The sequence below is a fragment of the Equus asinus genome, chromosome 1, assembly GCF_041296235.1.
Source record: "Equus asinus isolate D_3611 breed Donkey chromosome 1, EquAss-T2T_v2, whole genome shotgun sequence".
Classification (NCBI taxonomy): domain Eukaryota; kingdom Metazoa; phylum Chordata; class Mammalia; order Perissodactyla; family Equidae; genus Equus; species Equus asinus.
Window position 1 is genome coordinate 37,454,152 of NC_091790.1, and position 208,183 is coordinate 37,662,334.

At 43.7% G+C, this 208,183-nt stretch overlaps 1 protein-coding gene, 1 long non-coding RNA gene and 1 pseudogene across 5 annotated transcripts; 1 reads left to right on the forward strand and 2 right to left on the reverse strand.

Annotated features, from left to right (window-relative positions):
• Window positions 1-17,074: 17,074 nt before the first annotated feature.
• On the reverse strand, window positions 17,075-207,793 carry MTHFD1L (methylenetetrahydrofolate dehydrogenase (NADP+ dependent) 1 like). Of its 4 annotated transcripts, none has more exons than XM_044761002.2 (28): window positions 207,379-207,793; window positions 198,172-198,256; window positions 196,729-196,779; window positions 196,586-196,639; window positions 193,362-193,486; window positions 191,691-191,791; window positions 190,234-190,370; window positions 176,308-176,419; window positions 169,385-169,476; window positions 167,817-167,914; window positions 164,939-165,112; window positions 156,459-156,595; window positions 154,698-154,744; window positions 150,280-150,387; window positions 149,331-149,405; window positions 148,026-148,128; window positions 142,053-142,129; window positions 136,204-136,344; window positions 132,847-132,915; window positions 126,182-126,293; window positions 92,816-92,955; window positions 86,257-86,298; window positions 85,352-85,452; window positions 84,644-84,821; window positions 67,365-67,472; window positions 65,159-65,311; window positions 23,223-23,342; window positions 17,075-17,441 (listed from the first exon to the last, which is right to left on the reverse strand). In XM_044761002.2, the coding sequence occupies exons 1-27, from the start codon at window positions 207,600-207,602 to the stop codon at window positions 23,253-23,255; spliced, it is 2,934 nt and encodes a 977-aa protein (XP_044616937.2). In that variant the 5' UTR covers window positions 207,603-207,793; the 3' UTR covers window positions 17,075-17,441; window positions 23,223-23,252. The 4 variants fall into 4 exon arrangements, with proteins under 4 accessions (XP_044616937.2, XP_070346557.1, XP_070346600.1 ...); XM_070490456.1 differs by lacking the exon at window positions 207,379-207,793 and adding an exon at window positions 206,842-207,029; XM_070490499.1 differs by lacking the exon at window positions 196,729-196,779 and having other exon boundaries at window positions 196,586-196,668; window positions 207,379-207,509.
• LOC139041128 (uncharacterized) lies at window positions 32,178-39,976 on the forward strand. The gene is made up of 3 exons (XR_011495815.1): window positions 32,178-32,314; window positions 33,127-33,188; window positions 39,838-39,976. It is a non-coding gene; the product is annotated as an uncharacterized lncRNA (long non-coding RNA).
• On the reverse strand, window positions 86,723-88,234 carry LOC106837200 (proteasome subunit beta type-2 pseudogene; annotated as a pseudogene).
• Window positions 207,794-208,183: the final 390 nt, after the last annotated feature.

The following is a 208,183-nucleotide window of genomic DNA, read 5'->3' on the forward strand; positions in this document are numbered from 1 at the left end:
ATCATTCTGATCTTGAGAAAATGAAGTTCAAAGAGATGAGCAGCTGCCTCAAGTCAGACAGAGCCCTCATTTCAGAGGCCAGGAATACCTGTGACCACGCTGACCTAATCCAGGTGACAATTTACAGCTGATTCATATGACCCTGTTGACTTGGGCCAGGACCCTAAAGCTACTTCCCATCTCAGGAGACACAAGCTCACCTGGGGGGCCCATGTGTGCTGTGAATTTCCATCAGATTCTTAGAGATGTCTGTGACATGCTCCCTCTCCCCCCTTACTCTACGAATATCCAGAACTCCTGAATCATAGCCCAACCATCAGTTAAGATTTCTAGAGAAGCAGGAACATAATTTGCTCAGTAATTTTGGCTTATGTTAAGGATTAAGCAAAGTCAGAAAAGGAAGACAGAGGGACGAACTTAATATATGCAAGTAATACACTAAAAACCGGTCCAACAAGAAGCTATATGAGGAGGTTGTGGAGTTTATGAGAAAATCAATGCTTGATAAAATTTCCTAGCCATTTGTTAAGTAAATGTAATTTTAAAGCAAACTGCCTTATGCAGTATGTGTATGATTACAAATACAAAACTATATCAAGTGTATATCTTTAAGACCTAAAATCTATTAATATTAGATGCTAGAACTATTTGGGGTCCTTGCTGAATTTAAATCAGACAGGAGCAAAAATGGACAGATGGCATAGACTGGTGGCTCAGAGACGTAGATAAATGTCATTGTCCAGACTCCTGACGTATCTCACCCGGACCACTTTAATTAGCTCGCAGTTGGTCTCCTTGCCTCTTGCCTCTCCTCTCTCTAATCCATCCTCTCCAGGGCCATGAGGGCAATCTTTGCTGAAAATACTTCAATGGCTCCTCAGTGTCCCTGGAATAAAGTTCACACTTTTCTTTTTTTTTTTTTTTTAAATTTTTAGTATTTTTTTTTTTTAAGATTTTATTTTTTCCTTTTTCTCCCCAAAGCCCCCCGGTACATAGTTGTGTATTCTTTGTTGTGGGTTCTTCTAGTTGTGGCATGTGGGACGCTGCCTCAGCGTGGTCTGATGAGCAGTGCCATGTCCGCGCCCAGGATTCGAACTAACGAAACACTGGGCCGCCTGCAGCGGAGCGCGCGAACTTAACCACTCGGCCACGGGGCCAGCCCCAAAAGTTCACACTTTTCATATGTCGTTTAGGACTCTCTGAAATCTGGCCTTAACATCTTTCTAATCCTATCTCCCACCATGTCACCAGACACCAAATAGTCCCCCTTTATCTGTGAGCACCCACCTAAGACTCTCTTCGTACCATGGAGCACATCCCTGCAGAAATCAGCTTTAAAGCAGAATTTTCTAAGGGCAAGTTGTATTTTCCAAAGGTGGGCACACCTACCGATGGACCTCACTCTATAAGCTCTTTGATAGCGCAACTGACATTCATCCTTTGAGATGTGAGTCTATGTTCTTTCCCCTTGAATCTGGTTCCTGCCCACGCCCTTCGGCCCTCCATCCCTGATGAGGCTAGAGCATCGTCACTGAGTGGAATGAGATTGCATAGAAGAAATAGCTCCTGGCGGGACATAGGTCTTATTTTCCAGGCTTATAGTTTTTCCATAGAAAAAACTCCTTGAATCTGGGTGGAGTCTTGTGATCGCCTTGATGGATGGAGTATGGTGGAAGCTAAGCTGTGTGAGTTCCAGGCTAAGTCATAACAAGCACACAGCTTCTGTCTGGCGCTCTCTCTTTTGGAATGCTTTCCTTTGGATCCTAGCCACCATATTGCGAGGAAGCCCAGGCCACGTGGAGAGGCCATGTGTGGGATTTCCAACCAACAGTCCTACTTAGGCCACCAGCTGACAGTCGTCAGATGATTCCAGCTCCTATGTTGCAAGCCTTCCTACTGAGACCCCAGTCCTTGTAGAACAGAGACAAAACTGTGCTCCCGCTGTGACCCACATTTCTACCCACAGAAACCCTGAGAGATAATAAATGATAATCGTAGCTTTAAGTCACTAAGGTTTGGGGTAATTTGTTATGCAGCAATAGCTAACTAATACATTGCTACCTACCTGGTTTTACTCACACCAGGTAACAGATCTTGGTTATTTGTAGTTAGTATGCAATGCAGAAATCTCTACATAAAGGTATCACCAAAGACCTTTTAATTGATGGACTTTATAAGAAAAAAAAAGAATATTTGGATACTGACTAAGAAATGAAGGGTGTGTATATATGTTTAGTATCTTAAGCATAAACAAATATAACAGAGTCCCAATGCTAGTAAGTGGAGCTCTGATTACAGCATCAGCTCCTCTTCACTCAGTCCTGGTGAGGAGCTTTAGTCATTGTATTGGGAGCCTAAGGTCAATACCAGTTCAAACGCTTGAATTTAGATTCCCGTTATTCGCCTTTGAGCTGCTCCTCCATTGCATCCCACGCGATTCTTCTTCCAGGCTGTTTGTTGTGGCATTGGTTGCTTCTTGTTGAAGGATCTCGGCACTGTTTTTAGCTCTGTCTCCATGTCTGCAAGGATGATTGCTCAACTTGGCTTCAAGCTCTAAAGCTTTGTCCATTAATTTGGATGTTGATTTGCTCCCTTAGAGATCTGATATCCTTAATGCTGACACAGGATCATTGTATAGATGTTCCAATGATTTTTTTTCTGTTATCTAATTCCCAGGTTGATTGTCAAATGATTTTAATCAACAAATGTCGATACTCCATGGTTTTGCCATAACCCTGGGCAGCCAAGGCTCAGTTGTAGTGTTGCTGCTTTTTCTTGCTTTTCTTCCTGCTTCTCTGGCTGAGGGTCACTGGCCAACACATGAACATGCCATTGTGCTTCTTGCTAAGAGCTCTAATTATTGCTGTGATTAAGGGTGACAGAAAACATCATGGTTAAAACAGACTTAGAGGATATCTGAAGGTCAGTGAATCTTGATTGCATAGCTGAGAGGTAGCTGATGTCTCCTTCAGAGCCTGCATGCCCAGGAAACCAACTCTTGATTATATTAATGGTGGGGAATAGGAGTAAACACAATGTAAAAATAATGCCTGCTTTCTCATACATATTTTAATTACACTGAAATAAGGATGTATCTAATTTGGGGGGATTTCAATTAGCTTAGGGTGAAATAATGAAACCTACTATGAAGATCTGACTTTGTAAGAGCCAGCAGGCTGACCAGTTTGCCTGTCTTGCTTCCTGCCCATGCCCTTCAGCCCTCCATACTTGATAAGGCTGCAGCATTGTCACCGAGCAGAATAAGAAAGCAGAGCAGACACGGCTCCTGGCTGGACATGGGTCTTATTTTCCAGGCTAATAGATTTTCCAGGAAGAAAGCTCCTTGGGGGTTTGGCTCTGACATTCTTCCTACTGCAGGACTCAGCAGCAGCCGAGAGCTGGGCTCAGGGGTCCCGTGGACCTCAGTCCAAATCCCGCCCCTCCCACACGCTCGCTGTACAAAGACGTCACCGAACCTTCTAAGCTTCAGTTTCCTCTCTTTCCGATGAGGATAGTCATACCAGCCTCCTGGGATCCTTGTGAGGTTTAAATGAGGTCATGCTGATGAAACGTATAGCAGGCAGCATGGTACATGCCACACTTCAATAAATGGAAGCTGTTATTAAATCCTCAACTACAGAGCTATAAGACACTGTAACAGACAATCCTTTTCAAACTTCTCATTTTACAAGTCAGGCAACTGAAGACCAGAAAGGTGAGGTGACTTTTATTTAAAGTCACACAACTCGTTAGAGTCAGAATCAGAGCGTACTTAAACCCCAGAGATAAAATGGATAAGAATGAGGAGACAAAATTTGTATTGAATGAGTCAAAAGGTCGTAGATTTCTGATACTTAGTATACTTAAAAAATTTTTTTTCAATGTGGCAAAATATACATATCATGAAATTTACCATTTTAACCATTTTTAAGTACACAGTTCTGCGGCATTAAGTACGTTCACTATGCAACCACCACCACTGCTCATCTCCAGAATTATTTCCTTCTTCCCAAACTGAAACTCTGTACCCGGTAAACAATCATTAACGTACTTTTGAATCAGAAAAAAATTTTATATTGAAAATAAATTTCCAGGGTATCCTAGCATACAATCATGACCTAAAATCCTACAAATTCTCCCCTTCACCTTCAACCATGAGTGGAGCATCGCGTTACTCTCGGTCACTTTTACTTAGGAACATTTTGTGCATTCTCAGGCTGTGGGCGCTCTCTGTTTTCAGCTCTCCATCCGTGGGTGTGCACTTTCTCTGCCCTCAGCTGACTTGAATCTTCACAGTATGTATTCTTGCTTCCAGCCACAGCTCTCCCATCTTTCCAGGATTCTTCAGTCACTGGGGTCCCTCCTACAGAGTGTTGGGCACTGATGCCCAAGTACTCAATGACAGCCAAACTTTGTAAAGCTAAATCTTTACATCTCAAAACCTGAAAACTCCTGCCACTGGCTGAGCTCCCGTGAAACTGAAGCTGCGGAGGCTGAGAGGTCTGTGGATGATGGAGATCCTGTCCCTCCACCCGTGCACTCGCTTCTCTCCCTGGAATGATTTCCCATCGGGCCTGACACCTTCAAAGCCGGATGCTAGTCCAGATCGAGCCAGTGGCCATTTCACACACTTCCCTGTATGTGACCCGGGTCTGGAGTGGTTGTTAACAGGTCGGAGAGCTAAGGGAAACAGAAGGTTAAGGTGATGCATCCCAGGAGTGTTAACAGATAAAGTGCCAATAATAAAAGCAAACTGAATTATAATAATGAAAGGGACTCTGAGGTCCATTTGCCCACAGCTGTGATTCGCAGCTGTTGGGGACCAGAGGCTCCCGTGTGGTCAGGCTGAGGGACCCCCGAGAATGACTCAGCCTGGGCTTGTCCTGCTTCCCCAAGGAGACACCAGCAGGCTCAGCCTCACCATTGGGGAATGTTCTGGAGAGCTTCATGTCCTTTCTCAACTCTTAGGACTGAGTTTCATCATAAGCCTTTGAGTCATTCTCTGTGGCTCCTCTCTTTGAATTTGTTAGTACTTCTTCATCATTTTTCCCCTTAAATCTCAATCACTCATTACAAAAACCTGAATTCAGGGGCCGGCCCCGTGGCGGAGGGGTTAGGTTCGCGCTCTCCGCTTCGGCAGCCCAGGGTTTCGCGGGTTCGGATCCTGGGCGCGGACATGGCACCGCTCATCAGGCCATGCTGAGATGGCGTCCCCCATGCTACAACTAGAAAGACCCACAACTAAAATACACAACTAGGTACAGGGGGGATGTGGGGGGAAAAAGCAGGAAAAAAACCAATTCTGCATTCTGTCATGATAGTAGTAATAGGAATAATAGCTTAACTGAGAGCACGCACTGTGTGTTAGCAGTGTATTAAGCACATTACACTTACAACACATTTTATCTTGAGACATTTATTGTGATTGTCATACCATGTGGAAACTGAGGCATTTTGAGCACAGGTGACTTGCTGGAGTGACGCGGGCTCTGGCTCTGCCTCTGGTTCTGGGCCCGTCTGGCCATTTCCAGGCAGTCTGTGGTTACACTGTCATGTCAGCTGAGTTCTAAAGACTTTCGAAATTGGAGCTGTATGTTGGAAATAAATGTCATTACAATGACTTTAAATACAAGCCAATAAAAATAATGACTCTAGTAGTCAAAGATTGTCACACTAATAAAGATCTTGATTTTTTCATTTTTTTGTGCTAAAATACATATAACTTAAGATTTACTATTCTAACCATTTTAAGCTCAGTTCAATGGCATTAACTACATTGACAATGTTGTGTAAACATCAGCACTAATTTCAAGCTTTTTCTTCACCCCAAAACAGAAACTCTGTACCCGTTAAGCAACAACCCCCAGCCCCTGTTAACTTGCAATCTATTTTTTATCTCTATGAATTTGCCTATTCTAGATATTTCATACAAGTGCAATCATACAATGTTTGTCCTGTTGTGTCTGGCTTATTTCACTCAGCATAATGTTTTCAACGTCCATCTATGTCGGAGCATTTGTCAGAATTTCATCCATTGTATGTATATACCACAATTTGTTTATCCATCCTTCTGTTGATGGACACGAGTTGTTTCCACCTTGTGGCTTTTGTGAACAATGCTTCTACAAACACAGTGTGCATATGTGTTTGAGTCCCTGTTTTCAATTCTTCGGGCGTACACCTAGGAGTGGAACTGCTGAGTCATATGGTAATTCTATATTTAACTTTAAGAGGAATTCTTTTTTGCTATGGAAATAAACAGGTTTAAAAAAGGAGATACAGAGCAATTTCATGGAGTAAATTTCATTGCTTTGCTTAAAAACCAAATCAAACAATCCCATTTGTGGTTTAGAATGGCAAGGCTATTCTTGATGACGTATTTTTAGTTTGATCACACAAAGATAAGAAGTAACTGGATTGTTATGAAAACTGTGTTAAAAATTCAGACAGTCCCGCGCAGGTGGAGCCGGAAGGAAGGGGGGCATTTCTAAGGCAGTGACTAGGGTGGAGGGTGGGGAGCAGGAAAAGTGGTTTCTGTCTGAAGTTACTCTTTGGCCACCAAAAGGTCACAAGTGAATCAGAGGAGACACAGTTTGGAGCTGCAGGTGATCTGCAGTTTGTGAAAGCAGAGTTGTTACGAAAACTCTGGGTTCCACCGCTGAAGGCATCGAAGAGGTGTCTCGGCGAAACCAGGATGGCGGACGGCTCCTCAAATCCCTCTGCTTCCTCGGGAACATCAGATGGCAGCTTTGTTGCTGTTGCTCAGTTCAAAGCACTTTTTCTGCCTGTGAGGACTCCATGTGTGGGTGGCGGGTCCAGTCTCTGGGGAGGCAGGCCGGGGGTGGGCCAGTGGACACAGCTGTAACTTTGGAGATACCCTCCTGGCCGTTCTGAGGCCTTAATCTGTCCTGAATCGCTGCAACCAGGTCACGTTAAAACGGAAACACCTTAGCAAGCGGGTAAGAAAGTGACGCTGGATTAAATTCACTCAAAAAGCACCCGAGTAAGTGCGTTTTCTCTCCAGTCCTTTACTAGGGCTGCCCTGAGAGGAGAAGGAGGAAGAGATTGTTCGAGAGTGGCTCTTTAAGGGGAAGGGCGCCGTGTCATCAATTCTCCAGGCCTGGCCCTCACCTTGGTCCTCCATGGTGGGCATCACATCTAAACGGTGAGGCCTCTGTGGGGGCAGCTGGAACTTTCCTCAGGGGTCTGCTCCAGGTGTGGGCGGTTCCCTGCCCACTGAGGCCTTGGCCAGCATCTGCACTCACAGCTCCTGGCAACCTCAGTGGGGGGACCCCAGCGCAGGCAGGTACTTTCCAGGGCTTTCTGGGCCCTGGCTACTCTAACTCCCTTTTCTCATCACTCAGACACCAACATGTTACAGCATTCTGCCCCTCAGGTTTGCAAGTCTCAACCTGGTTACAGTATTTAAGCAGATGAAAGAAGCCTTTAAGGAAAAAGTCCTATTCCTTAACTTTATAAATTATTTGCTCTGCATTCCTGTTGACCCCTGGACATGCGTCAGTCAAGGTGAGGTGGGCGTGTCCATCCTTCACTGTCATTTTCTACCCACCTCCAGGGAAAGTCTACGCTCTTCCCAACGGCACCTGACCCAGGGGTTCTCTCTCTGTTTTATTTCCTGCTGTCATCTTGGGCCATTGTAATGTCCACGTTGATAATGAGTTGGTTAATTCATTCATTCAATGAAAAAATTATCAAGCAGCTATTAACATTGGCTACACAGCAGAGTTAGAATAAAATACAAAATGGAGGCCAGCCTTGAACATTCTCTGAATAGACAAAACCACTTGAGCCATGTAAGCGAGACTTAATTTAGTTAATCCTACAACTCTGGTGACATGAACTTGGGTTGCTTCTTATAAATGCCTCTGAAAATCATAAATGAAACTTAAACCATTTCCCAAAATTGGCATAAAATAACCACGTTTAACCAATCCCATGTAATTAGGAAAAACATCTATCCTATAATCAATTATTGTAAAGAAGAAACAGCCTCCACATTTTCACTGTATAAGCTGCCCCATAACACACAGCTCTGAGCTTCATTCCACTGCTTGTTTGAAAGCTCCCAGTTCGTGAACTATTATTATGGGCACAATAAACTCCTACTAATTAGTATTTTATTGACTGGATGGTCTTAATTTTGCTATTCCTGGATTTTTTATGGTATGAATAGAAATAATACTGTTATTAGTAATAATAATAATTAGTAGTAATAGTAAGGAATCACCTGTTTGTTGTGCTTCACATTACAGTTGGGTACTTGCCTGCCTGCACTGAGTCCTTGCTCATCCTGGCTATGTCTGCCTCCAGCTGAGGCTCAGTACCATGCATAGGATAAGTACTTAACACTGAAACATGTTTCTAAATTTGGATCAAATACCCCATAAAAGTTGCTGTTTATCCCTCAGACACAAGGATTCAGAGATGATTCCGTAAGACCACAGAATTTTAAGCAAGATTATCCTAGAAATATCTGGGTGGAAATCTTACCAATTTTAACGTTAATTTCTCCATTTTGATCCCACAATTCAGGTCTAGGACCTGTGGCAGGGCCCGTGATGTCTATGTGGAGTCGGTGTGGAACTGGCAGATTTGCACAGCGACGGCAAACCGCACTTCCATCCTTGATGTGGGAATGTAGGCCACTTGGTGGGGAGAAAGCTTTGCCTCCCGGGACACTTGCCCCAGTGAGCAGAGATTGGTGGCCACGTAAGAGAGGGCACAAGCTCCATGTTAAAGGTCCTTTCTTCTTACACAGTCTCTCTGGCAGTTAAATAAATAGATCTCACTTTACTCGCTCATTTCCTGTTCCTGTTATCTGGGTGGCTGTGAGCCTTCAGACTGTTCCTTATCTTCCCTGCAGGGCTGGTCTCCTCCTCTCCCCATCCTCACGGGCAGTTGACCGGGCTTAGTCTGCGAACTGCCAGCCACAGTCGGGTGTCTGCACGGATGAGGGACATCTGTTCAAATCTCTGCTTCCACTTCCAAATCTGCTAAGAACTGAACTTTCCATGCTTAATTTCTCCTTTAGCAATGACCAATGTTGCCAGCTAATTTGGGGCCTTAATTCTCAGGTTACCTGCCAGTTTCATTAAAGTTTGAACGGAGTTTCTTTTTTTCCATTACCTTCTTGTGTTTGACCCGGAACACCTGTGGTGGCGAATGGGGGCCGTTTTGGGGGACAACATCAATATTCTTTTACCTTAAAACCTGCTGTGTTCTAACTAGCTGCTTTGAACCCTCCAAATTTTTTAAAATAGAGGAATCCCAAACCACTTACCAGTTAGCATATTCTTGCTCCCAAATTGCCACTCACTATAGGAAAGTGGTGCTTTTAAGAAAATTTTTGCCCCAGCTCCCTGTGCAGAGAGGCGGGGCCGTCCTGGGGTGGAACGCTGCAGATGGAGTGTTATTTCCTTGCTGTGTCTCTTGGTTCCAGGAGGACCTCGAACATCTCATATATTGCGTATTTTCTTTTTTTCATGTTGGCCAGAGATCCATCTGTCACTTTCGCCTCACTGAGCTCAGATTTGTCAGTAACCAGAGCCCACCACATATTTGTCTTTTTCTGCACAAGCTCAGCTCCTCACCACTCCCCCTTTCTCTCGGCCGAATCCCAGCCCTCCTCCTCTTCCAGCCGGCTTCCGTCTCGCTGGCTGCTTCCACTTTAGTCCCAGCTAGCCCATCACTCGAGAACGACAGCCTCCCACCTTCCTTGGCTTCTCTCCTCCCCAATTATTTAGCACTTCAGTGGATTTTTCTGTTCGTCTGTAGTTTGTTGTGGATGTTTCTGTTTCTGTCACTTTTGTTTATACATATTTACAGTTAGTTCAATTGCCTGTTTTAATTGCGATCTAGGTGGCATCCATAACTTAAAAATAATTTACATTTGGCTTTGGAAAGCATTTCGGTACTCACAGTTGAGTTTAAGGGTGTCTCATATTCTGGGAATTCATATTTCAAACTCAATGGTGAAGCCACAGGATAAAATGCCTTGGGAGGAGCGGGGGAGTTATTCAGCAATTTTTCCCCTGGCCCCTGAAACATCCTTTGGCTCCCAACTCCATGATGAAGTTGGAAAACATCACTCCTCATGTAGTTGGCTTGTTCTGAACCCAGGAGAGCCTCCCCAGTTCCCTTCAGGGTGTCTGTCTCAGCTGTTTGTCTGGTACACATTGTCTCATGAAACGGGGGGCTGACCTGGAGAAAAATGATCAGGGCTCATGTAATTATCTGAGGAAGAATTCCTTAATTGTAAGACTTTGCCAAACGAACGTGTATTAAGTTGGTCTTCTCGTCAGCGCACACACAAATGGACGGGTCTGATTGTTTTGAAAAATTGCCTTCTCAATCCTTATTGTAAAATATGTAAGCAACATGATGTATGACGGAGAGTATTAACTGGGTTTAAACTAGCAGGGTCCTTTCACATAAATAGAGATGCCCACACAGGGTTGGGTAAACAGATGACATTCACAGTGCTGCGCTGGGCAAAGGTTTGCGGCTTTGGCCACACCACGAGAAATATTTAAGTTTAGCTGATTTGTTACAGAAACACCAACCTCAGACTCAGTCTGAGCAATGACATGGCTGTCCTCTGAGCTCTGCCCTCCCGAAATGGACAGGGCGCGGGCTGTTTTCAGAACAAATCTGCCTTTAGTCTCATCCTAACTGTGGGATGAGATATGATTGACAGCGCATCTGAAAATTGGCATTTTTAAAGCATTTCTGGTGACTAAACTACAAACCCAGGATGCCAAAGAGACAGGAAGGCTTGCTGCTGAGTGTGATTTTATAAAAATGAACTCAAAGCACGGCTATAACCCGTCTGGGCGGGCCTCATGCTATTTGCAGGCCCCCTGCCAGCCCCAGCCCCACCCTCCAGGATGCTCGCAATGGCTTCTGGGATCATTTCACCGGCGCTGCCCTAGTCTTCCTCACCTTCTTTAATCCACCCAGCCTAGCGTGAGGTCTTGCCTGGCTCGGCAGTCAACCCATCCTGGATGGTTAGACAAGATTGTGGGGTGGGAGATCCTGAACTTGATTGACCCCATACATTCATTGTCCCTTGCGCTTTCCTAAGAGGTCTGTGGTTGCTGAGATGCATAGGACTAAACTCAGGGGGCCTGGGGCCCTAGAGAAGCCATAGTGGAGGAAGGCAGGGGAGATACCCATGAGAAAACATGTAATTCCTTTGGCTCTGAAGAGGTATCAGGTATTGACAGGGCTGTACTGGTGATGTATAACTTGCAGGTGGAGCCACAATGGGCCAGAGATTGACTTCCACAAATGTTTACTCATTCTTCTTCTTTTAGAGTTATGCTTTTTTGGTGAGGAAGATTGGCCCTGAGCTAACATCTGTGGCTGATTTTCCTTTTTTGCCCCAAAGCCCCAGTACATAGCTGTATATCCTAGTTGTAACTCCTTCTAGTTCTTCTGTGTGGGATGCCACCATAGCACGGTTTGGTGAGCAGTGTGTAGGTCCACATCCAGGACCCGAACTGGTGAACCTCGGGCCGCCAAAGCAGAGCTCGAGAACTTAACCACTATGCCACCAGGCCAGCCCCTACTCATTCTTTTAAGAGGTATTTATTTAGCATCTTCTATGTATTAAGCATTTTGCTAGGCACAATGGTGATACAAAAATGGAGTTTCCATTAATTCTTACATATTAATTTTAACTAACAAAACTTTAGTATGCAGGAGAATTATTTATTTATTTATTTAATTTTTTAAATTGTTATTTATTTATTCTTTTGAGTAAGATTAGCCCTGAGCTAACTGTTGCCAATCCTCCTCTTTTGTTTCCGAGGAAGCCTGGCCCTGAGCTAACATCTGTGCCCATCCTCCTCCACTTTATACGTGGGATGCCTACCACAGCCTGGTGTGCCAAGCGGTGCCATGTCCGCACCCAGGATCCGGGCCTGCGAACCCCGGGCCGCCGAGAAGTGGAACATGCGCACTTAACTGCTGCGCCACCGGGCCAGCCCTGCAGGAGAATAATTTAGTGAACTTGTTAAAATGCTGATGCCCAGGGTCGACTGCACAGAGTCCGTTTTATTAGGTCTAAATGGAGACGGAAACTGCATTTCTAACAAGCATCTCAGGTAATTCTAGTGCAGATGGTCCTAGGATCAGTTAAAAACAAAAAGCTTGTGAGTAAAACTAGCTTAAATGCTTGGGAGTCTGCTATTAATTGCCCAGAGACGACTGCTGTGTTCACCCAGCTCATGTGGATTTAGCTTACCTTGAATACAGTGACGCGGCCAGTCATGAAAAGCGTCCATTGTAGCTGAAACAGCACACCCAGGGCCTCGGACTCAGGAAAGAAATGCTGGGTTAGGTGGCCACACTTTGGGGCCGGGGAGAATCCCCAAGCCCAGAGCTTAAGCGGCACAAAGGCATGAGCACTAGATGACGCAGGAAGGTGACTCACACTGATGAGGCTGAGATCAAGGAGGGTGGACAGTGAGGAATTCCACTCTTTTTTGTCTCATGTTGAAGCTTCAACTACATGGCCCTCCTCCATTTTTGTGAAGTACTTTCCCCATCCTTTTTGCTTCATGACATCCACCTTCTGTCCTAGAATCAACCCTCTCACCGAGACCTGAAGGCAGGTCAGTCGTCATCTGTAAGAACGGCTCTTTGTCCAATCCCCTGCATCTACGGTTATTTTAATGCACGTTCAGAACATGAGGCATCGGCAGGTAACATCCCACAAACAGCTGCCAAGTAGGGGGACTCTGGCCTTTCATGAAGGGTTGCTGGCTATTCAGCTCTGTCCCACCTCCAATGACCAATGGTGTCTGCCCAGAGTGTGGACACTGGCTTGCTCGTAGGAAATGTATGGGCTGTAGCAGACATGTTGCCTATCTCTTGAATGGATAAAGGCTTGAAAGCAAACCAAATCTCCTAATTGACCAACAGCTAAATCTGAAAATGATGGCTTTCCTTGAAGAGTGGTTCTCAAAGTGTGACCTGGGGTCTGCGGGGCATCCACCGGGACATGACGTAGGCCATGAAATCTGCCCCATGAATTTGAAACTTTTGGTACTTCTGTATCTCAATATTTTCTCATGACATGAAATAAAACGTTTTGCTTATGAAATTCTCTGTTGGTTTACGCTCTGATACTAATTCTCTGACACCAACTGGGTGACCTACAGCTGTTCAATTCAGTTCTGACATCACTACGTGGAGTTAGTGCAGACTCCACCCCTTAAAGGGCCAGGTCCCCAGTTAGACTGCCCCCACTTCTAACGCCAGCTGCAAGCGGGCTGCCACGTGCTGGATGAATGGATGAATGCATTCACTCAGAAAATACCTAGGGATCAACTCCCTTCCAGTCCACTAGTCTGTGGGTTGGGGATACAGTGAACACCCCAACATGTTCCCTTAGGTCATGGAACTTGACCGTTTCTTCTTAAAACATTCTGCTTTACACCTGGTAGTGGCCCAATACATTTGTAGAATGAATGAATGAACAAATTAATGAATTAAAAAATAACGTTATTCAACAGTGGTAAGATCCCTTGCCAGGAAAATCATATAGTAACACCCGAAATTTTGCAGAAATGGCATTACTGGTTACCCTGAGCCTATAGGCCCAGAACTAGGATGCAAGCTGAGGCCCTCGTTGGGGGACAAGGTCAGGTGGGGACTTGGTTGCCAGAGGCAACATCTAGAGCTACGTGGGAAAGTCTGGCCCCAGACTAGGGCACGAGTGGGGAGCTCAGGAGCTGGCTTAGCGGGTGGGGCTGCTCACCAAGCTGTACATTGACACAGCACTCTACAGTTTCCAGAGCTTCTATATTGTCTGAGTTGGGCTCGGAAGGGCTCCAGTGACAGGAGCTGCCTGTGCTGGTCCCAGAACGTCTCAGATACAGACCAGGACCCTGGGGCAGGGACCCTCTGGGATGGCCTGGAGCAGAGATGTGGATGGCGTTGGCATCCCAGAGCAGCAGGGTGCTGCCACAGACCTGGGACGTAGGTCGTTAGAATTTTATCTGGTCCAGGGGTCAGAAGGTTTTGGTATAATCTTTAACAGTCTGGTAAAGTCTGTGCACTCCTTCTCAGAATAATGTTTTTAAATGCGTAAGCTAAACCATGTATGATTATAAAGCAGCCAATGACATGGAATGCAATTAAAATATTGAAAAGGTAATCATATTTGGTTACAGCAATTTATGTGCCTCTCTATTTACTCATGAAATAACAAGGATAGTGGCAGATCTAATAACTATCATAATTTTGAGGTAGTGATAAGCATAAATGCCACTGCAAATATCTGCAGAAACTGTAATGTAATATTAAAATATCAGTGACTTCTCTTGGCGGCAGACACAGGTTCTGTTAATACTGCTGTGGTTTGTTGCCGATGTTCATAGTTGAAGGAAATGCTACATCACAGTTAGAGGTTAGTGAAAACAAAGAAGTAATTTTTTCCCATCCAAGCTCATGGACTCCTGAATTCTAGTCCATTCGTCCTTGTTTACAGTGGAGCTGTAAAGAGCATTTTTGAGGTCTCTGTCTGCAGCTGCATTAGCGTTTGAGAAACCATGAAGATCTGTTTACTAACCAACTGCTCTGCCACCGTGCCCAACACTTCCAGTGGGTGTGGACTGCAGGTGTGCACCGCATGCCGTAAAATGAACTTATTCTTACTCCCTTGTACACATACGTCTATACAAAAGCGATGGACAAATATGTAGATTTTTCTGGAATAAATAAGCTTCATACACCATCTTATTTATGGGCACATGTAAATTATGATAAAAAGCAAACCCCGGCTAATGTCAGAGCAGAGGACTCTCTTAAATGTCTATTTGGAAGAAGACTCATGTATTGCTTTAATGGAGTCCACACATTCTAGTTAAACAAACTAACCATGAAATAGAGGAGGAAAAGGGACAGTCATGAACGGATTGGCTAGCTGCTCTGCTGCAACGTTCCTGGGACCCCATACATCGCTCCCCTGTTATCAGTCAGTCCCTAGAGTGTGTTCCTGTGGGAGCTTTCAGAGACTCTTCTGGTCCGGGTCCTAACCTTTGCAGGTGTTGCGACCACAGGACTGCGAGCAGAGAGGGAACAAGATGGCGTCTGTGTGCTGCAATGGGTCACTGGGGCCCTCACCAAGTCTGGTCTGTTAGTGGTTTCTTACCCTTCAATTACAGAGGCAGAGAGAAATCAGAATCCATGCTTCTCGGGAAGATTCTGACTTATACCCCCCATGCCAAAGGTTATGTGAATTTTTTTCTCATGCCTTGGCCTCAGAAGGGACAGTAGCTAACTAGCTCCTCCCTAAAATTACACCTTCTCCTCTCTCTGAATGCCTTGAGTGTCATGAGTTGATAAGTCCATTAATTCACGTGCCAAAGACCCCTCCTGTCAGCGGAGACCGCTGTCACTCAGCAGGAGTGTGTTCTGGCAGGGTTAGGAATCCATCAGAGCACGAGTCACGACCTCAGAGGAGTTAAGATGAGCCCACACGATGGGAAAGTTTAGAGCTCCCAGCAACACCTGGATTACAGGTCCTTCAGCGTGAGCGTTGGAAAGCTCTCCCACATCTGTGTTTAGGATGCTTTTTTTTTTTCTTTTTGCTGAATTGTTGAGTTGCCTGATGAAAGCAGGTAAGGAAGGAAATTCCTGGCCTAAAGCCCTTGGAATACAGGTTTCTAAAATATTTTTTTTTCTAAGACCTTTTCAAAAATAGACAATGAAACATTTGGAGCCAGCCTGGTGGTGCAGTGGTTAGGTTCACATGCTCTGCTTTGGCGGCCTGGGGTTCTCAGGTTCGGATCCCGGATGCAGACCTACACATGGCTCATCAAGCCATGCTGTGGTGGCGTCCCACATACAAAATAGAGGAAGACTGGCACGGGTGTTAGCTCAGCGACAATCTTCTCCACCAAATAAATAAATACATACAGACAACAAAACTTTAAATGGCAGAGGAAAAGAAAACTCAAATAGCAAAAGGCAACTGCTTAAAAATCAATTCACCAGAAAGACGCTGACTGAGTGCATTACAGAGAGAACAGATTTACTGTGAACCCTTATAATCTTCAACTAGATTTATGTATCGAAGATACTAGGCTCATTGTGTATTTGGAGAGGTTTACTCCCAAATGAAGGGCAGGCACGGGGGAGGACGGGGACTTCAGAAACACCAAGTGAGATTATTCTTGGGACTGGCAGTCTTTGCGTGGGGAGGTCTTTAGTTATTAAACAGTGTTTTGGAACAAATTAAACTGTGCATAAAGATACATTATGGGCAGAGCAACTAATGAGCAGGCTTACTGAAGGATGCAGGACAGGGCAGGAAAGATCCGATGGCCAGGACTCCTGCAGGATGTGCCTGGGGGCCATTTCAGACATTTATGGTGACTATTTTACTTACACTGCTTAAAGGACAATCCCTTCTTGTTTGTTCCTGAATCCTTGGTTTTGTCTTAACTTTTATATAATTTTATATTATTGTAGGAAAAAAAATGGAGACAGAAAAGGGTCAGGAACTCCCAGGAGGCAGGAACAGGCCTTAGAACATTCTTTACTACACATTAAGGGTTGGACAAATGGAAAAACATGTGCCAAACACCTGACCTTTAAGAGTCACTTTTCTTTGCCTCTGGGTCTTCGAAAGCTTAATGGCCACTGAGATTCATTCTTCCGTGGAAGAACCTAACAAAAACCCATTAGTTTTTAGGTAAGTGATGTCAACTTTGCTGGCACTGAAAGATAGTTCTGGATATAAAATGCACTTTGTTCCAAAGGATATTACAAATCTTCGACAATCAGAAGATGGTTCCGGTGTGTCCAACACGTGGTTCTGGCATATCTGAGCCACAAAACAACCCTGTGAGGTAGGTATAATGATTACCCTGATTTCACAATTGACCAGATATTTCTCTGTGTGTGTGATTCTTTTCGTGCTATGTTTATAAAGCTCTGGTCACATTCACAATTTTCCAGGAAATCGGTGTTGGGTAACAGCCCCGACATGAACGGTTAGCTCCAGAGAGCAGAGTTTTATCTGGCGCTGAAAACTTGCCGGTTGGTTTTCTAGATACATGTTTATTTTCAGTTCAAAGTCAAAATAGAAAACTCCAGAGTGGAAAATGTTACCTTTTCGTTCACACTCTTTAAATCCCGCAGCCCCCATAAAATAAACATTCTAAAGTGTAAGCAGGGGGAAATAATGTAAACTCTGCAGAAACAGAAAATAAATTAGTCTCCTCCAAACTTGGTGGAGGTCCTTTTACTGAACACTAGACTCTGCTGTGAACAGGATTCGTCTTGAAGGAAGAATAAATCTTTGGCCTGTTTCACCATTTCTCCAGCATTGCGTAACAAGCATATTTCAAATTCACTTTCTTCTCCAGCTGCAGCCAAAGGGAAGGAGCAGTTTGCCTTTCAGGAGCCTGAAAACAGAAAAAAAGGATTCAGTGGTTTAAGGATAGCTTTTGCCTGTGGTGTTAAACTGTCAATTTATTATAGCTCTAAAGTTGGAGACTAAAAGAAAATCCAAGAGCAGATGAAGATGCTCTTCACAGGGCTGGGGTCACTGTCTGGGAGCTTTTTACGCAGAAGCGGCGGACAATCCACCTCTGCCGCACTCCGTGACCAGGTCGGCACGGACACGGCAGGCAGCGCTCTGAACCTCCTAAAAGATCAAGCAGAAATTCCATGACTTCCCAATCTGGGATCGACAGTCTCCAGGATCCCGTCGACTGAGAGCGCTCAGGACTTTAGGTTAGGAATCCTATCGCCTTGAATTTCAGTTTCTCTTTTAAGGTGGGCACAGAAAATGAGGTCTGAAAAACGCATTTAGAACAAATGAGTCAGTAGGCCTGGAACTTTGCATTATTGTTAAAGCTTTGTTGCCATCGCTCAAAGAAAGTTGACTCTGCCGCTGTTGAATCTTGCAATCTTTTAGAAAGAAAAGTGATCAAACTACATTTTAAGAAGGAGAAATGAGCCAGCCCAGCGGCGTAGTGGTTAAATTTGCATGCTCCCCTCTGACAGCCCAGGGTTTGCTGGTTTGGATCCCAGGCACAGACCAACACACCGCTCATCAGGTCATGCTGTGGTAGCATCCCATGCACAAAATAGAGGAAGACTGGCACAGATGTTAGCACAGTGACAAGCTTCCTCAAGCAAAAAGAGGGAGATTGGCAACAGATGTTAGCTCAGGGCCAATCTTCCTCACCAAATAAAAATAAAAATAAAAATAAAATAAAAAGAAGACACAAACAACGTGTCTTTCAGAACCTCCAGAAAAAATGTGTTCACTGCTCCAGAAGAAATGTAAATGCAAGTATTTGGCCTCTAATATGAATTTATACACGGAAGAATTTATCTACTGGGCCAAGAGTTCACACCTGGCTGCAATACAGCGAGTCGGCCTCCCACAGATGGGTTAGGGGTCTGGAGCCAGAAAGGATGCTTGATTAGCTTCAGAACAGAAGACAGGGCTGAAGACAGGGGCCCAGGAGACTATGACTTCCTCCCTGGAGTCTGATTCAAGTCAGGGAAGTAAACAGAAAACAGAAGCATGGCAAGCAAAATAAACATCAACACAAAGGAAATATTTTAGATGTTAGGAAGGAAGGTTTGCCTGGTGCCCCTGCACTCAGAGACACGGCCAGCCTCACTTCAGTGGCTCTGGTGACCCTAGACATGAGGCTCGGTGAGTCCTGGGGAGGGATGGGGGGCTGGGGGGGAAGAGGGTGGAGGCAACCTGAGGCACAGCTGGAACAAGGCCTTCGAAGCTCCAGCGGTGGGTGGGGGAAGACCAGCTGATTCACCATGTTACCTTTTATCTAATGTTTTGTGTTTAAAGGGGTTTAGAATCTTGTGGTTCCATATTTTAAGAAAATTCGCTGGGTTGGCAAAAGTGTACAAAGTCTGATTATAGATTACAAAAGTCAGAAAAGCAATAGCTAAGGTGAAACATAAAAATAAATCAGTTGTTTATTGTTTATTCAGTGGAAAGAAGTCTATGAAGATAGACCATATAAAACATTCTATCTCGGTTTGGGAATAATAATAAGTCAGAGTGCCCAGAAAAAGTTTCTTTAAGAGAGAATTAAACATTTGCCAACTGTTAAGCTTCAAAACATTCCATTTTAGAGAGAGGAGATTTAATTATCACCATCTTTTAGATGTCAACAAGATGCTAAATATGTCATCTTTAGATTTAACAATCACAGAGCCAGCCCTGGTGGCCTAGTGGTTAAGTTTGGCATGCTGTGCTGTGGCGGCCGGGGTTTGGTTCCTGGGTGCAGACCTACACCACTCAGCTGTCAGTGGCCATGCTGTGGTGGTGGCTCACAGACAAAATAGAGGAAGATTGGCAGTGGATGTTAGCTCAGGGCCAATCTTCCTCAGCCAAAAAAAAAAAAAGAAAAGAAGAAGAAGATTTAATGATCACAATCTTTTATTTAAGTGGCTTGGGCTTACAGCTTATTTTGGCTCTTGCCTGGAGGAGGGAAAAGAAGAGGGGCTTGTTTTACTCCAAGGATGGCTCAGGGTGATGAACAGAGGAGCTATTCTTGAAGCACAATGTTGCTGAGCAATTTTTGAGCTGCTCCTTGAAAAGATCGAGTTTCAAGACTTTGGTCCCAAGGGAACCACAAAACCCTGTGGTTTGCAACTTGGGATGACAGCCCTGACAACAGAAGGGCTGCAGGCGGCAGTGATACCCAAGAGCAACTTGGGATTATTACATATCACTGAAAATTTCTGCTCAGAAGGCAGTTTTGAGAAGAAAGGAGCTGGTATTATACCCCTTTCTGTGTGTGCAATTCAAGAAAAACAAGTCTTTGGGAAGTAACTAACATTTACAGCAGGACCAGAGTCAGTCTGATTCTGTACTGAACATAACTTGCACACCAGCACGAAGCAGGGAGTCTCTGCGTCCTTCAGGAAACCTGCCAGAATTGACCGCGCTCATTCGAATCCTGCCAAGGCTCCAAAATATGACAAAGGTTCAGAACGAGAAACCAAAAGTGGGGTGAGGGTGGAGATCAAACCCCCAAATCGAACCGTCTTCAAACAAGAGACTGGACGGTGATGTCGCAGGATCCGTTTCCCGGGGACAAACAACTTATTTTAATTAGTTCTCTTTGGTGACTTCCAAAAGAATGAATCACGCCCCATTCTAACAATAGCGAGAGCACACAGCAACATCTTGGAAAGGAGGAGCAGGAGCTCAAATTCTAGTGCTTTCGTGGCATCTCACACTCATATGAAGTCTCCCACAATTTCCTCGAGGGTGAGGGAAGCAGGAAAGGAGAGGAAGCAGAAGGAAAGAAAACCATTGGCCCAGCACAGGCTTCTTCCACGTGGTGCGCGTCTGCAACACGCTCTGCAAGGAATAATGCGTGTGCTGCGCGGCCGCTGAGTGCACAGAACGATCTGACCACGATGTGAGCAAAGCAACCAACCAGACGTTTCCTCTTCTGATGCCCAAAGTGGTCCAAGTTGGCTGTCATCCAAGTTTTCAACATTTTTCTTTTATGCATTTTTAATAGCCACAGACCTCTGACTGTGAGGGGAGGTGCCTGCCTGCTGTGTGTGAGAGGACAGGAAACAGAAAGAATGTTTGTGGGATCGTTATAGTAAGGGGTCCCTGCGAAGGAATGTGTGCCACGTACAGTGGTTTTCTCTTATGACACCAGATCCACTTTTAATTCAAGCGGGGTCAAGCGATGGGCTCTGAGCCACTGCCCACCAAGCCTAGAATGGGATCTGGCAGTTCACAAAGAAGAAAGAAGCCTTGGATAAGTGAGAGGGAAAATGCCATTCGGTGGGGGCGTGAACTAAGAGATAGCCCTGTTATACTTTGACGAAAAAGAATTTTGACAGTCATAGCTTTTAATATTCAAATAATTAGCTGTTGCTATTTTTAAAAGATCACCCGGTTATCCCCAAATTACAGGTCTATTCAAATAGCTGGTTATGGTCTTCCAGAAGGGGCCACAGTTCATTTATCCCGTGACTGAAATGAAAGAGCATCCTTTGGTTGGAGGCATAAAGGATGGGGGAGACTGACAGCAAGCAGATCTGGGCTGAATCTTGGCTTTTGTACCTATTAGCTGTGCAACTCGAGCAAGTTGTTGACCTCTCTAGGCCAGAGTTCTTGCAGCTTCAAAACAAGGGAGAGCAAATGAAAATGGACCCAAAGGCTGGAAAAATACTGTCCAAGAGACTAAAAGGATTGCACAGACTTGTTCTGGAGAAAAAGGAAAAATGGCAGAAATGTAGCATACTGGGTTCTTGACATGAAAAGGGAGATTAGGCAAGATAGGGGTCAATTTTCAGTTTAAGAGGAATGATATTGTGATTTTCCCAAGGCCCAGCTGGGAAACCCAAGACATTCGCACACACACAGTCACACTAAGACCAAAATAACCCTGTTATCCAAGCTCAAGTTTATGGGCTTCTTTGTGAAATTCGTCTCCCTTAGTTCATTTTCTAGAGTTTTCTCTTTGAGAAATGACAAAGATCTGAAAAGTGGGGGTGGTTAAAACTAAATAGAGCTCCTACTCCCCCGCAAAAAAACACATACAAACACCACCAAACACCACACACACAACGAAAACCAAAAATTCCATGCCGGGTATCAGTATAATCTGATAGGTGTGATCCCTCAGCTTCCTCAGCACAGCCTAGGTCTGTAGTGTTTTCGTAACAAAGACATATATATATATATCTATATAAAAATCTCCCCATGTTGACTGCTAGCAGCGAAACAGACGAAAGCAAGGATTCTGTCTGCCTGGCTTGGGGCCATAACTCAGGGACAATTGGAAAGAAAGGTCTTTAGGTCAAGAAAGCTCATCTGGAAGGCCCAGAGTATGTTGGCAAGAGGGAGGGGTGCTGGGCTAAGGGACAGGAGCAGGAGTGAGCAGGGAGAATGAATTGGGGGTGTTTTGGGGGAAGGAATGTGCCTGGAGAATACGGTGAGGACACGTTTGATAGATGGGTTGGGGAAAGGCAGCTCGATGGCTTTAAAACTTCTGATTGGGCGTTTTCCAGGGCGGGTGGTCATTTTTCTTCATGATGGGAAGCTAGGACAGAAGCCAGTGGGTGTGGCTGTAGTTCTGAGGGGTAGACAGGAATAAGACAAGGGGCCCCAGCTGGGGGCTGCCTCAGCCAGCTCCAAGTCAAGATCAAGTCCCTCAAACTGGGCGGGCCGTGAGACATTCAGGGCTCTTTCTGTTGCCCTGTCCTTCCTGTGACACACAGGGCCCCCCGAGTTAGAAGATCTGTCCCATCTTTATGTGTCTTTCCGGTGGCATGAGAGCCTAACCCACCTCTTGTGCCACAGTCGAGTGTTACGGGTTGAATGGTGTCCCCCAAAAGACATGCTGAAGTCCTGACCCCCAGGACCTATAAGAGAGACCTCATTTGGAAATAGGGTCTTTGCAGATGTCATCAGGTTAAGATGAGGTCAGCAAGGTGGGCTCTAATTCAGTATGACTGGTGTCCTTATAAGAGAACACCATGTGAAGGCAGAGACACGCAGGGAGAATGCTACAGGACCCTGGAGGCCCAGCCTGGAGCGATGCGGCTGCAAGCTGAGGAATGTCACGGACTGATGACAACCACCAGCAGTTGGGAAGAGGCCCAGAAGGATTGTGCCAGAGGGTCCATGGCCTGGCTGACACCTTGACTTTGGACTTGCAGCCTCTGAAACTGGGGAGAATAAATTTCTGCTGTAAGCTACCCAGCCATGATATTCTGTGATGGCAGCCCTAGGAAACACGTACCCCGAGTTCCTTTATCACATGACTCTAAGTCTGCAGCAAGAGAGAAGTGGCAGGAAGGTATCGTTATTCTTTTAAAATGATGGTAGATAGTAGTTTTAATTCTAGAAAAGGAATAATGAGTTTACAGGGTTCCCTTGTTATGGCACGAGATGCCTTAGATAAATCTATATTTGGAGAAAACACGATTTCACTGGACTTGAGTCCAGGGACGTCAAGAGCTTGTGTCCTGACCATCGAACTGCATATCCACGGCCAGGAGTGATCCAAGCCACGCACTGGCATTAGGTAGAAATTTCTAGTAACCACGTCAGGAAATTAACTTATCAGACCACTTTCGTAATAAATATCAGAAAAACAAAACAAAACAAAACTAAAAAAGACAGGGGAAAAGAAAAAGAAAAAAAAAGTAAAAGCACAACAGCCTACCTGAACCGGGTCCTGTGAAAGTCTGTTCGTTTAGAACAAGCCTTTAACTTGCTCTGTTTCCGTATCAAGATCGATGTCGTAAAAGCAGGGCCGCGTGGGCAGCCCTGGCATGGTGCTCATCTAGGGGAGAAAAAAGTCCGGTGTTAGCAGATGCCAGGGCGTGATCACGCCAAATACTGTACCTCTAATGGCATAAATTAATTAGATGATTCCATTCAGCCTCGTAGAACTTTAGGTCAGATATCCACGTCTCTCTTTAAATCCACTGTCTGCTGTTTCCACTTTTGTTTAGGAAATGAAATAGAAAAGGCAAATGTCAACTTCCTGAAAATCCAGACCATTTACTCTCCCCACGGTCCCACAGCACACCATAGCTGCAAAAGAGTGATTTTTAAATCTTTTTTTCCCTAAGTCAAATCTTAACGCTGAACCCCAACAAAGATGAGGCCCTCTGGTTGAAGGGACAGTGGCCGTGAGTGGAGTGAGCGATGGCCTCCACCTCACCCCCAATTACGGCGCCCAAGGCACATTTTTGTAAAATCTACCACTCTTGGAGCAGTTTACAAATGCCTATTCTCCAGACAGAGATTTCTCCAGCTCCTGAATAACAGTAACTGACGTTTATTGAGAACTCGCTGGGCACGAGGCTGAGCATGTCACTTATCCTTTCGACTATGCTATGAGCTGGGTACTTTTATTATTTCCATGTGACGAGGAAGGAAACTCAGGTTTAGAGAGGTTAAACCACTTGCCCAAGGTCACCCAGCTAATAAGCAGTAAATGGGAAATGTTGCATCATGTCTGTCATCTCAAATTACTCCTTCAACCACCACCACTGCCACGGCCACCACCGCTGGGGCACTCTGTGAGTCTCACGTGGGTAACTTGAGTTCCCTACCTGCCTCAGAGGTAGGTACCAATTTTAGTCCTACTTCACTGATGAGGAGAGAGGCTATTTAGGGACAAAGGCATGTGCTTAAGGACATACAGCCAGTTAGTGGTGGAGGCAGGACTGAACCAGGCCCACGCTCCTCACTGCTTCGCTGCACTGCGTCCAGATCAGTTTCCCAAAGTGCGCTGTCTGCCCACGTGCATCAGCAACCCTGGGAGACCTGGGGAAGACTGCCAATTCCCACTGGTGATTCTCAGCCAGCCCTGGGGGTCTTGTGGTTAAGATTTAGCGCTCTCTCTGCCTCCACCTGGGTCTGTTTCCCAGTCAGGGACCCACCTGTCTGTTGGTTGTCATACTGTGGCAGCTGAGTGTTGCTGTGATGCTGAAAGCTGTGCCAATGGGATTTCAAATACCAGGAGGGTCACTCATGACGGACAGGTTTCAGCGGAGCTTCCAGACTAAAACAGACTAGGACGCAGGTCCCGCCCACCCACTTCTGAAATATTGGCCATGAAAATCTTATGAATAGTGGTGGAGCATTGTCTGATACAGCGCTGGACGGTGAGAGGATGGCATAGAAAGACCGGGCAGGGGTCCGCTCTGCTGTCCACAGGGTCCCTAGGAGTCAGAATCGACTCCATGGCATGAACAACAAATTGGTGATTCTCACCCACTAAAACAGAGTCTAGGATCTAGATTGTGAGGCTCCTGGATGATCCACTCCTTACCGACTCTCAGATCTCCTCCTGTGCTTCCATAGTGCACCTTTCATACAAAGGATGCCTGTAAAGCAATGCTGCATCCATCATTCAGAGGAAGGACACCTGGGATTCTGCTTAGCCTGGCTCACCTGAGGGCTAAGTGCTGTGTCTCGCAAAACTCCTGCCTGCCCTGGCCAAGAACGCTCTAATGAGATGACGCCGTGACACAGCTGGCCCTCAAGGTCATCCAGGGTTTGCCCGCTTCTTCCCACCTGGCAGAGAGTTCTTGGCAAAAAAAGACCCTAGATAAGCCCTGTATAATGGAGCTCGGCTCTCTCACTCTCTACTTCCTTTCTGTAATGACTCAGGATTTCCCTCTCTGCCACCCCCTCCTCCCTCTATGATGCTGACAGACTCTGGCTACTCATACTGGGCTTTGTGGACCAATAGCGTTGGCATCACTGGGAGCTCACTGGAAATTCAGGATCTCAGAGCCCACCCCAGGCCTGCTGAGTCAGAGTCTGCAATTCCAGCAGGTCCCCAGGTTAATCGTGTGCACATTACAGTACGAGAAGGGGCTGGCTCAGGGGCCTGCCCAGTGGCGCAGCAGTTAAGTTCGCACATTGCACTTTGGCGGTCGGGGGTTCACTGGTCCAGATCCCGGGTGCGGACATGGCACCGTTTGGCAAGCCATGCTGTGGTGGGCGTCCCACATATAAAACAGAGGAAGATGGGCACGGATGTTAGCTCAGGGCCAGTCTTCCTCAGCAAAAAGAGGAGGATTTGTGGCAGAGGTTAGCTCAGGGCTAATCTTCCTCAGAAAAAACAAGAGAAGGGCTGGCTTAGACAGTGTGGCCTAGGATGCCTCTTGCCACTACTCCTGCCTCACCCCCCTTGCTTTAGCACCAGGCAGGGGAGCTCCGTGGCGGAGGGGGAGAGGCGATGAGGAGGAAGGGGAGAGGAAAGCCCGTTTCATTGCTGATGCTGCTACTTCTCCTTCCCGGCCCGAGCAGCAAGTCGGGGAAGAAGTCTGTGCACCTGCAGGCCTCATTAACCACCTGGCCCGGGAGACTGTGAGTGAAGGGGCAATGGGATGTGGTCTCCATGTGGCTGAATGTATAAAACACTCTGCTCTGTGGTGGCTAGCTCCTGCTTTGCTGATTGCAGAGAACTGTCCTTTAGGTATATTATGGGCTAAAAAGGCTTCTGAGGCCTGCCCGGAATACAGGTCCATTTATAACACAACATTGGGAAAATGTGCTCTGGATTTCAAACAATTAACTACAAATAACCTGCTTGTAGGTGGTGGGGACTTCTTGTGTCTTAACACTGTAGGTCTGTGGATGGCTACTTATCTTCCTGAAGTTTCTGTTCCTAGACGAGAGATAACATTTTTCTCTGGTTACTACAGTGGCTGCACACATCCGGGGAGACCCCAGAAAGAAACCCATGCTTACTGGTTTAGCACTGGGACATCAAAAACAAGGGACGTCAGTGGGAATGGCTCATTTTTTCCCAGTTGCCTGGGTACCACTCACACCAGTACTCCACATTCAATTTTCCTGCCTAGCTGCATTCTGACATGAGCATTTTAAGATGCCTCGATAATCCGTGTGGTCTATGGATTTGGATAAAGCAACCAGAATTTTATAGTGTAAGAGAAAAAAAGGAATGATCTATTCAGCCACAATGATGCTGCCCCATCGCTTAAGTTAACTCTCTAGGTCGAAGGCACATTTCCGAGCAAGGATGTTACCCAGACTTTATGGCTGCTGCTTCTGAGGCTGCAACACTGTTCATTCAAGGTCAGAAGCCAGTATGAGGCAGGTCCACATCCAGGTGAGGTGAGAACATCCAGGAAGAACCCCGAAGGCTGGGTATTTGGGCCCATCAGACCAACGATACGATGGATGCTTCCATTGTGGATAACACACAGTTGCACTCTCTGCTTGTTTACATGCTATTTTCACAGACATGAAAATTCAACTCTCCATCATTCACTTTTAGCTGCTCCAAGACTAAGGCTGACAAAAGTAGAGTGTGATTCGTGCGGTTCCTGGAGTTGATGCATTGGCCAGTGAATCAGAGTATGCATCTCTGGTCATTCTGATTGTCACAAAACGGGGAGCTAAAACTGGCCAAAATATTAAATGCCAGGAAGTGTGAAATGTCTTGCCTCTATTTTCAACTTATTTCTCTCAAATGAGGGAAAAATGAGTTCAATCAGAAGACTCCCACGCTCCTTTCCAGTGATGCAATCGTCACTTCCGAGAATCAGGACGACTTATTTAGCATAAGCAATAACAGATAAGAAAGCACATGGAGCCTGCAGAGCCGAGACTCCCTGCCTGGTGGACAAAGAGCCATGTCCAATAAATCTGCTTTTAAAATAAAACTCCCGCTGGGCAGCCATAATATGGAATTATGTTAACAAGACCTTATACATTCGCATCAAATTCTCTCCCAATAAAAAACTCGGTCATCAAAGGACCGCAGCCCCCTGACAAGTCAGCGCAGCACCACAGGAAAGAAGAATTCGGACAGCCCTCGGGAGGTGACCTCTGACCCCACGCCTGGGGTCAGTGGTGATCTATGTTGACTTTATTTCTGTGGCCTTGAAGGAGGCCTCCTGCTTAAAATAACGAAGGAGCCACTAAATTGTACTTACTTGTCATGCTGCATTAATAAATTCTTTTACAAAGGCTGAAAAATACGGCTTTTGCCCTTCATGACCCTAATTCTAACTACAATGAATCTTCCAAATCTATCCTGATTTCAGGTTAAGCTCATTTTGGAGAAATGATGAGTTCTATGAATAGCCTTTATAAACATACATTAAATTTAGGAAAGAGAAAATAGTCATATAGTTAATTAGTCATTAAAAAATAAAATTAGTCATTAAAAAATAAAAGAATAGTCTTGGCATGAGTAGAAAAATTATTACTAATTCTGTTTCATAAAGTGATGGAATCATAATTTCTACTTTAAGCAAAATATCCTTGTAGTTAATTCTGTTGTGTTTGTGAAATAATTTATATTCTGACTTCTCCTCCAATCTACTATGTTTTCCTACTGAATAAATCACCCCGTTTTATTTTGGTTCAGGAAAGAAAGCAGCATTTTTGCTCACATCTTTTTTGTTCCCACCATTCGGGATCTGAAGTGAAATTCCTTCTACCCACTTCGTTCCTCCTCTAATAGGCAACTGAACACAGCTGATACATAGCATCTCATTTCAAAAATTTGACAACAACCCAAAAGACTATAATGGTTAAGTTCATTATGGTGTAATTTAAATAAAAAGGGTTTTTTTGATGAAATAATAACTTAAAAATTTAAAGTCTTCATTAAGCAAAAGTATTTTCTGACTAGTAAACACAGTGCCCATCACTTCTTGGCCTTTTGGCTAAGATCAAGTGTGCATATAGTGCCTGATAATATTAGGCGCTTCATAAACTTTTTAAAATAGATGCGTAAAACTGGAAGAATGCGTAAAAATGGAGAATTAGGAAACAAACTAAGAAAAGGCAAACTTCTCGGGGATTGGACTTTCTCTCCCCATTTCTTCCCTTCTCCTTCTTTGCATGTGAGGACAGAACCATTTATATCTATTGGTCATTCAGATAATTAAACGAGCTACTCTAAGATGATGCATGAGGAAACATGGCCCATATAAATGTCCAGGGACTGAAAGGAAAGAAGAGAGATTAAAAATCTTTATAATGAAAACAGATGGTGCTGCTCCCACTGGGACTTCCATTTTCTTGACTTAGTGGAGATGGATGTTCTGGAACATTTTTCAGGGCAGTTAGGTAACATCTACAGTCGTGTGCTGTGTAACACATGTTGGTCGACAACGGGCCGCACATACGACAGTGGTCCCAAAAGATCAGTACCATACAGCCTAGGTGTGTGGTAGGCTGTACCATCCAGGTTTGTGTAAGTGCACTCTATGATGTTCACATAACGATGCAATAGCTTAATGACATTTCTCAGAACGTATCCCGGTCGTTAAGCGACTCACGACTGTATTTGTATGACCACATTCCAAAGGTGGCCTCTGTTTAGAAGCCAGGGAAATTCTGGGAGCCGGGGGGGTGTGTGCTGTCAGAGTGCACTTATCTTTCCTGGTGGCCAATGGGTGCCTGTCACCATGTGAAAGGACATGGCGATGTTTCATTCAACCCACCAACCTTTGCTGAATGCTCCCTATGAGGACACCCAGGTGACCAGGACCTGGTCTGCTTCCAGAAGGACAGATCAATAAAGCAGATCACTGGGACATTTGGGTCAAGTCACTCTACTTTTTATTAAAAAAAAAACACCTCTTTTCATTCTTTGCTTTTTATATAAAAAGGAATGAACATAAATTCTTAACTTATGGTTTTCTAAGATGGAAGTCCTGTTCAATTACATAAAAACTACCACATTGTGCCCGTATCACACGGCTCAGGTTATTCCAATTTACTTCAACAGCCTTGAATGAAAGGCTGAGCAAGTACAGTTCTTTTTCTCTTCTTTTGTAAAGGAAACTATAATTTTCTTTCAGTGGTAGAAAGCCTCTCCCTCACTAACTTTTCTATCAGTTTTTAAAAATTTACTTGAAAAATATTTTCAACATAAAAGTAAAAAACAGTAGAAGCAAAAGGTCAAGCCCCCCTCCCCTCATACCGCTTCCCAGAGGTAACCCCTGTCAACAGTTTCTTGTGCAAACGCCCAGGTCTTTTTCTATTCCTATATAAGCAATGTGCCTATATAACGTATATTTGTATAGTTACGTACAGAAATTGGGTGATTCCACATGTATGATTCTGAAGTTTGATTATCAGGGAGATTAAAACTTAAAATAGGTAATTGGGATAATTTCTAAACCAAGGAATGCCGCTGGAGTGGGCAGAGTCAACAAGAGTTGTCACTGATACGTTCTATGCGTAAAGTCAATGGGCCTGGCTTTGGGAAAATGAGAGATCAGAGGGAATTCTTTTAGATGGAAAGAAAAATAAATGTGAGGCAGAAGGGTCAGACAGACCAGAAAGGAAACGACGATGTTCTCCTCCTTTCTTGCGTGCCTGAAGCACAAGCCAAAGAATCAGATATTACAAAGGACTAACGAAAAGACCACTACGCATTTGACAAGACTTCCCCCACACCCCAAATAATTATTTCCCCTTTATTTGTTCTGATTGTAAGGACGGTACCCCTTACTCTGATTTCATCTGTGGCTACCAGGAACGCCTCCATGCTGGTTTGCTCAGTAGATAATGTCCTTCCAGTCCCCATGCCCAGAAGACCAGAGGTGGCACACTGCAGGCTTGGCTGTGTCCTGCAGCCCCCTGGTTTCTCTCTCTTGTCCTCTGGGTGCTGGTTTCATGTTCAGGCCTCCTGCTCTATGTGGGCAGCTCCAGGCCAAAGAGCCACCCCGTCATATCCAGTGCAAGAAAGAATGTCCTTTTTAGTGGCTCCTTTTCTTGATTCCTTTCTTTTATTTATCAATTTCCAAAGCAATAATTTGGTGCCCTGGCAACTCCAATGGTATTAACACCTCTGGTACTATGCTAAGCACTTTACGTGCACTCTATCTCATTTAATTCCTACAACCCCACAAGGTCAGTGTTACTATATTTGCATTATCCTCATTTTGTAGATAGGAAAATGAGGCATGGAGAAGTGCAATCATGGGCCCCAAATCACAAGGCTTATACCTGATGGAGCCGCAATTCAAACACAGACAGTATGACTCCAAGGTCCCGACCCTAACCACTGAGCCCTGATGCCTCCCTTGCATCATGGCATTGAGTGTCACTGCCCCTTGGTGGCAGCGTGTGTGCTTAAACTGAAGAGGGGAAGGACGAACTCACCAGGGCTGGAACTGCACACCGAAATGTTCTGAGCTGTCTCTGCGATGGGAGCCCACACATCCTGTCAAGCTGCTGCTATTTCAGCTACAATATCATGTAAATAATTGTACACGAATTGGTAAAGTAAATTCACTTTCTTTACAATTTTAGTCTTGATTCCTTTTAAACTGTAACACTTAAGAATATGTTACACAGCTTACACTCGAGGTAGTATCTTTCCTAATGACATCTTAAAAAACTAGTCATGGCAGTTAGCCATGAGTAAATCACACCTTACAACTGTCAAAAAAAAAAATCTCCAAAATGATACACATCCAGTAACAGCAAGAGTTTTTCCTTAAAAACAACAGGCTTGCTACTCTTTAGGGACCAGCTGTGGGACACGGATTATTTACTCCATCTGAAAAGTGTAAATACCATTATCTGCTGAAATAACCTAACAGCCGTATCAATTTTTACTTAAAAATTTCAGGGAAAATGTTGCATAACTATGTTTGGAATTTGCTCCGGTAACTGACTTTAGTGGGTTGGCAAAATCCAAGAGAGTTTTAAAACAATGCTACTGTTGATCACCCAGTTGGGCTGTCAATCACTTACATGCCTTGTTTGTATTCATTAGCAAAAAGATACATCAAAGCCCCCTTACACAGGTATTAAATTGCTTACATTCCATTCTCCATATTTCCACAGGAGAGCTGTGGCAATGTGGCCCTGCCCTTCCTCACTTCGCCATCATGGCCATGGCTGAGCCTGTCAACAGCTCCCCGAGATAGAGCAGGGAGGAGAGGTTTCAGATTGCCACTTACAGGTTGTGTGGCCTCCTCTAGGCCAATTAGGAACGAGACGTGGAAGAGCAAAGGTTCCAAGGGGTAGTCAAAGTCGGGGGGGTAGCAATAACCCAATCAGGACTCTGAATGGGTGGTGGGAAGAGAGCCACTCCTGCACGCTTGCAGGTTCTTGGGGAGTTATTTCACTGAGCCTCGGCTCTTTATCTAGAAAGATGGTCGGAGTATAAAAATATCTACATGACCCAGTCTATTTCAAAACTGAAACCAGATAAAGAAAAGATCCTAATTTAGTGTTTAATACATAATAGATACTATTGTCATTTTATTAAAGAATCGACAACATAATTGTCTAGTTGAAGTGAATGTGTTGTAAGTTATGAAAGAAACAGAAAAAGAAAATTTGAAAACAAATCTGATCAATGACTAATTACATGTTTTTTTTAATGAGAAAGAAGTTTTATGAGATTTTCCCCTAATTTTTCTGGCTCTACAATTTCTTTTTTTTTCCCCAAAGCCCCACTGCATGGTTGTATATCCTAATTGTAAGTCCTTCTAGTTTTTCCATGTGGCCACAGCATGGCAACTGACAGATGGGTAGTGAGGTTCCATGACCGGGAAATGAACCTGGGCTGCCAAAGCGGTCAGCGCTGAACTTTAACCACTAGGCCATCAGGGCTGGCTGTACAATTTTAAAAGCCACACTTGCTGTTATTCATAATTACGGCAATCACATCTGAACCTAAACCCAATAGCCAGGAACCTAAAGTCTTCAAGCAAACAGGGACCGCTCTGATCGAGGACAAGGATTGTTTTAAAAGAGAAACCTTCAGAAGTGTGACGAAACTAAAAACAGGTATGATTCTAAACTGAGCTTTTTCAGGAAATGAAAAGAAGACTACTCTCTTTGTGCAGGCCGAGCAGGAATTCGATTGCCACAGGCTGCTGCTTTCTCCTAGAATTTCTGCAGCGTGTTCATTCAGCAGCCATTTGACTGACAGGTGGCATGCCATGAGCATCTCCACTAGCTTTGGCAAAACAAACCAATTTAATAACGTTTCACTGTCTGGAAACTCAATATTAAGTAATCAAATTCTAGTTTCTGAGAAGCTCATTTTCTGCAAATGAACTGTGATGTTCTGGGCATGGGTTTTCAAGGTCCTACTGGCAATTAAATCACTATTCTGTAAGCCCTTTAAGCAGAGAGAAGATGGAGGGGAAGGGAAGAGAAGGCAGGCACGAGGGATGACTAAAATGGCTTTTACTTAGCCGATCTGGTCTTTTTCTGCAAGGAGCTTGTTATCAAAGACAGCTGTCCATGTAATTTAGCATTTCCCTTTTGTTTTCACCGTGCCCCCACCCCCAGCTCCTCCCCAGAGATAATGAGCTGGTAAGCAGGAAAACAAGACAGAGGGAAACTATATCCACTATTTAAACGTCCCCTTTATGCTTCTCCTGGGACAGGGGCAAAGGAGTGGTCTGGGGGAAGGTGGGAGGGGGGCGGATGGGGAGGGGTGGGAGTTGCCTCCTCGAATGTTCGCTAACCGGGCTCTTGGCCAAGGCTGGATGAGGAAACTGAATCAGGAAAGAATTTGTGACTGCCCTGCCACCTAATGTAACTACTTTAACTACTAGAGGCCTAGGTTGTTCTGCAACTTTTTCTTACAGGTGGTTCAGATCAGATGCCGGTTGAATGCTCAGCTGCAGACTGGGTCTAGACGTGATCTGCGGTATGTAAGGGACTGAATTGTGTCCCCCTCAAGCTCCTATGGTGAAGCCCTAGCCTTCCACATGACTGTATTGGAAGACAGGGCCTCACAGAGGAAATTTACATTAAATAGGGTCGTAAAGGCGGGGCCCTAATCTAACAGGACTGGTGTCCTCATAAGAAGAGGAGACGTCAGGGACGCATGCACATACAAGATGGGCCGTATGAGGACAAGGCCACCTGCAAGCCAAGGAGAGAGGCCTCGGGAGAAACCAACCGGCTGACACATTGGTCTTGGACTTCTGGCCTCCAGAATGGGGAGAAAATAAGCTTCTGTGTTTAACCCCCCAGTCCGTGGTAATTTGCTATAGCAGCTCCAGCAAACTAATACAGTCACGCGCCACGTAACATTTCAGTCGACAGACTGCGTGTGTGACGGGGGTCCCGTAAGATCAGTACCCTACAGCCTAAGTGTGTAGTAGGCTCCACCATCTAGTTTTGTGTAAACACACTCTGTGATGTTCGCACAACGACAAAATTGCCTGACGATGCACTTCTCAGAACATATCCCCATTGTTAACAGACACATGACCGTACATCAAACTTATATGAGTACTTCCTTCCCTCTATACACTTTATCAATGAACATCAACAAAATACGTTTTCCCCCTACTTTAACTTTCCCCAGTTCCTGGACTGAAAGTCCTAATTATGGTACTTGCAGAGGCTTCTCTAAGTAGAACGCTCTTTCTCATGGCAAGGAGACAATAATTAAAGACAATAATTAAAGTACTACGTGGGTGCAGCTACTAACGGGGAAGTGCGCACCCAGCTGCCCCTCCTGGGGCCTCCAACACCGCGGGGGCACAGCAGCCGCCCAGACCTGCTTCCTCTGGGTTAATGCAGTGGAAGAGAAAGAAAACTGTGGACCAAATATCTTTAGATCATTCGCAAATCATGCACCTCTCCCTCTGTTTCTTACAAATACAGAGAAGATATTAAAAATAAGGAGAAACACTAAGACAGCAAAGATGACAGATTCTCTTTTTTTAAATTTATTTTTTATCAAAGTAAATCATGCACCTGGCTTGAAAGGTCACGCTGTTCCTTAAGGCATACTGTAAAAAACGACAGTTCCCTGTCCACTGCTGTCCCAGCTGCATTCCTTCTCCTCGGAGGCAACCACCATCATCTCTCAGCTTCTTCTTTTAACCTTTCACTGCTCCTTCTTGATGTGCAACTTCAGATACTATCTCTTGGCTTTCTAATACAGAAGATGAGGATTTAGCTCTCTTACAGCCTACTACCCATGATCCCCCATCCTCTTTCCATCTCTCAAATACAGAACTATCATTCCTTTTGGTTCTATCAAGATTTATGAGGACTATGTAAATATCATTCACAGTGAGACCCCCATACATATTCATACATACATCACGCATCTACATAGCTGTCTGATCCCTGTTTCTCCTAGAGTTAATAACTGTCTTGTATCTTTGTTAGCTTAGGTTTCTACATCCCCGTCATTCATGCACCAATACACCCTGACAGCTTAGGTCATCCCTTTGTACGTCCGAGCATGAGATTAGTTTCCCTTGCATCATCCTGTAGACCTACTGGGATCTCTCCCTTTGCCATGAGCCTAAGGATTCTCCTCTAGTCCTTTCTATTGTCTCATTTTCCATTTGCTGTACCCAGATTGGGGTGACTCCCAATAACTCCCTCTCCTCGAGTGCAGGTGAGACTGCGACTTGCTTCTAACCAAGAGAACACGGCACATTGATAGGATGTCCCTCGGTCTCCGCAGATTCAAGGGCAAAACTTCCCCCCACGTTGGCTCTCAACCAGCTACTATGGTATGAGAGAGCCTAAGAAGGCCACGTGGCAAAAACCACACGTGGCCTGCCAGACTTGAGTGTGGCCTCCCACGGAAGCCAGCAAAAGGCTGGGCCCTCAGTCCCACAACCGTGAGGACCCGGAAACTGCCAACAACCCGTGAGCTTGGAAGAGGACTCCATCCTCAGATGAGACCACAGCCCCAGCTGATGCCGTTACTGCAGCCAGAAGCAGAGAACTTCAGTAGGCTGCGCTTGGACTCCTGATCCACAGCAACTGTGAGACAACAAGCACGTATCGTTTTAGGCTGCTAATCTGCGGCAATTTGTTATACAGCATAGAAAATTAACACACTTATCTTTCTCTTTTAAATTTTTTTCTCTTAGTTTCCTACTTTCTGGAACTTTATTTTAAAAACATCGCATTATTTAGTACACAATAAGCTGCCCATATTTAAGTGCAAAGTTTATTGTCTGCTAACACAAAACAAGCTGCTACGAACATGTGTGTACGGATCTTTATATGGACGTATGTTTTGTTTCTCTTGAGTAAATACTTAGGGATGGAGTGGCTCGATCATATGGTAGGTGCATGTGTAACTTTTAAAGAAATTATCAAACTGTTTTCTAAAGGGGTTGTACTATTATATATTCCTACCAGCTGTCTATGTCAGTTCCAGTTGTTCACATCCTCACCATCATTTCGTATGATCAGTCTTTTTAACTTCAGATATTCTAATGGCTATGTAGTAGTATCTTGTTGTGGCTTTAATTTGAGTTTCCCTAATATTTTCATGTGCTTATTACCCGTATTATTTTCCTGGGTGAAGTGTCCATTCAAATCTTTTACTCCTTTTTTAAAAGAGTTGTTTGATGATTTGCAAATGTATTCTCCCTCTCTGTGGCCTATTTAGTTTCCAGATATTTGGGGTTTTTCCAGATGTCTTTCAGCGTTGATTCCTAATTTAATTCCATTGTGGTTAGAGAACATATTTTGTATGATATGAATCCTTTAAAATTTATTGAGACTTAATTTGTGGCCCAGAATATGGTCTGTCTTGGCAAATACTCTGTGTACATTTGAAAAGAATGTGTATTCTGCTGTTGTTAGGTGGAGCGTTCAATTAATGCCATTAGGTCAAGTGGGGTCGTAGTATTGTTCTAGTCTTCTATCTCCTCATTCACTTTCTGTTTACTTGTTCTGAGAGGGGTTTTAAAATATGACTACATTTGTGGTTTTGTCTGTTTTCTCTCACAGCTTTGCTTCATATATGTTGAAGCTTTGTTACTAGATACATAAACACGTAGGATTATTATTCCTGTTGATGAAACGGCCCATTTACAATTATGAAACAAGCCCCTTTTCCTTGATAATATTCCTGCCTCTACTTCTATTTTGATAACCACTCTAGCTTTGTTTTTTATTAGTACGAGCATTTTCCCAGCCTTTTTCCTTTAACTTACCAATATCTTTAAAACGGCTTTCTTGTTGGCAGCATATAGTTGGGTCTTGCATTTTAAGCCAATCTGACAACCTCCGTCTTTTAATTAGGGCATTTAGATCATTTATGTTTAATGTAATTATTGATAGAGTTGGGTTTAAATCTACTGTCTTGCTAGTCTTTTTTCTCTTTGTCAGATTTGTTCTTTGTTCCTTTTCTGCCTTCTTTGGATTATTTTTAATGATTTCATTTTATTTCTTTGCTGGTTTATTAACTATAACTCTTTGTTGTGTTATTTCGGTGGTTTCCTTAGTGTTTATGACATACACAACTTTTCACAGTCTACCTTCAAGTGATATTAAATCACTTCATATATAGTATGAGTCTAACAAAGTATATTTCCATTTCTTTCTTCCTGGACTTTGTGCTATTTGTCCTATATTTTTCTTCACATATTTTATAAACCCCACACTACCTTTCTATTATTTTTGCTTCATAGAATCATTTATCTTTCAAAGAGACTTAAATAAGAACAAAAGTCTTGATGTTTACCCATGTGGTTACTATTTCTGGGGTTCTTCATTTCTTTGAGTAAACCCAGGTTTCTGTCTGGTGTAATTTCCATTCTGCCTGAAGGACTTCTTTTAATATTTCTTGTACTTCAGGTTGGCTAGTGATGGCTCTTTTCAGGTTTTGCTTGTCTAAAAAAGTCTTTATTTCACCTTAGTTTTTGAAAGATATTTTAACCAGGTAGAGAATTCTAATTTGAGAATTTTCATTTTGAGAAAGATGTTGCCCTACCGTCTTCCAGTCTGCATTGTTTCTGATAAGAAATCAGCTGTCAAATTTTTTTTTTTTTGAGGAAGATTAGCCCTGAGCTAACATCTGCTGCCAATCCTCCTCTTTTTGCTGAGGAAGACTGGCCCTGAGCCAACATCCGTGCCCATCTTCCCCTGCTTTATATGTGGGATGCCTATCACAGCATGGCTTGCCAAGCAGTGCCATGTCAGCACCGGGGATCCGAACCGGCAAACCCCAGGTCACCGAAGTGGAACGTGTGAACTTAACCGCTGCATCACCGGCCCAGGCCTCCAGCTGTCAATTTATCTTTGTTCTTCTGTACATAAAGTGCCTTTTATCCTCTGCTTATTTTTAAGATTCTCTCTTTCTTGTCAGTTTTAAGCAATTAAAAAATTTTTTTTAACAAGTTATAATTGACATATAACATTATATTAGTTTCAGACATACAACATAATGGTTTGATATTTGTATATATTGCAAAATGATCACCACACTAACTCTAGTTAACATCTGTCACCATACATAATTACAAGAATCTTTTTCTCATAATGAGAAATTTTAAGATCTATTCTCTCAGCAACTTTCAAATACACAATACAATATTATTAACTATAGTCACCATGTTGTACTTACATCCCCAGGACTTATTTATTTTTATAACTAGGAATTTGTACCTTTTGACCCTTTCACCCATTTAAGCAATTTAAGATGTGCCTTGCTGTAATTTTCTTCACATTTCTTGTACTTTGGGTTTGTTGAGCTTCTTGAATCTGTAGGTTTATAGTTTCTGTCAAGTTAGAAACAATTTTGGCCATTATTTCTCAAAATATTTTCAGTCTTCTCGTTTCTCTCCTGTGGGACTCTAATTATATGTATTTTTCAAGACCTGAAATTGTCCCAAGGCTTATTGATGCTCTCTTCATTTTTTTCAGCCCTTTTCTGTTTCATTTTGGATAGCTTCTATTGCTATGTCTTCAAGTGACTAACCTTTTCTCTGTAACACCTAATCTGCCATTAATCAGAGTATTTTTTCATCTCAGTCATTGTAGTCTTCATCTCTAAAAGTTTGATTTGTCTTTTTTATATCTTTTTTGTCTCTACGTAACGTGAAAGCTTTCCTCTAGTTTCTTGAACATACAGCTTACTTTCATCATAATTGTTTTAATGTCTCTGTCAACGAAGTCTATCATCTGTGTCATTTAAAGGTTAATTTTGATTGATTTTTCTCATTATAGGTGGTATTTTCCCACTTGTTTGCATGCCTGATGATTCTGGGTTGGATGTCAGACATTTCATCTTCTTGGGCACTGGATAGTTTTGTATTTTTATAAATATTTTTATACTTTGTTCTGGGACACAGTTGAGTTACTTGGACCCAATTTGATCTTTTTGGGTTTTGCTTTTAAAGGTTTGTTGGGTGGGACCAGAGCTGTGCTTGGTCTAGGATTAATTTGTTCCCTACTACTGAGGCAAGACCATTCTCAGTATTCTAACCCGTGTGCTCAGATCATGAGGCTAAAGCCTAAGAAGCAGGCCCCCCTTCCTGGTCCTCTGCAGGAGCCATGGACGATTCCTTGGAATTCTTTTGGGTGATTATTTCCCTGGCTTTGGGGAGTTTCTTCACATGCATACACTGATCAGGACTCACACGGATACTCAAGGAGGACCCTCTGTAGAGCTTGAGAATCTCTCCCTGTGCAGCTCTTTCCTCTCAGGTACTCTGCAAACTCTAGCTGCCTTGGTTTTCCTGGACCCCCAGCTCCATGTCTCCAACTCAGGAAGTTCGTGGAGCTCTGCCTGGGTTCCTTCTCCCAACACAGCAGCCTAGAACATTTCCAGGCAGTAGGCTGGGGCAACTGGAGGGCTCAGCTTGTTTGTTTCCAGTTTCTCAGGAATCAGTGTCCTTTGCTGCCTGATGTCCCACATCTTATGTGATGTTTTTTCATATACTTTGTCCAGGAGTTTAGTTGCTTCAAACAGGAGGGTAAATCTGGTCCCTCTTACCCTACCTTCACTAGAATGCACTTGACTTTTAAGAATATTATATCTCAAGGGGTGAGATATCATTGGCTTATAAATCTGAGTATGAATTTTATAGGCTGATGGAGGTTTTAAAGCTTATTATGCCACTCATTCCATCTAATTAAAGAATAAGGTTAGTGGAAAAAATGTACTATTATATATAATGACAGAATTTGATTTTAAGATAAGCAGTCCAAGAATAGAATTATATTAATAATAGAAGTCCAATGGCACACAATTCAATGAGCTAAAAACTAAATCACTTTCTTAAATCCAGAGCCAAAATTCCATTCATTTATTAACACATGAAATAAACACAGAAATCTTTTTGTTTGTTTGCGATCTTTAAAAGGAGGCATGAGAAATTCTGTACTTAATGAGATTAATATAGTGTACAATTTTTAAAAAGAAAATTGTAGAAATGACCAGGAATTAGGCAACACACATTTTAGCTTTAAATTTATAAATTGAAAAACAAAAATAAAAAAGACGATTCTTTAGTTACTGCTCAGTTATCTCTTCTCTCTATCAAAACAAGTCGGTTTTCTCTGAACTTGTCTTTTTTTGGCAGGCCAGCTCCTTACTTCACTGCTCCGCCTCCGACATGAGCAGCAAGAACCGTTTGAAGCTCAGTGTGCCTCCCTCTGCTGCCCTCTCCGTGACCTTGGTGAATGAAAGCTTCCTATGATGGCACATTCTCAAATAAGTATGTGGCTCCAGCATCTGACAAGCGTCTGAGTAATTCTCCAGCATGCTGAAGGACAGCCACACCATCAGCCCACTAGCTATTTTCCCACAGAAACCCAGCCAATAAAGCCTGAAGTTTTCATACACGCATATGTAAATAACACAAAGCATTAATGTCGATGTACTTTACCACAGCACACAGTTCCATCAGCGTCACCTGTCTCCTAGCTTAGGATGCTGTTCCATTTTGACCAAAATCTCCCTTTCACTTTCTCCTCCTTCTATCTCCATGTCCCACAACCATTCTACCTATTGCAATGGAATCCTCTATAAGCCAAAGGAAACTGACTGCTTATGTGAAAATTTAATTTCGAGCACATATATCCGCTAGATGTGGCAAGACTAGAGATAACACTTATTTCGTATGCTGTTATATTTCAGAGTTGAGGCAGAGTGACCTGCAGCAGGGCTTTGAATTCCCTAAACAAACGGGAAATGGCTGGGGGCTTCCAGCCCAGCTGCTTCCCCTCCCTGCAGTCAATGGGGATTTCCGCGAGGGTAAGGAACAGGGCTGGCGATCTGCCTCAGGGAGTGGCATCTCCGCCCTTTTCACTTCATTCCTACCAGTACTTGGGGACACTGGGAAAGCAAAACCAGTTCCTAAAGGGAAAGAAGTTATCAGGAGTCTTGAGACAGTTTTGCATGCTTATTATCCAAACATAAAATTGTATGACCTCTCTTTTCTTCTAAATCACAGATTAGAAAACTATGGCCCACCAGCCAAATTGGGCCAGCCGCCTGGTTTTATAAATAAAGATTTATTGGAGCACAGCAGCACTCATTCGTTTGTACATTGTCTGTGGCTGCTTTTGCACTATAATAGCATTTGTGCCAAGACAGCAGAGTTGAGTAGTGAGGACAGAGACCTTACGGCCTGCAAAGCCAAAAATATTTACTATCTGGGCCTTCACAGAAAGTATCTGCTGCCCTCTGTTCTAACAGACAATGTTACAGACAAAAGGGTTTAATAAAAGCCAAGAGAGATGAATTTCAGAGGAATGTGGGTCTTCTGTAACTTAAAGATACCAAAACCATTTTATAACCAGTAAAGTGCAGATGTCAACCTGGTGACGGTGTTTCGAATCTAGATTACTGGTTCGACAATACACACATTTTCCAAAAATGAAAGGTCAAGGGCATTAGTCCGGTATATTCTCAATTCTATAGGAGAGTCATTCTCAGTTTACAAGATATGAGTGGTGGTACGTTAATCATAGTGTTGTTTGCTTAGAGTCCACTTCATAGATTTTAATTCATGGAGTTCTAATTTGCAGCTTGCAATTCATTGATTCTAATTCATAAAACCTACTTTGTAGATTCTAGCTACAACTTTTACTTGGAATCTAATTTTCTTCCATTGGGAAAACACCTGAGTTCCTGGAGATGTGACATCTTCTTGCACCAAAAAGCAAAACCTTCTGTCCCACTTGGGCTAGAGGTGGAAGCCTATGTGTGTGTCATCTGAAGGCTGAAAGAATGACACTCACTCTTGCTCACTCAGAGTAGGACAGAACCAGGTCCTCTGTGTCAGTGTAAGAGCGGCACCCACTCGTCGATGTTTAAGAGGCGGTGTTTTGTGCACTGAAGTAGAAAACACAGCTTCTGTGGCGTGTTCGGTGTATCAATGGGACTCGTCGTGGGATCTATGAGAGCTCTGAAATGGCACTGGGGTGATCCAGTACTTGCTAATTTCCTTTTAGACCTGGCCCGTTGTCACGTGGGATTGTCTGGCAAATGGCCCCAAAGGCCCCAACTGGCTCTGAGATGAGAGGGTCACCAGAGGGCCCTTAACAGGAAGGTGATCCTTGGATAGGCAGTTAACTAGAACCAAGGACACACGATGCTCACTGAAGAAACACAGGCCTATCGAAGAAGAAAAGTCGCCAAAGCAAAGGGGTTTAGCTAATAATGGGAGGGGGCGCTTTCCGAAGATGAAAAACCAAAGTTATAGATCCAGGGGAGATGAATGCAATAGGAAAACAGCATCATAGGGAATTTGGCCAAGGTGAGGAGTAGGAAAGGGAAAAGGCACAGAGTAGGCTAGAATCTACTGTATGGATTCTGTATTTAGCTTTTGTCATGACGAGCCAGCATCTGAAAGTCTTCTGCCCTACTGAGCCAGCAAGGGAACAACTTGTTTGTTCTTGACCATGCCTTACCCTTCCTGGCTGTACAACCTGGAGGGCCAGAGGTCCCTATCAAGAAAAAGAAAAGCACCTAATTGAACATTGTGTAATTGTGTGGTCTCATGTACCTGGGTTCGGGCCTTACGACTGCAGTCACTTTGGAACCAAGCCACAGCTGAAAAACCATTGGGTAGAGGCGGCTGCACTGAAAACATGAAATCAGGACTTGCTGCACCCCACCCCCCTTGCCACTGGCCCCGCCTTCCCCAGCCTCCCAGGCTGAATTCCTCATCTTTCGCCAAGACTGTCCCCAAATTATGATTGATGTAAGGATTGCAATAAAACCATACCATAGTTTTAGTCCTTTCCAAAAATTTAATGAAATCAGGCACACTGGCACAAGTCCACAGGGAAGGGATCAAAGCTGAATACCAAGATCAGTGCTTCAAAGAAACCAAGCTGAGTTCAAAAGAAGGAAGACTGTGGACAAGCATTGATACCACTCTTAAGGATATTGATGACCCCTTCCACAAATGGGTCATTGTCGACAATGCCAAGTGTGGAGAGAATGGTAACGTTCTCGCCTACTTAAGAAAGTTCTTAAGTCCTTAGCTTTTATATACTGTCAAGTATAACTCTCTTAGGTTGTAAGGGAATGATTTTTAAGTTAAAAAATTTATGCAATTCATATTAAGCTTAAGAAATTTCTATTTAACCTTTGAAAAAAATAATCGGGCTGTGTACTCAGAATACTGAGAGAGTCTCCTGGGATCAGTGGATGGAAACATTCAAAGTCTGAAAAAATGCTGAAAGAGTGAAGGGCAGGGAGCGGGCTGGAAAGCATATGGATGTTGTAACGGAACCTTCAGTTCAAGAAGAACCCGACCCGCAGCAGCTACTTGGAGCCACGGGGAAATGCCTCAGGATTTGAAAGATCTGGCAGCGTTATTAACCATGTCCAAGAACAAAAAGTGAAAAACGATACTGGAAAGTCCTGAGGTGTCTCCATCTCCATCATCCATAAGATCTTGGCTCAAGTTCCTCTTAACGGCTCACTGGGCAAAAGGCAACAGCCCCCCACAAAATCACAATGTGGCGTTTCTACTTCAATGTGGTCAGGCAAGCACGCCTCTGTTGCTACAGACAGGAGGACTAGCACAAACTTTCCTCTGTCATCTTTTGATTTAATCAAAGCACAGTGCCATTATCAGATCTGTATTCTAGCTGTCATTGGGCTTTGTTTACCCAGAAGTCTCCTCTGTTGCCAACGGAATTAATCAGAATTTTGTTATCTGTTTAGCATCACTCACCTCTTTTATGTAGCCATGCCTGAGAACAAACTTTTTATTCAAACGCTACTTTCAAGTCCTCCTGGATATCTCTTAGGGCCTGACTAAAAGTTACTAACATGCAACCAAGAATAGCCATCCACTGTTTCCATGCACCAGAGGTCCACATGCAATACACGGGACACGTCGGAGGTCGTCTGGCTGGTGTCCGCACGATGTCAGCAGAAAGGAAAGGAATGAATGGTGATGTCAAGCTGGCAGGTGGCCACCACGTTCCAATTCCCGGAGAAGAAGCGACCACATGGTAAGCCTGGGTCAGTGGGTTTGAAAGATTTCACTGCACGAGTACATGGAGATATGTGTTTATATATACATAGTTATCTACCTGTATTTAAGTTAACACAATCTTATTTCCAGGGTTATCAGGCAATAAGCTGGTATTGGATTACTTATGAACGTAACAAAAACTGCGATTTAAAAAAAATGATTAAATAATTTGTGATACTTGTAAGTGGTTAAACTAACATAATTTGATTTTACAATAATTAAATTGATATGTTTTTAACACTAATATGGACTACAAAGATCTACATACGCTGCTTTGATGTTGACTATGAATAAGGAATAAGATAAGTAACCGTAGGAATTTTGTGAGAATGAGATGAGAAACCTCAAGTCTGGGAGGACACAGGTAGGGGCTGGAGGGAGGTTCATGCATTGCAGAAAGGATGCCCTCTGGCCACTGACTCTTCGGAAGGGCCAGAAATAGACTAAGGAGCAACCCACTTTTCCTGTGGTTCTTTTTAAGCCAAAACATTATCTTATTTGATTGATTTATTTATTTTTTAAAAAGTGTTTCCCATTATCTGGTTTCCCTTTTACTTGTCATTTTCCCTAAGGCACAGGAAGTACAATGGAGAGCACATGAATTTGGGATTAGAGAGATCTAGATTTAAAACTTTATTTTTTTCTCCCCAAAGCCTCAGTACACAGTTGTATATCCTAGTGTATGTCCTTCTAGTTCTTCTATGTGGGAAACTGCCACAGCATGGCCTGATGAGCAGTGTGTGTGTTGTGCCCAGGATCCGAACTGGCCAACCCCAAGTCGCCAAAGCGAGTGCGCGAACTTAACCACTATGCCACCGGGAGGGCCCCAAAACATTATTTAAAAAAACTGAATGCTATCCAACCTTTATGAGTATGGTGACCTCTTTTTGAAGAAAATTAATTCCTATGCAGTAAAACCCATTCCACGTGAAAATGTGTAATGAGAAGGAGCTCCTAGAAATTGAGTGTTATGCTTTTAAACGACTTTGTATTTCATATACGCAAACATCTACGTATAACTAATAGTAGTTTTTGCTTATGGGAGACACCGGACTTATTCACATTCATTCACTCTACAGACCAGGTGCAGTCTGAGCAGCAGCCTTTGGGGTCCTGCCTCACCAGCGCTCTCGTCCTGGTCTTCTCGTAAGTGTGGAGGCCACTGCAAGCAGTGCGTGGGGTCTGTCCCTCCTTCCCTCACAGGATGAACATGACAGTCACCCCCTGGCTGGCCACACGGATGGGTCAAGACTGGGACAGGAAGCTAACAGGGCTTGTCAGGGGACTCCTGAATGCTGACATGCAGGTGGTGAGAGAGAAGTTTCCTCTTCCTCTGGGAGAGTGAGCTTGAAGTTTGAAGTAGGCCACTCAAGGAGTGGAGGGCATCGCTCTGAGGGAGGCAGGGCTGAGAAATGCAGAGCAAGAGCCAGAATCCTGACCCCGGCCGTGGCTAAAGCCAGACCCCTGGAACTTTTTGGTTATCTGGGTCATTTCATTCCCTCCTTTTACAGAAGTTTGAGTTGAGTTTCTCTTACTTGCAACCAAAAGACAGCTCTGACAAACACAATGAGTGTCAGGCCTCACTGGCTAGGAAGGACTCCGCCACAGCCCCCTGCCCAGGGCCCTCAGAGGGGGAAGTGATGGAGGGAGTGGGGACAGCAGCAAGGACGGCCAGGGGAGGTGGAGCCACCACGGCCTGACGCCCCACCAGGCCTTCCCTCCCACAGAAAAGGAGGTCATCCGCTTGCCTAAAGAGCTCCTTCTGTGCCAACGTGTCCTCGGCTGTTAGACTGCAGCGGCATTTCAGATACTCCTAAATTAAATCACACCACATCGGCACAAAACTGTGAGGAAATGTGCAGGAGGTCATCTAAGAACATTGACACATTTGTCAAGATTAGCAAACATCTGCCACCTTGAAAAGTTATAAGCTATGAGTGGGTTTAATATTTTAAGAGATTTTTTTTTTGAACAATGGTGAGTATTAAACCAATCTTCACTAAATTGGAAAGAAACACCCTATTTCCAACAAGCTAAAAAAAAAAAATTAACACTTCAAGGAATTTACCAGGAATTTAAGAAATGGCATGAAGAGAAAAATTTTAGACTTATGACATACAAAGTGAATTTCTTTGGAAACAAACTCTGTAAGGGAAATCAGAGTTTTTTAAGAGACCACTCCTCGAATTGATTACTTTTGCCAAATATTAACCTTATTTTCATTCTTTGATTCTTTTAGGACTTTAAAATAGTTTATTTTTAAGACAAACAATTTGATTATGTATTTTGAGAAACTCGCAATCTGTGAGTTCATCCAGGAGTGGCCTGGTCCCAGTGGAAAGATTCATGACAAAAATACACTGAGTATCTTTTAAAATTCTAAGCAGCATGTGCTGAAAGTGAACACTCCCAGAAATACTCCTAATGCCCTGGGGCAACTATATAATATGACCCTGTACTTTATTCGAGTTATCGCCCTGTTGAAAAAAAAATGGAACACGATTCAGATCGTTAGTTTTAAAGGTATATTTTCCAACACTCGTTAACTTCCAACTTGAGGCCAGATAATGTAACATGACAGCTGGTGTTACTTTCTTCTTCCCATTGTTGACATTTGGATGTTTAATTATTCTATTCAGTTAACTGTCTAAATACATTTGCATAAGTTTGCAACAGTATCAGATGGAAGGCTTCATGGATTTGTCAATATTATTTTTGGCTAGCTTAATGGAAAGGAAACACGCTCTGCAAAAGCACAAAATTTTGAACAGAGAAATATGCAAACTGCCCTTCCATCTGCATAAGACATATTTGTTGGTAAAGTATAAAAGAAAAGAAAGATGGGCGTTTAACTAGATTACTCATCTTACAAAATATTCAGCCTTGTTCCTATGCTAAGCTGCACAGTTTCAATTAATCATGTTTGAAAGCTGGAAGAACAAAGACTGTTTGGATGACAAATGAGGCAGTAAATGAAGCTGAGATAGGAATAAAGATTCAAGAGGGAAATATTCTGTTTCTTTTTTAATATGCATTTTGAGATCATGCAAATGACCTGCAACTTGTTTGAAAATCTACACTCTACTACTAAGTTCGACTCTGCACGTCTTTCATGATATCCCGAGACAATTCAGAATAATGCAAAATTCTCTATTTATACTCACCAAAAAGTAGCAAACACATATAAATGCATGCAAGCTAGCCATAAAAAGGGCTAGAGTGGACATCAGAGGTTATTTCTTTAGGGGCCAAAGTTAGCTCCTAAAACCAAGGCTGAATTACAAGTGTTGAGCTAAATGGATGTCTTACAGAACAACAGTCAAACTACTTTCTAGTACTTTTCTATCCGAGTGTCAGGCCACCCAAGAATGAAATCCAAAACTGAATAAATAGGCAGCGACCTCATCTTACGGTTTTCAAGTTCCACTTTATCCTTTATCAGAGCTTCAGGCAAATAATTAACATGTTTTGAGTTTGGCTTATTTTCATTTCCCATATCCAAGGGCTCACCCTGCCTACTCTCGCCCCCAACACACTCCTGGTATAAAAGCTGTTTCTTTCCTGGCCCTAGAAAATAAGCAACTTGAGGGCAAAGACTTTGCCACATTTATCTCTTTATTCTTAGCAGTGAACTGACTGCCCAGAAACATAAACATTTGTTGAACAGACAAAAGAATAAAGAGGAGAGAAAGGCCTTAACTTACTGCCCTTTGATAATCCATGTTGACTGACTTAGAGGCTGCTTAGAAATCCCTTCCAGGTGGAGCCTTGATAGCATCAATCCCACTTTTCAGGGTCCAAGGATCAAACGCATTGTGAAATAAGTTGTATTAAGCAAACTCACAAGAGTTTGTTTCATAATCTAAATACCATTTTATTCACTATGGACATCAGACGACTTCGCCGTTCTGAGAAGGCAGTGTGGAATGATGGAAGCATCAACAGACTTGGAACAGAACATTGTGCCGCCGAGCCACAGCATGGTGCCCTTAGTTTTCTCATTTACATAATGAGAAAGTTGACCTAGATGATTACTAGCATGGTGGTTTGGAGAAATACAGGGTTGGGTTTTCTCTCTCTGAGACCTTGCTTTTCATACCCATGTGAAGCGTTAATGACTCCAGAATCTTTAATTTATAGTACACATCTCTACACCAAACTCTAGATCCACTAAGCAGTTGTCCAGTGGACACCTTCACTTGAACTTAGAACAAATGCTTCCGACTCAACATGTTCAAAACTGAATTCACTGTGGTGCAGAAAAGAGCTTACACAGCAGGCCTGAGAATGCTATCCTTAGACCTGCTTGCAAGATTGGTGTCTGGGAACCTGGATTTTGGAGGGTTCCCACCATCCTCTAACTCGTAAGGATGGCTAACAACATGGTGTATACTGAACACCTGCGTTCCTTCTGGGAGCCTGGAATTTGGTATGTGCCAGGTAGAGGGTGCCCATGTGACCAGGCCCCGACAAAACCCTAGGCACCGAGTCTCTAGGGAGCTTCTCTAGTAGACAACGTTTCACATGTGCTGTCACAATTTGATGCCCGAGGAACTAAGCGAGTCCTGTGTGACCCCACTAGAAGAGGACTCTTGGGAGCTTGCGCCTGGCTGCCTCTGGACTTCACTGCATGGCCTTTTCCCTTGGCCGACTCTGTTCTGTATCCCTCGCGGCAATAACTCCCAGCTGTGAGTATGACTATCTGCTGAGTCTTGAGTCCCTCCGGTGAATCACGGAAGTTGGGGGTGGTCTTGGGTACCCCGAACACAATTATTTTCCTCTGAAAATTGGGTTTTCCTCTTTTATTGCTTCTCTAAGTTAATGACAACCCAACCCATCAGGGGAACAAGCCAGAAATTTGAGCCATTCTGGAATTCTCTCCTCCTCTCCTGTTCATCGAGTCCAGTTCATTCTCCCCCATGATATCTCTTGTACCCGCCTCCTCTCATCTCCCTGCCTCCACCTCAGTCTAGGCCTGTGTACTTCTTGCCTTCATAACCCCCACCACCTCCTAACTAGGTCTTCAGGCCTCTAATCTCCTCTCTCTGTCCACCCTCCAGGTGCTGCCTGATGGGCTTTCCAAAATGTGAACACAAGGATGATACCGCTCTGCTTAAAATCCCAGGCCCTGCAGAATAAAGCTGGACTCCCAAGCTTGACCCTCAAGGCCTCCCATGACCCGGGCCTTGCCTTCCTGTCCAGTGTCACCGCTGACACTCATTCCAAATCTCCTGTTGCCTACACACATGGCCACATGTTACAGGATTTTAGCAACGCTCCCTCTTGCCTTGATGCTTTATATTTGCTGCTTTCCTCTCCCACATCACCTGGCCAACCTGTTCTCATCCATCACAATTGGGCTTAGGCAACCTGATGCCCAATTTGACCTCCCCAAGCTTGCCACTCCTCCAGCCCATCTGCTCGTTATGGGCTCTGGAGCACCTTGGCATCCCTCTGGTCCCTCAGGTGCCTACATATTTACCTGGTGTCCCTCTAGCCTGTGAACTCCTCAAGGGCAAGGTCCAGGCCTTTGGTGTTATTTTGTTTGTCTGTTTTTTCTCATGGCCTAATGGACAGCACTATTCAATAAGTACTGAATGAATGAATCAGAAATAAGGCATTTGGGTGGTCCCACAGTGATGCATTCATTAAGCTAGAAAGGCCTAATGAATCACCACCACTTGCCTGCGTATCTGAAGAACATCTAAGGCAAGAGGATTGGTCATTCCAATGAGAACTCTCATCTGGACTCTTCTTGGTGAGACAATAAAACCCTATTCTCCAGGCTCCCTTTTCTAAACCCCATGTGGTCCTCTACCTTCTGCTGTCCTTCCCCACCCCAGGGCAATGCACTTGATTGTTTATTATGCAAATATTAACTGAGTTGTCTTCAGCAGATTTTTCTGAATTGCTTCCCACAAATTCAGTGCTGTTTGTCTTAGAGATGTCTGCTTGCTGACCTTGGCCTGCTTTGCCTTTCCCTTAAATCCTAATGTCCTTCTCCAAGTCTCTACTGTTCCCACCCTACATTACATGAAGGATTTGCATCTGGAACCAAGCAAAGCCAAAATCCACTGGAAGCATTGACTTACTCGTAAATAAAATTAATGACTCCCGGGTGCATTATGTCATACACTGAGGAGGAGCCCTTCCTTTCTCTCTCGTGGCGCTCATCTATACATGCCCACGGACAGAGAGCACGGCCAACCCCAGGCTGAGGGGTTTAAACGCATTGCTGGGTACTGAGTACTTGAGAAACTGCTCTGGAAAATGCCAATGTCCGTGTAGTCTGATTAGCAAGAATATTTAATCTCTCTAACAGTTTTCAAAAGTAACAATTAGTTAACAAACTGGTACAAGAATAGCCTTAATCCTTGGGAAGTATCTGATAGCTCTGACAGCATGTGAATCCTTTGGGAGTTGTCATTTCTTATAAACAAGAAGATTCTCAAATTTTATATTCTGATTTTATAAAAACCAATCAGCATCCAGTTTAGAACTGTAGATGCTTGGCGTTAAATGGGACCAGAGGACATCATCCCACAAAGAGCTCAAGGGACCTTCTCTGTGTCAGAGACAGAGTCCATATGCCCCAAGTCCTTGTTCAGTGTGCCCACTCCTGTGCCACCCTGCCCTTCACTGAGATGCTGTCTCACTTTTGGTAAAAAAAAAGAAAGAAAAATTTCCTTTAGAAGCTTTGTGAAATGCTTAATTTTGGTGAAGTCCTATCAAATAAATTAAGACAGTAAAAAATAACCCTTGGTCCACACCTGCAGACGCCTTCCCACACAATTGCTTGGCCTGGCTACACCCAGCCATGCAGGAGGGGCAGGAGCCCCAGGAAAGGAGGAGACCAGCGTTTTGCTGCAGGCACGGGGTCGGCTGTGTGCATGAACCACGGCTCTCCCTTCTCACTTGGGCAAGTTACATGGACTCCCATAAACGATAATTTTCATGATACAGCTCTATCTTAGGGGTTAAATGGGCTTCTGTAGGCCAATTACCATCTATCATACTAAAAATTTTGCAAAGGTATGACGGAATTAATGATTCTGGCTGGCCGTCAGCCTATAGGGCATCGTTAAAAGCAGGCAAACAAAACACATTTCTGCAAAGTGTACTGACAAGCTTTCCCTAAGATCAGAAGTGCAGCCTCCACCCCCAGGACAAAGGCCAAAAATGGATGTGACTGACCCTGAAAGTCAGTGTCCTCACACTTCCTGCTCCTCCACGAACCCCACCACGGCCCTGAGCCTCCCAGAGTGTCAAGCTGCAACAGATACACATCCTTCTTATCTCTCTTCGTGAAGGTATTTATATTTCATTAAAACAACATCAATGTGGTAAATCAGCTTAAGCCCTTACTAGGTACAGAAATGAAACAAGAAAAGAAGTTAAAACCAACCCTTCAATAAATAAGCCATAGGTTGTCCCTGGATGGCAACGAAAATAAGGATTTTGTGTACAGCTTTCCTCAAAGGTAAGATTATTCCCTGGAGGGTTTTAATTGACAAAGATAAGGTAGGAATACCATCTTATTGCGTATGTATATGTGTATTTTTCTTCTTAGAAAGTTTAGATCTCCTTGGTCTTGCTGGGGTGGCGTCATTATTTATATTTTGCCCCCTAATCTTCCGTAGTCTGTTCCAGAAGGTGGTAGTTTTCAGCAAAGAACTTGAGGAGACTTACCTTATAATAAAACTTAAGAATTAGATTGATAGAAATCAGGAGCATGGGAAATACATACTGAATAAAAGCCAAGATCTGGTAGGAAAGTAGGCACGTGCTCTGGGCTTCCTACAATTATTAGAGTCAAGCTGTCGATTAGTTTTAGAGCTTCTTGGCAACCAAAGCAAGAAGGGGAAAATATTCAGCCCTAGAATGCGCCTTATTCATATAAAAAAGGCATTTTCCTTCCCAGGGGAAAGAAGCAAAGAAAAAGTTAAAAAAAAACCCAAAACATTACTGTTACTGAGGACTGGAGGAAATTCATTCAATTGCTGGAACCTACCATGTGCCAAGGGCTGGGCCTGGCATTTGGGACTCAGAGACAAATCGGACGTGGTCCCCGCCCTCCAGGACCGAACACTTTATGGGGAAGCAGACACGCACAGAGGCCTCATAACTCGGAGCTGCAGATGCTCCAACAGGAGTCCCGGAGCACAAGGAGTGCACAGAAGCTGAACCCAGAGCACCCTTTTCCGTGAGGCTTCCAGCAGGGACCCCAGGTAAGAGGGCAGTGTCCTGCAGTAGCACATCCGTAAAGTTGTTCCTTACAGCACCAGTGTCCCTCAAAAGAGGACACTGCTCCAGAGGAAAAGACTGTGGAGTCTTCAGATAATCCTCCAAAAATACCATTTCTCAAGCAGGCTTCTGACAACCAGTCAGGCAGCCGGCAGTTCCAGGTTATAATCTCTGCAACGGCCTGGCCTGATTCTATTCGATCATGCTGTCTATGTTTCTAAGCCTAGCCGATCCAACACTTGGCAGGCGCGTACGGTGGACAATATTTTGGTGAAATCGAGGAACCAAATCAAGCCTCACTAAAGAGATGACCAAATCATCCCAAATGGAGAGAGAGGCCGGGATTTCTCTTAGATCACAGTTCTGGAACAGATTCAAGTACATCAACTGTGGGTGACACAAACGCCAAAGTCCATGCCAGAAATAGTGGCTGACGTGATTCTGGCTTAGAAGATACTCAAAGCAAGAGTTTCAACCACAGAAGAATCTCAACACATCACAATTAAAAATTTACCTTGTACAACCAGAAGGACCTACAACTATAATATACAACTATGTACTGGGGGGATTTGGCGGGGAGGGGGAGGCAGAGAGAAAGGGGGGGGAAGGGAAAGAGGAGGAGGGGAGTCAGGGGGGAGGAGGGAGAGGAGGAGTGCGGAGGGGGAAAGAGAGGAAGAGGAGGGGGAGGAGGGGGAGGAGAAAAGAAGTCTGGCAACAGATGTTTGCTCAGGTGCCAATCTTTAAAAAAAAACACTTACCTTTTGAGCAACATAGCTTTCTGCTAACCAACCAGAAAAAATAGTTAGAAAGTTTATCTTAAGTTACCAAAATTTTAAAGGCTATACGGAATTAATGGGTATTAGGCAATAAGGTTTCAGACACCATCTGCTCACATAATGATACTAGTTTTAGACTAGATCACTTGAAGCCACTCTTTCTAACTGGATGGTTACCAGAATCAAGGGTCCCTTTCAGCACAAAGATGGCGTAATACTTCCGTGGAGGCAGTGCTGGCGTGGAATCCTGCTTCTGCCACTTACCAGCTCTATGATCACGGCGAGTTAACCTCTCTGTGCCTTGGTTTCCGCGTGTATATAAACGAGGACACGATATTTCCTACCTAGAACGGGTGCCGTGAGCACCAAATGAGGTAACACGTACGAACTGCTCAGAACACTGCCGGGCACCTAGCGCGTGCTTGATAAATGTTAGCTCTGATTACGGTTTTAATTACTATCATTACAATTTATGTAAACATTCCTTTATTTCTACTTGCTTTTCTCTGCACTTGTACATTGTTGACACTATGCATGAGGAATCTCATTTATTTTCCCACTAAACAAATCAGTTATTTCTCCAAGTCATTACCCATTATAAACAGAGAATCACTTATCTATTTACAGACATCATTCGGTTCTGAAACTATCCAGACATCAGTATATTTAACCCGCCTTTCAATGAATCTTTTTTGGACTACACAGTACATGTAGGGGAAAGGAACTGATTATTTTGGGGCTGGAAAGATGTGAGCTCACGTGCTCAGTAGAGAAGATACAGAAAAACATAAAGAGGAAATTATAATTGAAGATCTGCGAAAATGTACTGAACTACCGCAGGCAGCGTTTTTGTTTTGAAAGTAATAATACATAGAAAGCAGTGTCTGCATGTTGATAACATAGGAGGGAGGAAGATGTCAAGGTAAGATGCAAAGGAGACGGGTGCACTTGAGATGAACTGGAACACTCCATCACTGTCCTCAGCTTGAATCTGTGATCACAAAGACGTGCTAGAGAAGGATTTACGGGCAGATGTTTCTCAGAGCTGCAGAGACTCTGCATCATGGTATCCATGTACCATTAACTGTTTACTGTCCAAATCAAACAAGAATCTGTCTGAAGTTCTAATCCGTGAACTTAATATTATTGTTCTTCCTGAAAACTTCTGTTCTTTTTCCAACAACGCGGTTGCACCAATCTCTTTTTATTTTCTGTCTGAAACACTTCCTACGCCAAAGAAAGATATAAGGTTCCAATTTATGCCTCGAATGAAAACTGAAAGCACTTCAAAGGCGCCGAATACATCTCCTATTGGAGTCCCATTGTTAGGGGGTGTCTCTCTTCTCTCTCCATGCCAAAACCCTTCCATCTCCAAAAAGGAGCGCATTCCATTCTTTATGACCAACTTATCAAAATTAAAATAACGGCCTCCAGCTGTCAAAATAGGTTCAAGAGAAGAAGTCAGTTATGGTCATCATAAATACTAAAGAACTTACAGCTACCAATGCAATGATTGTGACCCACAGAAAAAGTATTTTTAAGTCAATTGTTTTTAAAGGGCATAAAAGACTACATGGAGTCATCTGTCAAATTCATCAGGTAGAAACCTGGGAGGGAACGCCAACAACATCATGGACCCAGGAGCTGAACTCACCACCCTCAGCTTGGAGAACTGACCTTTTGCAGACAAGGCCTTATAAGTATTTTTGGGACCAAACTAAAAGCTGTGTCAATCTGAGCAATAGTCCCCAACGAGAACTTTTCACATGTCACTGTGATTTTACAGCTTTGATGACAAGCTAACTCTTTGCCACTTGGAAGTAGCTTCAATCGTGCCATAAAAAAGAAAGAGCAAAGATAATGGAAACCCAGGCTTCTGGTCCCAGCGGACTTCTAATAATTGTGATAGACAGCAAGTAAGTTGAAAGTAGAGGATTCTAATGGATCGGAAATATTTGTGCAAGTCAGACAAATAATGCATGGTGCCTCAAACAGAGAAGAGATTACTCCCTTCATTTGTAAGACAATTCTCTGTTTTTGTGTAATGTAGTTTGAAACAACTTTAAAAGCTTTTGATGTGTAGCAAATAACAGCCCTTTCGGAAATCAACTTATTGAGGCCTAATGACTAAACGGATATAGAAACAGTATTTCATCATCCTCTCCACAGGCGATCCTGGAGTAGAGAAACAACTCATTGGTCCCCTGACTCAGCGTGGAGCGCCCATTTTGAGACTTCGGGCCTTCCTGGTTACCTCGCACAAGATCCATCCTGTAACAGGGCTCATACAGCCTGGGCGAGGGAAACTGCTGGAAGTTTTGCTTTTCTGCATTAAAGGCAGTAAAGAATGACCCTGAGACTTTGCATTGTGGGCAGGCAGAAGGTGGCCCTGCACACCCCCAGGGACCACCATTCACAGAGACTGCCACGAAGGGGGCCCTGGAGCTGTGTAAGGCAGAGGTCTTGGAATGGCCCATCATTCCATTGGTTAAGGGCTTCCAAGGGCTCCCTCCCACTGTCCTCAAGGTCAAGCTCAACTCCCAACTGTAGTGTCTAAGGCTCTCTGTGGTCAAGCTCCTGCCCACTGCTCCATCTGGAATGCTTCACCCCTGTCTCCACCCCAATGAACACTGCCCTTTTTTAGGACACTCAAGGGCACTTCCGGGAAGTTCTCTGCACTACCGCCCTTTCCCACGGGAGAAGTGAGCACCCCTTCCTTAGTGTCCCTTTGCATCCGGGTGCCTTCAGCACATTGCTTGCATGTATTGTTTTGTCTGCCTCCTCCCAGCACTAAGCATCCAGGGCAGGGACTGCGTGTTTCCTGTCTTAGTAACCTCAGTGGACAGTGCATATTAGACATGCAAGAGTGTTCTCAACTTGAAGGGCATTTAGAGATTGTATATCACCCCAGTGTAAAAAACTCCCCAAGTTTTAACCCTGGCCTCTCTCCTGAACTCTGGAAACTAATTCCTAACTCTCTGAAGAACGACTTGACAGGAAGTCCAACAGGCACCTCAAACAACATGGCGCTCACCAGTCCATCACACCCTTTGCAACACCAGTTTGCTACCTTTGCTCTTTCCGGGTCTATCCTTCTAGGTCTTCCAGAGTCACCTTGTACTCCTTCCACAGAAGGCCACAGTTCCTGGGACTTCTACTAGTCTCCTCTCTGCTTCTGCTACTACCCCTGTCCTGGTCCCATGACGTTCACCCAGGCTTTGGCACAGGCCCCTCTAGGTCCCCTGATTTCAGTTCTCCCTCCTTCAGGAGACTGCTGCCAGGTGGTCCTCTGCCCCCAAAATCTCAAAAGCCCTAGTAAGCCCCAGTATGTCATTCAAAGCCCCGATCTCTTTAAAGAGTCTTCTTAGCCTACCCAAAGACTCAATGTGGTCCAAACTAAATGTGGGAGAAAACAAGTAGGATGTAGATGGAAGTGGAAGAGGGATGCAGCGATATTTCACCAATCTCTAGAGAAGACAAAGATCAATATGCTGAGCATAGGGCTGGACATTAGGCATTACGAGCACCCTTTTCCAGGTTCGTAGAAAGTAAGAAAGACAGAGTCAACATGTGGGTATTAATAGCAGTGGGTTAAAAATTTAACTCAATTAAAAAATATTTAACTCAATAATAGAAATATCTGATGATGTTATTATCTAGCATGTTCCCCCAGTGGAGGCTGATTTCATTTACAGTAATTTTATATTTATGTTACAAACAAATGAGCATCAAACCAGAGGAGAAAAGAACCTTGAAATCCACAGACTGGACCGAGATAACCTTATGTGACAGAGGCAAACATTTTCATGAGTCATAGAGTTCCTCTGTCTCATCAATGATAAAAGTTTCTGGAAATTGACACTGCTGCTGGTCACCTTCCTTTCCCCTAAGCATGCCATACTGAAAAGACAGGACGACTTCTCTCCCACTGGACGGACACGCACGGGGCTTTCCTCTGGACAGTGGGGAAAAAGGCATGGTCACAAAGCAATTGGGCAACCTGCTGCAAGGACGTCAGGATAAGAGGAAGTGAGTGGATGCCTGGCCAGGGAAACGGCGTGTTTGGAAGAAAGCAGGAAATTCTGAGGTGGCGATAAGGAAGAGAGTGGGAAAGAGAGCCGAGCTGGGTGGGGAGGAGGAAACTGACCAGATCCTCGGGAATGGAGCAAAAGGACACAGGGACACACACAAGAAAGTGATGCCAGAAGGGGAGGGGCAGCTCGTGGGCAGGTACAGAGTCCACTCTGGTTTATTTCAGGTGTCAGGTTAACTGGCGCCAAGCTCTGGAAACAGGAAGGCCGTTTGCAGAAACTTTAAACAAATAACCTAAGAGTTTCCTTATTTATTTGTGGCGGCAGAGGGGAGAAGGTACGGGAAGCAGAGAGTGAGGGAAGGGAGAAAGGAGGAGTGGGTGATTTTGTAGGAAACAGGTCCGATGCTGAGCTTGTGAGGGATGCTCTGGGCTAACAGTTCCGCATGGTCTGACACCAAGGTGAACTCTTTACTCCACGACCGCTCATCCATTTCATTTCAAGTGCAGCTTCGGGAGCGAATGTTTAATTTTTTTCACTATGTAACTGGCCATAAATCTCTGGCAAATGTGAGGAGTAATGCATTTGATTTAAACCTACAAGGTCTGAAATAATTCACCTTCATGCCTGATTGAGTGAATCCAGTTTATACCCACGCATCCCTAAGCAGGGCCGGTCCACAGAGGAGAAAACATATCCCCACCAGGCTTGGGAATAACTCCATCACTGACCTGAATCGGATCCAGCGGAAACTAAACATTCAGGACATACTTTTACAGGAGAGGGAGTAGAATGGAAAACAAAGTGAGCTTAACTGAAACGTGAGAAAGAACAAAGCGGCAGGGACTCTGCTGGGTGGGGCCGCAGCTCCCTTTCATCAGCCCTCGCCCCCCCCCCCCCAGTCCGGTGAGGCTCCACCCAGCATTGGTTGTGGATGACATCACCAATTTCCCAAAGACGCAGGCAGTTTCCTGCTTTCCAGAGTCAAGCCAGCGATGCCGTCAGGGGTGCACCTGGTCAGAGATGTGGCCCGGTCAGGTCACGCAGAGTGGAAACGGAGGCCACACCAGGGTTCGTTCGTTAAATAAACTGCTTGCTAATTTGACTGATCTTTTAGTCCTTTTTCCTTGGACAGACTTCCACGCTGTGATGGGTCCAGCCCTGACCAATCAAGGCAGGGAAAAATAGCCCATGTACCCATCTGTACTGCCCACAATTGCATCCTTTGCTCAAGAAAGACCGCAGGGACCAAGTGAAGGGTGTAGGAAGGGAGGCGGGAACAGCCCAGCGAGAACCACCGAGGCCGACAGGCTGGGAGCTCTGAGCCGCTGCCTCCTCCAGTCCCCTAGCCAAGACGCCTTTCTCTCCTCATCCCTGTGAGACAAAGGCACTCTGAGTCTGTTTCTCTACAGTTTCAAGCAGCCACTCCGTCCCCCTGAAATGCTCCGACTGGCATCGACCACCCTGTAAACACTGTAAGATGTCTTAATTCCTGCTGGGTGACCTGAGACACAGCTTAACCCTAGGATGCTAGTCCAGATTCTTGTCCTTGATAGCCATCATGTCCTAATTTTATGGCCTATGTTTGTCAATAAAGAAGACTTCATATTCCAGAAGATTTCATGTCCACAAGAAGACTGCTAAATTCTTCAGGAGCCTCTCACTGCCTCAAGGTGATACCAAAGGAAAACAGTTGGACACTCCAAAAGCTCAGTCCAAACGGACTTCTGCTGGAATTCACACTGTCGGACACCTTGCCATCCCGACTGCTTTGACAATGCCTCATTGTGGAAGAAAACCCTGTGAGCAAGAAGGAGGTCCTCATTCTCTTTCCACCTGATGACAGGAAACAAGAAGAGCCCTGCGGCAAATTAACACAGAAAAGACGATCTTGCACTTCCTCAGCAGTCTGGGGCCAGCGAACATCAGACAGAACTAGACAAATCATACTCTGGAGCGCATTTCTTGTCGGAATGTTCTAGATCTTGTGTCCTTTCTTTGGTGGCCCAGCTTTTCAGGCGTTAAAACACTGCCAGCCAGCCAGGATGGGCAAGGAGAGTCCATCTGCCTAATTCCACCTGCCGTACAACTGTTCTGACTCCCTTGCAACTGACTGGCCCTAGTGAAACATTTCTTTCCAACTACTCTTAGTTCATCATCTCCCTGTTTATTGCATTTTCACGTTATAAAAGTGACATGTGCTCAACACAGTAATTTGAAGTAAGCAGAAAAGTAAAGGAAAAAAACTATTCATAATATCACAGCCTGATGTTAACATTTTGGCGTCTTTTTCTATATGGAATGTAATTTACTTCTCAGTAATATCATTTCATATACTTTGCTTACATATTAATATTTTCATGTCACGAAATTTATGCCAAATGATTCAATGGCCCTTGTAAATTACAGAAACTTAAAGATAATATCAACACAACGTGACCATAAGACAAGACCACCTACTAAATTTTGTTTTTGGCACGAGACTGTTTGGGAGACGTTTTAGAAGCTATTGGGTTTATTGAACACTATAAACCATAAGCTTTGAAAGAATTTTGGAAACATAACATAAAAGGGTGATCCGTAGAATACAGGGCTGGAAAATCTTAAAAACAACTTGCTCTTTTCTCCCCACATCAAAGATCTGTATTTGCTAAACTGTTTCTTACAAGGAGATGTACTAAGTGGTGAGGTGCTGGTCAAGGATCTTGGGCTATTTTGTAGCTTTCAGCAGTAATTTGGGGCCGGCCTAGTGGTGCTGTGGTTAAGTTTGCATGTTCCGCTTTGGCAGCCCTGGGTTCACCAGTTTGGATCCCAGGCGCAGACATGGCACCGCTTGGCAAGCCATGCTGTGGCAGGCGTCCCACATATAAAGTAGAGGAAGATGGGCACGGATGTTAGCTCAGGGCCAGTCTTCCTCAGCAAAAAAGAGAGGGATTGGCAGCAGATGTTAGCTCAGGGCTAATCTTCCTCCAAAAAAAAAAAAAAAGGAAAGAAACAGTAATTTGTACACATGTATCATTTGCCATTGCCCCAAAACCTATGAGGCACCACGAGAGACTTCTGCCCCTTGGTTGACGTCTATTCCATCACTGGGCACTTGGTTCAGCAGCTGTTCATCCAACAGTAAATCCACTAATGCATTACACCTATGTATTTTCTACCCACAGTACAATTATAAACGATTTTGTCAAATGCTTTGCTTACAGTAAGAATCACTTTATCTATGGCATAGTCCTTTCCCAAGGAACCATTCTTGTTTCTTAAGATCACTCTTAGTATTTTACCAGCGATGCGCATTCAGGTTTTCCATCTAGCATTATGGAAGATTTTTCATCTCCCCGCACACACTTGTTTGCCCGTCTCTAGTCTTCCTGGATTTCCCCCATTCTCCATGATTCCGCAGAATCTGCTAAAGTGACACCAGATTCAACCTCTGATTTTCTAATAAAGTGATTGATCACATCAGCATTTATATTAAAATCTCAACCCATTCCTGCTCACAGAAAGTATACCTGTTCTTTAGCATTGTTACGTTCTCTGTTGTACAACCTAGTTGAGACTCATTGAAAAATCAGCACTAAGTATTTAGTTAGTATTTAGTTAATATGCCGGAAAGATATACTATAATGTCATATAAAGTAATATGGAGCTTGGTAGGAAGGAAGACAGGCATTTTAGGAAGAAAAAATTAGCTACAGCAAGATGGAAAACACTGCCAGTGAATGTAAAAATAGCAGCAGAGGTCTTGATGTGCGTAAACTGAGTAATCCCTATCCTGGGAGCTTCTATAAAAACAGCATGGGGAACTGCAATGTACGAGTGAAGGGTCTACACCAGTTAATGGTATTTATTATCATTATCATTTTATCGTGGTGATCAATGCCAATTAAAAGCAGTGACTAAACAGAACATGATGAAATAATGAAAAGAAAGAAAACCTCGGCCTATAAGGAAAGATGGAGGATAAAAGTAAATATTTAGAAAGCAAATCTGGAGGGGAAAAAGCCTGAACTCCCCAGCATTTCACCACGTGCTCAGTGCTGGGGGAGCCCCCAAAGAAAGCAGCTTTCTCCACTTTAGGCAGCTGATGGCTAGTAGAAGTGGATAGAAGTGAACGAACAAAGGAAATGGTTTCCCCACAGCTAGCAAGGCTGCAGATGTCTATGGTTCGAGGAGGGACTTTGTGCTGAGATTCTCCACTCTTAGACCTACGAGGGAACTGGAGGGGTGGGCCTCCCTTGAGGACACAGCAAGACGGGATTTCTCCTTGTGAGAAAGCCCACAGCATTCGGACTTGCACGGTTTTATTTACTAGAGTCTATCATGAAAGCTGTGAGAGAAGGACTGGATGTTGCTCATGGCCATGTGGTTTACAACACCTCACGCACGCTGTGGTATGAACGAACGAACGAATGAATGAATGAATGAACACTGCAGACAAACAGCTTTCTGATTTTGGGGCTCAGTTTGGGCTTTCTTTCTGGAGTGGTTACACGAATATGAAGTTCAAAGGCACTCAAATAAGCACACGACGAGTGACTATGAGTAAGAGTGACTCACTACCCCAGAATTTTCCCGCCTGCAGGAGCTCGTGCCTCCAGCGGCCCCATTCCCTCTTCCCTCGGCATCTGAGCAGGAAATTGCTACACTCTGTCTCCCACTCGGGTGACGAATGTTAGAAGCATTTTAGCAGACTGTGGCAGGGCCCAGAATGGGGTCAAGTAAAAGTAAATACCAACCCTTATTAGGCGATCCCAGCCTCCAGCCGTGTGTTTGCCGGACACGCGCAGCTTCCTGCTCTGTCATAGAAAGCAGAGCTCGGAGGCCACCGCCTCCACGAGGACGGTTTCCTGACCTCCAGGAACCTCTTTAGTCAGGCACCACTTCCTTCCTCGCTCCTTACACCTGACTGTTCCAGGAGGATTTCACCACCGTGTACTGTCGCCCACTGCTGTGCCACGGTGTGGAGACACCGTAACTGCCACAGAGGGCTCTCTTCAGGAAACCCAGAAAGCCTGTGGCCCCCCATGCAGGACTGGTCCACACCTTCATCTCCTAACTAGTCACACGTCAAAGAGGCGCAGAGGCAAGGATGGATGGACTAGTGTTCACACTCCAGCCGCGGCTGATAGAATTCTGATTTTCCAGAGCTGGATTACTTGGCTGTGGATATGGTGGTGTTCATTGGGAAGCAGGAAGATTCATCATAGCCTATATTTGCTTAGTGACCCCCTTCAAAGATTTTAAATTATGTTTTTAATTTAATGACTATTAAATGCTCAGCGACTAGTTAAGGCATCACTTATTGATCCATAATTTTTACACCCAACCATTTCCTTTGTTAATTCACTTCTATCTACTTCTACTAGCTGTCAGCTGCCTAAAGTGGAGAAAGCTTCTTTCTTTTGGGGTTCCCCTAGCACTGGGTACAGTGCCTTATGCACACAGGCTGCATGAATGAATGAATGAATGAATTCGTTGGGTGAACTACTGCAGGATTTAGAATCTGTCCATCACAAGACAGGAGAGATTATGAGGCAGGCTAGTTTTCTCCTCAGTTACACCCACCGTTGCCTGCTCATTTGGGAACCCTTATGGCCCTCACCCCTTTCGGTGGTCCAGGCTCTCTGGGTCTGCACTACCTGACCATGCTCTTACTCCTAAGCAGAGGCCTTCATCCACTAAAGCCCAGGAGACCTTAGTACTACGGGGCTGCCATCGCTGAGGCCATTCTAAGGAACAGAAAGCAAGCTCTTCTCAGCACACGTTTTTGTTAACAGAGGTATAATCAAATCACACTCAATAAAACTCACCCTCCCTTTAGGGGTGCACGTCTATAAGTTGTGACAAATGTATACAGACATGGAACCACCACCACAATAAAAATATAGAGTATTTCCATCACCCCAAAAGTTCTCTTGTGCCCCCTTGGCAGTCAGTCCCCCTACTGATCTGAATTTTTGACCTTCAGCTGTGCCTTTTTCAAAATGTCATTCGTCACCTGTTTTACTTGAACCCCTCTCCTTATACCAACATTGCTGCCACCCCTCCCCAAAGCGGGAACTCGCCCGGCTCCTGTGGAACCCCCAGGTCTCCTGTCATGCCTCTGATGGCTCCTTCCAGACCCTAGGAGGGCTCCTGGTGCTCGGTTGGTACTCGTAAATGTCGATGTTATGAGAGTATCGTTCTTTACTGTCTTCTCATTCCCCTTGTGCTTACCCCGGTTTCTTCCCTTGTCCAAAGTCTGCCTTCAACTGTATTCTTCAAACTCTCAAAGTCTTCTCCCTTCCTGTTCCTTGCTTCTGAGTGCTGTGTCTGTATTTCTAACAGAGCCACAGGCTATCCTATATATCCTGTTAACCCTTCTGGTTGTCTATGCCCAAGCCAGACTCATTCTGGCTCTGCCAGTCTGCCTCCTGTGTTTCTTCCACGACCGAGAGCATCACCACGCAGAGGCATCAAGCTAGATGCCTCTCTCCCCACCAACTCCACATGTAGACGGCTACCTTTAAAACAGCGTAAATTCGTCTCTCTCTCTATATTTACTGCTACAGCCACAGAGCCGACCTTTACTACCTCTGGCCTCAGCTGCTGGCTCCCTGGCTCTGCTTCCCTTCCCTCTAAACATTCTCCACATTGCTGCAGAGCCATTTTTTAAAAATACAAATCACATCACATTCTTATTATTATAAAAACTTAAAAAATCCAAACGAACACAAAAAGCACCCTAGAGTGACTCCCCAGTGCCTATGGGATAAAATCCAAGATCCTTAGGATGGCAGCCGAGATTCTCTAAGCTTGGCCTTGTCTTGCTTTCCCAATCCCACTTCTCACCCCTGTCCCACTCCGGGCACACTGCACCACCCTGGGCAGGGTTCGTCATGTACTTCTGTGCCTTCGAGTCATAACTCACTCTACTTCCCCAGTCAAAAGCTGACCCCTTTATGAAGCATTCTTTTTTTTTTTAGGAAGATTAGCCCTGAGCTAACATCTGCCAATCCTTCTCTTTTCGCTGAGGAAGACTGGCCCTGAGCTAACATCTGTGCCCATCTTCCTCTACTTTGTATGTGGGATGCCTACCACAGCGTGGCGTGACAAGCAGTACCATGTCTGAACCGGCAAACCCAGGGCTGCTGAAGTGGAACGCGTGAACTTAACTGCTGTGCCACCAGGCCAGTCCCTGTGAAACATTCTTGATTCTCCTCTTCTACACAGACCTCCTGCTCCTCCCACCCTGGGCAGAACCAGCTGTTGCCTCCCCTGTGCTCTGAGGGCATTCCGAATGCCAACACCTCATGTCCTAGATGCTTCTGTGCTATTCAAACCTATGCTCCTCACACTTTCTCCTCTTCGTATCCCTGGGCCTCACTTGCAGCAAGAATTCAAAAAATGCTTATTGAAAATGTTTTGCCCAATATTACGTGTAAATATCAAGGCAAGAATTCTGTACTTGTTATGACTTTTGGCCTATTCATCGCTTGCTTACATAACAATAGAGCCCAGATGGTTTATTAAAAATTGTCGTAATGTTTCCTGTTTGGGTTTGGATCGATTTGAAATCAAACAATGATGACGGAGAACGTCTTTGCTCTAAATCTAATCCACGGAGCATTCCCATGATGAGAAGTCCAATTTCGGCCCCTGATGGTTACCAAGGAAAAGCTACCCCAGCATCGCGTGGCTGTGATGAAGCACTTTATGTACGAAGCCCATCACCGTGGATTTTAAGTGCTTTGATCAATTTCATTTCTTTGCTATCTCCCCTCCACCCATAGAGAACCTGAAATAAGATCATAATCATCCCATAGCAATGGAGTCCCACTGCCATGTCGTCAAAAACGAGAACTCATGGGATTCACTCATTTTCTAAGGCAGAGCTTCCCACTTGATGTGCTGAGAGAGAGGGCAGAGAGTGAGACACTGATTTCTCCAGCCCTTGAGGGGCTGGGCTTGTCCTGTCTGATCTGAGTAGTCCCCTCCATTTATCCCGCTGCCATAAAATCTCATCGTTTTGTGTGCACTGATGAGAAAAAGGTCCAGAAGCACCATACTAAGCCATCCAACCACTGAAATAGCAGCCTGACTTCTCCCAAGTTATTCTCTTCTGTGTTCTACAAGGGGAATCAGTTTTATGACTCGACGGATCCTGAACACACGATCTAAAAAAAGAGAAAAATCCAAACCACAATGGCAGATATGCCTTTCACAGAGGAAGAGAGTGTTTAGAAAAATAGCAAATATCGTCCATTACCTTCCCAATATCTGATTTGCAAAGCGTTGGCAGAGCGTAAGGATTTTAGGCATCATGACAACACAGACCGGGGGAGGACCTGGAGAATGTTACTCACTCACCGTTCCAACCAAAGGGTAAATGAACCCAGCGCCGATGCTGGCCCGGACGTCACTAATGGGTAGAATGAAATCCTTAGGTACACCTTTCTTGTCAGGCTGGTGAGACAGAGAAAGGTGGGTCTTTGCCATGCAGATGGGCAAATTTCCAAACCCCTGTAAGAAAGCAAAGGAAACGTGTTCGTTGAGCATAAATGCGCGTCTCCTGGATTTGTTTAACTTGCACATCATACAATCCCCGAGGCGCAGACCCAGGCACACAGTAGGTGCTTGTTACAACCTGTTCACCAAGCAAGAAGATGGGACAAAACCTCATCTCCATGTGATCACCACTTGGCAGGTCGAGCGGGTCTATTATTTATTTTGGAGAAGTCTCTTTAAGGGAAGGCATGTTTGGGGGGAAAGTGAGCTATTTTCAGGCAAAGCAGCAGCAGCAGCAGCTGTAGAAACCACTTTCCAAGGATATTAATATCCGGGACTCAGAAAGGTAATCTGGAGAAAGGCTCCGGAATGAGGCTTTTAGTCACGTTGTTGGCTCATTCGGGAAGGCCGGCAGGAAGCAAAGGGTCCCTTTGTGTTGGTTTATGAATCATGGCTATTTGATCTGTGATTACATTCTATGAACTAAGATGAGGTCACTATTTAAGCCTCTTATTTTTGAGGACCAAAGGCGATGCCTGACCCAGAGTTCCAAAGGTGAAAGGGCAGGAAGTCACATGCAGTGTCCCACAAAAAGGACAGTGTCCTCACAGCCTGGTTCCGATTAAAGGCTCCACAGTACCCCTTTAGAAACTTTGCTAATTAATGGCGACTACATACTTGACATGTAACTTTAAAGGAACATTCTCTTCGCAGACAGAGAAGAGGAGTTCGATCTTCAGAGGTAACCCATGCAGAATTTCTTATGACTCAACTTACAACTATCTGGAAGATTTTAGAGTCTTATCAGCTGGGGGGTGGGGCTCTTTTCTGTTTGAAATGCTTATATATACTGATCAGAACTCTGCTGGGGGACAATCACAATTGCTCTGCAGAAGCGGTGCCCCAAATTCTGGGTTTCGGAGATCTGTCAAATATCAAAATAATACCTATGAACTGATGTCAGTTTGCCGATTTAATATTTTGTCAGATATTTAAAAAAATAACCCAATATGCCATATACCATCACTATATTCCTTCACAAAAGAAAGAACTTTTCCTGGGGAAAAAAAACCCATGACAGTGACCTTACTTTACTCATTTCATTGCACATGAGTGAAAATTTCACTGCAGACAAGTGCCAGTGTACACAGCAATGTTTGGGAAGCATTTATGTTTTTTTTAAAGCACAAGCCAAGAGCATACCTGGAAAATTCGAAGAAAAAATGAGTTGCTATCTTACTAAGCCTGGGAGAATACACTGGTTGACACTGGCTATATTTAAAAAGTATATGTTAACTATGATTTATAAACAGGATTTAGGAGTTGGGGAATTAAAAAAGATATAGATCAATGATACTCATCATGAAGCGCTTCTGCCAGCAAGCTCTTGAAGTGCTTTGATCTATCTACCGATCCCTCTATCTTATCACAGCAAAGTGGATGCGTCACTGGAGACGTACGGGTGGCTGAACAGGCTGCCATGGAGTCCACTACACGACCATTATAGGACTAGACTCAAGGTGCTGACTCACAGCTGGTGCCAACTTGCCTTTGTCACGCTCTAGAGGCAGAAGATGATGGAGCCTTCGGCCTTAGTGGTCAACCTCAGCACCAGGCCGAAGAAAAAGAACACCAAACGTCCCCACCTTTGTGTGCCACACCCCTATTTGCGGCACCCCTAACCTGGCACCATCCTGACATTTTTAAGGCAGTAAGAGCCTGCAATGAAGGGGAAACACTACAGATCATCCAAATCTGACCCCACAGCCACACATCCAACGACATTTCAATGTTTCTGGCTGAGCAGGAGGAACTGAAGATCGCACACCACAGAAAACACGGATACTACCCCCGTTAGACACATTTATAACCACAGAAGTCAATGACGTATATATCAGAGGGTATCCACCCTCACCATAACGCTCCACCCAAGGATATTAATTCCATCTCTGTAGACTGTAACGTGGATTAAGCCAAGTTCAGTGGGTGAGACATATGCCCGTCCTCAAGCCAAGGTGAGCACTGCAAGAGTCTAAGGTGGATTTTTTCATAAAAGTAGAACTTTTACCTGTTGCGTGTAACGCTCTATTTTGGCTTGTGCCTCAGGAGAGAGTTCAATATCTTTGGCTCCGTACACAGCCTGGGCGATGGTTCTTATCTTTTCTACAATTGGAAGCTGGAGAAACACAAATGACAACAGAATCGTTAACTTTATTCTGGTGAAAGAATTAAGAAAAAGCTCAGTGGGACTTTCTGTAAATGCTTAAAATTCTCTACCAGATTCCTTCCACAGCAACCGTGGCATTTGAAGCCAACAGTCTTTTCTCCTTCTGTCACCCTTTGAGTATGAAATGTTCAGATCAGAGATGAACTGGCATGTAAGAAGCCTTACATGTTCAGCCATTTCAGCGTCAGCTTATTTAGTTAATCATTTTTATCCACTGCATTGTTTTAAAGGATGTAGTATGTACTATGCTTTTTAATGGTCTGATAAGTCAGAACAAGAGTCGCCTAACTAAATACTTAGAGCTGATTTTAAAGTGAGTCTCAATTCAGGTGACACGACAGAGAACGCAACAATACTAAAGAACAGGTATACTTTCTGTGAGCAGGAATGGGTTGAGATTTTAATATCAATGCTGATGTGATCAATCGCTTTATTAGAAAATCAGAGGTTGAATCTAGTGTCACTTTAGCAGATTCTGCGGAATCATGGAGAATGGGAAAAATCCAAGAAGATTAGATACGGGCAAATAAGCGTGTGCGGGGAGATGAAAAATCTTCCATAATGCTAGATGGAAAACCTGAATGCACATCACTGGTAAAATACTAAGAATGATCTTTTTTTTTTTTTTAAAGATTTAATTTTTTTTCTTTTTCTCCCCAAAGTTGTATATTCTTGGTTGTGGGTCCTTCTAGTTGTGGCATGTGGGACGCTGCCTCAGCGTGGTCTGATGAGCAGTGCCATGCCCGCGCCCAGGATTCAAACCAACAAAACACTGGGCCGCCTGCAGCGGAGCGCGTGAACTTAATCACTCGGCCACGGGGCCAGCCCCAAGAGTGATCTTAAAAAACAAGAATGGTTCATTGGGAAAGGACTATGCCATAGATAAAGTGATTCTTAATGTAAGCAAAGCATTTGACAAAATTGTTTATAATTGTACTGTGGGTAGAAAATACATAGGTGTAATGCATTAGTGGATTTACTGTCGGGTGAACAGCTGCTGGACCAAGTGCCCAGTGACGGAATGGACGTCGACCAAGGGGCAGAAGTCTCTCGTGGTGCCTCACAGACTTTGGGGGCAATGGCAGATGGTACATTTGTATGAATGACTGTTGATACATACAGGAAAGAGCGTTATCCAACAGGAGAAAATAAAAACTAGCCCCATCCTCCCAATCTGACAGAATCCCAAACTGCTTTAAAATGTGTTTTTCATTACTGGTTTTTACTACTGTAGAGTTGTTCTGTGGTCTGGAATTTAAATATTGGACGTTTCAACAAATAAAAAAGAAATGAAGGTGCAAGTCATTATACCCTTTCATTGAAGGACATAAAAGAGGGTCTGACTCCGTGGAGAGAGATACTTTGTTCACGGATGAGGAGAATCAATATCGTACAGATGTCAATTCCCTCTGTTAGTCCAACGCTATTCCAATAAAAATCCCAAGAGCACTTTCGTTACTTGGCTAACCAATTCCAAAATTCCTAACGAAGAGGAATGGCATAAATAGGTGTGATAACTTTAAAAATAAGCGAGACCAAAAGAACAAAGACACAGGACTTGCCTTACCAGGTATCAATCACTCTACAAAACTATGCTAATTAATTCCATGTGGTATTGGCCCAGGACTAGGCAAATGAATCAATAACAGATAAGAAAGAAGCCAGGAGGATATCTCAGCAGGTGTGGGACAGCACATAGTAAAAAGGGCACAAAATGAGGAAAGGCAGACTATCCAGTGACTTTCGGCTGGAGAGAAGTAAAATGAGATTCCTCCCTCACACCAGGCCCCCAGTAAAGCCAACACGGGACAAAGGCACAACCTTCAAAGTTAACTCTCCAAATATTGGGAGAAGACATTGGGAAGTCTCTTTATGCTCTTGAGGTACAGAAGGATTTCTTGAACAAGGTAACAACAGAATACACCCGGAAGGAAATGACTTATAGATTCAACGACATCAAAATTTAAAGCTTCTTGTACAAAGAGGTCAAACATTAGAACAATCTGGGAGAAGATACATACAAATATTTAAAAGTCAAAAGATTCGTTACTAGAAGGAGTAAAAAACCTCCTGCAAATCAAGAAAAAGACAAACCGATATTTAATACTGGGCAAAAGGAGTGACTACTAACCATATCAAAAAAGGCCCCATCTCAGCCCAGTGGCGTAGTGGTTAAGTTTGTACGCTGCCCTTTGGCAGCCTGGGGTTCATAGGTTCAGATCCCGGGCATAGACTTACACACTGCTCATCAAGCCATGCTGTGGTGGCGTCCCATATACAAAATAGAGGAAGACTGGCATGGATGTTAGCTCAGGGCCAATCTTCCACTTTTTGCTTGCGGACAAAAAGTGGAATCTTCCTCAAGCAAAAAGTGGAAGATTGGCAACAGATGTTAGCTCAGGGACAATCTTCCTCACCAAAAGAAAAAAAAAAGAAAGAAAGAAAGAGAAAGGTTCCATCTCATTAGTAATCAAGGAAAGGCAAATTAAAATGATGCAAAACCAATCCACATCCATTAGATTGCAAAACTGAAAAGTATGAGAATATCAAGTGTAGGTGAGGATGTAGGGAAAAACATGCTTCTAAGTCCTTCTAAGTGCTCTTGGTTGAGATGCTAATGGTCTGGCCTGCTGTGAGAGCTTCCTAACTGGTCTCTTCAGTTTGAATACACCCTCCACTCTACTGCAGGTCTAACCTTCCTAAAACGGACCCAAGTAAGACAAACTCAAAAACCTTCAGCTTCCCAGGGCCTACTGAGAACAAAATCTGGTTCTGACACCGAAGCAACTGCACAGCATGTGCTCTGAAGCATCACTGGATGAGTCCTGCATCTCAATGTTTTCTTCTGTCTTCTTTCTTCTGGGCCCTGCACACAGAGCCTCTCTCCCTGTAATCTTCAAAGATCAACGTCTGCTAACGCTCCCCGAGCTCTCTACAATGGAGGCCATCTTCACAGGCCAGCTTCCCCAGGAAGCCTTCGCCCATCCTCCTCGAGCACGTGGAGGCATCCCTCCCTTCTTTGCTGTCCAGATGCTCCTGTGATGCTCTTACCCAGGTGTGACAGAGGAGCAGAGGTTCAACCGGGCCTGCAGTGGGTGGCGGCCGGCAAAGCTCATGCTATCTTGGGGCGCACGGATGGCCCTCAAATGGTAACAGTCCAGGGTCAAACTCTGACACTGAAACCTACAGAACGGCAAGAGGCCTTTTGTAAACTGTGCCATAGGAGAAATTGGAGAAGAACCTCCATCTCTGGAAGGAACAGCTCTAGAAAGAGATGATCGTTGCTTTCCCGGGAGGTGGAATGTGAAGCGAGGACAGAATGAGAAGGAAGTAATTTTCAGCCTAATAGTCAAGGAAAAGCTATAATAACCAGAGCTGCCCCACTAAATAGTGCCTTGTCCATTCCAGTAGAGTTCAGTATACGCCAAGGATGATGCTGGGAACACCGTAGAAAGAATTGCTGCCTGAGTGCAGTGCCTGAGTGCCGGGCCAGCGAGACAACCTCGAGGGGAACTTCCAACGTAAAAGATCCCACAGTGCTATCAGCCGAAGAACAAAGACCGGCCTGTAAACCCTCAGAGGTCAAGGCCCTCCTCTCGTTCACCCAGAGGTGGGATATAACACGACCCCTGGGGGTACAGAGTAGACCCCCCAACATACAGTTCAACAAATGAACGAGCATTTCTGAATTTCCTGTTGACTAAACAAGGATTCCACGTGGTGCAACAGTGACAAAAGAGTGTAAGAGAGTTCAGGAAGTGACGTGCTGAAGACAACAGCGAGAGGGGCCTTCCTACGGGAATCTTAGATGTCACTCGTCAGCATAATACGGTGATGGGCACCGAAGTGCTTGCTGTCGACACTGCACTTAAGTAATGTGATCTCCTCCATTGGTCAATAAATGTCTTGCAAACAGCAACCCTTTTTAAGAAATAAAAGTTAATAGGACGCTGGAAGATATTTCTAGCACCCACACAGCAAGCCCAATGACCACACTCTGTCAGGGGAACTGTGCTTTGTCTCAGGGTACTATGTTCCCCAGGAAGTGTAACAGCAGGTCCTGGGAAAGAGGCAGCGTCCCCATTGCATCCAGTCTCCGCCTGTGCCTCCCCCACTGTGGCCATTCCAGCCCTCCACGGGCACTACAGCAAGCTGGGTGGCTGCTGTGGGGCAGGAGGGCCAGGAAAGACCACGGCCCCTTCTAAGAGCTGGTTAAGTCATGTATCCTCTCTCAATTTGTTTCCTCATCCCTAAGACGGGGATGCGAATATTCTACTGCACGTCATTTTACTGCAAGCACTGCGGAGATGCAGAGAAAGCGTGTTGTAAAGGTCACGCTACACAAAACTAAAGTGATGTTATTATTACGGAGCGAGGGCAATGGGGTTGACTAAAAGAATTATGCTTTCTCTGGAAGGGAAACAAAACGACAACAAAACAGATATTACTATTCATAACATATTTAATGAACAAAACGCACTATTCACTGAACTCTAGATTATGATTTGGAAATAAAGTCAGTGAGTGTGACTCTTGTCTTAAGATAATAATTAGGGGCCGGCCCCATGGCCTAGTGGTTAAGTTCATGTGCTCCACTTTGGCGGCTGGGGTTTCACGGGTTCGGATCCTGGGAGCGAACCCACCGTTCGTCAAGCCATCTTGCGGCAGCATCCTACATGGAAGAACTAGAATGATTTACAACTAGGACATAGAACTGTGTACTGGGGCTCTGGGGAGGAAAAAAAAATAAAGAGGGACATTGGCAAGAGAGGTTAGCTCAGGGCCAATCCTCCTCACCAAAAAAAGGGGGAAAAAAGCATTAAAAAAGATAATAATTGACGAAAAACTCACATGTGAACAAGCTAATAGTAAATGGATGACTAGTGAAGGAATTAGTGTGAGTGGGTATTTACCTGATTTATTATTAGTTTTTAAACATGAAAATATTTCATTTCAAGAAATATATATATTTAATTTTTAATTGTGATAAAACACACATCCCCCAAAATTTACCATCTTAACCATTTTGAAGTCGACAGTTCTGTATTGTTAACTACCTTCACGTTGTTGTGAAACTAATCTCCAGAATTCTCTTCATTTTGCAAAACTGAAACTGTGTCCCCATTAAACACTAACGCCCCCGCCCGCCTCCTCTCAGCCCTGGCACCCACCCTTCCACTTTCTGTCTCTGAATTTGACTACTCCAGCTACCTCAGGTAAGTGGAATCATACGGTATTTGTCCTTCTGCATTTGGTTTATTTCATTCAGCACAAACCTCAAGGTTCCTCCGTGTTGTAGCAGGTGTCTGAATTTCCTTCCTTTTTAAGGCTGTATAATATCTCATTTTTTATCAACAACTTTGTTATCCATTCCTCCGTCAATGGACACTTGGGTTGTTTCCCCCTTTTGGCTGTTGTGAATAATGCTGCTGTGTGCAGAGGGGGACAAACAGCTCTTCGAGACCCAGCTTTCAATTCTTTTAGGCCTAAGGAAATACATATTTTTTGTCAACAGCTAAACTGCCTTCCTTTCGAAGGTTTATTTGAAAGTGTTTGGGGAATGTCAAGCATATGCCAGGCTGACTTTGTAAGCTGTGTAGTTGTGGTTTTATTTCCTGTAGGAAAACTACAACCACTCGCATGGCAGATGACCCAAACTGACGGCAGGAGAGGAAAGCAGGAAGGGGCCAGCAGTGTGAGCGAGTCCCAGCTGGGACGCCTTGCTTCTCCTCCTCATCCTCAGTGCCTGAGCTGCGTGCTTCCCCAGAATTCTGCACTGTGATGCCCCAGGCCCAGCCTCGCCATGCCTGGAGAAGATGAAGGCGTTCCCCAACGGCTCCGATGTGCATGATGCCATCCGATGTGTCTAAGAGAATGCACCATCGACACCTTGGGTGTGACGGTCCTGGAGTCCACGCTGAATAAAGTGATTCAGCTCACATAGCAAAAAATCCCAAGACCAGAGTTCTCTCGAGACTCCTAGTACAACTTTTTTTTTCACTCATACGTACAAGCAAATAAAGAAAAAGAATATCTCAGTAAACATATCTCTTGGGTTTAATATAAACTACAACTGCCCTGATAAGGTAGCTGCCACGGCAGATGATCTATTTATGCTGTGTCAGCAGGCAAGAAACGCCCTGCCGTTTCTCTGCTTGATTTCAGGGAGAAGTATAATCTTTAAAGCAAAAAGAAAAGCCGGTCTTAGCCCAGTGATCTTGACCTGAACTTGATATTATTCACTTGCACTGCTCTGTGGTAGACGATAGTTTTTAGAAAACAAATAAAATGGTAAAATAAATGATGAGTGTTTAAACATTAATCATCCCTGGCTTTCCCCGGGCTCTGTAAATATTTACTCATTCATTTCTTCATCACATCTTTCATCCTTGTAGCCCCTCCGTCTAGGAGAGTGGCTTGTACACAGTAGGCATTCCCAACACATCTGCTGAATGAATAAATAACTATCCACGGCAAGTGCTTTCAAGTCGTCATGGCGTGCAAAGAACTTGAGGGGCTTTGTGTACCAAGAACTCCTGATGGAGTGGGGACAATGACACAAGAGCCAAGTGCGACAGAACAGTCTGTGTGATAAAGGCTCCGCGTAGATGTTGCTATTAACGTCAGGAGATTAGAGATCGGGGGAGGCAAAGAAGCCAGCAAAAGCTGGCAAGGTGTACAAAGGACCTTGAAGGTGCTTGAAGGACGCAAAAGATTTTAACAAGCAATGAAGGGAAAGATTATTCCACAGAAAGAGACAGGCACAAGTCGAGGTGTGAATGGCGGCGAAGGCAAGGCTTATTCTGGGAATAGTGGCTCTTCTTTTTGTATCGGTCACAACCACCTAACATATTCATAAAGCTCCTTTTCAAAGCCTGGCGTCTACAATAGGACCTTTGATCATTTTTGAATGACTACGGAACATATTCTACATCAATTCTCTCCCAGATCTCTTAAATGCACACTTAGGAGACGGAAATATTCTAGAACAGAGCAGTCCAACAGAAACTTTCTGTGATGACGGAAATGTTCTCTATCTGTGCTTTCTAGTCCAGTAGCCGCTAGCCTCACTTGGCTGCTAGCATTTGAAACGCGACCAGTACAACAGAGGAAATGAATTCTTAATTTTAGTTAATTTAAATTTACATAGCCACCTGTGACTATTGGCTACCCTACTGGGCCGCACAGGTCTAGAAAATAACCATGACCAATTTGTTACACTTTTGTACGGTCTTACATGGAGCACACACCATAAACTCTTGCTGGGTGACATCAGAAAGGTAAGCTGGAGGATGTGGTGGCCTTCATGCTTCATTATATTCATTTTGTAGATGTGCCAATCCAGGCTCACAGAAGCTGAGTTACTCAAAGTTAGATGGCCTATCTTTTTTGAAAAGGTCTGAAAAGCTCACTGGAATTATTAAAATAAATTACTTATGTCTTGCTTGCATTTTGTTTTCCCCTTGCTGAGGAAGATTAGCCCTGAGCTAACATCTGTGCCAATCTTCCTCCACTTTGTATGTGATATGCCTCCATAGCATGGTTGATGAGTGGAGCAGGTCCGCACCTGCAATCTGAACCCGAGAACCTGGGCCACGGAAGCAGAGTGTGCTGAACTCAACCACTATGCCACGGGGCCTGCCCCAAGATTTGCTTTTTAGTGGAATAAAATTGATCTACAAATTCCAGAAAAGCGGCTACTTAAATTTTCAAATTACTTTTTGTGAAGAAAATGGACACAAATAACGGGAAATAGAACAGAAGTTAAAAATGAAGCTGTTCCAACTGAAGAAGCTAAGGAAGTATGAAGACGAGAACACAGTGGGATCTCATCTCACACGGAGGGCAGGTTCTAGGTCAGCCCCGTGAGGGTCTCTTGGAAGCCGCGTGAACACACTACACGGTGCTCTACCGTCAACACTCTGCTGTCTCTTGAGCCCACGGCTGCTGAAGTGCTGAACTCGCTGCTGTTTCTTCAGCGGCCACCTGAGTGAAAACTACACTGTCCTCCGTTTCACCAAGACCAGAGAGTGGAATTCACACAAGTCAAACGTTCCTATGTTGGGATATCGGCGAAATGTATTCCAATGCCCATAAAACATTTAAAGAGAAGGATCAATTCAGAAACTTTAAGTTAAATAGCAGTCTCTGGCCACCCAGGAATGATCACAATTTGTACTTTGTATTTTAAATGAAGCATGAATTTTAGGAGATCGAGTGCAATTTGGTAAATAGCCTTTCCTGCACTTCAGATAAAAACATAACATGAAACCGTTGATGTTCGTTTACACCGAGCACACGAAAGGTGCAAGCAGTCACTACAGCACACCCTGGGGTCGCGGGAGTGGCTCTGTGTCGTCACTGAGAACACAGACCCTTGCATCTCTGACACAAAGCATGTTCTTGGCTGAAACCAGCACATCGGAGCCACCAAAGGTGTCCGTGCCGGCTTCCCTGAGCCGGCTCACCGAGCGGCTCTCCCCGTGGGCTCGCTGGCCCACAGCACAGCTTAACCAGGAGAATCAGAGGACTCTCACCCTCCCAAGGCGACCAGGACGCGCGGTGGAGATAGCTGGGCCCTGGGAAAGGAAACAACGTTCACTGCCAGAAAACGTGCCTTTGTCCATGTGAAGTGATGGCGATAAGGAATTCACAAGGATGACCTCATTTACACTCCCAAACAGAACACCCCAGCGACGTCAAAGGAAAGAGACATCCAGGAGCAGGTGACTGTAATGGTCTCTTCTCACCCAGCTGAGGGGGAAGGGCTGATGGTGTCCTGAGCACTCCACTGGGCCTACTACCTGATAATAGCTATTAGTTGATAGGTAACAATTAGCCCAATAACATGTATTTTTATAACATATCTGTTCCTCTTCCCACAAACCTTACTTATAAAAGTCCAATATGAATGAACACAGGCACAGTCTGGGCTCTATTTTCACATGCAAGGAGTTTCCCTCCTCCCACTTCTTTTATAAGTGGCTCTTTTTCTCTTTTTTTTTTTTTGAGGAAGATTAGCCCTGAGGTAACATCTGCCAATCCTCCTCTTTTTGCTGAGGAAGACTGGCCCTGAGCTAACATCTGTGCCCATCTTCCTCTACTTTATAAGTGGGACACCTACCACAGCATGGCTTTTGCCAAGCGGTGCCATGTCAACACCTGGGATCCTAACTGGTGAGCATCGGGCCGCCAAGAAGCAGAACGTGTGAACTTGACCCCTGCACCACTGGGCCGGCCCCTGGCTCTTTTTCTTGATTGTACAACATGAGTCACAGCCCCCTCACCGATCTACTCAAGATGAGCTTCCAAAAAAATCCAGGGCTAAGACTAAAAGTCTCACTCAAGAGAGGAGTCAACTACCTACAAGAAAGGATAAAGAAATCATTTTCTCATAAAAATTATTACTAAAACAAATCTCCAACCTCTCAGATCCTGGGGTGACTGGAAGCTGTGCTGTTGTGAGTGTTTTTTTCTCCCAAATCCTAAGGTTATAGTTTTATCTTTTCAAGGGTCTATTATATGCGGTACCTTTAATGAGAGCATCTGTGATAATATTTAAATAATGTTCCTTAAGTGCTTGCTTTTTAGGTTGAGAAAATGGATACCGTCCCTACACAATGGTCTCATGTCACCAGAATTTAGGCCAGAAAGGCGAGGGGATGGATGGAGTGGTGCTAGAAGGTGAGTGGACAACAGTGGTAGGACTCAGACAGTTCATTTTACATCCTTCAGTCTTTCTCGATTGGTCCATATTCTAGACAAAATAATGCCTGTTTAGAAACTTCCATCATAGTGACATTTCATTTTTCATGCTTGAAGAATGCATTTAAATGAAATGATAGGAATCCTTGTGAGATGCACAAGTGCCACAGATATAGACCACGGCATCTTTCTCATCAGGAGCTATTTCTAGCATCAAGCTAACAAAGCTGGGACATGCTGTGCCAGCGTCACACAGGGCTGAGAAGGATGCGTTGAGAAAGTTGGGCTGCTTCTAACAACAGGTTCAGATCTGATGAGACCTTAGAAACACTGATGAGTGAGGGAGCCCATAGGCTGAGGAGGTAAGTGTTATTCTGCAGGCCAAAGGAGACTTGACAGAAAACCCAGAAGCCAGTGTTGGAGAAGAATCTAGTTTCCATAGAGACCTGAGGTGTGTCTGTAGAAGGATGTGGCATGGTCAAGGGAGGCAATGTGGGAATCTGGAGCTGAATCACGGAAAGAAGGCCAGGGGTGAAGAGGCTGATGAAGGGCTGGAGGCAGTTCAGGTTGGAGGACCAGAGCTCAATCATAAATAAGAAAGCAGAAGAGGAAAGAGCGTAGGGAAGAGAAACGAATTTCTGAATGGATGCTTAACTTACTGGAAAATGCAAAGAGCATCTTTCTATGGAACACTCCAAAGATTCCACTGCAGGGAAAGGGGAAACGAGAGAGCTGAAGAAAGGGTCAGTGGGAACAGGCAGACCAAGGGCAAGTCTGAAGACAGGAAGGAAAGAGCTGGAAGGGGCCAAAGGCCCCGAGTAGGAGACAGCAGTACAGACACAAGGGCAACAAGGATAAGACACAAGGATAAGAAAGGATGCCCCTTCTCCCTGGAGCACTTTTTCACAATCGCTGTGGAATATAAAAGACATACAGAGATGTGCATAAATATCATTGTAAGTTTTTAAATTCTACAGTGAAAACTATATACACAGTGTGAATGTACTTAGCGCCATGGAACCGTACACTTAAAAATGGCTAAAATGGGAAATTTCATATTACGTAGTTTTTTTACCACAATTTAAAAAACACTATTTTTATATATACAAGTATTTATATGTATGCATCTTTGCATCTTTATTGATTTATTTAAAATTTGAGGCTGTGGTTGCAGATGCTCAGAGTCCAGTTAAGGGATAACTCAAAAACTCCACCACCAACCGGCATATGTTCACGTTTGAATCCGAGGGAAATATAACACAATTTCTTGATGACCAACCAAAACACAAAACAAAAGCCCCTAGACCAGCCCTGCCTTAAACAGACCAGCAGTGCTAACCATCTGGGCAGGGAAAGTGCGCCGTGCAGAAATCGGCCATGCCGGCTGTGGCCGGGCTGAGTCTTCCTGCTCTGTTTTGATCTCTCTCCATCCAGCCCCGCTGTGATCAAGAGAAGGGCTTCCCACAAAGAACAGGAAAGACTCTTAATAAAAACAAACACTCTCCTGTCTTGCTATCAAAATTACACCTCGAAATGACTGCAGGGTTAGAGGAAGGATACAGACAGACACGCAGATGATTTTCAACCTTAACTCTTAATTTAACAAACAATATTCAGACTCCGATTTGCAAGGTGACTCTCAGTGCCACACATCCTTCACAAAAGCGACAGATTTTTTCTTTTCTTTTTGTTTTTTTTTTTGAGGAAGATTAGCCTTGAGCTAACATCTGCTGCCAATGTTCCTCTTTTTGCTGAGGAAGACTGGCCCTGAGCTAACATCTGTGCCCATCTTCCTCTACTTTACATGTGGGAGGCCTACCACAGCATGGCTTGCCAAGTGGTGCCATGTCCGCACCTGGGATCTGAACCGGCAAACCCCAGGCCACCGAAGCAGAACATGCACACTTAATCACTGTGCCACTGGGCCGGCCCCATGACAAACTTTTTCTTATATCACAAATGGCTCCTACTTCTAACTGAGAAGGAATGCTAGACGTCTTGGTTTAATCTGCTGGTGCCCTTCTTTCTTGGTGCACTGGGAGCCTTGGCTTCTCATTCCTGGTTTTAATCTACTTGAACAGGAAACCAACCCCAGAGCCTGACACAGCGACCATGAGCTTTAACACAATTCTCGAAGGTTGACTCAGGAAGCCCTTTCTCCTCCTGGAGTGAACGTGACAGGAGGAAGAGCTGACATTGATCGCCAGCTTCCTATGTTCCAGCATTTTACTCCGAGATGTTTCACTGGGTCCTCACAGCAACCAAGTGGAGTTGGTGTTAATATCAGACACTATTCTATAGATAAAGAAGCTGAGACTTTGAGAAATTAGCTAACTTGCCCAAATTTATATCCGTAGTAGGAGGCCTGGTCGAGATTTGAACTCAATCCCACATGACCCCAAAGCTTTACCCATTTCACTACAGTATATTACTTCTTCCATCGAGTGTCCATTTGTTTGGGGGCAGGACCCTCACCTTCTCTGAGCTTCTGTTTCTGCATCTATCATGCATACCCATGGGACAGGGCGAGGTAGGCCTGAAAGAATGCATGGGCGAGGGATTTATTAGCTAATCAAGTGTAAACAGTCTAGTTTTTCTTTCAGCTGTACATTTTCCTGCATGCTTGCAAATGTGGAGATATACTAGTTAACCGTCAAGATATAATTGTCAAAAGTAAAATTAGACGGGTAAGCCCAGTGGCCTAGTGGTTAAGTTCAGCACCCTCCACTTCGGCGGCCTAGGTTTGTGGGTTTGGATCCCCGGTGCGGACCTACACCACTCATCAGCCACGCCATGGTGGCCTCCCACATACAAAGCAGAGCAAGACTAGCACAGATGATAGTTCAGGGCAAATCTTCCTCAAGCAAAAATCGGAAGACTGGCAATAGATATTAGCTCAGGGCAAATCTTCCTCAGCAAAAAAAAAAAAAAAAAAAGGAAAAAATTTAGAAAAGAAAAAGTCAAAGAGAAGATGATTTTGTGGGGCACTTTTAACAACTTCTTAAAGGGACTGTGATCATCCTAAAGGGCTGAGGGGAATTGATGCACTATTTCAAGTTTAAATACATTAATTCTCACATGATAAACCACCTTTGAGCAATTAGGCCACTGTATTTTATTCCATAATTTTCGAATTATTATTCTAGGTTAATCAGAGCTGCCTCCAGTACCATCATCAAAAGTTGCCTACTCTTCAATTAGAAGCTGTTCTGGTAAGAGAAGTGCAGAACTGTTCTCTAGAGAACATGGGCCGCTTACCTCAATCTTCTATAAAGTTCAGCACAGGCTGCCAAGACAGCAGCTTGCTTCTCACTTTAACTACGAGCTCATCTTCATGAAGCCTCGCACCCTCGCCTCATAGCATCTTCTCTAGCTGTCCCTCTTCCCTTTTGTGGTTTGGAGACAATTTCAACTCCCCATACAAAAGCAATCAGGCCCTGTGCTCCTATTCAAATTCCCCCAGATGAGCTCAGGTGTCTTTCTTCTGCAACACAAGACTGGGGCGGTGGTGGGGCAGGGAATAAGACGCCATCGATCCTGGAGTGAACACACTCTTGGTGGAACAGAGTTGAGGAGTCAGCAAAAGGCACAGAGAAGCCCAGTTTGCAGTGAGGAGCAAAAGCGGCCGGGCGATTTATCCAAAAGCATTTTATCACTCCTTTTTTCCTAGAGGGCAACCCCACATCCATCCAGCTGCAAAGCACCAAAGGGTTGGTTGTGGGGGAAAAAAAGAAAGGGAATAAAAAGGGTTTCAAGAAAACCATTACTTACTTTGTAAAGGTTCACCTACACTGAATATGCAAGAAATCAGGGAAAAAACGTTTGAGCTTGGTTATGACTACACCAGTGAATTCAGATTTCTATACCGTTAACAACTGTAAACGGTCCTATATTATCTAACATCGTCTTGCCAGCGTGAGGAACACAGCCATTACGGAGGCAGCACTAGCGAGCAAGAAGCAACAAGAGCTCTTTGCATAAACCGTCATGCACCAAAAGGCCGACACGCTGATTATCTAATAAACAATTACGCAGCTCCAACCTAATTTCTGTGTTTTGAAAAAAGGGAGAGGGGAATGTTGGCAAAGGAGGCAAGAATCCTGGCCTTGAGGCCAGCTATCAGATGTAGGATGTTAGACCACATTATTATAACATTTTCCCCTTTCACAAGAGAGCAAACGTTTTAACAGCATTATCTGCATGAAGAATGGGAATTCTGAAAAAAAAAAAAAAATTTAAAATATCGGTGGAAAGGAAAAGGGTTCATCTTAGGGTTAGTGCGTGTCTGAGACAGCGTAACTCAGAAACGTTTCTTCTGTTTACTGACCTTCTCTTCACCTGGGATGGTTTCCTTGAAGACAGCCGCACTTTGTGAATCATTCATTAAAAAGACTGCCTTTGCCACTCAGAGTGGGAGGTCCGCGATCAGATGGCGGTGGTCGGAGGCACTCAGAGCAGGCGGGAGAGAGGGAGTCTCCTGACAGTGGCTTGTGTAAATCGGCCATGGGCCATGCTAGGCGCTGGAGACACCCCTGCAAGGCTCTCCCGGGCAGCCAGGCCCAGCAAAGAATCCAGGATCGCCTGGGCCAACTGCCACTGGAGTTGGCTTCACTTGCCCTGATGTGCCCACTGCAGGCGACATCGATCCTATGCTTAACATCTCCAGGATCAGAGAACTCACAGCTCTGATTAGAACGTTTTTCTTTAAGTTGAAACCAAGTCGCCTCTCCCATGGATCTCCACCACCTCTGTAACCCAGAACATTCTAGACTCTCATTCATAAAATGGCCTTTCAATAAGACCAGCCTGTTCTGGGCAAACCATCCCAATTCATTCCTGAAGTCCTTCCTTCCACAACCATTTGGCATGCATTCATGCCACTGTCATCCTTCCTCTTCAAGCAGGTCAGCAGTTACTGCCCCTTTAAGGGGTATCCCCACCCCCACCCCTGCTTTTGAACACAGTACTGAATTCTGAAGAACAGAGCAGGACGGTGACCTCCATCATTCTAGATACTCTCCCAGCTCTGACTTTCTGGCTACGGGACACTGTGTGGGCAGCTTACTTAATCTCTTTGTGCTTTACTTTTCTTATCTGTAAAATGGGTAGATACCACCAGTTCCTGCAGGCATGTTAGGAAGAAGTTAACGTGTGCAAAGTGCCCATGTGGCTGGCGCAAAAAGCCCTCCTTAAGCGGGAGTCCTAGCAATAAGTGAGCATCATCACGCTCCTGTGGATGCAACTGTCGACTTAGAGATGCTGTTGCTAAGCCCCTCTCTTCACTGATGCGGCTGGGTTTTGCATCGGGACAGAAAAGAGGAGCGATGTTGCTGTCTGCGACATCTGAGACACAGACCAAGAGAATCTGGGAGGGATGAGGAATGGGAGACCAGCTATTGGCTTGAAGGCTGAGCATGCTCCCTATGAGGACGATCCGACAGCCAGAGCTGGACCACAAAATTCAGAACAGAGATGGTCAGGCGGCTGCCAGGATAAACGGCAAGGAAGAGTGAGGTCCTGGGAAGTTCAGATTTTCTGACTGAAGACTCATTATCCAGATACGCGTAAAAATATACTAGACAACCCAGCAACTCCATCTCTGGGTATATACCCCAAATAACTGAAAGCAGGGTCTCAAAGAGGTATTTTTACACACGTGTTCACAGCAGCATTATTTACAATAGCTAAAAGGTGGAAGTAACCCAAGTGGACATCCACAGGTGAATGGATAAACAAAATGTGGTCTATACATACAATGCACTATGATTCAGCCTTAAAAAGGAAGGGAGTTCTGACATATGCAATAACACGGATGAATCTTGAGGACATCATGCTAAGTGAACGCTACAGACTGAACGTTTGTGTCCCCCCAAATTCCTATGTCGAGCCTGATCCCCAAGGGACGGTACTAGGAGGTGGGGCCTCTGGGGGCGGGAAGAAGGTCATGAGGGCAGAGCCCTCAGGAATGCTATTAGTGTTCGCATAAAAGACCCTACAGAGACCCCTTCCCCTTCCACCTTGTGAGGACACAGTGAGAAGATGGCTGTCTACGAACCAGGAAGTGGTTCCTCACCCGACACCGAATCTGCCGGTGCCTTGATCTTGGACTTCCCAGCCACCAAAACTGTGAGAAATAAATTTCTGTCATTTATAAGCCACCTGGCCTATGGTATTGTTACGGCAGCCTGAAAAGACTGAGACAGTGAATCAGCCGGTCACAAAAAAGACACATAGGGTATGGTTTCACGTATATGAGATATTTCAAGTAGACTGACAGAGACAGAAAGTAGAATGGGGTGGCCAGGGGCTGAGAAGAGGAGAATGGGGAGCCGTTGTTTAATGGGTACAGAGTTTTAATTTTGCACGGTGAAAAGCGCTACGGAGATTGCACAACAACGTGAATGCGGTTAGCACCACTGAACCGCGCACTTAAAATGGTTAGGACGGTACATTTTCTGTTATGTGTCTTGTATCACAATTAAAAATTAAAGCACAATGAGAGAAAAAAGCTATAGCAGCGGCTCGCCCGGTGGCACAGTGGTTAAGTTCCCACATTCTGCTTCAGCGGCCCGGGGTTTGCCAGTTTGGATCCCGGGTGTGGACATGGCACCTCTTGGCAAGCCATGCTGTGGTAGGCGTCTCACATATAAAGTAGAGGAAGATGGGCACGGATGTTAGCTCAGGGCCAGTCTTCCTCAGCAAAAAGAGGAGGATTGGCAGCAGATGTTAGCTCAGGGCTGATCTTCCTCAACAACAACAACAACAACAAAAAGAGCTCTAGCAGAAATGGACAAGGAAAATACTGCCCATGATTTCACAAGCCTTATGAAATTGCTCAAAAGTCTTGTTCTTGTGCAGATCCTGCATGTTAGCTGTTGAATCCTGTTTTCTAAAACCTCTCTCCCTGAGGCCTGTTATCTGGAAGTAGAGCATATAGCCTTCAAGAGCACAGGCTTTGGGACAAGGATTTGGGGGGTCTGCCCTTGGCAGGGCGACCCTGTCAGATGACTGATAACCTCTTTCACCTTTAGTTTTCTTTCTTTTTTTGAGGAAGATTAACCCTGAGCTAACATCTGCTGCCAATCCTCCTCTTTTTGCTGAGGAAGACTGGCCCTGAGCTAACATCCGTGCCCATCTTCCTCTACTTTATATGTGGGACGCCTACCACAGCATGGCTTGCCAACCGGTGCCATGTCTGCACCTGGGATCCGAACCGACAAACCCTGGGCCACTCAATCGGAACATGCAAACTTAACCGCTGCCCCACTGGGCTGGCCCTACCTGTAGGTTTCTTATCTGCATGGTTGCTGTGATGACAAAATGGAATAGTCTATGCAAAGCTCTCAGCACTGGCCTGACGCACAGTTAAGGTGTAAGACATATTAGCCACCATTATCCTTGTTGTTGGATCTTACCTGAACGTCATAAAGGAACTGGAAACGACTTCCTTCACTTGCGGCTTCTCTCACAGCCCGAGCCAGGTCCACCGACCCTTTTCCGCCAACCGACCAGTGATAGCAGGGGACCGCATCAAAGGCACCAGCCCGCTTCGCGAGCTCACACACCAAGTCTATCTCAGCACGGGTGTCGGTCCTAGTGATGAAAACGTTTGTGGTTTTGCATCTGTATTCATTTAGTGATGTTTTTCAAGAAAGACTAGCTGCTTCTCCAGATCTTTGCTCCTTAACACTGAATATATTCTAAACATCAAAAGTGGTTACATTGTGTTTAAATAAATCAGACTTAAAGAAAAGCATGGGAAAAAAATCCTCTCACAGGACGCAAATATTTCAAGTTGTTAAGGGTTTTATCGAGAAAATTCCATAAGGTTTCTCTTTGATCATCCAGTCTTTCAGACAGAAATGCTGGGTGGGATTAAAAAAAAAAAAAGCCAAAGAAATGGTAACTGACTATATAGATTTCATCTCCCTAATAACATTTGAGAACACTTTAGCTACAATGAAACCAATCTAAATCAAACCAACCAAACAAACAGAAAGAGCTGAGTATTTCTGTATACTTTGAGATGAAGCAGAGAAAGACCAAACAGCCACGAGACACAAATACAGTTCACAGGGTGGCCCAGTGAAATGGCCGCATTTAAAGCAGGGGGCTTAACTTACTTAAAGACATTGAGGGCCACGACAACTGGAACCCCAAAGAGCTGAGTGATCTGAATCTGCTTCTGAAGGTTACAGCAGCCGTCTGCCACCAGCGGGATGTTCTGCAAGAAAACCAGACCCCATGGATCTCCTCCCACCAAACCGGCCAAAGGAAACTGGCAGGCCCACTTGGGCAGGTATTGCTTCCGTCTTTGCTCACTTTACTGTCCTAGGAGCTATGAAAGAAGACTATAAATCACTTTCTCCTCCAAGAAAGATGGCTGCAGAGGGAGGAGGCTCATTTTCGAAATCATTTCTAAGATTATTCTGGGTCCCTTGGCATATTTGGGTTTTGAGCCAGGCAGCTATTTCTACTGCTGACTGTCGGCCAGCACATAAGCGAGGTGCCCACGCTCTGAAGGCTGGTGGACAGGAAGGCACAAGGCCCAGGGAGGGCGAGCAGCGCTGTCCAGCTACGCTCTGCTCCAGTCCCTGGTGCCACCTGTAGGAGGCAAGAGGTACTGCTGCCAGTAAATCGAAGTCTGTTTACAGAAAGCAGTCGGGTAGCCTCAGCAAGTCATAAAGCCAGTTGTGTATCCTCCAAGGTCAGCTTTTTCCATATCAAAAGAACACGTGGGAATAAGCCTCATGTTTGTTTCTGTGCTGGGGACTGTGAGCTCCCGCTCTGATGGCTGCCCAGGGCGTGGGGACCGCACAGAAAGCCTGCATCCACCATTTCTCAAGATCGAAGAGTTAACGGAATGGATCTCATCTCTTCCCCCGACCCGTTCCCTCTTGGGTTTTTGGAAAAGCACTAAGAGGCCACGGGTCTAGGACGCATTCACTGATTGAGAATCAACTGCAAGCCAGTGGTTAACCGGAACGGAACGATTCTTCACATTAGCCTTTTAAACAGCCACTCTTACCTCCTCTGTATATTCTCTCTTCAGAGGGATACCAGCAGTTACCTGAGACAAGAGACAAAATTAAGAATAATCTGATTAAAATGCTTACTCTAATTGATACAGATCTGAAGGAAAAACAAATCATGGTCGCTTTGGGGGAAGGTACATTTAAAAGCACACTTTGTTTCCTCTAAACGGAACTGGCAGCCCCGGCCGAACATAAAGTCTTGTGGGAAGATTTCACCAAACACTGGGGCCTGGGCCCTACCCAGACCAATTACACCAGGGCTTCTGGGAGGGGGACCCAGGACCAGTAAGATTTAAAAACTCCTCAGGTGACTCTAATTTGACCCAATATTATGACCTTTCATACTGTTGCCCATTATCTCAGCATAAAGTGTAATCTGTAAATGATTAAATACCCAATTTACACAAAGTGCATCATCATTCTAAATAAATTCTAAACCACTGTGAAGTGATTGCCATTACTTTTTTTTTTTTCAATTTGTCCATATGCAGCTTTATTCTGAATTAACCACCTATCAAGAGTGCAGGTCCAAAGAGTAGAAAAAAATAAAGGAGCCCATCCAAAAAAGTTCCCTGGCAAGTGTGAAGGAGGGCATGACGTTAGGAGCCATGTCTAGGAAAAGAAATGTTGTCCAGCTTGTGAATGCCATTTTTTTCAATGATTCGAACACTGAAGGCTGGCAGATTCAGGATGAAGTGTTTCTGGAGCTCCTCTAGACATTTCCTAAGAAGCTCCACTGCCCTCTCACGTGAGAGAGTTGGTGTGTAGTATCGGTCCAGGATACTGAGAGTCAGAAAGGCACCATAGCCGTGGGCTGCGAAAGGGGCCTTGGCCAAGGCGGCCAGGTAGTCCATGTAGTAGAGAGCTGGAGCCTCATGCTCATTGTAGCCAGCCAGGAGGAGGTTGACATGATATGGAGTCCGACTCCGGAGACAGTCAGTCAGGTTTCGGCGTGTGAAATTAGCTGCTGCTGTGGGAGACAATTCATAACCATTTCGCATCTTGTAAAGTTGCACATTTTTCTGAATATATTCTGCAAACTGTGCAGTGTCTCCAGCCTCTCCAACACATAGGAGTAAGATTTTTTCACTCATCTTAAACATCTTGTCATGATCGTCCTTCATCTGGACAATATTGCAAGCGGCCACCGGGACGGAGGCAACAAGGACATAGTCGGGGCCCTGGATGCCGATGAGGTACTCCATGCTGGTGGGTGGCAGGAGGCTGGGGGCTGCAGCTTCAACAGAGTGCCTGATTGCCGTTACTTTTGCTTTTATTTGGCCTAGTTACTCACAATAACCTGTGGGGTTGGCAGTTTAAAGATGGGGAAATTGAAAAAGCTGGGAGAAGGCAGGAGTCTTGCCCAAGGTTACACAGCAAATGAGAGGCAGACGGGGACCTGAACATCATGGGGTTCTGAAAACCCAATCTAGTACCTTTCCACAATCCCACGCTGTTATTGTGTGGAGCCCGCTGCTGGTTTTGGTGGGAAACACGACGGGGCATTTGGATTCTCTGAGCACGTGGTGACTTACTCTCCTCTCAGTAGGAGAGACCTTGAGAATATCAGAAAGCCTTTGGAAAGAAGTTGCCTCTGTGACAAATTGTTTTTCGATAACTTGTGGGAACATAATGAAGTATTTTCAGAAGGGTTTTCCAGCAGTGGCGTAGACAAAATTGGAACAACTAAAATGCTAGATTAAAAAAAGAACGTAAAGCATTGCTGAGCTTGCACACATGCAAAGTTCCACAGAATCAAAAATTAAGCAAAAGCAGTAAGAATGGATTGTATACAAATGCCAAAAAGTAGAGAGGATCAATAAAACTGAAAATTGGTTCCTAAAAAGACTAACAAAATCGACAACACTCTGGTAAGATTTTTAAAAAAAAGAATGAAAAAATGTTATAACTGAATGTGCTGTAGACAGAATTAATAGGATACTATCATCCACTTTCTACCAATACATTTAAAAACACAGAGAAATGCATAGGGGTATACCTTTTATTAAAACTCATTTAAGAAGAAACAGAAAACCTAAACAGTTCTATATTCATTAAAAAAATTAATTTATCCATCATCCCTAAGCAACAGACCCAGACAGTGTTAAAGGTGCATTCTTCCCATTTTTGAATAAACCGATTATTCTAATGTTACACAATCCTTATAGAGTATATAAAAAAGAAGGAATCCTTCCCAATTTATGTGGCTAACTGATAAATATAGATACAAAGATCCTACTTAAAACATTAGGAAAGCAATATGCAAAATGTAATTATTCATCAAAAAAGATAATATATCCTCAAGTTGGATTTATTCTAGGAACCTAAGGTTCATTTAATACTTGAAAGCTAAGTAATATAATTTGTAACAATAGTAGGTTAAAGAGAAAAACCATATCATCTAATAGATGAAGACAATTATTCAATATCTATTTAGTATAAAGACTTGGCAAACTAAGACCAGAAGGCAATTTCCCTAACCTGATAAAAAACGTATACTAAAAATCTATAGAAAACATCATACTAGTGATGACCTATTAAAAGCATTCCCTTTGCGATAGGGAATGAGAAAAGGATGGCACCTGTCACCACTATTTAATACAGCATTGCAACTACGAAGACTGGTCAGTAACAAGAAGAAAAAGGATAAAGATGGGAAAAGAAGAAACAGCTGTCATTATTTTTAGGGATGATCGCCACATAGAACTCCCTAAAGTATCTCTAGCTAAATTAGAACAATTAATAAGAGAATTTAGAGAGGTCATGGGATATAAAAGCAATATACAGCACGTGTCACTTAACGACAGGGATATGGTCTGATAAAGGCGTTGGTAGGTGATTTTTGTCGTTGTGCAAACATCATAGAGTGGACTTACACAAAGCTACATGGTCTAGCCTACTACACGCCCAGGCTGTATGGTACTAATCTTATGGGACCACCATCGTATATGCGTTGTATATACATTTTAAAAGATCTAAATCAAGGAAGAAATATCCCATGCTCTTAGATGGAAAGCTGTCTAACCTCCCCAACTTTATCTATGGATTTAATGCCATTCGATCAAAATCCTAAGATTCTTTGTGAAACTTCCTGAGCCAATCCTAAGATACACAGGGAAATGAAAAAAGCCAGTCACAGGCCAGGCACACGTGAAGGACCTGATGAGCTTGCCCTACAGGGTGTCAGCGTGGCATAGACACAATTCTGTTTAGATAGACTAGAGCAAGGGAGATCCCAGAAAAAGACCTACAAGCATGTGGAGAATTGATTTATCACAAAGTAGCCTTGAAGACAAGGAAGGAGGAGGGACTGTGTAAGTAAACAGTGCCAGGCCTATTGGATATTAACACAGTCATGGGTCACTTAACGACAGAGACACCTTCTGAGAAATGCATCGTTAGGCGACTTCATCATCGTGTGAACATCACAGAGTGAACTTACACAAACCTAGGTGGTACAGCCTACCACAAACCTAGGCTGTATGGTACTAATCTTATGGGACCATCTTTGTCTATGTGGTCTGTCCTTGACCGATATGTCATTATGCAGCACATGACTATATAGAAAAAATGAAATTAGATCTGGTCTCTGCACCACACACAAAAATCAGCAATAATGGGTGTAATGGTTAAATTTGTGTCAACTTGGGCCATGGGGTGCCCAGATATTTGGTCAAATATTATTTTGAGTGTTTCTGTGAGGGTATTTTCAAATGAGAATAACATTTAAGTCAGTGGACTCTGAGTAAAGCAAACTGCCCCCCAGGATGTGTGTGGGCCGCATGCAATCAGTTGGAGGCCCAAATAGAACAAAAAGACTGCAAGAGAAAATTCAGACTGGGACTGAACTGGAACTTAGGCTTTCCGGAGTCTCCAGCCTGCTGGCCACTCTGTAGATTTCGGACTTGCCAGCCTCCACGATTAGATGAGCCAATTCCTTATAATACATCTCTTTTTATATAAATATACATCCTTGGGGCTGGCCCAGTGGCACAGCGGTTAAGTGCGCATGTTCCACTTTGGTGGCCCAGGGTTCACCAGTCCGGATCCCGGGTGCAGACACGGCACTGCTTGGCACGCCATGCTGTGGTAGGTGTCCCACGTATAAAGTAGAGGAAGATGGGCACAAATGTTAGCTCAGGGCCAGTCTTCCTCAGCAAAAAGAGGAGGGTTGGCAGCAGATGTTAGCTCAGGGCTAATCTTCCTCAAAAAAAAAAATATATATATACACACACACACACACACATCCTATTGCTTCTGGAGAATCCTCCGTAATACATTGGGTTTAAAAAACTAATTGAAAAGGAATATCTGGATCCAAAATTATGAGATTATTATATATATTTCATATTATAACAGTATTAGTTCTTATACTGCACCAGGAATAGTCGGTACTTTGGAAGACAGAATATGAATTTAAAATGATTGGGGCTAAAATGGGCAAGTTCAAGGGTCCCAGGACTTTCCACTGCACACACTATGGAAAGAAACAAGCTGAATAAACATAAAAGGCAGCCATGGTTATTTGTGTAATGATATCAAAAGGAAATAGAAATTATAACGGATCAAAAACATTACCACAGAGTTGTTTCAAGTATGAAGGAATGACACTGCGATGGGTAACATGACATATAGGATTAAGAGAAAGTTCATTTATTATTCAATCACTGAAAACATTTCCTTGATACCGACTCTGCCAGGCACTAGGGATACACAATTAATAAGACACAGTCCTTAATCTCAAGGGGTTCAGAGTTGAGTTGGAGACACACATACATTCACAAAACAACAGGATGCAGAAGGATGCTAAGCTTCGTCTAGCTTCCTGATTCCTCTTCCATATCTGTGCCTGCAAAGCTTGAGCCCTGTCACCATCATCGCTGGCGTGGAACCATGACTTTAAGTGGAAGTGGAAGAGGCACAAAGAATTAAGGAGGAAAAAATGCAATCACTGTGAAACAGCACATACATTAAGATGAACGGAAATAGGATTATAAATCGCGTCGAGGATTTTTACAGGACAGAGACCAGCGCATGGAAAAAATCTGGACTAGAAGTCAAGAGACCTTGATTTCACATCTGATTAGTCCCCTAAATGGACGTGTGACACTAACCAAGCGTCTGAATCATTCTGCACCTCAGCCATTTCATCTGTATAAAGACGGAACCAGACTAGACAATTTCAAAGCCCTTTCCAGTGTTGAAGCTCTTTGATTTTACAATTTTCAGGGTGCAAAACAGAGAGGGAGAATTTCAAATGCATCTTATATCGGCAGAAATAGTTTTCTGAAACTGGAAGCTGGTATACAGATTCAAAGTCTGAAGTCAAAGAGTGATTGTAGCAACAAGTGGTGTTTTGGGCAAAATCAAAATTCTTTAGGATTCACTATCTTATAATATGTGTTGTGTCAACCTTCCATTTGAAATAACGATGAAACTTTAGGCTAAAACGAAGTGCTTAAGTGTCTCGTATTATGAATGGATTGGGATTCAGAAAATGTTTACCCATCATTAACATTCAGGTCTTCACAGTGGATAGAGAAGGGGGTTTGGGCCCAAGTCCCAGTTAGGCTCTCTGCTGGCCTGGTGACACTGCCCACATCCTTAAACCCATCCAACCTCAGCTTCCTCATCTGTAAAATGGTATAAAATAATGCCTGCTTCTCCAGGACGAAGAATTGCTTAGATGATTAAATGATGCACAATATGGTGTTTCATGATGGCAAATCTGTTATTTATTTTTGCTATGTAGTTAGTCATTGATGATATGACTTTCGTGTACAAAGTATACCAACGAAGAAATCAGATGTGCCAGTTTGTCTAATACCTTAATAATATAAGTGACAAAGAAACTTCTAATTATTTTATTTCCAAAATGATTAACCGGTATAACATTTTTTTCTTCTCCCTCTGGAAATACCTAAAAATGAAAGAGAAAAAGACTACACCTTCTGTGGAAGGAATTTCTTTTCAGATGTGTGTAAATTCTCTATATAAGATAGGTTAATATCAAAAGTCTTTAAAAATATTAAAATTTGTGTTTTCCAAGCAAAGCTGTCTCAGAACTAAGCAATCCAGTGCTATCTCAGAGTTATGAAGTGAAACCATAATAAACAGAAACAGAAAGAAAATAGTTTTAGATGAAATCTGATGCAATGTAGCATCAGTGAACCAAAAAACTCTGTACAAACAGTGAAAAACCTCACCCACAAAAGCCATCACTCTAACCCTTACGCTCTCTGCTCAGGAACCAGAGCCTCACTCCTCTCATTAACGCGGGGTTATCAAAGGTTGACACGAGTTTCAGATATAAATCTTAGGACTAAAAAGCGGTTCCATGATGCTCCTTTCCAAAACACTGCTTAGAAACAACTTGGGGGGTGCTGCTATTTGCTTCAACTTGCTAAACTGTAGGGGCCCCATAATGATGATTTGTTAGAAAGGAGCTGCTTTAGGAAACTGGAGTGATCAAGCAGGCCTGAACGTTTCAAACGCTGAATTCTGCTTTATCTTAATTTTAAAATCTGTTTTATTAGGAAGGGTGGGACTTACGCTTGGCCCGCCTCCGTGCATCTTCAGAGCTCGAACCGTTGCCACCAGCACGACAACGTTGGGCACCAAGCCAGAGGCCCGGCACTTGATATTGAAGAACTTCTCCATTCCAATATCGGCGCCAAAGCCAGCTTCGGTTACTGTGGAGAATCAGATCGGACACTTGCTGTTACCTTTTAAAAACGAGAGTAGGTTTCGGCGATCATGGGTCTGATTCACGTTGCAAGGACAGCTGAAACTCCCCTCTACTTCCGGGTTACATCTTGTTCATATGCAAAGGGAAGGCGATTTTCAAAAATGTTCTACTTGCTCACATTCCCTAAAAAGATAGCTCTCCGCTCTGCTTCACACGACCGTGTGTAACGACTCATCGCCAAGGCCAAGATTTTCCCGCTGGTAAATAACTCAAAACAAAGCTTTTCTCAACACAGATGGGATTTTCAAGTTTTTAATCAGTTTCCAAATTGTATCAAAGGACATTGCTAGCATGATTACTATGGAAGATCCTTTCTCAGTCTTTATAACATGCATAGAGGACTAGTTATTTTAGGGCCACCTGGTCATTTCTGTTGATTGACAAAATTCAAGGTAGTTCAGCGGTTTAAGGAGGTGGATCATCAAGTTTGGCATAAGATAGCATCTTTATTCCACAACCACAGAAGACGAGCATCTTTAGCCATCCCCTCCCCCACCCCTATAGTGCTGGAAATGTTACTGTGGCAAACACGGACACAGCAGACAGAACATCTAACATTGTCTTCCAAGAGAATACTAGTGACACTGGGTCAGCAACAGCATCTTCACACATAAACAAGAGCTCTAGGACCAGCAGTACCAGCAGCCTCTGGGGGCTTATTAGAAATGCAGAATCTACGTACCCCAGACCTACTGAATGAGAATCAGCATTTTAACAAGATCCCCAGGTGAGATGAATGCCCGTTAAAAAAAGCACATTGCTCTAGAAAGGAATACTATTAATGTAATAGAAAGTAAATATTTATGAAATATGAACTATCTATTGACAGTACTACTAAGGCCATAATTTAAGCCAGAGATAGGAATTGGCAGTAAAAAAACCTACTAAGATAAAATAAAAAACACTTAAAATGTGAATGAAGGAAGATATTTGTCTCCAGCATTCACTGAATACACACATTTTAACAAGAAGTAAGGAAAGAGGGGGCCGGCCGGGTGGCGCAGTGGTTAAGTGCACATGTTCTGCTTTGGCGGCCTGCGGTTCGCCGGTTCGGATCCTGGGTGCAGACATGGCAATGCTTGGCAAAAGCCGTGCTGTGGCAGGCGTCCCACATATAAAGTAGAGGAAGATGGGCACGGATGTTAGCTCAGGGCCAGTCTTCCTCAGCAAAAAGAGGAGGATTGGCAGCAGATGTTAGCTCAGGGCTAATCTTCCTCAAAAGAAAAGAATTAAGGAAATAAATGATTAAATGTCACACATAATTTCAAACTCTAAATACATCAACAGTTGTTCTAATTCTTTACAGTTTCCTTTAAGTTCTTCATATGCCTATATAACTTTCACAGAATAGGTAGAATTTCATAGTCTGCCCCTTTACTTTAAAATTATCACAGAGTTTTCTTGCTGTACTACAAACATTCAAAATTTATGATTATATGTGGCAGCTTATAATTTTGTTGAGTTGATGTACCAAGATTTACAAAATTGTTCCCCTTGTTAGTAGATGTTTGGGTTGTTTCCAACATAAACAATGCTGCAAAATATCTGTGCATATGAGCTCGAACCTTTTTCAAATTATATTTTGGAATAAATTCCCACGGGTGAGAGTATGGTGCCAGAGGATATAAAAAATTTTTATGACTGTTGATATGCTTTTGACAAATTGAAAAATATTCCTTTAAAAATATTCAATTTGGAATGGAGATAGCTACAAAGTCATTTTTTCCTTCATTATGTTTTCTTTGAACAAGCGATTTAGCAGAGTAATTTAAAGACGTAAAAGACACTCCTTTTTATATAGTATTTGGGGCAAGTCTAGTGATTTTATTAGCCGTGGTCAAAACTGGAGAAAACCATTGACAATAACAATGTCTACCTCAGTGGTACTCCTGTAAAACCAATGCTCACTTTAGCCTGATGGTGGACCCCAGAAAAGGAATATTCAGATGACTTTGTCAAAAGTCCTTATAGAGTGGCCTCCTGGTGGGGGAAAAGATGGAGAGCAAGGCCATGAGTACTGGACTACAGTTGACCACCCTGCTGGTTAGTATCACAGAGAGATAAGCAGACAGACAGGATCCAGAATCCCCCCCAGCTGTGCATATGAGCTGACAATTGAACAGTGATAATTATCAATTGAACCCTGATGAGTTACTTGATCTATTTCAGACTCAACATCCTCATTTGACTTGCCGGGAGGATGAAGTTAGAGAACACACATAAAATACTGAACTGGGTTTTTGGTGCCTAGTGGGAGCTCACAAAAATGGTTGGCATCATTACTGCCAAAAGAACAATTCTCCCACTTGGTAGAAATCATATTCAATTCTTCAGCATTTGTTGAATTCCTTCTATGTCTTGGCATTTTTCTCAGTGGCAGAAGCCCAGTCTTAGGGTCCCTAACCTTAAGCACTCCAGGGACGTAGCAAGAGAGACCGTCTGCTACTGGACTCCAGAGAATTGGAGCTCAGCACGCCACCAGGGATGGATTTTGCCCAGGAGGTTTGGGGAAGGTGACGACAGAGTCAGGCCCTAAGGGACAAAGAGGTTTCCTCCAGAGTTTCAGAGAGTTGGGGGAGGAGAGGGGAAAAGGAACAAAGGGATTCACAGATAAAGGACAGAGCAAGAGTAGAAGCCAATTTGTCAAGAAGAGAAATGATCTGTGATGACTGGAGAAGTCATTATTTCAACTACCAAGACCCATTCTCTGGTCTGATCAGTTCTGAGGAGGAGAGACTCAAGGAACCAAAGTTTCACACATTTTTTTACAAAGCTGTGCTATTTGAAAAACTGTTCAATGTTGCCCGATGGCCAGAAGTAGAGCATTGCGTACATTTTACATAACGGGGTTTGATTACGTGATCTCTAAGGTCTTTCCAACCGGAAGCACGTTTCCACTTGAAGCTCCCCTGGTAGACTGTAGGCTCCGTGAGGACAGAGACCATGTCTGTTAGAGATCAACCCTGCAACGCATGGAGTAGGCACTGAACAAACAAATCACAACCTAGTTACCGCGTTCGCCTTCCTTCATCAGCTCACTTTGCTTAAAGGAAAAAATCCAAGTTCCTTAACATCAAACCTGAGGCCACCCTAATGTAACCTCAAGCACACACCTCAGCCTTCATCTTCCTCACGCTCTGCCTCAAATTTCACGCTTTGGGAATATCCAGCTTTCTGCAGAGCTCACACACACTATGTTACTTGTCGTCTCCACCCCTCTTCTCCCACCTGGAACATTCCGCTCTGCCCTCTCCCTTCTTTAACTCGTTGTCCAAGCCTCAGTTCAGAGGTCGCATTTCCTGGAAGCTTGCCCTGATCCCCTCAGGCAGAGAGAGCTACTGCCCCTCGCCCATCCCGGGTGCTCCCTCGTGGGGCCCACATCTACCTCTGCACCTAGCATCCTAATTTAGACTCAGGTGTCATCTTGCACGTAGAGCTCAGGGACCCTATCTCACTCATCTTTGCATCTCCAGTACCTAACACAGTACCTGGCGCGTATAAATGAATGAACTGACAAAGATATGAAGAAACTGTCAGAATTGGAGCCAATGACGATATAAAGTCAAGTCTACCATTCAATGGAGATAGGTAGATAGACACAAAAAATAGAATTAAACAGAATTAAAAATATGTTCTTATTCCTCCCTATCAGACCTTTTTCCTAACAACACCAAAACACTTTTAATACAAGGTATAAATATCATATCTGATAAAGATACGGCCATCTCAAGTGTCTACATAGGCTAGCTAAGCTTCATTTCATATTTTGAGAGATAAATTGGAAAAAAAATAGTAGTAACAGAAAACTTCAGTTAGGGAAGAAAACAGGATGCAGTTATAAAGGTCCACAAGCTGTGGCTTCCAAAGGCAAAGGAAATATGGAGGCAAATGATGTGAGGAAAACAGAAGAAAGTGCCAAATTCTCACGCTTTGAAAACTGTTCTGAAATACTGCATGGAATCACTTTTATGTTATTTGTTTTCAAATATCAGCTGCTAGGGAAAACAGAGAGCATGGAAAAGGTATGCTGAGGTACATTAGTAATACAAAAGTAAGGACCACGTGATGTGTCATCAAGGAGCATTATCTTGGAAATGGACCCTTCAAGGGCTGTGTATCTGTGTCTTAGTACCTCAGAGGCTTTGATATGAGAAGGGGACAAGCCACCCTTACTGGCAAGTTCCATTTCTCAGGCACTCCCTGGGAACTGTCAACATAGAAAGCCTGTAAGTTAAGTTTTCCTAGTGATCTGAAGTAAGCAATTTATTCCCTTCTCATATTTGCTGCTCTTAATAAATTTTAAAAGAGATAGGAGCTAAAGAACTACTTAATGGCGACTTTAATAGAGACGTGTTCTTGAAGCAAGTGCACTTACTCTGATTTAACATTCCTGAAAAGCAGGTAATGCAGACTTCTGAAAGCTGCATATTTAAAAAGGCTTGCAAGAAAATGCTTGCACATGCCACGACAATTATTTGTCTTGGCAATCTCTTTGCAGGGGTGGGGGTGGGGACAGTTATTCAACTTAGAACATGAATGAAAACAGGAAACGCTGGCTGATGTTTATTGTGGAGGCACGGGGGCTATTCGATAGCAATTTTTCACATGGCTTGATTCAAACCTCAAAACCCACAATCTGTTCAGAAAGGAAGTGTCCGGGTTGGGAAGGGACTGACCATTTGGACAAATCCTGTTAGGAACCTGCACAGGAAGCAGAGCTCTGGCTTCAGGTGGAGAATAAAAACCAATACTGGACAGCCAGGCAGCTGGCTTTCCATGCTGATCGGCTAGGGCACCCTGAGTCATGCTGCACAAACTGAACAGCATCCACAATGACAATGACAAAACAGTACTGGCAGGCACACATGACATCTATGAAATTCCTCAATGAGGCAGAGAGATGATTTTTATATCTCAAATTATTCTATCATATAACTTGCAGAAGAAAGTTTCGATGTCAGTTAGGACTTGGATAAGTAATCACCCAGCTGCTAACTTACAAAAAAGCATTAACGTCATCACTACACAGGCGGGCCCTATAAATTATGGGTTCATAAAATTCTGCAGCTGTGAGGGAACTAACCGCCCCGGGGTTCCTATGTGCCGGGGAAGTTACCTTCTTGAGATAAGAGCCCACTGCAGTGTCCCGGGTCCCTCTGATGCCCAGCCCAGAGCTCTCCTTTCTGTATGACACATTTTCTGCCACTTGGCATCTTATTCAAAAGCATTTTCTTTTTTTAGAGCTAACATCTGCTGCCAATCTTTTCTTCTTCTTCTTCTTCTCCCCCCCCCCCCCCAGTACATAGTTGTATATTCTAGTTGTGGGTCCTTCTGGTTGTGCTACGTGGGATGCCACCTCAGCATGGCCTGATGAGCCATGCCATGTCCACGTCCAGGATCTGAACTGGTGAGACCCTGGGCCCGCGAAGCAGAGCGCGCAAACTTAACCACTCGGCCACGGGGCTGGCCCCTCAAAAGCAGTTTCAATTAAACACATGCGTCCCAAAATTTAAGAAAAACTTTCACTTCTTCTCATTCAACAATTACCGAACTTCTGTTATTTTCCCTGGCATTTAAGCAATTACCTACGTACTCATGATTTCAGTTAGTGAGGAAACAGTACATTTTTAACACGACAAAGATGAGAGATTAATTAATTACCTGATGAAAAGGCATATCTTTCTGAGCTTGCCTTTTTCAGTTTTTTTTTTTTTTGCTTGAATTCCCTTTGATATTTTAACATGTTTATTTATTTGCCAGTAGGCAGGTGAGTTTGAATTCGGTTTTGTTTCACGTCTACTTCTCAACGGTCTCATGCTGTAGTACATTTACGGAACCCATTTCTATGGGATCACAAACCATAAGTGTAATCAGTGGTTCTCAGCTGGCAATGATCTGCTCCCCAGCGGGCATCTGGCAATGTCGAGTCACTGTTGGTTGACATAACTGGCACCAAGCAGGCTGAGGCCAGGGATGCTGCTAAACAACCTCTATTGCACTGGACAGTCACCACCCCACAAAAAAACCCACCAAAACCAGAATTATCTACCCAAAATGCCAACAGAGGTTGAGACTCTCTGCTGTAGCTTCGCACTTTCTAGATACTCTTCCTAAGAATGTTATAAATGCATCAGATGCTAGAATAAAAAATTGTGCAAGATTATGATGTGAATGATAACCTTTTACCCCATAAGATCTGAAATAGGAATAATCCCAGTAAAAATTCTGCCCAGCACAGCTGATGTGCTGCATTCATGGTGCCTTCACTACGACATGGCAGCTCCTGGTGATGAAAAGCAGTGTCTCACTGGGTGACTGTGGCACTAACTTCATGAGGAAGGAGGGAGGGATGGACAGAGAAAATCAATATGAGACAGCACAGGGGAGAGCAACAGTCAGTCTTACTGCCAAGAACAAACAGCTATGATGGGGAAAAGCTATTGTAATTAGTGACAAAGCTATTCTGATTAGTATAGGGAAAGGCAGAGAACTCACATTTCCTAACACTGTCTATGTGCCAGGTACTGTACTAGCCTCCTCAAGCTCATTTCCCTCTTCATCACCTGGGAGGTATCTCAGTCCTCTGCTTACAGCTTATGGAGCTAAAGATTAGAAAGTTTAAGTAATTTTTCCCAAGGTCACACAGCTACAAGGCGATAGAGCTTGGGTTGACACCATAGCCCCTGTGATGGCAGTCTATGCCAGAGTCCCTACCCGACACGGCCTTGTCAATAAACAACCCATCACACAGCATTTCTCTAGCTCAACCGCTGGTCAGCTGTGCTCACCACGATGAAAATCTTAACACCTAGTGCTTCTAGAATATTTTGTTACGTAACCTGGAGCTCTAAATTCTTTTCCTGAACTCTGATAGGTAAGTGTGTCCAGACTCATTTTCTAATTGCAATATGGCCCTGCTGTGATAACAGAAAGTACATAATCTGGACTTTTCTCTGTTACGATGTGCCTTTCTTTCTTTTTTTGTTTACTCAATTCAGAAACTTACTTTCACTCTTAGAGCAACTCATTTAGGGATAACAAATCACGTCCTCGCCTAGATCTTGGACTACGTGTCAACAGTGCTGAGCCCTCGCAGTGACAGGGCGTATTCTGGTGAACAAAGAAAGATGTCCCTGAGAGGAAGCTCCGAGGATCAGTACATCTGGGCTTGGTACCCAACGCCAGAGGAAGAGGCCACAGGCAGAGAACACTCACTCTGCAATCTGCCTCTTGACAACCAAATGATCTCCTGGGGGCTAGAAGGTATTTCATCACCTTTCACTGGTCCCAAGATCCCAAGATTTGACTTCCCAGCCTCCTCCAGCCAGGCATCCGCCCGCCCATCACTGGTTGGGAAATGAGCCACTCCAACTCTCCAGCTTGGGTTTTCTTTCCCAAACCGCACGTCCTATAATTATCACCACGAGCACACTGTGGGAAAAAAGGCGGCAGAGACCTTAGATCTGAAATTCTCATTTTTGTTTTTACCTTGGGGAAAACCCTTCTTGGACCCTGAGACAGAGTTCAATTGAGGCACCAAGAGAATATTCCCTTGAGTTTCTGGCTACTTGATACGCCTGAATGTTGTCACCAGAACTGCAAATTGAATTTCCACCTTTCGATGTCACGAAGGAGTCCTTTATTCCATGGATACTCAGAGGATTAGAACTTTTTTTTTTTTTTTTAAAGATTTTATTTTTTCCTTTTTCTCCCCAAAGCCCCCCGGTACATAGTTGTGTATTCTTTGTTGTGGGTTCTTCTAGTTGTGGCATGTGGGACGCTGCCTCAGCGTGGTCTGATGAGCAGTGCCATGTCCGCGCCCAGGATTCGAACCAACGAAACACTGGGCCGCCTGCAGTGGAGCGCGCGAACTTAACCACTCGGCCACGGGGCCAGCCCCGGATTAGAACTTTTAGGTTTCATAGCTTTATAATGGTAATAATTTTCCTCTCCATGATACATGCAACAAACATACATATCAAATACACAACATATTGAGTTTCCCCTTACTTTGGACATGAACTTGATTTTATGGCCCATTAGAGGTCTCACAGAAGAACGAGTCCTTACAATCAGCTTGGCTCAAAAGGGGTTGAGATAAAAAATATGTCTTCCCAGGGCAGATTTTGCTAACTTAATTCTTAAGAGAATTTCTGGTAAACAGAGGGAGAAATAAAACTGTGGCTTTCACTGTCAGCACTTTACTTTCTCATGACAAATCAGAAATAAAAATATAACCTTTGCACAGGAAGAACCAAGGTATATGCTGGACGAGACTTCGTTCTGAAGCACAGTGAGCTATAATTCCTGAACAATACTAAGGGAAATGGAAACTAGACTCTTCAAACTGCCCTTTTCTGCCTTATGTAAACACGTCTATTCAGCTGCAGCTATCTGCAGATGAACTCAGGAAAGCTGAGTTCAAAGTCACAGAAGCATGCGAATTCTGCACTTGAGCTCAAGGTGAGCAGGCCTTGGGGAATTTTAATTATTTTTTTCAGTGACTAGAAGGAGAATTAAGTAAACCAGGATGAATCACTAAATTAACTACAAGGCATTCTTAGAACAGCTGAAAAAGAAATGAATCTTGATTCAGAACATATTAATTTTGAGGATCCAACTCATCTTAACTCTATGAAATTTTACAAAAAATGAAATCCTTTCTGCTGTTTTGGATTTGTCTATTTAATCTATGACCCTCTTACCTTTTGTGGTGAAGGCATTGTATACACACATAGGGGAAATTTGGTAGTAGTACAGAACGCATGAGAAAGTTATTGGGGATTTATTTGGGGAAAGGGAAAGAGAAGATAAAGTGTAAAAAGGACATAGGTCCATCTGAACCACATGTTTTTGGTAGTAATAAAATCTTTGAAAATCCAGAAATGCCACTTAGATGCGGTCTGGTATCAAGACCCAGAATTTCCTTCCTCTAGAGAATTAATTAGTTACAGACACTGGTTCTCATTATTTGGAACCACCGTTAATCATCTTGTTTTGTAAAATGATTTTGACCCAAGCGAAATTTAATTTTGGAAAAACAATGTTTAGATGAAAATTAAATGATACATGTTATTTTTTTACCTCCCTTATAAAAATCCAAATGAATTAAATTCACAAATCCATTACGCAAACAGCTCCCATCTTCTTGTAGGGATCATGAGCATTTGCACAATGTCATTGCTACGACCAGGGTTTAACCCTGCCGTTTTTAGCCAACAGTGGTATCCCCAACTTCTGGCTGGAGGCCTGGAATTTTGGACGATTGCATGAGGGCAGAACTGTTCTCCTGCAGCTCTTGAGAACTAGACAGTGAAAACGTAAATAAATTCTGAAATGATTTGCTATGAACATGCCTTAACTTAAAATGATGGAAAGATGAAACAGAACATTTTCCATTGAGCAGTTTATGAAAACAAACCCAAGGAGGAAAAAATTATAAACATCAAAAGGTAAAATATATCTTATTTATTTTTTATTTTTATTTTTTTGCTGAGGAAGATTCATCCTGAGCTAACATCTGTGCCCATCTTCCTCCGTTTTGTGCATGGGTTGCTGCCAGAGCATGGCCACCAACAAGTGGTGTAGGTCCGTGCCCGGGACCCCAACCCAGGCTGCTGAAGAGGAGCATGCTGAACTTAGCCACTAGATCACAGGACTGGGCCCCAAATATTTTATCTTAAAGGTTCCCAGGAAAAAACAACATCAAGAAACCTGTGATAGTTTTTTTCTGCAAGTGCAAGAAACCCAGCAAGTGAAACTGTGATTAGCTGAGTTTGAAAACAATTAAATACACTAACATCTCTACTATGGCAACTTTTTTATAGAAAAAGAAATTAGAAGGAAACCATTTTAAACTTGATTCTACTAATCTTCCCAATATTCACTAAATACAAGCAGGCAGAGCAGGGATCTTTGAACTGAAGGTAGAGACCTGCTAGCATGTCACAAAAATCAATTTACTGGGTTGAGACTGGAATTTAAAAAAGAAAAGGAAACAGGATAGGAAATATTAGGACACATCGCCCACAATAAGAGACAGTAGAATTGCTTCCTAAGACGTTTGACTCAGCTTTTGCACACACGCACACAGGTGTGCACAGGCATTTGTGACACAAAATGTACTTCACGCTCTGGGTTCCAGTCAAAACATCCAAGAGCCACTGGCCCAGACTCTGCCTTTGTAGATTTCTTATCTAGGAGGAAAGAGACGGACCTGCTGCTTTTACGGGTCATGTCTAGCCCTCCTGGTTTCTCGGAAGGAGATCAATTTAATGATTATTCAGGCCTGGCTCCATTCCGCTCAGCGCTAATTCATATTTAAATCCATAAAAAAACTCAAACTAAAGATAACAACCTGAAAAGGAGGAGTGAGCTTACTTTTTTCCTTTGGTATATTTTCAAAATAACCTTTTTCCTGTTTATAAAATGAACGTATTTTTAGAAATATATAAATCTGATGTGCAGAAGAAAACAAACAGGCATCTTGAACCATTTTCACAGTAATCTGTTTCTGGCTCTCTCTCTACTGTTGACAGAAGAACAAGGCCCCTGAGATGCCCAGGTAGACATTTTTTATAGGGAAAAGGTAACAAAAGGTCAGGAATAATTCTCAGTCCCCAACTCCCCGCTTCTACCCCCATCCCTGAGCCTGGGAGGAGCTGAAACTAAAGTTTAGAATAATTCTCGTTTTGTATAAAAAAAGGGCAAACCCTCAGTTTACCGCCTCTCTCTCCTTGCCTCCTCACGGCATGTCCCCAGGTTGGCCTTATATCAAGAAGCGGGTCTGACTTGGGTAAAGCAGCTGATAAAAATATGGTTATTTGTATTTTACAGGAAAATGCTAAATGTGTATAAATATCTTATTATTATGTTTATTACACTGGCAAAGGATATGCATTCAAACAAGGTTTCATTAGGCCCATCTGGCTTGCAAGTTTCTGAGATGGGTTCCTGAAGGACAAGCGGGGACTGTCCCACAGTGACCTCTACCTACGTGTTTTTATCGTCAACGGCATGGGTGTCACGCTCTCCACACACTTTAACACCCTGATCTTCTCAATTAACCCAACGGGGAGCATTCCTCCCAAACGGTAACATTTTCCAAAATCATATTTTATTGCATAACATTCTGCTCTAAGAAGGAGCCCTACTTTTGGACACGTGTGAAGCTCTTCTTCGGAAATCATCTTTGACCTACTTAGGAACGAAAGTGGGCCAGTCACTTGGGCTGACTTAGAAGACCATCCCGGGCACGTTTGTGCAGAGAAGTCAAAGGTTTGCTCCCCTAAACCCTGCCTGGCCACCTGGCAGATGCTGTCAAAAAGGAAACGGGGATGACGACGTGGATGACTTGGCATTAGCTCAAGTCTGTCCCTGGGAACACTTTTTGAACTACGTCACGATGACAGCAGATTAGCAACTCACCTTTCTATTTGGGAGAGCGTGTAGAATCAGAAAACGTCTTCGTTTCTCCCGTAGCTGGGTGCGGTTGTGGGACCAAGGTTGTTAGTGAGATGTAAACAGAGGCGTTGTATGCAACTTCCAGAATGGCTCCTGAAAAGGGGGTAATGCCTTTTTTTCTTCCTGCTGCCTGGGATAGAGGTGTGATGGCTGGGACTTGTGCAACCATCCTGGACTACTAGGTAGCACAGAACCTATGATGATCAAGGAGTTGCCCTACCAGCCCAGACTGCCTATCCTGGATTTCTTTTATGTGACAGAGAAATAAACTTCTCTTTGCTTTGGGCCACTCGTTTTCACTGTTGCTACTATTCATGGGTGACCCTAATCCTAACGGATTCGTTCATGAAAATAGAGCCTGCTTAGAAACATTATAGCATTTTTCATTTCTATCATTTCAGTTTGCACACTATTTGAACATCATGCAGGGTTTTCTTTCTCTGCACAATAGCAACTCTGCAACTGAAGTCAGGGTGCATTCCTAATTTAGAAAAGATGTGAGATTTGCTCAAAGTTTTGCTCATGAAAGAAAGAGCTGAATTTTCGGAGGCTGAGATGTGGCCCTAACTCTTTGATAGATGCCCCAAAGCTACATCACTGAAAGGAACTGAGAGAGGGCCTGCTCCCAAGCTCCAGACACAGAATAAACTGAGACAGCAGAAGCCAATATGCATGTCGGTCTGCAGTAGCCAAGGATACACATGTAGGACTCCAGAGGGCTTCCTGTTCATCGACCTCAAGAGCTGTTTTCACTCTAAAGTCTATCTCCTTTGTACGTGTATGCGCTAAGCAAAGAAATGCTTTTTGGAGGCAAAAAACTATTTTTATAGTTGTTTTAAATATTTTTAGAAGTTCCATCATTAAACTATTGCCTGAGCCTAAAAAGTCCAAATGATCCACGGTCAAACAAAACATTCACGCAACTTTATAAAACAAACAAAAGGACTAAACAAGACGGGGGGCAAAACTCAAAAGAAGGGCCTCAGATGGCTGGTGTGTGACATTCAGAATGTGTGTGTGCATGGACACCTGAACCCATGAAAAATTAAAAAGAAAAGCCCTCATTTAGTAGAACATGACTGAACATCTCAGTACGGAACACGGAGTGTTTAGTGAATGAATAAGCGATCTCATTGCCCGTGGACAGCAGGCTACACAGGAAGCCACAGAGAAATGCACAGCCTTGTCCGTTTCTCCCAGCTCAGTTTGCAGCAAGTCTTGCCCTGGGCTCAGTCGGCCTGACTCCCCCGGTCAGCTGTGGTCCACATCTCTACCACTCATCCCCGCAAAATGGAAGAGTGTGGGCAGCTCTATGCAAACCATCACTCTTTCTAGAAAGTAACCAACTTACAGCCTCTGACCCACTAAACACGAATATTAACATCCAGATTTAGCTCTAAAAAAGTAAAGACTGGACCACATACTAATGACAACTGCCAAGCTACGACTCTAGCCTCAGCTGCTCTCCTAAATGATAGATCATATTTCCTTCTTTTTTCCCCCAGCATAACTCACAAACATTAACATTTGACCGCAATTGTTTATTTTCCTTTTACAAAGAAGTCAAACGGCACAGAGAGCATGGAAGTCGCCCACGCACAGGCCCCACCCAGTTCAGCTCCCTCTCTCCGTCCCACAGCCAGCAACTCGGATGAACTTGGAGCGTGTCCAGGTCATGTTTTCACACTTCTACATATGGACAAAGGCATAACCAAAATACAGTATTGTTTCTGTTTGAAAAATGTGTTAGACTGTATTTGTAATTCCACAACCTGCTTTTTCACGCAGTGAGGTTTCCCTGAGATCTCGTCTTGTGGAAATACCCAGAAGTGGTCGCTGGTTGCACAGCGCCTCCATCTTTGACTACTGATGGCGTCCCTTCCCAGGGAGGGAGCCCCAAGAGGTAAGACTTTGGCCTCTCACCTATTGTCCTTCAGGAAGGCGGAATGACTTAGCTGGTGGGGAAGGGAGCTTGGAAAAAACACCGTCTTCAATTGGAGGCCTGGTAACATGACCTCCAGAATGACCTCATCTGATCGTGCGCATTTCTCCCTCACTGCATGTCAAATTACTTACATCTTTTCAAGTTAGTTTTTCCTTTAAAAAAAATTACAAAAGTACCACATACTAATTGTAAAAATTTCAAGAATACCAAAAAGGCATAAAGTATAACGTGAAGGTCACCATGACTTCATTTCCCACAGATAAGTAAAAGTAATCATCTGATGCACTTCTCTGATACCCTTTCATTGCATGGACAGATATTTATTTCATAATGTTTTAAAATGAGAAATATATGATAAATATTGTTTTGCAACTTGATTTCTTTTACTTTATATATATCATGAACATCTTTCCACATTCCATATAATCTATTCTTTGTAATAGCCTTGCTCTTATGCCAATAATACTAAACTTTTTTGCTTTTTTCTTGAAGCTTTAAGTTTTAATTTTCACGTTAAAAATTTAATCTATCTTTCTCCTGAATATATTGTGATACAGGATTCTAAAGTTTATACTTTAAAATTAATGGCCAAATGTCCTCACATCATTTAATCATTAATCCATCCATTTGCCAGTGATTTGAAACATCATTTTATCAAATTATTAATTTCTACATATAATGGAATAAGTCTATTAGGTACACACTAAGTGTTCTTTTGAAACGAGTTCTCTTTGTCTAGCCCTCTTTATGATTGTGGCAGGATTACCTTGTTTTCATGTCTAGAGTCAGGTAGATCATCCATCCTTATTCTTTTAAATTTTTCTGGTCAATCCTCATGAATTTTATTCTTCTAGACTCTAGATACATGTTATTAATTTAATGATGAAGTTCATCTTCGCCCACAGCTTTTATGGTAACTATACAAAATAGTGTAATATTGAATAGTAAAGTCTATATAGTATATTATGGCACGGTATAGCATAGTAATTTTATGGTAATTTATACATTAGCTGGACAGAGGAAGGGTGATTGTTTATTACAGATCATTCCCATCCAAGAACACGCCGTATGTCTCATTATTGATTCTTGCTCTGTGTCTTTCAATAAAATTTTATAGCTTTTTCTTCTATGTGCTCATTTCTTGTTATATTTATTCCTAGCAATTTTATAGTTTTGGGGACACATACAAATAGGATATTTTCCCCATTACAGTATCTAACTTTTTATTGTTGACATAAAGGAAAACTATTGACTTTCACATATTTACATTGCATCTGACTAGTCAACCAAAACTTTCATTATCTAAAATACATTTCTTGGACTGATTATCTAGTTATATAGTCATACTGTATATAAATAACAGATTTGTCTCTTCCTTTCCAATAGTTGTACTCTGTTATTGTTCATGTTTTATTACATTGGCTGGGACATCTGGAATAATGATGAGAAGGGTGGTGATCATAAGCATTCTTGTCACGTTCCTGAATACATTAGCTGTGCCTTTCAGTCTGCACTATTTAATATGAGGCTCATTGTCAGCATCTGTTTTACAATTCTATTTACATTTTTCTATTGCATGAGGTTGTTCTTTATTTTTCCATTGAGATACCTCTTTCATCCCTAAAGTTACCTTTTTTTTTTTTTTGCTGGGAAAGATTGGCCCTGAGCTAACATCTGTTGTCAATCTTCCTCTTTTTTTTTCTCCCCAAAGCCCCAGCACATAGTTGTATGTCCTAGCTGTACATCCTTCTAGTTCTTCTATGTGGGATGCTGGCACAGCATGGCTACTGACAGACAAGTGCTGTGGTTCCATGCCCAGGAACCTAACCCGGGCCTCGGAAGTGGAGGGCGCAGAACTTTAACCACTAGGCCATCAGGGCTGGCTCTGAAGTTACTTCCTCACTCTCCTTCATTTAGAATTGGACACACAAGCACTTTGTAATTTACAGAATTCTTTTAAACCTTAGATAGCCTTTTGGATTGATGTTACTTATCAAAGCATTAATGCTGAAAACGATATTTATGGCTGAAGCTGGTAAGAGGTTGACACTTTTAGAAGGCACCAATAATCAATGTGTTTTTCCCTGTCCCAAAAAAGATGCAAAGAGGTCCACAAAAGGATCCATTACTCCTTTAGCAATGGCCAGTTTCTTAATATTCCCTGCTCAAAATTCTATTATATTTTCTTTGTATAAGAACAGCACAATACTCTAATTATACCAAACACTGCTAAAAGCTTAAAAACAACCTCAAATAATTTAAATTTTCCAAACTACAGTTAATATATTAGGTAAGAGTAATTTGAATCTTTTCAGGCTGAAAGTTCTCAGCTAAGACGGGGTAAGAGAGCAGTCATACAGTGTAAAATTAAAACTCATTGCACAGTTGATATTTTTAAAAAACTCCTCACACATCTACAGACAGCTAATTTTTGACAAAGGAGCCAAGAACATAAAATGAGAAAAGAAAGTCTCTTCAGTAAATCATGTTGGGAAAACTGGACAGTCACATGCAAAAAAATGAAAGTAGATCATTATCTTACATCATACATAAAAATTAACTCAAAATGGACTAAAGACTTGAAGGTAAGACCTGAAACCATTAAACTCCTAGAAGAAAACATAGGCAAGTACGCTGTTTGACATCGGTCTTAGCAGCATCTTTCTGAATACCATGTCTCCTCAGGCAAGGGAAACAAGGGAAAAAATAAACAAGTGGGACTACATCAAACTAAAGAGCTTCTGCACAGCAGACGAAACCATCAACAAAATGAAAAGACAACCCACCAACTGGGAGAGGGGATTTGCAAATCATATATCTAATAAGGGGCTAATATCCAACATATATATAAAGAACTCATACAACTCAACAAAAAAAAACAAATAACCCAATTTAAAAATAGGGAGAGGTCTGAACAGACATATTCCCAGGGCTACGTGATGATAAGGGATGAAAGTGAGCAGTAAGGAAGCTGTGAGGCAGCGTGGGAAGCACAGGCTCTGGGCTTCAGGCTCTGCTCTCCCCTGCACCAGCTGCTGGCCGTTGGGCAGCTGCTGACTCACAACGAGGCTCGGTTTCCTCAGCTGTAAAATGGGGGTCGTTCCAGTAACTACGTCCCAGGGGTGTTATAACACATACAAAGCGCCCAGCAGGGTGTCCAGCACCCAGCAAGTCCACAAGGAAGGTAAAGCCGGTTACCACTAGCAAAGACTCATCCATGCCAGGATGTGCCCCAGGTGCTTCACATGCATCGTTTCTGTAAAGTTGCTGTATGTCTTCGATAGTGTTATTTTCCCTCGCTTTACAGACGACAGAACTGGGGCGCAGAAGGGCTGTCAGCTCCCAGTGGAGGGGGTACCGCCCCAGGGTTATAGCCGGTCATCTCAGTGACGGGGAGGAACTGACGGCGTTTGGCGGGTGGGGCCGGGAAGCTGGCCACCTCGCAACATGCAGGAAGCCCCACAGGGACTTGCCTTTGCCACACACGAATTTCCCTGCAGATGCGTTCGTAGCTGAAAAGCCTGTTTATGATTCTAAGAATCTAGAACCCGCCCTCTATTCTGTTTTACGTAAAAACGCACACTAGTTCTTCAAGCTATCACGATGTACTGAATTTTTAAGGAATGCCAGCAAGGGTGAACGTTGGGGGAACGCTGACACTGTTTCCTTTGGAACTTTGCCACGAGCTGCTCACTTTTTCAGAAAATCACTTCAATGATGCCAATAACCACTTGGGACGTCCGAGCCGCCACCCACACACCTCATCCTTCCGCATCTGTGGCCGTCCCGTGTCCTTGTTCCTGCATGTGTGCAAGCACTTGGCCACTCAGAATGTCTTCTACTGAAGTTGAAACACTTCTTCTAATTAATACATATTGAAATACATATTGTATCACAGAATACTTTTATATCACAACTAACACATTATGTTGTGTTTTGAAATAATGTGAAGAAACTTACAATACCCGAGTTTTACTTCAGGCCAGTCAGGTGTTTGTTATAAAAAGAGGGAGTGGGCATGTTAAGTTTGAGACCACTCTGGGCTGTATAACTCGCTCCAAGTCACAGAGCTGATAAGCAAAAGAGCCAGGATTTGAACCTGGCTGTCCCTGGAAGCCATGTTTATAATTTTTATACTTATGAGATGAAAAGTGTGGGTGCTGGGGAGAAGGTGGGTGCTCTTTGCCAGAATGCACACAGAAGGCCTCTCAACACTCCAGCGGAGACTTGAATGAAGCCAAGGAACAAACCCATGTAGTTATGAGAGAGCTTTGAGAGTGAAAACAGCATGTGCAAAGGCCCTGGGGTGGAAGGAGGCCTGGTGTATCCAAACCAGGTGCTAGGCAGGAGGAGGGAAAGGCAGGGCAGGAGGAGATGAGATTCGAGGGGTAGGTGGGGGAAAGACTAGGACTGGGCTTATTCTGAGAGATACAAAACACTGGAGGGTATGAGCAGAGGTGGGGTGGGATCTGACTCAGGCTTCCAAAGGACCACGCTGGTGGCGTTGTGGAAACAGACACTGTGGTCGGGGTGGTGCTGGGGGCGGACGGCTGTTACAATGCCCTGGTGAGAGAGGGTGGTGACCTGGGCCAGGTGGGGCAGCCATGTGACAGGTGTGGTTGGGTCACCGCATTCTGATGGACTGGGTGCGGGGTGTGGAGGAGAAAAAGGAGGCAAGGATGATTTCAAGGCTTTTGGCAAAAGCATCGAGAAGAGTGAAATTGTCATTAACTGAGATGGGGAGGTAGGCTTGAGACCTTAGGAAAGGGAATCAAAAAACGGTTTAGGGATTTTAAGTCTGAGGAGGCATCTGGACCCACGAGCCTGGGAAAGTCCTGGTCAGAGGTCCAGAAGTGCACAGATGGGTGCTCATGTTACGGGGCGAGCGTGTGGACAGGCTAGAGAAGGGACCAAGGATGAGCCTGTGCACCCCAAGGTTCAGAGCCCGGGGAGATGATGCTCCAATAAGAGAGGCTGCACGGGGAGGAGCAGCCAGAGGCCAGCCAGGGAGGCAGATGTTTAGGAGGGGGCTTCAAGGAGAGGGACAAAGAAGTCCTGTCAGATGGAAGAGTCAGAACTGACCGTCAGAGCATCAGAGACAACAGATCCTCAAACAAAAACGTGGAAGGAGGAGAGGTCTGTATGAAGCGCTCTGGACAGGGCCACAGGTGGAAGACAGCTAAGCCCTAAATCAGCCACGGTGAACGGCACTGCAAGGACAGGGTGGGGGTGATGGTGGGGATGCGGAGGGCAGATGGGGAGACACAGTTTTGAAGACCGATTCTTCAGATAACCGAGGTTCAGTACACTGTTCTACACACAAAAGGGCTAAAGGATCAAACTGAGTAACTCATTTCAATAGGATGATAACAGTCCTTTAAAAAGAAACCCACATAGCAGCATAGGGCCCAGCCCCATGGCCCCGTGGTTAAAGTTCTGCACGCTCCGCTTCAGTGGCCTGGGTTTTCAGGTTCAGATCCTGGGCACAGATCTATTCCACTCACCAGCCACACTGTGGAGGTGTCTCACATACAAAAAAATAGGAGGATTGGTACAGATGTTAGCTCAGGGCTAACCCTGCTCAAGCAAAAAAAAGAGGAGGATTAGCAATGGATGTTAGCTCAGGACAATCTTCTTCAGCAAAAAAGAAAAAAGAAAAAAAAAAGAAAAAGATGAAACCCACACAGCAGTATGGAAGTATTAGAACAAAATTTGAATTATCTTTGAATGGAGATATTAGAGATGATTTGAACTCTCTTCTTTACTTATGAAGATTTTCTGATTCTTCTAGAATGATTAGAGTATTACTTTAACAAAGGAAAGTTATTTTTGAGATTGTTTTGTATTACGCATATGTAGGATGTTATCAACATATTTAAATTTCTCGTAGATAAAATTCTTGCACAAGTGCACCAGGAGATAAGAGCAAGATGCTCACTCATCGCAGCAATATAATAACACAACGACTTTATAATAACACAACGACTGGAAACAACCTAAATATCTGTTGACAAGAGAATGGATCAATAGATGGTGGTGTATTCATAGGTATCAGATGCAACGACTTGGATGAGTCTTAGAAACCTGATATTAAATGAAAAGAGCAAGTTAGAGAAGACACAATACAATACCACGTTGTTTTTGTAAATTCTAAACTTTTTTCCTGTTATTTCAGTAGTGAGAAAATAAGACTTTTAAATTAAAAGCTTTGTTTCTGTTAGTTTACCCACATATGCATTTGGCATGGTAACTGTATCAGAACACAGCATACACAGGTCAGCTTTAGGTCTTGGGATTCTTGTGACAATTGGTTGGAATTTAAGGGTTACATGATAACGGCAGGTTAATTTACCTTAATTGCTGTTTTTAACAAAAGTCCTGGATTTGAGCCCTTAGAAGATACTCTGACTTAAGAAGCCAGGTTGTAAATTTAACCAAAGCAAATACATTTATAAAAGCTGCCCAATGAAGTTTTGCATCATTTACTAGCACTTTCATTAAAGTAAATAAATTTAGAGTATAATCAGACGTCACACTATATGGACCCATAGACTCTGCAAGGTCGGCGGAAAGTAACATATGCTCAATGCCTTGGCTCCTCCATTTTTTCAAATCATAAAAAGGTTTGTCTCCCGTCTCTCTCCCCTCGGCAGTGATGCTCTTTCCCACATAAGGAGCTGAATTCCCAATGTTTTGATTCGCATCCTTTTTGGCACCAAGAGTATATTTGAGATGTTCAATACGCCAGTTGAATTTAAGAACATATGTTCTTAATTTCAATGTTTCATGCCACTGCAAAGATTCTCTGCATTGTTTCTCAAAAATTTCCACGTTTAAGTTTCTCCTACTTTTTTGCATTCCAGAGGAGAGCGAGGCTTAGGGGAGAGAGGGAAATATATTGGAATAATATCATGCGCCTGTGAATCTGCTGGGCTCCAGCTCATCTTGCTTTTTCCCCTGGTAACTACGAAGCATTTTAAACAAGGCTTTATAGAAGGCTTCCCCTAACCCAAAGAAGGGTTTTGAAGTAATCAGATCCCCTCCGATCCCCTCTAGGACAATGGTCCTAAATGCCTTTGGATGAGAAAGGATACAAGCAGCAGTGTTTTCCATCGTCCAAACTCTAATTCCTCTGAGTTTCACTTTAACAAATGGACTCACGCAGGTATTCTTCACGGGAAAGAATGAATTAGTATTTGTGAAGGCTTATCTCGAAAGGAAAGATCCTTAGCATCTTACGGGAGTAATAGCAGCCGGCATCCACTGTTTGTGGCAGAATCTGTGCTTTTTGCACCAGTACTGCACTTCGTCCCCAGAACAAGCCTTGAGGGAGGAAGGGGAACCCAAGATCTGGGGAGGTTAAGCGACCTACCCAAGGTCACAGCCAGCACAGGGCAGAGGGCAACTCAAGCACAGGCGGCTGGAGCCTGCTACTCAATACACTTGGCTGCTCTGAAGACCTTGATTTTCAGTGCATTACGGCAGAAAATGACCAACACTCTATACGGATATCCAGATGAACCAAAAAATATTAGTCTAACTTAATATTACCCTAAGTTCATTCCACTGAACCTTTGAAAGACCAGGTTGTAAACTCTGGTGCCTTTAAATTAAGAAATCCTGTCCCTAAGTTTTTAAAATTTTTAATGAAATATTTGATATATACAAAAGAATATGTGTAAGTTAGTAGCAATAACTAAAAAACCTGAACACCATCAATACACAAAATTCAGGATGGTGGGCCTTCTAGTGGGGAGGCAGAGAAATGGGGTCAACGAGGGACCATGACATCTAACGATTTCCTACCCCAAATACACCACAGAGAAAAACAAATAGAGACGAGGCTTCTGATTACAAAGTCTGCAGTTGCTTTACTACAATAAAAGGGAAAAGGTTTATAATCACTTCATATTCATTTGTTGTGTATTTTTCTTCTGAAAATAAATTCTGGAGGACTGCGCTCATGGTGTACCCCTATTCCCGCTGAACCAGATCATAAAGGCCTTCAATTTCTGTTATCTTGACTAGTGAAGGTTCTTTCTTCCTTATCTCAAAGTGCTTCTGGATTAATTCATATTTAATGAGCATTTTAGCAAAAAAAAAATCAAATAGATAAACTGAAAGTGTTCCAGGTGAAGGCAAAGGAATTTTATCCAAAGCATCTTCTAAAAATAGAAATGTAAATAGACAATGTAGAATTTGACCATAAAATTAAACCCTTTCTTTTCAAAGTTCTAAAGGGACCTTTTATGATAAATGTCCAGAGCTGGACAACATAGGATCAACACAGGCGTAAGAACGGAGATTTTCTCTTTTCCAGAAAGACCAGGTACCACTGCCAGGTGACGTTCAGCATCAACACTGAAGAGTCACGAAGAGAAGATGCCGGGAACCCCTTCTAGAAGAAAGCCCTAGTCTCCACGGCTGACAAGCAGGCTGGAGAAGCATCCCCCAGGCTCCTCCTCCTTGGGCGGGCAGAGTAGAAGGCGGCCCTGGCATTTCCTGGGTGAGTGGATCTAAAAGGAGCTCCAGAGGCAGGTCCCAACAGCCAACAGCTGCACTGGCCTTGAACACCTTGGGGCACAGGATGAGGGGAGCAGAAATCCCCACCAATTTACAGCGATTGAGCCTTCTTGGCCCTGTTTTTTAGGGCTGGGGCTGAAAGCTACCTGTGAAAGAATCACTGAGCAAGAAAAGTTTGACAAATTGTATGACTTAAGGAAAAGGGATACCATAAACTGACATAAATTCTGAGACGAGTAAAGGCACATGTAAGAGGCAACATTTTATAAGCCAATGTCAATTATCTTTATGACTCCAAAAGCAAGAAACCAGGAAGAAAAAGGACGAAAAAGAAAAGGTACAATGAATACATTTAAAAGATAAGCCACACATGGGAGAAAATATTTGCAACACATAATGGCAAAGGATTCATATTCAGAATATAAAAAGGATGTTATAAATTAATACAAAAAAGATAACCCAAAAGAAAATAGGCAATTCACAAATGTTCTGAAATGTCCATAAATATGCTTATATTCACAACTATAATGAAATAGCATTTTACTACCACCAGATTGGCAAGACTTAAAAACTTAACAACACAGAGGATGGCCCAGTGGTGGAGGGGTTGGGTTCGTGCGCTCTGCTTCAGCGGCCCAGGGTTCGTGGGTTCAGCTCCTGGGCGCAGACCTAGACACCGCTCATCAAGCCATGCTGTGGCGGCGTCCCACATACAAAACAGAGGAAGATTGGCACAGACGTTAGCTCAGGGCCAATCTTCCTCACCAAACAAACAAACAATACAAACACTGGGAAGAACGTGGAGAAATCAGAAATCTCATAAATGACTGGTGGTAATATAAATGGGTATGACTTGGAGGAACAATTTGGCTTCATCTATTGGTTGATGCTGAGCATACCTGTAACACCCCAAGTCTCACTCCTAGGTATAGACCCCACAAAACCTTTCACACACATTCTTAGAGACATAAACAAGAATGTTCCTAGTAGCATTATTTGTAACAGTACACTGAACGGAATCTAAATGCCCCTCCATGAAGAATGCACAAATACATGTGCTGGATTCATGCCCCAGAAGACCACACTGCAAGTAAAATGAGGCTGCTTTGATCACAGCCACTTGGATAAATGCAGAAATGTAACATTGAACAAAAATAGCAAGTTATAGAGCAGAATTGGCAAACTATGGCCTGCATCCTTCCTGGTTCTGTGTGGCCTGTAATTTGTTTTGACTTTTTAAACTGATTTTGCATTTTTTAATGTTTGAAAAAAAATCAGAAGAGGAATAATATTTCATCACACATGAAAATTATATGAAATTCGAATGTCAGTCTATGAATAAAATCTACTGGAACACAGCCTCTCTCACTCATTTATGTTTTATTTATGGCTGCTTTGCAGTGGAGTATTGGCACCAAGATGCTACAACTCACAAAGCCTAAAATATTTACTACCTAGCCTTTTACGGAAGGAGTCTGCTGATCCCTGTTATAGCACAATGCAGACGGTAACATTTATTAACATACAAAATTTTAAAGCAAGGGCTGGCCGGGTGGCATAGTGGTTAAGTTTGCGTGCTCTGCTTCGGTGGCCTGGGGTTCGCTGCTGCGGATCCTGGGCACGGACCTAGCACCGCTCATCAAGCCATGCTGTGGTGGCGTCCCACACAGAGGAACTGGAAGGACTTATAACTAGGCTATACACCTATGTACTGGGGCTTTGCAGAGAAAAGAGAAGGGGGAAACAAAAGAGGAAGATTGGCAACAGATGTTAGCTCTGGGCCAATCTTAGGAAAAAAAGATTTAAAACATATAAAAATACTATAAAAACATATCTGTGGTTCCCAAATTGATGAGCTCAGGAGCCCCAGGGCACTGCAGTGAGCTCAGAGGAGCCATGGGATATTTTACATTTTGGAGGGAAACTCGGCAATACGCGACATCCGTTGGACACTGCAAGTTCCACTGGTTTGAAGTAGTTCACTGTTTCAACATTATCGCTGTGCATTCCTTTCAGTGACATGACATATTTGCAAAGCTAAATTTTTGGCGGTTGCTGCAGGAAAATGCAAGAACTGTGTGAAAACCAAGGTGGATCAGGAAATGAGGTTTGAATTGTTGACTGATTCCAAGGATTGAAAAGTTGTTGAGTGCCCAAGAAGGACACACATCTCATTAATAAGTTATCTTGGCTATTTAAGAATGCAATAATATTATTGTTTCTTTCCGTTCATGTGTATTCTTTTTTCAGACAGCTACTAAGTTATTAGAACACAAATACCCACTAAGTTCTCTGGACCTAAGTACCTAATAAATGGAAGTCTTAGGTATTTCTTTTGGCCTGGGCTGCCATGAAAAAAATTGCTGAGACACTAGGTGTGTCCTGAATAGGGAAGGTTGGAGAATCTCTGTTGTAAATCCTTTGTAGATAAATATGTATGTGATAAAAGCATAAAAGCATGTCAGGAAATGATAACCCCCCCAAACCAGGATAGCAGCTTCCTCTGGAGAAGCAGAAAAGGAAATGGGATCAGGGTGGGATTCACGCGGAACTCTCAAATATTTCAGTAAAAAAACCTAAATGGAAAACAGTATAGTGGTTCCTCAAAAAATTAAAAATATAATTACCATATGATCCAGCAATTCCACTTCTGAAAAGAACAGAAAGAACCGCCTTGAAGAGACACCCATACCCATGGCAGTCATTGCTCACAACACCCACACACTGTACACCCACGTCCACAGCGGCCATTGCTCACAACACCCACACACTGTACACCCACGTCCACAGCGGCCATTGCTCACAACACCCACACACTGTACACCCACGTCCACAGCGGCCATTGCTCACAACACCCACACACTGTACACCCACGTCCACAGCGGCCATTGCTCACAACACCCACACACTGTACACCCACGTCCATAGCGGTCATTGCTCACAACACCCACACACTGTACACCCACGTCCACAGCGGCCATTGCTCACAACACCCACACACTGTACACCCACGTCCACAGCGGCCATTGCTCACAACACCCACACACTGTACACCCACGTCCACAGCGGCCATTGCTCACAACACCCACACACTGTACACCCATGTCCACAGCGGCCATTGCTCACAACACCCACACACTGTACACCCACGTCCACAGCGGCCATTGCTCACAACACCCACACATTGTACACCCACGTCCATAGCGGTCATTGCTCACAACACCCACACACTGTACACCCACGTCCATAGCGGCCATTGCTCACAACACCCACACACTGTACACCCATGTCCACAGCGGTCATTGCTCACAACACCCACACACTGTACACCCACGTCCACAGCGGCCATTGCTCACAACACCCACACATTGTACACCCACGTCCACAGCGGCCATTGCTCACAACACCCACACACTGTACACCCATGTTCATAGCAGTATTACTCGCAACACCTGCACATCGTACACCCATGTGCACAGCAGCCATTATTCACAATAGTCAAAAGGTGGAAACAACCTAAGTGTCCACAGATGGATGAATGAATAGATAAAATGTGGTCTATCCATACAACGGAATATTACTCAGCCTTAAAAAGTAAGGAAATTCTGACACACGTTACAACATGGATGAACCTTGAGGACATTACACTAAATGAAAAGGCCAGTCACAAAAAGACAAACACCGTATGATTCCACTTTCATGAGGTGTCAAGAGTAGCCAAATTCACAGAGACAGAAAGCAGAACCATGGTTACCAGGGTCCAGAATCAAAACAAACAGACAACTAAAGCACACGCAGCAATACGTTACCATTTTGACACAGCTGAGTGGTGGGAACCCAGGCGTTTATTACATTAATCTGCGTACTTTCCTGAATGATGTCTACTCAGAATATTTCACTTACTGTTTTTTAACGGCAGAAGACTAGAGATGAAAGAAGAGAGAGCGCCTTTAAACAGAAGCATGAGAAGAGACAGGCAAGGTAGAATAAAGGCCAGTCCAGAGAGTCAGGGGAGAAAAGAGCTCAGGCCCCAAGCTCCACAAAAGGTCAGAACTCCTGGAATAATAAAAAACATCCTTCTCTTCTAGGCTTTCCTGAATATAGGGGTTCAAAAACACTGCTGGTGATTAGCAGTTTCTGGAAGGTTAGCACATAAGACTCAGCCACGGTCTCCAATAATCCAGCACTTCCCAGCCTTGATTTCATTATGAGTACGATCACTACAGGAAAAAACTGGAAGGATCATAACACAACCGGAGCATAGGCTGACATCAGTGTTTCTCAATAATGTCAACAGAGCGAGGTATGGGAGAATGAAAGTTTAGAAAGCTGGAAGGTCACCTGACGTCAGCATGTTTTTAAGGGTGGATGAAATTATAGGAACGTTTGGTTTAGTCTGCTTCTCTTCCACCAAAACGAAGGAATATTTAAAATTTCACGGCAATAAACACGGAAACAGAGAACAAGCCAGTAAGTGGGTGTGGCTGCCAGCAGAGTCTCCTGGAGCCCTACTGTGTGGCGAGATTTAAGCTGTTTGCCAAAGGACAGGTGAGGGGAGACGTAGGGAGAAGACTCAGTAAGAAAACCTTTAATTAGCAATATATTAGGGAGAAAGATCTTTTAAAGCAGTAAGGAGAAAAGAAACAGAAAAAAAAGGAACCAAAAGCATTCCACTACTGTTGGCAGACATTCCTAAAAATCGGCACAGTATAATTATAGTGGTACTATTTTTAAATATGACCCTCTGTTATAGACAGGTCATATGAAACTAATTATTTATTAATGGGAGTGGATGGGAATCACTGTAGGCAGAAGAGCCGACTGACCACCTGCGCAGGTGTTGGAGCGAGGAGCCCTGGGGGCGCCTCGTCCGCCCCTTGCTGGCTGAGCGATGGCGGACGTGTACCATAATCTCGCTAAACTTCAGTTGCATCATCCGTAAGATGGGGACAATCACACCCAGCCCGCAGAACCGTTTCAGGATCAAGTGAGAATGTATGTGATGGCTTTAGCACAGGTCTGGAGCTCACCAACTGCTCAGAGAATGAAGCATTTATAACGAAAATATTAACAAGGCCGTTTCCCCATCCTACTCAGTTAGTCTCGGAAAGGCTATGGCTATTCTGATCCCGAAATCCTAATCCTGAAATGTTCCAGGCACGCTCAGTGCACAGTTTCATGGGGCCTTGTCTAATCTTTCTCTTCTGCCGCACGGTCTGTTTGTGCTCACGTACCCAGGCAGCACGCAGAGAAGACAGCCTGGGGCTGCGTGATTTTGTACAGCCAGCAAGGAGAAGACTCGCAATCAGTTAGGTAACCTCTAGACGAGTGCTTAGGACAAGGGTGTACGTGTCAAATGCGGATGGAACATCAAATTCACCAAAGCTTCAGAGATCCCTGGAAGGTAAGGTTAATCAGCTCACAACAGCCCTTAGGCTGTGAGACGCAGACCATGGCTCTGTATCATTTTTGAGTCGTGGTTCCCTTTGAGAATCTAATGAGAACTGTGGAGCCCTTCTCTGGTTGAAAAAAGAAAAAGCACATATATTCACATACATAAGTCTGTATTTAATGATGGAGGGGTGGCTGGTGACGATCAGCTGAGAACGCCTGGCTATAAAGACGACCGAGCGCACGCTGCATTCTGGAGTAAAGGAAAGGTGTTCATTCGAAACTGGAATCAAAAGCAAATTAAGAGAGCCGAAAGCAAATTAAAAAAACCAAGCTTCAGGGGAGCGGGCCTGGCGGCACAGTGGTTAAGTATGCATGATCTGCTTCGGCAGCCGGGGATTCGAGGCCGGATCCCAGGTGCCGACCCACCCACTGCCTGTCAAGCCATGCTGTAGCAGGCGTCCCACACATAAAGTAGAGGAAGATGGGCACGGATGTTAGCTCAGGGCCAGTCTTCCTCAGCAAAAAAGAGGAGGATTGGCGGCAGATAGCTCAGGGCTAGTCCCTCAAAAAAAAAAAAATTAAATAAAAATTTAAAAAACCCCAAGGTTCATGTGTAAATTTGAAATCCCTACAAATGGTTGAAATATGAGATAATTTTTAAAAACCTAAGAACTCACTGTTGTTTTCCTTTTCTTTCTTTCCCTTTTTTTTTGCTTTTGAAAAAATAACACGTGATTAGGGTTTGATGTCAAAGAAACGTGGGCCTTTACAGCACTAAATGGAAGTTAAGTGGACACTCGTGAGGACTGTTGACTAAGAGACAGAGAAATTGAAATCACGTGACCACAGCATTTTTTTCCCAAATCCTCATGAAGAGTTTTGCTCTAGCCTGACAAGTTGATGCAATTAATTAAACTTCACTGTGTTTTAAGTCTAAATGGAATATTGATTCCAGTATCCTGGAATAATTATTGCAGAGCAGCCAAAATAATTCCTTCCTTGTGTGTGTTGGGATAGAACAAAAAATTAGACTGAACGTACCTCAGCAAAATCAGTAGTATGGAGAAAATTCTAAGAAATATCCCTCATGTCTTAAGGTTCCTTGTTAATTAATATGATACTTAATCTCATAAGTGCATTGTACTCATTACTGATGTTCTGTTTCTGGGCTTGTCTCCCACACCATATTATAAATTACTGGAGGGTAAGAAACCTGTCTTAGTCATCTTTGATTCCCAGATCCCACCATATATTACTTGACATATAGCAGAAGCAATAAATGTGTACCAAAGTAAACTATTTCCAAGGACTTAAATACATTTTTAGTTACTTTTTTTCTAAGGCATAGCTAGAACCGAAATTGCTAGAACATTGGCTTATTTTCAGTTTGACCCAGAAATTCTGTCAGATTGCTCTTTTTCGATGAATTACCTTTTCAAGTCCTTTGCCCATTTTTCTATTGGATTAGTCATATATATTTTTTTATCAATCTGTAGCATGGCTACCGACAGACAAGTGGTGTGCTTCCATGCCTGGGAACCGAACCTGGGCTGCCGAAGTGGAGCGTGCCAAAATTTAACCACTAGGCCATCAGGACTGGCTCACAACTGATTTTTAAATGTTACCCAAATTATTAATCTTTTTCTTTTGGGTTTGAGCTTTTTTATATCTTAACAGAGACCATGTCCGATAAACAATGCTTTTCTAAGGACATAAATTCCTCCTCAGGAATCAGATAAACCTACGCCTACTGCATTTAACTTCTGTAGAAGGATGTTAAAATGGGGCTGTTTTGGTTTCACTTTTGTTTGAGGCCCCAACATGGTGTCAACTGCTCACATGCAAAAAAGGATGATGCTAGACCAAGCAGCATTTGCAGAAAAATTGTTTCAACATGGATTTTGCATCACTTAGCCCAACCTCGAGGTGTCGAAAGGGTTGGCAAGGTTAGAAGCCAGGAAAGGATTTCCTCAAAGAAAGTCATCATTGTGCTGAACCCCACTCCCCACCTCCCATCAGGAAGGATGAGGAGCTGCTCCCCTTTTCTCAAGCTAGTGAGCGAGGCTTTAGAAGAGTGACAGGAAATGCTCACTACCTGTGCCTGCCTTAGGGGGACAGTGTGGGGGGTTGGGGTATGAAACAAGTCTACAGGCTGAAAAGAAATCACCCATGGCAGTGGACCAGAGGATAGTGTGAGAGATGGAATTGCACCCCCACCAACAGCAGGTCAGAGGTCAAAAGTCTAGGATACCCGGAGACCAGATGTGGAACCCACAGCAGGATTTTCTAAAAGGAATGCTGCCCCCAGAGGGCTTCTGCCACGCGTGTGGGACCTCAGCTGGAAGAGGTGGGTGCAGACCACTGAACGCAAAAGCTTCAACCCCAGGAGGCCAGAGGAAGCCTAAATGCAGGAAGTCGGGAGACAGGGAAGCAGCCACCTTCCCTCCCACAGTCGGCCAGGGGCCGGCCCAAACGTGGGGGAGAAGCTCGACTCTGAATGAAATCTGGAGATTTTGATTTTTATATAAGACTGGACACACTTTTTTTTTTTAACTAAAATGAGACTCTTTTTATGACTGAAAGTGACCAGAGGAATTTTTAAAAAAATACTTTAGAGGCACCTGATACTAATCGAGAGAGAGGAATCTACCTAAATTTCATCCAAGTGCATGGAATGAAGCAGCCCACCATGGAATGAAGCAGAGCAGGTTTGACCAAGCAATGAAGGAAAAAGTACTGTTTCCAGGGCCCACCTGGTGGCGTAGTGGTTAAGTTCGTACGTTCCGCTTTGGTGGCTTGGGTTTCGCCAGTTCAGATCTCAGGCACAGACCTACTCACCAATTATCAAGCCATGCTGTGGCAGCATCCCACATATAAAGTAGAGGAAGATGGGCACAGCTGTTAGCTCAGGGCCAGTCTTCCTCAGCAAAAAGAGGATTGGTGGCAGATGTCAGCTGAGGGCTAATCTTCCTCAAAAAAAAAAAATGCTGTTTCTTGATCACACCCTGTTCCTGCTATTCAACACACTGGCTTTGCTTCCAACATTCCTCTGGAGCTGCAGCATCTACCACCTTCGTGAGAGTTCAACACTACAGGTCTTGAGTTTTGCAGTCTCTATATATTTACATAAGTCACTGCTGTCACATAGTTATACATAATGGGAGCATGACACATTAATAGTAACATAAAAGAGTTTGCACACCATGTTCATAGCAGCGTTATTCACAACAGCCAAAAGGTGGAAGCAACCTACACGTCCATAGACTGATGAATGGATAAACAAAATGTGGCACACATCCACTGGAATATTATTCAGCCTTGAAAAGTAAGGAAATTTGAACACATGCTACAACATGGGTAGACCTTGAGGACATTATGCTAAGTGAAATAAGCCAGTCACAACAGAGCATATACTGATATGAGGTATCTAGAATAGTCAAACTCAGAGACGGAAAGGAGAAGGGTGGCTGTCAGGGGCTGGGGGGCTAGGAAACGGGAAATTGTTGTCTAATGGGTACAATTTCAGTTTTGCAGGATGAAGAGTCCTGGAGATGGATGGGTGATGGATGCATAACATTGTGAAAGTATTTGACAACTGAGTGGTACATTTAAAAATGATTAAGATGATAAATTTTATGTTATATATATTTTACCACAGTTAAAATCATTATCCAAAAAAAAAAATAAACCAATAAAAAAAGGAAATTTGACTTTCATTAGCCATGTATCAATAATAGGGAGAATAATAATGAGGAGTGGCCAAGAATTATCCAGTCTTACGATGGGTCAGGCACTCTGCCAGGACTTAACATGCATGGTCTCATTTGATCGTCATTTCGAACCTATGAAGCAAGATCTATTACGAGCCCTATTTTACAGATACAGAAACTGAGGCGCAGAAAGGCTAACTTGCCTAAAGTGCCACAACTTGAAAAGAGTTGAGCCAGATAGTTTTGACTCTAGAGCTAGCCCTGTAATCCATTTGGCAACGGACAGATTTCGCTGAATTCTCCTCCACTTCCAGCCTCTTAGACTACAGAGATCATTAGCATAATCGCTGACATTTGCACAGTTTTCTATGACTCACAAAGTAATCTCCCATTCGATACTACTCTTTAAAATACTGCAACATGGGTGTTCTCCTTTTATCAGAAGAAGAAATTGAGCCCCAGAGAAGTTAAGTAACTTGCCTCAGGTCAGACTACCAGTTAGGATTCTGATCCCACAATTTCTAACAGTCCACGGCTACCCATCTATATTGAATTCCTCGTCTGGTCCAAACTCTCATTTCTCACATGAGAATGTCTACAAGGGACATGCCAAGAGAGGCTAATGGCTTGTCCAAGGTCACATGGAGAGCTGGTATGTTTTGCAAACATCATCAGCATATACCTTTAAAGATGCTTTGCTACAATACCCCATATTCTATAAATACATGTTGACAAAGTAAGGATTGGAACAGAGGCAAGTGCTCTGTCAGCATAAAACAGAGTGCTTTCTTCTGGAAGCTCTTTGATTTGCGGAATTGATGCATTAGAACCATTTCACACAAGCACCCAACTTTTCAGTGCCTGCCTCCTTTTCCATTAGCTCTATAATTATGCTGTGATCAATCGAGCAAATCCGTTTAGATGGCCCGTCTAGCCACTCTCATAGTGAAGTTGGTATCGAAGCAGCAAAGTACACAAGAGCTGTACAATTCAGACCTTTGAGGAACGAAGTACATAAATCCTTGTTTGACCCTGACTGCGTGTCTAGAAGGAATTCTTAAAACCATCTCAATAACCCTGAATGAACACTATGATGGCTAAGTTCAAGCTCAGAGCCAAGTTCTTTTGTCCAGCAGAATCTTCTGAGTTTGATACAAGGCTGATGATTAATGTGAAAGAAGCAACTGCTAGATTTCATGATTATAGGTACTAACGTGGTAAACAGAAATTACCTGTTGGCATGTGAAAATCTGCCACTGTAGTCCCTCAGATGTCAAATTAAGGTGTTACTCCAAGAATCCTTTTCTGTTTGTCTTTTGTTTTCTCATAGCCTTAATACCAAGGGTGAGACTGGCGCTGGCAATGACTGAACAAACTCTGTGGCAGAGTTGTCCCCTCTTTCTGGCTGGAATATCCAACAAAAGCCAAAGAGAAGTCCACACCACAAAGGAGAGCTTGACAACAGCAAAAAGTCTCAAGTCTACCAATTAAAATTTCCAAGTTTAATGGTCGGGAATCTCCCTTCCATCCAGCCACAAAAGCACACTCCGATTCGAGGAAGAGCACCCCGACTTCAAGTTATTGTAGTACAATTACTGCTCCTAAAGGCTAACATTTAATGGGCACGCTCTCCTATTAAATTATATACACCATGAGACAGTATGCTCCGTGAAGCCGGCGGCTAAGTCTGTTTTGCTCACCACGTATCCCCAGCACTGAGTAACATGCCTTGTATATGGTACGTTCTCAATAAATATTTGCTGAATGAATAAACAATCTCATTTAGTTTTCACAATAACCCCATAAGGTTTCATAAAATATTGTAATCACCATTTTGCAGATGAGAAATTGAGGCTGAGAGGTCATTAAAATGTGTCCAAGGTCATTCAGCCAGCAAGTGTCAGAGCTTATATTCAAACTCCTAAGTAGCTGACATCAGAATCTATGGGTCAACCGCAACATCATTTCACGCCTGTGGACCAGACCTTAGGGCTTTGCCAATATTAAGACCTTCTAGGGAAGGTGGGCCTAAAAGAATATATTTCAACCCAGTATGGATATCACTCTATTCCAGTCATCATCTTTTTGATATCTTGCCTATTCCACAATGACTTAATTTAAAGGAAATGACTTACCTACAAATCCTTCTTCACCAACCAGTTTCAGGGCAATTTTATCAGCCAACACTGAAGAGTTGCCATGCGCGATGTTAGCAAAGGGGCCCGCGTGCACAAATACAGGTGTCCCCTGTGGAAGTTGAAAAAAGATTAAAACCCTAAAAGACAAATGAAAGAATGTAAACCAAGATCAGGTGGGGCAAGCGAGGTGGGACACACTGTTGGGAAGTGAAACACTCATCTAAACCATTCTGCTTTTATTAATGTAGCATATTTAATGCACAAATTCTCTCAAAGAAAGTTAAACACCATAACTCTCTCAAAGGACCAAAATCCCTGTGTATTCTAGAACAGTGTTCCTCTACACTTAATGTTGAACCAGGGAGAAAAAGCTCTAAGAATCAGTTATTTCCTACTGTAATTTCGATAAGCTACTGTGTTAGCTGCCTCAGCAACTATGAAATTAACTATTGACCTTATTTCAGATTATTCTGTATTCTATTTTTAAAAAGAATGGAATTAGAAACTGATAGTCTAAGAGAGTTATTTCAATGTTTTCTTTTCCATCAAGAAGTTAATAACCTCAAGAAAAACCTAAAGTAAGCAAAAAAAAAATCAATACAATTAATGAACTGTGAAAGTCAAGGCAGGGCAACTACATATAAGTTTATTACAGGCCGTTTTTATATTTACAATAACAAACTTGTTATTCTGATTTTTAAAAATTCTGTTTCAGGGCTAGCCCTGGTTGCCTAGTGGTTAGTTCAGTGTGTTCCACTTTGGTAGCCCGGGTTGGGTTCTGGGGTGTGGACCTACACTGCTCTGTTAGCAGCCATGCTGTGCTAGTGGCCCACATACTAAAAAATAGAGGAAGACCAGCATGCATTTTAGCTCTGGGTGAATCTTCCTTAGCAACAAAACAAAACAAAACAAAACTTTTTAAGTCTTTCTCATTGTTTAATTGTCTTATGTGCTAAAAATCTGGTAACTATTAAGACAACAAAAGCAAAGAAAAACATCACTCATAGTAAAATGTTAGATTAATTCTTACTAAAAAGGCAAAAGAAACCAATATAAGGAATTATTAAAAACTTTAGATTTAATGTCTTTAAACAAAATCTGTGTATATATATTTATTTTTAGTGCCATTTCTATACTTTTCCTTTCCTTTATCAATGAAAACAGACTGTAGCTCTATGTAAAAGAATTTATCCACATGCACTAAAATGTTGAGGCTTTATTCAGAGCCCAGCCAGGGCCACTGGGGTCTGCGTATGGGAACGTTGGCTCCACCTGTGAAAATACAGGCTGCCCTTTCAGTGACATGACACCGAGTGAGGCAGGGGGTGGGGGCCGGGAGCCATGGAAAATTCCCAGGAACCATGATGGGCTGTTAGCTGAACATGTTTCAAAGATGAGAAAGCTGCACAAAAGCAGGAAGGGAAGGGAAAGAAAAATCATCTCCGAGAATGAAAAAGACAGAGTTTATCAAAGCCACTCTGTGAGTCCTCTGTTTACTTCTCCTCCCCAGGTCCTCAGGAGGGACAATGACAGGGTTCTGAAGAGGTCACACAAATGTACGTGGAAATAAAGTTGGTACTCTGAAACTCAAATATACGTGTTTATGGATATGTAGCTATGTATGTTTAGTGTCTAGATCTCTGTCCACCCATCTATAATTTCTCACTCGTATCCAGATAAACCTTTTAAGTGCTCTAAAGAAAATATCGTTTAAAAAAAATAAAGTCTTCATCACCTCCTAACCTTGCCAATCCTAGGACGTGGCTGCCTGTAGTAAGCTACCGGAATTGGGAAGAGAGTAGTGAGGACAAGGTCACAGGCTCCGTCCCTGGGTGGCAGCCGGCTTCACATCTCTACACACTGCAACCCTCACTGTGGCCAAGTGTCTGAGATGCACTGGGCGCTGGTCTCCAGTGGGGGCAGGTGACAGGGTGTGGCTGGATCAGCCTAAACACATCGCTGTTCCTGAGAGAAGTTCTCTAAGGGCTAGATCAACGGCATTTTAATTTTAATTTAAAATGAAAGGCCGCACAGGGGGTTAATCACTAATGCAGTATTAGAACCTTGGTTTTGCACCCAGTGTGGAGTCTGAATGGAAAAATTTGCAGATCATTGTTAGACACTCAAACACAGAGACACATGCGCACACACACTCAACTGGTGTTTGTAGCTATATGATACCGTACACTGAGCGAAATACTTTGTCTGAAAAACTCTATGACTGATCCAAAGATATAAAAATATCTATCAAGAGTTCAGTATTTTATTTTATATGCAGAACATTTAGGAAAGTAATGCAAGGACTCACAAATCCATAGCTTTGGTTTCTCACAAAGCTATGGATATTCTCCATAATGGACTTTTCAAACATTTCATAAGATTAAAACTTCAAAGACGTGTCTGCTTGCCAGAGCTCTAAAAGAGCTTTGTCCAAAGAACTTTCTGCGATGCCAGAAATATTCTTTATCTGTACCATCCAATGTAACAGCCACTGTTACTGGCTACTGAGCACTTAAAATGTAGCTAGTAAAGAAAAGATCTTTTTCATAAATAAATATATAATAGAAATACAGCGAGTCTGACTGCAGAACTGAATTTTAGATTTTATTTAATTTAAACTAATTTAGATTGAAACAACCACGGGTGGCCAGTGGCTACCATATTGGACAGCGCCATCTCGCAACTGGGTGTCCCCTCAAAGCCACATACGGCTAACCCAGGGTAAAATGTTAAGACCTGTCCATTTCTTTCTCTTCTTGATGGCATCTTCCACAGGGAAGTTCTCATCGAGAATCACTGGGGTACCCAGGCCTTACCCCCTCACATTCTGGTTCACTTGGTCTCGGGTGAAGCATGGCATTAGGATCTTTAAATCCTTCCAGTAGATTCTAAGGTGCAGCCAGTGTTGGGAACTACTGACCTCCTGGAAACCTGCAGCGATACATCCTTTCTAAAGCTACTATGGGATTAACCATCACCTGTGCTCACACACAAGCACGTAAGCACCATCTGTACATTAACCAACGATTTTACATCATATTTGCTGATTTAGATTCCTAGTGCCACTGATCAGCCAGATTAATGTGGAACGACTATTTGGGACTCAGGTGGTAGAGTTAAAACACGCAGATATTTTAGCTGAATGCTGTGTTCATTTTTCCAACAACGCCCATTGTCGGTTAGAGTAATGTCGAAATGGCCTGTGTCTTAAATAGAAATATAGACACAAACGTGAGTACAATAAGGACTGCTTAGGGGCAGTCCAACCCACTAACTCATTCGCTAAATGGAAACTAGGCTTTTAGAGTGGGAAAGATCTTAAAGGTAGAAGTAATTTCTAATTTAAGAAAGATAATTGTTTAAAACAATACCCCCAATAATAATAATGTGCTCATTTTTTGAGCAGTAAATGGTATGAGGAAGTAGTATGACCTCTTTATATATATTTTTCTCACTCATTCAGTTATTTATTTAACAAATATATATTTTTAGGAGCAATGTAGTAAAAATAAGTATCTATTTAACTATTCAACAAATGTTTACAGAATACCTAATATGTGGAGGTACTTTCTAGGAGCTGGGGATACGGTGGCGGGAAAGATGGAAAAAGTCCTCCTCTCATCCTGGTGGGAGGAGAAAAACAGTAAGCAAGGAAATAGGAACACTCAGATAATATTCTGCACCAGGCAGAGAATGACAACACAGTGACAGGACAGTGACTGGGGCTGCGTTGGACTGAGTTGCTCCCGAAGGCCTCTCTCAGGAGCTGATATTTAAAGGACATGAGACCCGAGGGATGGGAAGGAGCCAGATACTTGAGGATGAGGAGCACCCCAGGCAGTGTCTGCATGGAGCAGGCCTGGGCAGGGCCAGAGACGAGAAGGAGGGATGAGAGGCGGAAGTGGGGGGCCAGATCCTGCGGGATTTCCAGGCCAGAGTGGGGACCAGGGTAAACTGCCCAAGACTCTAAGCAGGAAGGCAACAGGACCTGATCTGGGTTTTAGAGCTCTCTGGCTGCTGAGCAGAGAAAGGATCATGGAAGAAAGGGTGGAACAGAGAGCCCAGTTGTGAGGCTGCTGCAGTGGACACACTGGTGGCTGAGTGAGGAGGAGCCAAGGAGAGAAGTGGACAGATCCGAGACACACCATGGAGGAAGTCTCTGCAGGGATGAAACAGGAAGGGGAACTCAGACGATTCTTGGGTTTTTGGCTTGAATCACTGACCAGGTTTGGGGAAAGAATGAGTTGGAAGGAAGTGGAGATGGAATCAAAGACCCTTTTTTTATGCATAAATTTGAAATGCCTTTTACCCACCCAAGTGGCTCTTGGTAACTACACCCACAGGTCTGAAATTCTGAGGTCAGGAGATTCAGAACTGGAGTTTGGGGCCATCACCTGGCTGATAATGGGGGAACGTGTGGCTGAATGAGCGAGGGCTCAGGCCTTCAACATTTAGGGGCTGAGGAAGAAGCCAGCAAAGAAGATGAAGGTGAGGCCACCGAGAAGGCGCAGGAGTGTGAGGTGTCACCAAGGGCAGAGGAAGCCAGTGCTCCAGAAGGAGCATCAGCTGTGTCAGACACCGCTGAGAGGTCACGGAGACAAGGACAGAGAAACGAAGATTTGGTCACACACAGAGACCGGTGACCTTGACAAGAGCAGTTAGCAGAGATGGAACCTGAGGTCAGGCTGAAGTTACGGAGGAGAGAGTGAGGTTGCAAACAATATGGTCCAACTGTGAAGAGGAGCAGAGAAATAGAGCACTAGGTGGATGGGGACATGGGGTCATAGGTTTTTGGAACTGGTTTTTTTTTAGGGGGGTGAGGAAGATTGTCCCTGAGCTAACATCTGTGCCAATCTTCCTCTATTTTGTATGTGGGACCCCGCCACAGCGTGACTTGATAAGCGGTGTGTAGGTCCACGCCCAGGATCCGAACCTGTGAATCCCAGGCCGCCAGGGCAGAGCACGCAAATTCAACCTCTACGCCACCTGGAACTTTTTTGTTTTAAGGTAGCTTATATCAGAGCATGTTTACAGGCTGATGGGACGATCTAGAGAGAGGAAGGAACTCAAGCTGCAGGAGGGCAAGGCCAGCTCAGGGGACGTCTTCCCACCCCACTCTCTTTGGACCTTCTAGCTCTGACTGGTTCCACCATTCCTGTCATGTTGTCTTGCATCTGGACTCTCACTTCTGCCAGAGGCCTTCCAGGTGAGAAGCACATTCCTACCCAGGGGGCTTTGCCCAAATGTTCCCCTCTGCCTGGAAAGCTCTTCCTTAAGACACATCTATGGCTCTCTCTCCTGGTTTGTTCACATCTGTGTTCACATATCACCTCATCAGACACCCACATCACTCTCTGTGCCCTCGTGCCCTCTTCTTTTTCTTCTTCAGTGCTTGCCACCAGCTGACACGCTATGCATTGGTTTATTTCTCCATTGCCTGTCTTCCCCAGTAAAATGCAAGCTCCAAGAGGACAGGGGCTGTCTTGTTCCTGGCTGTGTCCTAAGCAGCTACTACAAGGCCAGCCCGTGTTACGTGTTCACCAAACATTAAATCTTCACAATAACCTGTTAGGTTTGTCGTTGTTAATCTCACCATTTTACATGGGAGAAAATGGAGGCTGAGACATATTAAAAAACTTGCCCAAGGTCAGAGTTAGTAAGTGGAGGGGCATACACTCAAACTAAACTTTGTATCAGCTGAATGAACGGATAAATGGATGGATATTCTGCTTGTCTTTCTGCTGTGTCTTCCCCCAATGTACTTGCCCTCTGGTCACTTCCACCTTCCTATTTCTCATACAGTTTGAGGACAAATAGCCCATCTGTACCACTGAGGGTGTGCATTTCCTCCCAACTCCACTGTTCGGTGACATCTGGAAGGGAGCAAGAAACTGGCCACAGTGGGAATATTTACACCACGGAAACTGACAAATGCTACAAACCAGGGAGTTCCCCCCCAAAGACAGCTGGCTGTTAAAACACTTACCAGGACCTCGCTGTCTCTCGAACCTTCCCACTCCCAACCCTCCCACTTGTCTCCCTGTCAACCTGACCCAGATGCTGCCTCCTTGTTTGTCGATGCTCCCCAAATCTCGAGGTCTCATTAGCTAGGAGCAAGGAACTGGACAATGACCACATCAAAGGAGCAAGACAAGTGACTAGGAAACTGAATTAAAATAAAGATATTTTGATGAGAATATTTAAGTTCAATGAAGATAAGAGCAGGGCATGTCATATATAAAAACAAAATCCTTGTAAAAGTGGAGCACAGCACACTTTGCTGGAAAACATTTCTCAGCATTTACTAGGTGTTTGGGAAAACAAACCAAAAAACCCAAAACCTAAGGATTATGAGAAGTTAAGTCAAAAAAAAGGGCAAAATAGAAAACATCACACAACCGTAGCTACACAACTTACTGAGATATTAGACACTGACTTCCTAAGTTTCTACTCTGGTCAATTAGTACTTCATGAACTGAGATAGGAATCATAGCAAAGAATCAGTAAGTACACTTTTAAGTTTTTTTAGATGTCCACAGAGTTACTCTGATGTTCCTTGCAGACTCACATTGACTGGAAACGCTCACATTGCGTGGAGACACACAAGCAACCCAATTAAGGCAAACTCTGTCAACAATTTCCATGAAAAGTAAACCACTTACTTCCAGGGTCTGCATCAGATTTGGTTTTATTGCATCTTTCATCAAAACCGTCAAAGCACCTGTCACCCCCTAAAGGAGAGGAAAACAAAACAAAACACTGATTTAGATTATTGACAAAAGACGATCCGTGCAAGGGTGAATCCCTTGGCTGTTTCTCGCCAGCCTGCCTCCTAGGTGGACGTTCCCACAGGCTGCTGTCACCTCTGGGCTACAGGTGACACAGCACTGTTGCCTCCATCCATCTCTCCCCACTTGAATGGATGTCAACCATTCTTAGACGTGAGAAGGAAGGAATTAGACAATTTCTTCTTGGGGAAGTAGCAGTCATTGCATTTTTTTCAAAACCTTCCTTGATGGTGTTTAAGAGACTTGCCATAAAGCAGATATTTCAGTCCACCTAAAAGTGTTTTTTGGCAATTATGCACGATTTTTTTATTACCAGAGATTATATTATTGCATGAAGAAATTAGACAAAGAATGAAAACAAGAGTATTTACAGAGCAGGAATGAAGAGAGATGAAGGGAAATGTTTAAAGCATCCATTCTGCTGTCCCACCTCTCACAGAGAGAAGGCGCTCCAAAAACGGCTGCATTGGACGGGCTTCTCATTTTCTGTCTCTCATGCTATCTGCCTAGAATAAAGCTGATGCTACTTGTACATAAAATGTGGCTGCCTCCTTCCAGCCCTATGACTCTCTGGGTCGGGCTCCCTCTAAGTCCCCTTTCCTCGTTCAAGGAAAAGAAGAAAGAAGGAAGAGGCAACAGGGATGAAGTCTAAGAACCATTGGAAAAAGTGTGCCAGAGAAGGCCGCCAAGTTAAGTTTTTACCAAAATCCTTTCCAATTTTTCTAAAGACACTGGGCAAGTGTCTTTCAACAAACTGGTCAGGTATTGGAAGGCTATAAAGTGAGCAATAAAGTGAAAAAATAAAAGTGGCATGCAACAGATCTTAACAGATCAGGTGGCACAGTGTAGAGCATCGTCATCTCTCCAAAGCACATTCGTTTATTACTTTCTCCCTCGAATTCTATTACCAACGATATTAACTGTGCCTCTTATGTGATCAATTTCTATTTTTCTAATATTTAATCATGTAAGATTTACAAGAAACTCCAATTTATTTTCTACTTTATTGCACAAAATATACATTGCAAGAAATGTAATCTATCTATTATAAATATATTAACATGTTTTATTGTGAAAGGTGCTGGCCAGGAAGAGCTCAAAGAAATGAGTTCTTTTTTCCTAACACAGAGCAGGTGGAAGAGAAAGCAGTGGTTGGCCTACTTTTCTGCACACCATCCTTGCTTACATTTCCCAGTCAAATAAATCCAGCTCAAGAAACTAAAGGAGGAGGGAAGGTGGACATTTCTGTTGGAGTGTCTCAGGCAGGTTGCCTACCACTGGCTTATTTTTCCGTGACACATTTCGTCTTTTGTTGCTCCTTACACATTGACTGTTATCAAACCCAGGCAAAGAGATCTCCACCGATGTGAGAAGCTCGGTGACTGTAACGTTCACTATGCCACCTGTTCCATAGCCCAAGTCCACAGTGGGGAGAGCTTGGACACATTCTTCTGGGGGATATCAGAATCAATCACCTTATACGAAATTTTCAGAGACCATCCATTTCAATTCTTACGCAACACATAAATTCTTTTGACTAAATCAAAAACAAGCTATAAAGCAGTAAAATGAAAGGACAGAAGATCCTAAGCTCCTCCCTCAATTTTCTACAGAGGACCAACCAACCAGTGACAGCTCCAGCTGGATAAAATGCATCTGAAGAAATTAGGTATTTTTTTGCAAACAAGAAACATAAAAGATAACTAAAAAGAGTAAACTTTGGGTTTCTTCCAGACTTGAGATTTTTATCACATACACAAACAAATTTAGGGAAAAAATATTTGAGGATTAAGTTTCAAACTTCTTCTGACACAAATCTATGGCTACAGAGAAATATATTTAAACAGAAGCTGTAATATGTTAGTTTAGATAGAATTGTTGAGATGTCGATAATTTCTAAAAAGCAGTACTTTCACAGCAAGCTGAATTGGGGTTTTCTCTCCAAGCTTTATACTAAGCATTCCGTAGGGCTGCTGATAGAGACATATCTATTCAATTTACTTGACAAGACCTATGAGATGAGTCAGGTAGAATTCTGTCTTCAAAAGTAGCCAAAAAGTAATCAAGACATGTTGGCCAAGGATTCAAATTACGTCCTAAGCCCTTGGAAATAATAAAATATTAATCTGCCTTTCTCCTCTCACAGCTGCTTTTCAATTGTCAGCGTGCATTTTAGATTCCATTATGTATGTGACTCCATGTGTGGGAAAGTAAGCTTAAAATAGAGTAATGGCAGTCCAAGAGGTCTATGTCCTATCTAAGCACTTATAAGCACGTACAAGTACATGAAATAGCTATACCATCGATGGGGTTGACAGTAAAGGTGGTTATTAAAAAGGAGGAAAAAAATTAGTGTGCCAAATTAGAATAAAAACGGAAAAAGGTGGTAGTGTGCCAGGATATCACAAAAGCTTTACAGAAAGCATCATTCTACTCAAAAGGGAGCTAGGAGGGGCTGGCCCGGTAGTGCAGTGGTTAAGTTCATATGTTCTGCTTTGGTGGCCTGGGGTTCACCGGTTCGGATCCCAGGCGCAGACATGGCACTGCTTGGCAAGCCATGCTGTGGCAGGTGTCCCACATATAAAGTAGAAGAAGATGGGCATGGATGTTAGCTCAGGGCCAGTCTTCCTCAGCAAAGAAGAGGAGGATTGGCGGCAGATGTTAGCTCAGGGCTAACTTTCCTCAAAAAAAAAAAAAACAGAAAGAAAGAAAAGAAAAAAAAGGGAGCTAGGTGAGTAAGACTGATGATGGTGGAGATCTGCTCTTGTAACGTGAAACCTCAACCTAAGTCACAACATTAAACCAGCCAGGGTGCCCAGGGAGCGGGCCGGTGCCCTAACTGTGCCAATTTTCACTTTATCTTCTCTTTCATGAAGGTGGAGCCACTTTAATATTTATTCCTTGGAAAGGCGATTGGCCCTCAATTTAAAGCAGTCACAGATGGCACCCCGCCCCAGGCAGAGCAGAAATCAGGACTGGCAAGAACCAGGAAAAGCTTATGAAATAAATTTCACGTGCTTGGGTTGCAGCCAGGTGCAAACACATTACAAATGTCCGTGAGAACATTCTGAAGCTACAAGACCAACAGGCTTGTGAGGGAAAAATGTGCGTGCAGAAATTCTCTGAATTCCCATGATACGCAGTGATAAGAGGAAGAAAACTTCCATTCTCCTGATTACACAAGAACAGGGACAGCGAGCTCTCTGGAGCTTCTGAGATGAACATGCTCACCAAATCTTCTGCTGTCACGGGCTGCCCACTTTTGTCACTGGCCACCACCATTCTTCCCAGCCGCTCCTTCATGTCCGTGAGGCTGTCGGTCAGGGCCAGCACCGCCATAATCTCACTGGCCACGGCAATATCAAACTGCGCCTGCAATGGCAAAAGCACAGGGATTGGTCAATGATGTCACCATCTGGATGGCCATTTCCACAAGGAGCTGTATTGCAGCATTTATGTTCTCACAGGCCTAAGGGTCTATCCTCCGTGGGCCATTCTTGAATGGACAGGTTTTCTGAGTGTCTAGAGCATGCGCGGTCCTGGGCTTGGGGCTCTTGATGGTGGCCTCCCTAGGTGGCCACACTCTTCTTTGATTTGCTCTGCCGAGCAGGACTTGGCCTGACTAGGCCTCCATTACACCCACTCATGGCACTATGTGGTCTGCTTTGGTATCTCAGTCTTGCAGTTAATGATTAATGTGATTATCTGTGTCACACATGTCTCCACCACTAAATGGCATGAAGCCAGGGACCATTTTGGGGAGGGTTCACTCTTGAATCCCCAACTTAGAGGACTGAGTGTAAAACCCAGTAGGCACTCAATACGTATCGAATGGATAAATGAATGGCCTACTGACCACCTCCACTGTTACTCATCAGTGTGTCAGGGGGGTGCATATGTCTGTCCAGCAAAGAGATGGGGAGCAGACAGTGAAAGAAGACAGTCTGAGGCCAGTTTCCCAAGAGTTAGAGCTCAACACAGTAGGGAGGACACGCTGACTTATGTAATCCACCAAAAGGTGACACGGAATCAATTTTCAGCTATCCCTGAGGGCTTGGCCACATCCGATCTTGAAGTGCCCAGCAATGAATGCTGGAGAGCAGCTACTTTCTGTGGAACGTTCCTGGTCTTCCTAGTCCCTCTGCTGGCTCTGACTCCAAGCTGTACACAGTCTAAGAGGAACTCAAAGAGATGCAAGAAACGTGTGCCTCCCCCTCCTTGTAATTCAGCCACTGGACAAAACCACTTCATTATGCTCTGGCTGAATTCTCTTCTCCCCAAGGGGTGTGTGCGCCAGACAAGTTCAAGCTTACACGGAGAGAAAGTGGCTGTGCCCTGGTGGGATCACCTTATGAGACATTTTATTGTCCATTTCCGTCACTGACAAGAAAGGAAATGAAGGAAATAAGGAGCTTTCTGGCTACTTCCTGGTTGAGATTTCATTAGTCATTGATTTAGTGAAAAAATATTACCTGAAAGTCAAATACAACTCAATTCAATTATTATATTCTTAACATAACCCTTTCCAAACATAAGTGATTTTTTCATTGTATGACATTTAGGATTCTCTGGATCATCATCCCATTATAAACAGTGCATATAAAAAAATGACTAAAAATATTGAGACTTTCTATACAAAACATGAGACTAGAAACACTCTTAAACTGTGTAACTAGTAAGTGGAATTTATAATACACAGACAAGTTCTTCATTTGTAATTGTTACGATTTCAAAATTGTGCATCTTAACATAAAAAATGATACCAACTGGGTCAATTTAAATATCATTCTTACTCATTTTATTGACTCAGTGATGTACCTACTAGAGGGCTGCTCATTTTTGTTTTGAAAATAAAATATTTCAAGTCATCTACAGGTGTAAATGAGATTAGTGTTGTTATTTATCACAAACTTAACACAGGACAATATGCAATGTTGGCAAGGACGTGAATCGACGTGGCTTTTCTGCAAGGTAATATGGAAATAAACATCCACATTTGAAATCTGTAACCTCTTTGACTCTGCAATTGCAGATCTGGGGCCTTGTCCTAAGGATATCAGGCAAGAACACACACAAATCTGTGTGTATGTTTCCTATAGCTTATATGATCACTCAACACTGCAAACATCCCGAATTTCCATTAACGGAACTGGTTCAATAGATTACGGTACCTCTACAAAATGAGTATTACATAGCATTAAGCAATGATGATACGGATCTACCTTTATTGACATAAAAAGATGTCCTTAATAGAGTCTTCTGGTTTCAAAAAGCTGTGAAAGCTCTCACGTATAACATAATCCTTTTTTATTTAAAAGTATGTATGCATAAAGCAATACAAGATATAACCTTGGGCAAGCTACTTCATAACATGCCCACTTTTCTCATCTGTAAACCGGATTTACAAAGTAAATGTGCTAATGTATGTAATGGGCCTGCCAATACACAGCATGGAGTGGGTGTTCAAACCACAGCCATCATTAGTCTTCCATCTCTCTGGTGCCTAGTTACAGCACAAAAACATGCAGAGGAAATGTGAAAGGCCTTCCTGACCACTCTCTTTCTTTCCCAATCCTTTCCAGCGGTAACTAATGTCGGAAGCTGGCATACATCTTTCTAGCTTCCATTGTATGTGTTTATATACATATACGAATACATATGCTGGCATTTTCCTTAACATAAACTGAATTATACTATATGTATTTTACTTCAATTTTTTTTAATGTGTAGGAGTTTTTTTTAACCTTTCCATTTCACTATTGGTATAAGAGCACTATTTGTCATCACTCCTTCTATATAAACTTTATTATTTTCAACTGCCACATACATAGAGATTTTTTTTTCCCATATAAGCAAATATTCCTCCTCTTCCTTCTTTTTTTAACATCTTTAGTCCTGAGGTTGGAAGTGTTGGGTCATTTTAATTTTTTTATTTTTTTTTAGGAAGATTAGCCCTGAGCTAACATCCATGCCCATCTTCCTCCACTTTATATGAGGGACGCCGACCACACCATGGTGTGCCAAGCGGCGCCATGTCTGCACCCGGGATCCGAACCAGTGAACCCCAGGCTGCCAAAGCAGAACGTGCAAACTTAACCGCTGCGCCACCGGGCCAGCCCCTCATTTCAAATTTTAATTCTAACAATCCGTCATCCAAAAGGATTTACTAACTTATATGCCCACTAACACTGTAAAAACTCTCTATTTCCTTGGACCCTGACTAACATTTAACATTAATTTATTCATGTTCTGATAAGCTCACAGGTAAATAAGACTTCACTGTGGTTTTAATTTGCACTTTTATGATTACTTGTTGGCATTCTATTTTTGCTTTTTTAAATTGTCTTTTACTTATTCTCTTTATTTATTTAGCAAATATTTCTTGAACACCTACTACTTAGCATGTAACAAAGTTCTTGGGACTGAAAATCCAGCAGTGAACAAAACAAAAACCTCTGCCCCCATAAAACACATTTTAGCGTGGGAGGCAGAGAATAAACGAGAAGAGCAAGGACAGCAGGGAAAAAAGGAGTCTGGGGACAGACAGTTGCAGTTTTAAAGAAGGTGACCAGTGAAGGCGTATTGAGAGCAATATCTGAGTATTAATTTGTGGAAGTTCCTTTTGTGTTTGGCACCTTAAGCGTTTGTTATATAGATAGCAAATATCCCCTCTCAGTCTGTTACCAGTCTTTTCACATTTTTGTATGTGTCAATTTTTCATACTGAAGATTTAAATTTTTACTATCTGATCTTTACAGTTTCTGTATTTTATGTCAGTGCCAGCTCATATCTACAGCAACTACTACCGAGTTTGACTTATTCCTGCTTATTTTTTTCTATTCAGCATGTTTTACTGTTGCCGCTGCCATTTTACGCTTTCTGCTTAAGGATTCCGTGTTGACAATCCTTTTCTTTCAGAACTCCAAACCAATTGTCCCTGCGTCACCTCGCATTTGGTGCCATCAGTGAGAAACCCGACGCCAACCTGCGTCTTCCTCCTTTGTCACTAATCAGGACTGTTCTCTCTCTGGCAGCTTTTTGGAATTTTTTTCTTTTTTCCCTTAGTTTTCCAAACTTTCAACATGATGTGTCTGGGTCTATGTCTTTCTTCATTCATCCTGCTCACCACTTATTAAGAGTCTCTAATATGAGAATTCATCTTTTCCGTCAAATAAACAAATTCTCTTTTTATTATTTCCTTGAAAACATTTTTCCCTCATCCTCTGTCACTTCCATCTGTAACTATTATAAGCATATGGGAACTTCTTGACGCGTGCCCTGTATCTCCTCACTTTTTGTACTTTCTACGGCTTTCCTTTTGGTGGTGTGTGCTGGAGAACTCCTGGGCCTGGACTTCCCTCTCTAAATCACTTTGGCCTACTTTCTTATTCAGTTCACTAGCTGGATTTTTATTTTGACATCATTGCTTTATTTCCAAAATTTTAAGCGATTTCTTTTTTGCAACAGCCAGTTCCTACTCCTTGTATGATGGCTCTCTTAATCCTCCGAGAATACTGATGGCAGGTTTTTGTGTTTTTTTTTTTTGAGGAAGATTAGCCCTCAGCTAACATCTGCTGCCAATCCTCCTCTTTTTGCTGAGGCAGGCTGGCCCTGAGCTAACATCCGTGCCCATCTTCCTCTACTTTATATCCTTTATACCTGTCTGTGGACCCGATTTCCGATGACCCGGGCCTCTCTCCAGAGATGAGGTAGGATAGCACACAGGACATGCTGCTGCCTGGCCTCCAGTCCTGTAGCCACTCACAGGGCCACTGGGGTCCTGAGGGCGCTCTCTGTGCAAATGAGAAAAGGCTGCCCTTTCCTTAAAAAAGCATCACAATATTCTGCTTCTCTTTGTACCAGACGCTTCTCACTACCAGACAGGAAACAGTACACAAGGAAATCTGTGACTGTGATGTGAGGGGCGTCCCCAGGGCTGGGCGGCATATGCTAGGCACTGGCCTCAGGACCACACTGAGGCCCCAAGCTGCCAGCTCAGCACCCGTGTCACAGGAAGCCCGTCCATCTGCTTCTTGAGAGCTGTCCCCAGTCACTCCCCCTGAGGGTGTGCCAACCCTCTCCTGTTTCTGAGTAAGATATCTATCACTCTGAATTTACAGAACCCCTAAAACATTCCTACTACATTCTGGGCTGTGCTTTTCTCCAGTGATCCAACTCCATCCTCCTATCTTTCAGAACCTTCCCAAAATTACATGGTGATTGAGTCTGGTTTTCTAGCACAGATATGGATTAATTGTTTGAAATCCGTTTATATGCACAAGTTCCAGGATTTGGAGGAGGAGGAAGGGTGCACGGGCTTAGCCTGTCCTCTCAATTCAACCTTCATACTCACTTTTTAATTAAAAATATTTCAAAAGGTCCAAAAGTCTATTTGGTATGAGGACTGAATATCAGAGTAAAAGTGATTCTTTCTTCACTAATAAAAACTTTACAATGTAAAGCCCATAAATCTAAAACTGTCTGAAAACCTAAAGTTTATTATAAAAAAAAATGATTTAGAGGCTTGCTGTACCTGGCAGAAAAATCATCGAATTTATATTGCCTAAGCGCCACTGCCCCACACGGGAGACCTATTGAAATGAGGGCAAACAGCATAATTTATCTTCCACATTTTCTGCATTTCGGTAATAAGACATTATCCTTAAAAGCTCCTCAGGCTATTAAGCCAAATAACTAGGTGTTTGTTCTTTGGTTTAAGGAATTTGAGTAATGTGCCTGAGATTTTCATTTTTCAGCTGTTATGAGGATATAGTACTAAATGGTGGGTGTGCAATAAAATATGTAAGAATTTATATTCAAGAGACATGCTGAGGGGTTCTTCCCAGGAACACGACCCAAATGACACAGGAAAAGGATCGTAATATAATACGGGAGGCTTTCTGCCTCCTGACCCTCTCCCAGTCCTGCCGAAGGTCTGGAAACACCTTGAAATGGTGGGAGACCCACTGGCCGCTGCAGGTGAAGGAACGAGAAGAGAGAAGCAGAGAGCCAGCTTCTGGGCCGGTGTAAATCCAGGAGAGTAAGGACAGAGCCACTCCTGCGAAGAGAATGCCACCTACCTGCCGGGAATAGCCCTTCTCTGTGTTTGCCTGCCCGATGGTTATTTTTCGTAGAAATCGGTCATTTGTATCCAATACTGAAAGAGAAGAGAAGAGATTATTCAATCAATGAACACACACTAGTGGCCCAGTGTGTGTCTGTGCCAGGGAAGCAGTGGAGAGCCCGAGACAAGGTCTGGCTTGCCTGGAGCTGACAGTCCAGAGGGTGGACACAAGGAGGGATCAAAAAAACGAGAAAATATCAGCATTGATAAAAGCCTGAAAAAAAAAAAAAGGGAGGTGATATGATAGAGCATGTCAGGGTGGGGGTGGAGTGCCATTTTTGACTAGGCAGTAAGGAAAAGCACTTCCGAAGTGGTGAGGTTTTACACTGAAACGTGAGTCACAGGAAGAAGCCAACTGGGGCCGGCCCAGTGGTGTGGTGGTGAAGTTCGTGCATTCCACTTCAGTGGCCCGGGGTTTGCAGGTTTGGATCCCGGGAATGGACCTAGCACAGCTCATCAAGCCATGCTGTGGCAGCACCCCATATAAAATAGAAAAGGATTGACACAGATGTTAGCTCAGGGCCAATTCCTCACAACAAAAGAGAAGAAGCCAAGTGAGTTTCTCAAAAGGTTAAACATTGAACGATCAGATGATCCAGCAATTCCACTCCTAGGTATACATTGGATAGAAGTCAAAGCAGGGACTCAAACAGATACTTGCACACCATGTTTGAAGCAGCATTATTCACAAGAGCCACAAGGGGACACAACCAATTGTCCATCAACAGATGAATGGCTCGACAAAATGTGGTATATCTGTACAATGTAATATTATACAGCCAAAAAAGAGAGTGAATTTTTGAGAAATGCTACAACATGAATGGATGTTGAAAATATCATGCATAGGGGCCAGCCCCGTGGCTGAGTGGGTAAGTTTGTGTGCTCCACTTTGACGGCCCAGGGTTTCACCAGGTTCAGATCCTGGGCGTGGACACTGCGCCGCTCATCAGGCCCTGCTGGGGAGGCGCCCCACACAGCAGAACCAGAAGGACCTACACCTAGAATATACAAGTATGTACTGGGAGGCTTTGGGGAGAAGAAGGAAAAGAGATTGACAACACATCTTAGCTCAGGTGCCAATCTTAAGAAAAAAATACAAAAAAAGAAAAGAAAATATGATGCATAGTAAAATAAGCCAGATACAGAAGGACAAATACTAAATGATCCCACTTGTCTGAGATTCCTAGAATAGGAAAATTCATAGAGACAAAGTAGAACAGTGGTTACTGTTGGAACAGACGGCGAGTTACTGTTTCATGAGTGCAAAGTTTTTGCTGGGGATGATGAAAAGGTTTTGGGTATAGACAGTGAGGATGGTATAAGTGCCGTTAAGTCCTGTGAATGTATTTAATGCCGCGGATTACACACTTACAAATGGTTAAAATGATGTTATGTATATCCTACCACAATAAAAAACAAAATAAATCAAGCAGTATGGGGAGGGGCGAAGAAGGCAATCATGATTCGAGCAGGCATCAATTATCTTTACTTTTTTGTTGGTTTGTTTGAATTGCACTGATTTGCATTTTGCTTGTGAAAACTAGATTTGGTTTAGTGAAAACCAAATTTACAACTCCAGGAAACAAAGCCAGAAGGACAGAGAGTTCATTAATAATTTATACGGCTTCAAATAACAAACTGTCCACACTGACGACTTAGATCCAATTTACTAAACGTTTAACAGGGCACTGACAAATTATGTATTTGAGGACTACATCATGTATTTGGGGACTAAAAGCATCTGCAGGATGAAAAATGTTAACCTTTTCTTTCACACACAAAGCACCCGCAGACCTGCCTCGCTGGCCACCTCTGTTGTTCCCTGACTCAGCGGCTGCTGGTCATTTCCTCTACAGACGATACGTCCTCTCTCACACACACACTCAGACACACTAATACTCACACAGACACTCAAGCAACACTCATCAAACACATACAAACCTTCTTTATGATCTTAAGATACAAGGACAGTACATACAGAGAAAGGAATCTTCTCAGTGTTATCACTAGCTAGTACTTAGTCCCAAGACCTACGGTGCAGAGTCATATAAAGTAAAAATATTTCCTATTCTCATGTGTAGGATACACAATGTTGGTACAAGATCGATGGGATCGTCTTACTGGAAATTCAGCTGTTTTCTATTTAGCAAAGAGAACACAAACAAGGCAAAAAAAAAAATGTTGGCAAAATCAACTCCAACAGCAGCATCAAGAGCACAGCTGTGCGTTCACCCCAGCCCCGGCGGAGCAGGCGTCTCTCACACACGCGCTTCTGATGCACGGAGAGAGAGACGAGCCAATGTCAGCGATACGGAAGAGAAGAACCATGCCGACTGAATTCGGACACACACGGAACACAGATCCCAGGAAGTTACCCTTTGTGAGTGATACATCATTCGCAGCCTCTCAGTGCCAGAACCAAAATGGAACGAGAAACATATTTATTCATTCTGGGAACGCTTATTGAGGGCCCACCTTGTGCCAGGGCCCATGCTAGCTGTACAGGGATACAAAGAGAACAAGACAGGAGTCTCTGATGTAAGGTGCTCACTGGCCAAGGGCAGGTACGGAGAGCACAGCAAGTGTTCGGGGGGAGATGTCTGATTTTTCATTCTTTGCTCTAGACGGTCCCTTGAGTACTGCAGTGTGGACTATGTCTTGAGGACCATGCAGAGGGTGCCTAACGGCTTATTCCATCACCATCACCGGCTCAGGGTCTGGGCAGCACAAGGTGCTCCAGTGGCGGCAGGCCCACTATGCTGGCTTCAGCAGAAGAACTGCACTGATTCCCTGCGAGGCTGCCATTTTCGGAACCGAGAACCTGATGTCAGTTCAGTGCGCGTGACTGAGGCTTGGGGCCCTCAGTCTAATGGCCTGTGAGCCCCGGGGGTTCTGATGCTCAGGGAGGGAGGAGTTCACGCTCCTCTGGGAACAACAAAAAGGATGGCTGTCTGCTGTTGCTTCTGCTTATGTTAAGTATTTCTGGAACAGTCTCCAGGCTCCCAGTTCCACTCTGTCACCAAAGCCTTTAAGCTTCTGAGATGAGGCATAGAATGGAACAACCATCAGATTTCTCACACAGGCTGAAACGAATAAATATGGGACATCCTTATGGTCTGAGAAGAGTTCCCAGCCCCACAAGGTCCCTCAGTGTCCCCTCTTTAGTTATCAAATCATCTAAGTATCTAATCTCATCATAGGCTTATATATTTCTAGCTTATATTGCCTTAAAAAAAAAACCTCTACTATGAAATGACCTCAATTCATTTGATGGAGTCTTATTTCTTATATTAATTCATGGGAATAAGAGCCAAACTGCTTATGAAACATCATTCCAAACCCTCTGACCCAGGTGGCTTGTCTGGAGCAATAATATTTTCTTCACTTTCATGCCCTAAACAATAATATGATTCTAGTGTTTATCTGGAATAATTTTTAAATTGTCACTTCCATTAAAATTGATGCACAACCACAGCACGCTTCAGTCCCTTCCTTCTGCACTTCACCCCCAGGTGTAAGGGGTCACATAGTCTCTCTTCCAAGACCCACTGCAAGAGCCATGGCCCATTTCTGACGGCTGCCTTGGCTGGAGCCACAATGCAGATGTGGAAGAAGCCCCACGTGGGTCAAAATTTCTCTTTTAGCATATTCACACACCAGGTTTAGATACACTAATTTCCACCGGCATGATTTTTCTTTCATAAGTAAACTTCCAAAAAAGTTTAAAAGAGTTAATACAAACTCACAAATGCCTTGAAAAAGTTGACTATGCATTTTGGAAATAATCGTGTTATAATAAATCCTCCAGTTATTAAAAAAAAACCAAAACATGGGGGCTGGCCCAGTGGTGTAGCGGTTAAGTTTGCACGCTTCACTCTGGTGACCCAGGGTTTGCAGATTTGGATCCTGGGCACGGAAGTACACACTGCTCGTAAAGCCATGCTGTGGTGACGTCCCTCACAGAAGAGGAAGACTGGTACAAGATGGGTTAGCTCAGATTGGCAATGGATGTTAGCTCAGGGCCAATCTTCCTCACCCCAAAAAATAAATAAATAAAAAATGACGTTAGTTTGTTCAGTAACAGAGGCGTGCTTAAGTTAGTTGTAGTTCATCCACAAAGGAACATTCTAGAGCCATTTAAAATGACTATCACAACAAAGAGCTAACAAAGTGGAACACGCATATTATGATGTAAGTGAAACTAGGAGGATATAATTATAATTGTAATTACACACAAAACACAGATGCACACAAAAACTATGAATAGTAGTTTTATTAGTATAGTAAATATAGTATTCTTTTAGACATTTCCAAAGCCTTTACAGTGTTATTGCTTTCATAATTAAAAAAAAAAACCTTTAGAAGATTCCAAAGAGATTTTCCTTTCCTTTAGGAGTTTGGGAGACAGACACACACAGAAAAACCACATCACACAACTTTACCACAATGGCGTCTACGATCATTTAGGGGCTGCTTTAGCGTCTGGAAAGGACTCTCGTGTTTTAGGAGGGCCACCCAAGGGGGAGGCTGCTGTCATTAGTCCATCTTAAAGAGGAGGGAAACCGAGTAAGTTGTTCAGCCAAAGCTGCACAGTTCACAATGGTAGAGGCAGGATTGGGCCTCCAGCCTTGGTCTCTCCACCTCACTGAATTCTTAATGAACTGGCTGAATGGATGCCCAGGAAGGAGGCTTCAGGAAAGGTTGGACCTGAGCTGTGTCTGGGAGGGCCAAGCCAGGGAGACGGGGTGGGGACGGCTGAACAAGGGCGGGGAGAAGGACAAAGGTGGGCCTGTCTGACCGGAAAGGAGACAGAGAGCACAGGGATATGCAGCAAGACAGGGGTCCTGCAGGCAGGCCATGTCATGGCGATTTTCCCACATGGTATGGGAGGGTTTTCCCACACAGCGTGGAAGCTTCTGAACCAGAAAGTGACAGGACAACATCCCTACAATCTGAGTCTACTGAACTGGGGGATGGAAATGGAAACCTATTCAAAGGCAATTGCAATAAATCAGGCATCTGATCAGAATGTTCTGGAAGTAGGCAGAAATGGGGAACGTGGTGGGTAAGTCTGAGAACAATACAGAGAGAATCAGGGATACGCATCACTAACCCTCTGTAGCACCTTAGGTTTTATCAAGTTCAAAGGCTATTACCACATCCCCGTAAGATTCATTATCATCTCCATTTCCTTCTCCAAGAGACCAAGGCCCAAAACATGTATGTGACTCACTCAGGGTCACGCAGTAAGTTGGTGGCAGGGCAGAAACACACAACAAGGCTCCTGATTCCGCGTTTAGTGCTTTTCCCACTGTCCCACCCTTGGCGAGAGCAGTGTGGGAGAAGGAGGGGAGACACTGATAAGAGGGGCGCAGGGAGGTGAGGATGGAGATAGCGGGAGTCCCTCCATGCTGCATTCGAGGTGTTAGAGGATATTCTAGTAGTGGCTGGAAGCATGTCCTAGACTCGGAGAAAAAATTCAGCACAGAAAATAGAAATGTAAGAGCTGCTTAAAGTTAACGGTAAAGAAATAAAGGAAGAAATTAGGAGGGTGGGTAGAGAGGGCAGTGGGACAAACAAGGGGAGACACAGACATTTAAATTTCTTCTTTTTAAAACAAAGACAAGAGGCCAGAGAAGAAAGAAACAGAGGAGAGAAGTAATTTTCCTTGCCAATCTAAATGAGTGGGAGTGGATGCGACCGAGCCCAGACAGAGCAGTGGGTTTAAGAAGGGTGCAGCCTTTTCTCCCCAACAGGAGGCCAGGATGAGAGAAGAGGAGGTAAAATGATAGTGACTGAAATAAATGGAGGGATTATGAAACACAAGCTGGGAAGAGAATGGGAAGAGGTAAAATCGTGCCTTTGTGAAATTGATTCGAGAGCTTCAGCTGGAAATCATCACGCTCCCGAGCTGGCCGTCAGCACCTACCTCTCTGCCACGTGACAGTGGAGGGGTCGATGTCAAGCCGGGCGAACTTCCTCATTTCCTCTTCTGTCAGCGTGTTGGGATCTGTCTTTTTTATTCCCAGTCTCTAAGGATGCAGAAGAAAAAACGCGATCGGTTTTGGGAGGAAGAGAAAGCAAAATGGAACTAAAATGATTTCTCTTCTCTTATTTTGTCCATGACTAGTAAAGCGTTCTTACAAACTGAACTTTGAGTAAATTGTTGGTTAGGCCAACTCATAAATGCGAGTCCAAATATCTCCTAAGTGGAAGACATGATATTTGTAATATACCCTTAAAATGACAGATCTGAAGATGTAGTGTGGTTGACAGTACACAAAAAACACTGTTTGCTGTTGTCTGTCTCGGCCTGAGGCCCTGGGAGCCGCTCTCCGTGGTCACCATGCACTATGCTCAGAAGGGACATTGCTGTCCATATAAAGGATGCTCCAGCTCGTTAGTTCTTCTTTTCAAATACAAATAGCAGTCATTCAAGGAAAGTTTATGTCTGTGTTTTCAAAATAAGTTATTTGTAATTCACTGAGGAAAAAAACATTAAAACTTTTAATGCATCTATTTCTATAAAGGAAGCATTCTAAAAAAGTGGTTTTTAATGAAGTATAAGAAAAGAATCTGGGAAACAAACTATACGTGTTATTGCTGAAGATAGTCTACTGTGCATTATTTTCAACAAACTCAACTTGTAAGAAGCAAGGGGGTGAATTTTTAAAACCAATCATTACCAACCAGTGGCTGTACATTATATCAGCACAGCTGTGTTTTAGTCTCTGGAAAAGAGCCAGGGGAAATCAATGTGACTAGTAGGACAAGCAGCAACCGGCACTAAGAAATAATATGCACAAGAATGAAGATCACTCCCACGGGTATCTTAGTATCTTGCTGCAGCAAAAGCTGAGTAGACGAATTTTCATAGGCTATACCTTATTTCCTAGATAACAAATTTCACGAAAGAGAGCTCTTTGAAATTCTCATTTGTTAGCTGTGTCAGGGCCTCTAGATGAGCAAAGGAGCCCTCTCATTTTATGGATGGAGAACAGACACCTAAAAAGGTGAACTGATTTGTTCTCTGAGCTCTTTGGCGCAGGATCTGGTCTCAGGCTTCTAGTTCAGCGCTTTCTTGGCTATCTTGTTCCGTTTCTTTAGAGCTTAAGACCCAAAAGAGTATCTGAAAACCCAAATCAAATCAAGTTCAAAATCTCCAGCTCTGACGATTTTTCTGATTTGTTTCTGGGACATGTTCTTTTTAAAGAAACACCGACCGGAAACTTACCTTCAGCCGAGCAAGCTGAATTTTTGAAAATTCTCGGACACCATTCACTGAAGGAACCAGTCGATTATACAGGGCCTAAAAACACAAAACAAAAATAAAACCCCACACAAGTTTAAGGGCCAACCATGAACTCGGACAATTCATAGGATATGACAAAGTTCATTACATTTATGACAAAACTGTTTAGCTAACAGACCCTATTAAAATTCTTGGCTTATATGAACAATGCAGACTTAAGTTCTGTCGTTTTAATAAATCTGACCAAATCTGAAATAATGCACATTGCAAAGAGTGTGCATACATATATATTTCTTGAGCTACAGCCTTATAACTATCAAATTAATATTAATCTGTGTTTGGCTTCAAAAACTCAGGAGGGAGTTACTTTAATTGGAGGTAGTCAGGACCCCTGTAAAACGTGCCAGAAAGTCTCACTTTTATCCATGTCCTATGTCTATGAGGAATTAGCACCCGGTACCGTCCCCTTCAGGTGTGTGATTTACATCTCAGACTGTTTGCACCTGAAGCCCAACAAGGGGGTCTGACCTCTTTAACAACCCATCTCAGAGAGCTGCAGGTAACACCACAGTCTAAACAGACACCTCTCTAATCCCCTTAGTACAGACAGAGATTGGACCTATGGGCAGAACCAAGGGCACTGGTCTACCACCACCTTCAAACCTAAAGACTCATCTCAAAGAATATTTGGCTTGAAAAGTACAGCTAACGTGATTCACCTAATAGCCTGGCAGTGGTCATACACTCATTTGAGAATCTGACCGAAGTATGGATCCTCTCCCCGAGAAATAAGGACATGTACAAAATTCACAATATTTTGAATAAAATTTCAGAGAGTTTACAGACCCCAGAAGTTTCTCCATGAACTCCTTAAGAATCCAGGAATCCCAGGATAAGATGGCCAAAATGGCCAACAAGGAGCCTTTCTCACCTTATCTGTTTGAGTGTTTTCATGCAAAATCCTTGTGTCGATAGCAGCGGCTAGCAAGTTATTGGCGGCGGTGATGGCATGGATGTCCCCAGTCAAGTGAAGGTTGAACTAGAAAGGACATGAAAATATGTTTCTACTTGTTTCAAACAACCGTGGCAGTATTCAAGGACTTTCTGAATAAATAAAATATGCTAACTATATATCCTTATAATAAGCTGAGTCCATAAAACAGCCTAAATTAGCACATCAATGTCAAGGTCTCCCACTTGACAGCAGAGCACTCGAGCAAATCTGTCATCAGAAATTCTTCCACTCTCAAGTTAAGGGTAAAATAATCTGATGGACTTAATATTGGTTTCCTTATTTCATTGACTTTTATGTATTCTTATATGATTTAGAAAATAATATTGTATCAAATATACTTTGGAATGAGGCAGGGAATAACATAAACAGTAATAGAATAATATATGACAGAAAGTCTGAGAAATACAAAAAATATATCACCCTCATAACTCTATTAATTCTGCTATTTTCCTTCCAGTCTTATGTGCGCACATTATTATTTGTAGAATCAGCCATACTTATAATTTGGTACTTTCTTTTTTAAAGAACTCATTCTTATGTAATAATCTTGCTTATGGATATTACAGTTTATCGGAACTGTATAATTGAGTAGATAGACCAAAATTTTTCAGTCTCCCACGCCTGGACTGCTTTCACATTTTCATTTTTGCAAAAAAGGTTATAATTATAAAGAATAGATGCAAATAGCTTTTTTAAAAAATTAGTTGCTAAAAAGCAATATATTTCCAGCAGTGTGGTTACTGGATTAAGGCGCTTGATAATATCACCAAATTGCTTTCTGAATGGGTTGAAGTGCCATCTGCAAAATAGGAGATCAGTTACTTCAGAAACAAAGTAACCTCTGGACTAAAATAGAAGTTAATCGAATAGTTGAAAAAGTGGTGTTCTATTTTAAGATGCATTTCTTTAATTTCTTGGAAGGTTAAACATTTATATTTTCTTGTTAAAATTTTATTTTATAACTTATAAAATACATGATCACTAGAAAAGATGAAAAATTACATACGAATATATATTTTATAACATATACTTGTAATTTTAAATAGTGAGACCATAATACCATAATACCTTTGACCTTAGCTTTTACACCTAGTGTTAATATTACTAGCATTTTTACATCACTAAATAGTCTTCAAAAAATAGTTTACTTGATATCCTATTATTAAACATTTAAGATTTTTCTAATTTTTTTTTTTTTAAGATTTTATTTTTTCCTTTTTCTCCCCAAAGCCCCCCGGTACATAGTTGTATATTCTTCGTTGTGAGTCCTTCTAGTTGTGGCATGTGGGACGCTGCCTCAGCGTGGTTTGATGAGCAGTGCCATGTCCGCACCCAGGATTCGAACCAACGAAACACTGGGCTGCCTGCAGCGGAGCGCGAGAACTTAACCACTCGGCAACGGGGCCAGCCCCTCTAATTTTTTAATGCTACAAATTATGTGATGATAAATGGTTTTAATATTAAATTTTTGCATACACATTCGATTTTTCCTTAAGATAACCTAAACATGAACTCATTTGGGCCAAAGGACATGAATATTTTTAAGGTACTTGATACATATTTCTAACTCCCTTCCAGAAAAGTTTTACGAACATACACTTCCCAGCAGTGCCTGAGTGGATTTCAATCTCTGGCAAAACTTGGTATTATTACTATTTTAAAAAATCCAATTCTGTCAATTTGACAAGCAAAATGATAACTGATAGTGGTTTCAAAGTAGATTAATTTGCTTATTAGTGAAGATAAACATTCATTGGTTAGTTAATATTTCTTTTCTGATGTTTCTTTTGAATCCCTTGCCTATTTTACAATTGGGATATAAGCTTTCCTTTCCAACTGTCTATCTGATGTTCACTTGGACGTCCACAGGCCCCAGACGGGACTCTCTTCTTCTGACCACTGTCCCCCTTTGCCACCACAGTTCAAACCTCACCCCCATTATTTCCCCAGTCCTCCATTTTAATAAATAATTCTACAGAGTTGCTCAATTTAGTATCCTGGATATCAGCCTTGAATTCTCCCCTTTGCTCACCCCCACATCTAATTCTGCAAACATGTCTAAAATCATTGACATCCCTTTTTCCATCGTTACTGCCACCATCCTGGGCCATGTCACCATCCTCTCCCCCCTGGGCTACTTGCATAGTCTCCTCACCGGACGCCTAGTGTCCACTCTGAGCCCCCATCAATCTATTCTCTGCACAAAAGCCAGAGTGATCTTTATAAAGCTCAATTTGCACCATGTTACCTGTCAAGATTCCTTCAATGGCTAACCATGCATGATTCTCCCAATAAAGTCCAGCGTCTTGGGTATGAACTGCAGCAGCCTGAAAGAGCTGGCCCATCGCTGTCCTTCACCCCCCCTCACTCCTCGCTGGCCCACGGGCTCCAGCCACGCTGGTGTCCTCTGGTTCCCTGAATAGGCCAAGCCTTTTCCTGCTTCAGGCTGTTCACAGCGCCTGCGATGCCTTCCCTCATTCTTCACGAGTCTGGCTCCTTCTTGCCCTTCAAGGCTTAGTATTTTCACTTTCGATTCTTCATCTGGAATTTCTTTGACCATTTTCCGCGATTATTTCTTAATTAAGTATCTTCCAGTATGTATTGTCTGTTCACGGTGCTCAGTCATCAAACATCTACTGAGCGTCAGGCACTGTGCTCAGAGCTGGGGAGTGAGGGATGAAGAAGGTACGAGAGGTCCCCGCATTAAAGGAACAAACTGCCCGATTGAGTTTGGCCTACTCATCACAAGGTTGTTCCTTAAATTCGGTCCAACTCTGAGCTATGCAGCTAATGCCACATGACAGCAGGAGGCCAATGCCCTTTCAGTGCCGTCATGTGCTGCATAATGACGCTTCGGTCAACGACAGACAGCGTATACAATGTATACCATAAGACGAGTACCACAGAGCCTAGGTGTGTGGTGGGCGACACCATCTAGGTTTGTGTAAGTACACCCTGTGATGTTCACACAACAACGAAATCGCCTAATGATGCATTTCTCAGAGTGTGTCCCCACTGTTAAGCGACGTGTAGCTGTATTCCTCAGCTAAATCCTGAGCTGTTCTGGGCATGTCCCTTGTACTCCATCCCCAACCTGGCCTCCTGGCTCTGGATCCTCCGGGCTCACGAATGTCACTCAGTCTCCATCAGACGTGAGGCTCGGGGCTATTTTTCTGAGCAATGTCTCGGACTATTCTTTATCCAAATTTTCCCTGTAGTGTCCCTGACACCTAGGCCTCCATGGGGAAACACTTCTCGTCTTCCTTCAGCAAAGACAACAAATATTTCCTAGTGAGGAGCTACCACGTGCTGGGCACTCTGCTAAGTGCTGGGGCCTACAGCCTCTGACTCCCCACGGCCGACCAAACCCGATGGAGCAAACACACAATCTGTGGGGTGGAACAGAACCTAGGGAAGTCCAAGCTGGGCAAGGAGAGCAGAAAAGGAAGGGGAGAACATCCCAGGCTTAGGAAGAAGCTTGGAATCCAGAGACAACAGGGCAGGAATCTGCAATGAGTTGACGGGGTGGAGAGAAGGAGGGGCGCACATGGGAACCTGAGACAGTGAGGCGGGGGAGAAGGTGGCAGCAGCGCCCCGGGACCTGCCATGCTGTGCCGGATGGAGAGTCATGGAGTAACTACTGAAACGCACTAAACAGGAAAGTAACCCGCTCAGACTTAGGTTTTCGGAGGCTTTCTCAGGACCTGAACTCAGAGGCCAACGCAGAGAACAGAAGTGATGGGACCTGGTCACTGGTCAGACACAGGAGACGAGGGAGTGGCCCTGAGGGTGTGGAAGGGGAGCTTGGCGAAATAGGAATCGACACCATGACCCTTTTCTCCGTTTTTCTTTGGGTTTATTTGATTTTGGAGTCTCAGTTTACAGAAGTGAAGAGTCCAAGTGTTCCCGAGCTCGGGATGAGCGACGGAGCTCAGGGCCCACATCCTGTTCTCCAGAAACGCTGAGGCCAGACAAACTTCGGGATTCAGAATATTTTGGAATTCAAGAAAGGTACTGTGATGGACATACAATTTATTTATAAAACACCCCAAGCAGGGTCTAGCTCAGTATCCATTAATCAAAAATAATATTTCTGCAGCAAAACATGAAAAGTCACACCAAGTGGCATCAATAAAAGCCTTAAATAGCTCACAACGCTGTACGTCAGGTTTTGCCACCAAATGAGCCATGAAAACATTTTTGGTTTTCTGAGTCTTTAGGACTTTGGGGGGTGGAGGATATAGGACTGTGGGCCTGTGTTGATGGGAGCACAGAAAAAAGGTGTCAGGAGGGAAAAATGGTGACACACGACACACGTCTCTTTGCAGTCTTACCTCCTCCATGGGGATGACCTGGGCATATCCGCCGCCCGCAGCGCCTCCTAAACAGATCAGGCATCAGTTGATGAGTCACCAGGTACAGCTATACAGGACAGACAGAGCCCCAGGGACACAGCTCCCCAAACTCAACAGGGAGGCTTGTACCCCAAGATAAAATAATAACGGGCAATGAGAAACATTAACTGTCAATCAAAGCACAACAGAAGAGGAAAAAGTTCACGCTACATCCAAGCGTGCGAATTAAGGACTGTGGTCTTTTTGTTCAAAAAAAGAGTAAAAGTAGGGGCCAGCCCGGTGGTGCAGCGGTTAAGTTCGCACATTCCGCTTCGGCGGCCCGGGGTTCACTGGTTCAGATCCCGGGTGCGGACACGGCACCGTTTGGCAAGCCATGCTGTGGTAGGCGTCCCACATATACAGTAGAGGAAGATGGGCATGGATGTTATAGCTCAGGGCCAGTCTTCCTCAGCAAAAAGAGGAGAATTGGCAGCAGATGTTAGCTCAGGGCTAATCTTCCTCAAAAAAAAAAAAAAAGGAGTAATAATAATACAGCAAATGTCATTACAGCAAAATATCCATCAGGATATGAGACTATTTTTTTAATTATTATTAGATCTATGTGGCTATGCTTCAGCTAATTCACACATGTATGTAAGTATCAAAAACTTTGTTAAAAAAAAATCCACCCGATAAACTCAGACTAACCCACAATATACTTCAATCTAGTTTAGATAATAGTATGTAAGATTTATCAGGCTGTTCATCCCTCAAAATAGTAATGTTATTACATTAAAAAGACTTCTCTTTCCTAAAACAACAATGAGGGCTTCCGCGTGCATATCCTGTTTTTTATATGCCATCCCCTTTGGTCTTCACGACAACCTGTGAGCTTAGTGCTATAAGATTTCTACACTTTTACAGACGCAGCTCAGAGAAATCATGACTGGCTAAAGGTCACACAGCGGTTAGAGATACAGCCACGAATAAAACCTCGGCCTTCTCGCTCCAAGTCTAGTGTTTGTTCCACTACATAATGTATGATATTCTACGAGTTATCAATACTTAATGAGTTAGGAGTTATTAATACTTGTAACAGTAATATAAACACAATCCTGCTAAAACCCACAAAGTGCCAAGAACAAAAAGTAATTGCAGCAATAAATGTGATTGTAAAGTGAGTTGAAGAATGATTCATGATAAATCAATGAAGAAAGAGGGGTGGATGGGAAGGGGCCAGATGTGAGCTGAGCCACGGGCCAAGAGGAATTCCATCCCCTCTCTCTGTCCACAGCTGGTCAGTTTCCAGTGCCCCTCAGGCCCCACACAGCAACTCTGATGAGACGAGGCTCAGAGCCCAACCAAAGGGCCTCTCAGTGCCTGCATGGGGAGCCTTTCTCCATGCAGGCAGTGAGGCTAGGATGATCAAACATCACTACAAATGGCACTTTCAGCATCACTGGCACAGAAGGTACCGATGAAACAGGAAGCTTCTGTGTGAGGTCAGAGTCCCAAGCAGGAGCCCCGCCATTGTTTGGGGGCACCAAGGGCTCCACTGACACCCCCCTACAGCTCCCTCTGCGGGAGGAGCAAGTTGGGGTGACCTCCACATACTGTCTGTGCAGGAGGGGGCGCATGTAGGGATGAAATGCACCAGTTCCTGATAAGTTTGAACTCCACGTTTGTTAATGACGTTCTTTTTAAACTTTTCTTCCCCTAAAATTTTGCTCTGAGAAATACACTAGTGACTAAATAAAGTACCTTTAACTCCAAAAGTCGGCCCTTGAGAAGGTTGCCTCAGACAGGCAAATGAGTTGACGTTCAGGTGTGCAGTCAGTGCCTGGACAAGCCCGATCGTCACTGTACTTTTCCCTTCTCCAAGAGGGGTGGGTGTGATCCTGATTTGGGGAGAAAAAATAGTGAATTTAATAATATTTTCTAGACAAGCTACAAAAAAATCAACCCATGAAAAATCAACTAAAATCAACCTACGCAAAATCAACTGAATCAGAGGATATTGGTAAGAGAATATACCAATCCAAAATACACTTAACAATCCAAATTTCTTGGACCATGATGGTCTACCCATATCACAGAGGCCATGCTTAAAGTCTGGATACACACATCTTTGCCAAGAGACCAAAAGAAGTTATTCGGCAGGGGTACTAATAACATTATCAACGTCAAGAAACGGCATAGAATCATCCATCAAAATGGTTTAAATAATTAAGCTGATGTCGTTGCTTGCTGATGGGTAATTTGGCGTTTGTTCTTCCAGGGCCATTTACGGGGGCATAACGTGGGCACAGGGCCTAACTCAACGGTCCATGAGTGAGCGAGGCTTGGCCAGACACTCAGGATTAGAAGGGATCCTAACGTCCCCACTCATCCACCTCCTTCTAGATATCAGTGCCCAGGGTTGTAGCCGCCATGTTTGAACACAAGCAGCGATGGAGTTCATGACCTCCCGGATGGACCATTCATTTCCAGCCAGGTTTTTTCTTTAAAGATTGGCACCTGGGCTAACATTTGCCAATCTTTTTTTTCTTCTGCTTTTTCTCCCCAAAGCCCCTAGTACATGGTTGTATATTTTAGTTGTGGGTCCCTCTAGTTGTGCCATGTGGGATGCCGCCTCACTGTGGCCTGATAAGCCACACGTCGGTGCTCAGAATCCAAACCAGCGAAACCCTGGGCCACTGCAGCGGAGCGCGTGAATTTAACCACTCGGCGAGGGGGTCTGTCCCTTCCAGTGAGCTTTTACAGTTAGAAAGTTCTTTTTCCTAAAGAGGAAATGTCTGCATTCCTGTAGCCTCCTATCTCTTGGAATCAGACACACGAAGCCCCACCCCTTCCCATACTACAGCCTCTCAAATATTTGGAAAGACTAAGTCCAGAGATTCTGAGGACACTACACTAAGGCTCTGAGGAGCTCACTGTTGACTACAACCCCCTACAAAACCCAGCATCACAGGTTCAGGACAACATCACAGAATCAAGTTATAGGACAGGTGTGTACTCCACTCCCAAGTAAGGCCTCATAAAATAGGTCCTGAGCTACTCTAACCATTGTAACAAGTTTTAAAAACTGTCATTTGGGCTTGCAATTTGGTCCTCCATGACTCAGATGGTGCAAATCAGGTTGCCTAGGATATTCAACCACAACAAAACCGGTGATAGAGTTTCCTGACCCACAAAACCTAATTATGTGACCACAAAGAAGTAATGCCCTTACTTCATCATCCCCAACCATCTCAGGCCACCACAGCAATCCAAATATGTAAGCACTACTATGGGCCAGGCTACTGACTATGGGGACACAATGATGACCACGTTGGACTCCACTGCTGTCCTCACAGAGCTTATGGCTGCCAGAGGATGTGCCCAGACAAACTAGCAATTACAATGAACGTGATAAATACTAAGACGGATGGATAGGACAATTAGACTGTATTATGAGAGCACCTGGAAGGAGACTCTAATTAGATTTGGAACACCAGGGAAGGCTTCCTGGAGGAAGTAACATCTAAGCTGAGATCTGACAAATGCATAAATATTAACTGGATAAAACTGAGGCTGAGTTTGGAGTAATTAACGTGCTAGGCTCTGTGCTTTATATTTATCAGGTTAATTATTTTTATCCCCACTTGATAGATGAGGAAACTGAGGCAGAGGGAGTTTAGGTCACTTGCCCAAGGTCACACAATTAGTAAGCAGAAGAGCTGGGAATCAAACCCAGGAAAGTCCCCCGACATCACTAGGTTATTTCTATGGATGGAAAACATTAACTATAATTAGCAATTTAAAGCATGGGAATGAGTGAGATTACTCAATGAGAGCGTGAAAAAAGATAAAGACAGAATTGTTAGGAACATTTCCTCCTGAGGAATAGTCAGAAGCAGAGAGACCGAAGGAAACTAGGGAAAAGCAGCAGAAAGTTAGAAAAACCCTCAGGAGGAGGCAGGGGCTTGTCAGGGGAGCCTCGGCAGGACACCAAGGGTGGTCCAGAGTCAAATGTGTGGGGTCTGAAGCCGGGTGAGGTCCGAGAAGCGGTCACTCAATTTAGCAACGACACTGCTGGTGACCTCTGTGCAGGTGGAGCTGGTGAGCCAACCCGAACACAGCTCGGTGAGGTCAACCTCAGACTCCTCCAGCCACACGACACTGGGTCAACATGAAGACTCAGAGTTAGAGGAAGGTGTTTATGGGTTGAGCCAACTTTCTAGTTCCTTAGGTACAACATGAAGAAAAGCAGTGAAAGAGCCACAGGCATCCCAATGTCACCACAGCCTGTAAAGAAAATGCAGTGTCAACCACAGGGTAGTGGAAGTACCATAGTGAGCACTGACTGTCTGCAAAGGACGAGGTGGTTGACTTCAGCGTGTCACATGAAGGATTAAAGGATCATTCCCAAGGAGATGCTAAATCAGTTGCTGGAGACAGCCCAGAGCCGGCACGCCCAGAGATGACCTCTGCGCAACTTCAGCTAACGTCCAACTCTTAATTAGAAACAGAGGGCTGCTTAGCCTTCTGCCAACTAAACGATTCAGGAAACTCAGAAAGGAGGAAGTATTTATTCGGAGCAATAAAAGGAGAGCTCTGAGAAAATCTGTTGCACGTCATTCCTACATTTGGTATCAAAATTTGGTTTAATTGTTGTACCAGTATCTTGAGCTCGTTTTCCAAATTATCAAGTTGACTTAGAAAAGACCAAGAGCCATGTTAACCTAATTCTATGAGAGCTTATAGTTTCTGGAGATGGAATTGTAATTGCTATTCACCCCTCCCTCAACTTGACCCAGCAGATTTATGTGCCCCCTCTGATATCCCACAGCATTATCGTGTGTTTATGGTGTAATTTTTGCGAGGGCATTATGCTAAGCTTCCTGACACGTCTGGCTCACCTACCAGGCCACGAGCTTACTGAGGTGAAGGACTATGCCCACTCTCCTTGATTTCTGTCACTCGTCCAGGGTACAGATGAGTAAGAAACAGTTGACAAACAAATGACATGGGGCTGGCCCGGTGGCACAGCAGTTAAGTGCACACGTTCTGCTTCAGCGGCCTGGGGTTTGCCGGTTCGGATCCTGGGTGCGGACATGGCACCGCTTGGCAAGCCATGCCGTGGGACGCGTCCCACATATAAAGTGGAGGAAGATGGGGATGGATGTTAGCTCAGGGCCAGTCTTCCTCAGCAAAAAGAGGAGGATTGGCAGTGGATGTTAGCTCAGGGCTAATCTTCCTCAAAAAAACAAAAAAAAAGAATGACACTGTTGCTAAGACAAATATTTATTGTCAACTACAGTAAAAATGTACTGAAGTCCTCTGTGACAATTTGGACACGATCTGAAAGAAGTTGACCATGTACTCAAAAGTCAAAGAGATAGCTTAGGCAGACAGAAGTCGTAAAACTCTGAACTGCTCTCAAAATCTAGAATCTTGTTAAACACATATATTATTGCCATCAGCCTGGGGTCTAACCATGAATTCCAAAACTATACGCTCAAACACTGTATGAACGTATATCACTCATCCCAGGCATCTTCACGATTTGAGGGTTTTTAACAAGCCTTGTATTATCTAGCGATAAACTCTATGTTCCATTTGGTTGTTTCCCATCACACTTGACTGAGGTCAATAGTTCAAAGGCCCTGTCAGTAGTGGTTTCTTCTAAATTCTGCAAGAAGTGCAAATAAAGGAAAAACTCACAGACAGTCAAATAGTTACCCAAGGCAGAAAAGCAGAACCTTAGAAAAGTTAGTAAAGGTTTCTACATAGACCAAAATGAGTTGAAACATTAAAATAAAGAAAAAACTCAAATCAGGTATTTGGCACTCTACAGAAAAAAATGAAGCGCCGTGAATGATTTTCATTTTTCTTTAATGTGAAATTCAGTCGACTCACAGACCGGTTTGAGTTTCTTTTTTAACGGCTCTGTCCAAGCAATTCAGAGAAGTTCTAGAAACTTCTGCACAGAAATCGGTAAAGGGCCGATGGAGACGCATCCTGCACACACATTCAACGCCCCACAGCTGCAGTCCGAGTCAAGTTCTCAAACAAATTCCTTTTCATTAGTGTAACTGGGAAAATATGTAGAACCCAAGAGCCCCTAAGATTCTTTTGGCATATTTCCCTGAATAATTCCCAATGCTTCTCGTTTTGTCAGGCAAAGCAAATACAGTGATGTGTAGGTGTAAATACCAAGCGATGTGTAGCTGATGAAACACAGATGATGCTGATGGAGTAAGAAATTCTAGTGTTTGAAGAACAGCTTTTTAAAACGAATTAATCTGTTCTGCATTTGGGTTATTAATAGTAAAAGATTTTCTTAAAAAGCCCGTTTTATATTTTAATCCCATTCTCGATATATTTAAATCACATTTATACATAAATTCAAATGTACAAGAACAAATAGATTGTTATTTAGGTTTACGGAAAAATTACTTGGGTATCTGAACTCTAAAGCATGAGAAAAGATTTATGTTATAGTATTCAGAAAAAAGGCAGGACACAAAATGGTATTTATGGCATGATCTTAATGCACAGATAAAATCCTGAAGAAAATATAAAAAATTTTAATACTTTTCACTAAAGAGGTTTATTCTCCTTTTTACTTTCCTTTATGTTAAGTTTTTATACAATAGGCCAATATTTTCAAAATAAAAAAGCTTTCAGAAAAAGGAATGATTTTCCATTTCACGGAGTGGTCATTTATATTTCTGTAGAAGTTGCAACAGTGTGTCTAACAGCTTGCTGATGTCATTTTTCCATAATTGACCTGACCAAAAGTAAAACTATGGAGGTGATTTTTATTTCAAGTGAACTTTTCATTTTCATTTTTTTTTTCTCCTTTTTCTCGCCAAATCCCCCCAGTACATAGTTGTATATTCTAGTTGTGGGTCCTTCTAGTTGTGGCATGTGGGACGCCGCCTCAACATGGCCTGATGAGCGGTGCCATGTCCACACCCAGGATCTGAACCAGCGAAACCCTGGGCTGCTGAAGTAGAGCACGCGAACTTAACCACTCCGCCACGGGGCCGGCCCCATTCATTTTAGATTATAAGCAAAATGATGGTCTGTGTTCTAGGCTGATCTCAAACATCCAGCTATTAAAAGATTAGAAAATGAAGGTAATTTACACACTTACAAAAATATGATTTGCTGTGCTGGTGGGGGGAGTTTATTCCTCCCTTATGGAAGAGAGTGTGGTATATCTTTTCCAAGAACCATCAAGTTCTGCTGGAGATGCATGCGTATCTCAGAATCCTACCCTCACAGCTTTGTTTTTCAATGCAGTTGAACAGAATGCAATTTAACTTCTGTTCCTTCATCGGTCTTTGTTAAGTAAGGGAACTTATACCACAACGTCAGAAAAAGAACTGTTGATCTCCAGGGGTTAAATTTGTACTTGAGAATTCAGGTTTAATTTCATCTACAACATGGCAGCCCAGCTTCTTGAGCTCAGTTACACACATCCGTGCTAGCAGAGAGACAATGTGGAGGAACATTCTACTGGGTGCGGACCAACACGGGGCCGTAATCCTAGGTAGCCAGGCTGGTGGTCACTCTCCAGCCCGTGGCTGGAGCCCAGGCCTTGACGATGTGACATCAAGGTTGAAATCTGCTAACGATACCCTCAGAGCTTTTGTTTAGAAGCATCAATTCTGTGATCCCAGCTAAGGCCAGGGGCATGTCCGGATTTGTGTTTTTATTTCTAATACTGACAAGTCCAAACCTCAGTAAATCACAGCCGCTCCATATGAAAAACTCTGGCATGAGTCTCCCTTTGCAAACTGAGAACACACCCTCTCGAGTTTTCCTTAAGTCTTCTTACCCGAAACGGGGTGAGGACACCAGCACACCCACCAATGCACATCAGCCTGGAAGAAGGGGACAAATCCGCAGACAAGATGCTAAACTTGCTTTAGACGTTCTTAACGTCCAAGAGTTTGTTTATTCACTGCAAACGAACTTGCATGAAGTATACTCCCAGGAAAGAAACACTGACTAGATGTGTGCTGGGCCCCAGGAGTCCTCCGAGGAGGCAGCTGGCTCCCTTCACGGATCTGGCCCAGAGGGGGCCTACAGGTGGGACCAACATCTCCCCTCGGCAAGGAGCTTTGCTGCAGCTCTGTTATGGGGACATTAGGGTTGGGGTCCTAAATTGGAAAGGACCCCATTAGGGTCAGGAGTTCAACTGGAAGGGAGCGGGAAGCCTGAAGGAGAAGGTTTAAGCCACAGGGAACTGAGACGCTACGGCAAGGGAGGAATTCCTTAAAACTACGGCTGCCGAGCGACTCTGAAAGACTGTGGCTGTCCACCTCTCCTCAAAACAGTAACAGGAGGAGGTGGAGAAAGAGGAGGAGGACGGGGAGTGGGTGGGAAGGGAGAAGAGGGAGGGAGAGGAGACATGAAGGAATTATTAAACCATTAAAGAGGTGACACTATGGATGCTATCTTGCTTTATTTGAAGCTTTGTTTGTTTGTTTTTCGGTGAGGAAGATTGGCCCTGACCCAACATCTGTTGCCAATCTTCCTCTTATTGCTTGAGGAAGATTGGCCCTGAGCTAACATCTGTGCCAATATTCCTCTATTTTGTATGTGGGACACTGCCACAGCATGGCTTGATGAGTGGTGTGTAGGTCTGCACCCAGAATCTGAACCTGCAAACCCCAGGCTGCTGAAGTGGAGTGTGCAAATTTAACCTCTATGCCAGCGGGCTGGCCCCTATTTGTAGTTTTAAAAAATTGAATTCACCTCTAGGCATTTTTCCTAGGGAGACAATGGACAAATCTAACAAGACGCATGCCCAAGTCGTTAATTTCAGCACTGTTTATAATGGCCGAAAAGGGGAAACAATTTAAGCGTCCATCAACAGAGAATTGGTCCAATGAATTATGGGGCATCCCTATGATATTTTCAAATCATTTTTCTGCCTCCATATAGTTGAAGAATTAGAAACATGCAGTACTATCTTACCAGCAACTGAGCCAAGGCAGTGCCTCTCAGGGCTAGGAAGATGTGTAAAATGGAATCCACCTTCATCTCAGGCATTTTTACCACTGCACCCCCCCCCCCCGGGACTCCCTTCCCTAGCACTTTAAGAATGTTGGATGTGAGCGGTGGAATATTATGTAGTCATGAAAAAGGACAACACAGCTCCATATGAACTCCCATGGAGCTGGGCACATGACACTTTGTTGACTAACCAAGTCACAGACAGAACAGCACGTGTGGGATGGTCTCATTTGATGGTCTCAAATGTTAAAAGCCTGGGTGGTAGAATTCAGGAAGGTTTACTTTCTCATTCATACTTCTGTATTTTTGGAATATTTGTACAATGAGCATGCATAATTTTCTAACAAGAAAAAGAAATAAAGCACTTATAATAATCATTAGATATGTAAAAAGGAAGTTAACGATGAGTCAAGTCCAGTTATTAGAAATGTCTCTGCCTGTTAACAAATAGGTTTTTGTACCTCAAGCCTTGGCTTACATATCATTTGCATGTCTATGCAATGAAATTTCAAGACAACAGAGGAATTTATATGGTCTCATGATGATTCCTCAGGTCACATTGAATGAATATTTGAAATCCCTTGCTTTCTATCATTCTTCAGCTAGTGAATGTATTTCTTTTTAAAAAGAGAGAAATTAAAGCAAACCCTCCTTTTCACAAAAACTGCACATTTGCCTTTTGTAAAATGACCAATGCAAATGAAAATGGGCCAACATTAACTCTGAAATGCAAGAAAAGAGAAACAATGAGTTTTTGTAAATACAAAAATGAGAAATATTAAGGATATTAATAGAAAAACATGAGTTTCACACAATGATTTGTACATTTTCCATTAAAATGTTTTTTTCTGAGAACACACACAGAAAATCTCTACTCCATTCAAAATATTTCACTTTAAATTCTTATTTTGATTTTTATCATGAAAAGCTAAATGAAAAATCCAAAGTGGAACAAGGGTGATCAAGATATCTTAAGAGAAAGAGAAAATAAAGGGCTGGATTAGGAACTCCCTTTGCTTTATCTTTTGTGGAGGAGGTTAATTTGTTTTGCGCCGAAAACAAAAACTTACCTCATGTCCAACAAAGGGATGCCAAGTGAAATGGACAAAATAACGCCACATTTGAGAATAGGATGGATTTGATGGGTGTGACGACAGATATAAAGATAGAAGAGAGTTTTATAAACAGGCCCTTTTTAGTAAAATAGATTTGAAAAGTGGTCTTACCCAGCCACTAAGACGTATTTTCCATCTGCTTGGTCCTTTAACCTCTCCAGCAAGGACAAACGGACTTTGGCTTTGCTTTTGCCATAGATCTCAATTTCATCTGGAAGCAATCCTATCTCCTTGGCGAGGACATCCACGGCTTTTGGAGTCTGTGCTCTTGAAATCTCAATATCACTGGGGGGAAAACACAGAAGAGGCAAGAGTCTTCTCAGCTTAGGTGGTCGCTGCTTGAGTGAAAAACAGCCAGACACCACGCCAACACTTAAATCAATGCAATGGCTTTGTGGTCCTTTGTCCAAGCAGTATTAAGCACAACTGCTAACAATTAATGTGCATGAGAATGGTACATTTCTTTAGAGAAGCAACTCCTAAAAACTCATAAAGATCCTAGAATGCTGCCCAGGTACAAAGATGACACCTACACCCAAGGAGATGAGAACTGTATATTACAATGTGTCCTTCGGCCTCCTGTAAGTATAAATCCATTGTGGAGTACGATGCTTTCTGTGGGTCATCAGTGCACTCACTAACCACAAATACATGGGTTATTGCATAATGCTCTTATTGGGCTAGGATCATGTGTCCCTTGGCTATTCAAAAATGTGGAAATGCTATTGTGTTTTATCTGTGTCCATACTTTCGCTCTCTCCTTCCTATTTCAAGTCTGAAATCATATTTCAAAATGTTTAATTAATTGCATAACTGTCGGTAAATGGACCTAGTGGCCAAAGCTCAACCTCAGATGCAGGAAATTTTAGGAACTCCAGAGTGTTACTGGGCAAATGATTTAACTGTTCTCTTTCACTGGCAAGATGAGAACCCCACTGCTCATCTTACAGGAGTGCTGCGAACGTCAGCATGTGCTGAGCTTCTCAGAGACAGCCTTTCGGGGCTCCTGAGCTCAGCCATTTCTCTTCATCCATCTGTCTGTCTGAACATCTGTTTGAGAGTGCGACCTGGCAGGCCCAAGCCAGACCTTAGGAGACCAGGCATCAGAGACTTTGTCTTAAGGGCTGACATCTGAGGAGAGCGCAGTGCCCCGACCGTCCTGGAGCCCTTATCTGGGGGCACAGCAGCATCCCCCAGTGGAGGCCAATCGCCCTCTCCACTGGCAGGCAGCCTCTGCTCTGGTTTTTTCCTGTTGCCGCAGCTGACAACTTACTCTCAGCCCCCATACTATTCTCCACAGCGGTCTGACCTTGGGGCAAGAGATCACAGTAAACCTGTCTCCAGTCCTGACTTTTCTGAAGGGCGCTAGAGCAGCTCGGAGAGGGGAGAGCACGCCTGGGGCCAGACGTGGGCTGAGCTCTGTGCGGAGGCAGCAGTAGTCCCCTCCCCAGGCTCGCCTGCATCTTCCCTCCCAGTCCTCCCTCCAGCCCGCCACTCACCACCGTCCACACTCCTACTCCACTTTTGCTTCCCTGGCTCTATCTTTTTTCTCTTCCTCTCCTGCCACAATCTCCTAAACTGAACAGCCCACTCTTGGAAAACCTCCACGGTTTTCTCTTCCCTAGCTAAAGAGTGCTAGTGACATCATCTTGATTTTTTGGCTGATTTATAAACTCCTCAGCCTGTCTCTCTTTCCCCAGGGGCTCTAGAATTCAAATTTGGTGAAGCAATTAAAGCACTTTTTCCCCAAGCAGAATTTATTTTGATTTATACAAAGATTTTGGTATACGATTGGGGGGGGGGTCCATCTCAATTTTTTTTAGCTTTCTGTAAGGAGAGTTTACTCATTTGCTTTTAAAAATTAAGGTCCTATAACAACATAAGGAACTGCAAAAATAAGATATTTGATGAAACAGATTGTAAAACTACAGGGGTGATATTACAAAGAACAACAGGCCTCGGAATCCATGTATTAATGAACACAGAAGATGACTATGATGTTTAGTCTATTTCTGGGGCAAAAACATAGCCTGGAGGGTTTCACCAGCCTGGGGCCTTATAATCAGACCACAGTGTTCAGCTGACTGCCCAAGGAAACAGAGGTCAATTCTAAAAAGCAACTGGTTATCAACTGAAAAATGAGTCAATTACTGGAGGTTTTATCTACCGACACGCTGTGTATTCCAATGCTGGTGGACCGGCCCATGCAGAGATGGGCTGGCAGGATGCACACCCTGGATGAAGGGGCTGGGCCCGACTCACCGGAGGGGAGGCAGTCAGCGAGGATTCATTATGAGGCTGGAAAATACATTTCTCTGGCTCAGATATCATATCTAACTAATTATTCTAAGTCACATGCTGAGACTATGGCCTGCAGTCTGTATTTCCAGATTTATACAGAGAGAATATGTAGCTTACACTTCATTAAATACCACTGAACAAAATACCCATCTGCACTCTCACAGAGCATCCTGTCAGACAGAAGACAGCACCACGTTCTCATGAAAGCTGAGCTCACTTCCCACATGGAACAGAGTCTGGTTTGGCTGGTCATTTACCCCCAGAGGAGAAACAGACCTGGGCCTTAGGACCAAGCTGACGTGTGTATTGGGCATTTCCAACACTGAAAAGGTCTTCCAAATATTACATTACTACATTTTGTCAAATCAAAGACATCGTTATTTTATGGATCGCTAAGAAGAAAAAACATCGGCATTGAACACAAGATAGACCATCAACGGTCATGTGCCTCCTGATCTGAGAAATGAAAAAGTACGCGTCCTAGAATTTATAGAATATGGTAAAAAAATGCCCATTATGACTTAATTTTGGAGGGCTTCAGAGAAAAAATTGTACAGTAATTTGATTAGAGAAAATTATCTACCCACAAAGCCGTAATACCGTGAGTTGTACCCCCACCCAATGGATAACCTCAATATCTAAGGCCCTTTGGCAAGCTGACATCAGCGTAGACGAATCACCCAGATACCTTGGCACGGGGGAGAGAGGCTGAAGCTTCAAGCAGTGAAGTCTCCACCTGGAGTACTGCTGCTCCCGGAGCCATCTTCTGCCACTACTGACCACGTTCTTCAGCAGGGACAGAAAAAGGAAAGCATGTTACAAACGTACAAGCTGACAGTGATGTGTCTAAACCATGAAAATACCGTTCAGGGATGTTATGTCATGAAAAAGATGATAAAGTTGCACTATAACCCAAGTGAGTATCAAGAATAATTTTATTCACATAATTAAATCGCAGGTTTTTCTTAGAAAGGAAAATGTGAGCTATTGCACCATTAAAATAGTTTAAGAGCTCACTAGACATGAAGTATATGGTAAAATTATACTGAGTGGGTTCTCCATCTTCATTAGGAAAAAAATGAGGAAAATATGAGAATGCATGAATGATCAGCTTCCAGATCCAGCTTCCAAAATTTGCAACCCCATTTCGAGTACAACCCTCCTACAGTTGATATAATAGAACAAGCAAATCGAATCATTAAATAGTGAAACACACACACACAGAAATAAAATTTGGCTTTCGTTGAGATGTAGCACATAATCCTTACAGAAACATATTATATCCCACTTTGAAGTAAAAAGTTGTAACTGTGTACTACTACGTGTGTAGGAAAGAAATGAACTACAACTTGCTTCTGTTTAATTCTACTGCGGCAGGAACTGAGGCCCAGCTTTCTCTACTGCTGCTCAGTGCCACTGCCAGCAGCCATGACCACGGCAGGCTCCGGCATCACCAGGACACGAGAGCTGCAGATCTTGGGCTCTGGGTCACACAGATGGTGGTGGCTCGAAAAGATGTCCACAAATTCTTTAAGACTCCTGTCCTCAGGAGGTGAGCCTTGGTGGCTCATTTATAGCAAAGAGGAAGAAAGGAAGTGCCAGCCTGTGACTTTGAAGATTAGGTCATAAAACCTACTGCGGCTTCCTCCTTGCTCTCTCCTTTGGATCACTCATTCTGGGGTAGGTGAGCAGTCCTATGGAGACGTCCACATGAGGAGGAACTAAGGCATCTTGCCAACAGCCAATGAGGACTTAAACACCACAGGCCAACAGCCATGTGAGTGCGCCATCTTGGAAACGGATCCTCTGGACGCTGTCAAGCTTTCAGGCGACTGCAGCCCCGACTTATCTCTTGATTTCAACTGCATGAGAGACTAAACCAGGACCATCCAGCTAAACTGCTCCCAAATCTCTGACCCCAAGAAACTGTGAGGTAATAAATGCTTCTTGTTTTAAGTTGCTAAATGTAGGGGGTAATTTATTACATAGCAACAGACAACTAATAAGGAACCCTGCTTTGGGTCCCTCCCTCATGCCTCATGTGATAAAAGGCAAGTAACTTAATTTTTCTGTCTCCATTTCCTCATCTATCAAATGGGAGTAACATTTCATAGGGCTGTTGTGAGAATTAAATGACATTATGTGGGTAAGGTGTTTAACACCGTGTCTGCTAAACAGAAAACACTGGCAAACTGTTAGCAACTGTCAATCAAAGCTCTAAACTCAAAAATTCTCAAACAGCTGCGTCAAACACACCTGAATCCGCAGAGCTGCCGCGAGAAGAGACACATCGTTGTCCGCGATGAGGCCGCTAAAATGTACCACGGGAGAACCACATCCAAGTTTCCCTGTTAAAAAGTGAGGAAAGAAACATTTGCAGCATATTATCATTTATAACTAATTGCGTGTTGTAAAAAGCCAGCACGTTGAATCTTGTTCTCATTTTCAGCCAAGGATGTTAGGATGTCACGGCACAGCGATAGGTAGGCCACCAGTCCCTGACGCACCTTGGGGCTCCTCACTGGCCCACAGACTTCAGAGTTAGACTGGATTAAAATGTCGCCTCTCCCTCTTACTAGCAATTGTGACTTTGGGCCGGTTAGTTAATGTTAATCAAGCTCATAAAATTTCATGAGAATTGAATGTGATAGGGTCTGTAAAGTGCTTGGCATGTAGTGTGTATGTTTAAACAATACATATGAAATAAAAGCAATTTCACTTATGAATATAAAGTATAAGGAGGACTAGGGGCCGGCCCAGTGGCAGAGCGGTTAAGTCCGTGCACTCTAGTTCCAAAGCCCAGGGTTTCACGGGTTCAGATCCTGGGTGTGGACCTGGCACTGCTTATCAAGCCATGCTGAGGCGGTGTCCCACACAGCACAACCAGAAGGACCGACAACTAGAATATACAACTATGTCCTGCGGGGCTTTGGGGAGAAGAGGAGAGGAAGAAAAGATTGGCAGCAGATGTTAGCTCACGGCCAATCTTCAAAAAAAAAAGAAGAAGGGGGACTGAAACTTTCGTAGGACGAGCCCAGCCAAAGTGTTATGTGAAAGGTCAGGCTTTCTTTGCTAATTCAAGAAATCCCTGCTAGAAAAGTAATGTGACCAATTTTCCATCAAAACTGAGAAATTACATTTTAGGATATTAATTTTAGGGATTACCTGGATTTCCAAATAGGCATTTATAAGAACTACTTTTCCCTCCTTTAGTTGCACTTATGAAGTTTATGAACAGCAAACACACACATAAAATGCCTACATCCTCCCGCAGAGAAAAGAAACATTTCTAACGGCAACTGTTTTGAACTAAGAAATTATCTTCTTTTTTGGGGGACCGCTCTACTTTTAAATTATCCATTTTTCTGACAGTCCTTTGCAAGAAAGAGCACAAAATACTTCAGGGTACGTGTTTTGTGATGTTCTGTTGTCAAATGTATTAAGGGTCTTGGAAAAATCATATCCCCCGGGTACTGTTTAAAGATTAGCAACACTACAGTTTTATAAATCATATTTAGGCAAAAGCCAAGAGTCCAGGGGAGGAGAGAGATTTGTTTTGTTTTGTTTGAACTACTAGAGATCTGATCTCAAGATCCCGTCCAACCACTACGGAGAATACATACGCTTCTCTCTTTCTTATCTCTATCTTTAAATGATGGAGAAATAAGAAAAACATACATTTTAGGAGCTAGTATCAATTTATAAATGCATGTTCCTAGAATACAACCACAAACAACCAGATGAATGAAGAAAATTTCACCCACAGAATTACATAGTGATTAATTCCTCCCATAAGCTCAGCCACCGCCTTGCAGAAAATAGAACATGCCTAAAATCAACAAAGATTTTTAAACACAACGCAAAGTGAACATACACTTTAGAAGAATCCTGTAGGAACCAATCTTTCTCTTTTTGAAGAAACAGTTATCTGAATTTCAGTAATGCTTTTAGTGTATTATTTTCTTCTCTTTCCATTCTATTCCATCCAATAAAATTAAATGAAATGCTTTTTTTTTTTTTTGAGGAAGATTAGCCCTGAGCTAACTGCGGCCAATCCTCCTCTTTTTTTTTTGCTGAGGAAGACTAGCCCTGAGCTAACATCCATGCCCATCTTCCTCTACTTTTATATGTGGGACGCCTGCCACAGTGTGGCTTGATGAGCGGTGCCAGGTCCTCACCAGGGATCTGAACAGGTGAACCCCGGGCCCCCAAAGCAGAAGATGCACACTTAACGGCTGCACCACCAGGTCAGCCCCTGAAATGCCTTTTTAATCAAAAAACGTACAACGCTTATCCTAAGATGACTGGATCAGAAGTTACTGTTATTTTCTTCTGTGTACTATTCTATACTTCACAAATTTTCTATCACGAACATTGTTATTAGATTTGTACTAGGAATCAATGTATCTTAAAACCAAATTAAATGTTCTGAATCCAGGGGATTTGAAGCAATTAAGATGGTAACTCAGTGACTCAGGAATATGTTCTTAATAAATTTCATGGCTAAAGAGAATCGAGAAAGGAAATCATTACCTCACTGCCCTGCCTGTGTAGACGTAGGCCTCCACCAGAAGGGTTGTCTACACTGGCCTGCGAGTCCAGCAGGGGGCCCATCCCAAACCAAATGGGTCTTTTCACTTCCCACTATCACTCCCCAGTAACTCACGGTTGCTTCAGGGACGAATCAATGAATCACTTTAAAAGATAGCCTTTCCTTCATAGTTTCTCTATCACAACCGAACTTTCTACAACAGGAAAATCTAAGGCTAAAGTGTTAGAATGCTTTCTCTGCAAATCAGAGCAGCCCTCTCGCTGACGGGAGCTGTTTTGAGATGACCCTGGGAATTCTGCCAGAACAAATGAAACGGGAGGGACCAGGGCACATTCGTCTGTCTTCCTGCCATCTCTGCTCCGTTGGAAACGTTTCAGCCTTTCCGCAGTCTGGCCCAGGGCACCCCTCTCATCACAAAAGCACTGTCTGAACCCATAGGCCGAATTCTAAATATCTTCTCCTCCTCTAGGAGAACGAGCCACTCCAAAAAAATTTATGTGAAGTTTTGAACACAGGAAGAGCTAAAAATTACAAATTAGTACAGATAAAAATTTCAAAAGACACTGGTGATTTTTAAGTTTTTAAGCTAAATCTATTAACCTTTTAGGATAAACAGTAAAACGCAATAAATGAAATTTTAGTAGAATTGTTGTGACAATGCTCTCAAGAGTGTCACTCGGAGCTTAAAATATCTGAATTCCACTATCAAACGACAATGTATTACTATTTTTTTAAAGGAATACAATACAAGAATCTTCAAAGAAAGGAATATAATTAAAATATTAGCCTCAACTTCTATGAGTAGCTTTTTTGAAATGACTGAAACCAAATCAAGAAGGAATTAATAGTGTTGCATATTCTAAATGGCTTGAGCCTTTTAAAAATGTTAAATACATTGTACTGAAAACTAATTAAAATTTGAAATGAAACACTGGCAATAATATATCTCAAGGATGGGTCCAAAACATCCAGAATTTCCTGGAAAAAAATTTAAGGAAAACAGGTAATAGAAACAATGGATTTTAGAATAATTAAAGTTCAAAAGTCATAAGCAAATATCCTTCTTTTATTCTAAGTATATTAGGATAATGATTAAGTTACACGCGCAGCTAATTTCTCTAAAGCTGCCTAGCTTACATTCTTAGGACATCCTGGAACCTCTTCCTTCCTTGGGCTTGATTTTTCAAACACTGACTTATGTTCCGCTAACATGATGTCTGAAAATTATTTCGTGTGCTGGCAGTGTGGCCACAATGAAGTGGAGCGAGCGTGTGGAGGGAGTCACCCGACATTATTGGCAGCTACTATGAAAGAGGTGCTGCACCTGAGGTGGTATCTCAATTAGCCCTGCCAACAGGCTTGCTTCCATCTTACCCACAAGGAGACTGAGGATCAGAGAGCTTAAGTTATTTGCTCAGAGTCACACAGCCTATTAGTACAATGCAATTAAGAGTTAAAAACAAAACAAAACCCTCTTCTTTTTGAGTCAGATCAATCCTGACTCCAAATTGCATGTTCTTTTCACTACAGGGCCGTGAAAGGGGAGGTTCTTGGTCCCTCAGGATCTGCCAGCTCATCAGCATGAGCCCTGGGATGCAGTCCAGGTTCTGCTCTCGCTCTGCACTAAATAGAATTATGTTCACTTAAAATGACGCTGTAAACCACTCTGATCCACGAAGTTGCTGTGTTGATGCTGCTCTCTGGGCCCAAGACGACAGACCAGCGTCTCCTTCGTGCAGTTTGGTACATGTGAAATAAGCCCTGGTGGAGGGCTATAAACTAGTCTTGCTGGAGTGAATTCCGCTCTTTAGCAAACAGAGCATGACACAATCGCAGCCCACTTCTTTCATTCAAAATAATTTTTTTAATAAAAAAATTTAGTTATTTTTATAGCTAGAAACCTGAACACTGATATGACCCAGCTTTCAATCTAAACATTAGAGTCAAGCCATAGAAAAGTGAACAGATCCAGCAGGTTAACTGTAATTGTTTTCCAAGCTCGGCTTCTGGGATACCAGCCATGGGGAAAATCTCTCCTGGGATTATATATTCAATAAAATGCCTCTACAGAATTACCTCATCATAAATCACCACATCCCACCTATTTTTACAAGGGGGGTGGAACCCTGTACCATTAAGATGAATATGAAAATCTCATTATACAACGCTGCCTTCGCCCAATCAAAGTATATTAAAAATTCTTTTGCTCTTAAGCTTAAATAAAAGCACCCTTCCTTTGAATAATGTTTGAAAAAGTCTATTCATGTGTTTAAAGTGGCAAGATTATGTATAAAAGAGAGCAAAAAAGTCTTTCTTCAATTTACTCATAGATTAAATTTTCATACTAATCAAAGCTGCTAAAATTAAAACTTTGACAATTGAGAAATCTGATGCTCTTCTAAACAGTACCAACTGGAAAATGTTCATCCATTTTAGCAGCATAGCATTTTCCATTTTTGTCTTTGCTCTGCCCGCCCTGTTTTCAAGTGGGAGACGAGTTGAAGGAAATGTCTAAATCTACAACCAACTTGCAATGCAACGAATCTGACTCCAATTCTGAGAGCTCGTTTATTCACTCATTCAACACGGTGTTTACTGAGCGCTTACTATGCATCAGGTGCTATGCTGGGCACGAGGTACTCAAAGAAATTCTAGAAATTGAAGAGAACCACCACTGCTGGACCAGATCAATTTAAAATAAACTAACTGCCATCAGTCTACATACAGAATCGTTAACTCAAAACATAATGCCTTCATCTTTTTTCACCCAAGAGAATCGTTATATTGAAATCTAAGGACTTTAAGAATGCCTTTAGTAAATGTCCTAAAAAGAAACATTAAAAATAAGGCACAGATTTATTAATAAAAAACACATCACTTTTATATAATCATGGGGATTCCAAAAGAACAGTGAAGTTGACTCTCCTATCTCCAGACAGGACTGTGCCAAAATTGTCCTAAATATATAAACTCTAATAAAAAAAAGCCAGTAAATATTATAGTAAAGAAGCATGAACTAAAAAAAACTAATGTCGTAACCGACTCTCCTAATCCAACTAGGATTCTGAGTAGAGGAGAAATCTACCGTGTCCACTGTTGATGGGTGAAGCATTGGTTTTTTCAGGAAAAAAAAATTTACACTCAGAAACTACATACATACACGTTCAAGAAGTTATTTAGCGCGTGCCTTCTATTTGCTAAAAAGAGCCATCAATCCCACATTCATGTTACATTGCACTTCTGATTGCTTCATTCATCCCTGTGCTCTCCATCCAAGAGCTGAGTACACGAGCATTCTGGGAAATTCCTGAGCATCTTGCCTTGCACTCTCCAATCCACCCCACCCACTTCAGCCCCGAGCGGTTTTCACTCTGATTCGTCAATTCTGGGAGGAGCTACATTCCCAGAGAGGAGGATCCAATATTTCCCTTTTTGAAGAAACAGCTATCTGAATTTCAGTAATACTTTTAGTATCATATTTTTTTCTTCTCCTTCCATTATATTCCAATAAAACTGTTTATTGCCTTTTTATGGAAAAATGTAAAAGAGTTATCTCAAGGTGTCCGGGTCGGAAGTTATATTTATTTTCTCCTGGATCCTATTCTCTATTTCACTCTTTTGTGGGGCTGCCTAGAAGGTTTCAGGATCTAGAATTCCAGTGTGGTACTGGCAGAGGGGAAAGAGGGCCGAGGCCCCCACTCACGCTGGCCCGAGTTCCGACCAGCTTTGGGGGGAAAAACGCTGGCCTGGAGTATAGGCCTCTCCATGCTGAAATTTGGAGGCCAAAGCAACAAGGAAGGAGAGTTTCCTAGCCTCCCTCTGCCACTGTCTCTTGCACACACGTTACTCAGGGACTTGAGGAGGTCGGCTGAGTGTGGTCCAAAGCTTTCTTAGCCTCAGAATGTCTTTCTGTGAATGAGAAAATGTCTCCTGTCTGGGCCGGCTCCTACTGCCCCCTTGGTTGGGTGTCCTGGTGCTGGCACAGCTCCAGGTGTCCTAAAGGTAGGCCTGGTGGGGTCCGGGTCATTTCCTTGATCCTTTGGAGAAATACCATCAAATATCAACACCAAGCCTAAGCCCACTTCTGTTTCTAACGGTGACTCTCACACTGCTCTGAGGTGACTCTGGGCCTCCAAGGAAGTGCCTGAGGGGTCACTGCAGGAGAATCAGGGAGACACGAGGCCTGGTCTCCATTCCCTCTTTCATCTGCTTTCACCTGTTGAGATTCAGCTAAGATTTCTTTGAGAGAAAGGATTTTGCTGCTTTCTAAGAGATGGCGACGACCACTATTTCTAGTTCACCTTACACACGTACAAATTACATACTTTAGGTCACAGCCTGCGCCACTGCTGGATGCTGGAGGCCAGCAGGTGGACATTTCAACATGGGAGGAGGAGAAGGCAGCCACTGCAAATGGCATTTGGCTTCTCTTTGCCTGACAATATGGTTCCAATATCAGGTGATCCCAAAAGTAGGCAACCAACCTTCTAAGTTTCTTATCTTGTGTATGTATGTTGACAATGACTAACATTTCAGGAACATACTCTCTTCTGAATAAGGCTGACATTTCTCATAACAATCTTACCTACTTTTGTCAGTGGCCTGGCACCTATTTTAAAACATTTACCTGATAGGAAGTCATGGGAACAGTTGAGAACAGTCGTTCCTGGTTGGATCCAAGAAAGGGGAATCTCCTCTGGCTTGGGCGAGCCTAAGACCACGATGTCAGCCTCCTGAAGCTAGAAAGATAAAGGAAAACAGCACACACGTTTTAACCCGTAGCATAAAGATCTGCCTAACGATCGATGTCAAATGACTTCAAGGTGATAGATGACAACTGCATCTAACTAACAGAGTTTAGTTCCACACCGATGACGTGGCCAGAATCGCTTACTAACTTACTAACGTAGCACATTTTGGGACAAATAGAAGGTGATTACCATATCCTATAAAGAAAAGGAGACCTTAAGATTTCTTCAAAGTACTACTTCCGCATGTACACGATGTGGAGTACCATCATTCACGTTTTCACCACCAACTGCGATATCAAGAAAAAAGATGGGACAAAGAAAACCATCCTGATGGAAGGAGGGCCTGAGAGGGGCGCAGATGGGGGGGGCATCCTGATTCACACAGCGGCTCAGGAGGAAAACGGATTGTCAGAGCGAAGCCCCTTGAAGTTCTGACCAGGGTAGGGGGCCTGGCAGCCTGTACAATTGCACCATCCAAATGAGACCCATATGGAATTTTACTCGATTCATGAAAGAATTTTCAAGAGCTTGAGAAAGAATCTCATTTTCCCTAGGCCCTGGTTAGTCTCGTCAAACTGCTAGTTTTTTTTTGGAGAAAAAGGAAAGAATGCAACCACGACTACAAAACACATTCATCATGTCCGTCCTGGTCGTATTTCGATAAAAGAGCACTGGAGAAACATTCTGGTAGGCAGGTTACATCTGGGGTAGGGTAAGAGCTTGGCTGTGACCTCTGTCCCGGTACCAACTAAACAACCGATGATCTCGAACTGGATCTCCATGTGGAGGGAGAGATGTGAGGAAGGAATCTCAGACCCGTGGGGAGAATGGCTACAACCACATGCGTCAGCCCAGTGCTGTCAACACCCTCTCGCTGAATATCCCAAATATGTGAGGTCGGTGTTACTATACCCATTTAACAGACCAGGAAACTGAGGCTCAGCTGGTCTAAGTACCTCTGTGGTACTTATGGTACGTCCTGTTTCCCCTAGCAGACTCAGTGTTGGAAATACTCTATGAGGTAGAAAGAGAGGCAAGCTGCCCACCCTCCCATCTCCAACACCTATGGTCCCCACCCCCCAGGCTTTTTCTGCCGACTTCAATGCCCTGCAACTGCCTGCAGACTCTCTAGAATCAGAGCAGAAGACAAAACACAAAAGTAGCCCCACTGCTATTACCACCACTTGACCACCGCCCCCCCCCCCCCCCCCAGTACACGGACATGCCTCACGCGTCCTCGTCCACTCCCAGCTCAGACAGGCTGCCGGCTGAAGCTCTCAGGGGAGAACCAGGTCGGCTTCTGCCTGAGAGTCCGTAACACTGTTTGGGCAGGAGGCGGCATCAGCTAAAGTCCCTTAGGAAGCTTGGGACAAGAGATGGCAGGGAGAGGAAGCAAGCCCATGCCAGAGCTACCTGGTTTATGAACAGACCAGCCAAGATCAAGGGCAGCTCCAAGTTCCCCTGAGAGAGGAGGAACACGGTACCAATTTAAATGCACGGCTTTTCAAAGGGTGGGCAAAAGCAACTTTTAAAAGTTGTCGTTAGTGCCGTAGAGTCCAATCCTAGTGACCCTGTGGCCAGCAGAGCAGACCCCTGCCTGGTGTTTCTGCACCATCCTCTCCCCTTCCAGCGCTGTAGCAGACACTGCCCTGCTGCTGTTTGCAGGGTTTTCATGGCCAATTTTTTGGAAGAGTGTGGCCAGGCCCTGCGTCCTAATCTGTCTTAGTCTGGAAGCTCCGCTGAAACCTGCCCACCATGGGTGACCCTGCTGGTATTTGAAATCCCGGTGGCATTGCTTTCAGCATCACAGCAACACGCAGCTGCCACAGCAGGACAACCGACAGCCGGGTGGTGTGGGTCCCTGACCAGGAAACGAACAGGTGCTGTGGCAGGGCTGCGCGCCAGATCTTAACCACTAGACCACCAGGGCCGGCTTTTCAAAGTCAACATCCCAGAGATTTGATGGATTTGAGCACACAAACAGGGAAAAGTGAATTAAGATTCACCGAGAACCCATGAAGGAGCCAAACGGTGCTCGCTGCTTTTCAGTACCGCACTTCATCAAGGCACAGGAAGAAGGCAACCAAGGTCACAGTGAAATGCTGTTGCCTTGAAACAGTGCATTGACTGTATTAATCCCACTAAAGAGAAGAGAAATCCCCACTGAAATGTTTGCCTGAACACATGCTACAGGGCAACAGCGTGAACCTGAATTCAGAAGCTGACAGCCAATACTACCAGCAATCTAGCATGTTATTGCCACACATGTTCTCTATGCATAGATCTGAAAACAGCTAGACTTCTGGGTGACATTATATTTAGGGGGGAAAAAGGGTTCTTAGAGAAAGAGGATTTTAAACATCTAAGAAAACGTATTTCTTCATTGACCTACACCACTGCAGATATTCAACCACAGTAACTGTCACCGAGAAACACAAGTGTTTGAGACCATGGCAAATGATGGGGAATTAAGAAACCAAATTTTGCTTTATTTTCACGCACAATCGCATCAAAACCAGAACATGTGAAAACATCTTTAAAAAAGAAGTCAGTAAGAACAACACTGAAATGTTCATTTTGGAAAAAACCAAGGATCACAGTTCACAGAAGTCCCATAAGAACATTTAGTTTCCTCCAGGTGGTGTCTTTGATGCAACCTGTTCTTTTCATTACCTATAAATCTCAGAAATCTTATTCTGATCCCTCAACTCCATACCTAAATACAGCTCTAAAGTAGGCTGTGCTAATAAGCAATGGGGGGATGGCTGATCCCAGAGAAAAGACAAAAATCTCCTCCCTTTGCAATGATCACATCGGAGATGCTAATGCTTTCTGGAAAGTGAAAGTACTGGATGCTTAAATCAATAAATAATCCACTGAGGATCAAGGAAGATTTTAATGAGCTAAAATTCAAGGAGAATTATCGTCTCGCTGGCTGTTTCTCCGTGCCTCCTCCCAAATGGGAAAGACCCTGGCCAAAGCCTGGCTTGAAACTTTACCTCATAACAAAATATCGCTTTCTCTGCTGAGACTTGAGTAGAAGCAGCTTCAAGAGAACCGCCCACTCCCCAGGCAGAAGACCAAATGTTAAAACGATAGTTAAGACACAGAGACGCAGACAGTTAACGCGGAGCATGTGGGAGTACCATACAGTTTGGAGAACATGAAAAATATTTTTCTCTAACTCACTGATTTTTAAGGGGGGGCAAGAGTCAGAATATGAAGAGGGGAGAGGGAGGGAAAATGTGATTTGCAAAGTTATAAGGAACATCATAATTTTGTATTTAGCAAACTGAATGCTAAATTTAAAATTTTTAAATTTCAACTATCAAAAGTACAGCCCCAAACTCTTGGCTAGAAGACAGAATTTATCTTCTGCTATGAATATTTCTCGAAAGGGTACATATGAGAGTCTCAGGTATGAGATTTGTATATATACCAAAAGCTGGGATGGTAAAAAAAAAAAGGTTGAAAAATATTTTTTGAAGAATTGTGGTTTATATTACCTGTGACATGTTTCTCTATCTTTCAAAAGTTTTCAGCACAGTTCAGAAAGCAAAGTTCAACACGAAGAGATTTACTTTAACAATCAGCAAGAGGCAGTTTCTCCAGCAAAGACGCACTTCTAAAATGACAGTAGAGAGAACTAAAGAGATCCAGGATCTTTAGTGGATGTACTCATTCACCTGCCATCTCTAAAGTGCCACTTGAGGCAGACACTGAGGTTGGTGAGACCCGGAAAATAAAAATCCCTGCCCACAAGATTTTAGAGCTGGGATCTTCAAGATGGGGGGGAATGGGGCAAACCACTGTGACATGAAAAGAATGGATTAAACATTTGATTTCTACTTATTTTGCCCACACGGTTCGGAAAGTACACTTTACTAGTATCTAGCATCTGGATCGACATCCGCATTCTTATCAGTCCCTGTGTGTCGCCAGAGCAGCTGTCACACACAACACGCACAGGGAGGGGTCCCGAGGGACAGAAGTAGCCTCGGACTTTTTCTTTCACTTTCCATGAACTGGGACACACGGTGGTTTGCAAGCAGGTTAAGTGGCCTCACAGATCCCATTACCATGTTCCACAGAAGATTCTTCACGGATGACAGGGGGGCGTCTGTGAAATCTTACATAGCATGGAGGCTCCTTGACTGTCTCATGGCAAAGTCATAAAAAGAATTAGGTATTTTTCTTTTCTGTGAAGTGTCGCTTTTTTTCCCATAAATGCTAAATTAATTTGCTGACGTTTTCTTGATGACAGGCAAGTAGCTGTCAGATGGGGCTACCTTGTCTGGTTGCCCACAGCATCAGATGGTTGCCACACCATCACACCTTCCAGAGCAGGAAGATTACTCTGGAACCTGGACTGAGAACGAGTTGGAAGAGGTGAGAGCATGATACTGAAACACACAAGAGGAGGCGGCTGGTAGGAAGCTGGATGCACTGCACGGGCTTGGAACAGAGGACGGTCTGGGAAGATGAGGTTGTGGCCTGGCATGCATCGGCAGATAAATGTAGTTAAAACCAGAAGTTTGGACAAGATTCCCCGAGGGACACAGACAGAATGGACAGAAAAAGGGGTGAAAGTGCATCCCTGGGGTGGCTGCATCTTAAATGGTAAGAAAAGGGGAGAAATGACAAGACTCTGGTATGGCCAGGAGGCAGGAAAAGAGGAACCGGAAGGTGTCTTCATGCAGGCTAAGGAGAAAGGGTGTGGTCCACAGGTCTGAATGACGCGCAGTGGCCAAGCAAGCTAAAAGCAAAAAAAGATCCATTTTCGGCAATTAGGAAGTCATCAGTGACTTTACCATAGAATGGGCATTCGCAACCACGCCTGTTAAATCCTTGCCATTTGAGTTGACTGTATTCCCAGCATCTGGAGATTTCATTCATGCAGAGTTTTTCATGAGCAGAGGCCCTGTTTATTCATAACTTGTTATTTTAACTTAGAATGTCCTTTTCTTTGAATTAATTTAACATCTACCAGAGGATTATTGGTTTGTATCTATGGATCGATATCCACATTTTCTTGAAATATTAAGCACACTCTCAAATAGAAACGTTAAAATAACTGTGTAATACTCTAAAATAAGAGTGTCAAATCATTTCCATTCAGATGTTGCAATATTTTGGCAAGATAAGAGAATGACAATTTCAGCAAAAGGTCCTCGCCCTGCTTCACACGCACCAGGTGACTGCATCCCGGGAGCATTCTTTTCCTTTCAGGAATTGAGTATATTTCTGGTGTCCACTCTCATCTGTGATCCGTAGAACAGATCACTGGCTTTTAAAATCAAAAGAGCTTTCTTATGGTTATTTCATAAATCAGAATGACTACAAGCCAAATGGACAATTAGGGATTATAATTACAGCACTATATACCACATTTTTCCCCCAGAGGATAATAAATGACCTTCCTTTTTCAAAATGTTCCTGAGTTCACCTCCTCCATCATTCAACGTATTTGTTCAGCGTATGAGAAGAGAATACCAAAGACATTCAGGTGTGTCCAGAATGATAGAAAAGACAGCTAATCCCTCTTCAAGTGAGCTTGATACTCACGTAAGTAATGAGTGACAGATGATAAAATCAGGAAAATGCAACTCCAAAGATAATAATGGACATACTTGGAATGATTCATGAAAAATAATTCCCTTCTTCACACCCTAGGAAAAAAATTAAAAGGCAGAGAGAGAAAGTCTGTGGGTGCGTGTGTGTGTGTGGTGAGAGGGAATTTGCTATGACAAAGACTCAGAACCACGTGGCACAAAAATGAGGAAATGCCCAAGTGGCTGTTCCCAGAGTGACACCACCCACGCCGTGTGTCGCAGAGGCAGGACGGCCCGCACGGTTCACATATGTCAGTGCCTGCCGCGGGTTTAAGCTAACTCAGATTGATGTGGCTGTGGGAAATGTAGCTCTGCATTTCCTGACACGTTTGTGCTTTCCAATTCTGAACCTTGGATTGCACATCAACAGATTTCTGCATTCCACATCTTTTGAGTAAGTCTCCAGGCCTCAGTTGCCTCGTCTGAAAAGTGAGGAGAGTAAGGAATGGAGATGCAGTGGCAAGAGGGCTGCAGGCGGAGTCATAAGACCTGGATTCAAACCCAGACTCCGCTCCTTTTTTTAAAGATTTTATTTTTCCTTTTTCTCCCCAAAGCCCCCCAGTACATAGTTGTGTATCTCTAGTTGCGGGTCCTTCTAGTTGTGGCATGCGGGATGCCACCCCAGCATGGCCTGATGAGCGGTGCCATGTCCATGCTCAGGATTCGAACCGGCGAAACCCTGGGCTGCCGAAGCGGAACGTGCAAACTTAACCACTCAGCCACGGGGCTGGGCCCAGACTCCGCTCCTTCTGGTTGATGACCGGGGGCACCCTGGATAACAACTCGTTTTCAGAGTGTAACTTTATGAGATAATACAGGAAAAAGCTTTGAAAACTAAACTTTTACACAAATGTAAGGTGCTTTACTGTTAGAGATTATGTTCAAGACCTTCTGATTAAAGTATTCTAATTCTACGTCCTTAAAAAGCGTTTACCATGGAGAAGAAGGGGTGGAAGATGGAGGCAGGCTCTGCTGATGGTGGCATGACACGTCAGTGGGCTGGAGGTGAGGTTACTGGCCTGTGCTCTGCAGGAGAGCCTGGGGCCTTTCTGCTTCTGTGTAATATACACTTTGACCCATCTAAGATGACTAAGATTGTCCCTTTACATGGCCCCCTCTGGATCGTGTGCCCATGAGTTTCAACAGATTCTCTCACAAATCCTTCTCTCAACACTACTAAAGATAAATGGCTTGATTTGGAGGCTTTTAAAAGAGTTCTATTTGTCTCCTTCTCTGGTGTGAATACATAATGCAAGGATCAGGCAGAAGCAAGAGAGAAAAGAATGGGAGCTGATAGCCAAAGGCACCTGCAGTTCATGAATACTGAAAGACCTGTCAAAGAAAGCTCAGGTCACTTAGTCACACATTACAGAGTAACCCTGGTATTTGCTCAGCATGAGACCTGCAGTGCCCGGGGTTGGGGGCTATCCTTCCATCCACCCACAACAGGTGCGACAGGAGAGGGACTCCTCTTCGTGAGGCTGTCCTGCGCGTCCACATATCTGAGCAGGGTGCCCTCGTCCAGCCCTCTCAATAGGATGGACACTATCCCTTCTGAAGAGGGGTCACGAGCCCAGGCCTCAGGGAGGGAACAACACTCAGTCTATTTCAGCTTCCTTCTCTTAAAAGGATGTCTGTGGGACTATTAACTGTTGGAATAAAACGACAGTGAACTCAACACAAGTCCAGTGTCTTGGGCCTTGGTCCCTCTGATGTTCCACATCCAAGCTGTTTTAAAACCCAAAATTTTGGGGTTTTAAAGATCAGAGATTAGACTTTATGTGATTATCTGGAATAACAGATCACATGGGACAGTGGCTAAAAACACAGGCTGTATTGCCACCTCCATCTTTTTTAAATTATAGATATTTGGAAAGTCTCGATTTCTCTGAGCCTTGGTTTCCTCATCTGTAACATGAGAAGACAGCCCTGCCTCATAGGATGACCGTGCAGCATCAACGAGGTAACATGAGGACAGGAGAGTGTCTGGTTCACAGAAACCATCAACTCAATTAATGTTAGCTATTATTGCCATTACAATATGTTACTGTTTTAAGTGTAGCCTCTTCTATTAAAAAGAATTATCATGCTTATCAAAAACCATGGAAGCCAGAAGACAGTGGGATGACATATTTAAAATGCTAGAAGAAAACAACCTGTCAACTGAGAATTCTATATCCAGCAAAACTGTACTGCAAAGATGAGTGAGAAATTAATGCATTTGCATATTAACAAAAGCCAAGGGAGTTCATTATCACTAGACCTGCCCTACAAGAAATGCAAAAGAGAATCCTTTGGGTTGAAATGAAAGGATGCTGGACAGTAACTGCAAGACGTATGAAGAAATAAAGATCTCCAGAAAAGCCAGTATCATTGTGTTTTTGGTTTGAAACTCCACTTTTATTTCCTATGGGATTTAAAAGATAATGCATTAAAAATTAATTTTAAAAAATTATCATGTAACTCACTCATCTAGCCCAGTTTAAAATCTAGAGGTTTTTCTTTCTCAATCTTTGGAAAAGAGATTATTCTTTTTTCAAGATTTCATATGTATAATACAAATATATTCAGAATTTTCCAGTTCACTTCTAAAAGCCATTTATAAGCCATGCTATGCACTAAATTTAAACTGGAAATGACTCTGTGATCATTTAGCTTTGCTCAAAAACCTACACACTTTGATCCTTCAAATGTGAAAGACCCATATTTTTTCCTTATTTTGTTAGTGCTAGATTTGAGGGTCTCTTTGCTCAGAAGGAGGAGAAATGAGATCCTCTGAGAAAAACGAAATAAAATAGTTCTCTTATTTCTAGGTTATTTCTTACACATGCAGCTGGGATGGACCCGATTCGTCACAGCTGGAGGCTGTTTGACCATCATCTTCCAGCTGTGTGTAACTGCACAGTCAGAAGTGGTTCCCCAGCTAGGGGAGCGAGGCAGGGGTGTGCATGCAGAGCCCTGGGTGCCTGTCACCCTCTCTCCCCTCGAGAGGGGTACCACTCTGCCTCATAAACACTAAACGCAGAGCATTCTCTCACCTCAGATTGCTTTTGGCATCAGGGTGAACTCATTAGGGTGAGGAAGAGGATATCTCCAAATCCAAGCCAGTTCTCACCGGGTGGATGGCTCTATCTGGGTCCCCACATAGGGGTCCCTTCCACTCCAGGGGCCAAGGAAGCTGAGTGTGGGGCCTACATTTGGGGGGAGGAAAAAGGGCGATTCCTAAGCCCTACCCGAAAACATCACACCCAGTGTTCTGGCTTCCTGACATCTGATGCTCCACCACACGAGGCTAATTTAGACAAACGCCCAGACATTCTTCCCCTCCCTGACATGGAAATGCACACCGCATCTCAAAGCCCAGAAGGGATGCTCTGACACAAAGCAGGAACTTATTCTTCATTTTCAGTGATACACTCAGACGGCATAAGCTATGAAGCTGCCAAATACAGAAGTCTACTCCGTTTTCCGTCAAACTCTAAAAAGGCAAATCTCGGATTCTTCACACTGAGGCTCTGCAGAGATTTTACGCATAATCAGTATGCAAAGAATATCTTTAGATTCAGGCAGGCGGAGAGAGAAAGGATCCATCTCTATTTAGCTAACTCGATGGAACTATTCCTCAAAATTGTAGGGCCTGGAAGGAATAACTAGCAAACCAGGAATCCCCAGCAGACAAGATTAGCAGTGGAGAGCTTCTGAGTGGCACAGGAGTCCCAGCAAGGAAGAGGCCCACAGGTGGCGAGCACAGGGCTCTCCCTTCCATTCCTTAAAGCTGATAACCTTCCTGCTGAGTGAAGCTGGGCACCCACTCTCGCTGGGACATTCTCTCTTAGTTTTGCTTTGGTTTGGTTCCCTCGGCCTCCACATATCAGTGGGAGACCTCACAGATAGAGTGACTCCCTCCTTCCCCGGGCCATACATTGGAAATATGTATATCAGGCTATTTTATCAGTTTATCTCCTTACGATTTCATTGATCCACTTGCCCTTCCACATTATGGATCATTACACAACTGCATGGTGAAACTTGCCAGTCTTTCCTGACTCACCATTAACAGCAGCCAAGATATTAACGTGGATGTTTAGAGGTGCCAAGTCCTGTGCTGAGCCAACTTACATGAGGTAGGGAGTGTTATGACCCCCACTCTTTGCACGAGCAGACGAACTCAGAAAAGTGAAGCAACAGCTAATGCTGTTTGTCACCAAAGCCAATGTTCTAATGCTTGACAAGAACACAAATGTTGTGTCTGACTCCAAACCTTCGAAGGCAGTTCCTACTGGTTGCAGCAGGCAGTGACCGTTTTCGGGTCATCCCAGACTTGAAAGGCTATGTATAGTCTAGGAGGTGGTAAACAGGATTCTGGAGTTACACAGTCACCCCGATCCCCAGACCCCTCATGCCCTTGGCTTCGGAGATCTCCAACTGGACAGCCAACAGCAGTCTTGTTCCATGTCAGGTACAAATAAGCACGTAAGAAATGCTTTTCAAAGATGATTTCCTTCGACCTGACACCCATAATCCTTTACTTGCCCTTTTCTTTCTCTAACATTTATCGTGGCTGATAATGAGAAGCTAAATGGACTATAACCTTAGAAGGCACGTTTTATTCACTGACGGTGAAATGAGACAAAAACCCCAATCTGTTGTTAAATTTATACTTTCAGTGTTTTTCACAGAGACTTTCTCAAGGGGGCGGCAAGGCGGGACACAGCCTGTCCCAGTTGGGTGCCCCAGGATGTTAACTCTTGCTTAGGTGCTCTCTGTACCGGATGAACTGCCAGCCCTGTGGTCTCCCCTGACCCTCTGGAACGAAACGCAGCAATGGTGAAAAGTGAATAGTGAAAGTCAAATGTCAGGGAAGAGCATGAGGCACATTCCCAGGGAGGAGAGTGGCTAGTGAAGTGCTAGAGGCTGGCATGAAAACTGGAAAAAGAGCCTTTATCTTGTGGTGGTCTGTCGTATGTAAGTAGGCCAGGTAGAGAGGACCAAATACCAGAGACCAAATAACTTCAGGACAAGTATGGGAAGCCCTGAACCTTTCTTTCCGTATTTTTGGCTAAAAAGATGAAGCCATAAAAAGAGTGTAAGTTGAAAGCCTCTCAGATTCACAGTGGTACCGTTACAAGTAGCCAGAACTTAGCAAACGGTGTGTGCACCATCAACCATGAAAGACAACCCTCTTGGCTGTAGGAAAACAGGAATGTTACCCAATTTCTAGGTCTCTGGAGAGTAAAGCCACTTAACTGTTCTCAAAGTTAGGATGAGATTTATCCCAAAGAAGAGTCCAGGTGATTTATGTGCATAATAAAAAAGTACTTTGAAACATGCCTTTGTTTTTCAAAAATACAGACACAACTAGCAAAAGTATCTGTGACAGCTGTGAAAACATTCAATCGCCAATGAAGGTTTTTTCTCTTTTTCACTGCAGCTGTTCAGTTCAAGGCAAGGTTTATTTTCCTCTTCCACTAAGTTTCCAAATCAAAAATTCTGGGCTCTAAATCACAAAACATTGTCCTTGAATTTTCTTGAATAGGCTGCCACCATGTGGTGGCCACTAAAAAAGGACACAGGCTTGAGTTGAATTGCAAGACCACGGTTGAGAGCTGTCTTACAACAAGAAAGAATTGCACGTGTTAGACGCGCCTGCACTCAGGCATCGCCAGCCTCAGTGGATACCTGCCCTCCCCGGGCAGAGCCACAACTTGCTCATTTCCATTCTCACGCTGCAACACGAGGAAAGTGTATTTTTAGATTTTGTTCTGCAGTAATTTATTGTGCTTTCTGTTTAACTTTAATTTGCTCGAAATCTGTGAAATGCACTCATTTTTTTAACTTACAAACTTATTACCTATTTCAAATGTGAAAATGTAAAAGAATAGCATAACACATCTAGACACCCCACCTTCGCCCAGTTTAAGAAAAAAGGCACGACCAGCATAAGTGAATTTCCTTTCTCTCTACATCCACATCTGCTTTGTCCCTGTAAATGGTTTCCTGATATGGTTCCTAGTTCCCATTTGTTTCTTTATACTTTTACTTTTTATGTATACAGCCCACATTATTGCTTTTAGACCTAATATAAACGGAGTTATATGAAATACATCCTTCTGCAACTTGCTTTTTTTCAGTGAATGCTGTTTTACAAAATTCTTCCATGCTAATCTTTACAGCTCTAGCTTTCTTCAAAATTGTCTTGTTTTTGTCCTCGTGCCTCCAAATAAATTTTCGAATTAGGTTGTCAAATTCTACAAAACAAGAGTATGTCAGGATTTTGATTCAAACTTATAGATTAATTTGGGGAAAATTAATATCTTTAAGATATTGAGTCTTCTTACCCATGACCATGGTTTCTCTGCTTTTATTTGGGTCTTCTTAATGACTTTCATCAAAATTATATAATTTCTTTCAAAAGGTCAGAAATAACTGTTGTTAAATACATTCCTAGGTACCTATATTTTTATTGCTATTAGAAATCGTATTTTTTAAAAAATTAATTTTCAAACTGTGGGTATGGTGTTTAGAAATGCAATTGGGTTTTGTATGTTGCTCTTATATCCAAGAACCCAGCTGAACTCTTATTACTTCTTAGATTTTTTAATAGATTCTTTGGGGCTTTTTATGTAGAAAATCATGTCACCTAGGACTGATGACAGTTTGTGTCTTCCCCTCCAACCATTATATATCTTCCTCCCTTCTTTCTTTATATTACTGCATTGTCTAGGAATTCCCATACAGTGCTGATTAAGAGTACTGATAACAGGCACCCTGGTGTTTCCTAATTTTAAAAGAAATTGTTTCTAATATTTCACTACTAAATGAGATACTTGCTGTAACATTTTATAGACGTTTTATCAGGTTAAGGAATTCCTTTAAATTCCTAATCTAAAAGGTTTTTTAGAAAAAATCATAATGGGTACTAGATTTTATCAAAGGACTCTTGTGAATCTACTTTGGTGAGAGTATAGTTTCTAATCTGATAATGTGTGAATTACACTAATAGATTTTAATAGATTTTTTTTTTTTTAAAGATTGGCACCTGGGCTAACAACTGTTGCCAATCTTCTTTTTTTTAAGGATTGGCACCTGGGCTAACAACTATTGCCAACCTTTTTTTTTTTTCTGCTTTATCTCCCCAACCCCGCCCCGTACACAGTTGTATATCCTAGTTGCAGGTCCTTCTAGTTGTGGGATGTGGGATGCCGCCTCAACGTGGCCTGACAAGCGGTGCCATGTCCACGCCCAGGATCCGAACCCTGGGCTGCCACAGCAGAGCGCGCGAACTTAACCACTCGGCCACGGAGCTGGCCCCTTTAATAGATTTTTTTGATGTTAAACCACCCTTGCAATCCTATGAAAACCCCACCCTGGTGTTGGATCTGGTTTTCTAATATTTTGCTAATATTTTCTAATATTTTGCTCATCTATGTTCATAGGCGAAATTGGCCCGTAATTGTCCTTTAGCATCCTGTCCTTGTCTGGTTTGGGCACTCAGAAAAAGCTAATATTTCTTAATATTTTGCTCATCTATGTTCCTAGGTGGAAATGGCCCGTAATTGTCCTTTAGCATCCTGTCCTTGTCTGGTTTGGGCACTCAGAAAATGATTTAGGAAGTGTTCTGTCTTTTCCTAGTCTCTGGAGAAAAGATTATGATATGTTCTTCGACTGGCAGAACTCACTTTATAAAACCAGCTACTGCCTTTTTGTTTGCTTGTTTGGTGCGTAGAATGAGTCAATGTCTTTAATGTATATAAGGCTATTCAATTTTACTTAAGTCCATGTGGTAAGTTACATTTTCTAGAAAAGTCTTCATTTCACACAAATTTTCAAATTACCAGCAAACAGTTCATATTCCCCTTTTTAAAAAATAATTCCTGTTTCTGTGGGTATGTCCCCTTGCTCATTCCCAACATTGCTGGTGTTCTCACTTCTTGTCTTGATTATTTTGGCTAGTGGAATGTCTATTTTGCTAGACTTTCCCAAGAACCAACTTCGGCTTTGTTGAGAATCTCTCATACATACTTGTTTTCTATTTCTTTAATCTCTGCTCTTTATTGTTTTCATCCTTTGAGATTTTCTGCTGTTCTTTCTCTGACTTCTTAGATTCAATGCCTGGTCTACACATTTCTTGTCCTTCTTCTCTCATACAAGCACTTAAGGTTTTATGTTTCCAACACGAAAGATGCTTACCTTGCTTTGAAGCTGAGGTGTCTTCCACTGGGAGCTCATCGTCATGGACCCTTTCCTCTGGAACAGGCATTGTAGGGCGGCTTCCAAAGACCCGTGGGCTCCTATTACCAAGATCTTCTTCCCATCTAAGTTGACACCTAACCGCCAAATGGAAATTCAGTATTATGATCAAAACTTCAGACCCTTCCTCCCATACAGCTTTCACTTAAGGAAAAATAATCATTTAAAACTCGGCCCTGTGAGCACCAACCTATATGACTACAGTCATGAGCCGTGTAACGATGTTTCAGTCAAGGATGGACCACATACACCACAGCGGTCCCATAAGATTAGCAGCACACAGCCTAGGTGTGTAGTGGGCTGCACCATCTAGGTTTGTGTAAGTACACTCTCTGATGTTTACCCAACAATGAAATCGTCTAACAATGCATTTCTCAGGAAGTATCCCGATTGTTAAGCGATGTAGGACTGTATGAGCTAGGAGTCATTCTGTAATCAACCCAAATCCTCTATTCAGACCCTTTTAGTGTTGATTCTTACTGCTGAATTTCTTCCTAAAACGCATTGCTGTATTTCACTAGCCATGATTTACTCTTTCTTTGAGAATTTTATGATAGAATGACTAAGAATCATCATCCTGATAATCCACATGATGGAAAAACAGTCCATATGGATCATCTCAGATATTTGAGCTTAATGGCTAATGACCTAAAGGTATATCTTGGAAGTTAATCTTCTAACAGTACTCTGGTATATATTTTGGAATTTTCTTTGATTGTTGCAAGTTCAGGTGTGAGATAGGGGCATCTGCCCCTTTTTTACTCAAGCTGGAATAGAGAAAAATTTAGTTAGTTGAGTTTTTATATACTCAGCTAGAAAGTCTTTAAACATATGAAACATTCAGTAACAATTTACTCTTTAAATTTGATAACCAAGAAAAAGAAATTATTCATTTCTATGTCACTGACATAAAAGTGCAAGGTCAAGGGGAGACTGGTGGAAATTAAATATTGATTTCTGAAAGAGACAGCGCTCATTGATAAATCTATGTTTCTACACCTTAAACAATATCTAATATCTTCCTCATTTAAGCCTTAAATATAAGCCTTATCTGGGTCTAAATATTGACAGATTTGAGAAGTTGAAACTTGAAACATTTTTCAATGCAGTTATTTTGACTGTTTCATGAGAAAAACTGAGAATTTGTTTAAAACAGTTTAATCTTTAAAACAGTTTCATCTTTATCAATTTCTCTTCAAAACTGTAATACAGTTAATCTCATTAGAAAAATTTGCCATAGTCATTCATATCTCCCAAAAGGTGAGAAAATAAAGAAAGCCCACACTGAGTATTATTTCCATGTTTCAATTAGAATCTTCCAGAAACAAACCCTTATTAAAAAAATCACGTAAATACCAATAAATAGAAAATAGCAGCATTTCTGAAGGACATCATACCTGACTTTTCAAGAAGTTCAATTACAGCTCTGGCCACAGGTGAAACAAAGCATTCATGGGCATCCCCACGTACCAGCTTCCCCAGGTTTATATCTGTCACTCTGCATCCGAAAATAAGGGAACTGGTAAATCAAAACTCACTCATCTGTAATTCCCATGGATTAATTGCAAATAACATCCAAGTCAACGTTTGATATATAGGACATATTAGAAAATTAAATATAAATTAAAGAGTGGGCAGGAATAAAGGCCATTAGCTTCTTAGAGCAGCCCCTCGGGAAAATTCAACGTGGTCCCTGTGAGTCGGGACGACCCTGGCATCCTGGTTCTGCCTGTCCAGCAGGACCACAGCTTGAGGCCGTGTGGGGCTGCACTGTACACCTCCAGGGAGCTCCGTTCAATGGACCACATGGAATGGTGCCCCTGGAAGTGTGCGATGCCACGGTCCAGCAGCAGAGCCCACTTTCCCCTTGAGGAAATTGATCTCTCAATTAATATCAAAATCCAGAATCAACCCTAGAAATCTGGGGTGACCCGGCAGGACTTGGATTCACAGGTCTGATCCCCTCTCGAGGTGAGGACTTATCTCCTCGGGAAATCAAGTGAAAAAATGAGTGGTATGTACTTTCCAATGGCTTCTGTGCCCTTCCTTGTTCAAATCTAGGATAAAACAGTCCATAACTATCTAGCTTAAACTGATGATCTCAATACAGGTGAATAACAAAATGGAGACACTTAAAAAAGTTTTCATAATTCTCCCTTTTATGAAAGGTTTGAAACTATGCCTTGATACCTTCAGGGTGTAGATGTTTTCTAATTGATCAGGGCTTCTTCTCCCTTTAGAGTTAGTCTACTACACAATCAGATTTTCATGATGACTTTTCAACCTGTGTTGGGGTCTCCCCTAAGTCTGAGTTACGACAGAAGGCTAGAATAAGGAAGAAGCCTGGGTGTCTCGCTGAGGCTGTGGCCTCTCCATCCAGCCCTGCAAGACGAACTTTATAAATTTGCTTACAACCTTATAATGCTAAATATGCTATGTTCTTTTGGGCCACAGTACGAAAGACTTCCTATTTTCACGTAGGAAGATGAGGCTTTTAATCCGTAGGCAATGTCCCGATTTCCCGGATGGATGGGCATTCCTTGTCCCATAAAGTTTATTTCACACCATGATGTGAGTCCAAGACCAATATGAGAACACCTGATATTTATAGTTTTTCCCTCAAATTGCAAATAAAACCTTGTGTTATGAATAAAAGTGCTTGTTTTGTCTTTCTTAACGGGCCTGGGACTAAGGCAGAATATGGTACTGCTGGGGAATCGGGTCTCTGGGCTTTTTCTCTGGTCTGATAGAATTATCAAGGAAAAGCGATTAGAAGAGGAGAGCTGGCCAAGGACTCTGTACGTCAGACAGACACTTATCAAATGAATATGATGGTGGAAGGAGATTACTTCCAAAGGGCACCCAAGCACTACAAAAAAGGCTCGTGTAGTTTCCCAAATATGCAACTTTTTTGTACAGAATTTAACAAACCCTCAAACTCTGGAGTATTTTCAATGATTTCTTTCTCATCTTAATTACTGATACAGTTGAAACAGTGGAATAAAAAAATATCACAGTAGAAAAACTCGTTTACCACTAAGAGTTGATTTTCTTTTATACTTTCTTACCCATCCACATCTTTTTCTGGTTTCAAGGCATTGAGGACTTTGTTGCTAAACGAGCTCTCGGAGATCTGAAGGGCAAGGCCATGTACTCTGGTGTCTTCATTAATCTTCAAGATTTCATCTATAATCTAAAGAGAGAAAAAACGAAAGTCAGTTTTGCGAACATTAGCCCCAAGAAAAGCAGTTTTATATAAAAACAGATTCATAAAAATGCATGTGCTCTAGTTTCTTTTCCACTCCCCATTAAAGACTTGGTATAAAACAATGAAGAGGTCTATTTTCTCTTTGTACCATGTTTATAAAAGCTCAGAAAAAGCTTGGCTGAAGTTTTTAGTGACTTTCGGTCTTTCTTATCGCTCTACTCTCTGCCAGAACAGAACAAAACCAAACCCAAGCTCAACAGCTAATCAAGTTTAGATAGCAAAAGACAATTCCTTGTCAACAGTCATAGTGAAGCCAAACACACTGCCAACTTCTGGGGAGGCCACGAAGCATGAATCTTGAGCGTTGCAAGCCAGCCCAGACAAGCCTGTGTGTCAAACACAATGTGTCCAACAAAAGCTCACAAATCATGACATCCGTGAAGTTGTCACTCAGGCCCTCATGTTCTCTGGACCTGAATGGCATGGAGAAAGCATTTCCAAAGGCTCATGAAAGACAAACTCTCAGCACAGATATCTCCTTTTTGTTGGAAACACTAAAATAATTCACTATTTATGAAAAAGACCAAAGTACAGTTTGGGAAGCTAATGTAAGAGCTAATGAATGGCTCGGTATGTCTTTAAATGAGCAATGCTCTGCCCTCTGTCTATCTCTATTTTATGCCAGGAGATAACATACTGATTCATATCACTTATCAATAGTATTTATTTCTAAGTAAGAGGGCGATTAGCCCCCGGATATGGATCTCACTGTGAGGAAGCGCTGGTTTACCATTTTTGTTTCACTGTCTAGCAAAAATCACTATGGTGTTTCTACCTGGTAAGAGAAGAAAAAGCTATCTGATAAACAAAACCCAGAAAGAAAATTTTTATTTCATTTATTCATCATTCTTTCATTCATTCAACAAACGTTGAAGGCTTGGAGCCCCTACTTTGTACCAGTTCTAAGTAGAGGAAGCACAGTTGTAAACAAAATGCCTGCCCTCAGGGAGCATATATTCTAGTGGGGAAGACAAGACCAAAAATAATAATCATAACAATAGACTAAGCCCTAAAAGTGGTAAATGATGTAAAGAAAAATAAAGCAAGTTAAGCAGAGTAGAAAACTAACAGTGATGGCGGGGGGGTGGGGAGGAGGTGGTCAGAGGGGGTGACACCTAAATGGAATGAAGCAGGGAAACTGCTGTCACCTGTATCCAGGATTTGGTAGATGCAGTCACAACCACAAAATCTCAACTGATAAATCAAGATCCTTACTCTTTTCCAACCTAATAGTAATGCTACCATACAAATTCACATTTATCAGAATTTCAAAGAAAAATAGGGAATAAATGACTCCTTGTTAAAATATAAGTTGAGGGGGAAAAAAGTCAAGGGCTATCAATACGAGTGGCAAAACAACCTAAAGAAACGCAAATTCTACCGCTGACAATGGGTGTCCTGCAAACGGACAACACATTTCTCCACATTTTGTTAACTCTGGGATGACAGGTGTCAATATTTGTAATATTTGTGACTTTCAGGAACCAACCCTGAAGAGATTGGGGGCCTGTCTTTGGTCTCTGTCCTTCCTTTTTCTTGCTGGTGACAAGAACTTGTTGAACTGAGCCCCATGATCCTGGAAAACAGGGAAGGTTAAGAAATGACCCCCACCCTCTGTGTACCAAGGTGGAGCAAAGAACCACCTTCCTCATTGGACTTAGACAAGACTCACTGATGCTCCAGGGTCTACCTAGGGCAAGGCCAGACATACTCCTTCAAATACCCATTCTTTGTCTCATAAGTGATTAGCTGAACTACTTGCCCCCACTGATCAGTCAGAAAAGGCTTGTCAATCAAACTTTGGGTAAGCGCTGCTCCTTCCCCCAGGTTGCTAAACTTTGGTCTACCCTCCCTTGGTTAGCAGATAACCCCTTTTGAGCACAGGCTGGCCTCAGGGCAAAACATTCTCTGTCTACTAGCCCATCAAGCCAACCTTTCATCCCACTTTCTCACACTGATTCTTTCGAGCCTTCTCTATGCCTCCTTATAAAAGAAAAACCCTTCTGCCTAACCCTCAGAGGCCTGCAGATCTCATGGTGAGAGAGCATTCGCTATTTCAATACTCCCTCTTCCCACCTTGCAATAATCCTTTTGCATTCTCTCTCCTGACTAAGTCTGGATTTATTTTTTAACTGACTCCAGCTAGAACGTAGATGTGATACGTAGAGTTGAGTCCGCCATCTTGGATATGAGGCAGCACAACAAAGATGATGGAGCAGCCAGATGGAAAGAAAATGAGTTTCTAATGACTCTGTGATGCCACCACACCAGCCAGGGGCTGTCTAATTCTACACTTTATTCAAGTACAAAAAGAATAAACTTCTGTGTTATTCCAGATTCTGTTATTTGAGGTTTTTCTACCACTTGAGGACACACTCAATCTTTACAGCCACAGGAGGACTAGACCCTGGCATGGCCCGTGGTCCAGTTTCTCACCACCTATGGGGGTGGCTGCTTCTTCCAGGCTTGAGATGTTGCTGGTGAAGGCTGTTACTCCTTGCTGGCAAAAACAACTGAATCACATGCAACAGGAGCAAAAGAATCCCAGGGTTGCTTCTTATCAGCTGCCCCAAAACGCCACTCAAGGATTCACAGAACGTTAGCCTGGAAAAGACCCTGAAAATGATCTTGTCCTCTTCCTTTATTTTATTGATAGGGCAACTGTGACCCAGAGAAACCAAAGAATGACCAAGGTCAAATACCCTGTCAGGACAGAGCAAACCAGAACTAGTCCTCCCGACACTGCCAGCCGGACAACGTCCACTAGACGATGCTGCTCCTACAGCTGAAGAAACACAATCAAAGTCACTACATCACAGCGCATGTCTTCAAGAGAAACACACAGTAGGGGACAAACAGATCAAGGAGCATTTCCACTAGAGGGAAAAGTGAACTCTTTCCTCTCAAAGTTCAGTCACAAGAAAAGGCTGATCTGTTCCGACCACAAGTAAGAGATGCTACCAGGCACATTAGGTCTAAAGGGAGGAAAGCCAAGTAAGGATTCAGGGGCAGTGCTGTGGTTACCTCATCTTCACCGCTGTCTGGAGGAAGGCAAATGTGAGTGATGTTCAGACCAGCCTGAAAAGAGAACACGAGGTACTGGATCACTGGAAGAGAAGGCATCGTCAACAAATTATCACGAATGTTTGAGAATCAACCATCCTCACCTCTTCAGCCAAATTCTGGTTTATTTCTTGCATCAAGTTATCATCACCTGCCTTAGGAGAGGAGAGTAAGAAGAACGTAACAGCATAAAAATATCTTGAAAAGGCACAAAATATAATACAGAGACTAAATTTGTGATTATAAATTATCTAATCAGAAAGATGACAGGGAAAATGCAGAAAAAGGATCTTATTGCTCACAAAAGGGGACTAACGGCTGGTATTTATTAACCTATCAGTTTCTCAGGCTTTCAGATTATGTCCACTTTTTTCTTTGAGGAAGATTGGCCCTGAGCTAACATCTGCTGCCAATCCTCCTCTTTTTTGTTGAGGAAGACTGGCCCTGAGCTAACATCTGTGCCCATCTTCCTCTCCCTTATATGGGGGACACCTGCCACAGCATGGCTTGATAAGCGGTGCATAGGTCCGCACTTGGGATCTGAACCAGCAAACCCGAGGCTGCTGAAGCGGAAAGTGTGAACTCAACCACTGCACCACTAGGCTGGCTCCAAATTATGTCAGTTTTTTTTTTATAACGGCCCTGGTCAGGCATATACAGCCACAGGGCCAGCATCCCTTTTAAATGAGGACCCGAAGACCAGGGTTTAGGTTATGTGCCCTTACGTGGAAAGCGACTGAGGAAGCAGACCCCAGGAGACCCAGGCTCAGATCCACTTCTTTTGCTACACTTCTCTTTCCCCTATCTTTGTAGGGGATGTGGAAAAGACCCCAAAGGACGCCAGGGACTTGAGCCTAGCTCTACAGTCTTGAAAACCACAGCACTGATGGATCTAGAGGCTGCGATCTTGACACATGGAGTGCACGCCAAAAACGACAGCAGCAGTCCGACTGGGGAGCTGTGTTAGGTTACGGGCTTGGCTCGCCTCACCATTTCTCTGCACCTGTTATCACACGGGGGCGCCAATGAGGACGGCAAACAGTGCCACGAGCGGTGAGGAACGAAGGGGCGGCGCCAACAGAGGCACATGGAATGCAAAGTCCTCCTGACATGTAATGACTTTTGGCCCTTTAAACTCATGGCAGGCTTTAAAAGATTTAGTAGTAAGGTTACCAAATACCACGTCTCAGCAAGCTTCTGTCTTCCACAGAAGCATTTATAAGCAGCCAGGGACCACAACACACCCTGTGTAATGTAATTTACACGGGTGTCTTACCTCCTGACCTCTTAAAGCTGCCCACACCAAAAGCAGAAACACTCACAAAAGAAGACAGGCTCCAGGAGGGCAGTACCTAACCTGTAACCCTGTGGAGGCAACATGAGCAAAGGATGGGGAAACAACAGCACTTCCAGCCACGCCATCTCTGCCCTCCATTAAGCCCAGAGGGGACTTCTGTGACAAGAAATGCAGCTGGTCTTCTAAACAATTATCTTCTAAATGGAAGGGCATTCTAAAATAGCAGGACTGAACCACGCTCTCGGCTTACCTGAATAATAGCAAGAACTGGCTTAAAGGCAGGGTTTTTTTCTTGCAATAAACTCAGAACTTCTTTTGAATTCTGAATGACTTCTCTATGTTGAGAAAGAAAAACAACATACAGTCACGTCTTTGTTAATGACCAGAAAGGGTGGAGACAACACATTTCCCTCAAAAGTCTGTTACTATAAGTGAAAATAGACAACATAAGGATGCGCTCCCTGCGTGGAAAGTGTGGGGGGAGGGGAGCAGGAAACAACCATGAAATACTCACGCCGCGTGAAATGGACAATCTAATTTTAAAAATAAGCAGAGGTGGACAAATTAGATGTTAACAGAAATTTTCCAGGGCCGCATTTTTCTCTTGTATTTTCCAAGCTTACTGTAATAAAAACTTTGGGGTTCTTTTTTTTTTTTTTAGGAAGATTAGCCCTGAGCTAACATCTGCTGCCAATCCTCCTCTTTTTGCTGAGGAAGACTGGCCCTGAGCTAACATCCATGCCCATCTTCCTCTACTTTATACGTGGGATGCCTGCCACAACATGGCTTTTGCCAAGCGGTGCCATGTCTGCACCAGGGATCCGAACTGGTGAACACCGGGCTGCCGAGAAGCAGAACATGCGAACTTAACTACTGCGCCACTGGGCCGGCCCATGGGGTTCTTTTTAAAATAATCCCCTCCTGCTCTATATTCCTCCCGTACACATTGTGGGGGGGGCGGGGAGGGTAGCAATAATAGGGGTCTGGGGAGGGGGTCTGCTGTTGGGTAAGAAGTGGTGGGTCAGGACAAATTCCAGGTCCCAGAGTTTAAAGAAGGAATGGGAAGGGAGAGGAGGGAAGGGAAGGAATTGTTGAAAGAACACTGGGGCGGCATCAGAATTTGATACCCTCCCAAGGCCTCCTAGGAGTGAGCCTCTCCTCTCACTCCTCTGAGCGCCCACAGTCTGCATCTGGACCTCCTAAAAGCCCCAGCAGGGGCTGCCTCCTCCTAGCACCATTGGGAAGAGGAAACGGGTGCCAGCGCAGGGCGGGGCAGACCTAGACAACGTGGCACAAGTCAGGCTGTCTTTCTGCAGTCTTCTGGGAGGAGCAGTTTCAGAGAAATCCTTCCCCACCATCACTACGAAATGTTCCTCCCTCGCATAGGAAGTTGGCCTCGTTTCTTCCTCTCACAATAACAGACAAAAGGCTCAGCCGAGGCCGGTCCCGAGCCTCAGGGTTAAGACCATCTTTAAGTTTGGCTTTCTGTCTCTGACAGGGTCTTGCACACACACAACAGCTTTCACAAAAGGCAAGGCCAAGGTCCAGCCACATAGCATCAGCAGCAAATCGCCAAGGGCAAAAAGGCACCCGGGGGCTGCCCCAAGTTTTGAGAGAGGAAGCTGAACATTAAGTGGAGGGCACTGTTCTCCAGTAGGTGGACGAGGGGAGGCTGCTCAGAAAACCCTAAAAGGCTTCGAAACTCTCACCCAGGAGGAGGCTTCCTGCTGCCAGCTGGGCTGGAATAAACGGAATAGGTGGCCACGCAACTGTGCACGACCTACAAGGTTTCAGTTTGTTTTGTTTCTAAACGCTTGGGAATAAAGCAACTGGATTCCCAGTGAAATAATCATGCTGTTGTGTTGACTAAATGAGACTGTACGTGAAAGCTTACAAAGCACCTTCTAAAAGAGCTCTACAGTCCTCCGTCCAAGAACATGTGGCTGAGGCCAGGTGCTGCTCCTGCTCCTCTGCCTTCTGGGACCGCTAATTTGGGCCACGTTGGGTCCTTATTTCTGTCTAGTCTGAGAAGGCACTGGAGTGTGGGTCCCAAGTGGTTCTTGGCAATGTGCATGAGGGTCATCTGGGGAGTGTGGTAAAAAGAAAGGTTTCTGTGCCTCACCCCAGAAAGGCTAATTCAATAGGTCTGGGTGGAATGTGCAATTTCAACCTGGGGTCCAGGCAGCTCTGAAGCACCAATAGAGTGAAAACACCGCGCTGGACCAGCCTGCGGGCCTTCCACTGACTAGCTTGGGCAATCTGCTGAGTCTCTCATGAACCCCAGTTTCCTCATCTGCAAGATGGGTACCACAGTGGCTCTTTACCTTTGTTCTTAGAATTGTAGGCTTTTTTTCCCCTGGCCTCCAAGCTACCCTTGAACACAAAAAACACTCCTTCCTACAGCAATAATTTTCCGGGAAACATTTGTAGTCTTGCTGCTCCTCAGTAATATGAAGGGAACACTTGTATAGAAGCGCAAATCTGCTGCCAAGCTAATGTAACAAAGGTGGCTAGTTCCAACACGACTTGTTCTGTGGGGAATGTTTCATCCTCTGGGTTACTCAGTATTCTGATAGTGACAAGCAAAGCCAGCAAGAAAGGAGTCACAAGGCTCAATGAATCTAAAAAGTAGCATAAATGTTTCTCATCAGAGATCTGCCCTCTGGGGAGAAACTTGCCTTGTCAAGATCCAGTTGGAAGAAATGTGTCTCTAGCTGGGCTGCCACGTGTAGCTAAAACTCAGAACTGTATTAGTAAAGATAACAATTTAATAATAACTTAAGCCACCATCAGCAGCTTTATTATTATTTTTTTTTTTTTTGGAGGAAGAGTAGCCCTGAGCTAACTACTGCCAATCCTCCTCTTTTTGCTGAGGAAGCCTGGCCCTGAGCTAACATCTGTGCCCATCTTCCTCTACTTTATACATGGGATGCCTACCACAGCATGGCGTGCCAAGCAGTGCCACGTCCGCACCCGGGATCCAAACTGGCGAACCCCAGGCCACTCAGAAGCGGAACGTGCGCACTTAACTGCTGTGCCACTGGGCCAGCCCCAGCTTTATTATTATCGTGTGTGTGTGTGTGAGGAAGATTGGCCCTGAGCTAACATTCATTGCCAATCTTCCTCTTTTTGCTGGAGGAGGTCCTCTACCCGAGGTCCACACCCGAGATCCAAATCTGCGAACCCCGCGTTGCTAAAGCAGAGCGTGAGAACTTAAGCACTACGCCACTGGTCTGGCCTCCATCAGCTTTGTTATTAATACTTACTGCTACTGTTACACTGAGGCATCTCCTACACTGCCTCCACTGAGGCTCACTGCTATCCCTCTGGCAGTCTGTGAAATAATGCACATGAGCTGCGCACAAGGCTGCCGGAACAATGACCAGGTTTCTCAGCCTCCCTTGCAGCTAGCTGTGATCACGCCAAAGGGTCTGGGAGGCAGCTGCTGATAATGTTATTAAAACTACCAATTTAAGTATGTTCCCAAATGTTGAGCCTATTTATTGATAATAGGCTACACTTCAACTTTTTCAAAGGCAAAAGAGGTGCTTGTCTCCAAATACAGGGAAGACTTCCAAAACAGTCTCTTCCAAAGACAGCCTCAGTATTCCGAGAAACAGTCCAGGTGAAAACCACCATGGACCAGTTTAATGGGGTCAGCTCCGTGGCATAGTGGTTAAGTTTGTGCACTCTGCTTTGGCAGCCCGGGGTTCACAGGTTTGGATCCTGGGTGTGGACTCATGTACTGCTCATCAAGCTATGCTGTGGCAGCATCCCACATACAAAATAGAGGAAGATTGGCACAGACGTTAGCTTAGGGCCACTTTTCCTCAGGAAAAAGAGGAAGATTGCCAATGGATGTTAGCTCAGGGCCAATCTTCCTCACCAGAAAAAACCAAAATAAGCACCATGGAGCAGCTTAATAAACCACTGTACTGGCAATCAAAGGCATATATGTTCCATATATTGTAACAGTAGTGATAATAAAGCTGATAAAGATGGTTTAAATTATTAGGTACTTCCTATGAATAATACTTCCACGCCATTTCCTCTTCTTTAATAATAGAATTCTGAGTTTTGGCTGCACATGGCCGCCTAGCTAGAGAGCACATTTCCCAGTCTTGTCTGCACTTTGATGGGGTCATGTGACTAACTTCTGGCCAACAGGTTGTGACGGCCGACCAGAAAGAGGCCAGGAACATGCGGGTAAGAGACTGGTACACCAGCAACTTGGCCCCTTTCCTCTTGCCGGCCAGGAAATTCGAGTAGCTGCCTTTTACCCAGGGCCAGAGCAGTGAGGAGACATCAGAGGGCCATCCCACCTCCCTGGACGGCTTCCCTCTTGACAGGAAGTGCACAGTTACTTGGGGTATCTTTATTAAAGCAGACTGGCCTGTGTCTTACATATGCACAGGTTGGGTCTGGGAGCGCTAATCTTCTTTCCTGTGCTACATCCAATTTAAGATAGAGAATGAAAGACACACCCTTGTTTTATGAACCACTAAGAAAAAACAAAAAATGCCCCCAGTTAAACCACAGAACTATGTTAACACAGTGTTTACAGACATGCGTCGCTTAATGACGGGGATGCATTTTGAGGATTCTGTCGTTGTGTAAACATCACAGAGTGCACTCACACAAACCAGGATGGTAGAGCCTACGGTACACCTAGGCTGCAAGCTACTAATCTTAGGGGACCACCATTGTATATGTGGTCCGTCGTTGACTGAAACGTGGTTATGCGGCGCATGACTGTATCCTGTAAGTATTAAGAGAATTTTTTAGACTTATTTAGACATAGATTTTTTTTATTTGCCATAAACCATTCATATAAAGACATAAAAAGGAAAACATATCAAACAAATGACTGAAGTATTCCCAAAACTTCTTTACATTCAGGATCTGACTTTTTGAGTGACTTTTTCGACTCAAGGTCCTTAGTGTCACTTTCTTTTTTCTTTTACACAATATCATCCTCAAGGCCATCAAGGGTGTTGGCGGTATATCATTTCTTCTTTTTTTTCATTTGGCTGAGGAAGATTCGCCCTAAGGCAACATCCAGGCCACTAACAGAGCGGGGTAGGTCCCTGCTCAAGAACCAGGCCTGGGCCGCCAAAGCAGAGTACACCGAACTTAACCACTAGGCCACCGAGGCTGGCCCTACATGTCTTTATTTTAACTTAAACCTTGTCCTATGGATAATACCTGGAGCTTCCTGATGCACGCCTTTTCGATGTTTTTTGTTTTAAAAAAATCTATGAAGACATGAGCATTCTCACGTTTAGCTTCTCACATTTTTCTTTCCTTATAAGTAGTTTAGAGCATGGAACACCAAGATAATGTGGAATTATGCTGCATTAACAAGGTTAACAAGGGGCCAGTCCCATGGCCGAGTGGTTGAGTCTGCGTGCTCTGCTTCAGCAGCCCAGGGTTTCGCCAGTTCAGATCCTGGGCACGGACATGGCACCGCTCACCAGGACACACTTAGGCGGCCTCCCACATAGCACAAGCAGAAGGACCTACAACTAGAATATACAACTATGTACTGGAGGGCTTTGGAGAGAAAAAGGAAAAAAATAAAAAAAAGAAGATTGGTAACAAATGTTAGCTCAGGTGCCAATCTTTAAAAAAAAGGTTAATGACTGCAAAATATTGCACAATCAACCTATATTACTGTAAATTAATAAAATTTGGGATGTTTGGTTTATGGTATATTTGAAAACCCTTTTATAGGAGGTGAAAAGTTCCTTTTGGGAAGAAGATTCTAACATATAGCACCTGTCGCATTCAACCCCTTGAGGTAGAAATGTTTTTACCAGCTTTGCACAGCGCCTGGTCATTTGTAGGCGTTTCATGAATATTTGATAATTGAACAGAGTCAAAAACTGGTTTGAGCCCAAAGCATGAGAAAAGCACATTGAGACACAAAGGACAGAAGTTAAGAACAACAGTGACTAAGTCGTTTCTAAACTTCACAGCACCCGCCCTCAGGAATCCAGCGTCACCGACTGCACAGTTTCAGAGTTCCTGTGCAACCGGTCAGGGTCGAGACCCCGTGCCCCTTTTCCATCTCTTGGCTGTGGGTGTTCCAGAGAAATTTACTCCGAGTGAGATTTCCAGTGACCTTGTACGCTAAGAATCTACGTGGTCATGTGAGAGTCGGACTGTCACACCCTCCTCTGAAATTCTGTTTAGACCGAAGCCTTCCCCATGCCTGGTTTCCATGATGTGAGAAGAGCAGAGTGCAACCCAGCCTTCAGCGGTGGGGCTGAAGTCAGGGCAGGTGGAGGAGACGGGCCCAGCATGCTGAGGTTTTTAGGTGCCGAAAGACAAACTTGCCCACTTCCCAACAGTGGTGTATGCCCCTGGGCTAAGTCCACTTTATGTACCTATGAAAATCCGGGCCCGTGAAGCAGAGTGCGCTGCTTAACCACTAGGCCACCGGGCCGGGCCCAATGCAGCATTCCTTAAAAGACAACATCCTATTTGTCCCTGGGGTTTTCATCAAGTTGCTGACACCCATTCTGCACATTTTGACAATGGAGCTTTCTTGATTCTACCAAACGCCAATGGAGACTTGTCAGACAACAACCAGAAATCATATTACTTCCTAAAACTGCCATGACTTGTTGACAAAAACATTGGACATTATGGTTATCTAGTCAAAACAACAGGTCACTATGCTTTTGAGGGACCTTATTCTTTAACCTTTCTGATACACGTCCATGAAGTGAATTGAGAACTAAGACTTATTGGTTCTAGGTGACATCTAGCTAGGCCCACGTGCCCCCTTTCCTCCAAGTCCTGGGGGAATTCCTTGGAGGATGGTTTTGTTAGATGAGGCATATACGTCAAACAGGGACAACGATGTATATGGTTCTGACCAAGCTCCCAGAGGTACAGGCAATGGCAAATACGCTGTGACAGCCACCTGGCCAACTGTGATTAAAAAACACACCCAACTGAAAGATAAATACCAGTGTTGTAGATCCTAAGAATGTGCTTCAGTCCAGCGCGGGGAATATAGTCAACAACGCTGCAATCACCTGGTGTGGTGACAGATGGCGGCTGGACTTACCATGGTGATCATTTCATAATGTACAAAAATATCAAGTCACTATGTTGTACACCTGAAGCTAATATAGTATGGTATGTCAATTACAATTCAATTAAAAAAGTGTCAGAAAAAAAAATTTTTAATGTGCTTCCTAACAGCACAGAAATAGTCACAACAACCTTCTAGAGCAGGTGATGTCCTGGTTTCCACTTTGCAGAGGAAGGACCGAGGTCAAAGAGCTTGTCTGAGCTCTCACAGCTAATAAGTGGTGGAGTCACGGGCGCCTGTCTCTTCACCACACATCCCATGAAGCAATAATTCACTGCCCAACGCTTCCTTCTTCTAGTTTAGACGAGGAGCTGACAAACGTTGGCTCACCTCCTAACAATGGGTTTTATATTTTAATTGGTTAAAAAACCACTGAAATAATAATAATATATTGTGGCATGTGAATATTATATGAAATTCAAATGTCAGTGTCCATAAACAAAATTTGGAATTTCATCAATCAAAAAACTGTGAAAATTTGTTTTTTCTCTTATAAAAGTACCTACATAATATCTTCTATTTTACCTCTTGGTCTGCAAAACCTAAAGTATTTACTATCTAGTCCTTTGCCAACCTCTGGCTTAGAGAGCTGTAAAAATATACAATAATAATAGCCAAGATTCGTAGAGGGCTTAGCATGTGACAGTCCCTGGACTATGCATTTTGTAGACCACCTCTCATCTCATCCTTTGCACAACTCTGTAGGACAGCCCATCGCTAGCCACCCCGCTCCAGCCTCCCGGACTCCTGCCCCGCCCCGCGCAGTGGGAGAATTGAGACCGGCCAGCCCAGCCCAGCAGGATCCTAACCCACACCCCTACTGTCCATTCTACTCATCTCCGTTGTCCCGGCTTTAAATGAAAGAATATGCATGAATAAAATCCCCAAATGACCTCGAATCTTGCGTCATTCCTTCAGCCACCCTGCCACAAATGCCTGCGCTGTACCAGGCCCCGTTCCCAGCAGGAAGGGTCCAGCCGTGAACAGGACAGACGAGGCCCCTGACCCCGCAGAGCTTTCACTCCAGGCAGGGAGACAGACAATCAACGAACAAGAAAGTTTCAAGTGGAGGCAAGAGCCATCCAGAAAATATGAGGGAGATGGAGGGGTGGTCTCTGTGTCCTACACTGTCTTTAGACCCTCGCCCATTAAGAAGAGCTCAGCTGTACACTCGTTGAAATCGAATGACCCGGAGAAGCCTAAAGTCACTACAACACTCAGAGAGAAGCCAAGGTAAACTAAACAAAAGGCTCCTTTAGAGTCATCGGCCACATCATAAAGAGGCTTGGAAACACAGGGGGGAAAGGCAACCACTTTCAGAATGAAGGACAGAAGGCAAGAAGGGGAGGACGTGAGTGGATGGAGGTGGAACAGCCTCCGGGGACATGGCATCCTGGAAGGAGGAATCCCAGCTGCGGGGGGTAGGGGAGCCGGGGGCGAGGGGGAGGCGGTCCCGCCACCTCCAGGTACATCCTGAGCGCTTCGCTTTACACCACCCGAGTCCCCAGGTAACACACTCCTCCAGGAGGGCCCTGACCAGGCCTCTCTCCCACTGAGGGGCTACGAGGGCTGATGACTGGAGGGCGGCCTGCATGTGGCGTCTCCGGTGGGGGTGCCGAGGAAGGCAGGCCCCGGGCTCCCACCGTTGGCCTCTGGGTCCGGAGAGAACGTCGGAAATAGAGCTACGCCCGCGATTCCGCGCCCCCAGTGCAGCGATGCTGGGAAGCAGCCAGCCCCGACTTCCCAGGTCGCATTCTGCTCCTTGCCGGGTACCGGCTCCGCCTCTACTTGTCCAGAAAAGATCAGGTAACTCACAAGGCGCGCTCCTCCCTCGCCGGAGGCGGCGGCGTTTCGGGACAAGGCAAACCGCCCCGCCGCCAGCCGCCCGAGCCAGCGAGGCGGACGCGGAGCCCCTGCGCCGGCGGCCCCCGGAGGGGGCCCGGGAGGCCCGCCGCGTCCCGCCCCCAGCCCGGGCCCCACTGCGCGCGCGGGCGGGCGGGCGGGCGCCCCTCCTCCCGGCTCCCGCCCTCGGTCGCACCGCCCCTTTCCTGCCCTGCGCGCCCGGCGCCGTTGCATCAGAGCCGGCGGCTGGCGCACGTGGAGCGGAGCGCGCGATCCGGGCTGCGCGGCGTCCGGGGATGCCCGCGCCCGCCCGATCCCCCGCCCAGAGTCGGCCCGGGGGCGCGCTCTCCCCGCAAGCCGCCGGCGCCCCAAACATGTTGGCACCAAGCACTCGCGGCCCTGCGCCTTGCGAACCCCCCACGGAGATCTGATCACTCCGGCCGCCCCTCCTCCAGGGTTCCCTGGCGCCGCCGCTGGGCATCTGGGCGGCGGCGAGCGCCGGCCGCTCACCTGACGATCGAGTCCCGCGCCGGGGGCGCCTGGCTGCCCTGGCCGCGGCTGCTCCCGGCCTGGGTGTCCCGCAGCCGCTGCTGCCCGAGCAGGCCCTCCCCGCCGCCACAGCCGCCGCCGCCGCCGCTGCTGGCGCGACAGGGCACCCGGAGGCGGCGCGGCGGGCCCGGGGGCTGCGGCGGGCGGCGGAGCCCGCGCACGAGGAGCGGCAGGCGCGCGCTCATGGCGAGGCGGCGGGGACGCGGCGAGGCGGCCGGAGCGAGGGGCGGCAGGTCCTCCGGCGACAAGAAGATGCGGCTGCGGGGCACAGAGACGCGGCGGCGTCCACCTCCTCGCGGGCGCGGCGGGGCGGGCGCCGGGCAGGAGAACCGGGCTTGGCCAATAACGGGCCAGTGGCTCTTCCTCCTCAGCCCGAGCAGGGGCCCCTAGGGGGCACTGCACCTAGTGGCCGTGACGTGGGAGGGCGGGGGCCTGCGGGACGCGGTGCTGCTCATCCGAGTCGCCTGAACGTCAAGCGCAGGCTCTCTAGCTCTCTCATCCCTGCTTAAGTTTGGCTAGAGATAAAAATCAGAGGAGGGTGGGGCTCAGGCGCGGCCTTGAGACGGTGCAGCATTCCTAGGCCTAGGATGCTGATACCACCCTGGCCTTAGATACTAGGATGGGATTGTCTGGGCTGGAGGTGGCCTAAGAGAAGAGTGTGGGCCTTGAGTTCAAACGCTGACTTTGTAGCCTTAGGCAATGTACTTCACCTCTGTGAACCTTAGCTGCCTCATCAGGTAAAACGAGATAACGATACTTTGTTTCT

Excerpts from the sequence above, each read along its gene's own strand:
- MTHFD1L (XM_044761002.2), bottom strand. The coding sequence starts at position 207,602 with ATGAGCGCGCGCCTGCCGCTCCTCGTGCGCGGGCTCCGCCGCCCGCCG. Across the intron at positions 198,257-207,378 it reads GCGCGGGACTCGATCGTCAG|AGAAGTCATTCAGAATTCAA; the intron begins GTGAGCGGCCGG and ends TTCTCAACATAG. Across the intron at positions 165,113-167,816 it reads CCTCTCTCCCCCGTGCCAAG|TGATATTGAGATTTCAAGAG; the intron begins GTATCTGGGTGA and ends TTTTCCCCCCAG.